Source organism: Chrysoperla carnea, chromosome 5 (genome assembly GCF_905475395.1).
Source record: "Chrysoperla carnea chromosome 5, inChrCarn1.1, whole genome shotgun sequence".
Lineage (NCBI taxonomy): Eukaryota > Metazoa > Arthropoda > Insecta > Neuroptera > Chrysopidae > Chrysoperla > Chrysoperla carnea.
The window spans coordinates 18,481,877-18,770,234 of record NC_058341.1 but is presented as its reverse complement, the minus strand read 5'-3'; the positions used below and the strand labels follow the sequence as shown (position 1 = coordinate 18,770,234).

At 28.8% G+C, this 288,358-nt stretch overlaps 16 protein-coding genes across 18 annotated transcripts; 8 read left to right on the top strand and 8 right to left on the bottom strand.

Annotated features, from left to right (window-relative positions):
* Nucleotides 1-2,413: 2,413 nt before the first annotated feature.
* LOC123300293 (glucose dehydrogenase [FAD, quinone]-like) lies at nt 2,414-4,627 on the bottom strand. Its single transcript, XM_044882845.1, has 2 exons — nt 4,530-4,627; nt 2,414-4,356 (listed from the first exon to the last, which is right to left on the bottom strand). Exon 2 carries the CDS (start codon nt 4,302-4,304, stop codon nt 2,487-2,489), a length of 1,818 nt encoding a protein of 605 aa, XP_044738780.1. The 5' UTR covers nt 4,305-4,356; nt 4,530-4,627; the 3' UTR covers nt 2,414-2,486.
* Nucleotides 4,628-32,872: 28,245 nt separating this feature from the next.
* Nucleotides 32,873-44,106, top strand: LOC123300622 (serine protease 40-like). 3 transcript variants are annotated; one of them, XM_044883218.1, is made up of 11 exons: nt 32,873-32,977; nt 33,386-33,532; nt 33,626-33,848; nt 33,930-34,135; nt 34,207-34,316; nt 34,567-34,789; nt 34,861-35,068; nt 35,625-35,827; nt 36,998-37,101; nt 37,351-37,523; nt 43,478-44,106. In XM_044883218.1, exons 1-10 carry the CDS (start codon nt 32,911-32,913, stop codon nt 37,489-37,491), a joined length of 1,632 nt encoding a protein of 543 aa, XP_044739153.1. In that variant the 5' UTR covers nt 32,873-32,910; the 3' UTR covers nt 37,492-37,523; nt 43,478-44,106. The 3 variants fall into 3 exon arrangements, with proteins under 3 accessions (XP_044739153.1, XP_044739154.1, XP_044739155.1); XM_044883219.1 differs by lacking the exons at nt 35,625-35,827; nt 36,998-37,101; nt 37,351-37,523 and adding exons at nt 41,587-41,684; nt 42,190-42,392; nt 42,963-43,066 and having other exon boundaries at nt 32,885-32,977; nt 34,861-34,970; nt 43,287-44,106; XM_044883220.1 differs by lacking the exons at nt 36,998-37,101; nt 37,351-37,523 and adding an exon at nt 42,963-43,066 and having other exon boundaries at nt 32,885-32,977; nt 43,287-44,106.
* A 29,468-nt stretch (nt 44,107-73,574) lies between these two features.
* LOC123300611 (uncharacterized PPE family protein PPE16-like) lies at nt 73,575-77,684 on the top strand. Its single transcript, XM_044883207.1, has 3 exons — nt 73,575-73,701; nt 75,202-75,522; nt 75,793-77,684. The coding sequence occupies exons 1-3, from the start codon at nt 73,575-73,577 to the stop codon at nt 77,682-77,684; spliced, it is 2,340 nt and encodes a 779-aa protein (XP_044739142.1).
* A 30,786-nt stretch (nt 77,685-108,470) lies between these two features.
* Nucleotides 108,471-110,638, bottom strand: LOC123299575 (cell division cycle-associated protein 7-like). The gene is made up of 4 exons (XM_044881816.1): nt 110,524-110,638; nt 110,172-110,459; nt 109,590-110,102; nt 108,471-109,279 (listed from the first exon to the last, which is right to left on the bottom strand). The coding sequence occupies exons 1-4, from the start codon at nt 110,587-110,589 to the stop codon at nt 108,884-108,886; spliced, it is 1,263 nt and encodes a 420-aa protein (XP_044737751.1). The 5' UTR covers nt 110,590-110,638; the 3' UTR covers nt 108,471-108,883.
* Nucleotides 110,639-116,555: 5,917 nt separating this feature from the next.
* Nucleotides 116,556-140,689, top strand: LOC123299574 (sialin). Its single transcript, XM_044881815.1, has 6 exons — nt 116,556-116,612; nt 123,139-123,186; nt 133,084-133,814; nt 134,271-134,420; nt 139,502-139,876; nt 140,050-140,689. Exons 2-6 carry the CDS (start codon nt 123,174-123,176, stop codon nt 140,248-140,250), a joined length of 1,470 nt encoding a protein of 489 aa, XP_044737750.1. The 5' UTR covers nt 116,556-116,612; nt 123,139-123,173; the 3' UTR covers nt 140,251-140,689.
* Nucleotides 140,690-143,690: 3,001 nt separating this feature from the next.
* Nucleotides 143,691-148,052, bottom strand: LOC123299567 (phosphoacetylglucosamine mutase). The gene is made up of 8 exons (XM_044881806.1): nt 147,728-148,052; nt 147,525-147,595; nt 146,533-146,662; nt 146,365-146,460; nt 145,488-145,848; nt 144,986-145,267; nt 144,242-144,592; nt 143,691-143,974 (listed from the first exon to the last, which is right to left on the bottom strand). Exons 1-8 carry the CDS (start codon nt 147,829-147,831, stop codon nt 143,714-143,716), a joined length of 1,656 nt encoding a protein of 551 aa, XP_044737741.1. The 5' UTR covers nt 147,832-148,052; the 3' UTR covers nt 143,691-143,713.
* A 1,122-nt stretch (nt 148,053-149,174) lies between these two features.
* On the bottom strand, nt 149,175-151,858 carry LOC123299568 (cyclin-dependent kinase 10). The gene is made up of 7 exons (XM_044881807.1): nt 151,736-151,858; nt 151,539-151,678; nt 151,225-151,472; nt 150,384-150,586; nt 150,067-150,294; nt 149,619-149,995; nt 149,175-149,312 (listed from the first exon to the last, which is right to left on the bottom strand). The coding sequence occupies exons 1-7, from the start codon at nt 151,755-151,757 to the stop codon at nt 149,277-149,279; spliced, it is 1,254 nt and encodes a 417-aa protein (XP_044737742.1). The 5' UTR covers nt 151,758-151,858; the 3' UTR covers nt 149,175-149,276.
* A 985-nt stretch (nt 151,859-152,843) lies between these two features.
* Nucleotides 152,844-155,513, bottom strand: LOC123300610 (zinc finger protein 845-like). Its single transcript, XM_044883206.1, has 6 exons — nt 154,709-155,513; nt 154,462-154,546; nt 153,889-153,974; nt 153,595-153,814; nt 153,411-153,527; nt 152,844-152,911 (listed from the first exon to the last, which is right to left on the bottom strand). Exons 1-6 carry the CDS (start codon nt 155,405-155,407, stop codon nt 152,844-152,846), a joined length of 1,275 nt encoding a protein of 424 aa, XP_044739141.1. The 5' UTR covers nt 155,408-155,513.
* A 2,144-nt stretch (nt 155,514-157,657) lies between these two features.
* LOC123300609 (zinc finger protein 600-like) lies at nt 157,658-160,483 on the top strand. The gene is made up of 6 exons (XM_044883205.1): nt 157,658-157,774; nt 157,925-158,546; nt 158,931-159,103; nt 159,182-159,464; nt 159,609-159,796; nt 160,472-160,483. The coding sequence occupies exons 1-6, from the start codon at nt 157,658-157,660 to the stop codon at nt 160,481-160,483; spliced, it is 1,395 nt and encodes a 464-aa protein (XP_044739140.1).
* Nucleotides 160,484-160,698: 215 nt separating this feature from the next.
* LOC123300464 (zinc finger protein 271-like) lies at nt 160,699-162,885 on the top strand. The gene has a single exon (XM_044883042.1). The coding sequence runs from the start codon at nt 160,783-160,785 to the stop codon at nt 162,835-162,837; it is 2,055 nt and encodes a 684-aa protein (XP_044738977.1). The 5' UTR covers nt 160,699-160,782; the 3' UTR covers nt 162,838-162,885.
* Nucleotides 162,886-164,432: 1,547 nt separating this feature from the next.
* LOC123299805 (serine/threonine-protein kinase RIO3) lies at nt 164,433-168,741 on the top strand. The gene is made up of 4 exons (XM_044882169.1): nt 164,433-165,134; nt 166,332-166,576; nt 166,775-167,350; nt 168,151-168,741. Exons 1-4 carry the CDS (start codon nt 164,612-164,614, stop codon nt 168,421-168,423), a joined length of 1,617 nt encoding a protein of 538 aa, XP_044738104.1. The 5' UTR covers nt 164,433-164,611; the 3' UTR covers nt 168,424-168,741.
* Nucleotides 168,742-169,924: 1,183 nt separating this feature from the next.
* LOC123300607 (zinc finger protein 501-like) lies at nt 169,925-171,464 on the top strand. Its single transcript, XM_044883204.1, has 2 exons — nt 169,925-171,222; nt 171,454-171,464. Exons 1-2 carry the CDS (start codon nt 169,980-169,982, stop codon nt 171,462-171,464), a joined length of 1,254 nt encoding a protein of 417 aa, XP_044739139.1. The 5' UTR covers nt 169,925-169,979.
* A 1,659-nt stretch (nt 171,465-173,123) lies between these two features.
* On the bottom strand, nt 173,124-174,976 carry LOC123300893 (zinc finger protein 681-like). Its single transcript, XM_044883556.1, has one exon. It carries the CDS (start codon nt 174,671-174,673, stop codon nt 173,420-173,422), a length of 1,254 nt encoding a protein of 417 aa, XP_044739491.1. The 5' UTR covers nt 174,674-174,976; the 3' UTR covers nt 173,124-173,419.
* An 8,620-nt stretch (nt 174,977-183,596) lies between these two features.
* On the bottom strand, nt 183,597-282,533 carry LOC123300890 (probable serine/threonine-protein kinase DDB_G0282963). Its single transcript, XM_044883554.1, has 8 exons — nt 282,495-282,533; nt 261,108-261,169; nt 234,892-234,944; nt 197,548-200,615; nt 196,601-196,756; nt 186,484-186,895; nt 185,449-185,821; nt 183,597-184,540 (listed from the first exon to the last, which is right to left on the bottom strand). Exons 4-8 carry the CDS (start codon nt 200,509-200,511, stop codon nt 184,120-184,122), a joined length of 4,326 nt encoding a protein of 1,441 aa, XP_044739489.1. The 5' UTR covers nt 200,512-200,615; nt 234,892-234,944; nt 261,108-261,169; nt 282,495-282,533; the 3' UTR covers nt 183,597-184,119.
* LOC123300892 (glucose dehydrogenase [FAD, quinone]-like) lies at nt 224,003-226,105 on the top strand. The gene has a single exon (XM_044883555.1). It carries the CDS (start codon nt 224,056-224,058, stop codon nt 225,886-225,888), a length of 1,833 nt encoding a protein of 610 aa, XP_044739490.1. The 5' UTR covers nt 224,003-224,055; the 3' UTR covers nt 225,889-226,105.
* A 1,403-nt stretch (nt 282,534-283,936) lies between the features above and the next one.
* On the bottom strand, nt 283,937-288,040 carry LOC123300052 (protein PTCD3 homolog, mitochondrial). Its single transcript, XM_044882521.1, has 5 exons — nt 287,883-288,040; nt 286,568-287,155; nt 286,053-286,486; nt 285,494-285,713; nt 283,937-284,686 (listed from the first exon to the last, which is right to left on the bottom strand). The coding sequence occupies exons 1-5, from the start codon at nt 287,915-287,917 to the stop codon at nt 283,972-283,974; spliced, it is 1,992 nt and encodes a 663-aa protein (XP_044738456.1). The 5' UTR covers nt 287,918-288,040; the 3' UTR covers nt 283,937-283,971.
* Between the last annotated feature and the right edge of the window lie 318 nt (nt 288,041-288,358).

Genomic DNA, 288,358 nt, shown 5'->3' with positions numbered 1-288,358 from the left:
ACTGTGACATGTTTTCTCATCACGAAAGTAAAAGTGTAAGCAAAAAAATATGAACTTCGGAAATAACGCAGGTACAGAACGAGGGTTCAAATCTCTCATAGGCGATTAAAGATGATCGAATGATTGAGTCTTGACTAATTAAGGAGCTTCTTGAAAATTTAATTACGAATAAAATGAGCCGTGTTAGATCAAAATCGGTTCATTATCAAAAAAATTAGTTAGTTGGCCCTGATTTTTACATTCATTAACTACACTATTATACAAATTAAATATAATTTACACAGCACAAATACTGAACTATAATTCCAGGAAAACTTAATTTAGATTCGAGTGCTACACATTATTAATCAACAAACTGGTATTTGATACATGAATGTATTTAGGTATGCGATATCCCGCTACTTTCAACGAGGGAAATAATTTAACCTCGGGGGTTCATTTCACTCCAATCGTCCCAATATAGTTTTTTTGACGTAGTAAGAGTGCCAAGTTTAGACTTTTGGTTGAAATTATTTGTAAATTATTTTCAACTTTGATAATGAATTTTATGATAATTTCATAAATGTAGACGAAAAATAAGAATAAAAACTTTCGATGTCTGCTTGGTTTTCGAAAATATCGAAAGTTAAATAATTAAATAAAATTTGCAATTTTCTATATTTTGAAAATTACTTTTACAGGATAGGTGTCAAACTTATAACACCTCTTTTTTGTTTTAAGGGTTAAAAACTCCGTCATCGATACAAAACCAATAGCTACATTTCCAGAAAGAAATTTTACTAATAATATAACTGTTAGTACCTAATAGAATTAACTTTCTAGAATTGTAACACGTGTATAAACTCTCTATGTGATAAATTCTATTTTCTCTGGATATAGAAAATTTAAAATCTTCACACGTTTACGAAAAGCACAATAAACTTTAATGACGTTGATGTGTGTCAATTACGGTATTCTTGTATGCGTCTTTATTTGTATGTGTGTATGTGTGTTTTTTAAAGATATATGTTTATAAAGGGGTGGGAGGGGGGGTGTATTCAATATGTACAAAGTACAACACCCTTTTTCCATTCGCCATAGAATGGTGTGTACTTCTTCTATACCTCTGTGAAAATAAACGACGTAAATGAACGATTTCTCTTGTTAAATCCGTTGATAATATGCAAGTCTGTGTACCATAGTTACACACAAGTCTGTGTACCTTTGTTACAATTTAACCCTCAACTTACAAATTTACAAAGGTATATTTTAATGTTTTACTATATAAGATATATCGTTTTATATCGTAATGCCCTTTGATTATTTAATTAAGGTAGTATGGGTGCCAAAGTAAGTTTAAACTTGTGATTGTAATTATTTGTATCATAGTTTCAGGTTTTAACTATAATTTAAATAGTTTTTTTTAATACCCACAGAACCAGTTTAGGAGAAACCTATGAAAACATATCACCCATAGATCAATGTTAATTATGCCTACCTTTAAAGTCATTTAAGTATTTAAATAATCGGACAACCTCACACAAATTTTCAGAATTTAGTCCAACATCATATAAAAAAAAATCAAGCCTTTTATCCAAAATTTCCCTGGCTCAATCATTTAAAATTAGACGATTTTTCTATATGTCTGATATATAGTGCTAGGGAAAAGTTCTTCAGTTTGCTTCCAAACGGCACACATTAATTGGGATAGGGATTTATGAAAGAAATATAGGCGAAAACCCCTAGCAAAATATTCCACTTTGTTTCATTAGATCTCTGACGTGTTTGCATTAAGGGTGTGCAAGCGCCAAGGCAATTTTGGATGAAAACTTAATTTTTTTTTATATAATATTGGACTAAGGCTCAATCAATTCTAAAACTTTTAGGGGCGGGCGGGCGGTGGGGGTAGGATTCCCTGATTATTTAAATTAATAAATGACTTCAAAAGTAGGCATATTTAACATTGGCCTTATGGGAAAGCGATAAATGGATGATATGTTTTAAATAGATTTCTCTAAAGCAAGTCGGTAAAAATTTAAAAAAAAAATCTTTTTAAATTAAAGCTAAGACCCTAATCAATTATTGAAAACAACAAAAACCCTTTGGGTCTGACTAATTAAAGATGAATAAGCACGGTTGTGGGGACACAAATTAAAAAATATATATTTATTCAACTTTGATAGCCTTGGTGCTCATACTACCTTAAGAAAGTTTAAGATTTGATCTTTATCCTGCTTAATTAGCTGTTATACTTCTCATATATGCACTATTCATAAGTACTCACTAAATTTTCCTAGAAATGTTGTTTGAAGAGTAAAGATTAAAGCATCTTCATTTTATAATACTGCATATTATAATAATTTTAAACATCCTTAAAGCATTGTATTAAATAAATCGAATATAAAATATAGTAGTATTAAAAGTGAACACTTAAAGCAGAATGAATTATTATTTTTAAAAGCCAAAAAAGTAGTTTACAAAAACACTCTAAATTAAAATACTGGCAATTATTTAGCCAAGTCCTCAATAATCAAATCGGCCGCCTTCGAACCAATCATCATACATGGTGAATTTGTGTTTCCACCAACAATTTTTGGCATTATACTACAATCCGCAACACGTAATCCTTGTATACCATGAACTTTCAATCGAGGATTTACCACACTTTCCTTTAAATCGTTTCCCATACTAGCTGTACCCACAGGATGATATAAAGTAGCAGTAAATTGTTTAATTATACAAAACCAATATTCATCTGAATCGTAAGCGAAATTTTTACATTCTTCTAAATCAAAATTAACAAATTTTGGATTATGTGGTTTCAGTACATCAGTTTGGAATAATTTTTGTAAATGTCGAATACCTCCTAGAAAGGTTTCCAAGTCTTCATGAATAGAATTTATTTTTGGTTCAATTTTTGGATGATCAAATGGATCCTTTGATCGTAATGTTAGTATCCCTTTTGATTTTGGACGTAATATAACATTGTATATCATTAAAACTGGGGCTTTTTTATTTGCCTCCATAATTTTTGCAATCACATTCGGTTTAAAATTATGCACAGTTAGAACATGTTTCAAGAAAACGTTATCATTTTTGGGGTATAATAAATAGTTGTGCGATATTTCTCCAACTTCCGAGTTTGAATCTTTTGGATTCATGTAAGTTAACAGATTTGATACTCCAATTCGAGACAAAATACCATGACCTTGAGAAAAGTATGTATACAACTGATTATCATCAACTAAATTTGTAAAATTCTCCGAACTATCCTCGAAAATTGTGGTCGCAAGCATTACATTTGAATGATCTTGTAAATTCAAACCAACTGGTAAATCTTGAATAACTTTGACTCCTAAATCGGTTAAATGTTCAGCAGGTCCAATACCAGACAACATTAATATCTGTGGTGTATTTATTGACCCAGCACTTAAAATCACTTCTTTATTTACATAAATTTCGACAAGTTTATTATTCAAAAACACTTCCACACCTTTTGTCACTTTTGTCGCTTCGTCAATTAGAACTTTAGTAACAAATCCATTTTTAATAACATGTAAATTTTCTTTCTTAGAAATGGGAACTAAGAATGCTTTGGCAGAACTTTTACGTTGACCATTTTCTACAGTACCCAAAACTCTATAAAAACCAACATATCCTCGAGATATCTTTTCTTTGTCCGTCAATACATTAAATCCCAATTCTTTGCCAGCATTTAAAAATAGATCTACTACTTCCGTTAAAACATCCTTTTCATTTCGGTCAAAATTACTCGGCTTCACAATTTCTTCCATTTGACGGTCAAAATATTTTTGAACTCCTTTCCAACTCCACCCTTCATTACCCAATGCTTCCCAATTATCGTAATCAAGTGGATTACCTTGATTATAAAGCATAGCATTCATAGCTGAACATCCACCCAAAACTCTACCTCGAGGCCATACGCATTGGCGATTATTAAAAGCTCGACAAGCATTCTCTTGGGGTTCAATGTAGTAGTAAAAATCTTGTGAGGAATTCATTCGTGAATAAAATAAAAATGGAATTTCCGAAGATAAATGTGGATTATCACCAGCATCAATTAATAAAATCTTCCAATTTGTGTGTGTTGCTAAATCAGCGGCTAAAGCTGCACCGCCTGATCCAGCTCCAACTACAATAAAATCGTATGTGCTAAGGTGATCGTTAGCATGATCTGGTGGATAATCGGGTGTAACTACATATTTTGATTGTAACAAACTATTAAATAATTGGAATAATAATAAACCACCCAAATCAGTTAATCCAGAACTACAAGAGTTTGTGCTACTTAATAAGCAATCCATTATGATGGAACCATTCACTTCATTTCAGGCTTCAATGGTTTTCAAATTTTATCTGTAAATATTAATTTCCTGTTGTAAAATTATCAATATCAATACAGTTATGGAAGAGCTTTATGTTTCCAAATTCAGCGAAATTTAAATAAAGAAGAAATTTTTTTTTGTCTCGTAAGAAAACGAAATAAATTTAAAAATTAAGAATAATTTCAAATGGAAATCTTCACTTACCTATAACTTTTATCTGGAATATTTTTACACAAAACTTTATATATTTAAACCACTCACAATTAAATAGAAATTGATTTTACTTAAAACTTAGTTTTCTTACTTCAGCAATTCAATCAAAATTAAATAAAAAAAATTAACTCATCAATCAGTGCGTCCATTATTATAAATTTTTTGTTAGGAAGAATCAATTATGTAAACAAAAGTAAAACTAATTGAAAATATTCTTCTCTGATTAATATCATTATTATTATAAATTATTATTACTATAAATATTATTTATTTTTTACGTCTATATACAAAATGAAATCCAGAATGGAATGGTTAGAATTGATTAACAAAACTTACACAAAAGATATTGAAAAATGTTATTCTTATTTTTCGTCTACATTCATGAAGTTATTACAAAATTCATCATCAAAGTTGAAACATCAAATATGTCCTGCTCGTAAATCCCTTGTATGGATTTATTTTTTTTCTTTTCTATGTCATTGATTACTTTCTATTAAAAATTTATTTTTTCATTCGTTCCAAATGAAAATTTGTTTTCATTCGTGGACGAAAGTAATAATCATAAGTGAAAATTATCACAAACTTCTGATAAGGTTTTGAAATGACGGAAATGACTGACTGAAATAATACACCTATACAAACAATCAGGTAATATTGCATATGGAGGCCTCGTGGGTCTCACATCAGATAATCAAACATTAGGGGCGTATTACCATACTTCTAATTATTCTAAAAAAATTGCAATTTATCATTCATTAAATGGATGATAGAATCGCGTGTTTACAAAAACTACATAATCGTGGAATTGTGTTATGAAAACGGAAGAATTTCTATATTATTAGTCAATCATTATATTACTTGTTTTTTCATTTCGTAAAAAGGGAAATTATTGTAAATGAGATTTTTTCTGGAAAAAATATTATTAATTTGTCTATTAATGGGGTGTACGGTGTACGGTAGTCAAACAAATAAACGTTATTATTATTATTATTATTATTATTAATGGGGTGAAGAGGTTTTCGGTTCGGAAAAATTCGGGGAAGCCATAGCTTATAAAACATTTCTGGCTTTGTCAGTAATAACATATTAAAAGTCATCAACAGTAGTCCTTCTACGTAATTTTTTAGTCCTTCTTTTTTTCAGAGAAAAAAACTAATATAACTATTCGAAATGACGGAAATTTTTCTACCAATAAAATTGATGCCCCAGAATTTGTTTCTTATTACACGAAAATAAAACCTAGCAGCACATAAGTGCAAAGAATGAAGAACGCATCACCTCAGACCCGCTTGACTAAAAAGATTAAACAAAATGAGCTAAGTTCGGTTTGAATGAAAGAAGAAATATACAGGCAGAGGCAAGAAAATAGGGCATTGTATCCTGTCATTATCACATTTTTCCTATAAAAAAATATTAGGAGTAGGGAAACAAATCAAAGCAAATCTAGGATAATTTTTTTTTCAAAAAGGTTCTCGGTAAACTTTTGTGATATCATTGCGTGTGTTTTATTTATGTAAGTAATTATGTGTATAATTTATCTTTGAGATAAAAGAATGTAATAATATTCCCATTAATTTTTCATTGTCAATATATGATTATTAATAACTATTATTTTAAATTCTAATTTATTATTATTAAAATAATTAATAATTATTTATTATTAATATTGTTATTATTATTATTATTATTATTTTGGCATACACATTTGGATTACCTGCGGTCAAAATTACAATTGCGTACAATTTACTGAAATTTGTATATGTCACCGGAATATTGAAAAACCGTTACTATATAATAAGTCAAGCGAGATTGTAGACCGATGAAAAATTAATTTAAAAAACAATATGAGCGATATGATTTGCAATCTAACGTTTTTGTTTTCGTAAAATTATAATATAAAAATGGCTTAACGATTCTCAATCGATATAGTTTATAAACAAATATGTACGCAATCGTCCAATCACTGCATAATATTATTGTAATGGGTCGCCAGCGTTTTAGTGCCTAGAGTAAAAATCGAAATGAATAGAGTGTGTACAAAATATGGCCCAAAAATTTATTTAAACACAAAAAGTATTAGCAGAGGCATTCCGGGAAAAAAAGAATCGACTGATAGTCGGTACGAAGTTCACCGGGTCAGCTAGTATTGGATATATCTGTTTTTAGATGGTGGCCCTATCAATTAAATAATAATGAGTAATTTTCAAACATAATAGCAAAATGATTTTATTATGCATGTAAAACAAACCGTTCATAGAAAAAATTGATAAAAAATTAACTTAATTAAAAATACCTATGAACACTTTTCGATAGAAAAACTAGGCGTGTTTATAAATCGATAGGCGTGTTTATAAATGATAAAATTTCATAAAAACTAAGTCTCATCGTTGATTAAACCGGATTTGTATATAATCATCGATAATTTTTTAATTTTTAATCTTTATACATAATTTGGCGACTACTGGAGGGTTAATTAGTACAAACCTTCTTTCATATACACAATTACTTTCACTTCTTAACATTTCAAGTTAATTTTAAATTCAATTTACGTAAATAGTATAAGCAATCGATATCCACTTACAAATATAATTGTTGAATTTTAATTAAATAATTTTTGTTCGATCACATAATTGAAAATATTATCAATTTAGAATAAAATTTTTCTCTTTCTAGAATGAAAAGATTTTTTCTGTCGGCGTAAAATCATAAATATTCATTGGTGAAAAAAAATTATAAAGAAAAGCGATTTTCTGGATGTAAACAATGAAAATTGGGAAAATTAACAGGATGTTCGAAAAATAAATAATTTTTTTTAGTTACCTAGCTCACGGAATTGATTTTTATCGAGGCATTGAGTTTTTTTTGGCCCGTCTCAACTAAAGATAACTTTATCGAAAAATTCTCGAGGCGAAATTTTTTCTAATTTAAATATTTTCGATCATCTGGTTCATTTAAAAAAAACTTCCCACGTTCAGAAATTCTAATTAACATAAATGAAAGTTTGTAGCGCTTAAAAATATTGATGCTACGAACAAAATTTTGGTATTGGTATTGAATTACTTGTTTTTAGCTTTTGAGTAACCGGGTTTTATTTAACTATCATCTTATTTCAGTTAATTTAAAGTAAAGTTTAAAAAAAAAAGTTTATTTAATAATTAATAATAATAATTAATTGAACAAGTTGTTATACTTACTCATAAATTAATAGAACTAAGGTAAGTTTTATTCTGTTAAATAGTTTAAAAGCGTTGTTCATAACGTGAAATGGCAGAAGTTAAGAGAAACTTTTAAGATTATATAAGGTACTAGCCGTTACCAACTCGTTTCGCTAAACGATTGAAATTTTCTTGAATCCAATTTTCTTCCAATATAAATAACAAAAAAACAAGAAGAATTCGTATTTCTTTTCTTTCAACTTTAGAGTACAACTTTGTTCCCTTAAATATGCCTCAGAAAATAATGACAAACTATCGAAAATATATATAAGTAATCTGGACCTTCTTCGAAAAGATCAACGAAACGTTGCAAATTTTGAAAATTAAACTTCCAGATTAATTTGTCCAAGTTCCCAAGAAAACTATTCATTTATTTAAATGTAATTCAATAATCACAGATTTTAAGACTTCAACATGTTTTCATCCTTTTAAGGGTGGTTTTTGAAATAACAAAGTAGTCTTGGTTCACCGCCAGCATTAAAAGTATCTCCATACCAAAATTCATCATAATGAATTCGACCGTTATTCGACCGTTTCAACCAATCGAACAGACATAAAGAATTACGTTCGCATTTATTATATTAGTAAGGATGCAGTTAATATGCAATATCATAAGAATTAATTAACGTCTTCAAGTTTTTAAAAGTTAGTTTATGTTCCAAAAGACCTACCTAGCCAGACCTCTCTGGTAAAACTATTTTTTTATTTTGGTTGATTTTTATCAAACTAAAAAACCCAAACTTGAACAACACGTAATGGATTGCACCTTTGAGAACAAAAATAAGAAAGAGGGTCAATTCAAAACGACAGAATATTGCAAAAAAAATTGTGAATTTCGAGCAACTGATAAACTTATATAAAAATTATTACTTGTGGCACTCGCTTTTCCATGGAATACATTTTAATTGATAGAATGAATGTTAAGGAAATAAGTATTTCTTCTATAAATGATTTTCTATAAATCTTTAGGCATTATTATTTCAAAAGTTATGGTACATATACAAAAAATTTAATCTTACTTTTCGTCTAATTTTTCCAAGTTCGAGTTTTCGATTATAAAGGAGAGTTTACTAAGATGAGCTCTCCTGCTAATTCTCTGTTTTTTTTTTCTTATTAGTTATAAAATTTTCAACTCAATTAAGTGTTTTTAATTAGTTTTTATATGTTTTATTCGTCTTCTTTAGGTACCGTGTGACCAGTTTTTCCTGCTCTACCTAGGTGTTCGGACTTGACAAAAGAAGATCTAGAGCTTTGAATAAACTATTCTAGATCTGAGGTCGGCATATGTGTTGCTACAAAACGAACATGATATTTCAGACCTAAGGCTTTTCAAAATCGGTATTGGTTTTCGTAATGTCGAAAGCTAAGTAATTAAACAAAATTTTCAGAATTTTATTCTTACTTTTCGTCTTATATTGTCAAGTTATAACATAATTTACCATCAAAATTGAAAAAAAAAATTAATTTGTGTCATTATCGTGCTAATACATTCTTAATTAGTCGGGCCCAATGGGTTTTTTTCAGTAATTTTATAAGGTTTTAACTTTAATTTAAAAACCTTTTAGTTTTGGAGAAATCTATGAAAACATATCATCCATCTACCGTTTTTTCTATGACCAATGCCTACTTATAAAGTCATTTATTTATTTAAAGAATCGGTCAACCCTCCTCCCCTAAATTTTCAGACTGAGTTCTGAATTCAGTCTAAATTGATAAAGTACATTTAATTAATAATCTATAACCTTTTGGGAGCACACATATGGACTTAAACATTTGTGGTTGGACTTATTTAATGAATTCTGTTCATGGTGATTGTCCTCGTAGACTTTTAGAAGTTCTAAAAGCCACATATTTGCCATATACATATTTTAATATACAATATTATTTATTAATAAATAATTTAGTTATTTAATAATATAAATTTATATTAAATAACTAAATACCAGATGAAGACCACAATGATGAGTTATTTTATTATGAAAACAATGGAAGTACTTCTAATATTTCTTCGTAATAAAATATTTAATATAAAGTTAAAACTGTAATTTTCGTAAATAGAGATTTAATCTTTTCATATTACAAATTAGAGAGTGTCTTTTTATCAACCTTTTTTCATAAAGAATTATCTCAAATAATATCCATTTTAAACCGACTTCAAACAAAAAAGGAGGAGGTTATCAATTCGATTTTTTTTTTTTTATGTGTATTACCTCAGAGCTTTTGACTGGGTGAACCAATTATGATGATTCTGTATCTATTTGAAAGCTGATGCTTCGCGTGTGGTCCAATTTCATTTTAGTCCAGTTCTGAAAACGGCATCCATGAGAAAACCATAAAAGTCTTTACTTTGCATTAAGTTTGCACGACAAAAGGACGAATAACTCAATATCACGTCAGCCGATTTCTATGATTTATTTTTTTTGGTGACAAATTAGTTAGTGTACTTCGGATTCAATAAAAATCACAAAATAAAAAAAAAACTTTTAACAAAAAGAAAACCGATTTCAAAAGAAAAACTTTTCCAAAACAAATTAATATGCACTAAAAAGTAAAAAAATAACAATAATTTTAACTACATTATATTATCGTTATTTTTTTACTTTTTAGTGCATATTTATTTGTTTTGGAAAAGTTTTTCTTTTTAAGTCGATTTTCTTTTTGTTAAAAGTTTTTTTTTATAATTATATTATTTATACACAAAATGTGAAACGTGGTGAAATAATATACGAAAATCATCAAATATTTAGAATGAAAAGGTAAAACCTGGTGAAGTATTAACATACAATAATATTCATATAATTTAAAACTAGATGACCCGATGAACTTCGTTTCACCTACAATTTATTATTCGTTGTGTGCGTAGTCATGGTAGGGACATTAAAATCGATGCCAGCGTTTCCAGTGAAAAATTTTGACGATAAAGGACGCTGTTATGACTATTTGCAATTCTTTACATGTTAATGTTATAGAAAATGTCAAATTAAAATTATTGAAAAACACTAATCATTTAAACTGAATGCATTAAAAACTGTGAAAATAAGAAATCAAATTGCACTAATATTATTTTTCAAATTATCATAATTATTTATTTAAATTTTTAAGACAATAATATTAAATTTTCAATGTAAGTCATAACTGCAATCCATACAATAATAACTGCAACGAAACTCGCGCACGGTGCAAATACCAGGTATATATGAGATATTCATAGTTTATTAAGTTTCGTCCCAAGTTTGTAACGCTTATAAATATTGATGCTATGAACAAAATTTTGGTATAGGTGTTCATAAAATCACCTAATTAGTCCATTTCCGGTTGTCTGTCTGTCGTCTGTCGTCTGTCATCACGATTACTCAAAAACGAAAAGAGGTATCAAGCTAAAATTTATATAGCGTGCTTAGGACATAAAAGTTCGTAAATGAGCAACATAGGTCAATTGGCTCTTTTGTAATCTTGAAAACCGTTAAAAACCGTTTTGTAATCTTGAAAACCGAGATAAAACAAAAGTTGAAATATAAAAAATGTTTCTTATAAAAAAATAAACAATTTTTGTATGAAAAATTTTTTTGTAAACATCATTGTTTTCCCGTGAGAGCGTAAATTATGCGCAAATTGTATAGTATTTATGACATGTATGTACTGTCTATACATGGTATTTCAACAATTAACTACATATCAAAAGTTGTTTTGCAAGAATAAGACAGAAAAAAATATTTAATTGATTATATCTTTTATGTTCATCAATCGATTTTAGATCTTGTTATCTATTCCTCCACATTTTCGAAATTTATCGAAAGATACATTGAAATCGACAACAGAACGGAGGAATATTATAATAAAAAAATCGTAGCGTAACGTAGCGTAAGCGAATTCCCTCAAAACTAAGCGTCTAGAAAAAAAATCACTAGGAGACTTTATTCCGAAAAAAATTTTTTTGAGAAAATTCTAAATTCAAATACAGACTGTGACAAATGTTGCTTAATTTCTTGCATACAAACCTTGCCCTGATAATTACAAATACATCAAGCGAAAAAAAGAAGACAAATAGGTGTAGTCGATTTGAAATGATGGGTGAACAAATATTTCTGACAATTGAATTTTATTTATAAAGAGTATATGCAAAGCCTGGTGAAATACGATAAACATCATATATTTGATATTAATAATATGATAAAATATGTAAATAATATACAGGATTGTCTAGAAGTCTGTAAACACCGCGGTTAACAAATCTTTATGTATTACTTACTTACCTTTGCTTTATTAAAATATCTTCGTCATCATCTATAAAAAGAAAAAAGAACTTTATTAAATTAATTATTTTAAATATTTTTATCATTATAGTAATTATTGAAGTGAAAACTTCTATAGAGGCGTTAAAATCTTATGGTTTCGCTAGCTACAGACATGACACCGTGACCTAGGAAACGGTCGGAAATGAGAAACTTTTTTCTATCGAATAAACCACACCTATGTAATAATAATTAAAGCTGTACAATTAACTATTAACAAAATGATTCTGATCATTGGTAATATCTCATTCATTGTTCATATATGGCTTTTGATATAAAATTTGAAAAATATGATTTTGACAAACACTTTACATTTAAGTCATACAAGTTGCCTAAGTATTAACTATAACATTGATTGTTTGATTGAGAATGTTTGAGATTGAGAATATGTTTGTTAACAAATAGAAATATTTGCGCCATAACTCATGTGTCACTAATGATATTTGACACCTAAGAAACACATTCCATGAGGTTTTCGTCAAATGCCAGCGATGTCTCTCATTTTCTATTATTAGCCGATTTTTGTTAACATCATTTACTGTACTAACAGCTGCACATCTTTGTAATAAGAGACGTCACACATATCAACACACCCTGTGTATACTCAAATATATATATACGTACAATTTCATTTAAATTAAAATTATTTTACATGAATACGATTCAATAATAAACATTGAATTAATAATTATAGCGTCATTAAATTAATTACAATTTTATATTTATATTTTATAAATTTTTATTAATTTATGTTTTATTAATGAATGTCATAACAAATTTTTATTTTTATTGGTTTACAATGTATGTAAAAAAATTATTATATTATTATAAATATTTTTGTAATTTTAATAATTAAAAACAATATATTCTTCCTTTTTGTTTTTTTAAAAGGAATTCAATAAAAACACAATCGAAAACAAACAATTGCCTAAGATATTTGTTTAAATACCCTGTATAAAAGTGTTGAATTTTTTCGTTATTCGAGAATCATTCCTAGGATAAGTTAGGTTAGTCCTGGGGTGGGATACACTCAGACTATAGGGTCTGTTGTGATACCACAAAAGGTATAAGTCGGAAAAGAGAATATTTTCAATGGATTGATACTAATTATGGACATAAAACGTATAGCTCTTAGCAATTTAAAACTCATTAGATAGACGATGTTAGGCGTCTTTCTATTAATAAGTACATATAAATAGGTATATAATTCCATATAATAATCTGTATATCATTTCAAATCATTATTAATATTGCATGAAACTATCTCTATATATTATAAATGCGAAAGTAAGCATGTTTGTTTGTTTGTTTGTTACGCTTTCACGCTAAAACTAGCGAATAGTTTTTAATGAAATTGTACACCAATATAGCTCATACTTCAGAATAACACATGAGATATAATTTATAAAAATATATTAATAAAAAATAAAAAAATTAAAAATCAATTTCATTTGACATTACCATAAATTACAGATTTCTGTAAAAATAGTCGATATAAAATATTTCACGACCATCTTTTTTGATATGCTCAATGAATAATAACGACTACTATACATTTAAAAAAACAGAAAACCATACATATATTTTAGTAAAACTATCCTTACCGTTATTTCGAATGTTATAGAAATAGGATAAGTTAAATCCAGCGAAGCGGGTGGGTATCACTCTAGTAAATAATAATATCATTCTTTAAAAATACAAGCAATATTATAATCCTGGAGCTAATAGCAAATATTAGCGAATTTTCCTCCTATAAGAACATACAGCTATATACAGTAACTCGTTTTACAAAGTTAAACAGCCAAAAAATAACTTAAACAATAATTATAGGGTTTGGGTACATCATATGTCCCTGGATTCCCAAATTTTCTTTTTTCTCAATGAACTCCAGTTTTTTTTTATAACAAATTCATATAATACATAGAAAAAGTAGATTGGGAAATAATTTTTTTTTATTTGTGTCTTTCTGGGGCCCCGGATTAACAATTTTATTTTTTAAATCCACGAGACAAAGATTGAGCTATGGCGAAAGATTACAAAGTCAAATTAATCGGAATCCAAAAATATACAAAACAAGAACTATCTCATATTTATAACACGCCATAATAGTTTAAAAGCACTCACCTTTGCCGATATTTTTTTATAAAAATAATCTATTAAAATGTACCGATGAATTATTATTTAAAATTAGAAAATCTTTTCTAGCGATTATAGCGTTAAAATCTGTAAAAGAAAATGAAGGTTTCCATTTAAGATGCTAACTTTGATGCCTGCCAGATGTAGATGTTTCATATTTTCAAAAACATGGAAAATGAGGCAACAATATAACTAAAGTGAAGGGCTCTTTTTCCAAATCTAATTATTCCGAAAAGAAAGTATAATATGTTCTCTCTCTCTTCAAAACTCGAACTATCTCTACGCTTAAAAATTATGAAAAAAATAATGTTTTTCCATTCGAATGTGAATGAAAAATAAATAAATAATCAAATGAAAAATAAATAAATAACATAGTAGAAACAATACCTAGAAGTCCCGCCCCGTGTTTAGTTTTTCAACATTTTTTGTCCATATTCAATTTTTCCAATAAATAATTTCATTTTTATACCATGTTTATATGAAATATATCATAGTATATTAAGTTTAGTCCCAAGTTTGTAACGCCTAAAAATATTGATGCTACGAACAAAATTTTGGTATAGGTGTTTATAAAATCACCTAATTACTCCATTTTCGGTTATCTGTCCGTCTGCCCGTCTGTCTGCCAACACGATTACTCGAAAATAAAATAATATCAAGCTGATATTTTCACAGCGTTCTCAGGGCGTAAAAAGTGAGGTCGAGTTCGTAAATGGGCAACATAGGTCAGTCGGGTCTTGGGAACCGATCTTGTAAACCGTTAGAGATAGAACAAAAATTTGAAATATTTTATTTTGTGTAATGTGACTCAGTCTATACATGGTATTTCAACAGTTAACTAAGTCAATTGTTTGTTTTCACTTGTTTTAACGATATTTGATCTAAATGGAGAATTTTTGAAATTTTCATGGATAATATACCATGCTATATTACGCAAAAGTATAAGAAAAACGCACGTAAAAATATTTAATAAAACAATATAAAAATATAATTATTTGTGAAACAATATGTGAAGACAATGAATGTGTGGTAATAACAGATAAGAAAATGTATAGACAGACGATGTTTAAATACAAATAAATTGATAAAAAAAAAATTCAAAATCAATAATCAATTAAATTATATCGAGAAAAGTATAAAAATGTTGATCACCTGTCGTTGAATTTGCAGTTTGAAGAGCGTAACATCCAACAATCATGCAAAAGTTTGGCAAATTCATCCTTGTAGCGATTGTTATCCTTCAGGTAAATATTTTATATATTTTTTTCTTAGTAATTTAGTCAGGTATTTAATTAGTCCGATGAGCTTCTCGGTCTAATTTATTTTAAACTTTTTCGTTTAAAATAAATAAAGAAGTTAAAGTTATTTTTGCAGTAAATATGTTTGAAAATTATTAAAAAATAAAATTTAGTGGACTGGCTCTCTTAATTTTTAAGTTAACGTGAAGGGAAGTTTATTCCAAGAGGAATTTTTCTAAAGAATGATTGTGGTTTGGGAAAGTTTCATTGATGCTCGAGTGTCGTGAAATGACTTGAACTAGATATAAAGTCTGAGTTATTAGTGAAACTTAAATTTATTGAAACTTTGGTATTGATTTTTTAGATTTAAATTGTATTTTTTTTTGTTGAAATGAATTCTAGCTTAAATAAATTCGAATAATTTTTCTTCCAGATAACAAAATGCTGCACTTCAACCGCAGCATCAACAGCTGCCGCCAAAGCAGCTAATTGGGGAACTACTGCAGCTGATGCAGCATCCAATGCAAACAATCAAGCATCGAAAGCCAACGATGCAGTAACAGCTGCATTGAATGCTGCAACCAGGGCAGGAGATGAAGCCACAATAGCTACTAACTCTGGTGATAGAGCTGTTGATCGCGCTGAAATTAAAAAGAACGCTCTCGGAATAGCTGCAAATAAAATTCGCCGTACAAAGAATAATCTTCAAGCTGCCAACGATATTTTAACAATCGCAGTAAACGCAGCCGAACGAGCGAATGATGCCAGAACTGCAGGATTAAACAAAGCCGCACGTGTTGTCGATGCTATTGCAAAGGCCTTAAACGCAGCAGCCAAGGCTAGTGATGCCGCAGCTATCAGATTAGATGAAATCACAATTGCTGACGATGATAACACCGATGGTAACAACCGTGCCGCCGAAATTGATGATGCTGATACCAACACCAAAGATGCCGTAGCAATTGCCAGTGATCGTGCAACAATTGCATTGAATGCTCAAGCTGAAGCTGCTGATTGTGTAGCTGAACGTGCTGATGCTGGTGCAATTGCTGCTGATTTAGCAGCTGAAGCCTCTGATGCTGGTACACGTCAATTAGCTGAAAATACAGCTAAAGCCCAAGGCAAACTTAAGGCTGGAAATGAATTACGTACATCTGGTCTTAGTGTACAAAAAAATAAAAAGTTTCTTCTGTAAATAAATGATTGTTGTTAAGATCTCTAGTTTGGTGTGATAGCTGCGTTTAATTACTCCTTACATTCGAATCGTTTGTAATTTTAAAGCGCATGTGTTTATTTTTGTCGATAATAAAATGTCACATTTTACCTCCATCACACAAACATTGTTTTCAATTCAACCAAATGAATTCATGAAATAAATTTATTTTGAAAGCAATCGAAGTATTATTTTTTTCCTAGTTTTTGAGGTAGTACGATCGCCAAGGCAAGTTTACGGCTTGTGGTTGAAATTATTTTTACCTTATTTTCAACTTTGATGATGAATTTTGTTGGAACTTGGAATAGACGGAAAATATGAATAAAACTTTTCGATATCTGTATTGGTTTTCGAAACATTGAAAGCTTAATAATTACTCCAGATATCGAAAAATTGTTTTCTTACTTTTGATTTAGACTTAGTCCAAATTCATATTTAAAAAAAATCAAGTGTTTTATTCAAAATTGCTCTGGCACTCGTACATCCTTAAGAAATCTCAGGATTTGATCTTTTTCCTGCTTCATTAGCTGTTATACTCATATGCACTATTCATAAGTACCCACTACATTTTCCTAGAAATGTTGTTTGAAGAGTAAAGATTAAAACTTCTTCATTTTATAATACTGCATATTATAATAATTTTAAACAACCTTAAAGCATTGTTTTAAATAAATCGAATAGAAAATATATTATTATTAAAAGTGAACACATAGAGCAGAATTAAACTTTCCAAGTCAAACATAAAAAGTTGTATTGAATTATTAATTCGATAAAATTACACAAAAAGTATATGCCATTACAATTCTCATTTCCTTCACGGCCTCTGTTATTTCACTTTAATCGAATCCATGTCTACATCTCTTCAACTATTCGATGCTTTATACGTATTACGATGCTATTTACGTATTTAATTATTTAGTAATTTTAGTAAATGCATGCTGCTTTTACTTTGCAGCCATACATATCATTAAGAACAAGAATTCCTTAGTGCATTTGAAAATTATTCAAGAAGAGATATTATAATAAAAATATGTATAATGAAAATTTATAAGAATTTAACTAGTCGGGGTAGATTTGGCTTTTCAGAATTAAAAGGAATATTTTTCAAAAAATAGACCGAATAAATTTTAATTTCTTTTTAGTTGAGTTTTTAGCTGAAAATGTTTTGGATTGTCTGTCATTGCGACCATATAAAAACTTATGAGAATGAAGTCATGCTAGAGCAAGCTTAGACGAATAAAGCCCTATACTTCTTGACTTGTTTTCAGATAGCAATTTTATTAAATTTAATATTATAAATTACATCTAATACTCTGAAATGATTTTTAGAAACCATTCAAATACCTCAATGTGTGGCTATCACAACTAGAATTTTGGTCATTTATTTTCAGACAATATCAGTCACTGGCTCAGCGCAATTATTTTGTAGTATAGACTCGTATTCGACTCACAATTTGCTCAATTTAAAACAGCCTCCCGGGTCAAATGATGGCCAACTTTGTTTTCTTTTAAACTACCTATTTTTGCCTCACTGCCTCAAAAAAGTCAACGCTTTTAAAACAAAAATAAAAATTTGTTGTACAATAAATAACTATTTTGAGAATTTGTTGGTAGAAACCTTTTAGCCTGAAAATATCCTTAAAATCAAGTGCCAGAAATTAAGGTCATGGAAAAATTCAGGCCAATTTAATAAAACCAAGTCGACTCCTACTTTTTTAATTTCCATCGAAAACAAGGAGACCCGTGTTTTATCGATACTTTGATATTAAAATTAGACAAAGGTATAGAAATTTTTTAACAAGTGTCAGTGAGGATCATTTTATATTGGAGGCTTAGTTGTAATACAGGTGTTAATTAATGTTTTTTTGTACATAATTCGAATATGCTTTTAAGGACCTTTCTAAAAGTTTGTTTTTTTGTTCGAAGCTTTACGGACCTCCAACTCGCACCCAAGGGACTTCAGCAGGATCAAATATATCGTAGCATATGGTAAAAATTCTTCGAGTATATATAATCAACATTCGACGGGTAGATATACTTTAATGATTGAAACGGAACCCTAACAAGAAGAATAATAAATCATTTGCTGTTTAATAAAACTATACAAGTTGTAAATGCATTTCCATTTCCTGTGTATTTGTAACCTTAAAAGCGTTTGCTCTCCAATGTGCAATAGTTTTTGTTTTTAAACTTGGATATAAATCCTTCCTTCATTTTCACTATAGCTTCCTTTGGCTCCTGTTTATTTCTACATCCAAACAATGTTAACTCCTGTAGTAAAAGGAATTTTATTCATTTCGTATTGCTCGATAGATTTCATACAAAAGTTATATAAATTCCACAAATTCTACTCAAAATCATCAAAATAATTTTCTACTGGATAGATTTCTCTGATTGCTTATAGTTTTCCGTTCACCACAAAACGAAATCATAGAATGTTTAAACGTTTGTAATTTGCATGAGCGTATCTAGCTTTTAGTAGTTGGAAAATCAGAAATTTCAAGCTCAAATATTTCATAAAATCCAAGTAAATTAATGGTAAATACAGAAGTAGGGAAGGAACAGCTGGCGTAATCAACCTTCCCTGGCGTGTGTGTGACTCCAACTTTTTTCACATTTAAAAATAATTTTGTCCTTGAGAGTCTTATTTTAAGAAGAAAATATCCAGTAATTGCTTGTCTTTAAACTTTTGGTTTACGAGATACTCTCTGTTGAATCTAGCCAAATTTCAATTAAAAATGCCGTCTTTCAGGCTTAACAATTCGAAAACCTTAAAATTTATCGAAATAAAGTCATAAATGGGGTTTCTGGTTTCTTGACCATTTTTATTTCTCGAGGCTTGAAAATTCTTGAATAAAACGAGTTACTTGTAGGCCGCCACTTGAATGGGAATTTTCTAATTAATTTTGGGCAATGCCATCCATATATATTTTAGAATGGGAAATGGAATTATTATTTATATAAAATTTAATTTAATAAACTTGTTATGCTTTGTGAATAATTTAAATTTTTAAAGTGTTTATTTTGTTACCCATACCGGGTGTTAGAGTTTAATGTAGCATGTGTTCTGGAATTCGATACATACTGATCAAAATGATCATACCTCTACGATAACGCTTAATTAACTCATAAGCCCATTGCATTTCAAACTTGGTCCGACTGCTCTTACAATTGGCAGTTTTCCAACGCAGTTTAGAAGCAGCTATAACAGGGCACTGGCAAGAAGACATTTTGACCGTTTAGGTCTAGCCGTCTACCATGACTGTAGCAGATACTTCCCCCCAAAAAAAAGTGACAACGATGACTTACTACCTCTGTCACTCTATAGCTCTCATTTAGTGTTATAAATCCAGAAGATCATTTTAAAAACTTTTACTTAACTTCACTTTTATGTATGTCCTGGAATTTGGAAATTCTTAATTCACCCATGGTTTTCCCACCGATTCCATCGAATTTAATTAAAAAATATTTTTTTAGCGACAAGCTTTTGTGGAACAAAAAAGTGGGAAATTATTTTGTTATCAGTAACTCATACATAACTATTTTTAAAAGCTTTAATCGCTCCGAATCGTACTGAATATTTTAAATTGAGCACGTCCAGCTTTTAAAATTATTCATGTATAAGTGACTCATACGAAAAATTATTTTCTACTTTTTAATTTAATAAAAGCTTGTTGCAAAAAAAAAAAATATGTACACCTATAATAATTTTATTTGAAAAAAGACAAATACTTATTTCGTAGGTATAAAGGATCATACTATATCAAGAAGAAAATGAAAAACATACAAATTTCAGCGATTCAAAGCAGAATATATTTATGATAACGTACTTTTGCAACATCCTGTAATTCCTGTTGGAATAGAGAGGTTTATTTAATAACGTAAATACCCAACAGTAAATACAATATTTATACCACAAAGGATAAACATAGCGGGTAGCAGCACAGTATGGCAGTGGCCATAATAGACTTGCAGTGTGTAACGAAGTCAGTATATTTTAATACACATAATACAGTAGAACCTCGATATGTGAAAAACTAAGTGAAATGTTAAATAATTTGAGTTATCGAGTTTTTTACTAAAGGAGGACACAATGACGACGAATGGACATCCTTAATTCAATAAAATTAGTATTTTAATCAAAAATCAAAGTATAGCGAAAAAACATTGTCATAGAACAAATTTCATATTTATACAAGCTAATTATTTTGTTGTCAATTTCATTGTATAAATTTAGTATTGAAAAAAACATTAGTGAAGGGATAAATAATAATTTTAGTAGGTTAGGTTAGAGTGGCTGTCCTGGGGTGGGACACACTTAGACCATAGACTCCGTTGTGATACCGTAAATGGGTTGGCCCATCCCCGGCCACTACTCCATGAATCATTTGGAGCTGTTTAAGAACAACCGGAGGGCTTTGACGTTGACTGACTTTAGGTCGGAAAGGTCGTCAAAGAGAGGCTGGCTCAAGTAAGTCCATCTCCTCAAGACAAGAGCTGGGCAATGACAGAGAAGATGAGACATTGTCTCCTTCTCGCCACCACTGTGACAGCTCCTGCAGTAGCCGTGATACACTGCCAGGGCTAAGCGTTCAGCATGCTTGCCGTCCAGCCAGTGTCCTGTGATAGCCGCAACAACATTGCGAACAGAGGCCCTTGGAAGTTATATGAGAACTTCGGAACGCCTGCGATTGTACTCAGACCATATCTATCTAAATATATTATTAAAAATATAATTTTGTGTTATCTTATGACTTCTGCTTAAAAGAAACGCCTTAGACTAGCCATGCTGAAAAACTCTGTTCCTACATGTAGGTGTTATTAATACTTTTTTGCTAAAAATATTCTATTTCCTAGAATTTGATAATTGTTTCCTATATTGAAATAATGGCATTTTTTTATAAAAATAGATTTTTCTGTAAGTACCTACTCATGCAGTAGAAATATTTTTCGCAATGTTTTCAAATCAAAGCAGAACAAATTTTTCTTTGTAGCAATTAAAAAGGTAATTATAATTACATTATACATTTTTTTTGTAGATAAACTCGTACGTGCAATAAATACGTAGAATAAAAAACTGAGTTTTGTTTGAAGTAATAAAACAGGTAATTATAATATACTAGTAGTACCCTACCACGCTTCGCTGTCGGACATTATAGTTGAATGGAAATAAATGAGGCGTATCTAGTAAGTTTTATGAAATTTGATTTGAACTTCCGATAAAAGAATTAACAACTTTTAAACGGCTGAAGTGATTTCCACGTAGCTGACAGTTTTGTATTGCCCTTTTATTCGATACCAAACTTGCGTATTCGCACCGTGCGTGAGTTTTATTGGAGGCGTTTTCATGGTAACGATACACTACTTTAATTATAGAATTGTATGGATGTATATATAATTGTATGGATTGCATTTATGACTTACATTAAAAATTAAATATTATTGTGTCACAAATTTAAATAATAATAATATTTATGATAATTTACATTTAAAAAATAATATTTGTGCAATTTGATTTCCTATTTTCACAATTTTTAATGCATTAAGTTTAATTAATTAGTGTTTTTCAATAATTTTAATTTGACATTTTCTATAACATTAACATGTAAAGAACTGCAAATTAGTCATAACAGCCTCCTTTATCGCCAAAATTTTTCACTGGAAGCGCTGGCATCGATTTTATTGTTCCTACCATGACTACGCACGCATCGAATCTATTTGAAAATATTCGAAAATTCATCCCCACAATTGCTTCGGCAATTGGCCGAAAAATGAAAAAAACTAAAACTTACGATAATGAATATGAACAATCGATATTTTCGAAAACCTTTGTAATATGTTTTAGAAAATTTCTATTTCGAATAATTTAGGTAAATATTCGTATAAGTTAAAAATATGAAAATAATAATAATAAAGGGTAACTCTCTGATTATGATTAATGATATATCAACATTTATATGACATATGACTGTTATAAATTAAATTTAACATAAACAAACTTACTAAATTTTCGGTCATATTTTATTTTTGTAACGAATGGTGATAAATAAACAAATTGGTTTGTTATTTTACATATAGAAATAAAAGTACAAGTGTTTTTATTACCACGCTTGTAAATTGTGCAATTTTTACAAAGTAGTGGTAAAAAAAGCTTCGAAATGTTGATTTTGCTAATAAAAAGCCTCCAAAAATTTATTTCGGAAAAATACACTTGGCTTTCTTGCCAAAAACTTAAATTAAATTTTAAACCTTTTTTAAACGATCAAAAACGGGGGTATTCAATTTGATGACGCAATATCGGTATCACTATACGAAATAACACAAATAATTTTGACAGATATATTCATAGACATCTGATTATAATAAATATAAATACTTATTTTCTATGTATATATTATACCCAGCTGTCTACACTGAACTAACTGATGGTCTATACCGCTATCATTTTTCTTGCATCAAAAGAAGCATAAAATTCATACGAAAATACCATTGATCGAAAATTTTCATCTTCGAAGTATTTTTTCATAAAATTTTGGGTCAAAAATCCTTAAAACTTTATACTTCTCCACCTCTCTAAAAGCTCTACAACTCTGTTACTTTAAAACCAGCTCAACCACACGGAATTCCGCAGTACGGTACCGATGGTCAAAAACAGACTAAAACTTTCTGTTCATTCAATTTTATTACAGATATGATTTACAAACTTACATAATTAACAAAATTAAACCTTTATACTATTTTTCTACCTTGTTTTTTCCTAAGCGGTACATTTTAGAGACCGTGAGTCTATTTTTCGACACTAGACAGCACCATAAGTTTATTATTTAAGATTTTCAAAGCTAGATTTCAAAAGAGGGGTTCAAAAACTATTCAGTTTACCTGTTTACATTAACTATTACATCTTCATAAATGAAAACTGCTCAATTTACTGATTCATATTCTATATTGTATATAAACGCAAGGTATATAGTACAGTAAAAGATGTTACAAAATTCGACTAATTCGACCGCTCGTATTTTGCTAAAACCTCATGGAATGCACTTAGCTGTCAAAAATCATTGTTAACGTGTGAGTTAATGAAGCAAATGTTTCTATTTGTTAATAAACAATAAATTGTTAACTTAATGGAACGATCAATTTTAAAGTTCACATAAAAAATTTAGTAACTAGGCAACTTATATGGCGTAAATGTTAAGTGTTTGCCAAATAATCGAAAACTATTATACATGTATAACGTATGTGTAATTCAAGTTGCCTACTTATTAATTTTGTAAGTCAGCTTTATCTTTAATAGTTCCATTGTATTCAAAATTTAATGTTATTAACAAATAGATTCATTTTCGACACTAAATCATGCGTTACTAATAATATTTGATACCTAAGAAACATATTCCACGAGGTTTTAGCAAAAGGCGAGCGATATCTTTCATTTTCCATTATTTGTAACATCTTTAACTGTACTAATATGCTGATTTATATTAATAATAATTTACATATTTCAGTGGAAAACATTGAGTGTATTTATATAATATGTGTGTGTGTGTGTGTGTATGTGTGTGTGGGGGGGGGGTATATAATACAGTCGATCAATCAGTTGACTATATCGAATATAATATGTAGCTCAAATATTAGTAGAATGCCAAATATGCTTGAGTTTACATTAGGTATGTGTTTCTAACTATGTCAGAAATAACTGTAGTTATGAAGGCAGTGTTGGAATTACATAAGGGGTTAAACTAGGGTCGGTAAAATTTCTAAGGGTGGCAAAATTTGAGAAAAAGTATCTTTTATTTCACAAGCCTTCATTTAATAAAGAATTCGCATACTTCCATACATATTATATATTTAGTACAGTTAAAGATTTTACCAATAAAGGAAGAACTAAAGAAACCGCTAGTATTTTGCTAAAACCTAATGGAATGTGTTTCTTAGGTGTAAAAAGCATTAGTAATGTATGAGTTAGTGGTGCAAATGGTTCTAATTGTTCATAAACAATAAATTTTTAATTCAATGGAACGGTTAATGATAAAGATGACGTACAAAATTAATAAATAGGCAACTTGAATTACGTATACGTTATACATGTATATTAGTTTTCGGTTATTTGACAATCATTTACGCCCTTACAAGTTGACATACATTGATAGTTCCATTAAATTAAAAATTTATTGTTTAATAACAAATACAAACATTTGCGCCATTATTTTATGCGTGACACCTAAGAAACACATTCCATGAGGCTTTAGAAAAATGTGAGCGGTTTCTTTCATTTTCCTTTAGTAGCCGGTTAACATCTTTTAAGTTGTACCAATTGGCGAAACATTTTTACATAGAGCGTTTGTGCTGCCGGGTTATTTGTTATTTTACATATAATCAAAATTTTTTTATATACAAAATATCCGGGATTTTCAATAAGCATCAAAGTAAATGAAAATTTAAAAAAAAAAAAAATTTCATTATTTTTTGTTTAATTTAATTTTAAATTAAATAGGAAATGCATCATAAAAACTATTCATTGAATTTTGAAATGAAAATTAAAAAAGGTATTTTATATTCCCCCAGAAATGAAAAAAAATAACACATTTTTCCTAAACTCTCTTTTAAAACATAGACAGAACACTCGATCAACTTATCTTTCCAAAAAAAGAGCTTTCTATCGATTCGTTTGTGACATTGTAGCTCCTAAACAGATGAACCGATTTTAATATTCTTTTCTTGTTACTTTACGAGTACGGAACCCTAAGCTCGTGCTTAAAACATAGCTAAAAACACTCCTGATTTGGTATCTCATTTCAAAAAAGATTATCTCAGAGTAGATTTCACAAATCTTTCAAAGCAAATTTCACAAATCCCCGTAAAGAAAAATATTTCGGATAAACCACTGTAGTTTTTAGATATTTTTTCGGAAACCTTTTATTTCAAGTTATTAGTTTTTTTTTTGTGCCCAATTTCATACCTAGGCCATCTGATATATGCCTTAGTTTCGTAGAAAAACTCAACTACACTTGCGTATGTTTAAAGCTACAAAAATTAGTATTTGTATATCTTTATGTTATTGAGCTAACGTCAAATCAACAAGTCAACAGAAATGATCAAGGAAATCAGAAGGAAACATATTATAAGGAAAGTTTTTACTTAATATAACTTTCGAAATCAATCTAGCATATTTAGAACTTTAATTACAAATTATTTCGATGTTTAATATAAATTTAATATGTATCATACAAATGAAATATTACCTTTGAATGAGATAAATATAATTTACAGAGAACTAACTAATATTAATATCACATTCTGTTTAATATATAAGTTGAATAAAAAATGGTATTAATGAATTCTCCGAAAATAATTACAAAATACATTCAACAGTAAAATTAATGTAACAAAAATATTTATTTAAATATCATTCAACATCAAATAATCGTAACTTCACGAAAACTTGTCGAAAAACTATAGCTTTATGAAAATTCTTATCATTAATTTATACTCTAGGCATAAATTTCTATTCTAAGGAGCATTTACGACAATTTAAAGTTCTCGTTTTCTCTTTTCGCTATTTCTTTAAATATAAGATCGTTTTTTATCTCGAAAAATGATCATAATAACCACTTCTAAAGAATAAAACTTTACGGTCAAGGGGTTTATTATGTGTATTTAAACTTGGTTTATATTTAAACAAAACTTTTTAGATATTTCTATTCAATTTAATTTACTGTTTTTCTATTTTATTTAATTTTCTGGTTTCTAAATAAGTTCTCTGACAACGAAAATTACTTGACATATACAGATTTATAAATTTTCGTTTTTTTTTCATCATTTTATTTTTATGTGCTTAATTCCGGGACCAAGACTCCACATTCTTGAAATCTATTTTAGCTAGGTTATTTTTTATTACAAATTTGAAAAGTATGACCCAAATTTAGTAGGATTACATACTTGGTTTATCAAAATTGGACAAAATTTGAATGTCATAGAAATAAATTAAATTTTCTGATGACTCTGATGACGTCATAAAGTTAAAAATTTCAATTTTTTTGATAACAAAGGCAAATTGGATGCGATCTTATTGGAATTTGAAACCCACTAATTTTGGGTCATTCTTTTCAGCTGTGATGTCAATTTTTGGCCAGCTAGGTTAATTTTGATCACAAGTTTGAAAAGTATGACCCAAATATAGTAGGATTACATACTTCGTTTATCATAATTGGATAAAATTTGGATGTGGTAGAGAAAAATTAAATTTTTTGGATTCTGATGACGTCATAAAGTTAAAAAAATTGATTTTTTAGATAATCCTAGCGAAATAAAAGAAAAAACCCCAGCAAAGCGGGTGTTTGCAGCTAGTTTTACAATAAAATGTATTAAATTAAATGGCCATTATGATATAACATATGATGTTTTAGAAAAATTAACTACTATTAAATGGTATAATATAATAATCAGTTTTAGTCATATTTTCCCCTACGAAAATATAGACTTACGCACTGTATCGAAGAAGAAACGGAGTGTGTTGTACATCCGTAAATGTATAAATTTTGTTTCACACTACTTTTTTGCATTCCCAGTGGAAAATGAGCTGAAATTCGGCATGTAAAGGGTTATACTATAACCCTTCGAATCTCCGAATTTATAACATCAATCTGTCAAAGTTCCTACCAGGTGTCCCACGACATACCTGGCTCTTCTGACATTTTATGGCTTTGAACCTTAATTCAGCAATCCAAAATTGAGCTTGATGTTTAAAAGCCGGTACGTTGAGTCAGTGTTCTTGTATTTATCATATATACATATATGCCTCTTGGATTAACTTTCGAACACCCCATTTCTTTTTTTGAGCTAAAAAATCATATTTTTTCGCGGTTTTAATACTTGGGACACTTCCACAAATCCTCCAAATTGAGTTATAAAAAATTGAGCTCAATATCATATTTCTCAACAGTTTTGTTTAAAGACATTTCATGTCTTTATCAATAGACAAAAATTCCCTTTCAATAAAAAGCATCTAACATTAAATAAGGGAGAAATATGACTTTAGTGATAGAGTTTTGCTGCTCATGAGTATTTTTTAATAAAATGTATGTATATCAAGACGATTACGGACATGAAATGTGCAATAAATGTTTAAACTATAAATTATGTTGGGCTATAAGTTTATCTTATGCAACAACTGAACAGTATGGTTAAACATTGTAAAGTAAAACTTATCTTTTACTGTTTTAGTATAGGGTGATTCCTAGAAAAGTGCGAAATTTGGTTTCTATTAGCGAATTGGAGAAGATTGGCCGAAAGAATTGGACACATATTTTTTTAATCTCTGAGGGAATTTTTACGAAATTCACCTCGGAATTTTTTTTAAATTGTAGCTTGATTTTTTTTATTCTCATTTTTTTTACAAAAATTGAAACTTTTGTCCAGTTTTTAACTACAAAGCCATCAAAATTTGGTTTCAAAGATTGTTATGGTTGTTAAAGCGAAATATTTGAAGCATGTGCAGAACGCATCAGAAAATCTTTCATGACACGACCAAAGATTACCACACGGTTGACGGAAGTGCTGGTGAATTAAAGGGATTACGTCGAGGTTCAAAAATTTCAAATAAATAGAAAAACTCATTTGGAGCGCACCTTAATCTTTCTTGGAGAAAAAACCAAAAATTGAACAAGACCAGTTCAAAACTAAATATTTTAGTAATATGCAAGCCCGCTTATGCAAATATTCCCGTGAATCACTCTGTAAACCATTTTGTAACTAAAATTTACGTGCATCGTAATATGTTTCGTATTTCAGTGCATGAATAAAAAAAAAAAACCATGAGATATTATCTCATTTATATTTCTTGAACATTTTATCCAATTAGAATATATTTCGTTCCATTACAAGGGATCCACAGGGTTAGAGGTATCAAGTTAATAAATATGATTTTTATTTTTGTAACAAATGTGACCATATTTGTTTTATTAAATAATAATATGGATAAATTTCGTGAATAATAAATGATTTATATTATTTTTATAAAATGATTGAAGCAATTTTTATGACACATATTTATTTTTAGTAAATTAGTATTGAATTTGTTGTTTCCAACCTTCAAATCACCTTCAAAAATAATATTGTTGTGGATATTACTCTTAAAGGCCAGACTCCATATTTTTATAATAAATCTATTAAGATATAATAGATTTAGGAAAATGAAATATACTGTGCCCAAACTCCAAATCAATTTCATTCCCTTCAAAATAACCCCCTCCCGATGCAATGCACTTATGCCAACGGATTTTCTAATCTTCGAAACACTAGTTGTAGTCACTTTCCGGGATTGCCTTAAGATCCGTCTTCGCTGCGGCTTGAATCTCCTCTATTGTATCAGAACGGTGTCCCCAGAGCGGTCTTTTGAACTTGCTGAATAGCCAAAAGTTGCACGGCACCAGATCAATTGAATACGGTGGTTGCGGAACGATATGGGTTGAGTTTTTGACGAAATTATCACGAATTATGAGTGCAGTATGGGATGATGCATTATCGTGGTGTAAAAACCATGAATTGTCTTTCCACAATTCCGGTCTTTTTAGGTGGATAACGTTACGTCAAAATATAATATAATATAATAAATTTATTCTGAAATTTTACTGCTTCATTAAAAGTAAAATAGTAAATGTCAAACAATTCATGGCCATCTTTTCCAATATACTCAATGAATTATGACTGTGTTACATTTAACAAAATTTAAAACTGTGGATATATTTTAGCTGTGTAAAACAATTCCTGCGAGTATTATGGAAGGAAGATAAGTGAGATCAAGAGAGGTGAAAGCTGGTAAGCGGTGGTTTTTACATTTAAGTCCAGCGAAACGGGCAAGTATTAAGCTAGTTTACAATAAATTCATTCATTTTAATCCAAGTTAATTGTACAAATGTCATTTAAATAAAAATTTATGAATAATAATAATATCTGTACAATAAATTCATATTTCTATTAAAAAAAAGTTTTTTCATTCATTTTTATGAATATTTATAAAATTTATTATTTTATCTCATTTTTTTTTTTTATTTTGTTGTTTATTACAAATAATGTTTTCATACAAAATTCATTAAATTATAATTTAATGTTCAAAAATTCTTAATTTACTAAGTTATGCAAATATTATGTATTTGTAATAATATTGTAAAAATAAAAAAAGCAGTAATAATAATAATTTTGCACAAAAAGTTTGGCAAACTTTTTTAATTCAATAAAGTAAATAATATGTAAAATGCTTATAATAATTCGTACTGTTTATACAGAATTGCTTTATCGCTTTATAAACAGAGATTCATTTCTAAGAAAAGTGTGAAAAATCTAAATCTGAAATCAAGAAAATTTGTTTCGGAAACGGCGAAATTTAACCTTAACGTATATTTCAAAGCCATCAATTTTAGTAAAATTATTTTTATCTCAATAATGTATGAGCGCCAGAGCAATTTTGGATTTTTTTAGTCTAAATTAGTTAAGAAAATTTTAGGAGTGGTTGCGAGGCTATTTAAATAAATAAATGACTTCGAAAGTAGGCATATTTAACATTGGTCATATGGGAAAACGGTAGATGGGTGATGTTTTCATAGATTTTTCCAAAGCTAGTCGGTGGAAATTAAAAAAAAAAACTTTTTTTAATTAAAGTTAAAACTTTAATAAATTATTGATAACAAAAAAGACCCGTTATGTCCGACTAATTAAGGATGTATGAGCACACTTGGGGCGACACAAATTGAACAAAATATATATTCCCAATTTTGGTGGTGAATTATGTAATAACTTGACGATTTTTAAAACCTTTACACTCAATGTTACTCCGGGACATGTATATAAATGCCTCGAAGGTTAAGCATTTAACCCGAGGTTTTATTAGCCGATTCTTTCAACATGTTTTACTGCATTTCTATAGTAGATATAAATTAATAACAAACATCGTTGTTTACCCATGGGTAAGCGCTAGTATGATTAGAAAAGTTAGCAAACTAGTTCTGATCCAACTGCAAGGAAGTGTGGCAAATTTATTTATTAAACTTGCCCAAGGCACGATTTATAAGTTTTGAGTAAGGCAGACATACCAATGGCATACGAAATGAATGGATATTTTTGAAATTTTTGTTAAATTTTTATTTAAAATGATATAAATTTAATTTAAATTTTGAAAATATGGCCTGTACCAAATAGGAAGTAGGAATGATTTCGTAAGTATTTATCCGATTTTTTTTTAGTACGGAACACTTAAAAATGAAAATTCTATGTAAGAAATTAAAATTAGAACACATATATAAAATGAACTACGTAAATGAAGCTAGAAACATGGCCAAGAAATACTATAATAAATCATTTTATTGTGTTAAGTTTTTTAGTAAGCGGATATACATTACTGACTATACTTCAAAGTACATTGAAAATTACTTTTAAGTTTTCAACATCTCTCTATGTAACTTAATTACATAGTAATCATAAACTTTTCGATATTGTGAATTTATTCGGTGTATATTCGACCTACTTGTTTATCCATTTATCACTATTTTGTATTGTATTGAATTTTCGTAAACAAAAAGGTATATATATAATGTTAATCTCAAATAATGTTGTACTGATGATAGAATTTCGGACAAATATTTTCAAAAAGCTATTTCCTGTCTATACTAGTAGATCTGAAGCCGAAATTGTTTATTTTTTCGATCAAGTAATTAAAAAAATAATCGGGACTCTACAAAACTTAATATTAAGTTACCGGTTATTAATTAGAAATTTCACGGATAACTATAAATTTCTAATTTTTCAGCTGAATTATTTAAAAAAAAAAAAGATCACTCGCTAAGATAATAGCGGGTGTATTTTTAAAAGCGATGTTTTTGATATCCATGACATTTGTTTTAATTGACCGAAAATTTATGACATTGATTTACGGCAAGTAGAAACCGAAGCTGGTTCATACATAGAGCAATCGGGAGGTTTAATTTTTACACACTCAAAAATATCAAACAACTTTTATTGGAAACATTTTGTCACAAAGCTAATATACACCGTAGAAATAAAAAAATCCTTGTATACTCAGAATAAAACACAATGCTTGGTAAAAAAAAATTTGCCTTTGTAAATAAAAACCATGAACTATTGTTGGAAATATTATTTTATATGTTAGATTCGGTGTAAATCGAATTAAAAAACTAGAATTGATAAATTTTTACATTCAAATTCCGCCGAAATTACAAGGTTGGCGAAATAATATTTCCAACAAAAGTTGTTGGTTTTTTTATAAAGAATAACTTTTTAATCTAAACTTTTCCACGATCTTTTACTGGTTACTAAATTAATATTATTACATTTAGTTTTAAATAATTTCATTTCTACTTATTTCTTCTAAAAATATCAATAAAATTTAATTACATATTTCAAGTTTATTTCATTATCATTATGTGCACTATTATGTATGACCCGCAGTGATCTAAAAAGATAAGAATATTTAGAAATTCTTTAAAATAAAGATCAAAAAAAAATTTTATCTTTTACTATTTTCCATTAATGTCACAGTACCTACTTGTTTTAATTACAGTAAGACTGCAAAAAATTACAATAGCCATTGTTACTGACAAATAATAGTAGAGTATTCAAAGCTCAAAAGGATTTATTTGAATAACTCTTGTAATAATTATTTATTTATTTAATATACAGACTGTTTTCGAACTAAATAGCCAAACTGAATATATGTTTATACCTTGGACCTCAAAACAAGCAACAATTTCTTATGGAAATTTTGAAATGATAAAATGCCTAATATGATCTTAAAAGGAGTTTTTCAGCTGATAATATGCAAATTTCAAGCGCACCTCAACATTGAATTTTCCTTATTTTTCACCCTCTGATTTAGATTTTGTGAATGAAAGAGAGAAGAAAAGTAAATATTTTCTTTATCATTTTCTATTATCTGAATTTACATTCGATAATTTATTTCTACATAAGAACGGATATAAAGATTTGTATTCAATATTTGCCGAAATTATTTAGTTTTCCACCAAAAAAGGATGTTTCTGATATATAGGTAATTTTACTAGTCTTCTTTTAGTCAGCGAATGTCAATGGCCAGTTGTTTTCAATTATATTTATGCAGTGTATATTTTTGGGCAATTTTACTCTATATATCACAATTTTTCTTGTTAAAATCAACAAGTAAATTAAGTAAAAACAAAATTGAGAATTTGATTAAGTTTTGTCAATAAATCAATCACAATTAATTAAACTTGAATTAAATGTGTTATTTCAAAAATGGCAACATTAAAATTTAGTTTAGTGTTACTTCAGTTAATTGTGTGTTGTTTCACGATAATATTTTGTAAGTTCATTGACGAAAATTACATATATTTATCACGCTATCGATTCTTAGGATGAAAAAACATTTTTTTATTCTCGACTCCGAGATACCATAGAAAACACTGTTATGTCGGTTTAAGAGAGTGTAAACATTATCTTAGAGCACAGAATTAAATGGAGTTCTGAGTTCTATAAAAAAAGATTATATGTTCGAAAGTTTTTTGTTTCTTTATACTACACAGAGAGATGTTTATACCCTCTACACCCACCATTACAGTACTGATATGAAAAAAATCAAATCCAAAGAAACTCCAAAACTGATCATTATTTTTGCTCAATGAGTCTTTTATTCAGGAATCTTAGAACAATTACATTTTGTTTATTGCAAATAAAAAATTTTAAATTTATATAATTTTTATAATTTTGGAAGGCAATGATTTACCAAAGACACCAACAAATGATTCTTCAGAATCTTCTGAATCTGAAGAAGATATGGAAGAAGAACGAATTTTACATGGATCTTTTGCAAGACCAAAAAGTTATCCGTACATGGTTTCGTTACAAGAAAAGATTCCAGGTAAACATATTTTGTGATTTTAAAGCCAGCTAATTTTTTTAAACTTGAATGATTATTGAAACAAGTTTTTTTTTCTATGTTGGTGTAAATAAGTTATTTTGGTGGTAAAACTTACGGCAAGATTTTGCGGGGGTGTTATTATACAACCCAGATGGATATTAACTGCTGCGCATTGTTTTGGAAATGTAGACAATCTAACAAATTTTGAAAATGATTTTCGTGTGAAAGCTGGCGTTATAGATGGATTTTCATATGGATCCACAGCCCAGACTATTCGTGTTAAAAAAATAATATTGCATCCACGATATAATTCCTTGTAAGTTTTGGGAAAATTATAATTTCTTTGATAATTAATTAATTCGTATCTTATGTAAAATTTATGTTTTTTTTTTTACAGTGGAGAATTAGAAAATGACATTGCATTGTTAATGTTAGAAAGTCCCTTAAAGTACAATAAATATGTTAAACCTATTGCATTACCGCCAAAAGATTATAAAGCTAAGGGAGATGGAACCATTCTTGGATGGGGTACAATTGATAAAGCTGAAAAAATTCAATCAAAAGTTCTACGCTACGCAACCTTACCAGTATCAAAACGAAAACGTTCGTAGTTATTATTGATTATCTACAATATTTAATTGAGATCGAATTAATCGATTGGTAATGTGTTTCAGATTGTCGTAAATATTTCGATAGTATTACCAAGAGTCAATTATGTCTTGGATATGGTACTAAAGAAAACGCCTGTGCTGGAGATTCGGGAGGACCTTTTGTTCAAACTATTGTGAGCTTTTTAAATACATTTTCTTATTTATGTTTTAAAAATAATACAGTGAAGAGCCTAGCTAGACCATTTAGAGCCTAACATTTCCTTTTCCAATCCCTCCTCGATTGGCCACCTACCTAATAAGTGGATGATAGGCCTAAGAGAAGAAAATTTTATTTTTGACAAATAACAAACATTACTTAGAAAGTTTTTTTTTAAATTATCTGAATCAGTTAGACATAATTTTTTCCATATTTTTATGTTAAAGAAAGGAAAGCCAGCAGTAGTTGGAGTAACATCTTTTGGAACAGTTGGTTGTAATGAAAATGATCCCATTGTTTACACAAATGTTGCATCATATTTGAAATTTATAAAGGATACAATCGAAGCAAATTCAGATAAAAATATTGTTAAACCATATACATTGAACGACACAAATTTGAAAACTGTTATGGAACATCCATATTTGGCAGCAATTATGGAATTGAATGGTAATTGTTTAAGCTTCTATTAATACTAATTAATTATTAAGTTTTAATAATACTTGGGTCCTTTATTTCAGCTGAAGATAATAGTTATGAGAAAATTTGTACGGGTGCGATTATAGAAAGTCAAATTGTATTAACAACTGCTGATTGTTTTGATAATCGTGAAGGAGAATTTGCCGAAAACATTCGTGTTAAAGTTGGAACTAGTGAAATTGATAATCCAAACAAAGGAGAATTGCATAAAGTAGAACATATTCGGAAATATCGTTACTATAGAATAAAGTAAATAAATATCCCTTCATACTTTTTATCTTAGTTGGCTAACACAATATCTCTTAGAAGTTCTTAGCCATCAATTAACGAGATCTTTCTTCTAAGGTCAATTCGACTCAGAAAAACATTTCAAGCAGAATTTGCTCGTACCAAACTAGGAAACGTTTTAGTCAAATTGTATTTGAATTTGTTTTTCATGGTCTGTTAAATGTCAACTCTTTTTCGTTAAGTAAGAGGCACAATTCCACTTTAAATCAGAAAGTTATTCCATAAAACACGAAAAGTTTCTGTTTTAAACTATTGTGCTGCTATTTTGCCACTGAAATATCAAAAAATAGATGACAACGTTTAATGTATTAAAAATAAATTAAAATTTCTGATTACTATATATTTAATAGATACATGTATAGATGAAAGTTGTTCTGACATAATAGTAACCAAAGAATACCTACATTTTTCTTGTATAAAAGAGAAATTATTGTTCCTTTTACCAATATTTCTATGTGCTACAAACTTGAGACGTAGTTGTAGTATAAAAATGATGACAAATTATTATTCTCTTTAGTGACAGCACTATGAAAAATAATATAGCAGTTATGCAACTAAAAACACCGTTGAAATTATCCGAGAATGTAGCTAAAGCATTTTTACCATCTACTGATTATGATCTGAAAAGTATTCAAGGAGAAATTATTGGTTGGGATATAAATAATTCAACACTATCCAATGATTTGGTTATTTCAAATGTACAAAATGGAAATGCTACAGGTAAGTTTTGTAATGAATTTTTACTTATTTGATTGCACATTTTCTCGTTACTTATTTTAAGGTCCCCTTGCAGTCACACGCACAAAATGTAAATCACTGTACTAATTAATCTGCAAATATTTCGAATAATAATAAAAAAAGTTACCTTTTTTACTGGCCAAACAAATTAAAAAATTTGGTTAGTTAAAAAAAATAGTACAAATGGCGTGGTTATTCGCAGAATTAGAGTCCTAAAAATCCTGAGCAGGATTTATGATATTGGCATTCTTCATTTTTCAAGTATTTCATATGTTTTGCTTTTTTAGAATCTAAACCAGAATGACCAAAAACCGAACATTCTAAACTTTAAGACTATTCTATACAGATTTTTGATTGGCGTGAAATCATTCTTTGAATGTAGAGAAACTTTATAATTTTATATTCATTGGTGAAAAAAATAAAATTATAAAGAAAAGCGTTTTTCCAGATAAAAATGATTAAAGTTACAATTGAATTTCAAGAAGTGTGATTGTAGGTAGTTTTTACTCTATCGATATAAAATTTGGACATGTTATAGGCAATCTTTTATTTTTCGAAAATCCGGTTAATTTTCTCCATTTTCATTGTTCACATCCAGGTACAGTGGAATAAGAAAAAATATCTGGGAATTAACAATGAAAATTGGGGGGAAATAAACCCAGGATAGGTAGAATATAATTACCTATAACTAATCAAAATTTCAAATCGATAGAGTAAAAGGTATAATCGCAGTGCTTGAAATTCAATGAATATTTAATAGGATTCTTAAAAATTTATTAATTTTCACGCCAATCAAAGAAGGATTTCACGCCAAAAAATGTGTAGGTATAGAACAGCCTTAAGCTTGTCGATACGTGCAAAATTTCCTCTGAAGGAGAACATTCTAGGAAAATTTTCTTCTGGGAAATTTTGGTAGGCTTATTAAAATATACCGTATAACCTAATCGATACGATTTACTTAACATTATATCGATCTCGCCATAATGTGATAGTATTTAAATGTTGAGTAGAGAATTCTAAGAAAAATTGTCTATGAAAACAGTAATTTAAGCCAGAACAGTAAAATTTTTCCCCAGCACTAGATTATTTCACTGGCTGAAAACACTGGCCTCATATATACGTGATATTAAAGATAATTTTATTTTTTCTAAGCATGTAAACAACTGTATCCAAATGCAACCGATTCTGAGATTTGTGTAGAACGAACAAATAATGTGTGCAACCAAGAGTTGGGTAGTCCATTAATTGTCAAAACGGTAAGTTAAAAATTTTTCTTGTAGATCCAACTCGTTTTTTTCTCGAAATATACAAATATGTTATTTAAAAATATGTTATAAAACTTGTTAAATCTTATTTCGAAGACAATATGTAAAAGCCGATTTCAAAGTGCCTAGTTGTTGAATTGTAACAAATTTTTTGATAAATTTGCTTAATTTTAAAATTGTACATTTTTGCTTTTTTTAAGAAAAATTTCGTTTTAATGATAACATTGTCTTTATTTTCAGAACAATGGAAACTATGTAGTTGGATTGAATTCAATTTTTAATAGAAATTGTGAAGATAATCAACCATTTTTAGTTGCAAATGTCTTACATTACAATAATTTTATCAATGATACAATAAGAATCTTTTTAAACTTAGATTAGACTCATCCGATTTTTTAAATTCAAAGACGGACATCAAAAATTAAAGATGTTCATATTTGAATCTAATATCTTTCATTCGAACTATTTTTTCGGAAATAAAAATAAAACAGACTGTATAAAAAATATTAATATTTAATAAAGTTTTCTATATACATTAAAATTTGTCGTTTTGATCGAATTATTCACCTTGAGTACAATCAAATTAATTTTTCCATAAAATTCATCACTTCTTTTCAGTAATTTAGAAATCAACCAAGATATTACTGAATCAGTTCATAATAATCAGATCTTAGTTACTCAAATCATAATTTTTTTGATCCATTCCTTACTATCCGTGATAGATTATTATAAACACGCCGAATAAAACAGGGCATTAAAAAATTGTAAATGTTTTAAAAAGAATAATTTATTTTTGGATATGTTTAGAAATAAGATTATGTTTATAAATTAATGTAGATTTATGTACACATATTGAATGTTTAAATTCATTGGATCAAATAGACATTGGATGATGGATCTCTGCTGCTAAGAAGTTTTTTTTCTAATTTATAATTTTTTCTTCTAAAAATATCAAAAATTTATTTATAGGTTTCAAGTTCATTTTATTATTATATATTTATATATTATGCGCACTTTTGTATGACCCTAAATGGTCTAAAAGAGATAAGAAGACTTTTAAAAAAAAATTCTGAAATTAACCAAAATATTTAACATAGATATCAACAACAAATTTTATCTTCAAAATTTTCCATCAATATCACGGTACTCCCTCTAATTAAAGTAAGAATGGATAAAAATTTTACATGAAAAACATGAAAATTCAATACCACGCCTGAAAAATTCTTATAATAAAGTAAACCAAAGTCCAGATTTTCTTGCTGCCACATGGATTTACACATTTTTCAATTTCAGATGTAAATTTTCAGTTCTCGAAAAAAGGTTCCGGCCAAGAGTTATTGGGTTTCTAATGTTTAATTTTCTTCTTCCTTTTATCAGCTACGAGCAAGAACTATGTTTACTTCAAGGCCAAAAGTTAGGACAACTATTTTTAACCATGGAACTTTTGTATCTAATACATTTTTTTGTCTGAATTGCTAAAATTTCTATCTTTTGAATTCTTACGATCTCTTCTATCATATCTCCTCTTTTATCCAACGAATTCCAATTACCAGTTGTCTTCAAATATTTCTGCAGTGCAAATTTGTAGGCAATTTTACTCTATACCCATGACTTGTACAACATAAATCATATTATTCTACTTAAAATAAACAAAATAACTAAAAAAAAATTGGGAATTAGATTAATTTTTATCAACAAATCACAGGATATTTGATAATTATTTTCATTTGTTAAATAAACTTGAATCAAATTTGTCATTTCAAAAATGGCAACATTAAAATCTAGTTTAGTGTTATTTCAGTTAATTGTGTTTTGTTTTACGATAATTTTTTGTAAGTTCTCGCACGAAAAATGAATAATATCATGATATCAATACATGAGCATTAAAATTACCTTGTACTAATGATTATCAACAAATATAAACTTACATGAGCAAATGAACAAATCGCCGATTTTCTAAAAACCAAACCCTAAAATAGAGACGGTCCATGATATATTACATAATACTTCACAGGGCATACAGTATAAATCTGGTAAATTTATGAAAATCCAATAAACACACAATTTTCCTTAAATAAAAAAATTTAAACTACTTTAAAAATTGTTTTGAACCACTAAAAATTTGACTATTCACTTGAACTTATTTATTTCGATCTCAAAAGGAGACATTCGTAAAATTTTTGCTATATAGGAAGTCATAATCCACCGTCTTTATGCCTACTATCTCATGGGTCTCGAAATAGTTTAAAGTAGCGCCCTGGCAAGTTCAGACTTTTGTCGAAAAATTATGGTGAATTTGTTAATTTGTTATTACATTGTTCGTGTATTTTGTGCATGTCTGATCATTGCGAGTAATCTACCAATTTTGTTCATTGCAAAAAAAGTTTTAAATTTATATAATTTTATTCTTTTGAAAGGTAATGATTTACCAAAAACGCCGACAAATGATTCGTCAGAATCTGATGAAAGTTCTAATGAAAATAAGGGAGGTAGATATGCAGTTTTAAATGGATATTTTGCAACACCAAAAAGTTATCCTTATATGGTTTCGTTACAAGAAATGGGTCCAGGTAAAATCACATGGAAAAATAACATAAATGATAAATTTTAATCTGATTATTTAAAATCTTCAAAGGGGTTTAAAAAGAATTTAGTGATATTTTAACTTCTTTTCGCGATAACTGCTATAGAGTTCGCTTTAATATGTTTTAATTAAATATATAATTTAAGTAATTTTAATTAAATTATGTATACATACGAGCAAATTTCATGTTTTTTTTCGAAATTTGTCTGAGATGTTGAGGATAAATAAAGTAAAATTCGATTTCGTTTAAATCGAAAATCAAATAATCAAGATATCTCAATTTGAACAAAGGTTACTTTTGGCATGCCCAATATCCGAATAAAAATAGAATCAATCAAAAATTTAAGGAAATTGTCACTAAGAGATTGTTGAGTTTCCGAAAAGGTAAACCATACTATCTATCCGTTTTTAATTGCTTTGCGATTTTAAAGCCAAATTTTTATTTGAAACATGAAAAATTATTAATACAAGTTATTTTTTTTATGTTGGTGCTAACAATTTTTTTTTCGTGCTAATATAGTTGTATCAAAATTTTGCGGAGGTGTGATTATACAACCAAAATGGATATTAACTGCATCACATTGTTTTGGGGATATTGAAGGTCCCGAAAATTTTCAAAGTGATTATCGTATTAAAGCTGGCGTTATAGAATCATCTTCAGATGGACCCACAGCCCAGTTGATTCGTATTAAAAAAATAATAAAGCATCCACGATACATGGTCTTGTATGTTTTGATATAAATAAGTTTTAGAAAAATTATTTTCTCTTTTATCCCTTGCAATTAAATAAGGCATTCTAAGGCATTTTCCGCTGGCCTTTATATCCAGGTAATTCTGGATATAAGGTTAACAGCCTGTAAGATAATATAATAAATTGATAAGAAATATATTCATCCAAATCAATTCATCCAAGAAAACACTACTTAAACAAAGGATATGTTTTATTATAGTGTGAAGGAGTGACTTAAATGCAAATTTACTACAAAAAAAAACGCTTTTAAATTTTTATTTAAATTTTTGTTTTTTTACAGAGAAAGATATGACAATGACATTGCATTATTAATGTTAGAAAGTCCCTTAAAGTACAATAAACATGTTAAACCCATTGCATTACCACCAAAAGATTATATTGCTACGGGAAGTGGTACCATTATTGGATGGGGTACAATTGACAAAGCTGAAAACATTCAATCAAAAGTTCTACGTTATGCAACCTTACCAGTATCAAAACGCAAACGTTCGTAGTTATTGGTTGATTTTCCGAATATTTAATTGAGAATGAATTAAACGATTGGTAATTTGTTTCAGATTGTCAAAAATATTACGAAATTATTGACAATAATCAATTATGTCTTGGATATAAAACTAAACAAAACGCCTGTGCTGGAGATTCTGGAGGACCTTTTGTTCAAACTATTGTAAGCTTTTTTTGCTAAAAATTATCTAAATCCTTTTGAAGTAATTATTTCATATAATTTTATGTTAAAGAATGGAAAACCAGCTGTAGTAGGAGTAACATCTTTTGGAACAGTTGGTTGTCATGAAAATGATCCTATTGTGTACACAAATGTTGCATCATATTTGAAATTCATTAAAGATACAATCGAAGCAAATTCAGATAAATATATTGTTAAACCGAAAACATTGGGCGATACAAATTTGAAAAATGTTGTGGAACATCCATATTTGGCTGCAATTATGGAATTGAATGGTAATTGTTTAAGCTTCTATTAATATTAATTATTAATTAAGTTTTAATAATACTTGGGTCCTTTATTTCAGCTGAAGATAATATTTATGAGAAAATTTGTACCGGTGTGATTATAAAAAGTCAATTTGTATTAACAACTGCTGATTGTTTTGATAATCATGAATGGGATTATGTCAAAAACATTCGAGTTAAAGTTGGAACTAGTGAAATTGATAATCCAACCAAAGGAGAATTGTTTGAAGTAGAAAATATTCGAAGACATCGTTCCTATAACATAAGGTAAATTACTTGCTTCATATTTTTCTAGTTTTGCAAAAGTATAGTTTTGTCCTATTGTATACGCTTTTGTGGGAAATCTATGCTGTTTTTAGGGGGAAAAATGTTTACTTAAGTTGTTTATTGTTTAAGGAACATTTTATTTTTCCAGAAAATTAATAATTGTTTAAAATGAATAAATCACAGGGAAAAGAACTAGAAATTTTAATTTTTATATTTGAAGTTTTCATCTATCTTAAACGATGTAAGGGATGTGTATTTTGGATCCATGACCCAATTGATGACTTGCGGCTCATTTACGAGCTCAATGTCACTTTTTACGTTGAGAAGACGCGATCAAAATTGAATCTCGAAGTTGTTTTTCGTTTTCGAGTTATCGTATACATGAAAAAATTAAATCACTATCTCTTTTGTAATTTATAATAGATTATAGCAGATATATCAAACAACGATTGTTTCTATTACCAATTGTTGCAGAAAAATGATGTCAGATTATTGTTCTCTTTAGTGACATCAATATGAAAAATAATATAGCAGTGATGCAACTAAAATCACGCCTGAAATTTTCCAAGAATGTTGGCAAAGCAAGTTTACCATCGACCGATTATGATCTGAAAAGTATACAAGGAGAAATTATTGGTTGGGATGTAAATAATTCAACACAATCCCATGAATTGGTTATTTCAAATGTACAAAATGGAAATGCTGCAAGTAAGTTTTGTAATGAATTTTTACTTATTTAGTTGATCATTTTCCTGTCACTTATGAAGAGGTCGCCTTGCCTTCACAAGCACAAAATTCAAGTCATTCGGCTAATTAATCTGCAAAAGTTTCGAATAATAAAATATGTCCGTATCGAAATGCAACTTATTATACTGGACACAATAAATCCTGCTACAAAATTTTGTGTCCGATCAAGTTCATTTTAAAAAAAAGTACAACAGGCTGCTTGGTTATTTGTAGAATTAGAGTCTTGCAAATTCTTAAGCAAGAGCTTTGACTTTTTCATATATTCTTCATTTTTTAAGTATTTCAATTTCTTGGGTTTTTAGAATCCATACCAGAATGATTAAAAACCCGATATTCAAAGTTTATGCTTAGTCGGCAAGTTTAAAATTTATAATATTTGGTTTTTGACCAAAATCATAAATCCTGCTTAGGAATTTTTTATGGAAATCTAATGCTGCAAGATTAGGACTCTAATTCTGCACAATGCTTCACTGGCTAGAAACACTTACTTCGTATATTGGAGATATTAAAAATAATTTAATTTTTTCTTAGCATGTAAACAACTATATCCAAATGCAACCGATTCTGAGATTTGTGTAAAACGTTCGAACACCGAGTGCAACCAAGAGTCTGGTAGTCCATTAATTGTCAAAGCGGTAAGTTGAGAATTTTCATTATAGGTCGTGTTCGCGTTTTACATCGAAGAAAATTCAGAAACTGATAAAAGTAGATTGTATTGATCAACTCATTGAATTTCATTTCGAAAACAATATGTAAGAGTCGACTTCAAAGATTTAGTAGCTGAATTGTAATAATTTTTTGAACTTACAAAAAAAAACAATTGAATTATAAAATTGTCTTTGTTTTGATTTTCAGAAAAATGGATTCTTTGTGGTTGGATTGAATTCAATTTTTACTAGAAACTGTGAAAATAATCAACCATTTTTAGTTGCGAATGTTTTACATTACAAAAAGTTTATTGATGATATAAAAAGTCCATTTAAGGATGACTAACTTTTCACGGAAAAAAGATCATCAAATGAATGTTTTTTGGCTCAAATAAGGACATCTTATGATTAAATTTGTCCTTATCTTTAAGATAATGTTAAAGTATTAACTTTATATTAGTGCTTTTCCAAGCAAATTTTTAGATTAGCTTTTCTTAAGCAAAACGTTTTCACATGTAAAATTTGTTCTTTAAAATTTCTATATTTTCCTACCCGCCAGTAGTTCCGAAGAAGAATATTTCCAGACAAATTTTAATTTCACCAAAATGTTTGTTTTATCGAACCCTATTAGCCTTTGGTTTATTCACTATTTATTTTGATACACCGGATATTTTTACATAGATTTTTGGTCGAAATTCATACAATTTGTATTTCAAGAAAACGTTATTGTTGATTATATTGTAGCAAATTTTCTTTTCTAAAATTTTCCTTGCTATAAAAATTTCAATTTGACTAATTAAAAGAGATGCCTGCAAAATTACAAACGATAATTAACGATATATAATTGCTGGCATTCATTTCTCAACGCATTCAAAAAATAAAGATATGTCCTTATTTGAATCGAATATCTTTCATTTGAACTATTTGATGGAAAAACTTTATTTTTCGTCGTGTTTACTTACATGCTGGATTAAAAAATAGATTGTATAGCAAATATAAATATTTAATAAAGTTTTCCTTTTATAAAATTTGATGTTTTGATCGAAATATTCACCTTTACTACAATCAAATTAATTTTTAGTTGAAATTGGTAGGGCGCTTGACATGAATCCTAGAAGTCCACGTTCGAGTCCTGGTTCGAGTTTATTTTTTTCAATTCTCTTTAATTAATGCAACATTTTAATTTCTTTTTCAGTGTTTCAGAAATCAAGTAAGTTATTACTGAATCAGTTCAGTTCGTTATTTTAAAGGTATGATAAGATTAATTTATTTTTGGATGTGTTTTAGACATATAATATTATATTTATAATAATTAATGTAGATTTATGTAAACGTATTCAATGTTTAAATTGGTTGGGTCAAGTATAGGCGTAAGCAGCACTATATGTTTACAAATATTGTTTTATTATGTATGAGCTGTGATTATTGTATTAGTTTTACGGCTAATTAACATAACTTTATTTTAAACACGTAGTTAAATATGAGAAACTCGATTATTATATCGAAATTAGAAAACTGTGGTAAACAGTGTAAATTTTATAGGTCAGCTTTTATTTTACAACATAAATGTGAATTCAAATTGTTATATGGAGCACCTCGAAGCCAACATTTGCCAAGTTAAAGCTCAAATCACTCTCAGAAACTAGCGAAAGTTCATAAAAAATTACCTCGAACGAATAAACTGCTGCAGTAAGCCCAGAGGCAGCCTTATTAGGCTGAAATTTTTTTTTTAAACGCTTTTATTAGCTTCATACATGTCTTAGTATGTTAGTATATAACGAAAACTTTGAACAAGATTTTGATCCCCTTGAAAACGTTGAATTAACTCAAAATTTGACATACTTATCAAGGACCGATGAACTATACAATAATTTAATAAGTTTATTTGATTATTCTGATCAAGATTTTCAAGAATAACGATTTCCATATTTGAAAGTATATACATTTACGTGCGCTCCCACCATATTTTTACTGAATTTTTTATAAATAAATAATAGTTTAAAAAACTAAAAAACACAAATTAAATAATAGTTTTAAAAACTAAAATAGCTGAAATAAAGAGTAGAAAATAATTTCTTTAAATTCAAAAATATTTTCATCGTAAAGAAAAGCGTGGGGTGCTTTTTAAGATATTTTATAATGACTTTTACCAATATCAGACATATAAAACATTTAGAATAATTGAAATTTAGCATCCCACGATTTTTTACGATAATGATGATTCTCTTGAATTTAAAGAAATTATTTTCTACATTTTAGTTCAGCTCAACAAAAGAGGCTTTTTAGTTTTTTTTAAAACTATTTTGTATTATAATTAAAGTTAGGAAACTCATCAATATTCCTTTTTTTTAATGATTTAATCGTAATGTCTGACTAGGTAAATTACACACTTTCGATTCTGGATTAAAGTCGTATTTTAATGGACAAAAATGTATCGAGGCTTCCCATTCACTGTTCTCATTCTTATAGCATCCAAAATATGTTCGATTATTTTTTGCTGATGCAACGTTTCCATAATCTTCACATTTTGGTTTACAATTACCAGCTTCTTCAATAAATATATAATTTGAATATTCACAACGGCGTAAGACAATTCTTGATGTTGTATCATTTCGATTTGGACAATAAGCATAAAATCTTGGATACGGTTTGAAGGCAATAATTTTATTATTCTCTAAAGAGCAAGCGTGTTGTATTTGATAGCAATGTTTAACATTGATGGAACATTGCTCTGTTTCAATATTGTATCGTGTCCCTAGTGGACATTGTACAATAAAACCAATATGGTTTATATCTGGAGAAGCTGGAGCACATTGTATATATTGTTCACAATTTATTGGATTTGGATAACGATCTTCTGTGTCACATTGTAATATTCTTCGCAAGAAGGAATCTTCTTCTTGTGTGTTTGTAACTCTTTCATAGGCAACTTTTAGTATAGAGTTGTTGGTTTCGAAATAAGTTTGAGATTTGGCTTTTGCAAACACCTTCAATTATTTTTCGACACATAAAAATAAAATTTAAATTGAAAAAAAAAATATCAAGAAGCAAAAACAGTAAAGTTTAGTATCTCGGATAAAATGTATCTTGATTTATTCTTCAGTTTTTCGAAAGCCATTATGAGGTAGCAACTAAGCCCCAGGTTATCCATTTACATATTTGTATGCAAATTATATAGAAATAATATTTAATAGTGTTTCTAATCGTAAAATAAACTGGCTTTTCGTTATATTAAGTCCTAATTTCTCTAGAAATTCAAAAAATCGAAACGAGTTTAAAAGTATTGGATGATATTTCTTCCTCAAGGAATCACTTTCTTTTGAATAATCAAAGATCGAATAAACTTACCAACAAGAATCCAATCACTTTAAAAAAATTTGAAACAAATTTTCTATTAAACATTTTCGTGATGTAGAAAATCCTCTTCTGATGTTACATAGTTCCTTAAAAGGTTACAACAAAGCTCACAACCAGAGTAAACAAATTTCTGCTATGAAAAATTTCGGAAATAAAACTATCAAATATTCAAAATCAATCGCCAAGTGTGGTTTTGGTACAATCAGGTTCTGATTCTAAACGAGCACGAACTGATGATTGCAACGTCATTAGGTTAATTTATTTGGTTGAAAATGCGTGTATTAATGGAAATTTGGGCGGTTATAAAGAATTTATCCACGCAAAATGAGTGGGTAGATCTTATTTCATGAACGTAAAGTTATTTTCATATAAGGTTCGCACTCAAACAACGCATGTTTCTTTACCTACGGAATTCTAAAATTCAATTTATTATTACATTTATTATTATCATAAAATATTTAATTAAAAGTTGGTAATAAAAATCCAATATAGGTATTTGTAGTGATTTATATCTATTATATTAGTTATTATTAATTAATAATATGTTTTTGAATTTTATAATTGGTTGAAACTAATCAGTTTATCAAAATAATACTTTTAGGCGTATGAATCATACTCTGTATATATATGAAAATATTAGAGTATATTAAGTATTGTATTAAATATGAAACGCTTAAAAGTAATGCTAGGTTAGGTTAGAGTGGCTGTCCTGGGGTGGGACACACTTAGACCATAGGGTCCTTTGTGATACCGTAAAAGAGTTGGCCCATCCCCGGCCACCACTCCATGAACCATTTGGAGCTGTTTGAGAACAGTAGGAAGGCTTTGACGTCGACTGTCTTTCGGTCGGACAAGTCGTCAAAGAGAGGCTGGCTCAAGTAAGTCCATCTCCTTATGACAAGAGCTGGGTAGTGACAGAGAAGATGAGACATTGTCTCCTCCTCATCACCACTGTGACAGCTCCTACATGCTTGCCGCGTTCAGCATGCTTGCCGCCCATCCAGTGTCTTATGATAGCCGCAACAATTTTGCGAACAGAGGCCCTTGGTAGTGATTTAAGAACTTCGGAACGCCTGCGATTATACTAAGACCATAATTATCTGTCTTGTAGTACCACAAGTACGTTTTTCCCTCCATCTAAGATTTACCTTTTTCAGGATATCCTCTTTCAGGAGCAACTTGCAGTTGGCAAATGGAACTCCCGGGTACTTTATTGATGCTTGTGTATGGCAGCATTGTGCCAAAAAGTAATGATACTACAAACAATATTCTGGTAAAGATGTTCATGAACTCATATGAACTCAGAAATATCCCACCAAAGCCATCGGATAATAAATACTAGAGCGATGTAAGGGATTAATTTACTAGGAAAATTATTTTTGGTTAAAAATTCGTTATATGGATTCCAGCCCAAACTTTATTCTATAATAAATGCGTATGTTTTTAAACTTGTTTATAAAAAAATAATGCAATCACACGGATATTCAATAGTGACTACACAGGGTATTTAAACAATTAACTCAGTCAATTATTTATTATCATATACTATTATTTATTAAATTCAATTACTGAAATAATAGAATATATATTTATATATATATATATTAAAATTATTTATTTGAAATTGATAAGTGCTGTTATATTTCATCAACTGATATCAAATGAAATTTTATTTATAATAAATAAATAATAATTAAATATATATAAACATTTGTTTCTGCATATGTTATTATAATCAATTATGTCCGGTTATTTTGCAGAAACAACCTATCACAAATTTGAAATAGAAATTTCTTCCGCAAGATTTCAGGGAAAAGTTCATATATCCATCAAATTAGAGGGGAAGCTTTTTGCCAAAAAGGGTTGTATTTTTTTGATACTGGTCTGTTGTTCCACTCCAGAATCCACATCAATGAAAATAATAGCAGTATCTTCAGGGTATAAAATAAACGAAGGATTGGACCCAGATCACTGCCCTATGGTACCTACACCAGATTAAGTAGATTACAGAGAGTTATTGAATTTTGACTACAAAGTATCTGCCTTCTAAGTACGATTTTAAAACACAGAAACAAGAGCATGGATGGATTTATACTTTACCATACTTTATTAAAGACTTCTGTACAATTTTCTTTGACATCTGACTTTAGAAAAATAAATTTTTAATCTGTATCTCGGTAATAGGTAAATTAATGTTGAACGTATGTTGGAATATGAACTCATTCTTCCGTGATAATAAGGCTCTTTTAACTCCCTTCTAAGTATTATGCTCACCATGATAGCAAGTTTTACAACTTATATTCATTCATAAACTAAAATTGTAACGTTTGGGGATTTAAAAATTAATAATATTTCAATTTACATAACTTGCAGAGTTAAAAACTCTCGTATATTATTATAAACTTTTTTAAATGAAATTTTTTCTATAATAAAAACTTATAATAAGTTTACAGTAACAGGTCTATCAAGCTAACAATGGTAAATGTACAATACAATCGACAAATTTTTTAACCCCCGACTAATTAGACGGTTGTTATATAAGCTACACGTTTCTGTGTATGTTTGAGCCTGTCTGTGGTATTGTAGCTCTTTTTGAAAGGAAATTTGAGTGAGAGTTTTCTTAGGTTCAAGTGCACGTTTCATACCCGACAACAATTAGAAAAGAGGCGATGGTCAGACATGATTTTGTGGTATCTTAGATTCTAAACGAATGAACCAATTTTTGGTTCGTTTGAAAGGTATTTTGATGGAGAGTTACAATTTTGATGTCATAGAATAGGTCCCACGAGGACGTCTACAGACAAATAGAGTCGATTTTTAATATTTTGTCTAGAGTCAGAGATGATTAGAGATATGGAAAAAAGTTATTAGAAAAAGTTGCTTGGTATATTTTTGTATACCCATCTATCGATTTTCATGACAAAATTCGCATTTTAAAGTTTTTCATTATTCTGGTCTTGACTCAAAATTTTTACAAGAATACATAACACTATTGAATTATCAATTTGTCCAGTTTTAAATTCCATAGAACACTAGTTTTATTAAACTACTAAATTAAAAAATATACTTTTATGGAATGTAAAAACTGAACAAATTGATGATTTATAAGTGTTTTGTATTCAAATATTTCAATAAACTTATAATAATCTTGAGCAAAGACCAAAATAATGAAGACGCAAGGCCAAATATAAAGAATAGGTCCATATTTGTCAACTTGTCGTAAGCTGAGTTTAAAGTTCTGATTTTGGGTTAAGTATAATTAAATTCCTATAAATAACGAAAATATGATGGTGTCTGCCACTGTACAAATTTTCTATTTGGTTAACATACCTCTGATATCTTTATTGATCTGAAGATTACAAATATATTTCTAATAAATTTTATCCTCTAAATGTAAACTGTTCTTCAAGTTACACGGATATTTTCTACATCAAAGCTTCATATTTCATATTATCGTATGTTTTTAGATCATAGAAATTGCATCCATGCATATAAAATACTACTTATATTGAGTAGGTCGTGATGAAAATTGAGTAAATGTCAGGAGTTTATATCTACATAATGTCTCCTCCATAGCTACAAGAATCACTGATTAACATGAATTATATGTCAAGCAAAACAGGTTAATTTTAAATTCTTTTTGATATCGAAATATACAGCCTTTCTCGAAAAAAAAAAATTTTCTTATGATGTAATTTTTATATATGGTGCCTCACAACTACCGTATAAAACTCTTAGAGAGGCGTTTTGGAAATATGTTCCTTATCCCAAGATATTTGTTTGCTGGTTAGAAGCTAAAACCATAAAAAAAACCAAACCAACCTCTTTTTCCGAAACTTTTTCAATCGATTTAGCTTGCCATTAATTTTGAGATAATACAAACCTATTTTCATTACTGTCAATTTGTATTTTTTGTCAAAATTGTATATTTTTTCATAGTTGTGAAAGTTATCAGAATTTAAAGATAACAGAGATAATTTAAAGTGAGTACAAGGAAATTTTTATGTTATATCGTAATAAATATCCTGATCAAATCAAATATAATGTACGCACATATTGGGTTGGCTACTAAATCAGAAGTATGTCCTTTTAAACTAATATTACTAAGTCATACAGTAAAAACTAAAAGTAGCTATAAAATTAAATTATTCCTCCTTAAACTCCTTTTGTTCAAAATTTCGTTCAACCTCTAAAACTCTGGTGTTTCTCAACAATATTATGCATGTATTATATATAAAAACCTTCTTCTTGACTCACTCAATATATTAACAAACCGCATCAATATCAGTTGAGTAGTTTCGAAGATCTAAGCATACATAGACAGCGGGAAGCGACTTTGTGTGTAGCTATTATAGTAACTGCCTGAAATAAAACTCACGCACGGAGGATTATTTTGCAAAATCCACTTAAAATGATATTTATTATAAAATCAATAAATAATTCTACATAAAACAAGTGTTTTAACCAGTATGGTCATTATCAAACAACAGAATTTTTTAAGGTAGTACTATCGGTAAAAGACTTTGTATTCAGAATTTAATGAAACTTGGCATAGTTGTTCATTATTATATCATAATCAACCAGTTAAATTTTTAGGGGCCTTCAAAGAATTGAAAATCTGAACGTCCAGTTTTGTGAAATAAAATAAAATCTGTAATTTCCCATAAGGATCAATTTTAAAATATCTTTTTTTCAGTTCTCTGAAGGCTCCTGGAAAATTTAACTGGTTGATTATGATATAATAATGGATAAGTATGTCAAGTTTCATTAAATTCTGAATGCAAAATCTATTACCGATAGTACTACCTTAAGTGAATTTTGAAAAATAATCTTTATTTTATCTAAACAACTCCTACACGTTGCTGTTCTTAGTTTCTGCAGTAATTGACGATTTTATATGTATAAGGGAAAAGTAATTATGTGCTATAATATTCCTTCGGCAAGTCTTAGTTTGTTTATTCAACACTTTATAGTAGGAAGGTATCAAGGAAATGTTGGTAAATAGAATACATTAGCATAAAGTTAGAGTTAATAGTTATACAAGTTAATGTTAAAGGCATTTATGAAATGTTAATGTTATTAGAAAATGAAAAAAGATATTAGAAAGAAAAGAAAAGGTAAAAATTTGGCTTTGTGTAGTTTATAGGATATAAACTAATTATTATTATAATAATCCTGAATTACGGCGTACCAGGAAAAATCACATCTTGAAATCAATTTTTCTGAAATAAATCAGTATACTTTAATTAAAGAAATAAAAATATCTTTTACTTTTTAGTTCAGTAAAAGCTGATACCTACCCGCTAGGCTTAAAAGTAAAGGATAGCAAAAACGATCGAGTTATAGCCTTCACGGTCCTTACTCTTACTTATCCCTCTTCCATAATACTCGAAATAGGGGTAGGAATTGTTTTTCACCGGTAAAATATATGAACACTTTTCAACTTTTTTTTTTAATGTAAAATAGTTATAAGCAAAGAGATTGGGAGATATAGAGGGAGCATTCGAAGTAATTCATGTTCCAAAATTAGGGACGAGATACAAAGAACGTTACGGTAAAGTTATCTCTGTCATACGTCTATAATCACCACCCAGTGGAACAAAGCTAGCTTTATCTTATATTCAGAGGGTGCGTCTTTCTTAAATTAACGCAACTTTTCAACACAGGAAGTATATGCATCACACCGTCTAGTATTACTATGTCTATGGTTATAAGTCATTGAGTATATCAGAAAAGATGGCCATGAATTGTATTTCGTTCACCATCTTTACAGAAATCTTTAATTTATGGTTCAAAATGTCAAATTAAATTAAATTTTTTAAACATTTTTTTTTTAAATTTCTGTATAATTTATACTTCATGTGTTAGTCTGATGTATGAGCTATATTATCACTGTAGAATTTCATTCAAATCCATTCAGTAGTTTTTGCATGAAAGCGTAACAAATAAACAAACAAACAAACACCCATACTTTCACATTAATAATATATATTGGGATTGTTTAATAAAGTAAGATTATTAAGATTATGACTTGATCATAAATTTTACTAAGAATGAAACATATAGGTATTAACTTCATTATACGCAAGGAAAATGTTTATATAAATTACACCGGATTTCTTAGAACATTCACCCACTCTCTGTAAAATACAAAATATGGCATTCAATATATGGAACATAAACTTCTACTTTTACCTGTGTAGCTAAAGCAGATTCATTCTTGTAGCTGCTAAAAGATAGCGAGGCACTTTAATCTAGAAAATTTTTCTTTATAAAATAACTAAAATAACTTTTACAGGAAACATTTGTACGAAAAAACAAAACCAAAATCGATTTTTACATTTTAGCACTATGGAGCCACGCCCCCTTCCTATTTCCCATTATCGATGACACATATCTGATTAATTTATGTTTTAATAAATATAGCTGCTATATATATATTAGACACAACTCATCAATATTTTTGTTGATTGATTGTTCTTATCATTTTTTTAGGATTCCGTCCTCAAAAATTCAATAAAAGAACCTTTATAGAATCTCTCTTGTGTCTGCTATCTGCCAGAGAAAGTTGAAATTTGGTAGAAATAGTGATTCAATTAGTGTACTTCAAATTCACTAAAAAACATAAAATACAAAAAAAAAAACTCCAAAAGAATTTCCAAAACAAATTAATATGCACTAAAAAGTAAAAAAAATACCGATAATATAATGCAGTTGAAATTATTATAATTTTGGGAGTCGATGTCAGCCAAGGAAACAACTCTGACAAACAACAGTTTGCTACATTAGCTTGGCTGACACCGACTCCAAAAATAACAATAATTTTAACTACTATTATATTATCGTTATTTTTTTACTTTTTACTGCATATTAATTTGTTTTGGAAAAGTTTTTCTTTTGAAGTCGATTTTCTTTTTGTTAAAATTTTTTTTTATTTTGTGATTTTTAGTCAATCTGAAGTACACTAACTAATTTGTCACTAAAAAAAGAATCATCAAAATCGGTTGGCGTGATATTGAGTTATTCGTCCTCTTGTCGTGCATATTTAATGCAAATTTAAGACTTTTATGGTTTTCTCATGAATGGCGTTGTCAAAACTGGACCAAAATGAAATGGGACCACACGGGAAGCACCAGCTTTCAAATAGATAAAGAATCATCAAAATCGGTTCACCCGGTCGAAAGTTCTGAGGTAACAAACATTAAAAAAATACAGTCGAATTGATAACCTCCTCGTTTTTTGTTTGTAGTCGGTTAAAAAGTTACTTTCAATCATTCGGGCTCAGTTACTAATCATGTGTGACAATAATTCAGTAATAGATGTTATATTCAGGAATTTTCCTTTAAAGGATAAAATGGATCATGTCGGATGCCCTCTCTAATCGAGTCTAACTCGCACTTAGCCGGTTCTTTTTTTTATGATTGTTTAATACGATGATTAAAAATGTTTTTAACAAATGATGCATGAAAATGATTATAAATTACAATATAATTTAATTGTAAGCAACAATCAAGCAGATATGTAGATATAGATTAAATATAGATACAGATAGTTGGAGACAGAAACATGGACTTGATATAAAATATGTACATATTGTGTTCTAATCGAACTAAATTATTGATTAACTATCATATAACATTTTATTATGGTTTAATGATACTGATGTTTAGCAAACATAAAATTATACAGAGAATTTTAAATGCAATCAATGTAAGGAAGGCTCTCAATATAATATATACGAATGCAATTAGTTTTAAACTAGTTTGTTACCATCAATTTACATACCGCCAATCAAAATTATATACAAGTGAAATTTACAAAATTTAAAAAAAAACCCGACAAATGCGATTTATTCCTTGTAAACTGATTTTTGAAAAATTAGCTATAAAACGTTCTCAATCAAGTCGGTTCGACCATTTAGGGGCTTCGATGCCACGTAGAAACACATAGACGTACTGATAAACACTTTAAACTTATAAAACTCCTTCTTAAATCAATATCAAAGTGATGGTCCAGTACATGAGATGAGATGAAAAGGATACTTAGAGAGCTATCATTTTTTGGGACAAATTTTTGGAAATATTTAAATTGAAATTGAAATATTTGAGTTGACTTTGTTCTTTTGAATTATTGTTTTGATTTACTAAATCATTTTACCATTTCACTTTTCGAAATGAATGGAGTCAGGTTTATTTGACCATTCATTTCCATAGTAATTATTTATATGTTAAAATTATATGTCATGCCTTTTCCAAACTAAATTGATTTTGAAGATCATCGCCAATTTTTTGAGTTTTTCAAATGAAACCAAAAAAATTAAAATCGGTAAAAATAGCCATGAACATTTTTCGATAGAAAAAATATGATAGAAATGTATAAAAATCAATAAAATTTCATAAAAAATATGTCTCATTTGGCTATCAAATGGGTGAAAATCTACTTTAATCCGTCTCTTAGGCCATTAAGCTCAACTTATAAATTGTTATTATAAATAGGAGATCTGAGTAAATTTTTTGTTATCACTTTAGATAAAGAATTCTCAATTCACAGTTAGAAAAGTGAAGTTGGTTTTCAAAAATCTTTACTAGTATGCAAAGAGGAAGATACCCACTAGTGCCGTCATATGAGGAAATCGCCACAGAGATTACTTATAAAAGTTTATTTTGCTAAAAGGAAATGGATAATGCAATCTTTAATTGCTTATAACTTCTTCGTTTTTAATCAATTTTAATTTCACATTCAAATTTAGTCATGCTATCAAGCCAATTTTTAAATTTTTATGGATATTATAGCCAATTCGAAATTATTGCTGGTTTGACGAGAGCGGTATGGATTCGATACTGCAAAAATACGTTTCATTTTTTTTGGAATGCCCTGTATTTAATAAAATATGTAGATGAAATGATGTATGCATTTTATTATTTTGAAATTTATAACGTGCGGTCAAGCGTATCGATAAACTTTCATGATATACACATTTATTTGATATAAATATTGTTGTCGATAAGTGCTTCGTAAGTGCATTGCTTTGACATTAAATAAATCGATATTTTATTAACGTTCTGGAAAATGATTATTATTTTCACTCTGGAAAAGCTAGATTGTATATATGTAAAAGGTTTTCTTTTTTTGTTTTGAGATATCTATACTAAAGGTTGATCCAATTTTAGTTTCTTGTGTTTGCAACTCTGTAAATTAGAATGCCGTGAATACTTTTGCTTCTTTCAAACGTCAAACAATTCCTTTACGATAAGAATTCGCATCATTGTGCAAAAGTTCCAGATGAAAATAAGCATTAGAAATAGAATACGCTATTGAATTTCTATTTTTAAGGTTTTCTTCAGAGTCACGTGTATATCAACAAATCTGCACCTTTGGAGAACCTAAAGGCTAACTATCTACCAAGTTATAGCCGAAAAATCTCAAAACTTGCGAAAAATTAACGATAATTACCTCGAAAAAATAATCTGCTACAGAAGGTCATACAAGTGGCCATTTAATTCAATTTTTCATGGAGTTTAATATTCGAATAATAAAATTTTACTAACATAATAATAAATTTTCTGTGATTTTTCTTTTTAATGAAAGTTAGAAAAGACAATTTGATATTAAACCAAGAGTATAATTTATCTTGGTTCATTCTCTAATTTCTCGACAGATGTCTACGAGATGCTAATTGTTTGAAGACAAAGTTTAGTTACTAGAAGACAAATAACGTAGAAAATGATTAACTGTATGTGCATTCGTTTTCAAACAAAATGGAAAAACTATTTCAATGTACTAAATTTTGATTTCACTGATCTTATATTTAAAAATGGGCTGATAGCTTTTTTTGGAGTGTACGTCATATTTCATCAAAAGCCACCTGTGTTAAAAATCTTAAGACACTTCGAAAACCAGTGATGTTTACGAAAAAATATACCAAACAAAAAATGTTTATTTTGTTATGAGAAACATTTTTTCACTTAAACTTTTGTTCTATGTTTAACGGTTTACAAGATGAAATTATGCGTAAAATCGTGTAACTTAAAAAATAGACAAACTTTGAAAAGCTGTACCTACGAAACAATTGGTTCTATAAAAACCAGTCTTATCTCTTAAATTGTTGAAAATTTAAACCTTCTTTAAAAATAAATACTACAATTTTTGAGGAAAAACCAATTATCCCGGTTCAAAACTGAAGTAAGCTTAAATTTTCGAGGTTTTTCGAGGTCGAAAACTTGAATTTAACCATACCTCTACATTTCAAACAACATATAAAAAAAAAAAAAAAAAAATACCTGATTTAATGCAACGTTCAATGATTAATAGGTCGTCACTAGCTCATAAAGATGCTACATTATTTCATATTGCTGGATAGATATATTTCGATTGAAGGTATTTGTCTTTGTACAAAAATAGTGTACTACATCATACAGCAGTTGTATGTACGTATGGATATGCTTAGCACACTCAAATAAGTATTAATTTTAGCATGCTTTTCAACTCGACTGTCCATTTATCACGTATTCTGTATGAAAACAGCATGATAATAAACATCTGTAATTTTGTATATAATAGACATCTCTCTTACACTACTTATACTCTAAATATAGTTGTTTCTGTTATAAAAAAAATTTAAATAACTTTGAGTGACTATATCTCAAGAATGAAGCGGTCAATAGTTTTGGTTTGTTTTTTAAACTCACATGCACAAATTTATGAATGTTCAGTTAGTTTTTTGAAAATATCTTAAATCTAGTTTTTTTTCTAGAATTAAAGACACAACAAAACGCAACCGTTCCTATGCTCTCCATGTTAATTATCCGAACTTTAATTGTATTTAACTCGAGCTAGAGACGGTCAATCGACTTCAACTTTTTTTGGTTAATGTACTATTATATTCCTAATAAGTATACACAAATTTAGAATTTTTTTTCGATATGCCCATAGCAAGACAATTTCCTTAAAGGATATAAAAATATAAGGAAAATAAGATATTTATTACAAAGATATAAAACACACTATCATAAATAACGTTCGAAGCAGTGATATTTATTGTATCATGTATGAAAGCCCTTGAAATTTTTATGAAGATTTACCAGTTTTCGATACGACATCCTCTTCAAAAAGAAAAAAAAACGATACTAGATAAACCTATCGATACGTGGATATTGTAAAGTATTATATAAATATTGATATTTTATTAATCTTTTTACATATAGGAAAAAATATTATCATATTTTATATAATAATTTCATATTTTTATAACAATGCAAAAACTTTTCGATACAAGAAAAATACTACGATTCAGATTTATTAAATACATATTTATATTTCAAGCTTAATTGATCATTAGTAGGTACTTTTTGAATAATAAATTACAGTTGAAAAAAAACTTAATAAATACGCTTGATTGCACTAAAAAGTGGATAAATATTTTAACGCGGTAATGCAAAAATTTAAAGTGTAGGATGGTTTCTATATCTATTCTTTAAAGTAGCTAATTTAAAATATATCGACCACCCCACGCTTTGAATTTTACATTACAATTAAAATTAATAACTACTTGTAGTGCATTAAAGCGTGTCTTTTTAGTTTTTTTAACCGACTTCAAACAAAAAAGGAGGAGGTTATTAATCAATTCGACTGTAATTTTTTTTTAATGTGTGTTTCCTCAAAACTTTCGACTGGGTGAACCGATTTTGATGATTCTTTAACTATCTGAAAGCTGGTGCTTCCCGTATGGTCCCATTTTGATTCAGTTCTGACAACGGTATCTATGAGAAAACCATAAAAGTCTTAAATTTGTATTAAGTATGCACGACAAGAGGACGAATAACTCAATATCACGCCAACCGATTTCGATTATTCGTTTTTTAGTGACAAATTAGTTAGTGTACTTCAGATTTACTAAAAATCACAAAAAAAAAAAAAAAAGAAAGCCGACTTCAAAAGAAAAACTTTTCCAAAACAAATTAATATGCACTAGAAAGTAAAAAAATAACGATAATATAATAGTAGTTAAAATTATCGTTATTTTTGGAGTCAGTATCAGCCAAGCTAATGTAGCAAATTGTTATGTCAGAGAACACATTCGATTCCCACCACATTCTCATAAAATATCTTCTTTAAATAATTTCCTTTATTACTTTAGTACTTTGTATTCGACATAGAAGCTACTATACAAGTAAAAAGGTAAAACCAATATAAATTCTATTTTTAGTTCTTCTCATTCAGCAGTAAGAAAAACACACTTATAAAATTAAAGCCACAGTCTTATTTTTAAAGCTATATAATTGCAATTTCATTAGCATACTTAATTTATTCAATTAAAACAGTGTTATAATGGAGTTTGTTTCAACGGTTGGTAAAGTATCATTGATACACTGTTAAAAAAATTTATCAAATGTAAGTACTATTAAACAAATCGTGAGGTGGCTCTGATACGAACTATGAGGTTCACACGAATAACTTCCCAGTATAACAAAAAGTAAAAGTAATAAAAAAGAAATAAATAATTAAAAACTCGACCAACTCGAAAGCAAATGGGATCCTATTGCCGGTATTATGCTTCGATCGAGACCTCAACGAAATCGATATAATTTTTTGTTCGCGCCATATTTATCAGGAAAAAAATTACCACGAACTTAAAAAAAAAAGTGTGTGAACTTATGTACGTACAGAAACACATACAATTCTTCTCGAAATTGGTGTTAATACTTCGTAGACTACAAGCCCCTGCTGAAATTTTTTGGGTGTTCATGTAGTAAAAGATGATCCTATATGTAAAAATAAGTTTAAGCACCACAACTTCAGCTTTGCGCGGTACAAGTGAGTACAGGTCAGAATATGAATGTCACATCAATTGATTTCTACCCCCTGCACCATTAAGCATTCGATCCGATAACTTCGGTACCGAAAGTTAAAAAAAACCTATTGTCATGGCCATGAAACGTAAAGATATGTAGAAAATTTCGATTTTCGAAAAATCGGACCCATTACAATAACAATTCCTATACTGGGAAGTTAAAAAGAATTCCTCGACACGAAATTTAGTCTGAAGTATTTGTATTTTTAACGAAACAATAAATTTTAAATCGTTTTAGTGTAATAGAAAGAAATTTTTTTTGCCAGTGTAGGAGAATGGAGAAAACCTTTTAATTTTACATTTTTTGTTTTACTTTAATTTGTCTCGTATGTATTCTGTGACGTTTGTTCTATATAATAGAATATTTTAATTGAGTGTTCATTCAATTCTAAGCATTCGCGTTGGCAGGGACGTAACGAGGTGGGTACACGCAGCGCTTGTGTAAAGTATTTAGGTGTAAAATAAAAGAGCAAGGACATGTCGTAGGCACCCGATAAGAACTTACAGCTATAATAATAATTTATGTATTTTTAATTAAAATTGCGTTAAAATTAATCGATTTATGCGTTCGAATAAATGCAATCGATTACACGACAAATACAATCGCGGTCAATGGTGCGCCTTTATTTATAAGTGCATGCTATGGATCTACTATAAACTGTCACTGTAAAAAAAACTTTTCCAAAACAAATTAATATGCACTAAACATAGAGCGTGTACGACAGTTCCAATACCTTGGAAGTATTGTTTCTGAAAACGGCGGCACTGATGAAGATGTAGAACAAAGAATCAGAAAAGCCAAGGCAGCGTTGGCGCAACTTCGACCCATCTGGAGATCACATCAACTCAGAAGACACACTAAATTGAAAATATTCGAGACTAATGTTAAAAGTGTTCTTTTGTATGGATGTCAAACCTGGAAAGTCTCGCAAAGCATCACCAGACAACTGCAAGTCTTTATCAACAGTTGTCTCAGACACATCCTCAACATTTATTGGCCCAACACGATTTCCAATGAAAACCTGCTGAACACCTGTCACCAAACTCCAGTAGCACACACCATCAAGCAATGCAAATATGGTTGGATTGGTCACACACTCAGGCGAAACAACAGCATTGCCAAAGAAGCACTTGAGTGGAACCCCCAAGGAAAAAGAAGGGTGGGCCGACCTCGTCATACCTGGCGAAGAACCCTGGAGCAAGAAATTACTGAAGAAGGCAAATACTGGGGAGAAGTCAAGTTCATGGCACAGAATCGAGTTCGTTGGCGAGCATTTGTTGAGGCCCTACGTCCCCCTCGGGATCATAGGACAAAATATATATATATATATATATATATATATATAAAGTAAACAAATAACGATAATATAATGTTGTTAAAATTATTGATATTTTTAAGTCGGTGCCAGCCAAGGAAACAACTTTGATAGAACAGTTTGCTACATTAGCTTGGCTGACATCGACTCCAAAAATAGCAATAATTTTCACTACATTATATATTATTATAATTTTTTTACTTTTTAGTGCATATTAATGTGTTTTGGAAAAGTATTTCTTTTGAAGTCGGTTTTCTTTTTGTTAAAATTTTTTTTGTATGTACCAATCTTAAACGTCTTGTATATAGAATGTAATATGAGAGTCCGCTTTATAAATTATATTCTCCTATTTTTTTTCTTTTTTTTCGGTATTAAAAAGTTAACTTAAATGTTATCGAATTAGGCACTTATATTTTTTATCCTTTTGAAAAAAATGTAGTATAATGTACTAGATCCATAAAGGGCCACTTAACTATAAAACGACATATCTGTAAATTAATTTTTTTTGAAAAAAAAAAAGTCATGAGTTCCTACAATAATTACTTATTTACTGGTAATAAACATTTTATAAAATTTTTATATTTTCTTAAGTGGTTCTAGAACTGAAAAAAAAAACTAAATTTGAAAACGGGTGATGTGAATTATATAAAGATAAAAAACTATTAAAATAGCATTTAATTGCGTTCTTTTTATATTAATATTTATATTTTTATGAATAATTTAATCATTGATATTGTGAGTCGAAATTATGTCAAAATTATTTTTCTATAAGATATCATATTCATTCAAAACAAAATATAAAGAGAAAGACACAGAAATTAAAAAACGAGTTGGTTTTATGATCGGCCGATTGGATTTCTGACGTTATTTCCCGAACTATTTGCTCAATCCAAATTTGATAAAACTTCATCTATATGGATAATCACGATTATTTAACGATAGGGTTATTAGTTTTCGAAAAAAAATCGATATCTCGGTATCTTTTCAGAGATTATTTCGAAAAATATTTGTCCAATCGCTATATTAACCCGATTTTTGAATTTTTTGGGTCAAAATTACCTTATATACTGAGTTTTATCGAAATTGGAGACAATAATTTTTTGTCGATTTTTTTGCAATTTTCTTAAGGGGTACCCCTTGGAAAAAATCGAAAAAATCGCAAAAAAGTTTTTGCTTCCAAATATCGTAAAACTCCATTTATTAGGTAAATTTAACCCAAAAAATTCAAAAATCACGATTATTTTACGATTGGGTGATTAGTTTTCGAAAAAATCAATATCTTGGTTTCATTTCTGACGTTATTTCGAAAAATATTTGTCCAATCGCTATATGAACCCGATTTTTGAATTTTTTGGGTCAAAATTACCTTATATACTGAGTTTTATCGAAATTGGAGACAATAATTTTTTGTCGATTTTTTGAAATTTTCTTAAGGGGTACCCCTTAGAAAAAATCGAAAAAATCGCGAAAAAGTTTTTGCTTCCAAATATCGTAAAACTCCATTTATTAGGTAAATTTGACCCAAAAAATTCAAATATCACGATTATTTTACGATAGGGTTATTAGTTTTCGAAAAAATCGATATCTTGCTTTCATTTCTGACGTTATTACGAAAAATATTTGTCCAATCGCTATATGAACCCGATTTTTGAATTTTTTGGGTCAAAATTACCTTATATACTGAGTTTTAGCGAAATTGGATACACGAAATTTTTTTCGATTTTTGCACTTTTCTTATAAGGGGTACCCCTTAGATAAAATCGAAAAAATCGCGAAAGTGAAAGTTGGGATGGGTAGGTGTAAAATTTACACGAAATATGAAATTAATTAGTCATTGAATAATTATTTTTTTGAAATACAGGCTATGATAAAATCCAGGCCATCATTGGTTCCACTACCCTTTCATATATAAGCAAATACAAAAACTTTTAGGCTAGCTAAATGCAAAACATTATAATTCTCCTGTTTAAATTATTTTGAAGCGCATTCAAAAAGTAATCATTTTTATAGCTGAAGGCAAAAACAAAATCAATGTAATTTCCAACATACTTCGATATATATGTTGGAAATGTTTTTTGTACGAATCATTACAGCTCCGAGCTAGATTACATTAATAACAAACTAAAATGTGTTCTAATTTTGATTCGTTCCGATAACAAAACCAGCCCCTAGCTTGAAAAATACGAGGCAATATCATTGACAATACTTTTAGAATCCCTCCACAATCATTTCTAACCTAATATTAGACCACGATTCCATGCTGAAATTTTTCGGGTGAAATGACCACCTGGGAAACATAAGATAATAAGTTTAAGTACCATAACGTCAGTTTTGCACGATACAAATATGTACAGGTGAGAACATGAATGCCACACTCCCTAGTGTATCAACCCTGCACCAGCAAATATGAACGGCGGTGCTAGATACTACCTCTGCATAAGTATACGAAGCGGATTACATAAATGCCGTACATAAATAAATCCGATAACTTCAGTACCGGAAATTGAAAAACCACTTCGTAAAAAACGTAAACAGTACTAACGTAAAAAAAGACGGAATTGGCTGCGTCCCAGGCCAGATATCTAAAGGACACTTCCTTACCCTTCTGTGTAAGTTTTTTTCGTTTTTTTTCTATTTGTCTTAATGAAAATTACTTTGAACAAAATTTCAATAAATAAGCTGTTTATGAGCATTCTTTGAGGAGTCATATTTTAACACTTACATGCTTGACCTAAAATTGAACAAAGAAAAAGTATTAAGCTAGAATTTTGTTGCATGCTGTCTGTAATTGCAGATTTCTATACAGTGCTTACACATAATAAACTAAACTAAATACATATTTCGTTAACAATTATTGCTATTTGTGGCTTTGGGGCTCATTAATCGTCTCTAAACAAACAGAGCGCATTTATTTATAAAATTTAATTGCATGCATAACAATGAGTATAAAATAATTTTCAATTGTAAAAGGTTTTCCATTCAGAGGGTCAGAAATAGCTTTAAACAAATTCTAATCGAGAGAGCATTTCATTTTTTACGACGATTTACGGAAGGTATATGACAGTTTATGGAATATACCATTACAGCACTGAACATCAGAAGCGTAGCTATACGCCTAAGGAGATCCCATATTAAGTTTTAACAGTTTAACAGTTTTTTTCAAAATTTGTAATGCATTAAGTTTAATTAATTAGTGTTTTTCAATAATTTTAATTTGACAATTTCTATAACATTAACATGTAAAGAATTGCAAATTAGTCATAACAGCCTCCTTTATCGCCAAAATTTTTCACTGGAAGCGCTAGCATCGATTTTATTGTCCCTACCATGACTGCGCACACAACGAATACCACCCATGGCTTTTTCAATATTAGCTCATAGTCGACCATTCATCGTTTGACTTTTTTATTCGAAAAATAATCAGCCAAACATTCAATTTCATATTTTAAAAATGTGATTTAAATTGAAAAGAAGTTTTTATTTTTCATAAAAACTTTATTGAAAATTTTAGTGGAAAAATAATTATTATTTTCAAATCAAACAACAAAATTGACCAAGCATAAGCAAATATTTCCATACAACAAAATTCAAGTGAAATGAAAACTTTGATTTCATTCAATTCACTCAACAAATATTATATATTTTATAAGAATACATTATATATACAAACATTATGTAGTAAGAAAAGCGAGCTAAGAAAATATAATAATAACAATTATAATAATTTATATTTACTTAAATTTATGGTAAATAGTGAAATATAATAGAAAAATGCACTGTAGCAATTCCGTTTCAAAGAGAATTGAAAAAAATACACTTGTTTAGAACTCGAATAGCCAAATTGGTAGATTGGTAAATCCGGGTTCGAATCCTGGTTCGAGTGTATTTTTTTTCAATTCTTTTTAATTAAGATTAGACAATATATTTGTCAATATTTATAGTTTACGCTGTATGTATCATAGTAAAAACATCAATTATAATCGAGAGACCATGATGTAAATAAATATCGTATACATGATTAAAAAAGTAAACAAAAAGTAATGACAATACCGATTTGAATAACTCGTATTTTTTTTTACTGAAGACAGAATGTACTTTGATAATAACTGTATGAAAGTATTTGGTTCTTGAGGACTTGTTACTTAAAAAAAAACGCCAGACTGTAAAAAACATAAAACAAGTGAAGTTTACAAATTTTAAAAAATAACCCGACAAATACGATTTATTCCTTGTAAACCGATTTTTGGAAACTTAGCTATAAAATGTTCTCAATCAAGTCGGTTCGACCGTTTAGGGACTATGATGCCTCTGAGAAAAACACAGACGAACAGATAAACACTTTAAACTTATAACACTTTTTCTGAAATCAATATCAAAGTGATGTTCAAGGACATCAGATGAGATGAAAAGGATACTTAGAGAGCTATCTTTTTTTTTGGGACAAATTTTTGGAAATATTTTAATTGAAATTGAAATATTTGAGTTGAGTTTGTTCTTTTGAATTATTGTTTTGAATTACCTAATTATTTTACCATTTTACTTTTCGAAATGATTTGAGTCAGGTTTATTTGATCATTAATTTCCATAGTAATTATTTATATGTTAAAATATTATATGTCATGCCTTTTCCAAACTGAATCGATTTTGAAAATCATCGCCAATTTTTTAGTTTTTTTGGGTACGGAAACTTAATCTCGCACTTGAAACATAGCTAAGAATACTCTCCGTTAAATTACCTTTCAAATGAAACCAAAAAAATCAGTTCATATGTATAGGCGCTACGATGCCACAGACAGACACACACACATAGCGGTCAAACTTATAACACTCCTTTTTTTAGTGAACTTTTATAAAATATCCTAATTTTTTTGTAGAAAGTATAGATAAATGTATATATATTTCGGAAGCTCAATGACTTACAATTGTTTAAGTTCGCGGAGTAAATTGTTTTTCCACAAGAACTTGAAAATTTGTGACTGTTAGACAATTTTGAAACACATTTTCAGGATGTACTCACCAAAATCTACAAAGTATGTCAGCTCGCTTAGAAAGTGCTATCATTTTTTTTCTTTTTTGTAGCACATTGTATAATTATAAAGTTTTTGTAACCAAAGATCTACTTGACCCTTTAACGAATCAGAGTACACCTGCGTTATTGTCAGACAATTTTATAAACAGTTCAAACAATACATTCCACCATGTTTTATTAAAACTGATATGTAATAGGAAATTCTAGGGATTTCGCTTTGTTATAGCTAGACTCAAAGTAAAGTATAACATACTATAATAAAGTTAGATAGTTTGTAAGGAATTTCCAATTAAATTATTTCCCGCTAGAGGCACGTAAGGTTTTCCACTGATTGTGTCAGAATTTTGATAGTATCCGAGGTTTTCCACTTGATACTGTAATTCATGACCATCTTTTCTGAAATACTCAATGAATTGTGATTTTTTTACACTTAAAAAAATTGAAAACTGTGCGTAAATTTTATCTGTATAAAACAATCCCTTCGAGTGTTATAGAAGGGGATAAATGAGATCAAGAGAGTTGAAGGTTATAAAGCGGTGTCGTTTACTTTTAAGCCCAGTGAATCGGGCGAGTATCGAGCTAGTTAATTTATAAAGAACAATTTATATAAATTAATTATGGTGAATTTTTTCTTTTTATTTATTTCGATATAAATTTCTAAAGTAATTAAATTAAAATGAACAATAAAATACAAAATGTTATAAAATAAAATTATTTTTTATGACATCTTTTATAAGTTTCGTTTGTTTTAAAATAAAATGGTTGAACTGCAACAAGTACTGTGTCTGTATATCTATCTAACCACAGTAATGTACTCAATACATGCAACATTATTAATCCACAACGCTTGATATTATAAGATATATTTACAGGTGCGAGCAACGAATAATCTTTAAAAGACATTTAGAAAATCTTTTATTTAAATAAATGTGAATACTAATTTAATTATATAAAGTTAAGAATAATTTATTGTACAAAGAGTACCTACTAAAATTGCGCTCAACGCTCAAATTGTATATTTGTGTTACTGAAGTATAACAATTCTGTATAAGAACTGTGTATATTATTCTTTTACGGGAAGATTATGGTAAATTTAATCATCCTAGTAGAGGTACGATAAGGCGCATGTATCATCGTGGTGTTATTGGATGTCTTTTTGTGGGAATTTCTTAAAGTGTGGGGGGAATGGTCTGAACATCGAGTTTTTTATTTTTTATTTTTCTGATACTGCAACCTATAAAAAATATTCTCGGAAAATTTGAAGTCGTTAGAAGTTTATATGTCTTTCTTTCTCTATTTTATTAATTTATTAAACTTTTTTTTAATGTCTCTCAGTCAAAACTTTCATGCTTCGGACTGATTTCGCCTACACTTTTTTTACATACAAAAAACTATAGTTTTTGAACGGAGGATTTTTTTTTCAATTACAAACAATTTTCTAAATTACAAAAAGAACAAAATCATTTGGCAAAAATCAAAGTTTAAAAGAGATTTTAAATGAATTTTTTCTTATTTCTTTTGTTCCAATTCAGGATAAACCTGTGTGCTAAAGAAATCTTTTGTTTGAAATAAAAAATATACTCTGTTAAAAAAAATAATAAAAAAAAACACAAAAATATTATTTTTTCGGTGTCTCAGATCATTGCCCCCTCCCCATCTGATCGACACATTTTTATCAACAAACTTGTAACGTCGTAAGTTGAAATAGTCAAATGTCGTAGAAAACTAACGAATAAACTGTTGCAGAAGGCGCAAAGGCGGATATTTGACCGATATCTTTTTTTCCTATTAAATATAACTTATCTTAAGTTTTGCTTTTCTTTAATCAAAGTTGAAGAATTCAATTTGAATAACTCTTAACAACTATAATAGATGGATTTTTCAGATGAAATGAACCAACAGGAATCATATTGAAAGCACCAAGGCTTCAGTTTTAAACGTTACAAGTGAGTACACTTTCATTACAAGTGAGTTACTTTCCTTTCAAACTCATATATTGTTGAGGAAGACGTAATCAAATCTTTATTATCTATATATTATAAATGCGAAAGTAAGCATGCTTGTTTGTTTGTTACGCTTTCACGCTAAAACTAGCGAATGGTTTTTAATAAAACTGTAGAGCAATATAGCTCATACTTCAGAATAACACATGAGATATAATTTATAAAGATATATTAACAAAAAATTTAAAAAAAATTTAAAAATTAATTTAATTTGATATTACCATAAATTACAGATTTCTGTAAAAATAGTCAATATAAAATATTTCACGGGCATCTTTTCTGATATACTCAATGAATAATTACGACTATTATACATTTTAAAAAAAATAGAAAACCATACATATATTTTACCTGTGTAAAACAATCCTTACCATTATTTCGAGTGTTTTAGAAAGAGGATAAGCGAGAGCAATCTTTATCAATCTTTACTTTTAAACCCAGCGAAGCGGGTGGGTATCACTCTAGTACATATTATGTATCTATCTACTATTACCTATACCATACACTTTAATTAGATTTAGAATGTAATTGAATATATAAGTAAGATATTATCTAATTGTAATTACTTGAGTAGGTACTTACATTATATATAAGTAATGGATCGGGATCCATTACATTGTATTTAGAATCAAATGTATTTTAGATGATAATATAATTGATTTCAGTATTAATGGCTATACTTAAATCAAAATAAGCATAACACTCAAACAATCAGTCATAAATACATATAGAAAAAATAAATAATAAAAAAAATCAAAAAAAAAATAATACGATTGCTGTTAAATCAAATTTAAAAAGAAAGAAACAAGTCTAGTAGTTTACATAGCGAATTTAACAGTCGAAGTTCATTATTAAGGAAATTTGGGACGGTCTAGATTTTAATAGGCCTCAAACTGTTAAAGATGTTATGTAAACTACCAAACTTGTTTCTCTACTCTAAACTGAACCGATTTTAAGGATCATCGCCTATTTTTTAGTTATTTCAGGTACGGAAGCCTTAACAGCTAAGAACACACCCCATTAAATTATCTTTCAAACGAAACAAAAACAATCCAAATCGGTTCAACTATGTAGGTGCTACGATGCCACAGACAGACACACATAGCGATCAAACTCATAACGTCCCTTTTTTTTGTTCGAGGGCTGAAAATAGAATTACTTGTTAATTAACAAAAAAATTCAGTTACTTTTTTTGTCATTAAAATTATACAAAAATACCATTGTTTTTAATTTTGGTTTATTTATTAACAACGAAGGATAATCACTGTAATTCCCAATAGTTTTTGTACTAATAATGATACAAAATTTAACAAAAAACTAATGAAATCATACAATTGACTGAGTTAATTGTTAAAATACCCTGTATGGAAAGTGTTGAATATGAGTTCTTGGATTATTTTTTATAAATTAGAAAATTTTAAAAATTTGCAAAAATATTTCCTAAAATTTTTTTACGTTTTTCGAGAATGTTTCTTAAGATCACTAGTTGAGGTCTGCTAATTATCAACTCCCTACCTTTTATAGCTTTAGACACCAATGTAAAGTGATTTTTATAAAAAAATGTTTCAAATAAAAGTTGCTAATTGTTTTATAAAGGTCGTTATATTTAGGTAAACTTTTGTTTTATCTAAAACGGTATATACAAGACCCCATTGACCGATGATGTTCATTTATGAGCTCTAACTCACTTTTTACGTCTTAAGCACGCTATAAAAATTTCAGCTTGATATCAGTTTTTGTTTTTGAGTTATCGTGTTCACGGACAGACGGAACAGGAAATGAAACCTATTAGATAATTTTATGAACACTTATACAAAAAATTTTTTTTTTTGTATCATCAATATTTCTATGCGTTACAAATTTGGGACTAAAATTAGTATACCTTGGTACATTTTTCATATATACAGAGAATAATAAACAAATATAGGTCATATTTTTTAATATATCTAAAAAATATGACAGTTTAATTACAAAAATAACACGTTTGAACAATTGTAAAAACCATATAAATCTTTTTTTTTTGTGGACATATGAATAACAATATGAATGCTGCATATATAAGGTAAATAAGGTAAAAATAGGCCCCCATAGGGTAGTAAGGCCCACAGGGTAAGAAGGATCACATTTAAAATTTGTTGGTAAAGCAATGTCATCAGAATTCATTCTTTATGCACACTTGCGCTTAGTCGATATAAACGCTACGGTATAGGCCTAGTCTTGGGCAAAGACTGACAAATCCAGAATTTGATTTTATAGAGTTTGCATTTTTCTTAAATATGTTTCAAAGCTGTAGATCTTGACATAAAATGTTGTAGATGTTGAAAAATATATCGAAAAATTTTATTCTTATTTTTCGTCTACTTTTAGAAGTTATTACAGAATTCATCATCAAAGTTGAAAATAAGGTAGAAATAATTTCAACCCTAAATCTAAAATCTGCCTTGGAGCTCGTACTACTTAAAAATGTTTTAAAAAAATTAAAAGTTTAATCCAAAAGTTATTAAACGAAGCGAAATATTGAACTCAAAAGTTCTTAAAACATTGTTGATAACCCACTCCTAAAACCGCTTAATTTCACCCCACCCTTGCAGTTTAATTGAACAATACTAGGTTCAAAACAAATCGGCGTGAACTGGTTTTTGTTTAAATTAAAAATTAATTCCAAAACTTTTATCTCGTGTGATAATAATTGCAAAAACTTTTGATTCTTTAGTAGATAAATATATAAAATTTCAAACTTATGCTATTAGTTTAATTCAAAAATTGCATTCCTAAACTGGTAATAGGCACTGTAAAATTGTACAAATTATATTTCCAATATTGTAGCCAAATAAAAAAGATTTCAAACTCACCCTAAAAGAACACACAAAACTTATTTTAAATCACATTTCGAAAACAAAAATTTGGAAACACTCAGTAAAAATAGTTTTTTTTAATTTTATTTGAAAAAATTTTTAACTTAATTCCGTACTTTTTTATTTAATTAAAAAAAAAAAAAACGCTACAAACAGGAATATATCATTTAAACAAGATAACGTGTTTGATTATATATAAACAAAACGTAATTTTCTCTCATAAACAAATGCTTGTGGTGTTTCGCGTACAACGTATCTGTTGAACGATAATATACGAATGCGATGGTCTAAAATATCACCACGTCAAGAGTTTCATAATATGTGCGGTAGCTTATGTCGTTGAATCATTTTCTTCTCTAAACATTTCGAATAAAATAAGCTGTTGCGATGAGCATGCGTAATTTTCGATAAAAGTTTTTGTATCAGGATACTGTACAACCGAACGAGGATCAAGCATACATGAAGGTTCGTTCAATCATAAAAAATATAGTAATTATGTTCCTTATCACACGTTATCGTTTTAATTTGTTTACTGGTTGGGAGGTAAAACAAAAATAAAAGTGAAACAAAAAAAAACGACATCAAAAACCGACATCGAGGTTACCTAGGAAAAGAAAAAGGAAACTTTTTCAATCGATTCAACTTGCCGCGAATTTTGAGAAAATGTAAAAATATTTTTATTAATGTCAATTTGTATTTTTTTGTCAAAATTGTATGTTTTATCTTTTAAAAAGTTGAGTTGTGAAAGTAATCAGAAGTTAAAGATAACAGAGATAATTTAAAGCAAGTACAATGGGATTTTTATGTTATGTCATAATACATATCCTGATCAAATCAAATGTGATGTACTCACATATTGGGTTGACTACTAAATCAGAAGTATGTCTTTTTTAACAGGCTTATTTTTCGCTAAATATTGATATTTCAATTGCAACGCAACACAAATCGTCAGTAGCTAAATTTATTCTTTCATTAAATTTCTGTAAAAACTGGATATCAGCAGAAATATAATGAATCTTTTGTGTTACATACGATGAAATTTATTGAACAAACTTTTTTGGCCGTGGAGCCATTTCATATAAAGGATATTCATTAGTTAAAAGCATGACAAATATTTTCCAATAAAGAAAATTATTACACTCGATTTACTAAAATTAATTAAAACTTATTTAAAACTATACAATGCAAATAAATTTTCAGAATTTTCTGCTTTGATTACAGATTTTGATTAGAAAGTCCGAGAAATTAACTTTGGATATTAAACTAAACTTGGTTTACAAGACTAATCTGCTTTGTTTTGGTTGTAATAATTTATATGTCTTCTAAAACTCATGTTTAATGAAATAACACCCTTTTTCTAGAACTAGAAAGTCTAGAATGGTTATTTGTAGCCACGTATACATCCATTTCCTGTATTATAGCAAACTTATGTTTAAAATGTAGAGGTAAGATTCAACGGTTTTGGATTTAATTATGAGTACACGTCGTATTAAAAATTTTGCCAGGCATGTCTCTAGAACTTTATTTAGTATGTTAAGTTTTGTTAATACTGTTAATTCCAAAGTGGATCTCTTTTCACAGCTAAGTACTCCCTTCAAAAAACTCCAATTGCAAATTTGCAATATTTTTGGATACAAGTCTTTTTTCCCAAGAATTGGTTTTTCTAATGTTATTAAATAATTTTTCGTCAAAAGCTGTCTAACTTCAAAAAAGGAGTTAGTAGGCTCCTCTTTTATCCAGGTTTACTGTTACACTCAAAATATATAAACCAGTTACAATAAATATGAAATAAATGAAATAAATGGAATTTTTGTGATCGTTATAACGGGTGTTACAAAAGTAACGGAGGGGATGTAGAACAACAGCTAAAAAAATCGGTTTAGAGAGCATATTAGTATGGCCTAGAAATGCTTAGACCTTAGAATTAATTGTCAAATTGTCTAATGGTAAAACTATAAAAACCGTGAACAAATGGTATCAAAACGAAGGATGCCATTTGAAAAAGAGTAGTTGCCATCCCCAAAAGGCACATCCTAGCAATAGAAATTTTTGGTCTTATCGAACGCAAAGTATATTTAATGTGCAATATCTTGGAAACTGCTCAATTAAGGCAATAATTCGCCTGACAACAAAAGATTAAGTATACCAAATTTCAAGTCAATCTGTATTTGTAATAATGTTTTTGCTACCCCTCCCAAAAATGGTAGGGATAACTTGACCATCTGACACCAAAGATTTTCGGAAAATTAATTGATCCCCCTAAAGCTCAATGAAAAACACCATTTGCTTTATTTGAAACTTTCTTTACATATATCTTGTAATATTATTTATATTAATGCATATGTTTTGTTAATACTAAATATAGAATTTAATCCGCTTTACCATAATTCTTTACGATCATGTTGATATAAAAATACAGCACGTGCAGATTGAGACCTGAGTAGGCACCGAATTAACATTGGAATATTTTTTATACCTTGTATAAATGTAATATATATCAAGGTATACTAAGTTTAGTTCCAAGTTTGTAAAGCCAAAAAATTTGAAGCTACGAAAAAAATTTTGGTATAAGTGTTGATAAAATCACCTAATTTGTCCGTCTGTCCATCTGTCTGTGGACACGATATCAAGCTGAAATTTTTATAGCGTGCTCAGGACGTAAAATGAGCAGGTTAGGTCAATTGGGTCTTAGATTCGTACGGCCCATCTTGTTAACCGTTAGAAAACCGTAATTAAACAACTTTTGTTTGAAACATTTTTTCGTAAACTACACTGTTCGCCCGTGAGGACGCAAATTAGGACAAAATTTTGGTGTCATTTTTCTCTAAAACTACAAATGATGGACAGTTCCATCATATCAGTCCCTGTATGTATAATTATACCAAATTTTATATTTATGTCTTTTCCTTGACTTATAGTGATTTCACTATAAAAAATCACTTGTGTTTCACGATTTTCAAATAATTTTATGAGTATGACATGAAATTAACTGATAAAATTCAAATCGTTTAAATATTAAAAGTACCTACTTAAGTTATTACTTCTTAAAATTTTTTAATTTAAAGTTTTATAAATTTAGCTTCATTATGAAAGTGTTTGTGATTTGCTGTTTAGTATCCCGTATTGTATCATTTTGTAATCCTGCTTTTGTTGGAGAAGAGGCAATTGAAACTGAACATGGATGTTACGATTATGACTATGGATTTTTACCAGGTAATATTGATTGTCTGTTTAAGAAACTTATAAAGTATTTTATAAATAATTCTCAGTCCAATGTAATTCTGTTAGCAGAGCTTAGTTTCGATCTAACGATCTCTGGGTTATATCCCCAGCACGCTCCCACTGCGTCACTGTGCTTTGTGTAATAATATCGTAATAACATGAAATTTTGTTGTAGTTGCAGTAGTATTTACAGCACCCAATCACCGATGGCAATAGGGCTTTTCATTTTAAAATCACGATTCACTTTTGTTTCGTACTAAATGATTTATAACCAATGTGATAAAATGAATAACAAATATCTTCTATCTTAGTCCTACTTATTGCTGTCAGTACGAAAAAATACCCTGCACTTGCGCTTATAACATGATGAAAAGTCCTATGGTGCCTGTTTACGCAACCTATTATTTACTGTTGATCTTATGACTTCTTAAAAGCCTGCATATAGAATTGAATCAATCATAGCGCTGTTTTTTTTTATAAAATTGGCAATAAATGACAAGTATTATTTAAAATATAATTATTCTTTAATTGTTTCCATGTAATTGGAATAGTATTTTTCGAATAAAAATTATTGAATAATAACCATTAATTAAACTTCTTGTTATTAGAAATTGAGAAAATAAGAGTAATTGAATAAAAAATATTTCTTAAATGTAAATTAAGTAATAACTTATTATACCTATCAACAAAACTTAAGAATTTTTACTATTAAAGAACATATGTGGAAATCAATATGCATTTTTTATGATACAGAATACATTTAAAAATACATTATATCAAAAACTGAAATTATACTGATTTTAAATATTATATTTTTAAATTCATAGAATTCATAGTTATGAGACACGTAGAATCTATGAAGCATTATTCTGTATACGAAATTGCATTAAGAAGCGTCGTAGAACCTATTTAAAGAAGCTGTTCTTCCACCAAGTACCCAGAACGTGAAAATAATTTTCCGCAATTACCTTTTGATATACAACAAGCAACTTTAGTCCTATTTATGTTACTTTATAGATTCTACGAATCAATATTAGTTATCTACATACAAAACAAGTTTGAATTCTTTGAACATCAATAAAGAACATTAAAAATCAATGTATTTTCAATGTTAACTATTATGTATTCGTTGTCATAGAAAGCAAACATCGATTTTTTATCGGTATTTTTTTAGTTAAAAAGACACTAAATTAATCACTAATATAAAAACCGTTTAAAACTTCACATAAATATCAATTTAAATGTTCCGCATATGTATTTTATTTCGTTAACTACGGTATACACCAATAGATGTCAGGAAGAGTCATATTTTTCAGTGTATGTTTCAGTTTTTCATGAAAAGGCGGATAAAATGACGTTTTTTAAAAATGAAACCTAGCTAAATCGACTTTTTTACTAAACTTCCGTATTACTTATTATTTCTTTTTATGTTTAAAAATGATAATAAAATATAAATTAATTAGTTACATTTCTGTTATTCTCGTTTTACAGGTACTGCCCCGTTGCAAGAACAACAACCAATAACAACTGTAATAACACCTACTCAACCTAGTACAGGTATTACAGGACAAAATTGTGCAAGCAGTGATGATGGAAGTGAAGGCTTCAGTCTTATTGATTTACCAATAGTTCTTGGCTTAAATTTTCTTAGTAATGGTAATGCAAAGGGTGTAACAAGCTCTGGAAGAAACGGTCATGGAACTGGTAGAAAAGCTCTTTTAAGCTTACCTTTAGATTTAGGAATAAACCTATTAAGTAATGGTGATGCAAACGCTGTTAATGATAAAACAACAGAATGTACTTCGTCTGCAGGTATAGTAAAATTTCTATAGGTTAAAACTGGTTAAAAATGTATTACAGCTAGAAATTTTATGGGTTTGTGTAATCCAGTTTCCATCGTAATTTTCATCTGGAATGAAACGTCGGAGTTAATGAGGAAAGTTAAGAATTCGTTTGGGCTGAATTTTAAATTGTGGGATCTGAATAAAACCATAAAATTGCATGCAGTAGAATATTTTTTGTCGATTTAAGTAAAAAATTTATACAGGCATGGTTTTAATAATAAATGAACATTTGTTGCAGGTACAACTTATTTTGACAATGGGAGCGATGGAAACGGTGGTTTCAGTCTTATCAATGCACCAATTGCATTGCCATTGAATATACTTAGCAACGGAAATACAACAGCAGTAGCTGCGACAAGTGAGAATAAAGGAAAGGGTAGTATCGATCTAATTAATTTACCCATCGCACAGGCATTGAATGTCTTAGGTAGTGGGAATACAACTGCCACATCTACGACTGGTAAAAATACAGGAACTGGTAGTAACAACCTCATCAATGCTCCATTAGGAAGGGCCACAAATATAGCTAGTAAAGGAGACACTACCGGCATAGCTTCATCGGGTGGAAATAAAGGAAATGGCAGTAACAATCTATTGAATATCCCTCAAGGAATTGGCAATAATATACTTTCTAACGCAAATACAACTGGAATATCATCGTCTGGTAAAAATGAAGGAAATGGTAGTAACAACCTTATTAATAATCCAATAGGAGTTGGAAATAGTATTATTGGTGCTGGAACAACAACTGGAATAGCTTCGACTGGCGGAAATAAAGGAGACGGTAGCAACAACCTCATAAACAGACCAAGAGGAGTGTCTAGAAATACACTGAGTATCGGAAATAAACTTGGAATAGCTACGTCTGGTAGAAATGAAGGAAAGAGCAGTAACAATATTATTAATAATCCAAACGGAGTTGGCAATAGTGTCCTTAGTACTGGGAATACAACTGGAATATCATCGTCTGGTAAAAATGAAGGAAATGGTAGTAACAACCTTATTAATAATCCAATAGGAGTTGGAAATAGTATTATTGGTGCCGGAACAACAACTGGAATAGCTTCGACTGGTGGAAATAAAGGAGACGGTAGCAACAACCTCATAAACAGACCAAGAGGAGTAGCTAGAAATACACTGAGTATCGGAAATCAACTTGGAATAGCTTCGTCTGGTAGAAATGAAGGAAAGGGCAGTAACAATATTATTAATAATCCAAACGGAGTTGGCAATAGTGTCCTTAGTACTGGGAATACAACTGGAATATCATCGTCTGGTAAAAATGAAGGAAATGGTAGTAACAACCTTATTAATAATCCAATAGGAGTTGGAAATAGTATTATTGGTGCCGGAACAACAACTGGAATAGCTTCGACTGGTGGAAATAAAGGAGACGGTAGCAACAACCTCATAAACAGACCAAGAGGAGTAGCTAGAAATACACTGAGTATCGGAAATCAACTTGGAATAGCTTCGTCTGGTAGAAATGAAGGAAAGGGCAGTAACAATATTATTAATAATCCAAACGGAGTTGGCAATAGTGTCCTAAGTACTGGGAATACAACTGGAATATCATCGTCTGGTAAAAATGAAGGAAATGGTAGTAACAACCTTATTAATAATCCAATAGGAGTTGGAAATAGTATTATTGGTGCCGGAACAACAACTGGAATAGCTTCGACTGGCGGAAATAAAGGAGACGGTAGCAACAACCTCATAAACAGACCAAGAGGAGTGGCTAGAAATACACTGAGTATCGGAAATAAACTTGGAATAGCTACGTCTGGTAGAAATGAAGGAAAGGGCAGTAACAATATTATTAATAATCCAAACGGAGTTGGCAATAGTGTCCTTAGTACTGGGAATACAACTGGAATTGCTTCATCTGGTAAAAATAAGGGATGTGGTAGTAACAATCTTGTTACTGGGCCCCGAGGAATTGCTAGAAATACACAAAGTACCGCAAATACATTTGCAGAAGCTTCATCTGGAGGAAATATTGGAAGTGGAAATAACAACTTAATAAATAGGCCAAGAGCAATCGCTCAAAGTCGTCATAATAGCACGGATATAACTAAAAGAGTCTGCTCTGGTGGAAATCAAGGCAGTGATAATAACCACACCATTTAACATGCCATCATGAAATCATAGTAATGAAATTCTTGTTTGTGAAATTGGAATAGCGTCGTCAGCTTGAAATGTGGGAAGTAGTGGTAATCAGTTTTGAAAACATAAATGAAAATATCGGAAATTCTTGCACTCGCCACCGAAAACAACTTGCATAGATTGTTTTTGAATACTTACCGCTTTTCGAAAAGCAAGATTAATTTTGCACAAAATGAATTAATTTACAATTGACAGCATAAAAGTATTTTTTCATTAAAAATTTTATAAAACGTTAGAAGACACAAAACACTAGAAATTTTTCTTTCAATATAAATTAAACAATAATTTATCCCCTTACCATTTTTCCTTTAAAAGTAATATTTACAAATATTTATCAATTTGAATAAAAAAAGAAATATTTTTGCAAGTGGCAATATTGACCATTCTGGAGCTATTGTTTACGCCAGCTTGCACGACAGCTCGTACAATGTCAACCCTGCATTAATTAGTAAATTAACTACCTCTAAATTTTGCACCTAAAAATGTTTCGACATATTCTATGCCCACTAAACTGTGTCTACTAGTATTATGATACTCAACAAATTGGTTAATCATTTCACAATTTTTTTCGATATCGATCTTCAAAAAAAAATAAAAGTTATTTTCTCATACTATTAACACCTATTGTTCTTTTTTATAAAAAAACAAGTGAAGGCAAGCAATTAACTGAGTTAGTTGTTGAAATATCATGTATAGACAGTGTTGAATACACTGTCACATACAGTGTACACACATACATACATACATGTCACGCCTACATAACTGATATTCCCATATAATATATACTGTATACAAATGTTTGGAACAAAAGTTGTATATTTTTTATCAGGAATATTTTTTACATTTGAACTTTTGTTCTATCTCTAACGGTTTACAAGATGGGTCCTACGGACTCAAGACCCAATTCACATATGTTACTCATATAGGAACTCGACCTCACTTTTATGTCCTGAAGACGCTACAGACGTACAGACAGACAACCGGAAATGGACTAATGATGATTAATGATGAACTAGTGTGATTTTATGAGCATCTATACCAAAATTTTGTTCGTAGCATCAATATTTTTAAGCGTGGGACTAAACTTAGTATACCTTGATATATATATTACATATATAAATGGTATAAAAATGTATTTTTGTATCGAATTTGGCCAATTATTTTCCTTTCACTATCTTTATCGTACATTTATTTAACTATATTCAAATAACGAATGCTTTCAAATGATTGATGTTTTTGATAAAATTGCGAAAAGACTTTTTTTTTATTTATGAAATAAAATATAACTAACATATTATTAAAATTTTATACCAGGTGACCGATAATGATCGCGTTTGAACGAAAATACAATACGGTAGTTGTCTGATGTTGAATTTACCAAATTACGCATAAAAATGTAAAACTAGACTTGATACTATAACAAAATTTGAAAGTGAAATTAAAATTGATTAAAAAACGAAGAAGTTATAAGCATTCAAAGATTGTTGCCCATCTCTTTTTAGCAAAACAACGTTTTATATGTATTTCTATGATAATATCGGACAATGACGTCACTAACCTATATTTTCTAAAGGTTTTCAAAAACCAACATCAGTTTTCTACCCGTGCAGTGAAAATTCTTCATTTGAAGTGAAAAAAAAATTTTGCCAACATGCCAATTATTTGTTAAAAAAGTTAATGGTTTTTTAGAGTTACGTCTTCCGTCATCAAAGATTGAAAAAAGGACTCAGAATAGAATTACTCTTACGTTTAGTCTGTCTGTTTGTCTGTCTGAATGGCATACTCCATTTTCTCCAAATCTACTTTGACAAAAAACTTTGATATTTGATACTTATAAAGTTTGAAAACCCAATCACGCCTGTATAGTATAAAAAATAGAGTTCTGATTTCGAGGACTAGATTTCTGGGATACGTTAGAAAGTTTAGCTTAGCCTTAGCCATATCTAATAAACCAAGCTTTGATTTGTTATTTTTTTGTCCAAACCTATTGTTAAGGGTAATAAATTCAATCTTGGTTTTTCAGTCCTTGCCCAAGTTTCATCCAAAATATAGTAAATATGGAGAAAAATGGAGAAAAATGGTAATAACACAGATGACTGACCATAAAACATCAATGCTCTACCATGCAACAACAGCTGTCTCATTTTTTTTTCTATATATAAACATTCACTTTAGTTCGTCATCCGATTATATGAACCTTCTAAGAATTCTTGTAAAAAAAAGGTATCAATCGGAAAATGAGGTTTAAATCGGAATTCGTAGAAATCGAATGAATGTTACAAATGAAATTAATAAAAATATTTTCTCACAGATTATAAATATTATTTGTTATTGGTTTTTACGTCATCACAGAAAATACTCTGTCATTTCTCTTTTTTCTTTTTTTTTTTCTATTTTGTTAGAAAATAAGGGATACAAAAATATATATACAAATACGTCTATTATTATTGTTATGATTATTATACAAAAATAAAAATGTTGTTTTTTGGACGTGCATTGTAACAAGGGATGTTAATACTACAGGGTCATTCAATCATCAGAGGCGAAAATATAAATTTTATTCGATATAGAATTCTACTATGTTTAAAAAAGGTACCTACTTCAAAATGTTGATTTTCCTAATAAAATACCCCACAAAAAATATTTAAGGCAAAATAAACACGATCTTTCTTTCTATATAATTAAATTAAATTTTAAACCTTTTTTTATTCCCGCAAAAACACTGTCAGCCATTTTTGGTGACGTAATATTGGTAAAAACAACAGTTATGTATATACCTACATTATTAATGCACATTATTTTTGCCTATATGATGTCACATCATGGCTAAAAATCACATCATGGCATGGATTAAAAACTACGTCATTTAATTTTAATATAATAAAACAATAATGTGCTTTTATGGCTCAAAATCATATATTTAAGTATATTTATACATAAATTTTTGTTTTTATCAATTTTTACTAACGAAAGTACCCTATTGTCAGTATATGAGTATTAGTACTAATAGCAGCGGGATGGAAAGCTGAGCCCCAAAAAATACGCTTTTCTACGTCTTTTTGCCGTCCCCTAATTAACTCTTTCTATCAATTTACCTATTATTTACCTTTGCCTTTGATCAATATGCAATTTACCCATCTTATTTACAAATTCAAACTAAATTGAAATGACCTACTTTATTTGTTTCACCTCTAGTTACTATCCAATTGTGTCAAGTCGAAGACTTATTATCGAGGGCAATTTCATCCATTTCGTCATAATTCCTGACGCTATCGCATTATTCTTCACCTCCAAGATAATGTCCGGCTTTTGTGTTTGCTATTTCAAATAGTCAAGGTGAATTTGCCTTTGAAGAGGAAATACTAAACAAAGGAGCAAAGCGTTTTTTAGCCAATAAAAGAAGCTTATTAAGTTTAATGCAGATAATCTGCCATATTGTAATCGGAATATTGCACACGGTAATCGGAAAAAATATACTGAAAATTTTATTGTTATTACGAGTTAGTTGGGTTGAGTTTTGTCGACTATAGTCGACTACAAATATGGTTCACTATTACAGAAATTTTTTTTCGGTACACATATCTAGAATATTCTGGGTATAAAAGATTTGTTTTTAAGAAGATCAATTTCGGGACACCCTTCCCCAGGTCAATACACCTTGCCCTACACTTTAAGTGTTTTAAAATCAGAGTTTGGCTAAGAAAAATGTTTTTACGATTATAATACCTACGTTATTTTTTCTTTACGAAGTTTATCTAACATTGCTCGTAAATTTTTTTATTCCAAAATTTATTACAATTGTTCAAATCATGTAAGTAGAGTAATATATTATCAACATTGAAACATCGAATCAATTGAATTACGATATCCATAAAACAAAGAATGTAATAAAAGTTGAAATGTTTGCATTGCCAGATTTATACTTTTTCTGAGAGTAACTTAAAAATGTATAGTGCCGTCTCCCGACTATAATACTGAATCATTCTGTACATGTGAGGTTTTGTGTTACCAACTGAAATAACAAAATGACCTTTTCGAAATGTGGAAATATATTTTATTTATGAATACTTATCAAACACAGAAAATAACAAACCGCGAAGGATATGGCTTTTAGGGGCCAGGTAAACAATTTTCTGACTCTAATTGGTTAATTATTATATAAGTAAAAAGTAGTTTAATCAGTCGTTTATTTTCACTCATTATATTTTGTGGGCCATGTTTGATTGCATGAAGGGAAAACAAATACAATATTACCCAATAACCAATATTAACCTTAAATACAAGTTAAATACAATGTTAGCCTTAGAAAGGCCCGGGTTCTGGCCTTCTTAGGAAACTACGCATTGAAGTGTCACCCGAAACCGTACTCAGCTGTAATAATTTCCCGGTAAAAAATTAATTATAAAATAAAAACAGAAACTTACCTTTCAATCAATATCCCAACGTTTTAGTACGAAAATGTACTGCTTATAATAAAATAATTTTAACTATTTTATCTTTTTTTTTAAATTATTTCACATTTACAAGTTATAAAACATCCACTTACTTAGTCAACGATCCACTTTGTCTAAAACTATAACTCATTTGTGTATGGTTGGGATTGCCTTTTTGCCTATGTCCACGAAATATGAAATTTTTTTTAAATGTGAAAGATCTTAAGAGCCGGAGCTCATTGGTTCCACTACCTCACAAGTTTATTTCGTTTTTCTAGGGAATGGAACAACTTCCTATCAAAAAGCGAATATATTAAAGTATATATATATTATTTGATTTGTTTATGCGTTGATAAAATATACATGGTTAAAAATATCAATCTCTTCTGTCGATTGGGTTTCTGAAGTTCTTTAGTCTTCACTTACACTTATCTATTACATATCTGTACGTGTAGGAAAATCTTAGAAAATTATCATCAAACATTCTGCCATTTTACCTTGGTTATTAAAATAAATGACGTCAATTTTTTTTTAAAATATAATAAAAAAACAAATGAAAATAATCAATTGACTGAATTAATTGTTGAAATACTTATTCTGTTTAGACAGTGTTAAATATCAGTGCTTGCACTATTTTTAATAAATTAGAAAAATTTTAAAACCAACACATTTATGACGGCGTTTTGACTGCTTTTTGTTTTATTTCGAAATATTTTCTATATAATTTTTTTTTGAGTGCTTGGAAACTTTTCCCAGGGTTCACTAGTAAAAGCTACCGGTAAAATTTCAACTCTCTATCCTTTATAGTTATCTATCCTATAGAAAATACGGACTCTAAAGTTTTGTCCTAATTTGTGCCCTCACAGGAAAACAATGCAACTAACGCAAAAAGTTGCTTATAAGGAAGATTTTGTACATTAAACTTTTGTTTTATCTCTATCGGCTTACAATATAGGTCATACGGACCCAAGATCCAAGATTACCATATATTACTCACCTACGAACTCACGAATAATTATGAATGTTATCAAGTGGTCATAGTGTCCGACAAATTAATTCGTTTTTTCAGACCGATAGCTTAAATATGACATTCCCATGAGCATGACATTGTCATGCTCACTTGAAAACGCAGCGCTTTTGAAAAGAGTCGTAGAAATTATAGACTCGTCAAAAAGAAGCTACTAAAGTTTCAAGTATGTATTGAACATTTAACAAAAAAGGTGCTGTCCCGCGGACTGTACCGAATGTTATCCCTATATATATATTATAAATGTATATGGATGTATATGGAATATGGAATGTGAAAGTATGGATGTTTGTTTGTTTGTTTGTCTGTTACGCTTTCACGGAAAACCTAATGAATGGATTTGAATGAAACTTAACAATAATATAGTTCATACATCAGAGTTAACACATGGACTATAATTTATAAAGATATATTTTTTTTAAATATATATAAATTTAATCTGACATTTTACTGCTTCATCTAAGATCATCAATTTAAACCATAAATTAAAGATTTCTGTAAAATTTTAAAATAGTAAATGTAAAACAATTCATGGCAATCTTTTCTGATATACTCAATGAATGATGACTATTTTCCACTTTAAAAATTGAAAACTGTGCATATCTTTTAAATGTGTATAACAATCCCTTCGAGTGTTATGGAAGGGGGATAAGTGATATGAATAGAGGTGGAGGTTATAAAGGGGTAGTTTTTACTTTTAAACCCAATGAAGCAAGCGGGTATCAAGCTAGTTAAATATATAGTATATTAGCCTTTATATTAATTATATTTATGTGAATCAATCATCTTATGTAGATACCTAATAATTTGTGAAATGTATAAGAATGTAATATAATTGAAAAGTTCGAAAGAACATATCAAATAAATAATTTCATACGATAAAAAAGAGTTTGATAACATTAAAAAGAAAAATTATTATTTTAGATTTTTTTTGTGTGTTGTTTACTTTTAATCATATGTATACGATATTTATTTACATCAAAGTCTCTCGAACATAATTGATGATATTTAATATGATGCATACATCGTAAACTAAATATTGACAAATGCCTTGTCTAGTCATCTTAATTAAAGAGAATTTATTTATTTATTTATTTAAAAGGAATTTAAAAAAATTCACTCAAAACAGGACCTCTTGGATTCATCCCCAAGAGCCCTACCAATTTGACCATTCGAGCTCTAGACAGAGTGCCCTAGCGCTCTATCGAGACTCTTTATTTACTGTAGTAAAAAGTTACAAACAATTCGTTGATGAATTTTATCGTCGTTATTTTTATAGTTATTCGAAAAATAATTTTTCTCTACTATTTGTTTTACATAAATAGGCTTTTAATAAAGCAAAAAAAAAAAACCATGCACATTCTCTATTACGGGTCGATGAAACAATACATGTATAATGTATATAAATAAAAAATAAAAATCTATTTTCATTTTAAAATTCCGTACATCACAATTCGTAAACAATATTATTAAATTCTAGGAAATAAAATGTTGTTTGAAAAGAAAATGATTAATCCAGTTGTTTATTAATAGGGTAAGATGTTGTACCTTAAATCAAATGAACTCTGAACAGATATCTTGTATGCTTTTCAAAGTTTCAATCACACAATTCTATACTCCCTCCGAGTGAATTGTAACGATTAGGGGAGGAGTCCTATAATAATCGCTCTTAGAATAAATGTATTTTATAGCCAAAATATTCGAGATTTGTATAACGTCAAAATATTTTTGGTTTATTTATTCCAGTGTTGCATTATTGACATGCCAATTTCTTTTGATTTGTTCAAATTTTTAGAACTATTCAAAATTTCTCAGAAAAGATCAATTTACTGATCTTGTAAGAATAGGTGGGTAAAATAATCACATTGCATTTTTTGCCAAACAGTTCGCATTAAATAATAATTGGTATTTTACATTGCATCAACGATTAGTATGAAAACAAAAATCACTGTTAAAATCATCTATATCAACACATTCAATATCCGTCACAAGATGGGGGATCATTTTACGTATTATGATTTTACACAAAAAATAGAGATCATTTAACGCATATAAAGGGGATCATTTTACCCGTAACGATGTATATTTGAATATCGTCATAAAAAATGACCTTAAAATTTATTATACGCCTATCAAAAATTGTTATAATATTATTTAAAGCCAATAGAAGTTAAGAGTAAAACAACCAGCCGGCGAAAAACTAACACAAAAAAAGAAATTTTACGTTGAACCATTTGTTTTACCATAGGTTTTAAGCAGTAAAGTTAATATTTTTACTACGAAACACAAAATAGTTCACACATCGGCATAAGTCTTAGTAGAACGATTAATTTGACCACGTAGAAAATCACGAGAAAAAAGGAGGGTTCATTTTACCCTGAGAAGTAGTTATAGTGTTGAGGAATAACGGTGCAATAAAAGGAAACAATTTCTATTTTGATATTTACATGCCCTTAAAAAATACATAAATGTAAATTTTGATTCTAGGTAACTACAATTTTCCCTGTATGTGTTGATTACCTACGCTTAGTAGTAATGCGAGGAATGGTAATTTGTATGAAGGTAGGTAGATATAAAAAATAACACCGTGCTATAAAACACTCCATTAGAAATTGATTAAAATACTAGCCATCTTCTAAATTCTTGCAGAGAAATTTTATTAACTCTGTATATTTCCCCAGGCCATGTTTCGCTGGCAGATTCAAAAATGTATAGGTTTTTTTGGATAATATTCAGACTGATTTTAACCCTGTAAGGTTAATAAAAAAAAAAGTTTTCGTATACATTCGACAAATCTAATAGTAAACATTTAAACTTATATGTGTTTTCTTATATTGTGACCTCGAAACATAATGGCGCATAAAACGTAGAAAACCCTTAAATAAAACCCTTCAATAAAAAATTATTGTTACGAACGAAAAAATATTATGTACAATATTTACGAAAGATAAAATTTTCTACGAACAAATTAAGTGATCCATATAGAAAAAGAAAGAATAATTTGATGGTTTAGGATTTAACCGTAAATGCTTAAATAACTTTTTCTATATGATATATGTAGTTTCTAGTAGAAACACACTTGATATAGTGCAGAACACTTGACTAAACTACTAAACCAATTGTTTATTGACAAATCTGTTATTGACAATCAAATTCACTTTTTTGTTTAGGTACCTTTTTTACGTTAATTGATTTCCAGTTAAAAAGAAATAAAACAATATAATAACAAAAACAAGTGAAACAATTGACTGAGTTGATTGTTTAAATACCATATGTATAGACAGTGTTGATTACTCTATCACATTCCCATATTTATACATACTATACATACTCGTAAGTAAACAGCGATGTTTACAAAAAAATATTTCAAACAAAAGTTGTTTATTTTTTTATAAGGAATTTTTTCGCATTTAAAATTTTGTTCTATCTCTAACGGTTTACAAGATGTGAGTTGACCTATGTTACTCATTTACGAATTCGACCTCACTTTTTACGTCCTGAGTACGCTGTAAAAATTTCAATATCTTTTTTCGTTTTTGAGTTATCGTGTTCACAGACGGACGGACGGACAACCGAAAATGGACTAATTAGATGATTCTATGAGCATCTATACCAAAATTTTTTCTTAGCATCAATATTTTTAAGCGTTACAAACTTGGGACTAAACTTAATATACTATGTATATTTCATATATACATGGTATAAAAATATAGTTGGATAAATCAATCGGATTTTACTAATACATTCGGTAAATTTTGGGAAAAGGCTAACTTTTTTTAAATAGATTTCTTTCGTTGTAAAAAATACAGAAAATGCATTTCCCGGGTCCGAAACAATCCACACGACCTTCTACACGCGGTTTTTATTTCTACATTGTTTTCTTTGGTGACGCTATCTTGAATATCTCTGCTTCTATTGATCAGATTGAGACGAATAAAAAAAGAATTTAAGAATTTTTGCATCTAAATTGCTTGCTATCGAAACCTGAACATAGCAAAATAAACTTAAAATCTTAAGAAAACCGCAATAACCTCATATTTTCAACTTTCTGTGATAATTTTTCGAAAAATGAATGAATTGAGTTGCAATTCTGGAAAAAGATGTAACTTATGATCATAAAAAAGAGTGGTGAGTTTTAGCCCAATACAGAATCTCAATTTTGAGAGAATTTTTCTGAAAAACATTACAAGCTCGCCCAAATACCCGGCAAGTCATCGAACTATGACTTTTTTTTTTAAATTGCATCTTTTTTATGCACTTTCGGATAGTGCCAACGGTTTCTTTTTAAAACTAATGATCATGAGCCCTTTTTTATGAGCAACTCAAAAAATGCAAAACAATAAAAAAACAAAAATGCGAAAAAATCAATTTTAATTTGTAACATTACAAGGTACACCAATTGGAAATTTTCAATTTACTTACACGGCTGTGCTTTCTTTTTAATCCTTACAATCTTTTTTTTCTTCTTTTTTTTATTCTGTGATTTATATTTATTTTTGTAAAAATTTTATTTGCGAATTTAAAAATACAATAATATAATAAATACCATTGTTTTTGTTATAATACGCTTTAATCGCGTTATATTTATTAATATGCATTACATTATATCCGTAAAGCACGGAAACGAAACACTAAAAACAGTCAAAGTTTGAAAAATTTGAACTGTATAAGACGGAATTGAGTGCGGTTTTCCGAATTCGATTCGTTATAAAGCGCCAGGAAATTTTATGACCGAAATTGATTTACAAGAAATTAAAAAGATGCAATTTGCATAAATTATATGCATTTTATAATTGCATTTTAAATTAACCGTAAATATACTTAATTCACAATTCGGTTAATAGTGATGAAAATGATTCGAAACTTGTTACTAGGATATTTTTGGGGTCATTGAACACGAATATTGCGTCAGAATTAGTCTACGGGATATATGATGTCCAGAGTAAACGGTATCCCCGACGTCTCGTGGAATTTTCGGGAAATTCCTTATATAATCGGTAAGAACACGTCACTGGAGACATTTTCGGGTTACTGAACCCGAATATGGTAACAGAATCCGTCTCCGAGACACCTGGTGCCCATAGTGAATGGTATTTGATGTTCACCCAATTAATATATTTTTAATTACTTGAAATTAATTAATAAAAGTACAAATTCAGTCAGGGCATTTAAAAATTTCTAAGGCGGAAATTCAAATTTTTACACGGACGTGACATCATAGTACGTACTTGACAAATTTGTTGACATACTGTATGATATTAATTACTTACATTTTATATGGTATTTCATTAAATTATACTATTCTACGGCTTTTTATTTATAGAAAACTTAATAATAATGAGTGTAAATTCTGTGTTGAAAATTCATTTTTTTAAAGTGTAAATTATACCTACATTGAACTGTCACCAATTGACAGATCACGTACTTATACGTCATCAACAGAGAGCGTCAAAAAACTGCGTTTAAATATCTCAAAATTATAATGTATTTTAAATATTTGTTTACACTTAAATACAGCATTTTTAAACAGTATTTACATTTTTTACTTTGTTATAACGGTGTAAACAATGAATTAAAAAAATTTTTTAAAAAATACATGAATATTCCCTATTGTGGTTGAAGAGAATGTAAGAATATTTAAAATATATTACAAAATTGGTGGAAGCTTCTATCCCTAATCATCTTCAAGAGAGAAATTCATACTTGAGTGTGACATGAAAATTTATTTTTAATGAAGTTATGAATTAAAAATATAAAAAAAATTCATGAATATTCCCTATTATAAAATATTATTTATGCAAATTGCAAATATATTTTTAATTTCTTAGGTCACAAAATTCAAATTCGTCTTACTATTCAAATTTTCGAACTTCAGTGCTTCGTTTCAGCAACTAGTATATAGGTAAAAATAAATATATAAATGATGTATGAACTATAAATAAATATTAATTATTAATTCAGAAATGAATGCAATAAAGCTAATTATATAACCACAAATTAAAACCATAAATCCTATAAATAAATCATCAATACGAAACTTATGTTTATGATGTGATTTTATACGGATACCACGTTTATGTAACATTGTAAAATCAATTAATGTTGCATTATGTTTCATTTCATTATACCATAATTTAAAAAAACCGCCTTGTAGCAAACCTTAAACAAATAAATAGATAATAATAAGGTTTTACAATCGAGTTTTTATTACAATCAACAGAGACCTCTTACGTTATTGTTTTAAAACTATCTATTTTGTTTCTATGGGATTTAAAATATTTTGATTTGATAAAAATGATGTATTGATTAAACTTAAGGATTTTAGTTACCATTATGGAGTAAAATCCTACTTTAAAGTCCAATAAAGCTCATAAAATTATCATGTCATTTAATTTATCATAGAAATTTACCATTCTCGTGCACTAGGGAGATAATAAAGTATGTCTCGCACGAGAAACAGTGCAGAAAGGGAGTATATATCTCTACTCTGTTAGTATCTATCCTACAAGAAAATAGAAGTAGAAGTCCGACGGTAGGTAGCTTTGTATACCTATTGTAAGCTGTAATTCGTGACAAAATGACCACAGCCCAAGGGTAAAAGGGCCCCAACAAACAGAGGATATAAGATAGACAGCAGGGGGTATAAGGAAAATGTTTTTTGCCTTATACTACTTTTGAACCAGAATTCCCGTTCGATGCAGCTGGTATCAGTCAGTAAATCGTTACTTATATTATAAATGCAAAAGTAACTCTGTCTATCTGTATGTATATGTATGTTACGCAATCACGCCTGAACAACTGAACCGATTTAAATGAAATTTGGTACAGAGATAGTCTAGACTCTAGAGCTTGAGAAAGGACAGAGGCTACTTTTGTATGCGAAAAAGGGCTGTACGGGGTTGACAAAGATGTGCTTCAAAAACTTAAAAAGTTCTGCATCGACTAAGCTCAAATTTGAACATATTCAACCAGCTTCAAGGATTGTTTTTATCAATTTTTAACCTTCGGGAAGGAAAGGTGGGTCGTAAAAGTGGGGATGAACAATCGAATATTTTCAAATATACCCAAGTGAGGTATCAAATAAAAGGCATGATTTATACATTAAAAGCTGTTGCATGAAAGTCAGTTCAGCCGTTTAAAATTTACTAAATTCTTCTCATCTATTTCTATGCAACCATTATGTCACACGGCGAAACGTGGCAGGGTATAGCTAAAACTTTTGCCCTAAAATTAGGACAAACAATAAAATCGATGAAATTGCGAACAAAAGGAGGATAAGTGACGCCATATGAATTGAAGGTTATAACACAATAATCATTGTATTTAAAATTGAAAATGTCCAGCGAAGCGGGTAGTTCACAGCTAGTTAGTAAAAAAATGTAAGAAAAAATAATTAAGTGCCTTTGTTTCAAACGAAGTAATCCGAAAACTGAAAATAAAATACTTTACCTAAAATGATATGATTAATTCGCCCATTTAACGCTCCACCAGATGGTAGAACATATGCTAAATAAAAAGTTTGAGGACATTGTGGTATTAAATGCAAATGATCATCGCCATATTTATCCATAATTTCCCATACGGATGCCGTTTGTATTAATGATCGGCGTTCTACCACAGCTGTAGTTGCATTCGGATTTAAATTACCATATTTTGAATAAGATTCGATTACCACATGTTTACTTAACTCTTGTATGATAGGATCAATTGTTGTATTCGAGAATGTCATACGTTTTAACGAGATATCACCAACGGTTATAGTCATATTACGTTCTAAAACTTCTCTAAGTGTATTAATATTCGGATATCGTAATAATTCCGTGAACGCTGTCGTTAATGATCCTTCGATAATACCATGATGTATAATCACCAATACGAATAACACATGCGATAAATAAATACGTTCATAGAAGAAAGTCGAAACATTCGATATTTGAATTGTTATAAATAATTTATATGTTTCGAATAATATTTGAAATAAACTTTTTTCGGTATAATATTGTTGTAAACTATACCAAAAGATGAATATTAATAAGAAAAATAATGGAAAACTTATCCACATTAATTTTGGAAGTGCTCTAGCTAATATTTTCCAATTTGGTACGATATCACCACTACGCACAACTAAGCATAGATCATCGTTTTTTGGTGTTGTTGTAAATTCGACATTATCGTAATCATTTGTTACGAAATACATAACATTTATCATACGAACAGCACCGCTTGTGATGAATCGAATTCCATTCACGTATCGTCCTTCACTTGACAAGTATGCATTAAATTTTCCTAGAATGAAAATAAAACAACTGAAATCAAACAATTGACTGAGATAATTGTTTAAATATCCTGTACAGAAAGTATTATGTCAGTGCTTAACGAATTCCCTTTACATTTGTCCCGCTAATGTATTCTATTTCTTTAACTACTATATACACCAATAGATGGCAGTAAGAGTCATATTTTGCAGTGTATATTTCAGTTTTTCATGAAAAGGCGGATAAAACAACGTTTTTAAAAAAAGAAACCTGGCTAGATCGACTTTTCGCCCCAACATACTCATTTACATGAAAATCGTATATATATATATAAGAATTGCTCGTTTAAACATTGAATTTTGGGACAAGTCCCTAAACTGGAAAATTAATAAAACACCTTAGAACGTTTAAAAAGGCTACAAGATTTTAATTACGCTCATTAAACGTGTAATAATAAAACATTGGCGTTTTTAGTGTACTTATTTAAGGATGCAAGAGCGCCAGGACAATTTTGGATAAAGGACTTGATTTTTTTTTTACATATTGACTTCAAAAGTGGACATATTTAACATTGGTCTTATGGGAAAACGGTAGATTGATGATATATTTTCATAGATTTCTCCAAAACTAATCGGTGGTTTAAAAAACCTAGTTAAATTAAACTTAAAACCTTAATAAATTATTTAAAACAAGAAAAAAACCCTTGTGTCCGACTAATTAAGGATGTATGAGCACGGTAGTGGGGACACAAATTAAAAAATATATACTTTCAATTTTGATAGTGAATTATGGTAAAACTTGACAAAATAAGACGAAAAGTAAGAGCAAACTTTTCGAAATATCGAAAATTTAGTTTAATTATTTAGCTTTCGATATTTCGAAAACCAAGTCAGATATCGAAAAATTTTATTCTTTTCGTCTACATTCATGAAGTTATAACAAAATTTATCATCAAAGTTGAAAATAAGGTACAAATAATTTCAACCCTTAGTCTAAAATTGCCTTGGCGGTCGTACTACCTATATTTTTTACTACAGTTGACCCGCAGTAGTCCGGCCCCTGTCTAATCCGGGACCCCTTGTAATCCGACATAACTACAACGATAATTACAATGCAGATTTATTATAAATACATGAATTCTCCGTGGCTGAAATTAGAAAATGATTGAAATCTTACCCTTTTGTCGGATTACAAAGTATTCTTTTTCAAAAACTTCCGGACTACAGGGGGTTTGTGGCAATACTCTATAGTTCGACAAATTCGATAATTCGACAACATCTTTCAAAACGTTTGTCGGATTACCGTGGGTCTACTGTATTTTGTGAAGTTAATGTACCTGAATTAAAGTCGACCAAAATTGATGTCACATTCATAGATTTTTGAATCGTATCGAATACTTTACGATCAATACCCACATAATGATTCTTCTTCGAATTTTGTAAACTAAAAGGTGCTTTAAACATTAACGATTTAAATTGAAAACCATATAAATCATTTAACGATACTGTTAATCGATTAATATTCGATAATATTTCAGTATAATTATTTTTAAATATTTTTATCGATTTTGTAAATGGATTATTTTGTATAACATAATGTTGTTTAACATTTAATATAACAATATTAATAACATCTAATTTTTCCCACATAAATGTTAAAAAACGCTGATATTTTACTTTTGTATATGTTTTCTCTAAAATTATTACAAATCGTGCACGTGTATTCCAAAATGGTGTAATGCGTGTATTTTGTTTGACATATTTTAAAATTGTGTATAAATTTCTTGCAACAATTATATAACCTTCATGCCAATTGTTACAATAAGTTTTTAAATTTGATTTCATATAAAATTCTTTGGTCGGTTCGAAATATTGTAAAGTACCTATAGGTGAATGATAATTCAATATTTAGTCGGAATAATTCGTATCAGATTAGCAGATGGAAATAGTGCATTTTAATACCAAAACATGAAAAGCGATCAAGTTATCAAAAATCGAATTTTTGAACTTCATGAACATCCAAATTTTATCCAATTTTGATAAACCAAGTATGTAATCCTACTAAATTTGGGTCATACTTTTTAAATTTGTGATCAAAATTAACCTAGCTCTAATAGGTTTCAAAAATGTGAAGCCCTTGTTCCGGAATTAAGCACATAAGTAATAGCTAGCGAAAAATTGACATCACAGCTGAAAAGAATAACCCAAATTTAGTGGGTTTCAAAAAAAATTCCAATAAGATCGGATCAAATTTGCCTGTGTTATCAGAAAATCAAATTTTTGAACTTTATGACGTCATCAGAATCCAAAAATTTTAATTTTGCTCTATCACATCTAAATATTAGCCAATTTTGATAAATCAAGTATGTAATCCTACTAAATTTGAGTCATACTTTTCAAATTTGTGATCAAAATTAACCTAGCTCAAATAGGTTTCAAGAATGTGCAGCCCTGGTTCCGGAATTAAGCACATTAGTAATAGCTAGCGAAAAATTGACATCACAGCTGAAATGAATGGCCCAAATTTAGTGGGTTTCAAAAAAAATTCCAATAAGATCGGATCAAATTTGCCTGTGTTATCAGAAAATCAAATTTTTGAACTTTATGACGTCATCAGAATCCAAAAATTTTAATTTTGCTCTATCACATCTAAATTTTATCCGATTTTGATAAACCAAGTATGTAATTCTACTAAATTTGGGTCATACTTTTCAAATTTTTGATCAAAATTAACCTAGCTCTAATAGGTTTCAAAAATATGGGGACCTGGTCCCGGAATTAACCACATAGATAATAGCTACCGAAAAATTGACATCACAGCTGAAAAGAATTGCCCAAATTTAGTGGGTTTCAAAAAAAATTCCAATAAGATCGGATCAAATTTGCCTGTGTTATCAGAAAATCAAATTTTTGAACTTTATGACGTCATCAGAATCCAAAAATTTTAATTTTGCTCTATCACATCTAAATTTTAGCCAATTTTGATAAACCAAGTATGTAATCCTACTAAATTTGAGCCATACTTTTCAAATTTGTGATCAAAATTAACCTAGCTCTAATAGGTTTCAAAAATGTGCAGCCCTGGTTCCGGAATTAAGTACATAAGTAATAGCTAGCGAAAAATTGACATCACAGCTGAAAAGAATGACCCAAATTTAGTGGGTTTCAAAAAAAATTCCAATAAGATCGGATCAAATTTGCCTGAGTTATCAGAAAATCAAATTTTTGAACTTTATGACGTCATCAGAATCCAAAAATTTTAATTTTGCTCTATCACATCTAAATTTTATCCAATTTTGATAAATCACGTATGTAATTCTACTAAATTTGGGCCATACTTTTCAAATTTGTGATCAAAATTAACCTAGCTCTAATAGGTTTCAAGAATGTGCAGTCCTCGTCCCGGAATTAAGCACATAATATTAGCTGGAAAAAAATTGTCTCTTTTGCGGCTGCCTCCTTTGCCACGCTCTAGTTACGGATCTCTTTTTAATTGATTTTGACAACTGATTTTCATTTTTCGGTATCACAATGCACTATTTTTACCGCACTATTTCTATATCTACCACACTAACCATTTTCCTGAATAGATTCAATATTTTTAATATAATTTAAATATGAATAATTGACCATATATTTTTTTATAATTTCATTATAAATTTCTGTTTGATTATATAATAATGAATTTAAATTTAATATAGAAATACAATGTAATGAATGATAATATTTTTGTAAAAATTTTATATCATATTCATTTAAAAATTCATTTTTATTTAAAATTGCAGAGGATTCAATATTTTTATAAAATTTAATAGTATTGACTGTAATTATTTTATTTAATATGATTAATATTATAAATATAATATTTAATAAAATTTTCATTTTTATAAAATAGCATGAATAAAGTGAACTGATTTATTTAATAATAATAATAATAATATTTTTAGTGGATTATTATTTAAAAAAATCTTTTTCATAAATAATTTGTTTATTTAATGTTGTATAAAAGTTGTTAAGCCAGAAGAAAAACGATGTACTAGTAAATAAAATTATAAAAGGTTAGTAAGCTTTTTAAATTTCTATAAATGATACCAAACTTAACCCGTTGGAAGGCATCGGCAATAGTCAAAGACACTTCCATAAAACTCAATTCTTAGATAAATTTTCAACCCACTTAGTTAATTTGCGAGAGCTTTGAAGGTGCGCAAAACCGTAAAAACTGCAAAATTTTGTGAATTTTCAACTTAAAAATGAGAAGAGGAAGACTGATAAATAGGCACCCCTTGACACTAACATCTGGCTCAACCCTCTGACTCAATGGGGAGGGACTATAGACATAAGGAAAGCATTAAAATCGTCGAGAAAAGCGACCTTATCACTTTTTTTTCTAGAAATCCTCTCCAAATTGCTTAAATTACCCGAAACTATTATCATCGATCTGTCTAGTAAATTGCCCTTCATATCGAATTTCAAGTTATTTGAACAAAAGGGGCCCGCTAAAGGTTCCCAAAAGTAGCAGGAAACAAATAGTTATATACACTCATTAAAAATATTAAAGGAAACCTTTTAACACGAAATTTTACCAAAATTTCAAACAGCTGCCTGTATCTCTGCGAAAAATCATCGAATTTGGAACAGCTTATTTGAGCTTTTTAGGCTGGGTTTATATTTCTCTAAAATTTTACCGCTTTGTACAGGGAAAGGGTTTCCCTAAATTTTATATAAAGTTTAGAAAAGTACCAAAATTAATAATTTTACTATAAATTTGTTAAGACCACTCGAACATTTTTTATCTACGATCGACTGAACCATGAAGGTTATAGTAGAACGACTGAACATTTTTCGACTGAACGGATTTTAAAATCACATATATAATAATAATTTTTTCCCAATATTATAATTAAAAACAAAATTGTATTTCTATAATTATCTACGTTTATCATAATTGAAACTAAATTTTATACGGAATCCTAAATTTTATTCTATTTAAATTGATAATTACCATAAAATTGTTTGTTTTGACATGTCACCATGTGTCAACATATTTTTTTTCCTGTAAAAAAAAGTATTTTCTAATTAATTGTTAATATATTACAGATAAAAAATAAATATACTTTTATCATTAAATATGACAAATTTGTAAAACGTTTTCCAAGTATTTAAAAAAGTTTTTTACTCTAAAAACTAAAAAGATCTAAATAAAAGCTCATAAAAAGTCAAGATGGAATTGAAAGTAGACGATTAGAATAAAGTAACTTTTAGCCAACTTTTATGAAGTAAAGTTCGATTTTCAGCTGGCAAAACCACTATGTTTGTAATCGATAAATTAAAAAACTACTAGATCGATTTTAGAAATACTTTCATTCATTGAAAGCTATATTATCAGCAAAAAACATGGACTGTTTTTTATTTTCAAAAAAAAAAAGGGTTCCAACGAAATTTTGACTTTTCCTGGTTCAATCTAAAGTTTAAATTTCCCAGCGAAGCGGATGGTTGTCTGTTAGTACAGGATATAAAATACCACACGAGAATGTAAAAGTAAAATAGTAAAACTAACTTAAATTTTATTTCAAATATGTAAAAAATTCCAAGAATATATATTTCTCACGTTTTTTCCTTGATATTTCAAATTCTTTTCGTAGGTATTTAAGAAAAAAGGGAGCAAATGTGCAGTATATAAGATTGTTTGGTCATATTAAAATTCCATATAAAAGCTCTATAAATGATTCTACAAGAGCTTTTATTCTCAATTTGTACGACTTTTCATTCAGAGTAGCAGAAAGATTTTCATATCTTATAGTAAAAATATTACACATAGCTAAAGCCGTTCTCAAAAGATCACGTTTTCTCAGGTAATTTTGACCCAAAAATTTCGAAAATCATGTTCACTTAGACGTCCGACTTTTTCAAGACATCAGTGGTTCGAATTTTATGAATTTTATGGTTTCAGCAATATGGAGCAGATACCTTGAAAACTTTATATCGAGGAATATTTTGTCTAGGGGCATCGTTTTCGCCGTATCAAAATTAGTCAAAAACGATATTTTTGTTCAAATTGGCGTAAAAATAATTTTATCGAATTTTTCGTTTCGAATTTTTTAAGAGCCTACCCCTTTGGAAAATTCCAAAAAAATCCAAAAATTTTTGTTCGTTTCCGATTACATTGAAAATCATTTTTCAAGATAACTTTGAAAAATTGGAAACAAAAAAAACAGTAGTTGCAATATTTCTCTTACTATAAAATCGAAATTTATTCAAAGTGGTTTCATGTACTTACCTACGATGTAAATGAAATTGGAAATGCAAATTTCATCATTGCAATATCTGAATCGAAGCCAAATTTTGTTATTCTATTATTCAATCTTGTTCACACCGGTTGATCAAATCATATTTACCAAGAAAATTTCAATACAATAGTTAATAATTCATGTGATTGGATTGGGATATCTTTTGTCTGTTTTCTTCGATGCAGTGATTTGCTTCGAATACTTGAGTGACATCATACTATAGCATACTGCGTTGGAAAACGCATACATACATAAAACCTTAAAAATAAAACTCATTATCATTGTACCTGCACATATTTAAAGCTTAATTAATTATTTTAAGTAAAATGTATGGATAAATTATGCCGAATGTCGAAATGGAATATATATTGTCATCTGAAGCTATACAAATTGTACTAATTCCATCAAAGAAATTGGACAAAAAACTTTAATAATGTAAACACACCCTTTACGATGTTACTACCTATTTGCAAAGTTTTATATTTGTATATCACCTATAACACAAATGTATTTACATTTTTATTGACGTACAACCCTTGGGAATAACATTTTCCAATGTTATACCTCTTTCAATCTTTAGGGATACAGTTAAACTTGAATACGTGGTAGTTTAAGAAACAGAGAATTTTCTCTTGATAATAGAGGACTTTGTAAAGTTTCACTCATAGGATCAAAAACATTTTTTTCTCATGTTTAGTCTGACCCTAAGGATTAAAATAAAATTAATTACTTAATTTCAGTATAAATGTACAAATCCTTAAAAGAAAAAAGTTTAAGTTAGAGCTTTAAGTGTTTCTTAAAGCTCTTAGCTTTAAGAAACACTTAAAGCTCTTTGCTAAACTATCCAGACATATTTTACAGTAAAAATAAGTCTGGATGCTCATGTACTAAGCAGAAGTGTACGGTAAGTGCTCATACAATTTATATGAGATACGAGTAAAACCACCCAAAAGTATGGGTTACTTAGATTGTTTTGTGCGCCGCATGATTACTGAGATCGTCCGCGGTTTAACGAAATTTATCGACTGGCAGTGTCTAATTTAACTTCTAAACAATTGTGAATCGGTAAAAATACATGACGTTATCACATTGGAATATTACGAAACTTGAAGCTCTACCTCTTTTTTCTTCTTCTTCGCACTGTCTATATTAACAATAATATCACTTCCCATTCATAGGTTTCATTTTTGCTCTGGTAGTTGCAGAAACAAAGCACTGAAGTTCGAAAATTTGAACAGTAAGACGGATTTGAATACGGCTTTCTGCATTCGATTCGTTAGAGCGTCAGGAAATTTTGTGATCTAAATTGATTTATAAAAAATTAAATAGGTACTTCGGAAACCAATTCTGTCGTCTATGTGGTACATCGATTCATGCTTTATTTTTAAGTTTTGTGCATTTAGCCAGCACAGGTTCAACTGTATCACATTACAAATACAAAATACAGACCATCCAATGCTGTCTGTCACAGTGTATGTTTTAAAATTGATTTGAATACTTTTGTATGTGTATCTACATTTCACATTTGTATGGAGATCAAGCATATCACACTATAATATAGAGGAGTTTGTTCTTGATTATTGTAGGTAAAGTACACAGATAAACAAATAGGAAAGTTTTCATATTATTTACATTTTAGTACAGTTAAAGATGTTTCAAATAAAAGAAAATGGAAAAAAAACGCTTGCATTTTCCTAAAACCTCATGGAATGTGTTTCTTAGGTGTCAAATATTATTAGAAACGATTTAGTGGTTCAAATTAAACAATAAATTGTGAATTCAATGGAATGATTAATGGTAAACTTGACTTACAAAATTAATAAATAGGCAACTTGAATTACACATACGTTATACATGGTATAATAGTTTTCGATTATTTGACAAGTACGTCATACAAGTTGCCTAATTACTAATTTTTTAACTGAACATTGATCGTTTTATTGTATTAAAAATTTATTGTTTATTAACAAATAGAAACATTTGCGCCATTAACACATGCATTAATAATAATATTTGATAACTAAGAAATACATTCCATAAGGTTTTAGCAAAATGCAAGTGGTTTCTTTCATTTGCCTTTATTAGTCAATTTTTGTAATATCTTTTACTGTACTATTACTTCGATAGTTCGGTACAGATCTATTCGATCTACTTACTAGGTCAAAGTGAACAAATAATAACTGTTATAAGAGATTTATGACTCTATCTAGAAAGTAGGTGTATAGTACATCAAGTGTTATTTATATTAGGCATGTGAAATTCGAAATTCGATCGAATAATTGATTATTTTCTTGTCTGTCCAAATCGATGTAATTAAACGAATTTTCTAATAAGAGATTAAATATTTTTCTAATAAAGTTAACGTTTTTAGGGATTCGTCATCAAATAAAAAAAAAAAACTCCCATAAATGACAATTCTGTCTATCTGTCTATAATAATCAATTTTCTCCGAAATTACTTGACGAAGAAAGTTTATATTTGGTATGGAGTATGTCCCAAAAGTACTTAGTAACCCTTAAAAGAGATATTACTTTTACCGTAAGTCAGATGCAGACTTATTTTCGTTACTAGTTATACCGTTTTGATATACCGTTTCATAAACGGTAGAAAAAGTCACCGGTTATTTATGCAAAAATTTCATATTAATATATTTTCAAATACTTTTTGTTTTCTAGATTTTAATAGATTACATTAGATTAATTGCCTGATTTAGCCCTGTTTTGTAAAGGCCTATCCCAGAACATTCCAAACTTCTCTCTAACTACCCTTTCTAGTTATATAGTGTGATTTCTTTATAATAAGGAGGCTTTTGGAGGTTTTTAGTGTCCAAATCTATCATTCACTTCTTTTTTACTATTTTTGTTTGAAAATAAGTGACCGCACAGGCTTATATGAACTTTTCATCTTATTTTTGTAAAAGGACTTTAAATCATTTTGCAAAGTATATATCGATTTTCTAGAATCGATTATTTTTTCACATCTCTATCATTTATTTGTATTTATATTTATTATAAAACTATTTTTGACATTTCAATTATTTTTGATCAATATTTATATCAGTTGACAACCCTATCATAAATATCGAAGCACCTCGAAATTACGATTTATATAACTTTAGTAATTTGCCATATTCTAGCTTTGCATTTCTGGAGTAATTAATGAATTGTTGAAGCAGTTTGAAATAAAAGTAATAAAATAACAAAATGACTATTATTGTTATAAATGCCTGGTACAGGTCAGGACAACAACATCCTCAAAATTATCCCTATCCCAGTATATTATAAACGTGAAAGTAAGGATGTTTGTTTGTTTGTTTGATTGTCTGTTTGTTACGCTTTCACGCAAAACTAATAAATGGATTTGAATGAAACTAAACAATAGTGTAGCTCATGCATCAGAATAACACATGAGCTATAATCATATATAATTTAATCTGACATTTTACTGCTCTATGGTCATCGTTTTGAACCATAAACTAAAGATTTCTGTAAAAATTTTAATAGTAAATGTCAAACAATCCATAGCCATCTTTTCTAATATACTCAATGAATTATGATTATTTTACACTTTACGAAAAAGAAATTGTGCATATATTTTAGCTGTGTAAAACAATCCCTTCGTGTGTTATGGAAGGGGGATAAGTGAGATCAAGAGAGGTGGAGGCTATAAAACGGTGGTTTTTACTTTTAAGCCCAGTGAAGCAGGCGAGTATCAAGCTAGTCTTGAATAATATCATTATTAATTTATATTTAATATTCAATCGTAATATTATATGTATTACTTAATATCAAAATTTTATAATAATCATAAACATAAACATTGCCAAGGTTTTAACTATGCCAAAAACATATTTCTTATAATAATCTTACTGGTCAGCAAAATTAGTATTCCAACAAAATATAATTCTAACCCAAATAGTTTGTTATATTTGTATATGTTCACAATTTCTTTGGTTTTAATATGTTGTCCCTTATTATATCCCGGAATAATGTTCCATGAGTCACATCTATACCTAATTTCAAGTGAATCCATAGTGTAGTTTTTTTGAAAACCCCAAAGGAACCTAACATTTTCCCGGGTTAAATAGTATGTATTATTAATGCAGGTAAAACAAATCCGTTCAGCTGTTTTTTGCGTTGTTCATTAACAAACATCCAAATATATAAACTTGCACATAATGGTAAGATTTCGTGGAATTTTATAAACAAAAAAAAACCAAAAATAGATAAACATGTAAATACATTGTCCAGATAATATAATAATGGATAATGGATAAAAAATGCGAGTTTTATAAAATTTTTATTCTAAAAAAACTATTTTTAAAATAATATTTATGCTTGTTTTTTTTTATATTTATTTTATAAAATAGAGTATTATACCGGGTATTTCAGCATAGCACGTCCATGGGGAATTTTTAAAAAGAGTAGACACATTTACCCATACAATGTTAATATAGATGAAATAATATTCTTATTGGATCCATTTAAATATTGTTTCAGATACTTAAACTTTGTTTAGGTAAAAATGTCTTCCTTTTAAAAACGCCCCATTGATCGGGCTTCGCTGAAAAACCCTGTATATTTACTGAACAGTGTACTTACTGGACGTAGTAGATTTATACACATTACAGGGTGGCCATTTTAATATATTATAGCTCCTAACTGGTTTTGTAGTTAACCGATCAAACAAAAGCTCAAATAAAAGTTGCAGAATTTGTTGGGGGACATCATGTTCCTTAGTTGGAAGATTGATCCTTAGAGAAAGTTGATCCTTACCTATAAGTTGATGCCATTTTTTTTGAAAATCGCCAGCTTTCGGAGGAAATATGACTTAAAAATATCTCATTATTGTATTTAATTGAAAAAAAAACACACTAACTACGGAAAAAAGCTTTATCCAAAAGTTGACAAAGGCAACAGAGGACATTCGCCTGTATTCATGACTTTAACCTACAATTATCGATAAACTTTAAGCGTATTTTCTGTCGATTAAATGCATGTGACATATTATTAAGTCACACTTCCGAAAGCTAACGTTTTTTCAAAAAAAATGATAAAGAAAAGCTTTTAGTTTTTATTATGAGGATCAACTTTCTAATTCAAAGTGTTATTCTATCTCTTACTGTTTAGAATATAAATTGGCTATTAAAGCAACCCGAAGAACTAGGTACAAACTGATGACAGAACATGATGTCCCCCATCAAACTCTACGAGTTATTATTTGATTGGTTAACTACAAAACGAGTTGTTAGCCATTACAGATTCAAATGGTCCACCCTGTATGTAAAAACCATAAATAATATTATTTTTTTCCCAAACAAAGTATCAATAAAACGCCTATATTTTTTTTTATTTAAATATTCTAATATAAATATATTTTTTTCTTTATATATTGAAATCTATAACGCAATAGATATATGCAATGCGTTATTTTTATTTATAGTACCTTTTAGTCGAATAGAGTGTGATAATAGCTACAGTAAAATGTTCCCACAGATCACATTATATTTTCTAACATATTTTTCCATGAAAACAATAGCAATGAATGAAAATTTTAGTATAATACAATATAATCTACAATTCGATAACAATTTAAAAACATATGCAACTGACAATGCATTAATAAAATTTTGTCAAAATATTCGTACATTCGGTATAATCGATTTAACAATTGATCGTGATATAGCTGTCGAAATAAAAATTTCAACAATTATGCAAACAATACAAGCAGGAATTATAAAAGTCGAATTTCATACACTTCCCGCAAAATATAAAACAGCAATTGAAGATTTTCGTGATTGGATCAATGGCTATATAATAATCTTACCAAATATTGAATTTTTACAAACAAATTTAAAATCATTTACACAATTATCATTTTTTAAAATTAATTCAAATCGTAAATTTATATTTTTTATTGTATCGTGTGATAAACAAAACGATGCAAAGTTTATGAAATATGTTGGACATAAATTTTGGAATAAATTACGTATATTAAATAAAATATTTATTTTATTAAATTGTCAATATCATAATGATATTATTTATAAATATGATCCAATTTTTTATAATCATATTGAAAGAAATTATGGTAAATTAGAGATTTATAATGAACATAATCTTTCTGTTGTTAATACATTGGAAAATAATATTGAAAATTTTTATGGATATCCATTAAAATGTATCTTATTTCCATCGGTGACATCTATTGTTTATGTTAAGAAAATAAATAACTGTTCATCAACAAAGACAATAACGTCTTGTAATGAAATTGAATACTATTTGGATGGTGTCGATATAAAAATGTTGTTTACATTAGAAAAATACTTAAATTTTTCTATTGTAAAGTATATACAAAATGAAGAAAATTTTGGTTCTTATACGGGAAATGGTATATATAATGGTAAAGTATTAGATATTTTATTTGTTTGGATGTCATTTTAAAAAAACACAAAACATTATTTATGTCCTTCTTTACTATAGAAAAAAGTATATAGGGTGTTCTTTAATTGATCCTGGAAAACTATACTACGAGATTAAGCTCATCAAGACGAACGAAAAAGGTTTTTATCAAGTTTCGATCTGATGTGTACTTTCCGAGATATTCCAGGATATCTTTCAACCAATCACCATAATAGTTAGAAGGTGGATAATCAAATGTTATTTTATATTAAGTTGCAGAATAATATTTTAGAAAGATTGAACACTTTAGATCATATTTACATCATTTTAAATCTTTAATAATTGTCAAATCATAATGGAGGAAAATACAGGTGTTTGAAAATTTAGTTAAAATTTTCCTCCAGTGCATTTGATGAGTGTATAACATGTAAAACTTTATATAGATAGGAATACATGACTGCGTATCTCGTGCTATTATTAGATTATATATCCTATAAACAAATTCACACAGAAAATAAAACTGTTTCTTTGAAATCTACAACGAATATCAAATAAATAGGAAAAAGGGTATACAATAAGATAATTCCAGCGTAAAATTTTGGGTGAATAATCATCCCTCAGGGTGTACATCCTCACAGGGGTGAGCATCTTCCCTCCTCTGGACCGGAGCTAAACATATTTTTAGCTAGTTAAGTATGTATTTATGCCAAATTATACTGGACTCTCGGTAATCCGGCGCTCCCTGTAATCCGACTATTGTTTTTGTATAGAAGTATGAGTGCACTTCAGAGTATAACACAGAGAATTTTATCATTGGATTTGTGATTTGTCGGATTGCAAGATACGGTACTCATAATCCGAGAAATTCGATAGTCCGACACTGCCTTGCAAAATGTTTGCCGGATTAACGGAGAACCACCGTGTTGTTGTATTTTAAACCGGAAATCCCTGATTTTCCGCACTCTAGGACAGAAACCATTCCTCATATTTTGGAAGTAAAACACTTTAGTTTCCGAATTTATGTCAGTCAATGTTTAGTCATTCATAAACCACGCTGAAGCTACCTTAACTTTTTTTTTGAAGAAATTTAATACAAATTTATCCTTTGACAGATTGAAATATCATAAAAGAAGCAAAAATGAATAGAAAAAAAATTCGATAGCGCAGGATTTGCGTCAACTAAGCGAATTCCTTTTTAGAAAATTGAATACCATTATTACGACAGCCCTTTATTTAACAAAATTTACTTACAAATTATACACTAACACGTATAAGGGAATAATGCAATTTGGATGATAGTGAGTTTGAGTTCGTAAATGAGTAACATAAATCAATTGAACCTTGGGTCTGTAGAACCCATCTTGTAAACCGTTAAAGATAGAACAAAAGTCATCGTCAGTACAAAAGAAATAGCTTCATTTTCTTAGAAAGGAATTTGTTAAAAAGGATGGTAATAAAAGATTCAAAGTGTACTAATTTCAAGTAAACCGTAAACAAGAAAATTAGGTTACATGCGTATTTATTATAAAAGCTTCCTTCGTTTGATATCTACTTTGACAACGTTTGATATTCAGTTACACTTTGATATGATACGTCCATCCTCTAATGTCCATACTTTATGACCACATTCTATGACCTCAGTTATAGTAGAGGGTGACTCAAAATGGTCTATAGTTTGGATGCTAAATGGTCCTTAAGTTGAAATTTTGAAATCGTTTTTAGTAACTTTGCGCGGTACATGATATATGCTCGGTATGTTTTACTATTTCATCATAAATAAACCAGAATAACGCTTCCAAAATGTAAAAATTTGCGCTATTTGAGTGATCGCATTCTGTAGATTATTTTCTTTGGGATAATATGTGAAATTGTGGAATATGTGAAGTTGTGGACTATGGATTCCAATATTTTCCGTGGCATTGTCGATATACTCCCCTAATAGCTCGATAAAATGATTGTTAAACAATAAAATGTATCAAAGTTTTCAAAAACACCCGTTATGTGTGTTCATGCACCTCCTGTGTTTTTTTGTTTCATAAAGTGTTTCAAGAGAAATAGTAAATGCACAAGACACCAGAAAAATCGTCCCAACTAAGAAATCGATCTCATCTTTGAGAAAAATAGTCTGATAGAGATAACAACTCATTCGAAACCTTGTACTTTCTGGAATTTGAATCAAAAGATGAACAATTTTTATCACACTAGGTATGCCCCGAATTAACCCTAATTAGCCACCACCTGTGACGCTAAAGAGAGACGAAGGATATTCTAGTTTTTAGAGGAATTTTTATTTCAAAATTTCTTTTTCTGTTTTTATTTAACTTCAGTCGCTATCTAGCAACGAATCTATCACACTATCGTATGAACAATTTGAGTACATATTTGCACAAATATAAATACATTTGTTATGAAATAAAGTTACAGATGTCGACACTAGTCTTACATTACACCTAGCTGTAATAAATTTGAACCGGTACGGTGAATAATTATTTTTTCTTGAATCAAAAAGAATCTATAATCTAACATTGCAACAACCATAAAAAGGGAATCATCCAAAGAGCGAATATTCTTGATCTATAGCAAAGAGCATAAGATAGATGAGAAGTCTTCCGTGGTTGGCTCCAGTTGTAAACGCTGTTCACTAAAGACCTCTGGGTTATGAGTTTATGACACCAAGACGCTTTCGCCGCCAACTGGCGATAATAATTCGTACTAATTAAAACAAGAAGTGGACCAGTTTTCAATAGTTCTAATTTAGACTACCAGATTACTTACCAATTACCAATACAAAACTTCATAATTTTTTCGAATACTTGACCAATGGTTATGTTTATTTTTCAGGTGGCCTTGGTCTTCTACAAACAGTTCAAGCTGACATGATCTTTGCTCTATATTTCTTAAAATCTTACGGTAACAACGGTTACGATGGCTCAATTGAACCTTTTGAGCATACTTTCCCAGTAATACAAGATAAATTATGTATACTCGTTAAAAAAGCTGAAATAATACCAGCATGGACAGATATAATATACGCATTCGATCCAAGCGTATGGTTATCGATCTTATTCTTAATTATTTTCTTCGCACTGGTTTGGGTAATATTTAAGAAAAAACAACAAACTGATAAAACAGAGAGACAAAATATATTTATTTTTACAAGTATTGCTATGTTACAAATTTTAATTGATGCGCCTTTAACAAAAATAAGGTTTAAATATTTATCAGAACGATTTCTTGTTGCAACATTTTTAACATGGGGTTTAATATTATCGGGTGTGTATCGTTCAACCCTGTCTACATTCCAAACACAACCTTATTCGTTCCACGATTTAAATACCTTAGAAGATGTTGCGAAAAGTAAATATTTAATTTTTACAAATTCATGGTCGGTAGCCAATGAAACATTTCCATCCGATTCGAATGATCCTACACTAAAAAAATTATTTTTTAAAACTCAATTGTACAGCAAGTATGCAAATTACACGGAAGTTGCACAAGGCTTTTATGCTGTCTTAGGTCGTTATGGATTGGGAGATGTTGCATTGTATCAAAAACAATATTTATCAACGAAAGGTGATTTAATGTTGCATTTTGTGAAACAGTGTCCACGTAAATATCATTTAACGTATATTTTACCAAAAAATTCAATATTTCGTAATCAAATTAATCGTTTTATATCACGAATGGTTCAAAGTGGATTACCACAAAAATGGTTACAAGATATGAAATTTAATGAAACTCATTCGCATAGACATTATTTAATTCAGAAAACAATTAATGAAACGGAATATTACGAGTATTCGTTAACGTTAGAAGATTTACAAGTACCATTTTTTATTTTGATTATCGGATATACAATTAGTATTGGGATACTCATTATTGAAGTGCTTAAAAAGGATTTTATTATTAAAATCTTATGTGAACGAAAACATCGAGTTCCCTAATAAAAAGTTAGGTTTTTGAAGAAAAACATTTTTTGATCATTTTTGAATTTTTTCCTTAGAGGGTAAGTCAAATCTTAGATGCCCTGGAGGGAAAAATATTTTCAGAAATAACAATTCTTAATTGGACTGTCTAACTCAGGCTTAATAAGCCTAGATACTCTGAATTAGACAGTCCAAAAACGTTAAAAAATCAAAGTTATTCAGAGTTCCTAAGACTATTTCAGAGTTTCTAAGACTTATTCTTTCTTCAAATATTATTTTCCACCAGGGTGCAACGCAAAAGGAACTGGCTATTTATTAACAATGTGCACTAATTTTTTTATAAAAGCTTAAAATGCTATCACGTTTGGAATTAAATTTTTATCGCCACTAAAAACAATGTTGAAAAGAAACAAAGTCTGAAAAATGTTGATGAATTGCAAATGTTAACTTTGTAAATCAAATTTTACCAAAATTTAGCCGTTTTCAAGATATTGTTGCATCCTAAAGTTTTAGAAAACGATTCTTGGTTTGATAATTCTAAGCATTACATTATAAGCTTTAGAATGGAATAAATAAAACTTGACACCTCTGTTGACATATACAAAATTTTGCTTGACTATTTTACTGAAATGTGTCCGAATTTCATTGATGCAGTTCTCAATTTTCTCTCTCTAAAGGCAAGTGGTCGCCGATTAATTGACATAAGTCTCAGATTCGAAGTAAAAAAAACCGAATGTGTTAAATTCTGAAATTAAATGACTATTTCGATGGCAGTGCACGAATAATGCAAAAAAAAAGTCGTGATGCTTGCGTTATTTTTAATTTTAGCTTGTAGTTATGATGTTTTCCGTTGTTTGTAAAATGCAGTGGTAATTTTTGATTGTTTTAGTCGAGCTTTTTCAGTTAATCGTTTCTTATTATACCCTAATAAATTCTCTTCATCTAAAATTTCTTCATAACTATTCTTCTTTCGTAAATTTGTGTAAGTTTTCAAATTATTTTGATATTCCGTAAAAATATCTGAATCATTTGAATTATTATCAATTTCCCGTTTTCCATTCATCGGTTTTTTAGACGCATTTCTAGGTGATTTACGCCTTTCAGTTGGTAAATCAGTTTTTAGTGTGTTTCTTTTAACTTTTGGGGGTGTTTTCTTTTTAACATCATCTTTCATCTTTTTAGCCTGCTCTTCATTTACTTCTTCTGTATCTTGTTTAACCAAAGGTTCAATCTAGAAAAAATAATATAAGCTTTTAACTCTTATTTTTACAAGAAATCATGTGGGTTTTTGGGTTTTATTAAGAGTGGTTTTCGAAATATTACTTGGGTCAAATGCGTCGTAATTTTATGACAAACCCGTTCCGATGACTGCTGTAGTAAAAGGTAAATTCTTTTAAGCCATCGCTTCGATACGGAACACACTTGTGGACATTTGTGGCAAGTCCAAAGTAGGAAATAAAAGAACGGGGCACGTATACCGGACGAATAATTTACAAATTTCCTCAAAATAATATTTGAAAGCTCTCTAAAATTATACTTACCAAAACTTTTAGTTCCTTTAAATTATTTCCGGGTGAAAGTTGATGTTGTTCCTTACAAATATTTCCTTCAAGTAAATCCGAATCATTTGCGTCATTCTCAATTGAATCATTATTCTGATCAATTTCATGTTCATTCGTATCAGTTTGACCATTGCGACAAGATGAACAGACACAGATTTGTCGACAAGGTGGACATTTCCAATTAGGATCTTTAAGTGCAGCGGCAACAGATTCATTGTAACGTTTTTGTAAGCATGGTCCACAAAATTGACCTCGTACACTCACACAAAATCCACTTCGGCAAATTGTTTTCGTATCCATTGATTTCAATTTACATTGATGGCAGAATGTACCGTCTTTGGAGCAAATTTTATTTGTAACTTTATCAAGTATTTGGGTAATTTCTTCATCAGTGATTTCATCGGGCTGGCGTATTAATGGTGGGGTTTCATCAATGTCATATTTTACATGCGTTGTTTGATATTTATACGAAGGAACTTTTAATGATTTTTTCTGAAAGCAGAAAAACAAATTGTATCAATAATGTAATGATTTTTCTGGCAGTCGTATGAGGAAACCTACCTGGAAACTGAATTCTGAATATAAATCAGTTACTTTATTAAGTTTTCTAACAGTTTTAGTTGTCTCGTGAATCTCTTCTATATCATTAAAACTATACTTTGGTTTTTTACCCTGAATTCTAGTCGATTTACGTTTTCCTGTTGGTATCTCAACTTTGAATCGCATAGATCTATCACATTTTGGTGTTTTTCTTTTAACTTTTGGAGGCGTTTTCTTTTTTTTAGTCTCTTCGAATTCTTTAAAAAATTCTTTATTGAATTCCTCAACTTCGTTAAACATCGATTGAAACTAAACAAAAAATATTTTTGACATGTAATTTGTAAATATATCAATATCGAAAATAAATAATTACCAAAGCTTCTTGTTCTTTTAAATTTTTTTCTCGTAAAAGTTCATATTCACTCTTTTCATTATCCATTTTCAAATGTTTATTTTATAAAATAATTATATAAAAAGTTTAAAAATTTACAATTTGCATAAAATTCAACAAGTTGTTTAACACTAAACGCATTGCTCTTTAATTTACCGCCAAAATAATTTATTTTAATTAATGGGTTGTGTTCTGGACAGACAGGACAAAAAAAAAGACCTTGGAATTTTTTTAATAATATTTATTGGTTTGTTTTGATAAAATATTACTTCTATAAACTTTTTTCTTAGTATTTGGTGAATCTTTAAAGACCCTTCAAAATTGTTTGTGAACTAGGAGAGGATATAATGGCGTATGACCTTTAAAATTCTATAAACAGTTTCAATTTCAAATAATAGGGAATATTCATGAAATTTAAATTTGGTTCAAATATTTTATTCCTTAACTTTTATGCCTGGACATTTCAACTAAACCATTATTTTAGTAGTTAATATCTTTTTAATTACTTAAAATTAATTAATAAAAGTACAAATTCAGTGAGGGCATTAAAAAATTTCTAAAACGGAAATTCAATTTTTTATACGGACGTGACATCATAGTACGGGCTTGTCAAGTTTGTTGACATACCATATGATATTAATTACGTACATTTTATATGGTATTTCATTAAATTCTACAACTTTTTATTAGAAAACTTAATGAGTGTAAATTCTGTGTTGTAAATTAATTTTTTTAAAGTGTAAATTATACATTGAACTGTCACCAATTGACAGATCGCGTACTTATACGTCATCAACAGAGAGCGCCAAAAAACTGCCTTTAAATATCTCAAAACTATAATGTATTTTAAATATTTTTTCACAATTAATTAACGCATTTGTAAGCAGTATTTATATTTTTTACTTTATTATAACGGTGTAAATAATTAATTAAAAATATAAAAAAAATACATGAATATTCTCTATTTCTAAGATAGATCAGTGGATACGAACACGAATCATCAGATTGATGTATTTTAAACTAGGTCAGGCAGAATTAAAGTAAAAATTACGATATTTTTTTCTATAATCATTGGAATCCTACATAAGTAAAATTCAGTTGGAAAATTTTCTGTAAGTTTTTGGGGTAATAATTTTCAGAAGTCATAAACAGTTACATTCTAGTCTATTAAGTGAATGCGCCATCCATTTAAATTTGTAAACAAATCTGAAGATAGTTCTAAATTTCGTCAACAGATGTAGATACTTGAATGCATAATTTATAAAAAGATTAAAATATTGTTATTTAATATTTATTAATGATTTCGATTAAAAAAACCAGTGACAAATTAAATTACATCTTCTGCTAATGATTTTCAAAAAACCAATATAATTATTTTCTCATTGATTAAAAATTTACTTAAGCGTAACTAATTAGGTGCTGGAAGATAATTAGGGTAATTTTTTTCTTTTTAGGATTTTCCAAGAGACTTTAAAAAAAAAACAGAACATTTATTTTCCCATAGAATCAGAATGTACAATTTCCTTTAATCTCATTAAATATTAATTAAGTAAATTCCTTTGTCCCTTTATTAAACTATAACGTAGCACATGCAGTAATATGGGAATTTTATGTCATACTTTTATTTTTTGTTATTTACGATTAATAACTGACCAACAAAAATAAATTAAAATGTTTTATCTTTACACCAAAGTTAAGCTAGCTAATGAAAAGCTTATTTGGGTATTTTGCTTTAGACGAGAGTCATGTTTGCGTTAAATATGACAATTTGCCGATGGCTAATTCTAATTCAAACAATTTTTGGTTCAAGGTAACTACGTCCACGGGCTTACGTTTGATTATTTCAACAATTCAACATTTAGTAGTTTGAAGATCTGAAGAACGACAAACTCTGTCCGTGATGTTGTACAATTATTATGGATTGTAGAAGAGCTATTACCATTATAAAAATCTTTTAACCTCAAGTTTTAACTAATTTAAAAATGCAGTTCGAAATGCATACTAAATTTTTCTTCAGGCAATTTTTATATCTATATTTATTTATTTTTTAAATAACTATATACATCAAAATAATTAATAATTACATTGCTCAGATAAATTCATTCAAAATAGAAAACTTTCCATTTAAATGGTCCCGTAGGCAAAGAATATATGATCGAAGATGCCTCTACCTTAATAATTTAATAATTACATTTCCGGAGATTTGTGATATTTATAAATAAAAATCTGATTACGTATAATTTACTAAGAGTAATGAAAAAATTTTGATAACGAAATATTCTCGGGTCAAGATCAAAACTTGAAATTTCATAACAGTAATTTAATGACGTTCGAACGACATAGACAATAGATAGATAACAAGTTCTAAATTTTAAATACTCAGAAGTTTCAAAATTGATACCGAATGCTGTTTTCGAAAAAATGTTTCGAACAAAAGTTGTTAGTATATTTTTATTAGAAATAATTTTGTAATTTTGATCTCTAATTTATTATTAATGTCCAAAGTCGATATCTCGAGATATACCTACTAAAAGTAATTCCCTAAGAAATACATAGATATGCAACGGACTGGGGAATGCAAAAATCGATATTTCCCTTGAATACTTGGTACAAAGAAATAACAAAAATGTGAATTACTATAAATTATTAATCAGATGAAATAACTTTTATCTCATTTAATTTTCCCCAAGAATGTGAAATTCTGTATATGACGTAAAAAATTTTTTGACTCTTTCAACTAATTAACACCATCTACGTAAAAACCAATTTTAAAGTTTTTATTTCTACGTGATTGATTGTTGAATAAATTATTGTGCAAAAAGTATTAATTACAGCGTCCGGTTTTTTTATTTATTTTATTATTATTATTTTTAAATTTTATTTACAAAAAAATGCCTTTCGGCTACATCAGCTAAAAGCTTGTTGTAAGGTAATTGTTAATTTTTTGATCAGAAATTTCAATGTGCCCAAAGCTTTGTATTAAATAGTTTTTGAGACATTTCGAGAGAAAGGTCCCCATCATCTTAGTATGACTACCATTGACAGTACAATGCACTTTTAACTCCAAAATTATCCACTGGGAGCGTCGTTTTGATTGTCCCTACCATGACTACTATTGACAGTACAATGACTACACAGTACGCACCCAACGAATTCGACTATGTTCATACTTAATGGAATTTTTAATAAATCGAAGTAAATATTGATGAATATTATTTATAAAAGAAGGAGTTTACGCCATCCACTTGTCAAATTAAATCATGTTGCCGAGTTAATTATCAAATTTTATTTTGATACGTTTGTATCAATATCTCAGTCATTGTCGTGCCTTTTTAATAGCTATCACGTATTTAAAGAAATCTAATAAAAAACACAGCAGTCAATCAGTATAACTTAAAACAAGTACAATGTTCAATTAAATAAAGATTTTACAAAAATAATGAAGATTATTAATTATTATGAATTAAAATAAATCGGTGAGTGTGAGTGTAGTAATACAAACATAAAAAGTATGGTTCGGTAGCACTCTGTTTGACAAACCGTTACGGTATATGAGGGGGTATTTTCCAATGTTTTTAATTATTTAAAAATTTGTAATTAATAGTATTAACCCAGATTATATTTTTTTCTAAATCAAGTTCCTAATAAGCTTAAAATAGCTTAGCAACATATTTGTAACTTTTAAAGTAAGTATGAAAAACGATTTCGTCCATTTTTCTAATAGATTCAGTCTTATCACGATTTGAGCATAGTAGTTTATGAGAAAAACGATATTTTAGGTCGATTTTTGAAGTTATTTCGAAAACTACTCATCCAAATGTTAAATCAACCCGTTTTTGGATTTTTTGGGTCAAAATTACCTTATATAATGAGTTTTATCCAAATCGGAAACGATAAATTTTTCTCGATTTTTTGTAATTTTTTTAAGGGGTACCCCTTTGAAAAAATCGAAAAATTCACAAAAATTTTTTTTATTTCGGAATTTGATAAAAGTCAGTTTATATGATAATTTTGACCCAAAAAATTCAAAAATCGTGTTAATTTGGCGGTAGAGCTAGTAGTTTCGGAGAAAAACGATATCTTGGATCCATTTTTGAAGTTATTTCGAAAACTATTCGCCCAAATGTTAAATCAACCCGATTTTTGGATTTTTTGGGTCAAAATTACCTTATATGATGAGTTTTGTCCAAATCGGAAACGATAAATTTTTCTCGATTTTTTGTAATTTTTTTAAGGGGTACCCCTTTGAAAAAATCGAAAAATTCACAAAAAATTTTTTGTTCCGGAATTTGATAAAAGTCAGTTTATATGGTAATTTTGACCCAAAAAATTCAAAAATCGTGTTTATTTTGCAACTGAACAAGTAATTTCGGTAAACAAGGAACAAGTAAAAACGATATCTCGATTATGTACAACACGTTCATGTTCCTGGCAAGGAACTTCTGGTATAAAAATTGCCATTTTACTATAACTCCATCTGTTTAATTATTAATTTCTGTTTAATTCTGTATATGTACGTTCGAAATTCAAGTTATTACGCCTCAAAATTGGTTTTGGACATTTTCCTTACTCTTATAAAACTTACAACTTATATAACTTTCAAATTATTATAAAAATAAATAAAATAATTTTGTCATAAACTCACGTATGATCCTTCCATTTTCGACAAAAATAAATTTTCAACTGATCTATTAGCTACAGAATCCTAATGACCATAATTATAATGAAAAAAAAATCAAAAAATAAAAACAAAAATTTTATACTTATCACATCCAATTATAATACATAAAATTACATATAACTATGGGGATAAATAATAAAAACATTGTTTTATTTTCATAATATGCCTTTAATAATATTATTAAATTTACAAAATTTATTAGAGTGGGGAAATTCTTGATAGATTTTAATGTATAAATGTATAATCTCATTTCTATCACATAAAAAAAACATTAATTAATCATGTAGACAATACTATGCAGTAAATGGTTCTGAAAGACTTTATCCACTCAGTAAACAACATGTCATCTTTATAATCTCACAAAAGTCATCATTTAATAAGATTTGAATGTCTTAATTTCTTAATTTTATCCAAAATTAAATCTGGACTGGATTGCATTTATGACTTACATTGAAAATTTAATATTATTGTCTCACAAATTTAAATAAATAATTATGATAATTTACATTTGAAAAATAATATTTGTGCAATTTGATTTCTTATTTTCACAATTTTTAATGCATTAAGTTTAATTAATTAGTGTTTTTCAATAATTTTAATTTGACATTTCCTATAACATTAACATGTAAAGAATTACAAATTAGTCATAACAGCCTCCTTTAGCGCCAAAATTTTTCACTGAAGCGCTGGCATTGATTTTTTTGACACAATGAATAGGGATTTTTTTCTTATAAAAATGGCAAAAATGCGGAAATTGTTCTTCAAGAACCGGAAACTACGGTTCAAAACCGGAGTGTTGGCAGACCTATGTCCATTTTATTGTTTTTATTTACTAAAAATTGTGTAAATCTTGTATTCGATTATACATATCATTTTATAGATGATTCGTCAAAGTTGATCATTCAAAGCTCTAACAAGTCCAGGATTTTCAGTACTTTTTAAGAATGATAGATGATACATGTGTTTATAATTTTGCTACAGAGCCCTAACCTCACATATACAATACTTATTAATTGTGAATACATATACTACATATATTATTATTAAATGCAACAGTTTTTTTTCAACATGTTGTTCGTCTACAATACATAATATATGATACAAAATATATATAATATAATAAAAAAAATATTATACATATACACATATATAAGTTCATATACCTCGTGTTTTAAAAACAGTTTTACCGCGTGGAGCATCTGATTCAGTTGTAGTACTTGTGCCTTCAATTTAATATTATAGTTGATTTTATTTTAAATGTGTGTTCGTTAGTTTTTAATATTTCAAAAAAAATTATAATCCCGCGTCGTAAATATTTACTTTATTTTTTTGTGTTTTAATTCGAGTGGTGTAATTATTATTTAAATCAAGTATTTTGAATAAATTAACTGTAAGTAATAATATTTGTTTATTTACTTTAATAAGAATAAAACCGGTACCGGGTTATTATAGCCATAGTTCCGAAAAGTGAACGGTTGTATGGTTACAACGGTTAGAAACATGCACTTCTGAGGTTATAAAAATGCAAGTTTAAGTAACAAGAAATGAAAGTTTTAACGAAATGTTGCGATATTTAATGATTTTATGAATATCGATAAGAGTTTTCTATCTCTGAATTTAAATACTTTTTGAATTGAGTCAATTTTTTAACTATTATCAAACTTGAGATGACTGTTCTGGATTCAATTCACGTCAATTGTTGTGATTTTGTCTGAACAACATTTCTAGGCTTTTCGATGATTACTTTTACAGTTTATATCATATATAGAAAATTCAAAAGTGAAAATAAATTGAGACACATATATGTGCAAGGGGGAAACAGTTTAATGTAGATAATATTTCCGATTCTTTTTTAAAATTTGTTCAAATTCAATGGAAATTGATTAGATCATACAGCCGCCCTTTATTATGCACTTTTAGAGTTTTGTATTCAAATAAGTGTTAAATTTTACAGAAATTAAAAAAAAATCTTTGAATCATTAATCTCGGAAAATAAATGTGAATAGAAGTAACGGGAATTGGATGATCGAAAATTATTTCTCATAATCAAGGGAATTGTAGAGTACGCCGAAAAAGCTGTTTGACACAACGAACATGTATCCGGAAACAGCTCCAACAAATTTGTACAATCCCTTTAATATGTATGGGTTAAAAAATCAAAAAAAAAAAATTCGAATATAAGTGGTTGAAATTTTTATGAGAAAACTTCTTCTAAATGACAGTTTTGCTCTAATTTTTTCTTAGGGACTTACATTGAAAATTTAATATTATTGTCTCACAAATTTAAATAAATAATTATAATAATTTACGTTTGAAAAATAATATTTGTGCAATTTGATTTCTTATTTTCATAATTTTTAATGCATTAAGTTTAATTAATTCGTGTTTTTCAATAATTTTAATTTAACATTTACTATATCATTAACATGTAAAGAATTGCAAATTAATCATAACAGCCTCCTTTATCGCCAAAATTTTTCACTGGAAGCGCTAGCATCAATTTTATTGTCCCTACCATGACTACGCACACAACGAATAAGGGGAACAACGTTATTTATGTGCTTAGATTTAGATACATATTTGACATATATCAATTGAAGTTAAGTCAAACGCTAGGGGCGCTAAATTTAAATTTAATCTACAATATCGATAGCAAATATTTTTGTGCGCCAAAATAACAAAATTTTTAAAAATTATTTTGTAATGTAGTTTCGACCATGGACATAAAACAAGTTTCTCTCTGAATAATGCAAATTCATAAGAAAAATTTTACAAGAACTTCTTATCATGAAGAAATTACACGTTTCATCTCGCTTAAAAATAATTTATTGTCAAAGCTTGCTTATCAACAACACAGATAATTAAAATTTGTTTTTAAAATTATCTATTTGAACACGTGTAGCATGCCATAATATACATTTTCCTGACCTTGAAATTATCCATAAATAGCTAATGAAAACCAGATTTATATAAAGTTGTCTTTTTTATTTTTTTTAAATACAAAATAGAATTAATTGTACTTTTAAAGTATTAAATAATGTTTTTTTATTTAAACATAAATTTGCATAAATGATTGACTTTTGTTTGACAAAGGTCAAGTTTAACTAAATATTCTTGAATTTTATTCTACATATAGAAAAAAAATCAAATTTTTTTTTATTTCAATAAAATATTGACATTATTGAAATCGTGTGAATTATATTATTGCAAAAATTTTAGCATTAAATGTGTTGTAATTCAATAATCAATATTATCGTAAAATTCATGATTGAAACATACCAAGGTATACTAAGTTAAGTCCCAAGTTTGTAACGCTTAAAAATATTGATGCTATGAACAAAATTTTGGTATAGGTGTTCATAAAATCACCTAATTAGTCCGTTTCGGGTTGTGTGTCTGTCTGTCCGTCTGTCATCACGATAACTCAAAAACGAAAAGGGATATCAAGCTGAAATTTTTATAGCGTGCTGAGGACGTAAAAAGTGAGGTCGGGTTCGTAAATGAGCAACATAGGTCCGTAAGACCCATCTTGTAAACCGTTAGAGATAGAACAAAAGTTTAAATGTGAGAAATGTTCCTTATAAAAAAATAAACAACTTTTGTTTGAAACATTTTTTCGTTAACATCACTGTTTACCCGTGAGAGCACAAATTGTAGTATTATATGGGTATAGCAGTTATATGTGTGTGACATGTATGTATGTTTAATGTGATAAAGTAATCAACACTGTCTTTACATCGTATTTTAACAATTAACTCAGTCGATTGTTTATTTTCACTTGTTTTGTTGAACTTATAGAAATTAACGTATGAACAAATAAAACCAATTTTTCTTTGCTAACTCCACTAAATTTATTGATAATGGAATTTCACAAATTAACGCTCGACAAAAATTAATAAATTATTTTATGCTTTTTATTTCAGCTAGTTACAAACGGCAAATTTTTGATTAATTCCAAACCTTTTTCAAACCATGCGGTAAAAGAACGTATTTTTCTATTAAACTCAATTATTTACTGTCATATATTTACTAAATCGATAATAAATTTGCTAAATTTCGTTTTATAAAAGACACACCTTTTATTCAATATACAGTGTGTCCAATTAAATCGGCACCATAGAGAAAACTTTTTTATCATTAAGGCTGTTCTATACACATTTTTCATTGGCGTGAAACTTTATAATTTTATTTAAAAATACTCTTAAGTATTCATTGGGTAAAAAAAAAATTTATTAAGAAAAGCGGTTTTCCAGATAAGAATGCTTAAATGGTTTATACTCTTTACTCAATTACAATCAACTTTTCTCAATAAATATTGTCAATATTGTACAAAATAAAGGTACTGTACTCTTGGGCAAAACTTTTCGACAAACCTCGTATACGTTGCGAAAAAACTGATATCTGATTATTTAATTTTCTTCAACTTTTTTTGCATAAAACCAACAGTTTTCCATATTATATTGCAGACTTAATTTGACACACTGTATCAAATGAATAGTGTATGAATTCAATAAACGTTTTTATTTTTTTGCTAGAATACAGGCAGTTTGGATTCCATATTTAGCACTTAGATTAATGTCTAGACGTTAATTCAAGTAGTGATTCAATTAATAAGATAAGATATACTAATTATAGTTTATAGCACACTGTTTGATTGATTATGCACAAAATATTGCTAAATAAATTCTTAAAAGTTCTTTAAATAATTTTATAATTAAATTACTATAAGAAGGTGTTAAAATATATTAAAGTTTATAAAACTTAAGAAACATTCTTTATTGCACAAAGCATGCTGTGTTGCAAATTTGTGGTCAAATAGGTTTCAAGATTGAGGGGTCCTGGTACCGGTTTTTAGCTCATACATGAATGGTAGCGAAAAAATAACTTCACAGATGAAAAGTATGGCCCAAAATTAGTGGGTTTCAAAAAAAATCCCATTAAGATTGGTTAAAATTTGACTGTGTTATAAAAAAAAATGATTTTTTTTAACTTAATGACGTCATCAAAATCCAAAATTTTTAATTTTTCTCTATCATATCCAAATTTTATCCAATTTTGATAAACTTAGTATGTAATTCTACTAAATTTTGGCCATACTTTTCAAATTTGTGGTCAAATTTAACCTAGCCTTTATCGATTTCAAGATTGTGGGATCCTTGTACCGGTTTTTAGCTCATACATGAATGATAGCGAAAAACTAACTTCACAGATGAAAAGTACGGCCCAAAATTAGTGGGTTTCAAAAAAAAACCCATTAAGATTGGTTCAAATCTGACTGTGTTATCAAAAAAATTGATTTTTTTAACTTTATGACGTCATCAAAATCCAAAATTTTTAATTTTTCTCTATCACATCCAAATTTTATCCAATTTTGATAAACTTAGTATGTAATTCTACTAAATTTTGGCCATACTTTTCAAATTTGTGGTCAAATTTAACCTAGCCTTTATTGATTTCAAGATTGTGGGATCCTTGTACCGGTTTTTAGCTCATACATGAATGATAGCGAAAAACTAAGTTCACAGATGAAAAGTACGGCCCAAAATTAGTGGGTTTCAAAAAAAATCCCATTAAAATTGGTTTAAATTTGGCTGTGTTATCAAAAAAATTGATTTTGTTAACTTAATGACGCCATTAAAATCCAAAAATTTTAATTTTGCTCTATCGCCTCCAAATTTTATCCAATTTTGATAAACTTAGTACGTAATTCTGCTAAATTTGGGTCATACTTTTCAAATTTGTGGTCAAATTTAACCTAGTTTTTATAGGTTTCAAGATTGGGGGGTCATGGTACCGGTTTTTAGCTCATACATGAATGGTAGCGAAAAACTAACTTCACAGATGAAAAATATGACCCAAAATTAGTGGGTTTCAAAAAAAAAATTCCCATTAAGATTGGTTTAAATTTGCTTGTGTTATTGATAAGTATCGCGTCAATAGATTTTGTCCGAAAACTTGAGAAGTATCATCTAATAATACTATGTTTTCCTCATTATGCACTGAATTCATTATACACACGAGCATATTTCATTATGACATCGGTTTTTTTTTTTTACAAATATTTTATTTTCCATAATATGTTAAAACAAGTTTCAATTACAATTATATCAATAAATTTAATCCAGTTTAATTGATTGAAAAAAATAAATATCAATTACAAATTTACAAACATAAAAATATAAACAAATAGACGTACTTTGTTTACTTAGAAAAATTAAAAGTTTACATAATTACTTAATCATAATTGAATTAATCAATATACAGAGAATTTATATTGAATTCCATTAGAATGTTTAATCGGATATTATCAGAATATCGGTGATCTATTACTTATTCAAATGAGACGGCTGAAATGTATTTAAGTAGAACAGTTTGTCTAACGATCCTTGATAACCTGGAAATGTCCTTGATTTTTAATTTTTAACCTCCGAGACCGAACTAAAAAAAGTTTGACCGTTACGTGTGTGTGTGTGTGTGTCTGTCTGTGACATCGCGGTGCCTAAACGGACGAACCGATTTTGATTATTTTTTTGAAAGGTAATTTAATTGAGAGTTTTCTTAGCTATGTTTCAAGTGCGAGTTTAGGGATCCGTACAAGAAAAATTGGTCGATGGTTTTTAAATTTTGTAAATTTCATTTGTGTCCTGTAAAACTTGAAAATGTCCTTGATTTTTTTTCGCATTCTTGCAAATGTGTATTTTTGTACTTAAAAAAGAGTTTATTCAGAATTTAATCATCGAAAATTTACAAAATATCTGTACTTATTTTACATAGAATCAACATATTGTCTCTCTTCTATATACGTATGTGTACTTCTATAGAAATTGTTTATTTGTAAACACATTTCGATTCTATAAGCAATTACAATGATTATTGAAAAATGGGTGTAATAAAGGTGTGTCACCTAAACTACACCATAAATTTCAAGGTTATGTCATTTAGTGCCTTTTTGAATGATTTTAAAGACACATTTAAAACCATAAAGTATTTTATTCTAAACGTTTTAGATGAATTCAAAAAAGTTTGTATTTTAACACACAAAAATTAAATTTGTACAGCAGTCAAGTAAATTTTTTCAGCATTCCCAAATAATTTACTTATTCTGAGTAGGGCGTGTTAACGCCAGAATTACGAACGCCAATTCTCCGAAATTCCACCAGAATCTTCGATTTTGGAAACATGATCTCCGGTTTTATATCGCAGATCATCCGGGAATCTTCGGACCCCGGGGAATCTACCCTCGTGTTTCCGCCGGTGATTGATATTATTATGCCCATAACTCAAAAACATTTGCATTTGGAACGTCGTACCCATTGAGACTTTTCACCAGAAAACACAATTCCTATATGATTTATACTTTTAAGGTGATTGTAAACCCACAGTATTGTAAAAAAAATTTGGTTTATTGCACGGTACATACATATAAACCAAATGCTTTGCAGTCAAGTTATCAGGTTTTTTTGGCTTTACAATATCACACAACTACAAAAATATATAATATATTGTGTGCAAATGATGCTTATGAATTTGATAATATAGATATCGCTCTTCAATCATCAATACTCACACTATAGTCGCCTCTATTCATCAAACGATGGATCTTCGATGAACTCATAATTAAATTAAAATTTTGTTTTGATATCATCGACAACCTTATATTTATATGGTATTATTATAAACTACAAGATTGTCTAAATATTTTAGATAGTTTTTTATCACACTCTCTAGATTTTTTGATGTAGAAATATCCATTTGAAAAGGAATAACCTATATGATTCATCATTTTTTCAACCAACTTTGAACGATAAAATAATAATATAAAGTTTTTTTTGAAATCCCTAGTATTATTCAATTATATGACCTATATGACAATGATATTAAGAATCCATTAAATAAAATTTAATTTTTTTTTTCAGATAATTTCCAGAATAATAAAGTCAACTAATAAATTATGGGTTTTACAGGTAAATATAATTCAGAGTAATAAATTCTAAATAAAAAATGTATTTAATTCAAATAGGAAATTTCCTATATATGTGTTTGTTAAAAAGAATTTTCCCGCTTAGTTAAAAAGAAAATCAAAAATTTATTGTTAATAAACAGATATTTTACAACATTAATAAATAAATGTTTTCAAGGTAATTTTGTGAAAAATTTACATACATTCCATAAATTTTTTTAAAAAAAGACTTGGCAAACAATCTTGTATGATCAGTCATATTATTATTATAAGTAAATTCAATGTTGATCAAGTGTTTACATTCTGTTTTATTGGCATTTATTTCATGGATGCTGTTTAAAACAGATGATGATAAAAATAGACATGGATTTTAGAAATTGTACATAATTCATGAGTGGGAATCAAATTTTTTAAGGATGTATGAGTACCAAGGCAATTTTAAATAAAAAGGCTGATTTATTATACCATGTATATATGTAATATTTATCAAAGTATACTAAGTTTAGTCCCAAGTTTAAAACGCTTAAAAATATTGACGCTACGAAAAAAAGTGTTTATAAAATCACCTAATTAGTCCATTTCTGGTTGTCTGTCTGTCTGTCGTCTGTCTGTCCGTCTGTCATCACGATTACTCAAAAACAAAAAGAGATATCAAGCTGAAATTTTTATAGCGTGCATGTATAAGCAACATGGGTGAATTGGATCTTGGGTCCCTAAGACCCATCTTGTAAACCGTTAGAGATAGAACAAAAGTTTAAATGTAAAAAATGTTCCTTATCAAAAATTAAACAACTTTTGTTTGAAACATTTTTTCGTAAACATCACTGTTTATCCGTGAGAGCGCCAATTAGGCGGACATTTTATAATATGTACTATATACTTGATTATCAGTTATGTATGTGTCACATGTTTGTATGTGTAATGTGATAAAGAAATCAACACTGACTATACATGGTATTTCAACAATTAACTCAGTCAGTTGTTTGTTTTCACTTGTCTATTAATTTAAAATTAACATTCTTTTTCCATGTGAACGCACATAGCGAAGCAGGTTGGTGATAGACGTCCTTACATTAAATAATTTCTTCGCCTTTTTGATAAGTGTTACATCAACATTATATATGCACTACCATATCTGGATAATAGAGTAACTTCTAGACATGAGTTTTGATCAAAAATAGCCATCTTCCGTTCGTATTCCTTTTGTGGTCATTAGCTTCCGTGCTTTGAATTATAATAAAAAAATACCGGGTGCTTATTTTAAACAAGCCACCTGAAAATTTGTGTTAAGTGTTTGATTTAAGGAAGGATTTTTGGAAAAAATAATCCAAGTAAAATTTGACCTTGAATTTCAGAATCTTTGAAAATATTCGTAAGAGATAGAACAAGTGCTTAAAGTTTAACTCCACGACAAATTTTTAGGGTACGGAATCCTAAACTCGCACTTGAAACAAATCTTAGAACATTAAATTAATATTTTTCCTTAGAGCCTTCTGCAAACTGAATCGATTTTGAGTATCATCGTCTATTTTAGTTGTTTCGGGTACTTAAGCCTAAATTCGTACTTGAAACATAGCTAAGAACACTCTCAACTAAATTACCTTTCAAACGAAACAAAAAAAATCAAAATTGGTTCACCCGTTTAAGTGCTACGATGCCATAGACAGACAGACACACACAGATAGCTTTTTTGGTTCGGGGGTTAAAAATTTTTGGTACCAATTTAGAGAACTTTCGAAAATTCACTTCAGCACATAAAAGTGATAAGAAAAAGTTTGTCGCCATTATGGACATCCATCGGTTACGAAAGTAAATAATAAAAATTATTATAAATATCGAATAATTGTTCTTGCTTCCTGGTGAATTGGTAATCGAATCATGTGGCTTTTAAAATAAGACAAGGTTCGAGTACGATATGTGATAAGGTGAACAGCTTTTCATTCACAATTTTGTTCTAAGTTTATCATGGTCTCACATTAGGATCCTGCTGTTTTATTCTAAAATAAATTAAAATTATTCAAAAAAAAAAAACTATGTTTTATCAATTAATATTTATTGTATTAAATTAATCAACTGCGTAGACATTTTAATAAAAATTGCACATTTAATTAATTTTTAAATATAGATCAAGGATTTTTTGTTAATGATCATCTGTTTTTTTTTTTGTAAGTCACCAAGTTGTACTAGATATGCATTTTTATAATCAAAGAAATTACTGTTTTTGTAATCAGTTTATGTGTGGGGGGGGGGGGAGGCACATATTATTTATAGGGACGTGTATCAAGTTCGTCTAAATTAATTTTGTTAAATTTTCGATTTAATTTTCAAGTTTTGGATCCATCTAAATTTTGTATGTGCAATCATGGTGACCATATTACTGGAAATGTCAGTGATTACAAATTATACCAGAATTTTGTGTTATTTTCGTGTCAAAGTTCTAAAAGAATTTTAATAATTTTTTTTTATGTGATCGTAATTAAGATAATAGTACGGGCATCAAAGCAATTTTAGATTTAGGGTTGAAATTATTTGTACCTTATTTTTAACTTTGATGATGATTTTGTTATAACTTCATGAATGTAGACAAAAAACAAGAATAAACTTTTTCGATATCTGCCTTCGTTTTCGAAATTTCGAGAGCTTAATAATTTTTAAAAAATTTCAATTTTCGATATTTTGAAAATTACTCCAGATATCGAAAAATTTTATTATTACTTTTCGTCTTATATTCTCAATTTATAACATAATTCACCATTTTTTTTAAATTTGTGTCCCCACTACCGTGCTCATACACCCTTAATTAGTCGGGCACAACGGTTTTTTTTCCTCTATTGCCCTTGGCTTTTGGCTAAATCATTTTTCTGTAGCTAGCGTGTTTTCTTTCAATTTTCGATGCTAGTTTTAAAAAAAAATGTTTTTCTAAAAAAATGGTATTTTCTTACTAGGACCAACTTTCTATTTTAAAGTGTTGTTCTATCTCTTACCGTTTAGGATCTACATTGACTATTAAAGCAACCCGAAGAACTAGGTCCAATCTGATATCAGAACATGATGTCCCCCATAAAACTCTACAACTTTTATTTAAGTTATTTCTTGGTAATAGATTAAAATGTATACCAACAACTTTATGTTTAGAAACTGCTCGTTTTAGAATTTAACAAACCAACTTACTAATTTGCCTGGACTATATAAAAGAGATGCTTCTTTAAATAGTGTGTAATACGAATATATGTATATGCAATGTGAGTTATTATTACACAAGTATAAGATAATCTTTACAACATGGCTTTTTAATGTAATAAGCAAGGTCAGTTTATTCACGTGACGCGCCTCCAATTACGTTATAAATGTTTACTTTTTCATTCAAGTATTTGTTTTTTTCAATTTCTAAAGGCTAATTTAAACTAACAACAATCAATCACATCAACAATTAATTCTAAGCAACTTATTCTAATAGTTTTTTTTTTTTTTTTTTTTTTTTCGATATCAAATAACCATCTCTGACTGACAAGATATTAAGAGTCAGCCGTATTTGTCAATTTGTAGTAGGCTGGGTTTAAAGTTTTGATTTCGGTTTAGTATCTTAAAAAATGTGACCAATCACCCTGCATGACTGTGCAAAATTTCATGTCGATATACCTTTAAATAACGATAATATGAAGGTGTCTTCATTTTAAATGCGACACACTATATATTGTATATCTAGCGTGTTTTTAGCCACAGGTACCACGGACCGAGCTAATTATATCTTTATTAGTGTTTTTCTCAAAATACAAATTACGAGCTTGTTTAACACCACAGCTAAATCAGGTCGAGAGATTTATTAGCAGTAGTAGACTCTTAGATCATCTATTACTAGATGAACCCAACGTGTACCAAGTATGTATATTTTTTCTTCATAGAGAAGATTAACAAAGACAACAATACAATATCCAAACAGCTGACAGAGAAACACAATAAAAGAGCACGGTATTCAATGCGCATGATCACATTGACGGAAGTCAGCTGCTTCAATAATTACTGTTTATTTAATTAATTCTGTATAAAAATTCTACAAAAATGTTTAGATATTGTTTTATTTGCAAGAAATATTTTAAAGTAGACATGTATCACAAGTTTAGTTAAGCTTAATTGATAAATAATATTTATTAAATGGCAATTATTAAGTTGTAAATACGCGCCAGGATATTTTATTGTATATTAAGACATGCGCATTAATAATTATGCTTCGTCATTTATTATCCTTCTTAATCATTTTGTAGAGGTGGTTCTCACTCTGTTGCCAACATCCAGCTTGTATATTTTCAAAGAGTCGACTATATATTGTATACAAACCTTTAAAAAATAATAATTATATGCATATAAACTTGGCACTAGTATTCGGGAAATGAAATTTATGTTGTCAAGTTCAATGCAAAAGTATAATTTTTGTGCCAAAAAAACTTTTTTATATAAATCGTTCATGTTCATAGAAACAACACTATTAATTTTTTTAAAACAATAGTTGCTATTTTTAATCAATTCAAACGAACGAAGTAAACAATTATATTAACACAGAATTGGAAAAATTTTTTTATATTTTGTGATCACGACCTTTGCTTGTTATATTTTGTATAGTTAACCTTATTAACCTTTTTTAATCATGTACGTTATTTTAATAATATTGTTTATAATTTTTTTAACGTGTTATTCATACCATTCTACCTACGCCCATAATTGGTTCAATTATGATAATTAACTCTTCTAAATTTTTGACATTTTTTAATAAATTATAAACATTATTTAATGGTACGAGAGCTGAGAACGTTTTGGGGAGTTTATTTTAAGGTAATACGTGGACGAAGGTAATTTAAAATTTAGGGTTAAAATTATTTTTACCTTATTTTCAACTTTGATGATAAATTTTGTTATAACTTCATGAATGCAGACGAAAATCGAAAGCTAAATAATTAAACAAAATTTTCAATTTTTGATATTTTGACAATTGTACTTTCCTTTAGTCTAAGAGCCCATGACAGCCAGACCTTCCTATTGTCCGTAAATATGAAAGTTTTTAACTTCTTATATTGTAAAGATTTAACATATTCGCAGTCATGGTAGGGACAATAAAATCGATGCTAGCGCTTCCAGTGAAAAATTTTGGCGATAAAGGAGGCTGTTATGACTAATTTGCAATTTTTTACATGTTAATGATATAGAAAATGTCAAATTAAAATTATTGAAAAACACTAATTAATTAAACTTAATGCATTAAAAATTGTGAAAATAAGAAATCAAATTGCACAAATATTATTTTTTAAATGTAAATTATCATAATTATTTATTTAAATTTGTGAGAAAATAACATTAAATTTTCAATGTAAGTCATAAATGCAATCCATACACAATATATGCATCCATACAATTCTATAATTAAAGTAGTGTATCGTTATTATGGAAACGCTTCCAATAAAACTCACGCACGGTGCGAATATAATATATCGAGCATTTAAGTGATTCAATTTTGGATGAGAATAAACTAATTATATCCAAATGATTGATTGTTTTTGCCAGATAAGATAAATTTGCGATTCAAGAAAAAGTGTTTAAATTAAATTTTCTACTAGTTGGAATACAAATTATCTTGACTGACATAAATAAATCATCCAGAAATGAATCACTTTAAAAAAATGACGAAGCGTTTAATGCTTTTTTTGTTACGTATAACATATTTATATAATGCATAATGTGGCTTATTTATACAAAAAATTGTATGGAAATTTATTTTAATAATAATAATAATGAGAGCATTTACGTCATTTACAAAATAACAAACATATTTGTTTTAACAAAAATACTATTCCTTAAGGATGTACGAGCGCCAAGGCAATTTTAGATAGAACGCTTGATTTTTTTAAATATGAAAATCAATTCTGAGTTCTCTCAGGTCTCTGAAGGCCCCTAAAAATTTAACTGGTTAATTATGAGATGGATCCCTGGACACTCTAGTTGGAACGGTAATGAGAGACCAGACAAGCTGGCCAAACTGGGAACCACCATGGCTCCCACTCAAGAAAAGCTTGCGAGGATGCCATACCAAGAAGGTCTTGACAGATTAGGAGATAATCTGAAAAACCAACAATTAAAGGCATTGACCAGCTAGGAGGGAGGGCGAATCGCCAAAAGCCTGTTGGGTGAAGGAAACTCGCTCGGTAACAGAGCCGAGGAGATCTTGAAACTAAACAGAGCTGATATTAGAGTCATCGTAGAGTTACTCACAGGGTATGATAACCTGAACAAGTTCCAACATCAGATTGGAAAAAGACAATCTCTCGCGAGTGACAGATGCGGAGAAAATTCAGAAAAAACATCGATCCACTTTCTTTGTTCCTGCCCGGTGCTCATACAGCAGCGAAGGAAATGGTTTGGTCCGACCATAGTCGAACCAGAAGAAATTAGGAAACTCAGCGCTAGGCAAATCCTGGATTTCAGTATATCAGTTGGTTATAATAGCCACTAAAAAGCGTAGCGGGGATAGAGTACAAACGTCTATTTGGCTAGGTGCTCTAAACCATTGCTTCGAGGCCCGATAATCGAGCATGTCCCGCTAACCTCCATACCATACCATACCATGCCAAGTTTCATTAAATTCTGAATGCAAAGTCTATTACCAATAGCACTATACCTTAAATTAAAGTTAAGATCTTAATAAATTATTGAAACCAAAAAAAAAAAACCGTTGTGTTCGATTGATTAAGGATGTATGAGCACAGTAGTGGGGACACCAATTTAATAAAATATATATTTTCAATTTTGATGGTGAATTATGTTATAACTTGACAATGTCAGACGCAAATTGCGAATAAAAATTTTCGATATAACAAGTTATAACAAAATTCATCATCAAAGTTGAAAGTAAGGTACAAATAACTCCAACCACAGGTCTAAACTTGCCTTAGCGCTTATACTACCTTAATACAATTTCATCAAATTCTATACTTTTTATATTTTTTCTCAAAAATGATAAAATATTTCTTATTTATGATAAACAATTATTTTATGTTTTGACATTATACAGTAGAATCTCGATAAGTTAAAGTCCAAGGGAAACAAAAAATATTTTAAGTTATAGAGGTTTTTAGTTATCAAGGGTCTATGTTATTGAATGCATCAGAAGGATGGGTTCAATAAAATACTGAAAATTAAATACATATGTAATCATATTTATTCACATTCATTATTTAGTTTTATCACACAGTAAGTAAAGCGATATGTTTCCAGAACAACAATCAAAAAACTTATGATGCAAGTAAGTCGTTGTCACAAAGCTAACCACCGCAAAGCTTTGAAGAATTTAGATAAAGCAAACAATAGGTAATGTTATTGTTTACGTTAACAAGTAAAAACGTGCAAGCAATAAATATCGAAACCATTTGTTTTGACACTCTTTCAAAATGACTCATTCACACAATTTTATGTTATAGAGGTTGTGGAAACATTTCTTTTAGTTACTGAGGGCCTAACAGAAATTATTTATTTAAGTTATAGAGGTTGCGTATTTTAAGCTATAGAGGTTTTGGGCTCTGATGGGAAGGGAACATAGTATTTTTTGAAGTAACTAAGGTTTTTATGTTGCCGAGGTTTAACTTATCGAGATTCTACTGTATTGACATTTATTTACGATACGGAAAATTTCCTAATACAGTAGAATCTCGATAAGTTAAAGTCCAAGGGAAACACAAAATATTTTAAGTTATAGAGGTTTTAAGTTATCAAGTGTCTATGTTAGGTAAAGGTTAATATAGAGGTATGTACATGTTTCTATGTACCCTAGTTAATATAGAGGTATGTACATGTTTCTATGTAGTTACTGAGGGCCTATACAGAGATTATTTATTTAAATTATAGAGGTTGCGTATTTTAAGTTATAGAGGTTTTGGGCTCTGATGGGAAGGGAACATAGTATTTTTTGAAGTAACAGAGGTTTTTATGTTACCGAGGTTTAAGTTATCGAGATTCTACTGTATATATTAAATGTTACCTCTATTAATTATTATTTTAGCAAGTTTTTGCTTATTTTATGTCAACGACGTCTATTTAACTTTCGCTACTCTTTTTTCATCTAAAAGTTGAGCCAAAATTTTTTAACTTTTAACAATTTATTAATTAATAAAATTGCACCTTAATCTACAACACAAAAACGGGTCAAATGTGACAGAAAGGATGGTAAATATCGGTATTTTTTAAGAAATATCTTTTTTGAGTAATGTTAATAACGACAAATAGGCAGAGTTCCAAGTTTCCAATATTTTGCCAAAGTTTAATTTAAAAACTTTTCGATAAACCTTTTACTACACTCTTCTTTTACGTCATGTAAGAAAGATAGTCACTCTTCCACACAAAGTAATAAGATTATCTTACCTAACTTGTGCTCTCACGTTAAACAGTGATGTTTACGAAAAGATGTTTCAAACAAAAGTTGTTTATTTTTTATAAGAAACATTTTTTACATTTAAACTTTTATTCTATCGCTAACAGTTTACAAGCTGGGTCTTACGGACAAGGACCCAATTGACGTGTACATCTTATGATCAAATTCAAATTATTTGAAATAAATTTATTAAAATTGTATAGATAATTTTTAAGTCATTCAGAAAAAAAAATAATTTTTATGTCCTTCGAAAATGCTTATTACATAAATTATTTTTGTTTTAAATTATATTCAGTTGCATGAAACAACGCATTTGGCATCATAATTAGAATTATTTTTAATGAAAATAATTACTAAGTACAAAATAATTAGGCAAGGACGTATCAAAATGCGGGAGGGGGAAGCAGGATAGTGCACAGATAAAATTTATAGTTTTATAAAAAAAAAACATATTATATAAACATGTTATATAAAAAAACTAAATTCGAATTATAAATCGGACTATATATGTCTGGCATTTGATTAAATTTGACAAGTCTTTAGAAGAAGGATGCTACGCTTTGTCCCCTTGGCGACGCCTCTGTAATGTGATGTTCAAAATTGTTTATTTGTAAAATAATATGTTTTTCAGGAAAAACGTCTAAAACTTTGAGCTTTATATTGAAAAAGAACATTTTCACGTTTTTTTTTGCAAATTAATCGAAAACTATGCATTTTAGAGAAAAAGTAAGCTAGGCCAAAGTTATTAGGTGTAAAATTTTCGAATAGAAGGCGAAAAACTAACATAAGTATACAAAGTGCGAAACTCCACCCTAAAAATCACGGTAAAAATCACGGATTTGATAAATTTAAATTGTTAATTTAAGGTGATTGTAAACCTACAGTATTGTAAAAAAGTTTTGGTTTATTACACGGTACATACATATAAATCAAATGCTTTGCAGTCAAGTTATGAGTTATTTTTGGCTTTACAATATCACACAACTACAAAAATATATAATATATTTTGTGCAAGTGAGGCTTATAAATTTGATAATATAGATATCGCTATTCAATCATCAATACTCAAACTATAGTCGTCTCTGTTCATTAAACGATGGATCTTCGATGAACTCATAACTAAATTAAAATTTTGTTTTTATATCATCAACAATCTTATATTTTTATGGTATTATTAGAAACTACAAGATTGTCTAAATATTTTAGATAGTTTTTTATCACACTCTCTAGATTTTTTGATGTAGAAATATCCAATTGAAAAGGAATAACCTATATGATTCATCATTTTTTCAACCAACTTTGAACGATAAAATAATAATAAAAAGTCCGGTGATCTAGGAATTTTTTTTGTGATTTTAGGAAACTTTGTTAATCAAAAAATATATTTATAAGGTTTTATTGAAATCCCTATTATTATTCAATCCTTGCATATCTTCTTAAATTGTCTTTGTTAATTTTAAATTAATTAATTATTTTCTTTCTAATTTTCAGAGAAAATAACATGCCTGCAAGTACTCAACGGTATGGTGATCGTTGGCTTCATGTTCAATTACATGCTACGTGTCAACTTAACAATTGCCATTGTTGCAATGGTCCGCCATGATACAGCAATATCGAACGCAACAGAACTTAACTCAACAACAGCACCATTAATACCAAATGACGAGTTAGAATTATCCGAACGTAGATACGACTGGGATGAACGTCAACAAAACTTAATATTAGGATCATTCTATTGGGGTTACATTCTAACAGAACTACCGGGTGGACGTTTAGCTGAAATAATTGGGGCACGTCGTGTATTTGGCTATTCTATGTTAATATCATCAGCTTTAACATTAATCACACCATTTTTAACGTCCGTACATTATATTGCAATTGTTATATTACGGGCAGTTATTGGATTTATGTTGGGTGCAACATGGCCAGCAATCCCACCTATGGCGGCAGCATGGATACCACCATTAGAACGTAGTAAATTTATTGCAAATATGATGGCATCTTCGTTGGGTGCAGCTATTACGTTACCTATATGTGGGGTGTTGATAGCTTCGTTTGGTTGGCCAAGTGTATTTTATGCAACGGGTGTGGTTGGTATTGTATGGTCGATTTTATGGTTTGTTTTGATATTTGATTCACCGGAACAACATCCTCGTATATCGGCGGAAGAGAAACAATATATAACGAATGCTATATCTGTGCATGGTGGACAAAATAATAAGGTAAGATTCTAACTAAAGACCTTTTTTCTATTACTAAACAAATTCGATAATTCAAGTGAAATTTTCAAAATATCTATATGACTATTTTTCAATTGTTTACATGTAATTGGTATAGTAAATGTCAAATAACATAAATCCAAATCAAACCAAAAAAGAGGTGTTATAAATTGGACCACATTGTGCGTCTGTCTGTCTGTGTGATTTTGATTTTTTTGTTCTTTTTGAAAGGTAATTTAATGAAGAGTGTTCTTCGCTATCGCTACAAAAAACAGATATGGAATTATGTGACACTACCACAAACTTACAGAGTAAAAAAAAACAAAAATTCTTGAAACCCTTTCCTATAAGCCATGCAAATACGTTTTGTCGTGAATATACCCATATTTAGGCAAAAATAATTTTAATAAATACTTATTAAATGTTTTAATTCTTTACTCTTATGTTTTTTACTTTCAGCCAGATCATGTACCCTGGGGAAAAATTTTCACATCAACACCGGTATGGGCAATTATAATCACACATGGTTGTTCTGTATTTGGATACTTTTCAATAACAAATCAATTGCCAACCTATATGAAATATATATTAAATTACAATATTAAAGCGGTAAGTTCATTAATTATTAACTGTAAATATACAAATTATATGCGTGAGTATTGTACCTTGGAGTATAGACTTTTGTCTTAAATCTCTAACGGTTTACAAGATGGGTTCTACGGACCCAGGACCCAATCGACCTATATTGCTCATTTAACGAACTCGACCACACTTTTTACGTCCTAAGTACGCTATAAAAATTTCATTTTGATATCTCTTTTCGTTTTTGAGTTGTCGTGTTGACAGACAGACGGACAGATAACCGGAAATGAACTAATTAGGCGATTCTTTAGACACATATATCAAAATTTCTTTCGTAGTATCAATTTTTTTAAGCGTGCATGAAGGAGGTGCACTCAGCCTCTGAAAATAATTGAGGAGCTGATAAATGAAATTACCAGCGGAAAAGGTGTTAAAAACTTGTGGTATCACAATGGGCTGTATAGCCTAAGTGTGTCCTTCGTGGACAGCCAATATAATTACCTAACCTAACCTAACCATCACTTGGGTTACAATTAAATCTAGATACGTATTCCAAGGTACAACACTTAGCCTACATGTGATTAAATTTTATTTTTTAATTTGCCTAAATAACTTAAGGCTATTTTATCATCCGCAATTCCATTGAAACGATTTTACATATACTTATACATATAATTTTAATAAAGACATCTTTAATTGAAGATTTCCTGTAAACAGTTGATCTTCTATTCAGAACAGATTAACATTTTGTATGTGACAAACATGATTGATTAATTTGAACTATTGTAATATGATTAAGAATAGATTAGCATTCTGATTACGTAGATGGGGGCCTGTCCCTGAGAAAGTGTTAATTCATTTTGATTTGCTTAGAATATTTAATTTAAAAAAACAGACCTGAACCTGGCCGTGCTGAGGGAAGAGCAGGTCATAGTGCTATAGGTCGGCAGTTTCCCCTTAATTTACGCCTTTACGGGAAAACTATGAATTATTTTTCCATAATTCTTTTTAAGGTTTAAAATATGGATCCTACTGACCCTTCATCCAATTGACCTTCTCAATCATTTCTCTTACGTCCTGAATACGCTACAAAAACTTCATCTTTTCGTTTTTGAGTTATCGTTCTGACATCGTTACTATTACTATTCGCACGAACATACTACCTTAAGTTGTTTAAATAATATAACAATTTCCTGTGTAGTATAAAACATCTACAAAATGTTTTAATTTTTAATTAACGATAAATGGAATATTTTTTTTATGTCAGATTAAATATCAGAAGGAAATTTATTCTTAATAATAATTAATAAAATAATTCCTTTAAATGTAGGTATTAGAGGGCAAAGTTGGTATATTTTATTTTATAATCCAAATATTATTGAATCTATAACCGTGTAGTGAGTGGTATTCAAAAATTATCGTTATTTACTTTTTAGGTATTATTATTCAATGATAATACATTAATTTTAAATAAATAAATTCTAAATTTACTCAATGAGTATACCTACCATATTATAATACTTCAAGTAACTTCCATAATTATATAAAAACTACAATTAATAGTTCTTTGGAAGTGTCTACAAAATGAATTTGCAATTTTCTACTCAAACTTAGTAGTTCAGCCCACTATTTGGGACAAAAACTTTTTCCAGGTACACACTTCGTGACAAAAATTCTAAAAATTTGCCCCGGGACTATCTTTTTTGGCGGGTTTTTTTAAAACTGCCTGTAACTTTAAAATTATCATGAAAAAATAAAAACAGTTTTGTTGTAAAACTTATTATGATCTTTCCATTTTGTCAAAATCACAGTTATAAAGAGAACCCCCACTTAACTTCCGTTCGATTACCCAATTAGTAATATTGTTAAAGTTACCAATTAATTTTTAATCTCTTATAAATTTGGATGATAATATTAACCAATCTTCCTTTCGCATGGAAGTAAAAAAGTAGTGTATTTATTAAAATTTGTTTACAAAAGATAAAATTTAATATGTATCAGATAATGTAAACACTTGTTCAAATTGTTTTTACATGAATTTTATTGAAAAGAAACTTTAACTAATTTTTATATACTAAAAATAAATAAAAAGTATTATTTATGTACACTCACTGTCAGAAAAAGTGCCACAGTTAAAACATTCTAAGCGTACGCATCATATGTTATGTTATAATAGCAACACTTAGAATGTTTTAAAACGAGCATTTTTTGTGACATTGAGATACCTTTGAATACACTTCAATAACAAAATTTTGCAATTATATTCATCACGTTAAAATTTCAAAAGTAAATTTTATTTGCGAATATATTATGAATAAATTGTTTATTGAATTAGAGCCACACAAAATAAAAATTTCTATTACTTTATTTTTATTAGCATTAGAACTTGCATCTAAATGTGATTATATTCCAAGTTAAATAAATTTATGTGATTTTAACGCTAAGTTAAAAGTCAGTTGGTTAAGGCGTAACCAATTCCGTCCGCGGTATGCTTAAAATCATTCAATAAATTTAACAAAAATTTATTGTTAATAAAAAGTGTATCGATAAAAGAAGAGTTGTAATTTGATCAATTTACAAAATAGCAATTAAATACAATTTTTATGGTCTTATCCTGACGTTATTATTATAAATGTAATGCCAAAAGATTCCCTTGTACTCTTTTTTATTTTTATTAAATTGCATATACCTGTTATTAATTTAAACTACGCGTTTAAAATTTAATTTCGTAATTTATACACGGGAAACCCCATATCGTTTTTTAATTTATTTATTATCAATTTCCTTTTAACTGTGTTACATGTGAAAGGTTAATAATTTTTGTTGAAATATTATCCCAAATTTTAGGGTACCGTTTCATTAAAAATAAAACATACAAAAATACATGCAGTACGATAAAATGATATTTTTGAATTTAAAGAAATTATTTTCTACTTTTTAGTTCAGCTAGTTACAAAAGCGTGTTTTTTAGTTTTTTAAACTATTATTTATTTTATTTTTTTACTTTTTTGACATTATTTTTGTTAGTTAATCCCATAATCGAATAAAAATTCAAAAAAAAAATTAGCGAATTTATTCGTTGATATAATTACAGAACCCTACCCTAATCGTATCCAGACACACACTTAACAGATTTTTAACCAGTAATAATGAATGGTAAAACCAAAAATAAAAATTTATTTATTTCCTTGGATAAAAATCTTTTAAAATCTTATTACAAAAATACCGGTTTCACATTAATCAAACTGAAAATATCTGATGCAATATTGATTTTTGATTTCAATAGATTTTTTGATCATAAAAATTTAATTGACGTTGTTAGTTTTTTTTAAACTAATTCGATAATTACTAAAAATTAGGTTATTTTGATAATCAGAGTAAAAATTATTTTAATTTTTTATAATTGCCTGAAATATTTTTTAAATTATGTTACATATTTATTTTTGAGGTTATTGATACGAATGTCTCTGATAACGACCTATTAATTATTTTTAATAAGGTTTTAACAGGTCTGTTAAAAAATTCCATGCTTGATACTAATATTGTAATTGTAAATAAATAAATATAAAAAAAATAGGAAAGTTTTTAAAAAATTTAATAAAATCTCAGTTTCAAGAAATTCAAGTCTTTTTTATTTAGAATTATAGAAATTTTTGGAAAATTTCAAAAGGTGGAGATTATAACTTGATTTAAACAATGAATGTCAAGGTTTTCTTGTAATTTTTTTTGCAACTTAGTTAACAATTATTTTTTTAAGTAAACAATTATTTAATTTCCGCTAGTTAAAAATAAAACATTGCTTATCCAACAATTTTCTTGCTGAGTTATTCAATATCGCATTATTTCATTTGCGGGTATCCCGATTAATAATAAAAAGAGAATAATAAAACGTTTTAGAAAGCTTTTCTTCTCAAATGAACATAGTAACAGCTATAAAGCTCCAATTATTCAAAAATTTTACCCCACCCCTCTCTTTTAAGCCATGCCTCAAATACTTTCCCAAAATGGTTTAAGAACCAACAGTTCTCTTACTAAAACTAACCGTAGCATAAAATAATGATTACCATTACTACCAGGGCCAGATCAAACCAACTTACTCTGTGGCGCCCTTCGCTTTCCTCCTAATTTTTTTGGTCTTCCCAAATCAACTTGGCGTCCTTCCCACAAAAATTGGTCTTTTTCTCTTTTGACATTTCCTCGGAGCCCCATTTACTACACAGCCACTAATTTTTGAAAAATATTTTATTAATTATTTAGCACGAATTATTTCTTCATATCTAAGTCTTTGTTATTATTTCTTATCATAGATTTTTGTTTAAAATTTTCAAGGATTAAGATTTTAGAGTAAAAAAATCCAAAACCAATTTTTTTACTGCTGCGTATTTAAAGAAATAATTTAAAATATTCATTTTAAAATCCATAAAGTGATATCTTTCAATTTGAATAAAAATTCCGTTTTAGATAAGAAAAATATTAGATAATATGAATGAATAAGAACGGAATTACTCAAGATTACTCATTTTTACACTGAGCAATTATTTTTAAAAGACGCAACAAAACTATATTAAATCAATCTGGTAACTCTAGAATTCCTTCAAACATGAACGTCAACCTAGGTTAGGCTAGGCTGCAGCGCACTTAGGTAGTTAGACCACAAAGTTCATTGTGATACTCGAAGAAGGGATCACCGAAGAATGCTTGTTCTGAATGTACCAATATTATCGTGGTGGGAGCTGTGTCATCGTTTCCCCCACCCTCTATACTGTGACATTTCCTGTCGTAGCCGTAGTTCACTGTTAAGCCCAAGCGTTAAGCATGCTTGTCCCCGAGCTTGTATCCTGTAAAAGCTGCTAGATGACTGATTTCGAATTTGTCACATTCCGCCACGAAAATGTAAATCTGGACTTGATACCATAACGAAATTTGAAAGTTAAATTAAAATTTATTCAAAAACAAGTTATAAGCATTCAAAGATTATTGCCTGTCTCTTTCTTGTAAAACAGAGAAATTTAATAAACTCGATTATCCTCCCAAACGTTTAGAATTTAAGGACTAGAATTGTTTTTGTTTTTTAATAAATTAATTTAATGATTTTTCAATTGTTTCAGAATGGTTTATTGACAAGTTTACCATATTTGGGTAAATACTTTTTCGCAGTTTTAACTAGCTACATAGCCGATTATTTAAGACGAAGTGGTCGTTTAACTACGACACAAACACGAAAATCATTCACAACGTTTGCAGTGATGACACCAGGATTTTTGATGATTTTACAAGTTTTCTTTGGATATGATCGAGTATGGTCTATAATTATATTTACAGTTGCTTTAACATGTAATGGTGCCGTTACTGCTGGATACTTAAGTAATGGATTAGATATTGCACCAAATTTCTCGGGTACAATCTTTGGATTAGCGAATACTTTGTCTTCTGGCGGTGGATTTTTATCTGCCCTTATTGTTGGAACATTAACTTATCATAATGTAAGTAAAAAAAATTAATCAAGCATTTTGAAATATTTCGCCTTTCTGTTACGTGACCATTTTAGTGATTAACAAATCCTTTACGTGTTAGTTTAATTCTCTACACGCACTTGACCCATATTTTACTTTGGAAATTGAATAAAATATGTATTAATTTCAATATTTTATTTTAGCAAACTTATGGACAATGGCAGTATGTATTTGCTATATTAGCTGTAACATACATTTTTGGTGCACTTGTATATTTGATATTTGGTAGTGGTGAACTTCAACCATGGAACAGTGGACCAGTAAAAGCACAGCCGACACAAAATGGAGTTGACGCTGAAGTAGTTCCATTAAAAGAAACACCACCACCATCAGAAAAAGCATAAAAAGCTTTATCACAATTAGTTTAATTACTGTATGGCCTTGCAAAAAAAAAAAAATCAAACAAATTATATACAAAATGAAATTGAACAAAACATACGCTGGTTGTATGGAAGCTAAGAGATTTATCACAAAAATTTTTAAAGAATGTGATATTTTCGATACGCACATGCTCTTTAGGGAATCCTAATGTTTGTTCAATGTTCCTGTTTTTTTAAAAGAAAATTTGACTGACGATGATACGTTAGAAGAATGAATGGTATAAGTTAACCCTCTCGAAAATATGTATGTACGGGGGTAAAACTTATCTCAGGAAAACTATTTTCATTCCAAGAATCCAGAGGTTAGTTTTTAGGACTATTTATATTTTAGTATTTATTTATTTTTTAATCAGTGAAACCTGGCACTTATGGGGGAAATGGTTTACCGACAAATTTCTATGGAGTTTTTGATGTGTAGATCAAAAGTCTCCACAGAGGGATCAAAGATCAAACATAAGCAATTCCATCGAGAGCTTATATCTGATGTAATTATTCGCTTCTATTTTTGAAGATCTATCCAACGAGATCCCACATCTTTCAATTTTATGAATCGAATTATCTTCTTGTGAATAATACTGAGGAGTGGAATTTTTGAGATATAGGTCTTCGAAAAATAGAATAAAATTATTCCAGTGACTTTTCTCCTTAAGCGAATATTACGCCAAGTATACGTTTCCAAAAGTGTGTATTTTTGTCTATGTTTGATATTGAGTCCCTATATCTAAAAATCTCCAATTTTTATTGGGTTGTTTCTGTGTAGACTTTTGATCCACTCATCAAAAACTAGTTTCAGAAAGTTTGACCGAAAGCCATTCAATAATCCCTATATATTTTAGGCTTGGGGATTTATTGGGCAATGTGGATTTTTATTAATACGCAAATACGTTTAGACGCGAATTTTTCCTAATTTAGTGCTTTTTCTTGTTGATCTTCGTGGATTTAAGTTTCTTGGAACATTTTATTTACTGGACATGATCCCAGGTAGAAAAAGTATTTCAGGGGCTAAGCAGAAGTACGAAATCCAAGTTGTTTAACAAGAATTGTAATAAATTAGTGTTCTTAACGTGTATCTTTAGTTTAATAAAATACCAAATTGCCTAATCAAAGCCCATTTAGCCATAAAATGTGTAAAGATTTAACACTTGTAAAAAATTTTTAAATGTGTCTAAATCGGAATGAGTAGAAAATTTTATTTTGCTTTTCGATTTAGTCACATTTAAAATTTTGACTAGGTTTGAATCGAAAGCTAAATTTCCGATTGATTATCGGATTCATTTGAATAGAAAATTAATTGAACTTCTCAATTTAAAAACAAAACAAATTGGTGTTCATATTTTAAAATAAAGACATAAAATTAGGAAAGCCGTATGATTTTAAAATTATTTAATGTTCAGTATGTTCTAGTCTAAGAATAATGTAATTTTCTTTAATGATAATTAGCTTTTAATGAATGTATGTAAAAAAAAATTATTTTTTTATAATGTTAATAATAATTTTAAGTTTTTAACTTTTTTTTTCTTTGCTTAACCAAATTTATTCTTAGGTTAGATTACGGTGGCTGTCCTAGGATGGGACACACTTAATCCAAAGGATCCGTTGTGATACGGAAAAAGAGTGGATCCATCCTTGGTCTCTACTCGATGAACCATTTAGAACTGTTTAAGAATAGCAAGAGTGTTTTAACGTCAACCATTTTAAAGTCAAAGAAAGGCTTTGTTAAAGTTCGTGATTTTTATCGCATTTTTCTCAAGCAGGCTTGATTAATTTACACAGTAACGATAAAAACTCTCAAAATCTCTTTTAATCGCGGGTAACACAGTGGGGCGCAGCTAAAAATAAATAAAATCACAAACCTGTTGATAAATTTTAAAATATTTGGATTTAATTAAAATATTTTGAAATAAATAATAAATATAACAGCTGTATTACAGAGCCAATTAAAAAGAATTGGCTATCGCTTATATTTAATTGATATTTCAACAACAGGAAAATAAACAAACAAAATAACTTTAATTGTAATAATTATTATATTTTAAAAGCAAAGTTTTTACAAAAAAAGATAAAAAAAATTAATACATTTTATTATAAATTGATTACGTAACAATTAGTTAAAATTTAATACGATTATTTTATAAACATAGATGATATTCGACTGGCAGTGATTTGTAATTCGATTTAATTGCGGGGTACAAAATTAGCAGATATAACGCGAAATCAATAACGATTAACGATAAAAGAAGTATTATAAGATGAGTCAATGGAGCCTAAATCACCTCTTCAGATGCTTAGCATACAAAAAGTTGATAATTTATGGTTCATAAGAAGGAAACAAGTAGATTATCGATATACGGTGTTCTAAACGCTTAAAGAGGGCCATTTAGACGGTGTGCGCTTTTTATCTGCTAAATAAGCTCAAACAAATAACGCTGATATAAAATTAGCTATACGAAATATCGTAAATAATTTAGTTTCCATTGCTTGACCTTTCCGTCTTAAAAAAATAAACATCGATTCATATTCTAAACAGGAGTGTAAGTTTTATAGGAAAATAACGTCGCCAACTACTGAAGAATTTTTTACCCTGGAGGCGAAATTACTGATTAAATTTTTATAAATAACGTGTCGTTAAATTCGTCTTATTCTTAAAAGTGATAACAACTATCTCATAATTCTAAAAGTTTAAAATAAATTTTTGAAGTTGGCTATCATTATGACTACCGCCATTACATTATCAAGAGATATTAAACCACTTTTAGCACACAAGACTTGTTCTGCTTGCTTTGGCTCGCTTTTTGGACTAACAGATTTGTGATTTGTTTTAAAAACAACATAATTTTAATACTTCATAGTGAACTATGTGATCGGTAGCGTGCCCAAAGTCTTGTGTCGCATGACATTGCGGTTCGCCGTCCATGCCATATGTTTCGACACTTTACAAATATAGCCATTTATTGGCTTATATTTTCGTCGTTGATAGTGTGATTTAGTGTGCTTAAATCACACTATCAACGACGACATTTACATGTAGAAGGCTTACGTTAGGGTATAGTTAGACATTTGCTTAAAATTAAGCCAATTTTTATCAACATTCAATAAAACCATTTAACATTTTACAAATATAGCCATTTATTGGCATACCAACACTCAAGTAAAATAACTGCCAGTTTTATCTTACACTTAACTTAAGACATTAAAAAGTGACTGTGATGTAAACAAATTTTTATCAGTCTCCATTTTAAACGTTACATAATCATTGAACTTGAAGAAACAACGTAAATTGAAGCGGTTTCACAGCCAAGGGGTAGATAAATGATTTGTAATAATCGAATTTTTTTTGTGGAACAAACAATTAACCCTATTAAACTCTGTAGTTAAAATTTTAATTTGATGCGTGTTTTTTTGTGTGTAAGAAATTTGTATTATTTAACTAAGCCGATGGAATTTTTGGTTCATCTCCTACACCACCAGCTAATTGATAAACTTTAAGTGCTACTTTTGCAGCAAGAATATCACAATCTTTTTGAGTATCAGCTTCAGCATATACACGTACAACATTTTCTGTACCCGATGGTCGTACAAACGCTCTGCCATTTGGATATTCACTAACTAATTTATTTATTTCACCTTGAAGACTTTCTGGTGTTACGCATATTCTTTCTGCATCGGTTGTGGTTATAACAGTACGATCCTGAAAATTTTATTGAAAATAATAAATATCAACAGTATTTAATAGTTAATATGCAAGGTGTCCCCAAGCTAGAGAACCTCCAATAAAGTTAACTTATTGTTAAAGCTAGAGAACCTCCAAAAGTTTTAAAGTTTCCGATTCGAAAAATAGTAGTTTTCGAGAAAAAATACACGCTGGTAAAAATCGGAATGTAGGAAGTTGAAATGAAAACATTGAAACTCTCAACTTTTGCTCAATTAAAATCAAGTAACTATTTGAAAAGCTCACCTTCACAACGACTTTCAATTGTCGATTTGGTAAATCCCTGTACGTTGATTCCCAAGTTTTTAAATCCCAACCTTTCGCATGTAATATGGTTTCAACCAGAAGCATATCCGAAATAGCATCACCAACAGTTTCATTAATTACATCCATTAAATTTTTTAATGTAGTTGCAGCATTATGTTCTTGTTCATTAAGACTATCATCTTTAGCAGTTGAATTAATCGAACAATTTGCTCGATCACTAAATATTACAGTACCATGTCCATTTGCTTCAAAATATACGCCAATATCAAATTCTTGAGCCTTGTGGTGTAAATGTTTTACACCTGTGGGTACGCAATGTACTGGAACATTCTGAAATCGAATAAAAACTTTTATTTTTAATTGTATTCAATTGAAGCTTTCTGATTGTTTAAGGATGGATAATAATTTTTGATAAAAGGCTTGATTTTTTTTAAATGAACGACTTCAAAAATAGGCATATTAAGAAAAAAAGAAAAACAGTTTGAAGCTCCCCGTGGATGATAAGACTACTAAACTATGCAAAGCTTATGACTAATAATTAAACAAAGACTAAGCTTAAATATGGTGGTTAAATAAATTTTTAAGCATTAAAACGAAATTAAATCACATATTTTCAAAAACAAAATTAACAATTACATTTAAAACGGAAAAACTTAAACCAGAATCCTCATATTTCAGATACTCTATTTTCTGTTCAAATAATTATGATTTTTCATTTCATACCAAAGTCTTAGAAATATAATTCGTTGATCCACCATTTGCGTATGCAGTTTGTACAATTCCTAAATCCAAATTTAATTTGCTGAGTGTAAGTAATTCTTTGAAGTATGCGGCAATTAATGTTGCCATACGATCACCATCTAACAAATGGAATTTTTGATTTTCATCTGTGTAAAAATATATAATGCGATCAGCATCACCATCTACAGACACGCATCGAGCATTTAATTCAACGGGTACGCCTTCTGGATGTTGTTGTGATACTTTCACAAAATCTGCACCACACTGAAAATTAAAGAAAAATGATAAATGGTAAGAAATCTGGTATATAATAAGCAAGAGCCACATATTCGTCGAATGCTTAGTCAGATATAAACTAAGCGTGATAATTACGTGCTAATTAGGTGCTTGCAAGAAAATAAGATGAAAACGATCATAAATAAGCGGAAAACAAAATGTCCTTAAGGTATTCAAGATTGTTGAAAACTGAATTCAGGAAACTTACCATATGATTTAATTTTCCGCTGCCAATAATTGCATCATTATAAGCATCAATTTTTAAAGCATCACCTAGACGTTCTTGAAACTGTTTAATTTTTCTAGCACCAACACCATTTGCACCATCAAACATCAGTCTAGCCACATATTTATCATTATCATATTGAGTTCCACGTAATTTTTTAAAAGCATTCACTAATTTATTGTAATATCCTTCTTCGGTAGGTTCACCGTATGCACCATTGCTATTTCTGCATGCTACAAAATAATGTAACATTGGTGTCGTCACAATTCCAAAATCTAATGGTTTTCCTTTTAATGCGATTATTCCATCGATGGCTGCCTTTGATAAACTAACACTACTTGGCCTAAAAAATTATTGTTTCTTAAAATTTTGAATAATTTTTCTGAATTTTCTAAGCCGTTTCCGATATTTTCAAGCCTCCTCAAATTTATTAAAAATCGGAATCGTAATGGATTTGGATAAAATAATTTTAAGTTCTTATTCATTAGTAGACATTCCGTAACATTTGGGTCGAGAAAGTTAAATTTTGGCGAAAACGTACCACCGGATTGGACGTCAAAAAATCACTCGAAGTACTTGATATATGCAATGAAAATGCTTTTCCAAATGGCTTAGATCGACAATATCTGTAAATCGGCTAAGCGGTTTAGCCTCGTTCAATAACCCCCCCCCCCCCTTGAATGATTCCTGTGCACTGGCCTGGTGAAAATGGTCAATTATGGCGTACCTTATTTTGTGTTTGGCTAACATTGGCGAAGATAGGAAGAGGGAGTGCAGGGACAAAAATATTGATTTGATAAACTACATATAAATTTGAAATCTGGATCCACCACTGTTGAAGAACTGTTAAAATTATTACCTTGTGTCTTTTCCAATATATACACTAGCATGTAAATTCATGTCAATATCGTAAGTTTCCACAATTTTCTCAATAACTGTTTCTAATGCATCGTCTCTGTGAGAAAAAAAAGTGTATTTTAATATTAAAATAAGCTTTTGAGATTTTAATATTAACAATTTTGCTTACGAAACATTTGCCAATTCAGTGGCTAACACTTCCCAACTTTGTTCCAACATTTCACCCTCTGGATCAACTAGCTTCACCCCATTATCGTGTTCAGGATTATGCGATGCGGTTATCATTAATCCAATTGTTGCTATAAAATATGTTAATGCATTAAATAAAAAATTTTGAACTAATCAAATATAATATTTTTAGATAGTTTTTGGGATAATTAAGATTGATATTAGTCATAACTTTGATAAAGATTTTTTTCTGATAGTGAAAGTATCGGCATTCAAAATTGTAGGGACTTTGAAATCGTATGGCCTCCCAAATGGAGCAACTTTAAAATAAACTTAAGATTAACTAAATCGATTTATTTTGAACTGTGCTACAGGTAGTAAAACGTTGTAAAGAAAATACCTTTGAAAGACAGTCCAAAAAACTTTACTCTTACCATTTGTCAAAACCCGATTGAGTTCTACAAGAATTTATCATTGGAATATGTCTCTCAGGAAACAGTTATCGTCTTTGTCATGGGATCTGCGATCGTAAAAATTAGCTCTGTTTTGTAGATAATAAAACTATCAGAGAAGATATTACGGAATACAGTTTACGACTCCAACCACACAAGGGAATGTGGGATGGTGAAAACTATATTCAACCCGTGGTAATATATGCTCGACTTTATAGAATGAATTGCTCTTTTTTAGACCCGTGGCTTCAATTACTCGTCTAGGAAAATCTGTGAAAACCTAAAACCTGATCTGCATGCAAATCATATTCAGTAATTGGAAAGTGGTGCTATCAACGCTATAGGGACAAATTTTTGTTTGTAAGTACTAAAAACTACTTTAAATACTATATTTTTGAAATTTTCATCCTCTACCCAGCATTTTTACGGTTAGACTACAAGTTTTAAGAGGAGCATAGAAATTTATTAGTATCTAGATATGCATTTCTGTCATTTGTTATTTTGTTTGCAGATATCTCGAAAATTTATTAGTATTAATTACCTTGTTTAACTCGAGCTCGTAAAGCAGCAAGCAATCCCATTCGAAATAACACATAATTCAAATTTAGCGCTCTAAAACAATTCAAATTTAAAAATTAGGTCTTATAATAATCCGTGAAACAAAATTTTTCCGAAACATTATGAAAATTTTAATTTAATAATATTGAAAATAAATAATTGTGAGTTATATTTTTTTAAATATACCTTGTACGAAATCCAGCAGTTCCATACTGGATATCAGTTTTAACAGTTTTCGGATGCATTTCTCTGGCAAAAGCGTAAACAGTTTGAAATTTCCTTGTTGTCATTGTTAAATTTTCCACGTAGCCTAATTTAAATAAAACTAAATATTCACTAAAAATTTATTTAAAAATCTGGTAAAAATTATCTAAAACATCAGTTGTTGGCCTTCAAATGCTTTCATTTATTAAAAAAAAAAATAATTTGTAAAGAGAAAGTAAAAATTAATGAGTAATCATAGAAAATCAGCATAGACCAAACACCTCTACATTCCACAGACCACACCACATACAAATTTCTTTATCAGGAGATAAGAATAAAATCATATTGCTCTATAAGGTTATGTTATATTCTTTTTTATTTACTTTTATAAAAAAATGACTAAAAAAGGCAATTGTGAAAGTAAATGTTTCTTTTTTGGCCCGTTTTTAAATTTTAACTTTAATAAAAATGTTTAAATAAATTATTTCCTGTCAATTTAATTAATAATAATTAAGCATTCAAAATGAAACAAGGAAATTGGCAACATTGTAATATAAATATTGAGCTACACATATGGAAAATACTAAGTTTAACCTTGATGTTTTATTTAAAAAATCATTATATCGAAAAATTAATATTTCCTAACAAAATTTTCTTTTGTCAACTCCTCTTAAGAATATAATAGAAATTGCATTTTCTAATTACATTTTAATGATATACAAAAAATTTAATTTTCTTTAGAATATAGGCAATGATCATTACATAAATGTTAAGAAAGTTGAATATAAAACTTTGTTTCTATTCTGTATAAAAAAATTTTGGGGTTCAAATACAGTTTGTCTTTTTTTTAAATTGCACTTTCGACTGGTATAACCAATCCGTAAATAATTGTAAAATCTACTTCGAGGTGGAGTGCCACTTTTAAAAAAACTTTTATATATTAAAATATATACGCTCAACGAATATCGTAATCTCCCCCCAGTGATACCACAAATTTTTTATACTTACAATAAAAACCTCGTATATCAAATAAATTCACAATTTTCGAGTAGCTTTTTCGGATATAAATACGAGGTTTTCTAAGCAATAATACAATGATGTTTGTTAGATGCAGAGTTTCTTATTCTACGCTTACATAAAGGTTTTAAAAAAATTATTAGATAATAATAGGAAATTTTTATCAAAATTAGGCATGTGTCGGCCGCTCAGCTAACCAGATCACCGTCGTGCTCATTTGAGAACGCAGCGCTTTCGAAAAAAGTCGTAGAGAAGTTTGGTAGACACGAAAAAAGGAAGTCACCCATGAAGTTTCAAGTATGTATTAATCATTTTACAAAGTACTCTTTCTGTCCCACGGTCTATATATTCAAATGTATCAAATAAAATTTTTTGTTTGGTTCAGGTACATATTTTAAAGAATATATTTGTGTACGACAAATCACTTTTATTCGAATGTAATATATACAAGTCATTAGATCATATATTAAAACTAAATCTTACAATAAAAAAAAAAAAAAAGAAAATTATAAATCTAATCCACTCGACGCTTCTTCACCAAAGATCCCAACTATAAAAAAAAAAATAAAATAAAAATAACTTGATTAATATTTTGAAAGGTAATTTGTTGAAATATGCTTCAAAAGTCAGGTTTTTCGTGGACGATGGAGGCCCAAGGCTGCACTAAAGTTTGTCTTACAAATTTCTATGTTCAGCAGTCAAATTTCAAATGAATTTGTCACCATTCTCAGATACAAAACGTACTTCATCCTTTGCTAAGTTCAATAAGGAATGAAATATCAGTTTCCAACTTATAAAAAACCATTGGCCTCCATACGCTACGAAAAAATGGTCTAACATTTAGAGTAATACATACCAAATCAGAAATAGCTGGTAAATTATTAGTTTGATCATTTGCGCCAGTATTTGTTGCCGGCTCTGAGCTAATATTACCCGGTGCACCTTTATTACCAGGTGCAGCATTCTTTAAATTACGATGTTGTGGAAATGATGGCATTAATTTAGGATCACAAGGTAATGGTGCTTCTTTAAAGTAACTACTTTGTAAACATTCTTCAGCGGTAGCACGTTTTTTAGGATCGTACATGAATAGGAAATTTAATAAACGTAAACCAGCTGCTGATAACCATGGAAAACGTTGTTTTAAATTATTATAAGGCTGTTGTTTTAATGTGAAATTTTGTAGAGCAGGTAATGTTGTAAATTCTGGCCAAATAGCGTCTGATGGAGTACCTTGTGAAACAAAACAATTAGCGTGAGAGACAGTTATTTATTATGCGAATAGGAATTGTATTAAATATTACCTAAAAGATCAACGATTAGTTCTAATTGTTGAATTTCAGAACGTCCGGGTAACAATGGTTTGTGACCTAATAGCTCTCCAAGAATACAACCAGCAGCCCACATATCAACACTTGTTGTTTGTGTGGGTGCCTGTAATAAAAGCTCTGGTGCTCTATACCAAAGTGTTACAACTCTGGGTGTCATTGATTTTAATGGGATGCCAAACCATCGAGCTAAACCAAAATCAGCTAAAACAATACAAATGAAATAAATAATAATTCAAAGTAACGACGTTAAAATTGCGGAATACTAAATTAAGAAAAATAATCGTATATACCAATTTTTACACAGCCTTTATCAGTCATTAATAGATTCGATACTTTTAAATCTCTGTGAACGATGAAATTGTGATGAAGATATCGAAGACCACGTAATACTTGTAACATAATACACTTGACTTGTGATTCTGAAAATGGTGCTTGCATATTATCCAAAAGTGATGCTAAATCTTGTTCACAATATTCCATAGCCAAAAATATACTAAAAATTCCAAATATTAGCATGTAAGAAATTTTCCAATAGGGAATATTCATGAAATTTAAATTTGGTTCAAATACTTTTCTTCAGTAACTTTAATGACTGGACATTTCAACTAAACCATTATTTTAGTAATTAATATCTTTTTAATTACTTAAAATTAATTAATAAAAGTACAAATTCAGTGAAGGCATTTAAAAATTTCTAAAACGAAAATTCAAATTTTTATACGGACGTGACATCATAGTACGGGCTTGTCAAATTTGTTGACATACTGTATGATATTAATTACTTACATTTTATATGGTATTTCATTAAATTATACTATTCTACGGCTTTTTATTAGAAAACTTAATAATAACGAGTGTAAATTCATTTTTTTAAAGTGTAAATTATACATTGGACTGTTACCAATTGACAGATCACGTACTTATACGTCATGAACAGAGAGCGCCAAAAAACTGCGTTTAAATATCTCAAAATTATAATGTATTTTAAATAGTTTTTTACTATTTATTACACTTAAATACAGCATTTTTAAGCAGTATTTATATTCTTTGTTATAACGGTGTAAGCAATGAATTAAAAATATAAAAAAAATTCATGAATATTCCCTATTATTTTATGTAATTAATATTCACCTTTCTAAACTTCGTCCAACAACAACTTCTTTTAATTGAACAATATTTTCATGGCGACAATTCAATAAAACTTGAATCTCTCGTAAACTACTTACAGGAATACCATCTTTTTCATGTTCCATACGCACTTTTTTTAAGGCAACAATTTTATCATTCGTTGTATCTTTAGCACGATAAACAATTCCATATGTACCTTCACCAATTCGATTTAATTTTTCAAATTCGGATACAAATCGACATCGTCCAAGCTACAAAATACAAACGTTTATTTATTATCGACTATGAAACATTTGTTCAATATGTTCGAAACATACTACATCACTGTCAGGAATGTTCATAGTTTTTCCTGTCTTGAAGGAAGTAAGAAATCCTCGTCTGGTTATGGGGGCTGACGGTTCTTGTCCCAAATCACCTTGTAGAGATTCATCATTTTTCTCCTCGTGAACACTGGAACCTAAGAATATAACCTGTTATTTTCATTTTATACAGTTTATTTTTTATATTAAGTTACTTTTTCGTAATGTTTCTATCATTTTTCAAAATTTGTATCACTGTTCGTGATGAAAATTAATAATTTTTTATATTTTGTAAAATTATTTACACCGGTTAGATTTATTAGTTTACAAACGATGGTATTAAAATATTGTTAAATGAATTATCAATAAACAAATTTAGGAATAGTCTCGATTTTGATTTTAAGCGAAAAATATTCATAGATATACATGTAGATAGATCGTGAATACCACGGATCTAGTAATTATAGTAGGGATGTAGTACAAAGTTCTACTTTAGACGAGGGGGGAGTATCATCACTCAGGGGGGAAGCAATGTGCCTACTTTTGATTGGCTGTGGCTCTCATTTGCGGGAAATTCAAAGAGAACGATAATATTTTGTGTGTTTACAGATTTTAATATTTCTATATCCATGGTTTTAGATTACCTCAAGCAATATGCCTGCTTTTGATTGGCTGCGGCTGTTCGCACTTTCAATTGCGGGAAAATTTAAAAGGGTAGCGAATTGTGTGTGTGTGTAGATTGGTCCGAGCAAAACATATTTCTATTTAAGCGTATACATTTAAATTTTAATATTGTCGTATCCTAGGAGATGTTCCAGGAAACGGTTGGTCCTTTTCTATTAATTTTACTTGTTATTGCCAAGGGCAGGGCTTGCTACCACCAAGTCGATCCTTATACGTGGATCCCAAAACGAACGGTTATATCCAATCACAAGTAAATAGTTATAAGCAAGCAGAATTCAGTTCATTAACTTAAATCAACTTTATATTGATTTTAACCTTATATGGAACTTCCTTCCTTTTTGCAATTAGACACTTAATTGTAATTAAAATAATATTTAATTAATTATTTATTTATTGGATAATATATATCACAATTCGAATAAAAATACTAATCTGATTGTAATTTGGTTTTGATTGACAATTTATATAATTATTATTGCTTATTCAGCATTATGACCCTTTGATCGACTGATCATGCTCTCTGTAAGAAATAATTTGGATAATATAGGATATTTCAGGATACTACAATATAAACAATTTATAAAAATATAAAATTATATATTTAAATATAAATATTTAAACAATAATAAACATATAAGTTTATAACTTTTCGTCATAATTCTCGATTGCCTCCAACTTTGCAATTTTTTGTCGATTTTTTGGTTGATCTGCGGAAAACAAAAATTGACATTTTATTTTTTATTAAATAACATATCAGATCATATTATTCTGGCACAGGTTGAAAAGAATACCGCACCCCTACTGTTCCAAGTTTTATCGTAAATTGTTTACCAAATTTCTTGATATATCCCCGCTTAAAAGGCGTCTTTTTTTGGAATTTTTTAGAACATTAAATTTTTAACAACTCGAAGATGGTGAATTTCACGAAAAAAATTCACAAGAGAAGGTCTAAATTAAAATGGTCCAAAACATCTAGATATACGTTTCTGGTTTAAAAATTGAAATTTGAAACCTACCAAAAGGAAAAATTGATTATTTTTTAAGTTGGGTCAGATTTGTGCCTGACAAATACAGGTACAAATACTTATTAATTGAATCAAAAATTTTGCCTCGATGGATGTGCCCTTATTTACTAATCCACTTTTAGATTTTACCGCAACACTCTTCATAAATACACTGATAAAATGTTGTATAAGCAATACGTACTTGGCTTTTTTAAATCCGCAATCAACATTCTAATATATCTGGGAATTTGCGCCAATTCTTTGGTAATTTCATAATCAGTTTTATTAAATCTCTTTTTTAAATAATATTCGTAGACATCTTTAAAAAAAAAAATTAACAACTATAAACTAAAAAATTCATAATTACTAAAAATTATGAAAAATACCTCTGACAACCGCGATCTTTATCGGATCTAATTGCATCGGCCGTTCGTCGTTGTTTTTTATCGATCTATTACTTATTTTCCCTGTTATGGTGCTGCGTCTAAGCACTTCTTTGCCGAATAAATATTTGGCTACTTTTTTAACGAAAATAGTTGGCTTTACCACATTTAACCAAGAGACAAACACCCCTTTTTCAATCAATATATTTTCGGCCAAATAAATCTGCAAGAAGAAAAGTATTGTCATTTCATTTCTTCTGTTAAAATTTCCCTATATATAATATTAAATAACTTCACCTTTCCTGTCGCGGCGTCTACAAAACCAACTTTGTTTTGGCCCACATAAACTTTATTTGTTGATTCACTATTTTTCAATACAAAATCTGAAAACACATAAATATAAATTATTATAAACAAATTTGAATATAAATAAAAAACAAGAAATGCAAACAATTCACTAGAGTTAATTGTTTAAGTACCATGTGTAGAATGTGTTGAATATCAGTGCTTCTATTATTTTTTTTTATAAATTAGAAGAGTTTAAATTTATCAGCTTGATATCTCTTTTCGTTTTTGAGTTATCGTGTTAATAGACGGGCAGACAGGCAATGGGAAATGGGCTAATTAGGTGATTTTATGGACACCTATACCAAAATTTTGTTCGTAGCATCAATATTTTTAAGCGTTACAAACTTGGGACTAAACTTAGTATACCTTGATATATAATACAGGGTTTTAAATTTTTTACTCTAAGAAAGGGCGACCAATTAATATAACTAGATGGCACTACTTGCTTATTACCCCTTACTTTCATAACGCAAACTTGGAACGTGTTCTTTTTGCAAGATGCACATAAAATGTACGAATTACCTGCTATTATTTTATTTTTGTTTTGCAGCTCTTCTTCCAATTCAGCAATTCTTTTTCTTAAAAGTTCGCAATTATCGCATTCGTTCTAGGAAAAAAAAAATCAATAATTGAACCTACTCAATAAAATGAACAAATGGGGGGGGGGGTAGGCAAACCATACCCACCATTAATTAACAGGAACTTAAAATTTTTGTCACAAATTATGTTGAATTAAAAACTGTTTCATAATAAATGATTTATTACAAACCTCACATGAAAAATGTTTTTCTCCGGAATGAATTCGTTTATGTGAAATTAAACTACTATTTTCAGTAAATGTTTTATTACAAATTTCACATGAAAAACGTTTTTCTTCCTCATGAGTTCTTTTATGTTTCGTTAAACTGGTCTCTTGAGTAAAAGCTCTGCTACAAATTTCACAAGAAAAAGGTTTTTCTTCACTATGCGTTCGATTATGTCTATTTAAATCACTTTGCTGGGTAAATGTTTTATCACATTCCTCACATGAATACGGTTTTTTTCCGGTATGAGTTCGTCTATGTCGTCTTAACTGATTTTTCGTAGTAAATGCTTTGTCACATTTGCCACATAGAAAACGTTTGTTTTTATTTGGAGTTGCTTGTTGATTTAATACATTTTCTTCGAATATTTCATCTTTAATAATAAATTCAGTATTTAATTGCCTCTCAAGTGTTTCTTCTTTAAGTCGTTCATGTACCGTTGTAACATCTTGTTCTTTAAGATAAATTTGTTCAAATTCCTTTGTATCATTTTCATTAAATATTTCATTTTTAATAGAATTTTCTGTATTTAATTCTTTTTCGGTTTGCTTTTCATTGGTCAAATCTGTATTTATATTATTTTCATATGAATTGTTAATAGCCAATTTCGTTTGGATTTTCTTTCGGATTCCATTAATCGTTAGTCGACTATTCCACTGATCCATTGATAAATATATTAGGATGAATTAAATAATTGCAACTCCAAGAAGCTACCGGGAAACTACTTTAGTGACAGTTTGAAGAGGGCAAAAAATAAACTTAAACTTGAATTTAAAATTAACATATGGACTAAGAGCCAGCGCCTGCCAGACACACATTAAAGTATAAAAGCTGAATTTTTTTTTGCGTATTCTCACTGGTGTAGGGACCAATCTTTGGGGGCTACAAACCTTGACTAACGGTTCCTTCGGTAGGTAGCAGGTAATCAGGGGCGCAGTACCCGAGCTCTCTCACGTTAAAGTATAAAAGCTGAAATTCACACAGAGTGTTCAAATGACCATTTTAAGTCAATATTGAAAAAGACAGATCAATCCGAAGGTGCTAACACTCCCCCAGACGTAGTAGAAGGTCAAATGCAAAAATACATTTTCTTCCATGATTATGAACTTATTTCACTGCAAGAGTTATTTTATTATTTAAATATGTTCAGTATCACGTACTGAATGTAAAAGCACAAATTCCTTACAAAAATAAGCGGGGGAAGTGCCTCCATTTTAAGGAAAACCGTTTTAGGCTATATCTCCATAACCGTGCGCTTTAGACCAAAAATGGTAATAACTTTTATTGTAGATAATTAAATTACCTACTTTTTTGTAAACTAATTTTTTTTGTATCACTAACCGTTTATGGCTTATACAACTATGACGATTTACTTATTGAATATTTGACCGATATGTTTTCTAATGTTAGTTGGATGGATTGATATGTCTTTTTCAATATTGACTTAAAATGGTCATTTGAACACTCTGTGTGAATTTCAGCTTTTATACTTTAACGTGAGCGAGCTCGTGTACTGCGCCCCTGATTACCTGCTACCTACCGAAGTAACCGTTAGTCAAGGTTTGTAGCCCCCAAAGATTGGTCCCTACACCAGTGAGAATACGCAAAAAAAATTTCAGCTTTTATACTTTAATGTGTGTCTGGTAGGCGCTGGCTCTTACTCTATACATCTAACAATCTATCTGCATGGTATAAACCTTAGATCATCTATTGGGATCTGACAAAAGGAAGCATGACACCTGGTTGTCAAAGTAGAAACTAATTTCAAGTTACAGCTTTTAGTGTTGAGCATTGAAAAGTTTGGAGTTGATTACTTTTTGCAAGTTATGTTTACAACAATAATAAATAATTGATAGTAAAAATTAAATTGTGGAGTCTGGAAAGTATTTACCTCAATTTAAAAGCACGAGAAAAGTAAAGTGCTGTGTGAAAAATTGCCAAATCGTTCCAATACGAATACAGATCTGAGTTTTCATAATTTGCCTCAAGCAGGCAAATATTACATGAAAGTTAAAAATTATTTTGGTAATTTTGAGAAAATTGATGTCTTAAAATTATGACAGAAAACACTGCAATTAAAAAATATCTTACCAAGTCAAAAAGTGTGCTCACTTCATTAAAAAAAAAATATGTCTTATCAAGTACAATGTTTATAATGTATTATTGAACTAATATGTTTAAATCTAAAAAGATTACTGTGTTTTGACATCAAGAATACTTGAAGAGATATTTATTTATCTATATCGATTTGATGAAGCTTTTCTCTTAAATTAGTTGTTTATAAACAGTATGAAGTTAAACTGAGCACATCCGCTTCACTTTCGACTTGATTTTTTCCACATTTAATCACACGACCTGCTTTCAATAGTATTTCACCTTCAGTAAAATTACGATTACTCGGCTTTGTTTGACCCCAGCAACCAATTTCATTAATATTAATCATTCTTTTCTTGAAAAATTGCACAAAGAGTATGTATTGCTATGTTACTTTTAAAATTTGTCACTTTATTTCAGCCATGTTTTTTTAGCCCCGCTCATATGTCAGATCCCAATTGAATTTTTGTCTTTGTTAATCTTCTCTGTGAAGCAAAAATCTACATACTTGGTAGATGTTGGGCCTATCTAGTAAAATATATGATCTAAGATTAAACATATGATAATGACAATTCCTCACTTGAATAGTTTTGTTGATCTATTATCCGGAAAAATTTATCCTAGGACTCTATTTTTATTTTACAAATTACAGCCTAATGTGCCCTTTATTTACAAAAGAAAAAAAGTTAAGTTAATATAAAATTATCAAAATGGCAAAAAATTCATTTAAAGATGAAAATGAAATTGATCCTTTATTTATTAATGAAAATAATCAACTTGAAAATGATTTAAAAAAACAAATATTGAACGTAAATGTTAAAATGGAAGAAAATCATTCAATGCCACTTGTTTTAATTAAAGAAGAAATCGACCTGGAAGATGTTATAATTAAAGAAGAAAATGTTGTCATGGAACACATTAATGAAAATGAACAGTTGGTAACCGATAAATTGGAAGAATTTAACATAGAAAATGAAAAACTTAGTGATAAAAAATTTCCTTTCAAAAGTAATTTAAATAAACATAAAAGACTTCACCTAGGAGAAAAAAGATTTTCATGTGATGTTTGTGATAAAAAATTTATTCAGCAATCAAGTTTGAATTTACATATCAAAGCAATTCATTTTGACGAAAAGCCATTTTCTTGTGAAATATGTGATAAACGATTTATAACACGTCAAAATTTAATAACACATCAACGAACTCATACTAGAGAAAAACCATTTTCATGTGAAATTTGTGGTAATAAGTTTTCTCATCAGAGTAGTTTAGTGAGACATAAAAGAATTCACATTCGAGAGAATCTTGCCCATGAAGTATTTGAAGAAAAAATCGATTTGATTAAAGAAGAAATAATTGACGTTGATGAATCATCTGTACTTGACTTCGATCATGAAAAACTTGAAGAAAATTTGATGAAAAATGAAGTTATTGCAGTCGAGAATGAACAAATTAATGAAGAAATAAATTTGGATCAAATATTGATTAAGGAGGAAATATTAGCCGAAAATAATATAGTGCAACATGAATTAATTTCAGATCAAGATGAAACCGATAAATTGGACCATAAATTAAAATTGGAAACTGAAAATGCTTTAAAATCTCAACAAAACAAACCGTATTCATGTGATTTTTGTGATAAGAGATTTAAACATCGAGTAAATTTATCAATTCATAAACGATTACATTCAGGAAAACGACCTTTTTCACGTAATTTATGCAATAAAGTTAATAAACGTCTTCATACTGGAGAAAAACCATTTTCTTGCGAGGTTTGTGATAAAAAATTTACTCAGCAATCAAATTTGAATGTACATATCAAAGCAATTCATTTTGGCGAAAAGCCATTATCTTGTGAAATATGTGATAAGCGATTTATGAAGCGTCAAAATTTAATAACACACCAACGAACTCATACCGGAGAAAAACCATATTCATGTGAAATTTGTGGTAATAAGTTTTCTCAGCTAGGTACTTTAAGTAGGCACAAACGTCTTCATACTTTTAAAAGTAATTTAAATCAATTTAAAGGATTTCACCTAGGAGAAAAACCTTTTTCTTGTGAAATTTGTAAAAATAAATTTACTCGGAAAGTAACTTTAGATGCACATAAAGCAATTCACAGGGGAGAAAGAAATTATTCATGTGATATGTGTGGTAAACGATATTTTCATTATGATAGTTTAACTGTTCATAAACGGATTCACGGGGTGGAAAGATCATATCCTTGTGAAATTTGTGATAAGAGATTTATTAGACGTCAAGATGTAATAACACATCAACGAACTCATACGGGAGAAAAACCATTTTCATGTGAAATTTGCCACAAAAAATTTACTCAACAGAGTAGTTTAGTGAGACATAAAAAAATTCACATCCAAGATAATTTAGCGCAACATAAACTCATTTCATATCAAGATGAAATCGATAAATTGCAACATAAAAGCTGTAAATTTGAAGAAAACTTGACGGAAAACGAAATTAATGCAGTAGAAAATGTACAAATTAAAGAAGAAATCAATTTGGATCAAATATTGATTAAGGAGGAAATATTAGAAGGAAATAATATAGTGCAACATGAACTCATTTCAGATCAAGATGAAATCGATAAATTGGAACATAAAAGTAGTAAATTTGAAGAAAACTTGACGGAAAATGAAATTAATGCAGTAGAAAATGTACAAATTAAAGAAGAAATCAATTTGGATCAAATATTGATTGAGGAGGTAATATTAGAAGAAAATAATATAGTGCAACATGAATTAATTTCAGATCAAAATGAAACCGTTAAATTGGACCATAAATTAAAATTAGAAGCTAAAAATGCTTTAAAATCTCAACAAAACAAACCATATTCATGTGAGTTTTGTGATAAGAGATTTAAACGTCGAGTAAATTTATCAATTCATAAACGATTACATTCTGGAAAACGACCTTTTTCTCGTAATTTATGCAATAAAGTAAATAAACGTCTTCATACTGGAGAAAAACCATTTTCTTGCGAGGTTTGTGATAAAAAATTTACTCAGCAATCAAATTTGAATGTACATATTAAAGCAATTCATTTTGGTGAAAAGCCATTATCTTGTGAAATATGTGATAAGCGATTTATGAAACGTCAAAATTTAATAACACATCAACGAATTCATACGGGAGAAAAACCATTTACATGTGATATTTGTGGTAAAAAATTTACTCAACAGAGTAGTTTAGTGAGACATAAAAGAATTCATACTGGAGAAAACCATTTTCTTGTAAGTGAAATCAGTTAGTTGCTCCCAATTTTAAAAGATGGCAGCAAGAGTCATATTTTTCAGTTTTTCCTGAAAACACGGATAAAACGACGTTTTTGAGCTGTTGAACCATTTTTGGGCTGTCTAATTTAGACTGAATAACTGTGTATTACAGGATAGTCCAAAAACGTTTAGAAATACAGAGTTATTCAGAGTTCTTAAGACTTTTTAAAAGTTTTTAAGACTTATTCTTTCTTCAAATATTATTTCCTTCGGGGAAGCTATTTAAATTTTCTTTTTTTTTAAATGAATTTAAATTTTGTAAATAAAATAAATATTTATCCATTAAAATAATTGGTATAAAATTATTATCCCATAATATTTTGTTAAATCTGTTTACAGTTGTTATTGTAGCTCAGAGGTTGGATGAACTGATATATTTTCGAAACGTATAAGATTTAAAGTTAACTCACTATTATTTAAGTATCGAAGAATTTGTGTTTCGAGTGATTCGATACTTTTCAATGCTGTAACTTGAAATTAGTTTCTACTTTGACAACCAGGTGTCATGCCTCCTTTTGTCAGATCCCAATAAGATTTTTCGTGTCGTGCATCATTGACATTATAGTACCATATTAGTGGTCTAAATGTGTAGCAGAAGAAAAGTAAAACCATATTTTTTTAAATATATAACAAGTTACTAGTATTAAAAAATGGCAAATAATTCATTTGAAGAAGTCGAAATTAAAAATGAAATATTCGAAGATGATACAATGCAAGATGGGCGAATCAAAAATGAAATTCAAGAACACAGCAAAAGTGTAAAATTGGAAGAAATGCTAGAAAACAGTAGTGATTTTAAACATGAAAATGATACAATTAACAACGAAAATGAAGGAATACAACCTGAAAGTCAATTGAATACAGATTGCATTATTAAAAATGAATTACCAAGTGTTGACACTGAAGATCAACGGCCATTTTTGTGTAATATTTGTAACAAAACATTTAGTAATAAAAGTAATTTAGTTGAACATAAATGTACTCATACCGAAGAAAATGTATTTCCATGTGATAAGTGTAATAAAATATTTCATAGACATAAAAGTTTAGTTCAACATAAAATGATACATTCAGACGATAAACCATTTTCATGTGACATTTGTAATAAATCATTTCACAGAAATTGGATTTTAGTTAAACATAAAAAATCACACACGGGTGAAAAACCATTTTTATGTGATATGTGTGATAAAAAATTTGTGAATAGAACTCATTTAATCGAACATAAACGAACTCATACGGGTGAGAAACCACTTTTATGTAGTATGTGTAATGCAACATTTAATCGAAAAAGTAGTTTAATTCAACATAAAATGTCACACACTGGTGAAAAACCATTTTCATGTGATGTATGTGAAAAAGCATTTAAACGGCATTACAGTTTACTTGAACATAAACGAATACATTCGGGGAAAAAACCATATTTATGTGATATTTGTAGTAAAGCTTTTACGAGTCGAAGTAATTTAATCCAACATAAACGTCTTCATAGTGGTGAAAAATCATATTTATGTGATATTTGTAGCAAACCATTTCACGATCGGAGTAGTTTAGTTAAACATAAACGATTTCACACGGGAGAAAAACCATTTTTATGTGATATATGTAATAAAACATTTTCGTGTCAAAGTAATTTATATAAACATAAATTGCATCACACGGGAGGGAAAACATTATCACGTAATAAATCTGGTGAACACAAAGGAAGAGGGGAACCTTCATTGCCAGTTATTAAACAATTAAATACAGAAGAAGTCACTATTAAAAATGAAGATAAAGTTACTATACAAGATGCACAGATTAAAAATGGAATATTGGAAGAAAGAAACAGTGATAGCATGGAAGAGATGCCAGATAATAAAAGTGATATTAGTTGGGAACCTGAAGAAAATGAAAAAAAATTAAATATAGAAATGTTATCCATTAAAGATGAAATATTAGAACCGAATGTTCAAATACAAATTGAAGAACAACCACTTTTACCTCCAAAATTTACTAAAAAAGGTTCAATTAAACAAAAACGTATTTGTACGGGAGAAAAATTATTTATATGTGATATTTGTAATAAAGTTTTAACGAGTCGAAATCATTTAAAAGAACATAAACGTCTTCATACTGGTGAAAAACCATATTTATGTGATATTTGTAGCAAATCATTTACGCATGGGACTACTTTAGTTAAACATAAACGATCACATACGGGAGAAAGACCATTTTTATGTGATATCTGTAATAAAACATTTACGTGTGATAGTCATTTAAAAGAACATAAACGGACTCATACTGGTGAGAAACCATTTTTATGCGATATTTGTAGCAAGTCATTTACACATGGGAGTAGTTTATTTAAACATAAACTGACTCATAGCGGAGAAAAACCATTTGTATGTGATGTTTGTAATAAAAAATTTAGTAGGCAACATGATTTAGTTCAACATAAACGGACTCATAGTGGAGAAAAACCATTACTTGAAAAGAAATTTTCATGTGATATTTGTAACAGGGCATTTAATAAGAAAAGTAATTTAAGTAAACACAAGTTGATTCACAGTGGTGAAAAGCCTTTTTCATGTGACATTTGTAGTAAATCATTTTCAGATAAAAGTAATTTAAGTAAACATAAACGGGGTCATATTAAGACTGAGGTAACACGAGCTCAATCGATTTTAACACACGTTTTTTCAACTGTACGTTTATTAGAATGACAGAGTGTTAAATAAAGCTCTAATAAGATGCCTTGGAATCAAGCAATGCCAAAAAAAAGAGTGCGGTCGTGGGACCTCCGTTAGGAACGAAATTCTTTACGAAACCTGTACAAAAACAAATGTAAACGTTAAATAAATACTTATATATAATTTTATTAACTTACTTTTCTAAATCCTGTATTATACATATAAAGATATAAACTAATTAGTTATAATAATTTATTAAATAATTAATGTTTATAAATTGTTGTTCGTTTAACAACTAACAGAATAGTAATGAATTTGGTAGTATCAAGTAGGTGAACAAAAATTGATTTCCATGGTATGGCACACACACAGCATATTTCACATACTTACGTGACGATTTCTACCAGTTTGTTCAACATGGTAAGATATGTTAAGGAACTTCGTTCCAAAAGTGTACCATTCTTTAATTACTAGACATTAATACAGTATTTTATAAATAATCGTGAAAGTTTGTGAGGATGTATGGTTGGATGGATGAATATTTGTTAAACTTTCAGGCAAAATCTACTGGACGAATTTTGATGAAACTTCACGGTATTATAGCTTATGCAATATATACATCATAATAGGACTAAACTAACCTATCATTTATCGTACTACAATAACGGTGCGTCCGGAGATATAACGATAAAATCAAATTTTCTTACAATTCGCAGACATAAAAACTGCTGATATCCCTTCTCTACAATAAATTAATTATCTAATCATATTGTTGTAATAGACAGTATAAGAAATATGTACATTGAAGAAAAAAAATGGATTGTCTAGTTAAATCACGGGCTAATATTATTAAATAATATTAATTTTTTTTTATCAACTTCTATGATTGGTTATCGATGAAAATCGAACATTATGTAATCTCATGATGACGCTTGACGCTGGCCTTGATCAAATTAGGGTTCCATCTAGCTGAAAGTAATTCATAAAATAAATCTTTGGAGAGTCCCATTATGTTTTTAATTAACATTGTATACAATAGTCAGAAAATGAATATGTAAATTTTTAGTGTTTCATTGATGCCAATCGTTTGTGAAGGTCTGTGAAACGTATGTAATCGTTTGTGAGTTTGTGACTAATTAGTAATTAATGATTTATAAGCTTTAAAAGCGAACGTTATTTAAAATTGACCGGGAAATAGGTTTCCGTGTACTCAATCAATCGGAAATCGATTGTGAAAGTGTTTGAGACTACGTAGTTTTTGAAAAAAACAAGAAAATTTTTTCAAATATTTTAATTATTTTGGCTACTACATGTAATTATTGCTGATGGTCGCACTGAAAAATAGACCTTTTCATCGATTTGTTTCGGACAATTGTCAAAAAACTATTCAACCTAAGAAAGTTAAATATATTTTATCTTTTTCGAGCAGCGCTTTTTGACAAGGATAGAAGATATAAGATATGCCTTTACTTGATTGAAAACAGCCCGAAACAAAAAAAGAATCATTTTGTAAATTAAAAGCCCTATAGGAGCAGGATACAGACTTGCATTATAAAATAGACCGCTAATATTATGAGAGAAACTATAATCTGTGAACGCACCCTAATTGCTTTGTTATTGCTGGTTATTGCACAACATTACCTACGTTGTCAAATGTTGTGCAAATATTATTAACTTCAAATTCAACTAAATTCCCTTGTGAAACAATTAGTAATAATTATTTACTTATCTAATAACTTTGTTGTGTAGTTTTAGTGTTATCAATTTTTGTATACTTTCTTTTTTATAAATCGACACAATCACAAAAATGTCAAAACCTTCATCACCTTGGAACAAAATACAACCAATTGCAGATGTAGCAAGTATAGAAGAAATTATGTCCGAAGAAATAGCTAGAGATTTACAAAGTAAAGAAGAACAAAAATTAGCAAAATTTTTAGCTGAACAACAAATTATGTCGAATTCAGATCAAATCAGTGACGATACAATGAAGACAATAGATGAAAATTACTGTGATTCTGATGCAGTTATCGCAAAAATGTTACAATATCAATATGATCGTGAATATGACAATATATTAAAAAAAACTGAAGATAAATTTAATGGTACATCGAAAGTATCAATATCGTTTTCGAATTATCGTCGTACACCGAATTCCGATTACTTTGATGATGATAGTGATGAAGATGATGCCCCAGAAAATCCAGAGGAGAAAAAGGATTGGGATCGTTTTGAAACGGTTGAGAAAGAGTTTAATGCAATTCCACGTTGTGGTTATAAAATTCAGCCAGAAGGAAATATGATTACAAAACATGATACTTTAATGTCAGGTAAGCAATTTACATTTTTTGTTCTGATAGTATTCAGTTAGTCAGTACATTTTTATATGTGGCATGGATAATAAAATTCTAAAAAGAAAGTTCTTTAATAACTGTCACTGGTATTTTCGGGAATTTCTTGATTAATAAATTAGTAAATTATCTTTAAATCGTGTTCTAATAAATCGTTGTATAACACAGATTATAATTTATTACATAAATAGATAGGCAACTCTACTGTACATGAAATGTTGTCCAAAAAGCCCCTCGGAGAAAGGCACTTACAGTGAACTATTTTTTTTTTAAATGGCGGGAATTTGTCTTCTAATTAAATTGAATAAATTGAAGTTTTTTAAATAAAATAACACATATTAATAAAATAATAATTTATTGCAATATTTGGAATAAAATAGCATTTATTTTAATATCAACATTATTAATAACAATTAATTATTAGTTGATGTAAGTTAAATGCAATGTTAAACCATTTTATTTCGTTAATAGTCAATTATAATCACAATTAAACACTACCTAAATGTAATCAACATGATTAACAAGACCTAAGCACTAAAATAAACTCAGTACATACCATAAAAAAATCGGAAAATAATATAAACACATCTAAAACGGCTAAATTACACTAATTAGTTAATGAACAGGGGCACAATGAAAACGGCCAAAATATTTAAATAATGCCACTATTCAAATAATCCACAAAACATTAATAAAGACAATCAATTGAGAATACACACAAAGAAATTTAACGAATTTTAATGACATGCAAACGAATTTTGAAAGACGTATTGTTTATTTATTTAAAAATATATAAAATATTGTTTCCCCAACAACCATTGAAATGGATAAATTATTATCAAAACTAATAGATGGCCCTACACGAATATAACGTGTAGAGCCACCTGGAGAAAGGCACCTTCAGAGAACGAAAATAGTAAAAAGGTTTCAGGGAGTTGCAGATCTGTTTTAAATTAAAAACTATAATCTGTAAAAACGGAAAAATTCAAAGAGTTTTGCAATTTGGGGCGGAATCATTGATGTATCGACATAATATCTCGAATTCCAGTCGGCTAACTTTCTTTTTATTGCACAATTTGTTGAAGAATGAAAAATCAATTATCTGATACTAATGAGTAATTATTAATATTCAATATCCCGAAAACTAATCGAAAAATTATTTTTATCTTCCGTTAGGTAGACGTAATGCTGGTAGGGTAATGGCATTTCCACCAGAATTTCAAACTGGCGATGGTGCTGGATTCGATATGAGGTTAACAAATAAAGTATTTAACAGTTTAAAAGCATATTCACGTAAAGAACAAGCACGTAGACATCGTGTTAATGATAAAAAAGAGGATCAAGCTACCGCTGAAATGGGTGTTGATGAAAAAACTCGGTTGATTCTCTACAAATTAATTAATAAACAACTATTACAACAAGTATGTATTTTAAACTTTTACAAGGTGATTCGTCATCGTTTAACCAGAGTTTATCCGCTCGTACAACCAGAGTTGATGTACATGTTCAATCCCGATTTAGATCCTCTCTTGAAACTGTATTTTTTGGCCATCCTTTTCCCAGAGGACGATCGTCTCATAGTTTAAATTTTAGGGCACTAATTTAACTTTGTTTTATAGGTAAATGGTGTTATAAGTACAGGAAAAGAAGCTGTTGTCTTACACGGTGATTGTGATCCGGAATATCCTGACGGTGAACTCCCTAAAGAGTGTGCTATAAAAATATTTAAAACAACACTAAATGAATTCAAAACACGTGATAAATACATAAAAGATGATTTCCGTTTTAAAGATCGTTTCTCTAAACAGAATCCACGTAAAACAATACATTTATGGGCGGAAAAAGAGATGCATAATCTGATACGTATCAAACGAATTGGTTTACCATGTCCGGATGTATTAAATTTAAAGAAACATATACTCGTTATGTCATTTATTGGTGAAGAAAATCGTTCAGCACCAAAATTAAAAGATGCCATACTTAAATTTGAACAATTGTGTGATGCGTATGAACAGTGTATTGATGCAATCACACGAATGTATCGTGATGCTCAATTAATTCATGCGGATTTTTCAGAATATAATATTTTATGGTATGATAATAAATGTTGGTATATTGATGTGAGTCAGGCTGTGGAACAATCACATCCAAGTGCTTATGAATTTTTATTGAGGGATTGTGGAAACATTAGTACGGTAAGTGTATCTTATTTTCTTCGTAGGTTTAGGGGAGTTAACAAATCCACTCTTTTGCAAAAAGCTTCCCGTCAAATGTTAAAATTTAGGTAAAAACAAATTATCAGCTCTCCGACAGACAATGGAAGAAAAGCATGACTAATATACAGGGTGGACCATTTTAATCTATAATGGCTAATAGCTTGTTTTGTAGTTAACCAAACAAAAAATTGCAGAGTTTAGTGGGCGGACATCATGTTGTGACATCAGATTGAACTTAGTTCTTCGGGTTTCTTTAATAGACAATTTAGATCGTAAACTGTAAGAGGTAGAATAACTCGTTAAATTAGAAAGTTGATTCTCATTAAAAAAAACTAACATTTTTCGTAGTAAATAGTCAGTTTGGCCTTGCGTGAAATTAGTTTGTTCTTCAGGAGCATTAGATTTGCAAAGTATTCCCTGTTTCCACTCAGCAACTTTTCTCTATGGCAGCACTCATTCTCCCTTCGTTGTTCATATGTTCTCTAAAATATTTGAATTGCGCTACCGCCTTGTAAAGTGCATCATCTACGACCTATGACTATATTTTCCATTGTCTCCAGTCTTGTGAGGCTGAGATCTTCATGAATACAGTCTTGTCTTCATTTAAAACCTGTCCCAAGTCTGCAACGTTTTCTCTTATCCGTCTAAAGACTTTACCTAACTTGTTTTCGGTGCGAGCGAAGATATCATCGTCATCAGCGTATGCGCATAATTGTGATGACTTATAGAATATTGTTCCTCTCTGATCAGTGTTATATGATTGATATTTTTTTTTTTAGTTTTTCACCCGTAAAGGCGTACCAAACGTAAAAAGTGCAGAAGAATTATTTATGGATGTGACAGGTACTGATTCAGCAACAGCAATTGAATCACAACGTAAAGTAAAGAAAGGCAAACCACATTTAGTAAATCAATTAAATAACGATCAACATGTATATAATTTTGATTATGCATGGGATGAATCAACAAAAATCACTGCCAATGATATTTCAACTGCCACTATTCAACATGACTTACAGGTGTGTCATTTAGTTGAACCACCACAAGCGTAAACAACAAAATTATAATAATTAATTTGATATTATTAATTGATATTTTAAAATAGTATAGCATTGGTGAGGTTCATAACACTGTCAAGTCAAATCGGTAAACATTTTTGAGTTGTTAACTAATGATACAAGAAATAATAAATTAATATTACGCTATAAAACAATAAAAACTGAGTTGACTAAAATTTATGTGTCAAATTCAATGAAATATATATATTATTTTGATTATTTTAATCAAATTGGGGCGCACGACGTATCTTAATGTTTCCGATTAGATACAGAAACTAAATTATAATAAAAATTAATTAAATCAAAACTAGTAAATCGTAGAATTTTTGTTTCAGTTTACATTTGAGATATCGTTTTATCTATTTAAAAGTATTTTTTTTTTGTGATTAAGTAACTTTGTCAATTTTTGAGTGCCAGAGATACTCATAAGAGCTCATGGAATTTAGTATAATTTTTAATTGATTGTATCTCTTAAACGAAATGGTAGAAATAACTTTTTTTTTTCTTTTAACTGATGAAACTATGATCTTTTAAATAATGTTTTTTTTTTTTTTTTTTTTTTTAAATAGTAGTTAACTATGAACCTTGTCAATGCTACTACCTTAAGCTGTTGTTAAAATAAAAACAAACTTATACAAAAAAAATTAAAAAATCGAAAAATTGTCTCAATTTAAAATAAAGAAAAAAAAAAGAAGATTATATCTATATTGACATAAATAAATTACTGTAATATATTTAATTATGGATTTAAAATTTTTGTATGTGTGCGTTTTTATATCTCTCATAATTAAAGCGTAGATCGATCCTTCAGTGGCAGATTTAAGCGATTGGAAAAGAAGCAATAATCACTTGCTCTAATTTGAAACATTTATAACAAAATAATTAATACAGAACATTTATTTTTCATAATTATGTTACAATTATTATTATTGACGTAAGTAAAAACAGTTATCTAAATGGTGCTTTAAATTTCTGGACTTAACCCAGAAACTATAAATTCCTTGCGAAATTCTAAGAAGAAAAGTCTTAGGGCGTTTTTTAATCTGATGTTAATTTCTTCATACATTTTTATAAACTGTGTGAGATTAAATGACATATTTCAGGGGCGGTTTAAATTAGATTTTAAAACGATTTTTACACGGATTTTACTCTCGAGATATTGTACAAAATTATATCGTAAAGCTCATGACTATACACTTAGTTTGAGATTGAGTATCCTTGACGCAAAAATTATCCTGATTCATATACAATGTGTGCAAGAAAGAGGGTGTTATAGGTGTAATATGTTTTTAACAAATAGGTAATAAGTGACCGCAGAAATAAATTTATTACTTAACTCTAAATCAATTCAATAATTTTTTTAATTCGAGAATTTATGACAATATTTAATAATAATTTCACGATAGAATAAAATTTGAATTTTTTTTTTTTCAATTTTACGGTTCTTAATAATTCCGCTCTCCAAAGTTGGTAACACTGCCTGTTTGACGTTTATAGAGTTTTTTTGTACATTCGTGTTATTAATTAAATTTTATAATAAAATTAAGAAAATGGAAAATTTATTATTCCATGATATACACGAAACACCACATACAGAATTCATAACTGTTAAAAATGAAATATTAGAAGACTTTGAAAGAAGCAGTGCTTTTACAGTTGAAGAAACACAAAATAGCAGGAATGATATTAGCATGGAAGGTGAACCAATTCTTAAAACCGAGAAACATTTATCTTTGATCAACCACGAAAATATTAAAACTGAAAAACAATTAAAAACAGAATTTATAATAATTAAAGAAGAAAGATTGGAAGACTTTGAAAGCAATAGTGATTTTACACTGGAAGAAACACAAAACAACAGCAGTGACATTAACATAGGATGTGATCAAATTTATAAAGCTGAGCAAGATTTATCTACAATCAACTACGCAAATATTAAACTTGAAAAACAATTAAATACAGAATTAGTTATCAAAGATGAAAGTGTTTTAGAACCAGAACGGGAACATACCATGGATAAACCATTTGCATGTAATCTTTGTAATCAAACATTTAATCAACTTAGTGCTTTAAGTAAACATCTGCGGACTCATAAAGGTGACAAATCATTATCCTGTGATACGAGAAGATTAGAAGAAAAACCATTTTCATGCGATATTTGTAATAAAAAATTTGCCCAACTAGGTAATTTAGTTAATCATAAAAGGATTCATTGTGAAGAGAAACCATTTTCATGTAAAATTTGTAATAAAACATTTACTCAACGGAGTAGTTTATCTCGCCATAAACGAATTCATTCAGAAGAAAAACCACATGTCTGTGATATTTGTAATAAAAAATTTAATCTAATCGGTAATCTAAATCAACATAAACGGATTCATACACACGAAAGACCATTTTCTTGTGATATTTGTGATAGAACATTTTATCAACAGTGTGATTTAGTTAAACATCAACGAATTCATAGCGAAGACAAACCATTTTCATGTGATACCTGTAAGAAAACATTTAATCAACAAAGTAATTTATCTCGACATAAACGTATTCACAGCGAAGAAAAACCATATGAATGTGATATTTGTAATAAAGCATTTAATCAACTTGGTAATTTAAATCACCATAAACTGATGCATACACGAGAAAAGCCATATTCTTGTGATATTTGCACAAGAACATTTTATCAAGAATGTGATTTAGTTAAACATCAACGAGTTCATGATGAAGAAAAATCATATTCTTGTGATATGTGTAATAAATCGTTTAATTCATCAAGTTATTTAATTAGACATAAACGTATTCATACTGGAGAAAAACTATTTTCATGTGATATTTGTAATAAATCATTTACTGATGGAAGTTATTTAAGTAGACATAAACGTTTTCACACCGGAGATAAACCATTCTCATGTGAGATTTGTAATAAAAAATTTTCTGATGGCAGTAATTTAGTTCGGCATAAACGTATACATACTGGAAAATAAAATAAATAATTAAAAAAATCTTGAGTATAATTTATTATTTTAGTGATTACTTAGTTCGAATCCAGCATCAGTCACACACTTTTAAAATTTATTATCATATGTTATTTTGAATTGAATTTGATTTTTTTTTTATCTCTTTCAGTTTTGTTATCTTGAACGTTTCTTATTATATTTGTTGATAAATTAAATAAATTTGTCATGTCAATTATTGAGATAAATAGAAAATTGAAAAATTTATTCATTACCGCCCTTGTACGGGAATGAATTCATTATTACACAAGGGGGGTACTTTTTTCTCACGATCGTAGATAAAATTATTTATTTCTTCTATATTTTTTCGTGAAATAACGTCCCAAAAAGCAGCATATCAACAAATACTATTTTTGCTTATTTCCCATTGAAAAAACCTAAGTTTGAAACTAAGAAAACTTTATTTCTTGACGAAATATTGTAGAAATAATATATAATTTAGTGCACGACTATGACTTGTTAATTGAATCATAACTAGGTGTCTGACTTGCCACAGTATTATTGGCGCCGTTTAGTTTTTAAATCATTTTCTCGTAAGAAAGCTTGGGGTACTAAACTTCAATTATTGTAAATATTTTATAGACAGATATTGGTAAAAGTAAAGTCGTTAGAAAATATCTTAAAAAGCATCCTACATTTTTTTACGGTAAAATGATTTTTTTGAATTTAAAGTTATTATTTTCTACCTTTTAGTCCAGCTAGTTACAAAAGCGTGTTTTTTAGTTTTTTTAAACTGTTTTTTATTTTTAGACCATTATTTATTTATCAAAATTTCAGTATAAATATGGTTGGAGCGCAAATAAATGTATATATTTTCAGATATGGAAATCATTAATCCTAAACATCCTGATCAGGGTATTCAAAAAAATTGTCATCGGTCCTTGATAAGTATGACAAATTTTGTGTTAATCTGACGTTTTAAAGGGGGTCAAAATCATGCTCAAAGATTCCGTTGCATACTTACATACGTATGAAACTAATAAGAGCGTGTTAATGATACAAAATTTCGGCTAGGTTAAAATAACAAACGACCATAAAAAATTTTATTTAAAAAAAGGTTTATTTCAATAGAATTTATATAAAGGCACATATTATAAAATCAAACTTATCTTTAATAAAAAATATAGTATACAGTATGAACATATCTTTAGGTACGATTTAGATATTATGGTCAAGAATGAATCACCTTATACCATAATTCGATATCGATAACGCACCTATACAAATAAATCACTCTAATTTAAATATACAAAATATTTTCTTTATAAAAAATTAAAATAAATAATCGTGAAATAAAAAAATAAACAAAATTATATCAAAAATAATAATAAAATACATAATCAGGGGTATAGATAATATAGTTTTTAAGGAGTTTAAGAGTCGATCCAAATGGAAACTAATATTTATAAACTTCCAAAGTAAACGAACAGGTCCAATTATCAGGTGAAATCGACAGAAGAGGACATTGCCCAGCTCTTGCCCAGCATTCTCTGTCATTGCCCAGCTCTTGCCATGAGGAGATGAACTTACTTGAGCCAGCCTCTCTTTGACGACCTCTTCGTCCTAAAGTCAGTCGACGTCAAAGCCCTCTTGCTGTTCTTAAACAGCTCCAAATGGTTCATGGAGTAGTGGCCGGGGATGGGCCAACCCATTTACGGTATCACAACGGATCCTATGGTCTAAGTGTGTCCCACCCCAGGACAGCCACTCTAACCTAACATAACCTAGACCTCGGAATTGTTTTTACAATAGCAATAGTATATATCAAGGGTAGGCGTTTTCTTTCATTATCCAGTCAATAAAAATGGCTGGACAACGTTTGACAAACACACTATCACGTCATTAATTAATATTTTCACAAGTCATTCAAGTCAAATTAGACCTATTTTCTCGTTAATTTACTTGAAATGTGACTTGATCAATGAAGATGAAAGAAAATAAATTATCAATTGAGTAGACTGAAAGATTTTTGGATATCTCTAGAGGGGGGCAGTATGCATACGTTTATGTCTAGCTAAATTACTACCATCAGCAAATTTTTTATTACAAATCTCACATGAGAATGGTTTATCTCCAGTGTGAAAACGTTTATGTCTACTTAAATAACTACCATTAGTAAATGATTTATTACAAATGTCACATGAAAATGGTTTTTCTCCGGTGTGAACACGTTTATGCACACCTAAATAACTTGATGAAGTAAACGATTTATTACACATATCACAAGAAAATGATTTTTCATCATCATGAACTCGTTGATGTTTAACTAAATCACATTCTTGATAGAATGTTCTAGTACAAATATCACAAGAAAATCGCCTTTCTCGCGTATGAATCAGTTTATGTTGATTTAAATTACCAACTTGATTAAATGCTTTATCACAAATATCACATGAAAATGGTTTTTCTCCATTATGAATTCGTTTATGTCGAGATAAATTACTTTGCTGATTAAATGATTTATTACAAATGTCACATAAATATGGTTTTTCTTCACTGTGAATCTTTTGGTGATTAAGCAAATTACCTAGTTGAGTAAAAGTCTTATTACAAATATCACATGAAAATGATTTTTCTTCTTCATGAATCCGTTTGTGATTAAGTAAATTACGTAGTTGAGTAAACATTTTATTACAAATAACGCATGAAAATGACTTTTCTCCTGTATCACGTGAGAATGATTTGTCACTTTTATGAGTCCGCAGATGTTTACTTAAAGCACTTAATTGATTAAATGTTTGATTACAAAGATTACATGCAAATGGTTTTTCCGTGGTGTGGTCCCGTTCTGGTTCTAAAACACTTTCATCTTTGATAACTAATTCTGTATTTAATTGTTTTTCAAGTTTAATATTTTCGTAGTTGATTGTAGATAAATCTTGCTCAGCTTTATAAATTTGATCATATCCCGTGCTAATATCACTGCTGTTGTTTTGTGTTTCTTCCAGTGTAAAATCACTGTTGCTTTCAAAGTCTTCCAATCTTTCTTCTTTAATTATTATAAATTCTGTTTTTAATTGTTTTTCAGTTTTAATATATTCGTGGTTGATCAAAGATAAATGTTTCTCGGTTTTAAGAATTGGTTCACCTTCCATGCTAATATCATTCCTGCTATTTTGTGTTTCTTCAACTGTAAAAGCACTGTTTCTTTCGAAGTCTTCTAATATTTCATTTTTTACAGTTATAAATTCTGTATGTGGTGTTTCGTGAATATCATGGAATGAATTTGCCATTTTTCTTAATTTTATTAGTCTCTGATTTTATTATAAAATTTAAATAATAACACGAATTTACAAAAAAAACTCTACAAACGTCATACGTCGAATAGCCAGTGTTGCTAACTTCGGAGAGTGAAACTATTGAAAACGGGTGAATAATTTTGATCCCCTGAATTTTTGTTTTAATTTTTAAATTTTAATTATCTTATATCGCTAGTTACAAAAATTTTCGGGGGTCAAATTTATAAAATTTGGGTAAAATAAGAAGCTTATATTATAACCAAATAATCTGATAGCTAGCATGATAGCTAACGTAATTTGGCCCCCACAAAATTTTGTTTTTGGGTTAATTAATTATAAATCTTTTTTAATCCATTGTTCGTTGTTTGTTTTTCATTATTTGACCTTAAAATTATTAGTTCGATCGTTTTTTATTTATTATTTTATTAAACAATTATTTTTTATTACGTTAGACTCCCATAATATTGGTTTCTACTTATAAACCATTTCTATTTATAATCCAACAATTTCTAATAATAAGCGAACAATCAATGACTCCTTAAAATACATTGAATAAAGAGGAAATGATAGAAACCAATATTATGGGGGTCTAACTTAAAAACAAATGATTTTTTAATAAATAATAAATAAACGATCGGACAAATAATTTTAATGGTCAAACAATGAAGAGCAAACGACGAACAATAGACTAAAAGATTATTATTAATTCATTCGACAAGGAATTTTTGTTGGTGGCCAAATTACGTTAGCTTTATATCATCCATGAACTTTGAAAAAATAAATAACTGATTAAAAAAATTTAATTGTAAGTTTTTGAAAGTTTAGAAAAAATGAAAACGTTATTCCTAAAAATGATTTTATACTATATAACCATTATTCATTCAAATTTATTTTAGGTGAAATATGTACGAATATATATAATAAAATATCGTTTTTATCAATTTTTCTGGTTTAATTATTATTATTCATTATTATACCTACCTTCATCTTTTTTATCCTTTACATACATTTCAGGAATTACAAACAGAACAGAATTTATATAGGTAAGTTTACTAAGTTTAAGAAAACAAGTTAATTTAAAAAAAGGTGAGTAAAAGGTATGTATATTACATTAATGATATGTTTAATAAGTCCAAAATGGAGTAGTGGTTAGACCACTAGCCTCCGGTGAATATTGATTGAAAGTCGAAAATATTAATATAATTATTTATTAATATGAATAACAGAGCCCATATGGTATAGTGGTTAGCGTATCTGACTACGAATAGATAGTCCCCTGGGTTCGAAACTAGGGTAGGACTATATAAAAAAAATTCTTCTTCTTTCTTTTAAGCAAATTCTGATTTTTATTTTCATTTTTTTTTTAAATTTCCACCACAACATGTTTGCCTAGTACAAATGATGAAAAATTTTAGTTTTTTTTCGTTCAAAAACTTCAATTTTTTTCACATTTCTACTAGGAGAACATCATGGACGGACGGAATTAGTAGTACCTGATAGCAAGGTAATTGTTGTCACCTCGTAAGTCAGAAAGTTAGTGGTCTGCACACCCGTGTTTGGTGAGTATGACTTCTGGGCAGACCAATAACTTTCTGCCAAAATAAAATTTTAGACTTTCGGGGTGAAAACACTTACTTGCTTTTTCTCCCTATCAGGAACTACTAATTCGTACTTATGTTCTCCTAGTACAAATGTTGAAAAAATTGAAGATTTTTTCGTACTTTTTTGATGAAAAAGTTTCAATTTGATTGAATGGAGGAAAAAATGATTGATTTTTGTCACATTTTTACTAGGAGAACATAATGAACAGGAAGGAATATCCTGATAGGTAAGTAATTGTTTTAACTTTGAAAATCAGAAAGTTATTTATTGGTCTGTAAACTTTTGTGGTGAGTGGAAATTAAAAAAAAAAAAAAAACAATTAAGTTAAAACCTTATTAAATTTAAAAAAACTCATCAACTTTTGTATTAAATAAACTATTAACTCCGTTTGGATGCGAACTAGGGTACTTTGTATCCGTATTCAGATGCGCAACCTACTGAGCTATTTGATACTTGTTTTATCTATTAAAAATTTAATACTTAAATAATTTTTAAAAACCTACCTGTCCTAAACTCATTCTTTTAAATCTTATACACTTCATTCCTTATCTGCTAATTTAAATTTTCTTCAATAATTTTCAATCTGTAAATAAAAAGGGAAAGCGGAGTGGAGGATGCAAATATGTCTAAGTCATCGTATAAGTCTCAGTCATACAGTTAAAGAAAAGGAAAATAAAATTAATGGAAATAAAAAAAAAACAATTGAAAGTTAAAACCTTATTAAATTATTGAAAACAAAAAAAACTCATGAACTTTTTTAAAAATATCGTAGAGCTTCCGCTTGGATTCGAATCAGAGTACTTTGTATCCGTAGGCAGAACCGCAACCCAATAAGCTATTTGGTAGATATGAAATATATTAAAAATTTAATACTTAAATAATTTTGAATCAACCTGTCCTAAACTCATTCTTTTAAATCTTATACACTTCATTCCTTACCTGTTAATTCAAATTTATAAACTTTCAATCTGTAAATAAAAAGGGGAGTGGAGGATGTATAAGTCCCAGTCATACAATTAAAGAAAAAAAAAAATTAAATTAAACACAAAATCCACACAGCTACCTGGCTTGTATATAAACGATATATTTAACTTATTACTTATCTTTAAGAGAATGTGTATGATTTTAAAGAGTGACACATTTATGATTATTTAAATTCCCACCTCCTGACAGAATTGTGATTTATGACATATGCATAAATGACGTTATTTATGACAAGAGGGCGGGTTATATTTAAAATTTAAACTATTAAAAAAGTGGACAATTTTTAACATCAGGAAAAATTCATTTAATCTAATAGTAAAAATGTTAGCACTACCAAGATACGAACCAACGTATCTTGGTTTCATAACCAAGTACTATATCCACTCAGCTACTCGCCATATGTATAACAACATATAATTAAGTTAATAGTTACTCTTACTAAATTATTAATTACTTAATAATTTTGTTCTGAAAGTAAAAATGGGATAGAAAATAATAAAACAAAATTTAAAATATATATAACGATTTTTATTTAATTAAATCAAAAAACACAATTCTTTGCATATTTATTCCACTGATTTATTAAAATATATATTTTTAACAATTTAAAAATGTAATTATTTTGTGAAATATGTTTCGTACCAAATTGGTCATTTTCAAACACTGATTGAAGATATGTAAATGACCAATTTGATACGAAACATAAGTCACAAAAAAATTATAGGTTCTGTTTACCACAATATAGTTAGCGTGGAATATTAATAAAATTTATTAAATCATATATCAAAAAATTGCTCTCTAAATGCTCCATCAGATTCCAAAATTGCTCCAATTATTAAATTATCAATTAATTAAATATTTGCAATTAAAAATACAAAATTTTATTTTCCAATATCTCAGTAAATTGATAGTTTTTCCTAACGTTTTTGCTATCAATAAATTGCTCCCGTTTATTTCTTTCGGGATATAACAATAACGATTTATAAATATCTATTATTTTTGCATAATTAATTAAAATTAATAATTGCAATTCAAACAGGTATGTGATGACGTCATTCACAAGGGGAATGTCATAAACTAAGGGGAGCGGGAAGAGAAAGAAAAACAAAAAAGAAATAATAATAGAAAGTAAATAATTTGATGTATCAGTGAAAAATATCAAAAAATTGCTCCGTAAATACTCTTTCAGATTCCAAAGTTGCTCCAGTCATATAATTAATATGTAATTAAATATTTTCAATTAAAAATACAAAATTTTACATACACAAAGGGGATGGGGGGAAGCATGAAAATATATAACAATAGATTGTAGTTATTATCTATGGTAATGGTATTTGTTTTATTTAATTAAATATTAAAAGAAAATAAACAATCATATGTATCAGCGGAAAGTATCAAAAAATTGCTCCGTAAATACTCTTTCAGATTCCAAAGTTGCTCCAGTCATATAATTAATATGTAATTAAATATTTTTAATTAAAAATACAATATTTTACATACACAAGGGGAATGGGGGGAAACATGAACATATATTACGATAGATTGTAGTTATTATCTATGGTTATGATATTTGTTTTATTTAATTAAATATTAAAAGAAAATAAACAATCATATGTATCAGCGGAAAGTATCAAAAAATTGCTCCGTAAATACTCTTTCAGATTCCAAAGTTGCTCCAGTTATATAATTAATATGTAATTAAATATTTTCAATTAAAAATACAAAATTTTACATACACAAGGGGAATGGGGGGAAACATGAAAATATATAACGATGGATTGTAGTTATTATCTATGGCTGTGATATTTGTTTATTTAATTTTTTTTTGAGGTTAATTGTATCATTTTTATTCGCCGTTGTATTTTCATTAAAACATTTTTAATTTAAATAATGTTTCAATAAGTTACTTGAAGAATAATTATTTATTGTAAAGATGGTTGTAAAAGGTGAGTCGACAAACCTTTATTTGTTTACATAAATTATCGACGTCTTAGGTTATTTGTTTATAAACTTTTATTTTATTTATATATAATAATATTGTTGAATTTTCAGTTTTCAGATACAAATATTGGCAAGCAGTTGGACTAAAATTATATTTCTAAAAAGAGATCAATCATCGAGATGATATTGAATCCGGACAATTTCTATTCGTTGTGTGCGTAGTCATGGTAGGGATAATAAAATCGATGCCAGCGCTTTTAGTGAAAAATTTTTGAGATAAAGGGGGCTGTTATGACTAATTTGCAATTCTTTACATGTTAATGATATAGAAACTGTCAAATTAAAATGATTGAAAAACACTAATTAATTAAACTTAATGCATTAAAAATTGTGAAAATAAGAAATCAAATTGTACAAATATTATTTTTCAAATGTAAATTATCATAATTATTTATTTAAATTTGTGAAACAAGAATATTAAATTTTAAATGTAAGTTTTCAATGCAATCCACACAATTATATATGCATCCATACAATTCTATAATTAAAGTAGTGTATCGTTGTCATGGAAACGAAACTCACACACGAAGCGAATTACTCGCCGATGTACCTATTAACCCGAATGTTGAATGGAAACCTATGGAAATATCTGACCAAGGCATTGTAATTACTAATTTCTCATGTTTTCTATCATTAGTATGTTTTATTGCGTAGAATTAGTTTTAATTTTTATTATTATTACTTTTTTCAGTTATGAAAATACTGATTCGTCAAAACACTTACGGAATAGCAGACCGAGCACTTTTTATGGATTTTCAATGTTTTATCAAATAAATTAAAGGTGGAAATAATATTATATAAATCTATTGAAAATAAATTATTTTTATTTTAGAAGTAAATTATTTATGTACATATTAAGTGAAAACAAATAAACATATTATTAATAAACAAACATATTGCACATATTAATTACATTTTGGTCCGCTCAAAATAATAATAATGCTTTTGCGAGAACTTATTCAAAGTCTCGGAAGTGCCAAAGTTGAAATAATTAACGCTATATATACATAAAAAACGATTTTTGGCCAATATTTCAACAACCAACTGGATGAAAAAAAGGTTCAAACAAAAATTGTCGAAAATTTTTTTTCCTAAGAAAAATTTAGAATAAAAAATTGTGATATCTCAAGTCATTTTAATATTTAATTAAATAAAACAAATACCATAACCATAGATCATAACTACAATCTATTGTTATATATTTTCATGTTTCCCCCCATTCCCCTTGTGTATGTAAAATTTTGTATTTTTAATTAAAAATATTTAATTACATATTAATTATATAACTGGAGCAACTTTGGAATCTGAAAGAGTATTTACGGAGCAATTTTTTGATACTTTCCGCTGATACATATGATTGTTTATTTTCTTTTAATATTTAATTAAATAAAACAAATACCATAACCATAGATAATAACTACAATCTATCGTAATATATGTTCATGTATCCCCCCATTCCCCTTGTGTATGTAAAATTTTGTATTTTTAATTGAAAATATTTAATTACATATTAATTATATGACTGGAGCAACTTTGGAATCTGAAAGAGTATTTACGGAGCAATTTTTTGATATTTTTCACTGATACATCAAATTATTTACTTTCTATTATTATTTCTTTTTTGTTTTTCTTTCCCTTCCCGCTCCCCCCAGTTTATGACATTCCCCTTGTGAATGACGTCATCACATACCTGTTTGAATTGCAATTATTAATTTTAATTAATTATGCAAAAATAATAGATATTTATAAATCGTTATTGTTATATCCCGAAAGAAATAAACGGGAGCAATTTATTGATAGCAAAAACGTTAGGAAAAACTATCAATTTACTGAGATATTGGAAAATAAAATTTTGTATTTTTAATTGCAAATATTTAATTAATTGATAATTTAATAATTGGAGCAATTTTAGAATCTGATGGAGCATTTAGAGAGCAATTTTTTGATATATGATTTAATAAATTTTATTAATATTCCACGCTAACTATATTGTGGTGTTCTGTTTGATATTCCTTTGGGCGGTGGTGCCACCTATGAAAAACCTGTTGAACTAACATTAATTTCGATGGTCGTGCCAAAAATTATTCGCATTAATAATGTTAGTTCAACAGGTTTTTCATAGGTGGCACCACCACCCGAATAAATGATAGTTCAACAGGATTTTCATAGGTGGCACCACCGTCGAAATTAATAGTTAGTTAAACAAGTTTATAATAGAACCGCCGCCAAAATAAATGTTAGTTCAATAGGTTTACCATAGATGGCACCGGCACCATCGTCGAAATTAATTGTGTACACTTAGATTTTCAGGAAAAATTCATTTAATTTTAAAGTTAAAATTTTTAACCCCGCCAGGATACGAACCAGCATACTCCTGTTTTCAAGTCAAGTGCTGTAACCACACAGCTACGTGGTCTTATTACTTGGCACTACTAAATAATTAATTAATTTATAATTTTGTTCTGAAGAAAAAATAGGATAGAAAGAACTCCGATAATTGAGTTGGCTGTGACATCCATGATTTTTTTTTAGTTTGAGTGAAAAATAACAAGTGAAAACAATTGACAATTGAGTTAATTGTTGAAATACCATGCATAGACAGTGTTGATGACTCTATCCAATTACACATACGTCGAGGTTAAAAAAAAAACACTTATGAAAACTTTATTTAAAAAAAAAGGTTTATTTCGATAGAATTTATATAAAGGCACATATTATAATATCAAACTTATTTTTAACAAAAAAATATAGTATACAGTATGAACAACATATCTTTAGGTACGATCTGGATATTATGGTCAAGAATCACCTTACCATAATTTGATATCGATAACGCACCTATACAAATAAATCACTCTAATTTAAATATACATAATATTTTCTTTTTAACAAAATGCTCATCAATTTTGGTGGCATATTTATTAATTTTTATCATAAATGAGAAATGTTGCGTGAAATTTGGCACAAATAATTCTCACTTTTTTTAATTGCTATATTTGTAAAATTTCAAAACACAAAAGCAAACTTTCAACTAAAAGTCGAATTTAAATAGCACCGTTTGATAGCTCTCTTTATGATTGACTTGAGAAGTTGGACTTTTGTGCTTTGGAAGAGAGCGAAAATACAAAAACAATTACAAAATATTTACAATTCGAGATATCAAAAAAGTTAAATCTATGTTAATATAGGTGATTATTGTTGACTTTGATGTTTTTCTTTCTAACTTTGCTATTGATAAATTTTTTCTGAAAATATTCAGGCGCACAAATAATTTAACTCCACTCTACAGATAAATTTGGCCGTGTAGCTTCCATCTTGTCTATTTCTTTTTTTTTATAAATTCAATTTGACATTTTTCTTCAAATAAACAGATTGACAGATGATCTTCTTAATGCATTCCTTCAAGAGATTATCATTTGTTTAAAAAAAATTATGTTCTAGTATAACATTAATTATTTTTCTTAGTTTTAATATGAATTAATAGCCAGGGAAAAGACGGGAAAAACAAATGCGAGATTGCTACGTTGAGAAAGCTACGTCAAAGATATCGACCCGATCTCCAAAAAAGGGGAGATATAAACCCGTAAAATTTAAACCCCGAAGAGGCTTTTCCATCATAGCCATATCGAAACATGAACAGATAGGTATTTCGTCGACCTATTTTCATGAAATTCATGATTTTTGTTACAGGCGTATATCTTCCCTTTCATTGAAGATAGTTTTACGAAATTTTGTGCTAGTGGCAGATAGGTCCATCGCTATCTATCTGTTCATGCCCGAGGCTCGCTTGGTACAAAATGGTAGATAGGATGATATCTTTTATTGGTATTAAAATCGTGACGCATTCATCTCGCACGAACTTTTCCCTTATATTTCCCGAACATAGTTTTATTTTTTACCTTTCTTTTTATTGCATCAAAAACATTAATTTTTAAAATGGTTAATTTCTTTGTAAATATCTGCGCCTCAATTGTCTCCTATTTTAATGATTTTTTTAAAAATTGTGATAGTAATTGTGCGTGGATTGATATTTGAGTAATTCGTTTCGTAACGGTTAAATATATGAATTTTCTAAGATGAACTACACACAAATTTTTTATAATTTTATAGAGATCGATTAAAAAAGAGACCTTTAAATTTATTTTTAATATTTTTCACGCTCTATTTTTTTTTTATAATACAATTCTTTTTAAGTCTTATGAATGTAAAAAATTAATTTTCGAGTATTTAGTACAATTCTTAAAAACAAAAATACACCAAAAAATAAAAATAAATAATCGTCAAATAAAAAAATAACAAAATTTTGTCAAAAATAATAATGTAATATATAATCAGGGGTATAATATAGTTTTTAAGGAGTTTAGGAGTCGATCCAAATGGAAACTAATATTTATAAACTAATAAAAGTACGCAGCAAGATAACAGTTGGATGTTACATTAAAATCTCCACGTACGGTTCCAAAGCAAACGAACAGATACAATTATCAGGTGAAATTGGTAGAAGAGTATTTTTGGAAATCAATTTACATACTTCTATTAGATTCCGTTATTAATGATTTGGAGCAGAGATTGTCTCCGGAGGTACTCAACCTATTTTTCTACCTAAATCAAATGTCAAATCTATTAGGTTAGATCGTTTTCTACTCTTGGTAGATTAAAATCAATTGGTTGCGTGTGTTAATAAGCAGATAATTGACCTACATTGAAAGTTTGTATTATGAGATATTACAGACTGGGTTATACCATATATATTTTTGGCACAGATTAAGATACTGGATTATTCTATATCTTGGTTGAAGAAGTTTCCACCTTTTGGATTATCTCCTATAAGTCTTTAAGGATTGATTGAACGTCTATGAAGTTTTAACAATTGTATCTAATAACAAAGATGCTTCACACATCATTTTTGCGGTACTTCGTACTAAAAATAGTAGATGACATTCTTCAAAAACAGTTAATTGTACTCGGGTACGTACTAAACCATGTAAAACAGTTGCACGTTCTAAATCTAACCAACGTTGTAATGCTAATTCACGATCTTTAATTGGTGTTGTGAGTGTAACATCAGATGGTCCCCATAATGTGAACTCTAATACTGATTTCACTTGTGTCAATGAAATAGCACGTTCACGACGTAATAAATCTTCTAGTAATGATGTTAATGCTGATTTTGGTAATAATTCATTTAATGCTCGTAAAGCACATTCACATAATGAGCCTAGACGATCGCCACCATTTTCACCAATATCTACACGTGATATTTCTTCGGATAAGCTAAAACAAAAGAAATTTTGTTTATTACAAAGTCTATATGAATAATCTAGATCGTCGTACAGAAAGGGTGGTTTGTAAAATGATTAATACATACTTGAAATTTCGTGAGTGGCTTCCTTTTGGCAAGTCTATCAAACTTCTCTCTACGTATTCATCATTTTAGAAAGCAGCCTTTCTGTCCCACTGTCTAATCATAGATGTGCAGGAATCATTCAAGGGTTTTTTTTTAGGTAAGCCTATATCATATTTTTGAAATTAAATTATCTTTCTTCTGCTACCAATTTCGATTGGTTAACAGATCGGTGTAGGTCTTTTCATATGGTATGAGCAGACCTACACCGGTCTGTTAACCAATCGAAATTGGTATCAAAAGAAAGATAATTTAGTACGAAAATAAAGATTTAGGCTTGCTTGATAAAAACCATTCATGGAAAAAATTAATTAAAAATATCCATGAACACTTTTCGATGGAAAAACTATGATAGGAGTATTTAAAAATGAATAAAATTTTATTAAAAATATGTTTTATTTGTTTACCAGATGGGTGAAGATCGACCTTTTATTTTCTCTTAGACTATTTGAAAATTTTCTTGAACTTTTTTCCAGCGTTTTCTCATCTTTTAAACAAAATCTCATCTACTTCTAATCAAAGAATGTACCAAGTTCATGGTACTATATTTTTAGTTCAAATTTTTATGAAGAGATTCTCAATGGAAAGAGGGGTTGATCTCCAAGCCCCCGTGAGCACGGGCCTCCTAAACAAGGTAAGACAATGGGCCACAAACCTCCAAGGAAGTGTCGGTACTGCCGAATGAGCCTTTCTACCTATCTATCTACCACAGTTGAATATTTCAAGTTTGGTTAATTTGTTGTTAAAGATTTAAGAAATTTTTCATTTTTGTACTTACCCTTGTAAAACACATAATCGTGGATGTGTATCCCGTTCCAATTCTCTACATAGAGCAAAACTTGATAATGATAATGGTAATTCTTCGATGCCTTGTGCTTGCAAACATTTCAAACCATTAATTAATTGTAACATTACAAAACATGCTTCACGACAATGTAATTCTTCAGCTGCATTATTATTCATTGTTATACTATTCATGATGGATGAAGTACGTGACGCTGATTGTTCAATATTATTATTATTTTCGTTGTTGGTGGACGTGTTCGATGCTCCTGTCGTTGATGTCATAGATAATGATAATTTTGAACGTAATAGTGCACCCATTGATTGTATGGTATCAACTTGCATCCACGGTAATACTGCAATTGTGGCTGTAAAATAAATAATATGTTATTATTTTCTTGCTATGAAAACCATTACCATGAAAATATGGAAATATTGAGAAGTTGTATGAGAGTTAGAGACAAATTTTATTTAAAAACTAATAAAAGAGACAAGGTTAGGTTAGTTTAGCTTAGAATGGCTGTCTTGAGGTGGGATCCACTTAGTTTAAAGAGTCTGTTGTGATACCGAAAAGGTTTGGCTCATCTCCAGCCACTACTCCATGAACCATTTGGAGTTTAAGAACAGAAGGAGTGCTTAGACGTCAACGGACTTAAAGTTGGATAGCTCGACAAAGAAAGGCTGGCTTAAGTGTGTTCATTTTTTCATGGCAAGATCCAGACAGTGGCAGAGAAGAAGAGTGTCTCCAACTTAGATCTGGGGTATAGCGAAAAGGATAAATAATGAGTTAAATCTCCGAAGCAATCAAATTCCGTCTTTTTTCAAGGCTAAATCACACCACTTGTGGGTTTAATAAGGGAATTAGTAAGTCTACTTATTCATTTCGTTAAAAAAGTTTAAATATCTATAGTTTTCGCAAACCAAATAAAGTAAATAGATAGATATTACCTTGTATATCCCTTATGAAGATTTATGAGGTTTCTAAAAGTGCAAAAGGCACTTATTTAAATATATTTAAATTTGAACTTACCCTGCACAATTTTGGTATCTTCATCGTTATTATTATTATTAATAGATGTATTATTATTATTATTTGGTAAATAATGGTATGGGACTAGATCACTAAATTCAGTTATAGGCACAAGTGTGAATGGTGCTAGTGATAAAATCGTATTTGTTTGAAGCATTGAGCCTTGTTCTAATGTCAAAGCCAATGTAACATGATGTGCACCCCATAATGCTGTATGAAAACAACGACGACCAATATGACGTGTTGCTGCTGATGTTATACAACCATTTAAACCACCACTTCCACCATTATTACCACCACCATTTAATTGATTGCTGTTTGTTGTATCAACAATTGAAAAATCAGTCCATCGTAAATTTGGTGCGGTCTTCAGTCCACGTAATGCTGGTTGAATTATTGTGGTTTGATGCATCTGTAAAATAAAATAATCAATAATTAATATTTTAGAATACTCAATTCTAGCAAAGTTTGTATCTAAATTGTGAATATCTCGAAAACGATGAACTTTACGAAACAATCACACAAGGGGTCTTGTTTACGTGAGCCCAAAAAAACTAGGATAGCTTTACTTGGTTCAATTGGTTCAAAAAATTGACATTTGACTGTTTCTGTGGTGGTTGGGCATGTATACAAAAATTGGAACAATAGGGTTTCTGGAAACACTCGGAATATTAATCTATAGACTTTTCTGAACAAGAATCAATTGACAAAATGCGGCCCTCACATTTTGCAAATTCAAATACTTCCACCTACTGCTCTTTTAAGGTATTTCCAGCATGAATGCACTTTCGACAAATTTGGCCTATTTTTTCACAGAGATAATGAGCTGAAAAGTTACCATACTGGAAATACCTTAAAGGCGGGAGAAAGGTATTATAATTTTATAATTAAATGCGACGATAAAGACAGCAAAGTGTTTATGTTTTAGTTTTGGATTTCTTATAAACTGTCAAATTAAATTATTTTACAATTTGAACTAACAAGTTGCTTGTTTTTTGAGCACAGGCCTGGTAGAAAATAAGAGCTTTATATAATTTAAGAAGAAGTAAATACAGTGATGTTTTTGATATTACATCGATTTTAGATGAATGTTTATTTAAGTTACTGAAAGATGAAAGAATACAAAATCTATAAATAACTTTTCTTTAAGTTAGAAGTATCGTAAGTTATTTTAAGTAAGAAATAAAGATTATAGTATTTATAGTTAGTACCTTAATAAAGTTCAGAGAACCACGTCGACCTGTCGCGGTTGTTTCGTTTAAAATATCTATTTTGTTTTTTTTCAAATGTAAAGCTTCCGGCAAATTTTTTTCACACTTGATTTAATTAATTTATTTTCACTTATTTTTAGGTCAATCATAGTATTGAGAAAAATACAAAATTTTTAAAAATATTTTATATTTGTAATTGTAACAACCTCGCCCAATTATATCCTAAAGAACTCTTTACATTTCTTATTGGTATTTAATTGGAATTTAGGGATTCTGGTAGTCCTTAGTGAGCAAATTAAAAGGCTTCATAGCTCAATATCTTACAAGTTTGAGTTTTAATGAAAGCTTATATCTGGCATAACATTAGCTTGGAGAGAAAGACCACTACTCATCGAAAGCCTTTTATTCTATTTATCTATTTAATAATCGATTCAACAAATCCGATTTGATACAAAAATTTCTGAAAAACAGGGGCTCTAGAAAAAGATACGTGAAAAATTTTCTTCCCTGTATGTTTGAAAGGTAATGTTGCTTGATATTTTTGGGTTTCACATTAATTAATTTCAATACTTTCCGGGGTAGAAAATGAAATAGATTTTGCTTAAGCAAGAAGACCAACTTGTTGAAAAAGTTCTGGGGTTCAGAAACCTAGGGACTAGAATAAAGGGGATATCCGAACCTTATGTTTTATATTAATCAGTTTTATAGAGCAAGAGCTCGCTGCAAAAAACCTGGCCTATCGAGTTACCGGATGAAGTATTTCTTAAATGATACTACTCACTGTAACTATTAAAAAAATCATTTAGTGCCAGGGCAAATATGGTGCATAACCTTGCTATATTTTTTCTAAGGTACATTTTTTGGACATAAACTGTACCAATCGAGTAACCGCTTGAAACTGATTTTAAAATGTAGTTTCGAGTGAGTAGAAAATAATTATGAACAACTGCCTCGGTCAATCTGGTGCTAACCCCATGGCACGACACATTTTTTAATTTTTTTCCGGTTGTGTTACCGTACCTATCGAGTAACCGCTTCAAACTGTAATTAAATTGAAGTTTAAACATTTCTTATTAAGAAAATATATTAGTGCCACTTCTATTTTGGTGACAAATGCCCGGCACGATACTTTATATTCCTTCAAGTCCCATACTATTGCTCATATAATCTATAACAGATACATTGGGGAATAAATGAATAAACATCTGATGGATAACAATTACAGTAATTTTTAAGTGATTTTTTACAATGAAAGTTCTTTCATATATTATACCATGCATATATGAAATATACATAGTATATTAAGTTTCGTCCCAAGTTTGTAACGCTTAAAAATATTGATGCTACGAAAAAAATTTTGGTATAGGTGTTCATAGAATCACCGTCCGTCTGTGGACACGATAACTCAAAAACGAAAAAAGATATCGAGCTGAAATTTTTACAGCGTACTCAGGACGTAAAAAGTGAGGTCAAGTTCGTAAATGAGCATCATAGGTCAATTGGGTCTTGGGTCCGTAGGACTCATCTTGTAAACCGTTAGAGATACAACAAAAGTTTAAATGTAAAAAACTTGGTGATCTTGTGTGTCGTTCTTTGCCCGGTTTCCATGCATACACTGGATGCGATTATACAGCTAGCTTTTTCAGAAAAGGTAAAGTTAAGCCTTTTAAAGAATTATTAAAAAATCCACAAGTTCAACAAGTATTCGCTAGTTTAAATAATATAGACGAAATTGATAATTTAAGAAGTATGGAAATATTGCAAGAATATACTTGTAAAATTTATGGAATAAGTTGTAACAATGTAAATGATGCGAGATTATTAATGTTTCAAAATCGATTTACGTCAACGTCTGTAGCAGAATATTTTATGAAAAATGTAAAAAGATTTGATTCAACTCAACTTCCACCATGTTGGAAGTCACTGAAACAAAAAATTTTACGAACTACCTATGTATCTTCAATGTGGCAGAATGCTACTGAAGCTAACTGCATCAATTTCTCACCAGAACAATGCGGATGGACAGTAAAAGACAATAAAATTGAACCGCTTTGGTTCGAAGGTGATCCAACACCTCTCTTAGTTGAAGACATTGTTATGGTAGAATTTGATGAAGTAGAGCTTGATGAAATTGATAATTGTGACGATGATTATTATGATAATGATGATTACAACAACAAAAATGACAGTGACCATGACGATAATAACGATGATAATCATGAAAATAAAGGTGACCATGATGATAATTATGATAAAAGTAACGATGATCATGGCAGTAGTGACAATGATCATGACGATAGTGATGATGATGATCATGATGACATTTAATAATAATTCTATATATATAGTTCAATGTATATTTTTAGATATTTAAGTTTTTTAATTAATTTTGTAGTAAAATATATGAGAGAACTTTCATTGTATTTTATGTTGATACTTTATAAAATACTCGTATAAATAAAAAAAATCACTTAAAAATTACTGTAATTGTTATCCATCAGATGTTTATTCATTTATTCCCCAATGTATCTGTTATAGATTATATGAGCAATAGTATGGGACTTGAAGGAATATAAAGTATCGTGCCGGGCATTTGTCACCAAAATAGAAGTGGCACTAATATATTTTCTTAATAAGAAATGTTTAAACTTCAATTTAATTACAGTTTGAAGCGGTTACTCGATAGGTACGGTAACACAACCGGAAAAAAATTAAAAAATGTGTCGTGCCATGGGGTTAGCACCAGATTGACCGAGGCAGTTGTTCATAATTATTTTCTACTCACTCGAAACTACATTTTAAAATCAGTTTCAAGCGGTTACTCGATTGGTACAGTTTATGTCCAAAAAATGTACCTTAGAAAAAATATAGCAAGGTTATGCACCATATTTGCCCTGGCACTAAATGATTTTTTTAATAGTTACAGTGAGTAGTATCATTTAAGAAATACTTCATCCGGTAACTCGATAGGCCAGGTTTTTTGCAGCGAGCTCTTGGACCATTATAAAAAATTAAACAAAGGAAAAGTTATCAGAGTAACAGTAGAAGACTATAATCTCGCGTTTCGATAATACAATCAAATAGTTATAAAATAAACATAACCTGATTTTATTTTTATTTTAAATTATCTTTAAATCTTATTTAATTTAAAAATTATTTAAACAATATCAAATAAAATAAATAAAGAAATAAAAATCAATACATATTATAAAATCAATCGTGCATTAATTTTAAGATCGTGATTTATTGATATTCTAAAATGATACAGATACATAAAATAACGGAGAAAACCGTTGAAAAATTAAAGGTTCCTTTCTTGGAATACGGAAGTAGAGAGAGGAAATATATATTTTACTATTTGAATTGGCACATTATACTGAAACTTAAATTAGGATGTCTAAAATTACAAAAATATACTTCGAATTAGATACAGAGAGGCTAGGATTCCAATTACGGCTATCCTGCAGGAAATATATAGTTTCCACCTCTCCATATTTGACCAGGGCTACAGAAATCATGTAGTTTCTCCCAACTTCTGCTATCAATATAAATCCTCTAGAGTTTAGTAAATCAAAATATATTTTGACTATTTGTTTCATTTGCAGGTATTAGGTATTAATTTCTATATCTCGACTTCCCTGAAGTTTGAGGTAGCAGCCCTAATGAAGCGTATAAAGGACAAAAATCATTTTAGACTTTAAGGTAAATGAAAGAACATCACACTTTGGATATACAAGTAAATTACTTAAGGGTTTTTATATAACTTTTGAACTAAAAAAAATATAGACCATAAAACCAAATGTATATTAAATTTATTTATTATAAAACAATTTATTTATCATGGTCTTTTAGAGTAAATATCTTTTGATAAATCATTGCTTGTTTTATCTTTTTTTTTCTACAACAAAGTGTGTGTTTATTTAATCTTAGCTTTGAATTTTATTTAATACAATATCAATTCAAAAATCATTTAAATCGCGATTTCAATGGTCGATTTCATCAAAATTAAATAGGCAATATGCTAGTATAATCATTTTGAGGTTTCACATATCAAAAAATACAAACAGGATAATCGTATACATGATTATACTCATCTTTTGTTCCAAGGGGGTACGCAAAACAAGAATTTTTAACCTTAAAGAGGGCTAATTAGAAATTTTTGTTCTAAAAGTTTCAAACATTTTACAGTATTTTGGTATGAACCATACACTAAGCCAATAAAATAACAAAATCGGTGAGGTTTTACAGGAATAGAGTGGAAATATGCATGTGTTTACTGTTTTCGTAAATTATAAACTCTCAGAGTTTAAAAAAAAGTGTACGTTAAGGTAGTACTATCGGTAATAGACTTTGCATTCAGAATTTAATGAAATTTGGCATAGTTGTCCATTATTATATCATAATTAACCAGTTAAATTTTTAGGGGCCTTCAGAGAACTGAAAAAAAGATATTTTAACATTGATCCTTATGGGACATCACAGATTTTATTTTATTTCACAAAACTGGACGTTCAAATTTTCAGTTCTCTGATTTAACTGGTTAATTATGATATAATAATGGACAACTATGCCAAGTTTCATTAAATTCTGAATGCAAAGTCTATTGACGATAGTATTACCTTAAAATAAAGAAAATTGAAAAAAATACACTCGCCAGTACTCGAATCCGGATATCTTCATGCCAAGCGCCTTAGCCAGTTCGACCATATGAGCTCTATACACAAAGTGTTATTTTTCCAACACGTTGAATTTTTAATTTTTTAAATGTCAAAACCTTTTTTTTTGGTTAGGTATAATTGATGTTTACTTATGATACAATGGCGTAAACTATAAAGGTTTACTTTCAAAATCTATTTTTTTGAGAATATGCTTACAGAAATTACTCACAAAATATCAACAATTTTGAAATTTCATTTCTTGAAAAAAGTTTTCTCCAAATCCACCTGTAGCCATTATTAAAGTAATAAAATTCACATTAAATTGTGGTCAAGTCTCTTGTGAATAATTACCAATAATTTAAGGTCATTAACAATAAAAAATTTATTGATATTTTATGATTTATCAATAAAATTTATTGATCTTTGCTTGAAGAAATATTAGCTTAATAAGAGTTTAAAACTTTCTTTAAATAAAAAATTGTCACTCTGTAATTGCATTTTTTTTTATTTAAATATTCTTTCACTAATTTACACAATTTATTTATTATTATTTCTAATAAATGTATAAATTAATTTTAATTAGTTAATTTTTTTTTTAGAAATGTAAACAATGAACCATAAATTAATAATGGTTGTTATAATATGTTTACAGCTGAAATTAAATCGCTAATTGTTTTTGTACTCTAAAATTAGTTGGGCATAAAATTTGGCTTATAGAATAGAATTAGTGGCGGTTTTAGGTGCGGCAAACCTCAGGGCCTCACGTTAAGAAAGGTCTATTCACACACAAGAAGTGAGTAATTATATATACGGTTTACAAGACTTAATTGACCTATGTTCCTCGTTTACGAACTCAACCCAACTTTTAACGTCCTAAACACACTATAAAAATTTCAGCTTGATATCTCTTAGTTTTTGGGTTATCATGTTTATGGACGGACAGGCGGACAGCCAACCAGAAATGGACTAATTAGGTTATTTTATGAACATCAAAATTTTGTTCGTGACATGAATATTTGTAAGCGTTAGAAACTTGGGACTAAACTTAAAAATTAGATGTAAAATAAGAGTAAAATTTTTAATAGACAAAAATAGAACAATGGATACACTGGTTAATCAATAATATTCATCCATTAAACTGGGCCAATTCATTTCAGTATTGTTCTTTAAAAAAATTCACCGCTTAAAGTATTTAAGTTATTTCAAGAAATATAAAAAAATATTTTAAAAGATCAATAAATAAAAAAAAGTAGTTTTTTTGTTTATGGTGATTTCCTATCGGATATCAAAAATCGATAAACATTCCAATAAATGTAATTAAGAAAAGATTCCAAGGATTTATCAACTAAGCAAAGTTACATTAAACTTTTATACGAAAAAAAACTTGTCATTTATCTTTTCTAATACATCGTTCAACCTCCGTAACTTGAGTAAACAATTTTAAAACGATGGATAATTAGTAAAGAAATCTGACGAAAATAATGCCGAATTTTAAATTTAACTAGTACACAGAGTGCCAAAAATAATAATCAGCCAAAAAGTGGCGAGTAGGGCTATTCTAAAACGAAAATTGGTGTATTTTTATCATTAGATAGCACAATACTTTAGTATAATATCGGGGCATGATGCACCCCCTTGCCCATTCCTCGCTACGCCACTGATTTTTATCTTAACGAGGAAGCCTGTCATCAAAAAAGTTTTTGATTTTAAGAATTTCTCATAAAATAAGACACAATACTACCAAAGTTTGTTTTTTGGAAACGGTTCCTCACAAAATGCGAAGTTAGGTTAGGTTACGTTATATTGACTATCAATGAAGGACACACTTAGTTTATAGAGCCCATTGTGATACCATACATGTGTTTCACTACCTTTCCCGCTGATAATTTCATTATGGAGCACTTCAATTATTTGGAGAGGCTAAGTACATCTTTGGATTCTTAAACTTGCTAGCTATACCTTCAAAAGCCTATACCTTCATTAAAAAATATTTTGCAAAAATTTGTATACTGATACATTTCAAGTCTCGTTAATTTGCGAGTTACAGCCTATTCTACTTATCAATATGGGAGTGAATAAAAGTGATCTCATTTTTCTACCCATAAAAGGAAATTAAAAATAAAAGATTATAAACAAGCAACACACAAAGATATATTAAAATATTCACACAAATTCAAAAATAAAAAAATATTAACTAGAAATACAACAATTTTTAATAAAAGCAACATTCAACCAAGACTAACAGAGAGTTTTAAGTTTAATTGTCGTTTTTGTTATTGTTTGGCTTTGGTAACGAAAGAACAAGTCATTTATGATTATAAATTCATCATCAGTATCATCAACATACAACATAACACAAGTCATCGCTTCGTATCGAACGCTATCTAGTTCTAGTACCGGACGTAGTATTTGTTAGTCATTTTTAAAAGGTCGAAAACTTTGAGAGGCTTTTCAAGGTTTTGGCTAACAACTTTTAGAACTATGTTTCTTATCGCAAGATATTTGTTTGCTGATTGGGAGTTAAAAAATTGCAACGGACACCAAAAACCGACATCTATATTACTTAAGAAACTTTCTTATTTTTTTTGCCGGGTGTAAAAGGGAAGTTTCGGTTATGACAATTTTAGTAAAGAAAAAATTCGTTCTGAAATGAGTGTCAAATACTACGCCTATGGTTCTAGGCCTATAAAATACGATGCGATGCGGTATTTAATAAAATCAAGCAAAGAAGAAAGCCATCATCTTCTGTTATAAAGTGTTCTTTTCATGTATCAATCATTAATGGTAGTCAGTCCATCGTAGGTATTATAATGGTTCTCATGACCCTGATTATTTAAACATCTTTTTATGTGTAAACAGTAAACAAGTTAACGATTGATTTGCTCAAAGTACTGAAGTCAAGTTGAAAAAAAGAAGCCTTATTCATTGAAGGTAAACGTGATAAAAGTTGGATACAATGGATTGTAACAATGTTTGAAAAAACGTAGGAAACAAATGTTTGTTACACATACTTGACAAGATTACTAACAACCCCCTCCCCCACGCCCCACATCAAAGAAAAAGGTAGAGGCTTAAGGTATCAAGAAAACTAATTTATCTTGAAGCCTAGTTAGTACTCATCTAACGTTTTCTCTAGACCTGGGTATATTGGCCCTGGGTAAAATATTCTATCGTTCATCTTCACTTTCACCCCCTCGCCCCATATCCCCTTGCGTCGGTTTTACAGTTTTGTAATTTATACGTCATGCTTTGTTATTTGATACCCCACTTGAGTATATTTGAAAATATTAAATCATTCATCCCCACTTTTGACCCCTTCTCAAAAATTCTCTTACGTCGGGGTTACAGTTTTGTAATGTACACTTCATGCTTTTTTATTTAATACCCCACTTTAGTTTATTTGAAAATATTCGATTGTTCATCCCCACTTTCTCGCTTCACCTTTCCACCGCTCAAATAGATAAACACAATCCTTGAAGCCGATTGTATATCGTGTCAAAATTTGAACCTAATCGATGCACAAATTTTAAGATTTTGTTACACACCCCTTTCAACTCCTATTTCAACCCCTTACAGTTTTTTTTTTCGAATTAAAAAGCCGATGTTCTTCATCAGGGTCTAGGCTATCTCTGTATCAAATTTTATTTAAATCGGTTCAGTAGATTAGGCATTATTGCGTAAATCGGGTCTCAAATCATATTAATTTTTTTTCATATTTATGTTAGTTAGGTTAGGTTATATTGACTGTTCACGTGGAACACACTTAAGCCATAAGACCCATTGTGATCCCATCTTTCCGCTGATGATCCGCGGATTACTTGCTTCATGAATTATTCCTTCAAGTGAATAGGAATTACCATTTTGAATATGATAGGAAATTGCAAGTTACAGAGTGTATTGTTTCAAATTTAAGAGATTCAAAATTAAAAGTTTATTTTAAAATTAATCAAGAATAAAGATGATCTTTAAAACAGATTGTATTAAAATATTTATGACCTGACAGTGAATTATCAATTTGATGATAAATTTAAGACGACAACGTTAAGGTCAAGTTTATATGTGGACCCGTAGAGAGAAAGTCATCATCAGGAAATAAAATCAACAGACACCATCTCTTACTTTGTGTAAAAATGTATCGTCAAGTTTATGTATTAAAAAAAAATAATACAAACCGGTCTCACAAATTATGTTAATATGATTTTGTTGATCTAAATTATTTTTTAACATACTAAAAAAAATTTTACTTACATGCTCCAAAACTTGTGCAAGTGCTTCATGATTTGCAACAACAACTGCTCCATAATTATCTTCAAGATTTTTATGAACAATGCTTCTGCCTTTTCGTGATCGTAATCGACATGTTCTTGTGCCTGTGTTCGTCCATTCGGATTCATCATCGCCAACCTATAATAAATTAATTAATTAAATTAATAAAATCTAAAGAATCATAAAAATTTTAAAATAGTCGAAAGCTCGTATTTTGGACAAAATATTTATTCAAATAAAATACTTTTTTTTACGAAATGAAGCGTAAAAAACGATCCAAAAGTCAGCAGGAACATTGGTCAATACTCTTAGTTTGACTGTTTGATCATTAATTCGTTTGCAATATAATATAGGTCAAAAACTCCAAATTCGATCCATTATCGCAAAAAATATAAATTTTTGCATACATTGTCTGCAAAATCGCAATGTAGCATAAAATACGAGTCAAAAGTTAAGGTAAACATTGCCAATGTTCTTTAAAGAACAAAACTAATTAGTTTGATCGTTTGAGTATTAATTCTGAAAAAAATTTTCCTTCGTAGCATTTCTTGAAATCGGAAAGCTATATTCTTCAAATTTATTTTCTTTGTCTAATCGTAAAGTATGGTGAAATTAATTATTACTTCAGTATCGCAGGGAAACTACCCTTCATTCTAAATTGCAGTATTTCTAACCCAGAAAATAAGACAATAAAACAACCGATCTGCTTCGAAAAATCGAAGTGAAGTTTTTCACCTCTTTTCACGACATTTAACCCTGAATAATTTTTTTTGCCAACATGATTTTGTAATGGACTTTTCTTCGATCATTTCTTGCATCCGAATAAAGATAATTGGTGAAAAAACTTTACTTGGATTTTTTAATCAATAAAACCTTTATTTCCCGGGCTGTTCTAAAAAGCTCAAATAAATGTAAAGTATTATACTTACATCAGCTTCACTTCCATAAAAACTATATGGTGAATATATTTCAGATTCCGTTTCGCTACCACAATACGGTAACGATGTTGTTCGAACATATCCATTTGTCAAATGATTGTATTTTCCATTCAAATATTCCGAAGAATTATCTAAGAAACCATTAGTACTACCATCTGCAGATCGTCTAGGTGTATTATTATTAAGACCATTACGTCCATTACACAAGTTTTTATTATTCGTTGGAGGACTACTTTTACCCAAACTCGAATCACATTCTGGACTACTTGAACGCTGTCCATTAATTAAATCATACACATTTTCCGTAGGAGATGACGATGGTGATATATCTTTACGTAATTCAACCTGGTGATGTTGCAAATGTTCAAGTCCATTGTACGTATTCTCTTTGTTACGTCGATTTTGTGTGGCTTCTAAGTGTGCAGCTTCACGTTCGCGCATACTAGCAGTACGCACTGGTTTTGATGGTGTTAAAACAGCACGCACTTCGCCAACATTCGCATAAATATTTTCTTTCGGACATGGTTTCTTAATGTAATTGTTATTCCAGATTTTTTGCTGACGTAATAATTCGTCATTCTTCGGTGGTAAGGGTTGTAATTTATTCATCATTTTCCATTCTGGAGTATTATTTCTAGGGGGAGGTGGAGGTTTACATGGTCTTGGTGGGGAAGGTGTATCACGTTCACTACTACTACTAACATTCGACGTCGATTCATTCGAAGTACTTAAAGTGTCATCAGATTTTAATACTTCGGTGCCATTTATTAAATCAGTCGGATGAACAATTACTAATCGTGGTCTAGGCTGTGGCATGGAAATAGTTGACGTTAAATGGGTAGTATAAGTTTTTTCTACTTCTTTACTGCTATTGTTGCTACCCATTCGTAAAAATTTCTTTAACGAAAATCGTCCACGATGTTTCTTTTTCTCATCGGGGCGTTCAACAATGTTATTTGCTGGTGATGTTATTGCTAAACTGTCTTGCGACAATGATAACGACCGTCGTGGAGCTGGTTCTGGAATTAATGATAAGTTTGGCGTGGATTCACCACCAGCGGGATTTGTATTAACACCATTGCGAAATTTGGGACTACAGGAGGAGGCACGTTCTCGTTTCTCTTTTTCTCGGACCACCGGCGAATCATGATTTAAATTATTTATACTATTCCGTTGATACATAGTTGTTCCTCCAGGAGATCCTTCTTCTGGTGATGATGTCGGTGGTGGTTTTGGAGCACGCCGTTTTCGATTTAAATCTGAACCACCGGAATCTTGTTTAGTTAACGGTGATTTTAAACTTTCATAAGTGTTTTCGCCGCTTAACGAATCCTCCGTGGAAATATTATCACAACTGTTGTTATCGATGTTATCAGATGAAGCCGACAAAGAGTTTATCAACGTTGGAGTCACTGGTGAAGTTGTCGTGGGTTGGTTTAATATTTTTTGTAAAATTTTATTAGGTTTAACTGGTACTTTCGGTTTATCTTGAGTTTGATTTCGTTTTGTTGGACTATGTAAAAATGAAGGACGTGAATCAATACTTCCTACAATTGTTGGTGGAGGTGTTAATGGGAGCGCTGGTGGCTCATTCACAATATCCGGTGAATCATCAGCCCGTCCATCTGGTTCGCCAGCTAATTCACGACTGTTTGCTTCCACATCGAATACATCTGATGAAGAAAATTTCGTTGGTGATATTGGCGGTAATCCTAAAATTTTTTCAGCAGTTTCTTCGAAACGAATTTTAGTTTCTGATTCTTCCTCTTTCTCTTTTAAATTTAATACTTCAGTTGGTATAAAACGGATTTCAGTTTTAACAAGAAGAGGGCTTGTAGCTTCAATTACTTCATCTTTGCTACCTGGCGTGCTTTTATTTAGCTCAATCTGCTGTTGGTTCGTTGTATTTTTTAAATCTTTTGTAATTTTATTATTAGTTTGATAAATACTTGGTTTTTCTTGTTTTAGCAAAACCGTGTGACGTGTTAAACCATTCTTTTGACGTGTTGGTTCTGAGTTATTTGTGCCGTTAATAAATACGCATTCAGCTTTTGTTTTAATATACTCCGCGGGTAAAACATTTTCCTTATTTTTATCCGATTCCGTTTTTAATTTAGTTTCATTATTTTTCTTGTTCTTTTCTAACGTTTCATTTATTTCCTCCAACAATGATTTTTCATCTTTATTATTCTTGTTATTCGATAATAATTTCGGTGAATCAACTTCACTTTTCGAATACGATGTTAAAATTACTGGTGTTTTATTTTCTGTTAATGATTCTTTGTTTTTCGCAATTGGTGTATGTGTTAACTTTTTTTGGGGTTGAGGACGTGGTGAAGAATCTTGACCAAAGGGTGTTACTGAGACAAGTAATGTTTGTTTTTTACCATCAGAATCAGTTTGTGTTTTGCCTAACATTAAATTAGCAAAGACTCGGCGTGTTTCAGTTACCGAATGTTGTGATTCGCCTAATAAATTTGCATTGCACATATTAAAATCTGTGTTGGATTTTGTTAAACGGATTAATTCACGTTCTGTATCATCTTCGGGTGCTAAATATACATCATCTTCAGGAGATTCTTCACTTAATTCGAAATCTTCTGTATCCGAAGACCATTCTTCACCTCCGTAACCAATTACCTCACTTTCATCTTTAGGAAAGTTTACACGGGGGTTATTTGTGCTATTATTATTATTGCTATTATTACGTTTAACTGGCGAAGATGTCGTTTTCGCGTGAATTTTTTTCGAATGCATATCAACTGTTTTCATTATACTACGAGGTTGATAATTTGTGTCATGGCCATTTGGAGGTAAGGATTGATTTTGATATCGACTTTTGATACCGTTTATTGCTAATATATCATGTTCTTCGCGTGCTTTAAAACAATTTGAACATAAATCTTTTTTCCACGCATTTTGTACGAAATTTTTACACATTATTGTGGACGACATGGCGGTAGGAAATTTTGTTTGGGTTTTTGGCAATGTTCGTTGAATATTGTTATATCAGCGTTTTCATTTAAATGCTATGACGTTGGAGCGATTTTGATGACATTCTGTAACAAAAGAAGATTTTCTATTAGTTTTCATATTTTTTTGACAGAATAATAAATATATGCATGGAAAAAGCTTTTCACAATTAGAAATTAATTGCGGCTAGGAATTAAAGTTGAAATCAGGGTTGTTTTCACACAATCAATCCGGTATTTTTGAATATAAAAATGTCACAATATAGAAATGAAAAAGTTTGCGATCACTATTTAAAGTTTAAAAGGTCTATTATTTGTTTCTAGCTTTATAAATTTATTCTCAAATTTCTTAGTTTTTGCGTAAAAGTGAAACAAACACACAAACAAACAAACAAACATCCTTACTTTTACATTTATAATATATAGGGATATGGATATCAATAAACTGGATTTTATTTTATAATGTTTTTAAAATCGTAGATTTCTTTGCATCACTATGTGTATTTATTTTTTGAGATACCTTACATGAACTTTTTCCCTTCTTTTGTATGCTTTTGATGCAAGAATCACTCTATGCCTGAAGTTTGTCAGTGTTTTATTGAATTACCCTGTATATTGATATGAAAATTTGTTTGTACAGAGAAAATTACAAATAACCAGTCATTTTACAACATATAATTTACAAATCAGATATAAATTAGATGAACTTTCATCATTCGAAGAACGCTGGCTTACCATGATGTTAAAACTAAAACATACCTCCAACTAATACTGAATGAAAGCGGTTTGTTTTTTCAGTTTTATAGTAGAAAGTGTATGTATGATCATAGATTTTTTTTTAATATATGGATTTTCAACTTAATTATATTAATTATATATATAATATACCGGAAGGTGTTGTACCTTGGCAATAATGTACACTCTGTGTCACAAAAAATGCACGGATTACATATAGTACTATATGTAATCCGTGCATTTTTTGTGATGGTTCATCAACTTTTTTACGTGCCATATCCTAGAGTATAAGCAGTAAAAGATTAATTTTTACAACTTGCTGTAGAAAATTTTATTTCTATTTTACTTGGAAACAAAATAGTTGGTATGTTCAATTACCAAAAATCTTTTGTTTTCAAGTAAAATGGAAATATAATTTTCTACAGTTTCTACAGCAAGTTGTAAATATTAATCTTTTACTGCTTATATTCTAGGATATGACAAGTAAAAACTAACTACTGGCATAAAATAGGCTCACGATCTAAAAATGTACCGGTTAGGCAAAAACTGCTGTTTTTTAAAGATTTAAACATGCTTGTGACTGCCACATTAACTGCTTGACGTCATTGTTGATTTTTTCAATAAAAAGGGCTATTTTCAATGTTTTAAAATAAAAATAAAAGTGGAAATTTGATCCAAGGTACGACTATTTACCATTATGAATATTTTTTTTATAATGCTTTAATGAAGACAAGATGAATCAACTTGATAGTTAACCATATTTAAATAAAGTACATATTATATTTTTATTATGAAAACAGGAAATTGTCATATTTGAAAAAATTCTATTTGTTTTTAATTCAACAAGAAAATTAAGATTTCAAAACTGGATTTGAGATTTGTCTATATTACAGGATGTCATTTTATTAAGGTTAAAAAATATGATGGCGAATTTTGGATCATCATTACTTATCTAATTCGATAGGTGTTAAGAACTTCTTTAAAACAGCAGTACTACCTTAAAAAACGAAAAATACGACCTTGATTTTCGAATTCAGTAGAAAAAAATACGTCGAGAACCATTGATCATTTTCGTGGACCTCAATCGGCCACGCTCAGCGGCCCCATTAAATTCCCTGAATATATTTTCAATTGATTTTTACTTTCAACTAATTTTTTTACTCTTAATTAATTATATGATTATTAACTATTAATTAATTAACTATATAAAACCTATTTTTATTAAAATTTATAATACGTTTTTAAAATCTTTTACGCAAAAATATAATTGCATTGGTAGGCAATTTATAAATAAAAAAAATTGCTACCTAAGATTGTTGTAATAATATAGCAAGCACATATTAATTAATTAATTTTTTATTTTTATACCTTATGAATGAATGGCTTATATTTATTTATGATTGTTGCAAAATTAGTACAAGGTTAAAGGAAATAATATAAATGACAAAGTACGACAAATGTATGCTACATTATAATTAATACATCCTTCTTTTTCTCATGTATTTTTATTTTATTATTATCAGTTGTATGCATCGACAAAATTTTTTGTTTTTATTGAAAATATGTTTAGGCTTAAAATTTAGAAAGCTACTTTTTAATGTAATTATCCGGCTAATAAAAACTTCAAGCAGGACCGTAACGAAGGTACATGGCGCCGGTGGTAAGTAGTTATGTTGTTCCTTTTATAAATCGGGATCGGCTCTAACGATTTTGATGAAAATTCGTATACTGAGAGTATTTAACATAAGAGTAAAGGTAAAATGGGGGAGAGTCACCATAATCGTGTCATTTTACCCTAAAGAGTCTGTACATTTAATTGATAAACTTTTTAAATTTATTCAAATGATAGAGTGTCAAATTAAAGTATTGATTTCTCTCTACGTTTCCGAGCAAAACAAGAAACTCATTACTCTCCTAAATGATACTGAGGTATTTTACATAAGGAACTGATTAACCTCCAAAATCGATAATTTTGTTGATAATAAATAAAGTAAATAATACAAACAAAATTGGATTAAAATTGTAATTAATATTAATATATTCGCTGTTCATTAAAAGGTATCAAAAAGTACCATATTTGCAATTTTGATAAACCAAGTATGTAATCCTACTAAATTTGGGTCATACTTTTCAAATTTGTGATCAAAATTAATCTAGCTCTAATAGGTTTCAGATTGTGGAGTCCTGGTCCCGGAATTAAGCATATAAGTAATAACTAGCGAAAAACTGGCATCGCAGCTGAAATGAATGACCCAAAATTAGTGGGTTTCAAAAAAATTCCAATAAGATCGGATCAACAATGCCTGTATTATCAAAAAAATCGAATTTATTAACTTCATGACGTCATCAGAATCCAAAAAATTTAATTTTACTTTATCACATCCAAATTTTATCCAATTTTGATAAACCAAGTATGTAATCCTACTAAATTTGGGTCATACTTTTCAAATTTGTGATTAAAATTAACCTAGCTCTAATAGGTTTCCATAATGTGGAATGCTGGTCCCGGAATTAAGCACATAAGTGATAGCTAGCGAAAAACAGACATCGCAGAAAAATAAAATGACCCAAAAACAGTGGTTTTCAAAAAAAAATTTCAATAAATTTGTGGACAAAATTTTACATTTTTTTTTGCTTAGGTTTTTGTAGCTCGGGGTGTTAATATCGTTAATAACACCTGCTATGGCAAGTTTTACTCAACTCAAAATGGAAAGTTTTCCGGATCTATATAATAAATAACAATTTTAATATTACAGCTGTTACTTATGGATTTCAAGGCTGTACTCTAAAAACTTTCTGACAGTTATAAATACTACCATAATTTACTATATTTGTTTTTTTTGAATTTTTTTATAAATTGTTATAGAGGGTGTGGTTACTTTTAAAAAAAACAACTTGCGGTTAAGGTAGTACTATCGGTAATAGACTTTGCATTCAGAATTTAATGTAACTTGGCATAGTTGTTCATTATTATATCATAATTAACCAGTTAAATTTTTAGGGGCCTTCAGAGAACTGAAAAAAAGATATTTTAAAGATATTTTAACATTGATCCTTATGGGAAATCACAGATTTTACTTTATTTCACGAAACTGGACGTTCAGATTTTCAGTTCTCTGAAGGCCCCTAAAAATTTAACTGGTTAATTATGATATAATAATGGACAACTATGCCAAGTTTCATTAATTTCTGAATGCAAAGTCCGTTACCGATAGTACTACCTTAAGAATGTCTTTTATCCACTTTATAAATGAACGTTTACAGATTTATTTGCCTAAAAGGTATTTGTTAATATGCTTATTATTTTTTTTTGTATCGATGTATTGTAATTGGGTAATCAACCAATTCCTATATAATAAACGATTATTATCTATTGATTATTACGACATTTCGTTATAATTTTATTTTTAAATTATCGATTAAGTAACAAATAGCAAGTGTATTTTTATAACCTGTATATTTGAAATTTATATCAAAGTATACTAAATTTAGTTCCAAGTTTGTAACGCTTAAAAATATTGATGCTACGAACAAAATTTTGATATAGCTGTTCATAAAATCACCTAATTAGGCCATTTTCGGTTGTCTGTCCATCCATCTGTCCGTCTGTGGACACGATACTTGAAAAACGAAAAGAGATATCAAGCTGAAATGTGAATTTAAATTCGTAAATGAGCAACATAGGTCTACGCCTTGGATCCGTAGGACCAATCTTGTGAATCGTTACAGATAGAACAAACTTTAATCCATTTTGAAAATTTAAACTAAAATATCAATTGATTTGTAAAATATCCTTTAGCTAAGTCTCTGTATCAATTCAAGATCAAAAGTGTTATTTGAACTCGAAATCAATAAAAAAAATTAATTTTAATAATCATTAACACCACATGAAATTTCATATATTAATGGCCAAATAAAAATATTGGTCATTGACTTATCAATTTTAAATATTTCCAATACGAATGAAAAATTAATTACTAATTTATTTTTATTGTTTATACGTTAATTAAGAACAATAACAAAAAAAAATTCATTAAATCTTGTCATGTAAAAAAAAAAATAATTAAAAATATACCGTGAAATAATTATTAAATAATTAACTTTCAATACTACAATTATTTATTCAATTTATCTATTATCGGTTTCACTGATTGATTAATTTCATTTAATGATGCTTTGTATAAAAAAAAAAAAAAAAAAAAAATTGAAGAAAAAAATGTATTTAAACATTGTCATGAAAATTTATTTTAAAATGTCTCGTGATTAATAAACACAATCGTTATTACTATAATTAATGTATATGTATAATTATTATTATAATAATATTAAAAAAAATTAAATAAATATTTATTTAAGGTAGTTCCTCCGCGACCGTCCAGTCAAAAAGTTTTGGACTAATACTATCATTCAGTGCATTAACTGTACTATGACTATTATACATATACAATATATTATTTTCAAAAGACTGTAGTTACTCACTATTATAAATTCTATATGTATACACACACATACTTTGACATATACCTTTACCATTAGTTTTTATATGCTTTCCACAAAAATTATCGCTAAAACGAGTTATTTATTTAAGTTTTTTATCGAAACTATATGGTAAATAATTTTTATTTTTATTTATATATTTTCTAAATATAGTATTCTACATTATATTAGTTTTTCATAGAGATGGTGGACGTCATTTATTGGTAAATAAATATAATATTTGTAAATTTGTGTATTTTTATACACTTCTCCCATGTACACGTACAAATTGCGTCACTTTTAATTGCTAATATCTCATGTATGGCATGGTAAATCATCTTCTAATTTTAACAGCAAGTGTATTATGAATTAAATATTTTATATTCTGAGTTTTGAGAAATTCTTGGAATATCACTTTCGTGTAGGTACTACCTTAATATAATAATTATTCACGATTTTATAATTAATAAATATTGTAATAAATAATTAGTGTAGTATTTCTCATATAATTTATATTTTTTTTAGCATTCAGTATTTATAATCAATCGAAAAAACTTTTAAAATCTAATTATGAATAATAAATTTTTTGGTTCCAGATCAATTTTTGATTTATCTTTTTGGCCTTGATTGGACCCATAAAATATAGACGATTTTGTCGGCATAGCCATATGTATCATGCATATTTGGCAATCGAAAATTTAGCAGATATTGTGACGTAAGAATTGGTAGGATACATGATGAAGTCACACGGTTGTACAATCTACTTTGAAGTAATTTAGGCTAATATTTGGAAAAAGTTTTGTCCAAATATTAGAAATTTGACCGCTAGCCATTTCATCTACTCGAAAGAGGGCCACGTGATAAATTATAGTAAACTTGCTTATTATAAAAATTTAAGTTTATTAGTCGATATATTCTTAAAATTAAAAACTATAATTAACACATCTTTATTCGATAATGGGGCGCCCGGTCGATAAATGGAAATACATATCATCAATTAAACTTCTCAAAAAAATGGTGTATGAAAATATTTGAGACTTACGTTTCAAGTTTTGAGGGTAGAATAAAATTTTTTCGATATGTACCATAATTTTTGAAATATTGATGCCTAAAGATTTAGAGAAAATCACTTATAAAAGAAATAATACACAAATGCCATTCTTTCCATCACTTTAAAGGTATTTTATGGAAAAACGAGTACCGCTTGTTGTAATTTTCTTTATAGGAAAATATTTGTCATGTTTTTAACTGACTAATATTAGTTTTCCAAATTAATCTTAAGAAAATTAGCCTTGTTACATAATAAAGCAGGGTTCGAAAATATCCGATATTTATTATAAATATCAAAATATCGGATATTTTTGATATCTACCGATATATATCAAAATTTTGATATTTAAAAAAAAAACTAAAATGTTTTAAAGGTTTTATTTACTTAGGCACTTCAAATCAGACAAATGAAACCAACGATTTTTTACAATTTTTTTAAGGAATACCCCTTTGAAAAAATCGAAAAAATCGAGAAAAAAATTTTTTCCCTATTTCGATAAAACTCGGTATATAAGGTAATTTTGACCCAAAAAGTTCAAAAATCGGGTTTATTTAACTTTTGGAAGCATAATTTCTGAGATATCCTCCAAAATCGTCCATGAAGAGCAATTTTCTCCGAAAATATGCATCCAACCGTCATATAAACCCGATTTTTGAATTTTTTGGGTCAAAATTACCTTATGAACTGATTTTTATCAAAATCGGTGACAACAAAATTTTTTCGATTTTTTACAATTTTTTTAAGGGGTACCCCTTTGAAAAAAATCGAAAAAATCGAGAAAAAAAGTTTTTCCCCTATTTCGATAAAACTCAGTATATAAGGTAATTTTGACCCAAAAAGTTCAAAAATCGGGTTTATTTAACTGTTGGAAGCATAATTTCTGAGATATCCTCCAAAATCGTCCATGAAGAGCAATTTTCTCCGAAAATATGCATTCAACCGTCATATAAACCCGATTTTTGAATTTTTTGGGTCAAAATTACCTTATGAACTGATTTTTATCAAAATCGGTGACAACAAAATTTTTTCGATTTTTTACAATTTTTTTAAAGGGTACCCCTTTAAAAAAAATCGAGAAAAAAATTTTTTTCCCTATTTCGATAAAACTCAGTATATAAGGTAATTTTGACCCAAAAAGTTCAAAAATCGGGTTTCTTTAACTTTTGGAAGCATAATTTCTGAGATATCCTCCAAAATCGTCCATGAAGAGCAATTTTCTCCGAAAATACGAATTCTATCGTCATATAAAGTTAAAGCATTTAAAAAGACTTCAATATGTATTTTACAAGTTAAAAAAGCAAACTTTATAAGCTCAAGTAAAAATTTAACACCGTATGGGCTAATAAAAATAAGAATAATAAGAATAACATATATACACGATTTAAGATCTTAATAAAACGTGATTGGGAACGTCCTTAAACGCAAGATTCATTAAAATATTACAGATATTTATAGAAGTTTACGAAGGACAATGACACAAGAAAGTTTGTGGATCTGTTGTTTTTTAAGTTTTAACCTCTACTAAAACACAAATTTAAAAAAATAATTTCAAATATTAAAATAAAACATTGTTGTATTCCGTCTTGTATTATTTTTTTAAGTAGTAGTTTTTTTTATTTTAATCAAATAAAAAAGAAGTCACGAATGGCCCCAAACATAAATTTTTGTTGTTAATAATAATATTAATAGTTTTTTTTTTATATCATATTTTTACTATACACTAGTTTTAAAAAATAAACTAGTTTTGGTCTACTTTTACCCAAATAATTTATAATAAAATTTAGTCCAAATGTAGTATTAAATCAAAATACTACATATTTTTAAGTATGGTCAATATTCTCATTCACTAAAAAATTTAACCACATACTTAATTAATTTGTTAAAAATTACTTAATAATTTTTATATAAAAATGATTATTTTAAATTTAAAATCCTTTGTGGCTAAACTTTTATATGTCTCAAGCCGTTAAGATTGTTGAGGTGCTACAGGAAGAAGTAAAACTTACAAAATTTAAAAAATCCCCGGAAAATTTACCGGTACAGACACCACTAAATTACCATTTTCCTTAGAGCCTTTTCCAAACCGAAGCGATTTTGAAGATCATCGCCTATTTTTTATTTGTGCCGGGTTCGGAACTATAATATTCTAAACTAGCACTTGAAACATAGCTAAGAACACTCTCCATTAAATTACCTTTCAAAGGAAACAAAAAAAAATCAAAATCGGTTCATTCGTTTAAGTAGTACGATAATCTATCGCATTTTCGGAAAAACATATCTTATTCTGTAACATACGAATATTTTCAAATATTTAAAAGTTATCGTACCATTTTAAAGGCATTGCAATTTTATCAGCTTAGAAAAAACAATAAAATTCTAAATAACTACAACACTAATTAATTATTTTAATTTGTTGATTAATTAGTCATAATAATACGATAAAGATGAACGCGTATTATAATAAATATTCAATTACACAAAAACGTACAATAATAATTATAAATGAATCAGGAACTAATCAATTTAGTGAATTTTTTATTTATTTTTGTTTTGTTTTAATTTCCCACTTTCTAAACAATAAAAATACATCATTAAATAATAGGTATAAAAATTTTAAATATATGCTTATGGATTTTGATTATGAAATAAATCTATTATTTTTAAATACATTTATTTACTGTCTCGAGTATGTAGAGGGAGTATATCTACATTCTAGCTACGGAATCGTGATCAGTTACCCCAAAAGCCCTCGAGTATATTTTTTTGGTTCATTTTGTTGAATATTTACAGATTATTGCTATTTTGGACCAGCGGGGCGAATTTACCCCTGGAGGAGAGGAGTGTATCGAAATTCTGACTTTGGAATAGTGATCAGCGACTCCGAAAACTCCTGAGATTACATTTCTGGTCCATTTTGTTGAATATTTTCAAAAATCACCTCAGAAATGAATTCCAGCGGCACCAAGTAAGATGTAGATTTTGACATATAGACCTTCCTGAACATTTTTTTTTTTAAATTGGCCCGAAAGGTAGAGTATTTTGATTTTCATACAATAGTATGTTGAGAAAATGTGTTTAAAAAATAGTAGTAATTTATTTAGTAAAATTTTATATACATTTTCGCCTCAATTTTTGTGACACGAATTTGACTATTATTTCCTGGTTAACTGGTATACCTGGTTTTTACAGTAAATTTTTCTTTGTATTTATTATAATCACCCTCAGTCATGTAGTTTTGGAGATCTAAAATTGAAAATTATTAGTTTCTTTTCATTTGATTGTCGTGGACTCTGAGCCTGGGCCTGGGCCAAAGCATTAATCCAGCCCCCTGCATACAACATAAAAATTAAATTTTTTGTTGATCAATGATAATACACTTTCATCGACATAATAAAATAATAAAAACTATGTCTATTTTCTACTTTTAATTCATAAATATTTCTATGTCACTTTTATTTATTAGAAATTATTACATAGATTAAGCTATCTTATTTCTCTTTACTTAAGTTAAATAGAGTTAATGTATGTACGTATAAGTTTACTTTGTTTACTTTTTATGGTAAGTTTAAACAATTTCTGTATAAAATTTCTTTTTATTAATAGAAATGTTCACTAAAGATTTTCTCACATGATTTTATTTGAATTATTATATTGTTTATTTTATTTTTTATAATGGGACTTGTTGCGTTCCTTGGTTTTAGGTGTATTGCTTGGGTAATATTTTTTTATTATCAAGGCTATTAACAGTTAAGGTCGATTTTGTTTACAGTATGGACAAAATGATAATAATTATAGTAGTAATCCATGGGATGATCTTTGCCCTCCTTTAAAACAATCTGTAATCAGAAAGTGAAATGTCTCCGAAGAAGATGTCTTATTTTAAGCTTATGTAGATACAGATATTCTGTCCCGGTCAAACGCTGCGCAGAAAGCTCTCAGCTTCTCCGTCTCAATTGCTCCCAGGATTGATGGGTCTAAGGTATTGATTCTCAATCACTGTGTCGCCAAATTTTAGAAATGTATATATCCAGTAAAAATTATAAAATCGATAAAAACAACAAGGTTGCACGACAGAACAAGATTGAGAATCATTGCTCTAAGATTTCGTACATTCTACAGTGTGTCGCATTTAAGATGAAGACATCCTCATATTTTCGTTATTTATAGGAATATCGATTTGAAATTTTACAATATTATGAACCGGCCCTATTTGTCAATTTGTAATAAACTGAGTTTAAAGTACAGATTTCGCTTACGTATCTTAACAAATGTGATTCATCACTCTGTATGACTATGCAAAATTTCAAATCGACGAAAATGTGAGGGTGTCTTCATCTTAAATGCGACATACTGTATATTTGACGAAATACAGGTTTCTGCAGGTTGCAGTAACATGCATGGAGGTTTTATCGTCCTGATAACCATACAAATGAAGTCATCAGAGATCCCCCGGTTATGAAGGCGGTAGCTCAATCGACAGTGTCCTGTCACGAGTCCCACCACCCTTCTCAACTAGCTATGGTTCTCCAAGTCCCAGTAATCAGGGTTGTCGTAGCCACTCCTTGATTTGGAAAATTTCGGAGCATTTTGTTATGAGAATGGCAGGCTCAGATGAAAGTGGCATTAGAGACGACCCCTCTCGTACTAATGAGCCAGGTGCATCGTTCTCTTTAACGCCAGTGTGGCCCGGTACCCATATCAATCTAACTGTGCTATTCAGTTCCAAGCGGTTTAGTTCCTCGAAGTATTCATAGACTATCCGCGATTGGCAAATGGAAATAACATATTCGATTTTCGGCTATTTTCAGGGTTGTAATATGTATACTTTCGACCAGGATGACAATATTGTCCTGTATCTAGTTTCAACTAATTTTAACTAAAAGTCAAATTTCAATGATTATGTGCAGGGCCCTTTACATTATATTAAAAAACTAATTTTGTATTTTTTAAGTTTAAATAAAAATCTTTCTCAATTTTCTATTATTTAAACCAAAAAAATTTATATTACTATACAATTTTAATACAGTAATTACATTGTTTTGCTAAAAAAGTCATTATTTCTATTATGCGGGTACTTAAAATTTTATTATTTATAAACATTAAACAATCATTTTGTACTCTTTTTTTTTTTTAAATAAATGAACATTTAAACATTAATTCATTCATTAATTGATTTTATACGTTGGAATTTAATCGGATAAATCAAGTATTCATCAAGAAAACCTTATCATAAAAGATTCGAAAGTAAAATTTTAAAAAATTTTTAATTCGTGTGCATATTATTTTAATGTATATCACGATAATACGTGTTGCAATCGAAAAAGTGAAAATTAAGAATTTATTTTTACACTTTGTTTTAAAAGATGCATTAAAGAATTTTTATTTTTAATACACGAAATAGCGTTTTATTCTGATTGCAAAAAGTAAATTATTTTTACCTTGCTTGTCTTGAAGTTTTACAAGTCGGTCAATAACTTTTAGTAGAATAATATGTTTAGGTGAAGTCCCTCAGACTTATCTTGTATAGTTATTATGATTAAAATCGAAAGCATGATGCTAGCTTTAAAAGAAAAGTCTGAGAGACTTACACTAACCATATTCCTCTACTAAAACTTATTGGCCGACTTGTAAAATTCAAAGATAAGCAAGATAAAAATAATTTACTTTTTGCAGAATAAAATGCTATTTCGTTTTTTTTAAATGATCAAATTATATTTAACTTACGCTTCTAAGTACACTCAAACCACATTGGCGAAGTTAACGTAGGAAGAACATGAAGATAAAGTAGGTACTCACCTGAAAAGAAAAAAAGAAAAATTAAATTGATATTTTTAAAATTTTCACAAAAATTTATTTAATCAGACGGAATGATTTAAAGTTGAAGTAAAAATGCAATTATGTATAAACTAAATAAAGAGTTCCAATTTTTAAATGTTTTTAAAGATCAAATTTTGACGGTGGAGGTGCATTTTAAATTGATTTTACAACTCCCAAGGGTTTTGAAGATTTCGGTAATATTTGATACGTTTTCCGTTACATTTGGATGCTAGGATTAGGTTATATCATCGACAACCTTATATTTTTATGGTATTATTATAAACTACAAGATTGTCGAAATTTTTTAGATAGTTTTTTTTATCACACTCTCTAGATTTTTTGATATAGAAATATCCAATTCATTATTTTTTCAGCCAACTTTGAACGTTAAAATAATAATAAAAAGCCCAATGACCTAGGATTTTTTTGTGATTTTTGGAAACTTTGTTAATCAAAAAATGTATTTAAAAAGTTTTATTGAAATCCCTATTATTATTCAATCCTTGCATATCTCCTTAAGAGGTTGATTACTTTTTTTAAACAATTCGTACCAAAGTAGAAATAATCTATAGAGTAAGTAGGTTTAATTGTTCATGGTTTTTTGTCTACGGGTTCATTAATTAATCAGTATGATTGGCTGATTAAATACAAATGAAATTGTCATTTTTATTCACTTTAAAAATATGTTGTATATAGATATTTTTACAAGTTACAAGCGTATATAACAATACATATGTATCATAATACACAGCAGACAGGACAGGACAGAACAGACAACAGAACGGCATTTATATGTAATCTTTGATATGCATCGTTGATTAATCCCGTTATTATCGTTGGATTGGAATTATTAGCATATTATCATTATGATGATATTTTTATGTTGATTGATATTGATATTGCAATACTTTGTTCACTGTTCACTGTTAAACATGTTAAATGCCTTTCTACTTTTTGTTACAATATCAACGAACAAAAGCAAATTTAGCAACAAAAAATCGTCGTCTCTTTGTCTGCTGCTTGTCAGTGGTTTTATTTTTGCATGTAGATTAAAAGTAAAATGGTCAAGTGTGATTTGTATAGAAATGTTAAAGGTTGAGTTTCGTCTATATACTGATTTTTAACCCCCGAACTCAAAAAGGGGGTGTTATAAGTTTGACCGCTATGTGTGTGTGTCTGTGTGGCATCGTCTAATCCGATGAACCGATTTTAATTTTTTTGGTTTCATTTGAAAGGTAATTTAACGGAGGATGTTCTTAGCTATGTTCTATCCAAGAGCGAGCTTAGGAAAAACTAAAAAAATTGCGATGATCCTCAAAATCGATTCAGTTTGGAAAAGGCATGACATATAATTTTAACATATAAATAATTACTATGCAAATGAATGGTCAAATAAACCTGGTTCAATTCATTTCGAAAAGTCAAATGGTCAAATAATTAGGTAATGGTCAAATAGTTTGATTTCTTAAACTTTTTTAATTTATTAAAAATTATGAAAGCATTGACATTCAACACATTCTATACAAGATATTTCAACAAATTCAAATTAACTCAGTCAATTGTTTGTTTTCACTTGTTTTATCTTAAAATGATTGATCATAAGAAAACTTATCAGATCGTAAGATTATAATTATGTAAAAATATTTAATCATTACAGTTTGTAATCAACATTGCATTTTAAGAGTGCATTACGTATTAGTTACAATTTCATGAATTATCACGTCCAGTGCAATGATTACTTAAACACCTGCAACAAACATAATATTCATATGAGTAGTGTATTACGTATAGAGAGTGAATTTATAAACTTTCCGGCTTATTTGTCAAAAACAGATTGGATTGTAAAACGGTAGAATCCGAGTTCTTATTTTCAGAAGGAATTAAAAAAATGTGTCATCAATCAAATGTGTCTAGTTTTATGCTCCGAGTAGGTCTTCCGGCTTAAGCGTTGCTCAATTTTATTTTTTTTTAATGGAACTACCTATTTTTTGAAGCAGATTCTGATTCTTTGCCGCGAAAAAGCAACTTTTGTTACGGTTTTACGATTTTTTTAAGAAAAAAAAAATTGCAGGAGTAGTAGTTCATTTTTCGATAAAATAATAAGAATCTGTACAGATATTTATTATCTAGTAAATTTCTAGGTTACAAATTTTCTAAGTGGAAAATCTTTATCCTAAAATCAGGAGTCAAAAATTGAGGTGTTGCTACAAGAGTATATTTAAAAATAAACATTTTATTATTTTCCCCTGAAAATAAAAAGACCCCGGGGTTTAACCTTTTTGATATTCTAAACTTTTTTTATAACATGTAATATGAAATATATTAAGGTATACTAAGTTTAGTTCCAAGTTTGTACCGCTTAAAAATATTGATGCTACGAACAAAATTTTGGTATAGGTGTTCATTAAGTCTATTTCCGGTTGCCTTTTCGTCTGTACGTCCGTTTGTCTGTCTGCCAAAAAAAAAAAAAAAAATTGAGGCTAAGTTCGTAAATATGCAGCATAGGTCAATTGGGTCTTGGGTCCGTAGGAAGTGATAGAACAAAAGTTTAAATGGGAATATGAGTTATGTGTGTATGTGACATGTATGTATGTGTGCCTATCTTTTTTTACTTACATGACGTAAAAAAACAAACAATTGCGTAATCAACACTGTCTATACATGGTATTTCAACAATTAACTTAGTCAATTGCTTTTTTGCACTTGTTTTTTTTATAATTAGCTGAAATCTGTTTAAAAAATCACCTGTATAAAAATTATGTACTCATATATATGTTATGCAGCCATTAATTATTTATTACATATGCATTACTATATGCTTTGGGTGGTGGACTGTGGACTATGATGGTGTATCTATCATATCAATGTACTGTATCCATTTAAAACCTGTTTTTGGAGATTTGTTTTGTGTATTCAGATCAACAACATTGACTTTAAAACAAAAAAAAACCGGTCCCTTTTTTTGTGTATGGTTAATTTTTGAAACGTATACTATTATTGATGGGAATTATGTTTTTTCATAAGATAATTTAGACTAGAGACGGGGTAAGAATTTATGAATCAAGAATTGATTCATTTAATAATTGAGCCATTCTTTTAAATGTTCTGATTTTTGTATTTAATATATAAAAATACGAACGAAAAGTTATTTCATGGCAAATTCCCAACAGATAGTGAAATAACCTCTTCAATACTTCTATAATTCATAAAATTCATATTTATGAAAAAACTGAAACAGCTGTAACTAGTTTAGAAACAGATGTTACTGCAATCGGATCAAGGGAAAAAATTTAACGACACAACCATTCCCCTGTATTCCGCTTCAAAATTTAAGATGTTGCATTTAAAAATACGTAGAGTTTGAAAATTTCCCTTGAAAAAATTTCAAAAAATCGAAAATTTTTTTATGGCTTCGATTTCGATAAAACTCATTATATAAGATAATTTTGACCCAAAAAGTCCAAATATCGAGTTTTTTTAATGTTTGGATCCATAGCTCTTAAGATATAATCCAAAATTGGACCCAAATAGCGATTTTCTCAGAAACTATGCATCTAATCGATCCATAAACCCGATTTTTGTATTTTTTGGGTCAAAATTACCTTATCTAAAGAGTTTTATCGAAATTAAAAACAAAAACTTTTTACCGATTTTTTCGATTTTTTTCTAAGGGGTACCCCTTGAAAAAATTTCAAAAAAATCGAAAATTTTTTATGGCTTCGATATCGATACAACTCATTATATAAGATAATTTTGACCCAAAAAATCCAAAAATCGGGTTTGTTTAATGGTTGGATCCATGGCTTTTGAGATATAATCCAAAATTGGACTCAAATAGCGATTTTCTCAGAAACTATGCATCCAATCGATCCATAAACCCTATTTTTGTACTTTTTGGGTCCAAATTACCTTATATACCGAATTTTATCGAAATTGGAAACAAAAACTTTTTCCCGATTTTTTCTAAGGGGTACTTCGTTAGAAAATTGCTAAAAATCGAGACCCAGTTCACTTACCTTACGCAACTTGACCTCACTTGTACGTATTAACGACGTTATGAAAATTGCCGCTCGATATCTTTTTTCGTTTCTAAGACAGACAAAATTTTTTTGGTAGCATTATTATTTTTAAGCGTTTCAAACTTGGAACTAAACTTAGTATACCTTGATATATTTCATATATACATGGTATAAAAATTGAAAAAATACCAATTTTTTCTCTATGTGCAGAATCGCAGAAAGGCGAATATTAAAGCAGTCTTAAATATAAAACATTTAAAACCATCAGAAATGATTCATATCACTATATTTTCATTCGAAATCACAAAACGTGTTCAAAATTGTGTAAAAACTGTTGAATAATAAGTATAAGTAATTATTATTTACTACCGATACTGATCACAAATAAAGTCACTTTCATCACAAATAAAGTCAAGCCACCCGACACATAACACTCTTCAAGACAAAATTAACTAACCAAACATACAATTCAATTGCTTTATGAAATACTTAAATGCAGTTTATTTTAAATTCCATATGTAGTATATCATAGTCCAAGTAATATATTATATTTGATCACGGAAATTCGGTTTCTTAGTTAAAATGAGCTTTTAAATGTGGGAACACTATTTAAAATACTTTTTTTGTTAATCAAACTAAATTCCTTAGGCTAGATTAAGCTAAAAAGTTCGATCGGAAGTGCCAACTCTTATTCGGAAGCCTGAACCTCATTATGTTTATCTGTATTAAAGAATCCATTAATCTGTCTTAAACTGTAGAGTACAAGCGTTTCTGACTTTCTTTACTTTCATGTCTATAAGATTGCTTGAAGCGTACGTACAAGGAATACTTTACTTATAAAGCGATTTAGTTATCTGTCATACATGTAGTTTGTATTACATCAAAGAAGCAATATTGATATTGTGTGTTATATGTAGAAGGTATATTTGCCATATAGAGTTCTATCAAAACTAAGTGGCACTGAACAAGAGAGAGTATAGATACGAGTGCACATACATATACATCATACACTCTCTCTTGCTCGGTGCCACTTTGGTTTGATTGAACTCTACCTATACGTATTTGGCTAGTTAATGCTTTCTCGGCAAGAAAAAAGCCTGCTTTTTCAATATTTTAAAATTATATTTGTTAGAATTGGGTAATAAATACCCACCCACGCAATGCAAAATTCAAGATGATTTCTATTGAAAACATAGCCCTTTCATAAAAAAATCTTTGACTCATGGACTATGAGGTCTGTATATATTTTTAAATCAGTATTAAAACATTAAAATAACTATTTTATTTATATGACATAAATTATACAATTTACTACGTGACTTAATATAAGCTACAATAGTTTATTAATTGAAAATTATTGTAGATAAAATAACAATACAATGGGGGAAGGTGTAGTACCTGGGAACAAGATTTACATTTATGTGCTTTTTAGAGCAATGCATTCCTCTACACAAAGGTATTTTTTTTGTTGAGGTTTTCGATAAATATTAAACAATTATCGATAAAAACGTATGAGCTAGGCACAACATTATAGTGTACCATGGATCACGCCCTAATGTACTTAGAATCACTACATCAACTCTACCTGGATGTGTGTTCTTCAACATGTAATCGTTATTACAGTTCCCTCTACGGAATAGCATCATATAATGTATAAGATCAAAACATTGAAAACCCTACATGTTTCTAGTACCGGGATCCACTTCTCTGAGTGTCCAGCAACACTTTCATTATCGCACTTTAACTGCACTTATTTATACTCGGATACCCATAAAACACAAGAATAAAATTTTAAAACTTATACAACCATGTATAAGTTGTTAGATCACTTTGCGAATTTGAAACTTTACCTTCTCAAAATTCCATGCCAGTTAGGTACTGAGCTTTGACTTTTTTACTTTTTACGCAATAATATTTTATTCGGAAAGAAAACCACAAATCAGTCTTAAGACTATCTGAATTCTGATCTGCTGAGAAATTACGAATGATTCAAGGTATATTAGACTCTAGGTACTACATTTTACCCTAAAATACAATACAATACAATCAAGAGTACTTTATAAACGAATCCGTTCCAGTTCTAGATTTTATTTAGAAATACGTTAGAAGTGGTCATTATTAACTAACGTCAAACTCGACTCAGATGTTATTTTAAATTATCTGAATACAAAATTATGTTTAAATTGTAAACATTGTATTTAAAATACGCTTTCTTATATAAATTGCACATATTCCGAAACAGAAAGTGCATAAAGAAAATAAATTTCGAATAAATTGGCAGTACATAGTCGGTATGGTACTGAAGTCGTGTGAGTGCGACACCTGTAGTCCACACGACTAACTTCCCAGAGGGGGAAAAACAATAAAAAAAAGGTCTTGTTAACCTTCATAGATTATTCCTCGAACATGTACTGCAGCTTATGCTGGAACGATCATTATCTCCATAGATAAATGATGTGTTTTATCCACTTTTAAGATTCTGTTTATTCAGTTTTTTTATTACCATTAAAAAACGGCTCAACTAATTCTGCTGAAAATTCTTTCAGTACTTAAATACGCGGTGAATAAGTCCAGTCAGGTGTTAATGTCATAATCGAGCAATATAGGTCGATTGAGTCTTGGGTCCGTAGGGCCCATCTTGTAAACCGTTAGAGATAGAACAAAAGTTTATGTATAAAAAATGTTCCTTATAAAAAAATAAACAACTTTTGTTGAAAAATTTTTTTTTGTAAACATCACTGTTTACCCACGAGGGCGCTAATTTTATAGTACGCATTAAAAGTGGATATCTTTTTTCATTCACGTGACGTCAAAAAACAAACGATTGCGTCCACAACAGTGTCTATTCATGGTATTTCAACAATTAACTCAATCGTTTGTTTTCACTTGTTAAAATTAGAAAAAGAAATATAATAGAGTTTTCACTCTTAGCAAATCAAAGAAAAAAAACAATTTATCTTTCTTTGTGTATGAGTATTATACGATGGATGTTTTAATATCATTCAAATCAATTGAATTGAATTGTATTCAATTTAAAATATAATATGCAATTTAATTTGCATAAAACAAAATCAAATAAAAAAAAATACTAACCAATTCCTTTCATTATTATTAATATTATTATTAGTTTTACGTTATGAAAAACCGTTGATTAGTCAACGGTACCTTTTTTAACCCGCTGTTAGTGAGCTTTCGTTATAAAATGAAAAGTCAATTTTGTCTACAGGGTACCCAGAAGTAAGAGTACGCCCTTGTTATATTAAGTAGAAAATAAAACGAAAAACCTTCTTCAAATTTTATCTATTTTCAGGAAAATTTGGTGTGACAGTTCTTATCGTGACAAAAGGTTTGTCACACCGATTGTATAAAGCCAATAAAATTTTACCCTTTGCGCGAAATTACTTTCTTTTTTTTTAAAATTGGTTCGTTTTGAGTTCTTCTTTCGAAATATCTCGGTGTGGCAGCACATAACTTGACCAAAATATCTGTCACAACAGTAAAAAATAAAAAAATGGCAAAAAATATTTCTGTCGGGATAAACCGTAGCACACCTAGGCCATATTGTACCTATCCGTTAAATAGTATTGATTCATATACGAAATTTCGAAATCCTCGTAAGCGCAGTTTTACTCTCACGGGCTCCAAGGCTACTAGCAAACATTAAAGAAAAATCAAGTATAGAAAATGTATTTATTACTAGCCTGATACCCGCCCGTTTCACTGGACTTAAAAGTAAAAATCACCGCTTTGTAGTATCCACCTCTCTTGATGTGCACAGTTTTCAATTTTGTCAAATGTATAGTCATAATTCATTGAGTATATCAGAAAAGTTGGCCATGAATGGTTTGACTGTTTGAATGGTAAATGAGATTAAATTTTATTTTTTTATTTTTTTAAAAATATATCTTTATAAATTATAGCTCATGTGTTATTCTGAAGTATGAGCTATATTGATGTACAGTTTCATTAAAAACCATTCGCTAGTTTTGGCGTGAAAGCGTAACAAACAAACAAACATCCTTACTTTCATATTTATAATATATAAAGATGGAGATAAGACTCTCTATTTTCTTCAATATTTATTTTCTAATTTTCTTCTATATAGGATGTATTAAAGATATGAAATGATATCGCACATCGGATAAACAACAAAATTTTATATTTGTTGATTATTATTATTATAAAATAAACATGTTTCAAATTATTATTATTATTGTTACAGAGTAAAATTAATTTATTTTATTGTTTAGAATCTGTTTTGTTATTAAAAACAACTTTCTAACAAACACCATATTATAGATTTCCTAAAACCTCCTTTTTTATTGGAAAATTAATAAAAATAATAATTATTATTATTGTTGATGATATCAATTGATTAATTAGATTTGCTGCAACGAATAATAAATGATTTTTTATTCGATTTTAAATTAAAAAACATTTTTTAACCGACTTCAAACAAAAAAGGAGGAGGTTATCAATTCGACTGTACTTCTTTTTCTTTTTTTTTATGTTTGTTACCTCAAAACTTTCGACTGGGTGAAGCGATGCTTTATTTATTTGAAAGCTGGTGCTTCCCGTGTGGTCCCATGTCCTTTTGGTCTAGTTCTGACAACGGCATCCATGAGAAAACCATAGAAGTCTCAAATTTGCATGACAATAGGACGAATAACTCAATATCACGCCAACTGATTTCGATGATTCTTTTTTTAGTGACAAATTAGTTAGTGTAATTCAGATTCACTAAAAATCACAAAATAAAAAAAAACTTTTAATAAAAAGAAAACCGAATTCAAAAGAAAAACTTTTTCAAAACAAATTAATATGCAGTAAAAAGTAAAAAAATAACAATAATATAATGTAGTTAAATAGTTAAAATTATTGTTATTTTTGGAGTCGGTGTCAGCCAAGCTAATGTAGCAGTTCTGTCAGAGTTGTTTCCTTGGCTGACACCGACTCCAAAAATTACAATAATTTTAACTACATTATATTATTGTTATTTTTTTACTTTTTAGTGCATATTAATTTGTTTTGGAAAAGTTTTTCTTTTGAAGTCGGTTTTCTTCTTGTGAAAAGTTTTTTTGTTTCCCTCGTTTTACGAATCGGAAGGAATCAAGAAGTTCCGTAATGCTTTTAATATTATAAAAACACCTACTTATATGAAGATTTATCTTTGTTTACAGAAATAAAAATATTTACTAAAAAAACTTTCAATTAAAACCAAACAGAATAAATTTTACTTTCTATAAAAATAATAAAATAAAATATATACGCTTAAATTAATATGATTAAATTTTTATATTTATATCTGATTTATATTTTAATAATAATAATAAAACCACCTACAAACCTTAATTAATTAATTAGGTGTGAATATGTATAATAAAAAAAAATGATAACGGTATTTAAAATTTAAATTTTATATTATTTTATATTTAATAATTCATATATTTATAATTAGCTTAGTAGGTTGAAATTATACTTATTATTATTCAGTTATTTGAACCATGCGTAATATTCTAACTTCGAAAAGATTTCGAGAAAGTAAAGCGTTTTTATAAAGCTTCCTTTTGGAGTTTTTATGAAACTCACTCAAAATTTTTCATTAGGTTAGTACAGTTTTATCACCGATAAGGGCTGTTTAAATTGTAACGATGTTACAAAAAGCTTTGTCATTCTCAACTAGAGTGATACCCACCCGCTTCGATGGGTTTAAAAATAAAGATTGCTTTCGCTTATCCCCTTTCTATAACACTCGAAATAATGGTAAGGATTGTTTTACACAGGTAAAATATATGCATGGTTTTCTATTTTTTTTTAAATGTATAATAGTAGTAATTGAAGAGCTTAGTGGATGAACATGTTAAGTGACATTTTTATGAAAATCGAGATTTTCATGTAGATGAACATGTTATGCTCTCCTTTAAACATAGCATGTTTCCCCTTTTCGCTAACCTTTCAAATAAAGCTATTTTCAGTGGATGAAGTTGTTATGCATGCATAACTTGTTATGCAAGTTAAAAACTTTACAGCTGATTATCTCGATTCCACTTAATTGTCTCATAACATCTTCATCCACTAAGCTCTTCAATTATTCATTGAGTATATCAGAAAGATGGCTGTGGAATATTTTATATTGACTATTTTTACAGAAATCTGTAATTTATGATAATATCAAATGTCAAATTAAATTAATTTTTAATTTTTTTTTTCATATTTTTTTATTAATATATCTTTATAAATTATTAATATAGCTCATGTGTTATTCTGATATATCATCTATATTGCTGTACAGTTTCATTAAAAACCATTCGCTAATTTTAGTGTGAAAGCGTAACAAACAAACAAATATGCTTCCTTTCACATTTATTTGTTTAAATAGATAAAATTTAAAAAAAAAACACTTCAATTTTGTATTTTTTATTATCTTATTTGTACAAATAATGCAAGTAATGATATTCAACATTGTGCATATAGGGTATTTAAAAAATAAACTCAGTCAATTGCTAATTTTCACTTGTTGGAAATTAAAATTAAGGTAGCAATAGAACTTATTTCAGAAGCTTGATATTTACAACTTTGGAGATAAGTCTATAATAAAATTTCTTGATTAAAAGAAATGTTGATAAACAATAGTAAAATTTTCTATAGGTATTTTGCTTCCGATAAAATTACCTTATAAACTAAGTTTTATCAAATTTGTTGTGAATTTCTTGAATAAATCTTAATTTTGAATAAAATTTATCTTCTAAGGCGTTTTTGACACAAAAAGTTTGAGAATCGGAATCATTTAACATTTGCAGTTGAATTTTTTTCGAGATAACGTCAAAAATTTGCACGATATTTCAATTTTCTCCAAAAATGCTAGTTTAATATCGTCAAATGAACTCAATTTTCGAATTTTTGGGGTCAAAATAACCCTTGAAAAACTTAATTTTATCAAATTTCGAAACAAAAACTTTTTGGTGATTTTTTCAAAGGGAAGAAAATTGGAAAAAAATGTTGTTTTCAAGCATCTTATCGCAAAATTATCTTCAAGCTGAGTTTTATCAAATTTCGTAACAAACAAATTTGTATGAATTTTTCGATTTTTTCAAAGATCATCCCTGAAAAATTCCCTAAAAAATTGCAAAAAATCGAACAAAAATTTCCGTTTCCAATTTGGATAAAAATCCAAATATAAGATAATTTTAATCTCAAATGATTCGAGATATTTTGGCAAATATTCGTAGTAGTGTGCGAAATTATTTATGGCCGCAGTTTTTTTGAATGGATACACCCTTTATAACTATTTTATCAAGTTGAATGAAAGGTTATTTAAACATGTTATCACACAAAGAACTGATAAATTGTCATTTTAAGTATTGATGTTTAGAAATTGTAGCGAATTAAATCTGTTAAGTGCAGTGCAGTAGTGATTGGTGTTTCTGCAATGGATTGTTTATTAAATACCACAAATATCTGTGGCTCGACATTAACAGATGTTGGCGGTTTATTATTATTACAATTATTTCATAATTTGTTACAATCGAAGTATGCAACGACTCCCGATTACCCACGGGATCATGCCAATGATTATCTAAACACATACGATTTTATTGTGGTAGGATCGGGATCTGCAGGTGCTGCAGTAGCAGGTGATTTGGCGGCACAAAAAAATTGGAAAATTTTATTAATTGAAGCTGGTGATAATCCAGATTTATCTTCGGAAATACCACATTTATTTTTTTCACGAGTGAATTCCACACAGGACTTTTGTTATCGTGTTGAACCTCAAAAGAATTCTTGTCGAGCTTTTAATAATCATCAATGTGCATGGCCTCGGGGAAAAGTTTTGGGTGGTTGTTCAGCCATGAATGCTATGGTTTATAATCAAGGTAATCCACAAGATTACGATTATTGGGAAGAATTGGGAAATGACGGATGGTCTTGGAAAGGAGTTGAAAAATATTTTGATCGTCAAATGAATGAAGTTATTAAACCAATTGATTATGACAGGGATGAAAAAGATATTTTAACGGAAACTGCAGAAATATTTATAAAAGCTGGAAAAGAAGTGGGATTAAATTATTTAACGGAAAAAGAAAAAGTTTCGCGTGGTTATGTTGGGATATATAAAGTTTTGGGTACTGTAGAAGATGGACAACGCAAAAGCTCTGCTAAAGCATTTTTGGTTCCTATTGCTAAGCAAGAAAATTTACATGTTATTAAAAATGGATTTGTTACAAAAGTATTAATAGACGAAGCCACAAAAGTGACAAAAGGTGTAGAAGTGTTTTTGAATAATAAACTAATTCAAATTAATGTTGACAAAGAGGTGATTTTAAGTGCTGGGTCTATAAATACACCACAGATTTTAATTTTATCTGGTATTGGACCTGAAGAACATTTAACCAATTTAGGAATTAAAGTTATCCAAGATTTACCAGTGGGTCAACATTTACAAGATCATCCCAATGTAATGCTTCCCGTCGCTATTTTTGATAGTACTTCGGATAATTATACAAATTTAATTGACGCTAATCAAATTTTTAAATATTTCACTCATGGGAATGGACTTTTATCTCGAATCGGTTTAACAAATCTTTTAACTTATGTGAATCCAAAAGATCCCAATTCCGATATTGGTGAAATTTCACATAATTACATATTTTACCCAAAAAAAGATGAAGTGTTATTGGAGAAATTTTTGGCTCGATCAAACTTTAAAGCAAATGTAATTACAAAAATTATGGAGCAAAATAAAAAAACACCAATTATTCTTGTATTCCATACTTTATTACGCCCTAAATCTAGAGGTGTAATTACATTACGATCCAAAAATCCATTTGATCATCCAATAATTGATCCAAACACACATTCCGTCCACGAAGATCTTGAAACGTTACTTGGATCTATTCGACACTTACAAAAAGTTTTTCAAACTAGTGTGCTTAAACCTCATACGCCAAAAATTTTGGACTTCGATTTCGATGAATGTAAAAATTTTGCAAAAGATTCAAATGAATATTGGATTTGTATAATTAAACAATTTTCCGCAACTTTATATCATCCTGCGGGTACAGCTCGTATGGGAATCGATTCAAAGGCAAGTGTAGTTAGTCCTCGATTAAAAGTGCATGGTGTAAAAGGGTTACGTGTGGCGGATTGCAGTATTATGCCAAAAATTGTTGGTGGAAATACACATGCGCCATGTATGATGATTGGCTCGAAGGCGGCTGATATGATTATACAAGATTGGTCACAAGGTCATTATGAACTATAAGATATATTTGATAATGCACTTTCTTTTGTTTTAAAATAGATCAAATATCGGATGATAACATGTTTTTCACAACATGTTTCATGTTTTTATAAATGGCCTAAGTGTCATATTAAGTTGATTTAGTTATCATATTCATATCCAGTTATCAGTTATTCATATTTTGGCTTTGAAATTTTGAATTTTATCAAAATAAAAAAAGGTTTTGGTATTTTTTGATCAATTTTAAGCAATAAAGTACTTTGACGAGTTTTTCTACAAGACGCTTATAGTTTTCGAAAAAAAAAATTTTGAAATATTAAAAATGCAATATTCAATTTTAAGAAAAATGTATTTTTTTTTTTCAATACCTGAGGAAATTCGTTTAGCTAACGCAGCTCCTGCGCAACGAATTTTTTTCTAATTGTTGTGTACAATTTAACAATGGTTTGTTTTTATTAATTCGTGTGTATAGTTAAAAAAAATTTAAGAACATCAATTAAAATAATATTTAATTATTCATTTGTATAAATTAATTTCATAATTTCCTCATATTCTTCAATTATAAAATTACTAGAATGATACCCACCCGCTTCGCTCGGTTTACAAGTAAAGATTAATAAAGATTGCTCTCGCTTATCCCCTTTCTATAACACTCTAAATAATGGTAAGGATTGTTTTACACAGGTAAAATATATGTATGGTTTTCTATTTTTTAAAATGAATAGTCGTAATTATTCATTGAGTATATCAGAAAAGATGGCCGTGAAATATTTTGTATTGACTATTTTTACAGAAATCTGTAATTTATGGTAATGTCAAATTAAATTAATTTTTAAATTTTTTATTGTTTTTTATTTAATATCTTTATAAATTATATCTCATGTGTTATTCTGATATTTCAGCTATATTGCTGTACTATTTCATTAAAAACCATTCGCTAGTTTAAGCGTGAAAGTAACAAACAAACAAACATGCTTACTTTCGCATTTATAATATATAGAGATAGAGATATACAATATTTTTTTTTTTAAATCTATGAAATCAATAGTAATAAATAGTAGAATACATTATTTCCGGTATGTATCCGGGATATATTAAGTATTTTCCTACATTCAATTGTAATATTTTCTTAATGTATAGTAATTAAGATTTAGTTGATTGAGTAAATTAATATAATAATAACAACGAAAAAAAAATTAGAAATTAATAAATAAGATTATAGATATTAGATTGATATTTACTGAAGATTATACATGGAAAATCTTTCCGGATATTATTTCCAGGTTGAAAGTTAAATTTGGAAATTAAATAATGGAGTGTGGTAGATCATTAAAAAAAAGTTACAACTACTTATAAACGGGTATCACGAAACGACCATGACGGCTAAATAACTTTCTAGAAAAGAATTCCTTTTATAGAAAAAATTTATTGAATGTTTTTGTTCGAAATATTATTTTTATTGACATTATTTTTGCTACAAAAAGATTAACTTGATGCTAACACAAGAAACATCAACTTTAGTGCCCTTATTATACCCTGTATATATATGTAATACATATCAAGGTATACTAAGTTTAGTTCCAAGTTTGTACCGCTTAAAAATATTGATGATACGAACAAAATTGTGGTATAGGTGTTCATAAAATCACCTAAGTAGTGCGTTTCCGGATGTCCGTCCGTCCGTCTGTGAACACGATAACTCAAAAACGAAGAGATATCAAGCTGAAATTTTTTTAGCGTGCGTATATCAGGAAGTTAAAAGTGAGGTTGAGTTCGTAAATGAGCAAAATAGGTTAAGGTCTTGTAAACCGTCAGAGATAGAACAAAAGTTCAACAGTTTCTATACAGGATTTTTCAACAATTTAATCAGCCAATTGTTTGTTTTCACTTTTTTTTTTCAGTTGGCTCATAGAATTTTTTTTTTTGGTTGATTTTAAGCACTACAGACTGGACTAAATAATTTACCGCTAAAAATTAAAATAATCTTTCCTGTGTACCAATACAATGCTTCGCTATATAAACATGTTTTGAACAATACTTGACCATCAATAATGAATTCTATTTACGATAATCAAACGTTAATCGAAACCTAAACAAAACCAAAATATAATTAAAACTATTATAGGGGGAGATATTCCAAGCACATCTTCATTATAGGTATTCCGGTTGGTTAGTCGACCGCGTCACCACATAAAAAAAAATTCAGTCGAATTACTACTACAGTCCTTCTCCTTTTTTGAAGTCGTTTAAAAAAAGAATATTTATCAATTTTAATCTTGCCCATGCAATCAAAAAATCCTCCGGGTACCATGAAAAAGTATGCTAGCGAGAACTATTGGTACAAAAGTTGCCTTTTATATACGGATTCATAGCAAAATGCTCGAATTCTATTGTTAAAATATTTATTAATAATTTTTGTATGCGTGAAAAATGAAATGAATAACCGAACGTTGCACTGGAAATACGTAGGTGTATTATTTGAATATGTAATAAATGTATTAGAACGTCATTTAGTACGTGATAGAATCATTCAGCGTAACGCCGGTTTTTACAACGCCGCTAAAAATTTATATACTATTACTTCATATCAAATAAAATTTTACAATTTAAATGAAAAAATAATAATAAATTGAATATTGGGTGTTTCAAAACTATCGCGTTTAAGTCATATGTGAGAATTATTTCCTAAGAAGAATATTGGAGTGTTTGGATCCGATTGATCATTACCTACCGAGGTAGAGTTTCGTTGAGTATCATTTTATAATTTTAAGAATTTCTCTTAGTCTGCAGATTGAAACTTAATTACATAAATAAATACATTTTCAAATCATTAATTAAAAAATCTTACGTTTACTTATTCGCACCGTGCGTGAGTTTTATTGGAGACATTTCCATGGTAACCACACACTACTTTAGTTAGAGAATTGTATGGATGCATATATAATTTTATGGATTGCATTTATGACTTGAAAATTTAATATTATTGTCTCACAAATTTAAACAAATAATTATGATAATTTACTGAAAAATATTATTTGTACAATTAGATTTCTTATTTTCACAATTTTAAAAGCATTAAGTTTAATTAATTAGTGTTTTTAATCATTTTAATTTGACATTTTCTATAACATTAACATGTAAAGAATTTCAAATTAGTCATAACAGCCTCTTTTATCGCCAAAATTTTTTGACTGGAAGCGCTGGCATCGATTTTATTGTCCCTACCATGACTGCGCACACAACGAATATAGTAACATTTTGTCTATTTGTCATTATTTTAAAAATGGCGGACAATCTTACCCACATATATCATAGACTGCTCTTATGCGATGGTTTTGAAATACCCAGTATATTTTCATTAAAAGCAAGTAATTTTGATTCAAAATGTATACAATCTCTACTAAAGCTGGTATATGAAATTACCGGATCAAATTCAGAAATACTATAATTAAGCGTTAAAATGAACACATTTCAAGTAGAGCAACAAGAAGAAAGTTGTTTAAGTTTTTACTCTTATTTGTCATGTAACGATTATCGAGTGTTCTATTTAGTCTAATTTCTATGACTGCATGTTACTTCCATTTGAGGATTTACTAAATTTTTTAAAGAAAAATATTGATTCGATATTAACTCCATACTTCATTCGCCTAGCGCTTGTTATTTGCCCTATCAGGTCTTATTTCTATGATTGTATATTCGTTGTGTACGTAGATATGGTAGGGACAATAAAATCGATGCCAGCGCTTCCAGTGAAGAATTTTGGCGATAAAGGAGGTCGTTATGACTAATTTGCAATTCTTTACATGTAAATGTTATATAAAATGTCAAATTAAAATTATTGAAAAACATTATTTATTTAAATTTGTGAGACAATAATATTAAATTTTCAATGTAAGTCATAAATACAATCCATACAATTATAAATGCATCCATACAATTCTATAATTAAAGTAGTGTATCGATACCATGGAAACGCCTCCAATAAAACTCACACACGGTGCGAACACCCATATTTGATCCAATATGTGCCTAATTGTTCTAATATAAAAACGCATATCACTGAACTCACCCAAAATTCTAAGACAAGAAGAATTACAATTTCTAACTTTAATTTGTACACTAAACACTATAATTTTAAAATATTCAGTTCACGAATTTTTAAAAAGTGGCAACACTATTTGAACACCAGAAGCGTTATCGCTTATCTGATTTCACGTTTATAAATTAATAAATCTGAACTACTAGTCAACTACAAACTGAACGAGATTTTAAATTTGAAATTATCGATAAACTCATGATTAAAAATATTACAAAATTTATAATTTTACATCAAATTATTATGCAAACGTCATATTTATTATTAAATCGATTTTTTTTTAAATAAAAAGTTATTTTTAATTACTTTTTGTGTGAGAAATGCAGAAGTGAGTTTTTTTCTGGCGTGGATCGAAAATCAATTTCAATTATTATTCATAAATCCAGCGGATTTCGAATTGAAGCTCTGTAGAACTGATATCTCGAGAACCATAAGTCTTATCGATTTTTGGTTGGTCGCATCGTTTTATTTGGACCAAAATTACTCTAAAATGAAGTTTTGATCAAAATAGAATAAAATTAATTTTTCTCGATTTTTTGTGATTTTTTAAGGGGTACCCCTTCGAAAAATTACGAAAAAATCAAAAAAATTTGTTTGTTCCCAATTTTAATAAAAATCATTTTCTAAGCTAATTTTGACCCAAAAATAACGAAAATCGTGTTCATTTGGACGTACGATAAGCGTAATTCAAGATATGCACCATCAATGCAGTGCCTGCTGAAAAACTAGGAATTAATTTAGAACATAATTTTTGAATTTTCCGAAAAGAAAGTTGAGAAACGATTTCAAAAAGCCATGACCTATACAAACCACAAAAGTATTAACCATTTAAAAAAAAAAAACAATTGAAAATTTTTTAAACACATAACCTATAATTTTATTTAAATCAAATATAACCTCAACGTTTAAAATACATTAATTTATCATAATATTATCATTACAAAAACTATGAATTCCAGTGAAAGCAAATAAAGAATTCTTTTTTTATTAAGAATTATCAACTATTATAGGTAAGCCGAGTGCAACTATTACATTATTATTATTATCTCTATATGTTATAAATGCGAAAGTAAGCATGTTTGTTTGTTTGTATGTTACGCTTTTACGCTAAAACTAGCGAATGGTTTTTAATGAAACAGTACAGCAATATAGCTGATATATCAGAATAACACATGAGATATAATTTATAAAGAGATATTAATAAAAAATTTAAAAATTAATTTAATTTGACATTACCATAAATTACAGATTTCTGTAAAAATAGTCAATATAAAATATTTCACGGCCATCCTCTCTGATATGATGAATAATTACGACTATTATACATTTAAAAAAATAGAAAACCATACATATATTTTACCTATGTAAAACAATCCTTACCATTATTTCGAGTGTTATAGAAAGGGAATAAGCGAGAACAATATTTATCAATCTTTACTTTTAAACCCAGCGAAGCGGGTGGGTATCACTCTAGTTTTAAAATAAAATAAAACTAAAACCTAGTAAATTGTTATCTTTTGAATTTATGTTTTAAAAACAATAGAACAATTGAAATCCTATTTATATTTATACAAAATAGAGAAAAAAATATTGTTTTTTGTGTAATATCTAGGTTAGATTTTGTTTTAAATATATGCCTATTTGTCATATTAATCGTTTTATTTATAAGTAAAAAAATATCTATTTTTGTATTGAAAAAGGATATTTATCTCTATTTATGAAATTTTCTATCATTTTGTCATCAGGATGAAAACAGTTAAAAAGTAGGTTCTTCTCTATCAACAATTTTCCTCGCATAAAACTCTTAAGGATGTACGAGCGACAGGTTAATTTTGGATAAAGAGGCTTGATATTTTTTTTAATATGAAGTTGGACTAAGTATAAATCAAATCTAAAAACTTTAAAGGGAGTTGCCAGATTATTTAAATAAATAAATGACATAAAAAGTAAAGAATATTAACATTGGTCTTATGGGAAAATGGTAGATGGATGGATATGTTTTCATAGATTTCTCTAAAACTAGTCGGTGGAAATAAAAAAGAATTAAATTAAATTTAAAAACTTAATAAATTATTGAAAAAAAAAAAAAAAAAACCGTTGTGCCCGACTCATTAAGAATGTATAAGCACGGTTGTGGGGACACAAATATAAAAAAAAAATATAAATTTTCAATTTTGATGGTGAATTATGTTATAACTTGGCAATATAAGACGAAAAGTAAGAATACAATTTTTCGATATCTGAAGTAATTTTCAAAATATCGAAAATTGAAAAATTTGTTTAATGATTTAGCTTTCGATATTTCGAAAACCAAGGAAGATATCGAAAATCTTTTATTCTTATTTTTCGTCTACATTAATGAAGTTATAACAAAATTCATCATCAAAATTGAAAAAAAGGTAAAGATAATTTCAATTACAAGTCAAAACTTGCCTTGGCGCCCGTACTACCTATATCCTCATATGGGTAACAACTTACTTATGTGCTTAGATTTAGATACATATTTGACGTATATCAACTGAAGTGAAGTTTGAAGTAATGACTATATCAAACGCTAGGGGCTCTAAATTTATATTTAACCTACAGTATCTACAGTGTATTTTGAAAAACAATTCATAATCGAATGGCCGGAGCTCCTGGTTGCCCTATAATAATTTCGGAGCTGTCAGCCCTTCTGACAAAACAAAGATGTTCATGCAATCGATCCAAATTTTAAATACTTGGTTATTCCAGAATATTCTCAAACTCTATAATACATATTTTAGTGACTGGATTACCATGAAACCGTTTAAAAAAAATAAATTTCGATCATTTAAAATAAAAATAATAAAATTTAACTGTGTTTAAGAACAATTTAGGTTATGTTTCAATTTTGACAGATGAATAAAAGTTATTTCGCTATATTCTCACACATCTGTTATAAAATAAATGGTTGGTTAACTTATTAACTGACGGTTAATATAACAAAACAAAATAAGTTACTAAAAATTTCACATAGATATTTAAATAAATGATTGATTATAATTATTTAAAAATAATTTGCAATGATATTATTACAACATTTTCATATTTTTATACCATGTATATAAATGTAATATATATCAAGGTATACTAAATTTAGTCCCAAGTTTGTAACGCTTAAAAATATTGATGCAATGAACAAAATTTTGGTATAGGTGTTCATAAAATCATCTAATTAGCCCTTTTTCGGTTGTCCGTCCGTCTGTCTGTTCGCCTGTGAACACGATTACTCAAAAAAGAAAAAAGATATCAACCTGAAATTTTTACAGCATACTCAGGACGTAAAAAGTGGGATCGAGTTCGTAAATGAGCATCATTGGTCAATTGGGGCAATCTTGTACACCGTTAGAGATAGAACAAAAGTATAAATGTAAAAATGTTCCTTATCAAAAAATAAACAACTTTTGTTTGAAATATTTTTTCGTAAACATCACTGTTTACCCGTGAGGGCGCAAATTAGGCGTAAATTGTATAGTATGTATTATTTGGGAATATCAGTTATGTATGTGTGACATGCATGTATATGTAATGTGATAGAATAATCACTCTCTGTAAATGGTATTTCAACAATTAACTCAGTCAACTGTTTGTTTTCACTTGTTCATGATATTTTTAACTAAGACGATTCCGAAAATTCCTGAGTATGTAGAACTATCCACATTATAAAAAAATTTTCAATGATTTGCAACAATTTTAATAAAAAAAATTTAATTTCAATATAATCTTAATTTCAAAATAATCACCCTACAGCCACACAAATACAGGAAATATATACAATAAGTGTTTACATATTTAAAGAGAGATCCGGCCAATTATTTTCTAATAAATCATTCTTATTTATTTTATTTTTATAAGAAATTTTTTTAAATTAAATTTACACAACAGACACAAATCAAAAATGCATTCGGGTCGTGTTTTTTTTTAAACAATAAAAGCGTTGTTTTGTTTGTTACAATTGATTGTTGTGAAAGTGAAGAATTATTATTTTTCACTTATAACTGAATCATCTTTTAAACAAAAAAAAAATATTAAAAAATAATTTTTGTTGCACAATTTTTATGTCTGGTTAATGTTTAATTGAAACTTTCTCTATAATGGAATTCATATAATTTGTATGTGCCATTTAAAATGCATTTTTCTCGGTAAAAAGTCAAATTTAAAAGAAGTGCGAGTGGGTAATTTTGGATAAAATCCTTAATTTTTTTTATATGACTAAGTCTAAATCAATTCTGAAAGTTTTAAGAGGAAGTTGCCATATTATTTAAATAAATAAATTACTTCAAAAGTAGGCATATTTAACATTTATCATTCATATTACACACACATACATATATAACTGATTTTCCCATATAATACAAACTATACAATTTGCGCCCTCACGGGTAAACAGTGATGTTTATGAAAAAATGTTCCAAACAAAATTGTTTATTTTTTTATAAGGAACAATTTTTATATTTAAACTTTTGTTCTATCTCTAACACTTTACAAGATGGGTCCTACGGACCCAAGACCCAATTGACCTATGTTGCTCATTTACGAACTTGAACTCAATTTTACGTCTTAAGAACGCTATAAAAATTTCAACTTGATATGTCTTTTCTTTTTTGAGTAATCGTGATGACAGACGGACAGACGACAGACAGACAACCGGAAATGGACCAATTAAGTGATTTTATGACCACTTATACCAAAATTTTGTTCGTAGCATCAATATTTTTAAGCGTTACAAACTTGGAACTAAACTATGTATATTTCATATAGACATGGTATAAAAATGTGTACTCAGAAGACGCAGAAGAAGCATTACTTTCTCTTTGGTAGTGCCCTTGGGGATGATTTAGTAATACCTTTCGAAATATGTCGTTAAAAAGTAGTAAAATTATTTTAGAGATTCAATTAGCTCTTACCTTGAATGTTATGATTTGAATGATGTGCAGAAAAGTTTCGTCAAACCAAAATTCTAGAACAAAGACATAACAATTAAAGTAAATTTTTATAGTTTTTTTGTGAATAATAATACAATTTTTAATCAAAGTATGATGTCATACAAATGAATCGTCAAAAAATAATTTGTCGAAATACAAATAATTGATAAAAGAAAAATAACTAAAATTTCAAACGAGTTTAAAATACCTATGCAAAATCACAGAAAACAAGTTGGAAGAGTCCAGAAATGCATCCATGTCAGACAAGACAAGTGGATAGCTATAAAAGAAATCCAGCGTGTTGAGAGACTAATATTCAGCGCATGAAATAATCTTCCAGAATGCTTCGAAGAGAAGTTGACATTTGGTGTGCCAACGATCTTCGGGTAGTGTAAACATATTCGTGCTAACAAGTGTTCTCTGGCATGAATATAAAATACAAAGTAAATTACGAAGCCAACTAACAAATAAAAATCTATTTAATGGATTTTAATAAAACTTTACGTTTACAATAATGTAGCTCATACATCAGAATAAAACAAAGACTATAATAATTTATAAAGAGCAGTTGCACGCTCGGTTCGCTGAACAATTTCCATTTTAAAACTAAACAATTTGGCTTCATAATAAATAAGTAATAACATATATTTCGAGTATTATGTATTAGGAGAGAAGTGAGAAATATTAAGCACTAGATTAATACCCATCCACTTCGCTGGGTTAAAACTAAAAATTGATAAAGATTGCTCTCGCTTATCCCCTTTCTATAACACTCGAAATAATGCTAAGAATTGTTTTACACAGGTAAAATATATGTATGGTTTTCTATTTTTTTTAAATGTATAATAGTCGTAATTATTCATTAAGTATATCAGAAAAGATGGCCGTGAAATATTTTATATTGACTATTTTTACAGAAATCTGTAATTTATGGTAATATCAAATTTAATTAATTTTTAATTTTTTTTTAAAATTAATATAAATTTATAAATTATATCTCATGTGTTATTCTGAAGTATGAGCTATATTGTTGTACAGTTTCATTAAAAACCATTCGCTAGTTTTAGCGTGAAAGCGTAACAAACAAACAAACATGTTTACTTTCGCATTTATAATACAGTAGAATCTCGATAAGTTAAACCTCGGTAACATAAAAACCTTAGTTACTTCAAAAAATACTATGTTCCCTTCCCATCAGAGCCCAAAACCTCTATAGCTTAAAATACGCAACCTCTATAACTTAAATAAATAATTTCTGTTAGGCCCTCAGTAACTAAAAGAAATGTTTCCACAAACCTCTATAACATAAAATTGTGTGAATGAGTCATTTTGAAAGAGTGTCAAAACAACTGTACGATCATTTATAGAGCAGTGTAGCAACATAGAAGATAATGTATTCTCCTCTCTATTTGTCATTGAAAATCAAATCGATTTAGAAACAGTGAATTTTTTAAAACAAAAGAAAATCACAGATTTTTATAAGTAGACTAAACCTTTAGTTGTTGTTTTATTTTTATGTAATGTAAGTAATGTGAATAAATATGATTACATATGTATTTTATTTTCAGTATTTTATTGAACCCATCCTTCTGATGCATTCAATAACATAGACCCTTGATAACTAAAAACCTCTATAACTTAAAATATTTTTTGTTTCCCTTGGACTTTAACTTATCGAGATTCTACTGTATATAGAGTATAGAGAATATATAAGCGCAAATACTATAATATTGAAACAAAATTTTTAAGTGGGTTTTTAAAAATTGTGAAATTTTGGCTTTTTTGTCTCAAAAGGTTACCGACCCCTGTTCTAGAGAGATTTGCGACTTGTACCAAGCAAATACAAATCAAATCAGATGCAGTATTTAAAATAGGTACACACTTATTATTGGTAGTTAGTAATAATAATTGGTAACATCACTAGTAGGTAAAAGGTAAGTATAAAAAGTATAGTTATATTAAAAATAATAAACAGTTATTTTAGATAGTGGGTTTATATGTATGTAGTATTAATAAACTATAAGTATATAAAAACAATACAAGGTCAGTAGTAATATAGCATACCTATATTTAAGACAGGGTAACGTATTGTACCTTAGAAAACAATCTAAATCTACATTTATAAAAGAGATCCAATTTCAGTTTCCTATATACACTTTCGTTTGTTTCAAATTTTGAAATATTCCATTTATATTATGAATCGTATAACAACGCACAGTGGAGTAAAGTTCAAAGATTATTTAGATGCAAAAGCATACACGCCTTCATCATATTCGTCTTCAAACCAAATTAATTCATTTTCTTCTTCAATTTTTTTAATTTCTTCTGCTAGTGAGCCACTTTTTATCTTATCTATACTTTATTTCCACGTAACGTGATTCTGGAATAATTATAAGTTGTAAAGTTCCACTGACAAACTGCTTGCTCCTTTTCTGGACTCTTCCCTTAAGCTACCCTAATCTATCCTTATTATTTAGCTACCCTAGTCTTTAAAGAAAGTTCACGCAAGATTTTTTTCATAAACATACTATAGAAAACTTAAACTTTGCCTAGTTACAAACAATTTTCCCGAAAAAGCCTGACATATTAACAAAAAAAATTGTGTATGAAAAATTTAATGAAAAAAATTACCTTTTTTAACAGCAAATATGAATCAATATCCAATATAAATCTTTAGTCAATTACACTAATTAACACAGTAAACATAAATTGAACGACACGGTAAATCGAAAGCAGCAACAATAATAATATGCATCCGGAAGAGCATGCAGATTGCGGCTTGCAAAACAGGTGGGGGTTGAAGTTGAGGTAACTCAAGTGGCTTTTTTGTGATGGAATGGCTATCTAACTATACGAAAAAACAATTTTCAATGCAAAACAGAGAAGTTGAGTTTTCTGACTTTTGACCAGAAAGAAATTTGATATAAATACTCCACTGTGCAATGCTCAATGCTTAAATTGTTGACTGTGTTTTATAACAATTCTGTAAGAACTGTCTATGCTTTGACGGGAAGATGGCCAATTTAATCGTCTTAGTCAGCAAAGCATTCGCATCATTGTACAAAAATAGGAAAAACTGTAAGCACTGGAGATAGGATAAATAATGTATATCATCGTAGCCAAGAATACACCATTGATTTTCTTTTTGTGACGGGTTTCTCTTAAGAGTCACGTCTGTATCGACAAACCTGCAACGTTAGAGCACCTAACAACACTTTTTTTTAGTTCTCTCAAATTTCTGGAACCTCAAACGGGTACCTTTTGTCCCGATGGAGGTCTCTAGATTGTTTAAATGGTAAATGCAACACTGTCACCAACATTGCCTCCAAGGTACAATAATTGTAATTTCCCCTACCTACTACAAGAAACAATATTATATTATTGTGTAAATTGTGTTACATTACAAATTACATACTTGATTATGATTATTTGTTACATACACTTTAATAAATAACAAAACAATTTAACACTACATCTACATATTCTATGTACAAACAGGTAGAGATTGTTACGAACTAAGAGAGACTGTTGACTCTGTTCATATGCGCTGCACTCAGAACGCACAGCAATCAAGTCAAGAATTAAAAACTGTTATTTTCTATATTGGAATTTTTTTGTGTTTTGTGTTTACATAATTTTTTAATGAATAAATTAAATTTTTAGTGTAGAAATTTAAATATAACTGTAAGAGTTTTTAGGGTGAGTAGAAGACATTTGGAGAAATGCACTACAATGCAAGCATTATTCCTAATATTCTAGGATATGATAAGTAAAAAAATCCATGAACCTTAACTTTCTGCGGCGTGGTAAATAAGCACCTGAGTCGATGTGAAGCATTTTCACAAACGATTTCTTTAGAAAAACAAACCACTTTGATTGGAAAATTTTTTAAAGATTGCCTAGATTCCACAGAAAAAACAATTTTGGGTAAAACTTTTCAGTTCGATTTTGCCCAAACGGTACGGTTTGCGGAAAAATATTTCGAACTAAAAATATTACTGTTTTAATCAATAACAACTTTCTAATTTAAAGTATTACCAGTTATGGAGTATATGTATTACCAGTTAAGGAGTAGAGAAAGCTTTTAATGCCAGCGTGAGATTTGCGCTTAATACACCCAATACACCCAATTATTAAACTTCTTCACCGTAAATTGGTGAACTGGCTTGTATGAACATCGTATTTTTATACCATGCATATATGTAATATGCAAGGTATACTAAGTTTAGTCCCAAGTTTGTAACGCTTAAAAATATTGATGCTACCAACAAAATTTTGGTATAGGTGTTCATAAAATCACCTAATTAGTCCATTTTCAGATGTCCGTCTGTTGACACGATAAATCAAAAACGAAAAATGATGATCAAGCTGAAATTTTTACAGCGTGCTCAGGACGTAAAAAGTGAGGTCGAGTTCGTAAATGAGCAACATAGGTTAATTAGGTCTTGGGTCCGTAGTACCCATCTTGTAAACCGTTAGCGATAGAACAAAAGTGTTAAAAATGTTCCTTATGAAAAAATAAACAACTTTTGTTTGAAACAGTTTTTTGTAAACATTTACTCACGAGGGCGCACATTAGATGCAAATTTTTACAGTATGTATTAATATTGGATTATCAGTTATATATGTGTGACATGTATGTATGTGTAATGTGATAGAGTAATTAACACTGTCTATGCATGGTATTTCAACAATTAACTCAGTGAATTGTTTGTTTTCACTTCACTTTAGGAATGTTTTTAATTCTTCGTCAAAACTATGTTTTATGAATAAGTTTGTAGATATTATTTTAAAAATTTGCCACGGATTTAACGGAGAATTTATTCCATTATACAACTTGCTGCAGTTATACAATCCTAAGTGGAAACATTCGGAGTACCTTCGTGAGAAAAGTACCTCGTGTATTATGAATAAATATTATCGAGATAATTGTTTAAATAGACAGTCTTTTATTGTGTTGTCTTAAAAGAAATAGGATATAAGTAGTTTTCTTTATAGTAAATAATTACTTTGGACATATTTCAGATAAAAAAACATTCAAGTGTTTTTTAAACATGAAGGTCATCCAACAAATATTATGTTTCTTGTACTTACTTCGTTTATCTAAAAGTTTAATCAATTGGTAACCTTTAATGGTTTACTAAAACTAACATAAAACATTTCAAAGATTTGATTTAATTTAAATATATCCTCAAGTGTCATACATGACGCTTGATTAAGAATATTCGAACGAATGTGTAAATGAAATGAATTTAGATTAGGTTAGGTTAGAGTGGCTGACTTAGTGAGGGACACACTTAGACCATAGGCTCCGCTATAATATCGAAAAGGGCGTGATATCGACCCATCTCAGTCAGTACTCCATGTACGATTTGGAGCTGTTAAAGAATACCAGGAGTGATTGGACGACAAGTGGGTGAGGTCGTACAAGGAAAGGCTGGCTTAAGTGAGTCCATTTCCTCATGGTAAGAGCTGAACAGTGGCAGAGAAAATGAGACATCGTTTCTCTCCCCCTCCCCACTGTGAAAGCTCCTGGAAAAGTCTTAATACACTGCCAGGGCCAGAAGTTCAGCGTATCTGCTCTGCCCAGCTAGTGTCCTGTAATAGTCGCAACAATTTTGGTAATATAAATTCTTGGAAGCAATATAAGATCTTCGAAATGTCAACGATTATACTCAGATCATAATTGTCTTGTAGTATCGTAAATACGTTCTTGTCTCCGTCTAAGATGGGCCTGGATACCTATATTGATACTTGTATCCGACAACATTGTGTCATTTTTAACAAGCTCACCGGTTTCACAATTTCCTGGACTGTGTCCCAGTTCTTATACCAAATTTACATTCATTTGTTTCGCCAGCTCTTTTTTTTAAGGACGTTAGACAGCTCTGGGATAGAAAGAATTTGTATTTTACGTAAATATATATACGAATCACCTCTCAATTATTCTTTCAGCTTCTAAAATTAGTATCCAGTATTCAAAAAATTTATAGGCTAACTAATTCCCAGCTATGAATAAATCGCCCAATTTTTAATCTATTCAAGATTTATTAGATGATATGAAAATAATAAATAATATTTTTTATTAAATTTAATTACAGAGTACTAAAATATGTAATTATTTCAGTTAATTTATTAAATGAATTCAGTTAAAAATAAATAAATTTTTAATAGGTTAATAAGACAACAGCATACAAAAAGAAACATACTTAGAAACCCAGTGAAATTATACCAAATGATAAACAAGCAACCAACATGTGAATGAATTTTAATATTTTTTAAACTATTCATTTGATTAATTTTGACGTTGTAGACGAGAGGAGAAAGAAGGGGTATACACTTACCAGCTAAATTAACTGTTCACCTGTTAATTTTACTTAACTGTAAGCGTCCATGCTAAAAGAAAATGGGACTTTATAGTAATAGTCGTATTTTTTCGAAACTCTTGCTCAAAAACTAATTATCCAAATTTAATGAAATTTGGCATGCACATTTTTTACAAAGCCCAAGTTTACAATTTCTGCAATTTCAATCATCTGCTGTTTCAATTTTAATGGTGAGTCATGTTGTTATAACTTGACAATATAAGACGAAAAGTAAGAGTAAAAATTTTCGATATTTGGAGTAATTTTCAAAATATTGAAAATTGCAAAATTTTGTTTAATTATTTAGCTTTCGATATATTTGGAAAACCAAGGTAGATATCGAACAATTTTATTCTTATTTTTCGTCTACAATCATGAAGTTATAACAAAATTCATCATCAAAATTGAAAATAAGATACAAATAATTTCAAACAAAAGTCTAAACTTGCCTTGGCGCTCGTAATTTCTTAATAAAAGAATACATTCACAAAAACAACACGGCATATTTATTCAATCTCAAACGATATTGGGTGAACGGTAAACTTTGCCAGTGAGTGTAGCATAATTATTTAAAAAAATTCACATCCATTATAAAGGTGTATAGAGTTTTTGATGAATTTGTATATAATAATAAAATTATTATTTATATACAAATCTGTGTCAAGATTAATCTGCTGTGTAATATTCCACTTCCTTTAATTCTGTGTATTCTTCATCTATCTTACGTTTGGCTAATGATTTGCTTATAGTGATAGTTATTGGGATGGTCTTTGTTATGTGAATATCATAGACAAGTGATTATTATTTGCATATTTGCATATTTAAACCTTCTGTTATACACATTACTACTATTTCGATAAACCACATAAAGATAAATTGGCTATTTTTGTTGGCTTAGGGTAGTACGAGCGTAAAATCAAGCCCTTTATCCAAAATTTCCCTGACGCTCGTACATCCTTAAATTGAGACATAGTTATTGAAATAAATATCACGATACTCAGTTCTTAGAAATTTGAAAGGTTTTAACCAAAGTCGTGCCTATAACAACTTGTTTCCCATACAAAAATATATAACGGACTATTTTTCTTCCCGGCCAAACAGTCAACAAGGAATATTATTTGAACGTTATGCATCATTTGCGTAACGCTATCCGCCTAAAAAGGCCGGAATTGTGGAATATGAACAGACAATTCATGGTTTTTACACCATGATAATGCATCATCCTATACTGCACTCAATTCGTGATCATTTCGTCAAAAACTCAACCCACATCGTTCCGTAACCACCGTATTCACCTGATCTAGCGCCTTCTGGCTGTTCAGCAAGTTCAAAAGACCGCTCCGGGGACACCGTTTTGATACGATAGAGGAGATTGAAGGCGCAGCGAACTGAAGGCAATCCCGGAAATTGACAACAAGTGTTTCAAAGATTGAAAAATCTGTTGGCATAAGTGCATTGCATCGGGAGGGTTTTACTTTGAGTTGGATGAAATTGATTTGGAAGAATAAATTAAGAATTTTCACAATAAATAAAATGTCACCTTATTTTTTGGGCACAGTAGTATAACGTAAGATATGTAGACTCGAATTTCAATTTATGTTATGTTTAAATCGCAAATCATGAGAGGTATCGATGATCCATAAGCCCATAATAAAACTGCAGCAGGTGTAGAAAAATGTGATAACTTCCGCATACCTTATATACATTAAAATCATATTAATATCTCAACAATTCTAAATTAATAATAAACATTAAATATATTATGTATGTTATTATTTAAATATAATAACAAAAGAATAATGAACTTCTTATTTTGCTGATGGGTCAAATCATATACATAGTTGATCGTGTGATGAGAGCCCCAGGTCCCACACAACAATACTATTCAAATTTCTTTTGTTAGATAGTCAAAATTAAAATGGAATGTAGGTTTAGCGAAAAATTTAACTAGCTTTATATCTTCGATATAAATAATCGGATCGTGATCAACTAACTATAACTATTAATTCAAAAACTGATACTTTTACAGTTTTAAATCAAAACCTGAAAAATTTTATCATTAATTGAAAAATGAAAAGAGAAATATATAATAAATTTGAAAGCATACAAGAAATAGATTAGGTTTTACGCAAAAAAACTATTAAATGAAATCGAAAGCTTGTTCATTACCCTTTTTACCCGACTGTCAAGAAGTGGTCATGTTTTTCGCGCGTATCTTGTATGTGAATTTCTATATTACTTCATATCTTCCAAACGGCTCAATCGATTTCAACATTTAAGGTATCATTATATTTGTCTCAAAAATCCAAGAGTTATTAGATAGGTGTTTGAAAAAATTTTTGGCGTAAAACAGTACGTAAGTAAAAAAAATTTAACCAAACCTATCGAGTAAGGTATCAAACTAAAGAAAATTAAAAGGACCTTAGAAAAATACATATAAGTTATATGTTTAAATTGAATTAGGAATAAAAAATTGGTTTAAAAGTTTTAATATAGTATACTATAAACAAATGTTAAGTCTACTTCGGTTTTAATAGACTATACTATGGACTGAAAGCCTAAGTAAAATACCCGCATTAAGTTTAATAGCAGGTGGGACCCAATTTCAATTTATAAACCGAAAGTAAATTAAATTAAAACCCGAAAGTGGGTACTTAACTTAGGCTTTCAACTCATAATATAGTCAGTTAAATCGAATTTTAGGTTATAAATCATTCAGATTTTATCTACATAATTAGATTACAATCAAATCAATCGCACATTTTACTTCCGGTTTATTACACGAAATTGAATAATAAAAGAATTTAACGCAATAAATACTTATTTAAATACAAAGATTAAATTAAAGATTAAAAAAATAGTATTCATCTAAAAAAAAATTAATTATTTGTCAAATAATATTTTTAATTAAAAAAAACATTTAGATTTAAAAAACAAACAAACAAAACCTTGATTTTAATTTCAAATAACAAACAAAATGTAATTCATAATATATGTGACATTGAGTTGAAAAAATTGCATTCGTGTCTAGAACTCGAATAGCCTAATTGGTAGGGCGCTTGACATGAATCCAAGAAGTCCGGGTTCGAGTCCTGGTTCGAGTGTATTTTTTTCAATTCTCTTTAATTAAGATTGCTAGACAAGACATTTGTCAATTTAGTTTACGATTGAATGTAACATATTATATATCAAAACTAGTCGAAAGACCATGATGTAAATATTGTGTGCATAATTAAATGTGAACAACAATAATAAGTAATAATAATAAATAAGGTGGATAAACAAAGTAAAAAAATTCATTGAGTTGAAAAAATTGCATTCGTGTCTAGAACTCGAATAGCCTAATTGGTAGGGCGCTTGACATGAATCCAAGAAGTCCGGGTTCGAGTCCTGGTTCGAGTGTATTTTTTTCAATTCTCTTTAATTAAGATTGCTAGACAAGACATTTGTCAATTTAGTTTACGATTGAATGTAACATATTATATATCAAAACTAGTCGAAAGACCATGATGTAAATATTGTGTGCATAATTAAATGTGAACAACAATAATAAGTAATAATAATAAATAAGGTGGATAAACAAAGTAAAAAAATTCATTGAGTTGAAAAAATTGCATTCGTGTCTAGAACTCGAATAGCCTAATTGGTAGGGCGCTTGACATGAATCCAAGAAGTCCGGGTTCGAGTCCTGGTTCGAGTGTATTTTTTTCAATTCTCTTTAATTAAGATTGCTAGACAAGACATTTGTCAATTTAGTTTACGATTGAATGTAACATATTATATATCAAAACTAGTCGAAAGACCATGATGTAAATATTGTGTGCATAATTAAATGTGAACAACAATAATAAGTAATAATAATAAATAAGGTGGATAAACAAAGTAAAAAAATTCATTGAGTTGAAAAAATTGCATTCGTGTCTAGAACTCGAATAGCCTAATTGGTAGGGCGCTTGACATGAATCCAAGAAGTCCGGGTTCGAGTCCTGGTTCGAGTGTATTTTTTTCAATTCTCTTTAATTAAGATTGCTAGACAAGACATTTGTCAATTTAGTTTACGATTGAATGTAACATATTATATATCAAAACTAGTCGAAAGACCATGATGTAAATATTGTGTGCATAATTAAATGTGAACAACAATAATAAGTAATATGTGACCACATTTTTCGATTTGATGATTTAATTAAATTTTCTTCTTTTTAAAGCACATAAACACACAAAAAACTTTCTCGTTTTGTTTGTTTTTTTGTTTTTATTTAATTAGCATGGACTTATTTTACCTATTCATTTAAACCTATGATTTAGATTTTTTGGTCAAATTTGACCAACCAATTGACAAAGATTCTGTAGCAATTTTTATATGATTTTTGCGATTTCACCTACATTTCATACACATTCTATTAAAACGTAAGACGAATGTTTCAATTACTTAGTGGGCATTAAAGTGGTTGTCTTTGTACAATATTGTTAAAATAGTGTACTACATCATACAGCAGTGGTATGTACGTATAGATATGCTTAGCACACTCAAATAAGTATTAATTTTAACATGCTTTTAACTACTGTGCATTTATCAGGTATTCTGTATGATAATATCATAATAATAAACGTCTGTAATTCTGTATATAATAGACATCTCTCTTACACTACTTATACTCTAAATATAATTGTTTCTGTTATACAAAAAATTTAAATAACTTTGAGTGACTATATCTCAAGAATGAAGGACGATAGGATTCGTATTTTCGGAGAAAATTGCTCTTCATGGACGATTTTGGAGGATATCTCAGAAATTATGCTTCCAACAATTAAATAAACCCGATTTTTGAACTTTTTGGGTCAAAATTACCTTATATACTGAGTTTTATCGAAATAGGGAAAAAAAATTTGTTATCGATTTTTTCGATTTTTTTCAAAGGGGTACCCCTTAAAAAAATTGTAAAAAATCGAAAAAATTTTGTTGTCACCGATTTTGATAAAACTCAGTTTTATAAGGTAATTTTGACCCAACAAATTCAAAAATCGGGTTTATATGACGGTTGGATTCATATTTTCGGAGAAAATTGTTCTTAATGGACGATTTTGGAAGATATCTCAGAAATTATGCTTCCAACAGTTAAATAAACCCGATTTTTGAACTTTTTGGGTCAAAATTACCATATATACTGAGTTTTATCGAAATAGGGAAAAAAAAATTTTTCTCGATTTTTTCGATTTTTTTCAAAGGGGTACCCCTTAAAAAAATTGTAAAAAATCGAAAAAATTTTGTTGTCACCGATTTTGATAAAACTCAGTACATAAGGCAATTTTGACCCAACAAATTCAAAAATTGGGTTTATATGACGATAGGATTCGTATTTTCGGAGAAAATTGCTCTTAATGGACGATTTTGGAAGATATCTCAAAAATTATGCTTCCAACAATTAAATAAAAACGATTTTTGAACTTTTTGGGTCAAAATTACCTTATATACTGAGTTTTATCGAAATAGGGAATAAAAATTTTTTCTCGATTTTTTCGATTTTTTCGATTTTTTTCAAAGGGGTACCCCTTAAAAAAATTGTAAAAAAACGTTGGTTTCATTTGTCTGATTTGAAGTGTCTAAGTAAATAAAACCTTTAAAACATTTTAGTTTTTTTTTAGATATCAAAATTTTGATGAATAAATATCGGATATTTTCGAACCCTGTTCCTGATATAATATGAAATATTTTTAGAAGTTTTGTCAATGCGAAAAGAAGTATTATAGACTACAAGCCCATGTTGCAATTCGCGGAAAACTAACACCATGGTGCTTAAACTTACTTTTACATATGGGAGCATCTTTTCCAACATGATTCCTGGTGGGTCATTACACCCGAAAAATTATAGTATGGGCTTGTCGACTATTACTATTAAAAAGTAAAAGACAAAAAGTTTTTAGTAATAAATAAGACCAAAAAACAACCATGATCTTGAATTTGCGCATCACAATTTAACTAAATTAAAATTCGATTTCTAATCAAAAGCTAATTACACATCTTACATCTAATGTCAATGAAATAAATAGTAATTAATTTCAAAATTTCTGCAGGGTATTTGTAAGAAAAAACCTTCACTCTAATTTTTTTTTTCATTATCAGACTCTAACAAACAACTAATTTTTTTCCATTATATCGATTGATATCACTTTACTGTATAAATTGATAATAATCGAATCAAATTCACATAAGTTGCTTTTACCATAATAACAATTAATAGAAACACATTAAAATTAATTGTAAGTAACGTGTGATTTAAATGGTTGACTGATAACTATAAAACATTTTATATGACGGATGCAGTTTACTTTGGATCTAAATTAAAAAGAAATAGATATTCAGAGGACAGAAATTTATTTTTGAGTAAATAATGCAATAAAATTGATTTTCTTAATAGAGAGGAAGATATTTGGTACTCGACGTGATTTTGGCATCAAAATGGTGATAAGTTTACGAGTTCTTCGACTTTCAACTTATCTTACTTCTTTTTTTTTAAATTATCACGTGATACTGGTTTCATTTTTTTTTTAAATGTTATATAGTGTTGATTTATTAAGTGTACCAGAACAGGTGGCCATGAATTACATTGCGTTCACCATTTTTACAGAAATATTTAATTTATGGTTCAAAATGATGCTCATAGACGGCGTAGTTAAATGTAATAAACTAAATTTATTTATTTTTTTTTAAATATATCTATCTTTATAATTTATAGCTCATGTGTTAATCTCATGTATGATCTACATGTACAGTTTCATTCAAATCCATGACGCATAATAAAAAATCAAGGCTATGATTACGTCCCCGAAAAATAACCCAACCGCCGTAAAAATGCTACAAATTCTAGAGTTTTTGTGTACCAAATTGTTTGAAGATCGTCATAAAACAATAACAAAAATTACAGGTGTTCGAAAATTTTTATTATCACCGATACAGTTTATTGATTAGCTCCAGCGAATCGCAACTACAACTCGTTTTAACATCTGTTATATTAAATACAAACGACATCAAAATCTTAATGTACTACGTCACCATCAACCTTTAATAATCTCTCAGTATAATAAAGAAATTAGAGAAATCTTACACGAGTGATATTTATTAAATACAGAGATGGCTTTACATTATCTAATATAGTTTTTTAAATGAAAAAAAAAAATCAACATTTAAAAAAAGTGAAATGGAACGTGTTAATTAGAAACTTTTATTTTGGACATCAGAACCAAGCGCTCTACTATGCGAAGAAAGTTTTTGTATGTGATCATTTGGAACTAAATAGTTTTTTAAAATATTTTAATTGTGTTTTCAAAGTTGTAAATTATCATAAATTTTATTATCGATGACTTGAAAAGAGAATTATTATTGATCGGTCTTTTTTATTCTTTTTTATTCTTTTGTATACTTTTTTTTGAAATATGATAATTTGTTTCCATAAATTGTATTATAAATGATCACGTACAGTTACATGACTTTGAAATTACGTGTCTTTGAAAAGAATACTTCTTTAAATGCACTCACGATTTGGTTATGCTCTTTTGTAATTTTCAATTACATGTGTTTTATTGTTAAATTTGTAAATTCTTATTTTAAAGATGGATTGCGTAGTATTTTATTTCGTCATGCGATAACTGATAGCGTAGGAATAGAACTGCCTTAATCAGTCTGCATATTTCGTGTGCGTAGTCATGATAGGGACAATAAAAACGATGTCAGCGCTTCCAGTGAAAAATTTTGGCGATATAGTAGGCTTTTATAACTAATTCATGCAATTGAATTGCAACATTAACATGCAATTCTTTACATGTTAATGTTATAGAAAATGTCAAATTAAAATTATTGAAAAACACTAATTAATTATAAACTTAATGCATTAAAAATTGTGAAAATAAGAAATCAAATTGCACAAATATTATTTTTCAAATGTAAATTATCATAATTATTTAGTTAAATTTGTGAGACAATAATATTAAATATTCAATGTAAGTTATAAATGCAATCCATACAATTATATATGCATCCATACAATTCTATAATTAAAGTAGTGTATCGTTACCATGGAAACGCTTGCAATAAAACTCACACACGGTGCGAATTAAACGATGATTATTTGATTAAAATTTAAAAGTAACTTTTTTCCATGTCTCTAATAAATGAATTTAAAAAAAATAATCCAATCCTGTAATTAAATTGTAGATGATTTTGTTAAAATTATTTACGATATAAATATTTTCTTAAAATGGTAAAATTTTAAGATTAGTAGGTTTTCAAACCAGATTAAATCTATAACAAGAAAACAAGATATATACAAACTAAGCAATGGATGAAGAAAAAAAAATGAAACCGTAAATTAAAAAATTGATTCATCATCTCACTTGTTGCGTTATGAGTAAGTAATATTATTATAAACAGAGAAATAATATGAAAACCTGTTAAAAAAAATGTAGTCTACTTTTGGTTGTGAACATTTAATCATACTTTTGTGATTAACAGCAGGGTATTAATTAATAAATATTTTTGTATCACATTCATAAATTAATAACATAATTTTTTGATTTATTAAATAAAATATTAATTTGGTAAATATTGTATAATGAAAAGTGTTCAGATATTAACACAGTAAAGAGTACAGAACAAATATATGTAAACCTGGTACGGGTACCGGGACACAGGGCCATTCCAGGAAATTGCGAAGCCAGAAATGGCACAATGCTGCCGGACACGAGCATCAATAAATACCCGGGAGTTCCATTTGTGAACTGCAAGTTACTCCTGAAAGAGGATATCCGGACAATCTTAGATGGAGGGAAGAACGTACTTGTGGTGCTACAAGACAGATATGGTCTGAGTACAATTGCAGGCGTTTCGAAGTTCTCATATCACTTCCAAGGGCCTCTGTTCGCAAAGTTGTTGCGGCTATCACAGGACACTGGCTGGGCGGCAAGCATGCTGAACGCTTAGGACCCGGCAGTGTATCACCGCTACTGCAGGGGCTGTCATAGTGGTGACGAGGAGGAGACAATGTCTCATCTTCTCTGTCACTGCCCAGCTCCTGTCATGAGGAGATGGACTTACTTGAGCCAGCCTCTCTTTGACGACCTCTCCGGCCTAAAGTCAGTCGACGTCAAAGCCCTCCTGCTGTTCTTAAACAGCTCCAAATGATTCATGGAATAGTCACCGGGGATTGGTCAACCTTTTTTTGGTATCACAACGGACCCTATGGTCTAAGTGTGTCCCACCCCAGGACAGCCACTCTAACCTAACCTAACCTAACCTTGCACTACAGTAATTTTAATTATTTTCTACAACAGTACGTAATGATCATCTACCCCTACAATTATTCAAAAAAGTATAACTTATAATTTTATGTGGACTTTTAAACTATTTTAAAAATAATCATCATAAATATAATATACAAAATAATAAAAATATTAAAATTTGATTAAATCATATTTTTGCAATTACTCAATAACAGTTATTTAATAAAAATATTTTTTATTTTTTATTAGATACAAAAAAAATATTGATAAAGTATGGTATGTGAATATCATTATGAGTGATTATAATTATGAATTAAAAATATTTTGAATGTTAAATATTATTTTTTGATAATAAGAAACAGTTATTTATAATAAATTATTAAATAATAAAATATATGTTAATTATTATTTAAAATTTTTATATAAAAAATGTATTATTCTAAGTGTACTCATCGATATACTCAGGGTAAGATGTAGTACCTAGAATCATATGTACCATGAATCTTATGTAGTTGATCGTAAGTAATTGACATTTTCTGAACAGTATTTGAAAGAAATGAGGGTATTTTAAGAAAGTTATAGGGTTATTTTGACCCAAATATTACATAAATCGTGTCCATTTGCAAGTTGAATAATAAATTCAAAACAATAGACAGCAAATTTTTGTTTTTCAATTGATTTTCACGGATATGGAGCTAATATCTTGAAAACCATTAATCAGATCGCATTTTAAATCACAGCATCTTTTTCGCTAGGTGAAAATTAGCTTAAGTCCATGTTTTTATCAAAATAGGAAAGAAAATATATTTTCCGAATTTTAAGGGGTGCGTACCCTTTGAAAAAAAAAAAAAATTGGAATTTTTTTCTATGTATTCGATCTTCATGAAAATCGATTTTTAGGATTATTTTGGCCCAAATATTACAGAAATCGTGTTCATTTGCGTACCCAAACTATGAATTACAAAATATTAGATACCCAATTTTTTTGGATTTAAATTTCATGAATATGGGGCAAATATCGCAGCATTGGTTTGGCTGGATGAAAATAAATCCATGTTTTTATCAAAAAAGGACAGAAAATATATTGATCCAATTGGAAAAAAAAAGTAGGGGAGTTGAAAGGAATGTTTTAGAACAGGAAAAAATAGCATCACGTCGTATTGTTTTCGAGATATTAATTTTGGCGTAAATTGGTTAAAATTGAGAACTTAGGCATAAATTATCTGGTGTTTTAAACGGTCAAAATTTCTGAAACTTTAGAATTTAAAAGTAAGCTCTATTTTAAGTTTCAAAATTCATTAAATTCTGTTCAAAAGTGGAGTTGACTTTAGTTTGAACATAGGAATTGCAAATACCATGTCTAAGACAATATTATTGTTATTCTAATTGGTTTTATAAAAATGAATAGACAACTTTTATATGATGAATATTCTAATTAAAATCTAGGTTAGAAATCGATAATTAAAATTAATAATAAAAATGCCATCTAAATTCTAAATAGTATAATATGATATTAATTTATAATTAAAAAATCAGAACAAATGAATAAAAAGGCATAAATACCAATTGAAAAAATATGGGCAGGTAATAGGTATATGATATAGCTTGTGGTACACATACTTGTGTAAGTAGCAACAATGTTAAAGAAAAAAACTTGATTGACATAATATTATCTACATCTTTTTTATTATTTCATAAATTAAGCCACATATTTTTTTCTTTCAAAGTTACAACTATCTATTACGGGCTCTGTAGCTAAAAACAACCTTTCAGGATACAATGATTTTTCTTGGTTTTTATGAAAATTGCTGAAACTATAAATTTTGATTGTTACCAATGAGTATTATAGCTGCACGGGCCCAGAGCTCAAGAAACGCCGAAAGAAACGTATATGATATAACTGGCATAATATTTAATGGATCTTGTGAAAAAAACTGAATGATAAAACTCTTTTTCATTTATTTTATTATATATAAGGTATTTTTAGTTTTTAGGACTTTAGCCCTACTTGAAAAATCAACAATGAATTTCTTTATCTTCGTAGTTTTTGATCAAGCCGTTTGGAAGAAACGAAGTAATAAAGAAATTTACGAACAAGAAAATTAACATAACATAACCACCCCTTTTCAATCGGGTAAAAAGAAAATAAAAAATTTCACAGCAGCTGGGAATCGAGTTTGTGCTCCTCTCAAGATAGCCAGTATAAGACGTTACTTCTCCGTCATTAGTGTCATGTCATCTATGTATACAATAGTGACGGATAGGCAACGTCTTTTAGACTGGCTATCTAGATGGCACAGGTTCCATTTGTTTAAATAACATATTTTATCTAGCACGTAGTATTGATACAGACTTAACAGAACATTAGTCTTAATAAAGAAATGAATAAAATAAATATAAAAAGTATTTATTATTTTTTTTAAATAGAATTCAATAGAAAAAAAAATTATATATCAAATCAAGTACAATAAACATAACAAATGCATTAAAAACTAGATTTTTATAAGGTCTAGTGCAAAATATGTATTACTTACTACATTACACTTTACTTATTTATCCATTATTAAAACTATTTAGTTTAGATAATGATTTTAATCAATAAATAATTATTTAATGACTCAAATAAGTATTGCACTTTTTGTATTTATTACTGTTTGAGTTTGTCCCTATATATTATACATGTGAAAGTAAGGATGTTTGTTTGTGTGTTTGTTTATTACGCTTTCACGCAAAAAATGATGAATGGATTTGAATGAAACTGAACAGTAATGTAGCTCATACATCAGAATAACACATAAGCTATAATTTATAAAGATATATTTTTTTTTTTAAATTTAAAAAAATTTAATCTGACATTTTACTGCTCCATCTATGGTCATCATTTTAAACCATAAATTAAAGATTTCTGTAAAAATTTAAAATAGTAAATGTCAAAAAATTCATGGCCATCTTTTCTAATATACTTAATGAATTACGACTATTTTACACTTTAAAAAATTGAAAACTGCATATATTTTAGCTGTGTAAAACAATCCCTTCGAGTATTATGGTAGGGGGATAAGTAAGATCAAGAGAGGTGAAGGCTATAAAGTGGTGGTTTTTACTTTTAAGCCCAGTAAAGCGGGCGAGTATGAAGCTAGTATTTCTATAAATCTAAACAAGGTAATTGTTATGGTAACTAAAGTGACAAAAGTAGTTGTTCATTTCTCTATTAATTAATCGATATGTTTGTTAAAATATCAAATTCTGTAAATATTAGTTTTATAAAAAAAATGATCAGACAATCAAATTATTGTTTAATTGATTTTCTACAACTTAACTAATTATCAATATTTCCAATTTCTAAAAAATAAAAGAAAAATTTCAAGTTTTAATTTTTCCTCTCCCCAACGTCCAAATTTCGTCCATATGGGAAGTTAAATAAATGAAAGTTTTTAAAAATAATAATTTCAATTTTAAATTTAACTCAATGATGTGATTCAAGAATTATTAATTAATAAAAAGACTTTTAAGTAGGTAGATTAATAATTATTAGTAATAATAATAATTATAATAAAAACTGTCATTAAACAAAGACAGAAAACATTAAACATAATGATGACTACAGCGTCTGACCACAAATTTGATAAATCATCTTTAATTAAACATGTCCATAAATGTAATCGAAGATGTTAAATCTGACCATTTATGTAAATTGTAAAAAATTTAAATAAAAATACAATTTTATGACAAGAAAAAGTTTTGTTCATCCAAATATGTAAATAATTTTGTCCAATCATTTACGAATATTTATTCAGCAAATGTGCAGGAAATTAAATTTTCCATTGGCAGTTAACGCCTTCGCGATTAACAAAATATTGATTTTACGTTTTAATCAGAATATGATTATCTTCAACTCTATTCATCGAGTTTTCTGAAACATTTTTAAAAATTTTTGTATAATTTCGAGTTTTGTTTATTATAAAAATTTTAGTTTTCATGAAATTAATAGAGAAATTACTAAGACGATTTTTTTTGGCCATAATTTTAGCAAGGAATTAAAAGCTTCTGATTGGCCCGGTGATTTAAGGAGACACCTGTATAGTCGAACGGAAAATCATCCAATATTTGAATAGAAAATCATGTAAAGGATTTTAGAAGGGCAACGAATTTATGGAAAAGAAAGACGAATTCTGATTTCAAATTTCAAAAGCTATATACCCAGCTAGAATGGAGGGTAGAAGCTAGAATTTTACAACGCTAATACGATAGTATTTGTATTTACATTAATTTCAATATAATAATTGTTATATACGCAGCACTAATGTTACACAATACGTCAGGTGTATAGCTACAGATATACTGCTATAAGAAATATGCGCACAGCATGTCGGTAACGTGAACCCATAACATTCATTTCATTAAAAATTAGTTGGAAACTTTTTAACCAATCATTCTGTATAATCTCACCGTGTATGTTGAGGTAGTAAGTAAATATCTACCGTGTATGCAAAAATTCAGGTCAAAAGGTGAAATCATAATAATGTTTTAAAAAAAAAATGTGCAACAAACAACACACAAAATGTATATTTGAAAACGAGTTTTAAAATCTGTTTTTCTATTAAATAAACATTAAATACGAGTACATTACCCGTACAAACAGAACTGTATGTTTATTTTAATATTCGCATATGATATGACTATTGTATTTAAATTTTGTTCAGAAAAATAATATTTTATATATATATATATAGAAATTTTTTTTTCTATTCTATCTTCAGTTGTAACATAATAACTGTTAATCTTATTCGGAGAATAAGAATTCGTTGAATTCTATGAAATTGTATAATACTTTGATATTCAATTCAATAAAATATTGTTATTAAAGTCATTAAAGGTCAGTTATTAATGTTTTCCTGTTCCAAGTCATTTTTGCTATGCATCCTATATAGGATCTGCTTATGCTGTCGTTGGAATCGAAGTAGGGCCAGCATTGGTTTCCCAAGTCTTGATAAGCCAGTTTTTGGCTAAGTCTTGGTCAAGTCTACTGAATCTTGCTATTCATTTATATTAATGTTTTTGCAGTTGAACTTCTATAAACATTAGTCGTGTTAGTAAAGGCACTTGAGTTAGTGAAAAGGCGTACACTGGATTGAAATAATAACTTTCTACCAAAAAGTTAAAAATTTGCAACAACATCCATATAAAGTGATCTAAAGAATTTAAACATCTATAAATAATTATTCGCATTCAAAATTTGTGGGTAGTTTTTATTTAATCACCTACACAGGTTTTTTGTTACAATAATTGAGAACAAAATACTTAAATAACGTTGAACTTCGATTACAATATTATGTAACAAAATTTATTCATATTTGTAAATGGGAGTGTGCTGTAGGTTTTCATTCACTTTCAATTTTTTGTATTACAGTGTAAAATCGATCGTTTTGACTTTTGAGAAAGTATATCATCTATTCTTTAAAACAAATCTAGTTGTAAAGCCTAATTTTTTTCCCAACATCATAGTCACCCAACAAAATGCATTATACTTATAACTTAAGTATGTACGAGCGCCGGAACAATTTTGCATAAAAGGCTTGTTTTTTTTATATGAATTTGGACTAAATCAAAACACTTTAAGGGCGGGGGGGGGGGGGTCGATTTTTTTAACTTGACAATATAAGACGAAAAGTAAGAATAAATATTTTCGATATTTGGACTAATTTTCAAAATATCCAAAATTGGAAATATTGTTTAATTATTTAGCTTTTGATATTTCGAAAACCAAGGCAGATATCGAACAATTTTATTCTTATAATTAAGTACAAATAATTTCAACCACAAGTCTAAACTAGCCTTGGCGCTCGTACTACCTTAATAAAACTTGCAAACAACGAACAGGTGAAACTAAACAAAAATTGAAGTATTTCTTACCCCAGAGTTCAAGGAACTGTCATATCAAATTACATCAAAATAGATTCACTATTTCGTGCAAAACTAGTTTCAATTGACCTTCGCTTTCACCGGATTTAATCACGAATCAACGATTTTCACTTTACAATAATTTGAATAAATTATTACCATCTTCAAAATCAGATTTCATAATGAACAAGTGTCCAAAAATAATATAAACAAATAAAAGAACGGAAGACAGGTCATTTATAAAGTTCAAATATTTTGTGTATATTTATGATAAAATTTTAATCAATATTAAAAAAAAAAACTTTTAACAAAAAGAAAACCTACTTCAAAAGAAAAACTTTTCCAAAATAAATTAATATGCACTAAAAAGTAAAAAAATAACGATAATATAATGTAGTTAAAATTATTGTTATTTTTGGAGTCGGTGTCAGCCAAGGAAACAACTCTGACAGAACAGTTTGCTACATTAGCTTGGCTGACACCGACTCCAAAAATAACAATAATTTTAACTACATTATATTATCGTTATTTTTTTTTACTTTTTGGTGCAAATTAATTTGTTTTGGGAAAGAAAGAATCATCGAAATCGGTTGGCGTGAGTAGTTATTCGTCCTCTTGTCGTGGTTTTGTCATGGATGCCGTTGTCAGAACTGGACCAAAATGAAATGGGATCACACGAGAAGCACCAGCTTTCAAATAGATAAAGAATCATAAAAATCGGTTCACCCAGTCGAAAGTTCTAAGGTAACAACACACATAAAAAAAAAATTAAGTCGAATTGATAACCTCCTCCTTTTTTGTTCGAAGTCGGTTAAAAATAAACAGTTACCAATAATAATACAAACGCAATTATAACTTTTTATCATAAACAATAACAAAACAATATAAATCGTTGTTTAAATTCTAATCACTTCAAGTTCCGTACTACATTTTAAAAAAAATTAATATTTCTTTAATCTTTAATAATAATAATAATTAAAATTAATGCTTATAGAACATGTAAATTAATAATTATAAAAACAATATATTTTTTTTTGTATTTATTTATAAATTTTATATTGTGTAAAGTTTAAATAATAATAATGTCTAATAATTTATTCTTTCACATATGTTTAACAAATATTATATGTGTATATTTACAAAATGAAATTCTGAATTTTTTTTTATTATTTATTTTATTATAAAAATATGTGATATACATCGTGTTTAGTGTAAATTCAACACTAGAATAGGATATTATCGTTAGTCAAAAATAAATCATAAAATTTGAAAAAAGTTAAAATTTATGTAAAAATATACTTAAATATTCTGATTTCGAGTCATAAAAGCACATTTTTCTTTTAAAATATTTAAATTTAAAATCGTAATTTTTAAACTGTATATCACGTAACCTAAAACGCGGGTAAGCCCTGCTGTGATGTCATAGCGGTATGAGTCATAGACCATCAGTTCAGTGTATACAGCTGGGTATAATATGTACATAGATAATAAGTATTTATATTTATTATAATCAGATGTCTATGAATATATCTGTCAAACTTAGTTGTGTTATTTCGTATAGTGATACCCATATTACGTCAACAAATTGGATGCCCGTGTTTTTGACAGTTTAAAAAAGGTTTAAAATTTAATTTAAGTTTTTGGCAAGAAAGTTTGTGTATTTTCCAATTCAGAGAGAGAAATCTAAGGCAGAAAATGAGAATGTCAAGCTAAAAATGTATTTTCTAATTTAATTACTACAATGTGGTCAATAAACTGTATACACAGTAAACATGCTGTACAAACACAACTACATCTAAATAACGGTGTTAGTTAACATAACAACTAACTGCTATTGCAGTTTTTTTAGCTGAGACAAGAAGAAGAAGAAGCTGGGCAGACAGACTTACGGACTGAGTGGTGACTGTTAGTGAAGAACAAGACATTTAAAAAGACTTTGTACATCTCTAAACAACTCTAAACTATCTGTATAATAAATATTCATTTACAATTCCGGATACATTTTGTTAATTTTATAGTTAAATATTTAATTTTTTTTTTTTGAAAGTAGTAAAAATAAATATTGATACTGGGGTCATTAAATGGCTTTGAATATAAAGGCCATAATCTAACCAATCGAATTTTTTTTTCATGTAGGTGTATGAGCATAAATACATGGGATGCTTTGAAAACTGTTGGCAATGATCTATATAGGTGACTTCAAGGGGTTTGTCATATTTTAAAATTTTCTAATTATTCTCAGTTTTCCAATATCATCCAATACTTATTGGCTTTTGCCTAATTGGCGTAAAATTTGTAATCTTTGTGGAGTCTTCTTATTACTTAACAAGATCACGTCAAAACAGTTTTAAAAAGTTTAATATTTTGTTTATAATACTTTTTTTAAAGGTAACCAAAAATGAATAATTTTTCGTTATCGAAGGACGCTGATAGGTGATTTTTGAGACAACATTTGTACTATCAAACTAAAGGTTTGTACAAATATTCAGCTTATTCCGTTAGATTCATAGGTTGATTCCTTTTTTGAACCAACCAGGGCGATTGAGAAGAAAAATTTTTGTATATATCATTATTTGCCAAGCTTCCACCTAAGCAATTTCAACTTATATAGCATTGAATATAGGTAAGAATCCCACATTTATTAAGTGATTTACACTTTCAAGTACAAAATAACATTATTTTGATGTAATGATAATAAAAAAAAATTTTTTTTGTTTTCACCATTATTAAAAAACTTTAAAAAGATAATTTATTATACAGTCAATCTGTCTGTTTATTATCGTATATATAGGGGAAAGTTGTTTAGGTAGACCTTCTTTCTACGTAGACTGAGCGCCTAACACAATTTCTTATAGTTTTTAAATTACCTATTGTTAAATTTGCTTGTTTAGGTATTATTTTTCTGAAACGCTTTGAACTGTTTTCCAACCATTGATCCTTAATTAAAAAAGTGTTATGTACTGAGTTTTATCAAAATCGGTGACAACAAAATTTTTTCGATTTTTTACAATTTTTTTAAGGGGTACCCCTTTGAAAAAAATCGAAAAAATCGAGAAAAAAATTTTTTTCCCTATTTCGATAAAACTCAGTATATAAGGTAATTTTGACCCAAAAAGTTCAAAAATCGGGTTTATTTAACTGTTGGAAGCATAATTTCTGAGATATCTTCCAAAATCGTCCATTAAGAGCAATTTTCTCCGAAAATATGAATCCAACCGTCATATAAACCCGATTTTTGATTTTTTTGGGTCAAAATTACCTTATGTACTGAGTTTTATCAAAATCGGTGACAACAAAATTTTTTCGATTTTTTACAATTTTTTTAAGGGGTACCCCTTTGAAAAAAATCGAAAAAATCGAGAAAAAAATTTTTTTCCCTATTTTGATAAAACTCAGTATAAAAGGTAATTTTGACCCAAAAAGTTCAAAAATCGGGTTTATTTAATTGTTGGAAGCATAATTTCTGAGATATCTTCCAAAATCGTCCTTTAAGAGCAATTTTCTCCGAAAATACGAATCCTATCGTCATATAAATAAAATTTATGTTTGAAAACAAAAAATATACTTTTTTTGATCACCAGTTAAGGTAAGAGTAGTACCTTAACCTAAAATTATAGACTTAAGTCAAAATTATGGATGACCTTGACAACCTTCCCATATCTCCTAAGAACATCACTTAAAAAATTGATGTATGTATTATATAAATGATTAACTCTTAATTATACAACGTTTTAATTTTATCATTAAAATTGCATTAGTGCTTTAATTGACTTATAAGTATAAACAAAAAAAATAAATATGAAATTACCTTAAGCGAAATACTAATTTTGGGTTAAATATTTTAGTATTTTTTTGTTGACCCTCATAACTTGTGAATACATTATTTTATTTAGGTTTACACTTAATTTCTATAAGGTGAATAAATTTTGAAAATCACTGAAAATATATGGATTGTCTGATTTATCAAACTGTTTGGGGAAGATTTGATTCATACATTTATTCATTGGTTAAGGTAGTACGAGCGCCAAGACAAATTTAGACTTGTGGTTAAAATTATTTGTACTTTATTTTCAACTTTGATGATGAATTTTGTTAAAACTTCATCAATGTAGACGAAAAATAAGAATACAATTTTTCGATATCTGCCTTTTCGAAATATCGAAATGTAATAATTAAAAAAGTTTCCAATTTTCGACATTTTGAAAATTACTCCAGATATCGAAAAATTGTATTCTTACTTTTCGTCCTATATTATCAAGTTATAACATAAATTCACCATCAAAATTGAAAATATATATTTTTTAAATTTGTGTCCCCACTACCGTGTGCATACATCCTTAATTACACAGGCACAATGGGTTTTTTTGATTTTCAATAATTTAATAAGGCTTTTACTTTAATTAAAATAGTTTTTTTTTTAGACTGGTTTTGGAGAAATCTATGGAAACATATCACCCCATCTATCGTTTTACAATGTTAAATATGCCTACTTTTGAAGTAATTTATTTAAATAATCGGACAACTCCCCCAAAAGTTTTTAGAACTGATTTAGACTTAGTCAAACTTCATATAAAAAAAATGAAGCCTTTTATCCAAAATTGCCCTGGCACTCGTAAATTCTTAAATTATAGTAAAAAATTTTTACTAAATGCTTACCTTTGAATTGGTACATCGAATATCATTTCTAGAATAAAACACTGCACAACAGATGCACGCACCTAAAACAAAAAATTGTCAATTAATTTCGAATATAAAAGTCAATATTTAAAAACAAGCAATTCCTATGATGAAAAATATTTCAATTTCCAGATAGTTTCATTATAAATTCTCCCTTCAACTCTCATTTTAAATATATTTACGGAATCGAAAAAAAAAAAAAAAAAAGTTCAAAAAATAACTTTCAACAATATATTCATATACAAAAATAAATAAACACCCTTTTTCAAAAAAAAACTAATTCCTGGTTTAAAAATAATCCAACATTCAAAAAAAAAAATTGTCATTTGTGTGTGAGAATATTACGCACTACGCAAGATTCAGTTACTTAAGGCAGTACTATCGGTAATAGACTTTCCATTTAGAATTTAATGAAACTTGGCATAGTTGTCCATTATTATATCATAATTAACCAGTTAAATTTTTAGGGGCCTTCAGAGAACTGAAAATCTAAACGTCCAGTTTTGTGAAATAAAATAAAATCTGTGATTTCCCATAAGGATCAATTTTAAAATATCTTTTTTTCAGTTCTTTGAAGGCCCCTAAAAATTTAAAGGGTTAATTATGGTATAATAATGGACAATCATGCCAAGTTTCATTAAATTCTGAATGCAAAATCTATTATCGATAGTACTACCTTAATCTAAGACCATTCAACAAAATAAAATAAGCAATTTCTTGAAATAATAAAGAAAATTTGTTTTTTTCACATTAATGTTCATTAAAAATATTTACATTGTAAAATTTCTGTTATGTAATCTAAACGTTTTAGTTCACTTAAACCTTAGTGGAAATTTTTTTTTAAAGACGTCAAATTTATTTGTGACTATTTATGATAGTACTGAAGGTAAGTTCGTGGTATCAGCGCTGAAAGTCAAGCAACAAAGACAATAAACTACCTATCTCTTCTGTTAGGATTTAGCCATAATTGTCTTGAAATTTAATTCACGGAACACTTTTGGTAGAAAATTAAATTTTCTTCGAAACTTAAGTGACTTACGTGAATATTATGAAAAAAAAAAGTTCAAAAAGAATTTTCTATTATCTACTATATTGTCTTTATCAAACCCATTTCCATGATCAAAACCTAAGCTCTATTTATGCTTTAACAATAGATCTATTTCCCATTCTAAAATAGAAATTTGTTACCATTCTACATAATCAATAGGAGATAAACCTGATTTCGAATTGGCCATCTTACCCATAAAAATGAAAAATTAACTTGATACCATGACAAAATTTGAAATTGAAATTAAAATTGATTAAAAAACGAAGAAGCTATAAGCAATCAAAGATTGCATTCATAGGCTTCCCATCTCCTTTTAGCAAAACAAAGTTTTATATGTAATTTCTATGGCGATACCCACATATAACGTCACTAGTGGGTATCTTCCTCTTTGTTTAATTAGGAATTTTAAACGTTCATATCTTGCATACTAGAGAATTTTTCACCTGAAGTGATTTAAAAAAATTAAAAGCGAATGCGGTTTCACTTCTGTCGTATGTCCCCCGATCCATACTCTTTTCTTTTTTTTGATTCCTGGTTCAAGTTACTGAACAATTAAATATAAACTGAGTTCATACGGAATCCTCAAAAAAACTAATTATATTTATTTTTAAACGATGTAATTTAAAACTTTTGTTAAAGTCAACTAACTTGTCGACAATGACTGACTGACTGAGTGAGTCTATAATGGGATTCCATTACACATTACGAAATGAATAACTTTATTAAGTGCATAGTATAGTAATATTCCTTTCGTGACTTTTGACATATTTGTTAACCCCTTTTTGTTAAGAAAGAATTCAAAAGAATGTGATATATAATGATCGTTTGTTATGCTTTTTAATAATATATCTACACATGGATGAACGAACGAACAGTTCTTGGGTTTGTTTTCTTTAAAGCGGCGTCCTGTAACATCGTCAAGTATATATATAATGTTGGGGGTAATATTACAATATGATTATGAAATTATATATAAGAAATATGATCTTGGATTTACATTATAATATGACCTAGTGATCCATATTAATGATCGAAATCGGTATATCATTACATACTACAGACCGACCACTGAGGAGTTATTGTGTAAGAGATAATCGTTTTCCTTTTAAAAAACAACCATTATTTTAATCAATCCTTCGAGACCATGGCTCCAAAAGCTTTTTCTGACGCGTTTCTGGAAATATCTCAAAAAACACTCATCTAATAGTCAAATAAACAACGAAATGCGATTCGAAATATCAATCCTCATATTCGATTTTGGTCGATATTTCAAAATCAATTCATCCAATCATCAAAGGGGTTCAATTTTTGTGTTGTTTGGGTCGAAATTACTCTAAAAATAATTTTCAGCTAGACACAAAAAATTTAAAATACACAGCCCCTTTAAAAAATCGAGGAAATCGGGTAATTTTGACCTAAATAACACAAAAATCAGATTCATTTAACGTTTGTATGAGTAGCTTTTAAAAAAAGTTCCCAATATCTCGTATAAGAAGCTTTAGTTTTGGAGCCATTTTAAAAACAGTCCCGAAAAATAGCGTTATAATCGTTAGATGAGAGAAATTTTCATGTTGTTTAGATTCTAACTATTTTAAATAATTTATGGACATGAAAATCTGGTAGAATTTTTGAAGTATAGTCTGCTTATAAATTTCTACTGAAATCGATCAGTTTTAAAATTTTCTAAAACGTATATTTAATTTCCTGATTAAAAATGAAAAAAACGTTCAAAGTCGGTTATAACGGCATCAAAAACACCAACAATCATGATCGTTATAATCGATAATCGTTATAAGACATGTAAATTTTCGGATTTATGAAAAAATAGACCGAAAAAATTTCTGTAATAGTGTTCCACTATTGGACGCAAGGGCTAAAAAACTTTAGATCTCAACCAACTCTTCTATAGTCGACAAACTCGACCCAACCAACTCGTAATTACAACAATTACACCGGGCCTATACAATTTTCGTAAAATGCAAATTTAGAGCAAGTTTTAAATAACTTGCTATTTCACGTGGATCTCCTTAAATAGGTAACATTTTAATTTAATTCTTATTTTTGTAGTCTTTGCAATCAACGTCCGTCCATACCTCCTCAGAAAAACAATAAAAACCGTATCTTTATGATCCCGTTGATAATAAAAGGGAGCATATATTTATTTTAAAAAAATAAATGATATATACATTCTTGATGACATAAAGGTCATATAGTTAAAGGTCACCATCATAATATATTAAAATATTTATTACACTAAAAAAGTCAAATGAATTGTAAGTGAATAAAAATGAATAAATAGATCTCTGTTTTGTAAGTATGTGAATTATATATTAAATAAAAAAAATACTTAATTTATTTTAATAACTTCATTCATAAAAAGAATTTTGCTATGATTTTTTATATCATTATCAAGTTTTTATTTACAGCTACATAGATAATATGAATTTTTTTTAACCCATAAAGTGTTCCCGTATAAATAAGAAAGCAGTAACATTTATTTCAACCGCGGTGTAATACAACAGAAGTGACCATCGAAATCAAATTGATCCACAAAGTTTCCAATAAAGACAAAGAAGGCACAAAAACAACAAATTTTAAAAAATCGATATATCCTTTTCTATATCATCTCAATATCATACTTCAATCAATAGCAATTAAATAGTCAAAACGATTTTCGATAAGAGTATTTTATTATTACTTATATATTTACGGTGTCTTCATTATTGTTAGAAACTGTTTTTACCGTACTTAAAACAATTTAAAAAACAAAACCTGATCAACCATTTAAAATTTTAAACAACGAAACCATTAAAAGAATAAATCTTTTATAATATTTTCCAACTAAATAAACATCTCATTAAATTATAAAAATAGTGTTTTTTTAGTTTATTATATAACGTCATTAGAATCCAAAAAATTTAATTTTGCTCTATCACACCCAAATTTTATCCAATTTTGATAAACCAAGTATGGAATCCTACTAAATTTGGGCCATACTTTTCAAATTTATTATCAAAATTAACCTAGCTCTATTAGGTTTCAAGAATGTGGAGGCCTGGTCCCGAAATTAAGCACATATGTAATAGCTAGCCAAAAACTGACATCACAAATGAAAAGAATGGTCCAAAATTAGTGGGTTTCAAAAAAAATTCCAGAAAGATCGGATCAAATCTGCCTGTGTTATCAAAAAATCGAATTTTTGAACTTTATGACGTCATCAGAATCCAAAAAATTTAATTTTGCTCTATCACACCCAAATTTTATCCAATTTTGATAAACCAAGTATGGAATCTTACTAAATTTGGGCCATACTTTTCAAATTTATGATCAAAATTAACCTAGCTCTATTAGGTTTCAAGAATGTGGAGGCCTGGTCCCGAAATTAAGCACATATGTAATAGCTAGCCAAAAACTGACATCACAGCTGAAAAGAATGGCCCAAAATTAGTGGGTTTCAAAAAAAATTCCAAAAAGATCGGATCAAATTTGCCTGTGTTATCAAAAAATCGAATTTTTGAACTTTATGACGTCATCAGAATCCAAAAAATTTAATTTTGCTCTATCACACCCAAATTTTATCCAATTTTGATAAACCAAGTATGGAATCCTACTAAATTTGGGCCATACTTTTCAAATTTATTATCAAAATTAACCTAGCTCTATTAGGTTTCAAGAATGTGGAGGCCTGGTCCCGAAATTAAGCACATATGTAATAGCTAGCCAAAAACTGACATCACAAATGAAAAGAATGGTCCAAAATTAGTGGGTTTCAAAAAAAATTCCAGAAAGATCGGATCAAATCTGCCTGTGTTATCAAAAAATCGAATTTTTGAACTTTATGACGTCATCAGAATCCAAAAAATTTAATTTTGCTCTATCACACCCAAATTTTATCCAATTTTGATAAACCAAGTATGGAATCCTACTAAATTTGGGCCATACTTTTCAAATTTATTATCAAAATTAACCTAGCTCTATTAGGTTTCAAGAATGTGGAGGCCTGGTCCCGAAATTAAGCACATATGTAATAGCTAGCCAAAAACTGACATCACAAATGAAAAGAATGGTCCAAAATTAGTGGGTTTCAAAAAAAATTCCAGAAAGATCGGATCAAATCTGCCTGTGTTATCAAAAAAATCGAATTTTTGAACTTTATGACGTCATCAGAATCCAAAAAATTTAATTTTACTCTATCACATCCAAATTTTATCCAATTTTGATAAACCAAGTATGGAATCCTACTAAATTTGGGCCATACTTTTCAAATTTATGATCAAAATTAACCTAGAACTATTAGATTTCAAGAATGTGGAGGCCTGGTCCCGAAATTAAGCACATATGTAATAGCTAGCGAAAAACTGACATCACAGCTGAAAAGAATGGCCCAAAATTAGTGGATTTCAAAAAAAATTCCAATAAGATCGGATCAAATTTGCCAGTGTTATCAAAAAAAAAGTAAAAATCCGTAAAAAGTTCGAATCTTTAAATAAAAAAAAATGTTAATTCTACATTCCTAATAAACTTTCGTGGAATTATTATTTTTTTTTATTATTCATTCCAAAAAATTCTTCTTCAAGTATAGAAAAAAAAACATTTACTGCTTTTTTATAGAAATCAAACAAAAGTAAATAAAAATTGGAACAACAACAAAAAAAGATAATAAATTCCGTTATTCTATTAACCACTAATTACATTTTTATGAACTGAAATTTTATATTTATATTTTTTTTGTTAGGGTATTATTAAAAATATTTTTCTTTATTATTAAAGATGAACGAACAACAAACAATAGATTATTATTATTATTACTTAATACTCCAAACTTAACAAAAAATTATAAAAAAACTGTCAATAAAGTTGAATTCTTCTTCATAAAGCAATACAATATATATATAGTTTTTTTTTTTTAAATAAAATAAAGAAGTGGAAGCAAACAATTAACTAGTTAATTGTTGAAATACCATGCATAGACAGTGTTGAATCTATCACATTATACATAAATACATGTTACACACATATAACTGATTTTCCATATAATACATACTTTACAATTTACGCCTAATTTGCGCCCTCACGGGTAAACAGTGATGTTTACGAAAAAATGTTTCAAACAAAAGTTGGTTATTTTTTTATAAGGAATATTTTTTATATTTAAACTTTTGTTCTATCTCTAACGGTTTACAAGACCCAATTGAACAATGTTGCTCATTTACGAACTCGACCTCACTTTTTCTGTCTTGAGTACGCTATAACAATTTCTGCTTGATATCTTTTTTCGGTTTTGAGCTATCGTGTTGACAGACAGACAACCGAAAATGGATTAATTAGGTGATTTTTTGAATACCTATACCAAAATTTTGTTCGTTGCATTAATTTTTTAAGCGTTACAAACTTGGGACTAAACTTAGTATACCTTGATATATTTCATATACATGGTATTATAAGAATATAATTTTTCCATATAATTTTCTCTTAGTTTGCAAAAAACGACAAATCTACAAAAAATTGAAGGCCTTGCAGACTTCAAAAATTTTAGTTTTTTACATATACATCAGATTTTATGGTTTTGGCTAACAAATAGGGTATTCTACTATTTTTGAAAAAGTACTTCAAAATGTTGATTTTGCTAATAAAAAGCCATCAAAAATTTATTTCTTAAATTAAATTTTAAACCTTTTTTAAACTGTCAAAAACGTGGGTATCCAATTTGATGACGTAATATCGGTATCATTATACGAAATAACACAAATAAATTTGACAGATATATTCATAGACATCTGATTATAATAAATATAAATACTTGTTATCTATGGATATATTATACTCAGCTGTCTACACTGAACTAATTGATGGTCTATGGCTCATACCGATATAACATGTGTTTTAGATCACGTGATATACAGTTTAAAAATTACGATTTTTAATTTTAATATTTTAAAGGAAAAATGTGCTTTTATGACTCAAAATCAGAATATTTAAGTATATTTTTACATAAATTTTAACTTTTTTCAAATTTCATAATTTATTTTTGACTAACGATAATACCCTATTCTGATCGAAATCATCTAATTATTATCGAATTACAATTCATCCACAAAGAAAGAATTTATGAATATTTCATTTCACTTAAATTAAATAAAATCATCGGAATGGACGACTGATGATGTTACAAAACTACATGGAACTAATTCAATAACTCATTGTTTTGACAACACCATTTGTGTTAAATAAATCACTTTGTTGTAGTATATGATAGTGTTGTTATTGTTAGATCAAAAAAACAGGTCAATTGTAACGAACAAGAATAATAAAATAAAATAAAAAAAGTTATTGATCATCATCATCGCATTCTATAATGAAAGTATTTTTTGAAAAGAATTTTTTAGTTTGTAGAGTAATATAATTTCAATCAAAAGAAGAATAATGATGATTCTATTTTTTAAATTAATTATTACATTCTTAGAATTATATTATTGTTATTTTATTTACAAGTGTATTGATGATTTATTAAGTACTAGCTGTTTCCGAGGCTTCGCTGCCGTGTTTAGGCAATATAACCGTGTATGAGCACCAAGGCAATCTCTATATATTATAAATGCGAAAGTAAGCATGTTTGTTTGTTTGTTTGTTACGCTTTCACGCTAAAACTAGCGAAAGGTTTTTAATGAAACTGTACAGCAATATAGCTGATATATCAGAATAACACATGAGATATAATTTATAAAGATATATTAATAAAAAATTTTAAAAAATTCAAAAATTAATTTAATTTGACATTACCATAAATTACATATTTCTGCAAAAATAGTCATTATAAAATATTTCACGGCCATCTTCTCTGATATACTCAATGATTAATTACTATTATACATTTAGAAAAATAGAAAACCATACATATATTTTACCTGTGTAAAACAATCCTTACCATTATTTCGAGTGTTATAGAATGGGGATAAGCGAGACCAATCTTTATCAATCTTTACTTTTAAATCCAGCGAAGTATCACTCTAGTTTTAAATAAAAAGCCTGATTTTTTTTTTATATGAAGTATAAAATATCTATCTTCTTGGAACAAAGTCGTGCGTATTAGCTAATAATAGCATAATCTCTGCACACTTAAAGCCTCGAGGCACAGTCTGTGTTCTATTACACAGTTTAAAATTATTAAGAAAATTGTTATTTCCTTTTGGATATTAAATTCACGCAAATATAGATATATTTTAATTATAATTATTATTGCAAATTCCACACGATAATCAATAAGAAGTCTTAAAATTAGAGATAACTCACTAAATAATTTTTTTCTAAAAAAAAAAACAGTATATGACAAATTCAAGAATTTTCCCATTCAAAGATTATGACAAATCCTTACATAATTTATGAATCATAAATATACATGCATAAAAAATATATTAGAAAAAAATTATTTTTATTAAATGAAAAATATTGTTATTAATTTTCATGATAATATAAATTAATTACCATTATATTTAAACATTTTAATTAATTTCTTTAAATAATATTTCAGCATAATAATATATTTCATAGATATATTGCAATAATATACTTATTTTATTGAATGATGGGTAAACTCGTTGAATAGTTTACTCTTAAGGTATGTTTAGTTTGGTTTAAGGTTTTTTAACAAGAGACTAAAAATTATTGATTGTAGAAACCAAAAATTTTGCTAGAAATGTTCATAAAAACATCTAATTAAAATATTTCCATTAATTCAAAGATTTATTGCGCAGCTCAAAAATAAAAACAAGTGGAAGGCTGCCTTTTGAACCGTGAGATATGGAAAAAGACCAAAAATTAAAAACATTGCAAATTCTGTAGAAAATTAAAAAAACACACAAACTAATACCCCCGGCCCCGGCCACGTTTGGCATCTTCTTATGTCATTTTTTTGGGTTTTGGCATCAAATGACCTTTGATCACAGTACTTAGGACGTAAAAAAGTGAGATCAAGTTCGTAATGTGTAATGTGATTGTTTGTCTCAGGTAATTGTTTGTTTTCACTTGTTTAAAGTATATTTTATTAAAAAATAATGCAAGCATCGACATTTCGACATTCAACACTTTCATACAGGGTATTTCAACGATTAACTTTTTAACGTTTCAGTGTCTTGATATTTTTTGAACATCGGACACTCAAGATTGTTATATACATTTGAATTCAAGTTAAAAATAAGCAATATGTAGGTACTTTCATATTTTATTTAATGTTGAGTAATGAAAATTTTTTTACAGTAGTTAATAATTTACAATAATAACAGTTCGAATAATATAAAAATTTTTTAATGATTTTTGATTATTTTTCAAAATGAAATCAAAGGTTAAAGTATAAACCACCAATGATTAATCAAATACAATTGGGAAATTAAATTATTCAGCAAAAATTTATATTTCTTTGCTAAATTCGTATTGCATTAAAGTACGTGTTTTTCCAATATTTAGGTCAATTAGACATTGTTAAGTTCACTTCTGAAAGTTTTGTGTTGTTTCTTTGAATTAGGTAATATCATTTTTTATAAAAAATAAACATTTCAAAACTCTCAATTTTCAATTAGAAAAATTTTTAATAATTTTTTTTTATCCATCCAAAATCTACTCAAAATCACAGACGTTTATATAACAGTTTTCGAGATAGAAGGTCTTTAAGTGTGAGAGCAACATGATATATCCCGGGGTTTTACTCCATGAGTTGTTACTGATTTTGATATAGTCAATTACTATTAAAATATATTTGTAAACCTAATAGATCATCTTTTACACTTGCAAAACAAATTATTTGCTCTAAAAATAATTTTAAATATTATAATAATTATGTTAAATATTTATGTAATTCTCATATATGAAAAAAAATGACATAATCCTAATAAAACAGTTATTTAATTTTAAAAATATGGAATTACCAAACCGGAATTCCGTTTTAATCTTAATATATGTTTATGTTAATAATCATAATATTTCTCAATTACAACGTTTATAAGGCCAATCTTGTTTTGTTTGCAATTATAACGAAATAGTCAAAGATTTTGGGAGATTGTTCCCAAACACAGGACAAAAACAAGTGAAAACAAACAATTGACTGAGTTAATTGTTGAATTACCATGTATAGATAGTGTTGATTACTCGATCACATCACACATATACCGATACATGTCACACATACATAATTGATAATCCCACATTAATACATACTATAAAATTTGCATCTAATGCGTGAGTAAACAGTGATGTTTACAAAAAAATGTTTCAAACAAAAGTTGTTTATTTTTTTATAAGAAATATTTTTTACATTTAAACTTTTGTTCTATCTCTAACGGTTTATAAGATGGATCCTACGGACCCAAAACCCAATTGATCAGCTTGATATCTTTTTTCGTTTTTGAGTTATCGCTCACAGACGGACGGGCGGACGGACGGACAACCCAAAATGGATTTGATGATTCTATCACCTATACCAAAATTTTTTTCGTAGCATCAATATTTTTAAGCGTTATAAACTTGGAACTAAACTTAATATACTATGTATATTTCATATATGTATACATGGTATAATGAGAGTATATTACGAGAAAATTTCAGGTAAACTGACGATTAAATACAGATAGTCTAGAGATTGATTGTACTTTCGAATAAAAAATAAATTTTGATTGTCTAATTATAAATTATGCGCAGCGAAAAACCTATATACGGTGTGTCGCATTTAACACCTACTTTTTCTCTGGTCCTTCACATTCAAGTAGGTAAATTAGTTTTAGTTACAACAACTGTTTCAAGGAAAATTATCGATTTTTTTTTTTAGCAAAAAAATCAACAAAATTGATTAACTCATTAAATATTTTTTATTTAATTTTAACATAAAAAAAATATTTAATTAACCTAGTTAATTTAATTACCGGTTTAACTAAATAAGATTTAATTACTTAACACAAAGTTGTAAATACACTTGTGTAATTAAACGCTATAGTAGTTTATTTCAAGTATGTACGAGGTAGCACAAATATACAATTAGGCTTTAAAATTACATATTCATCTCTTTTTAAGTTTCACTTTTGAAAATCGTACACTTTTAAAAGACAAAATTGATTTCAGAACTTACAAATACGTATGAGAAACTTCGGTACATCATTCGATTTCAATCAACTAAGAAAAGTATCTTGGTATCTAGAATACATGGTAGGGCAGCGAAGTGTGCTGTTTTGTAAAAGCCGGAAAATAAACATGAAGATCGGACGTATAAATACATCCGCGTTTTGTTATTTTTAATTCAAAATTACCTTAGAATATAATTTTCAAATAATTGGAAAGAAAAAAATTTTTGATTTTTTTCGAATTTAATGAATCTGAACGCCCAGTTTTGTGAAATAAAATAAAATCTGTGATTTCCCATAAGGATCAATGTTAAAATATCTTTTTTTCAGTTCTCTGAAGGATCTAAAAATTTAACTGGTTAATTATGATATAATAATGGACAACTATGGCAAGTTTCATTAAATTATGAATGCAAAGTCTATTACCGATAGTACTACCTTAATATTACTAAAATCCAATTAAAATTCATCAGAAATTTTTAATGAAAAAAGGTCTAATTATTTGAATCATCTTTAATAATAATTGTAAGTAATTATGATCACAAAGTAATATTTACTTTTTTTTTAAACAATGGATCATTGTTTATGTGCGATCTACACTGAAGACAGGGCAAACGGAAATTATTAACATAAATGAAGTTGGATCATATTTAAACGATTTATTAAGTAATTATAATTATTATGTCTGTTTTTGATTTAAATGAATTTATTTTACAATAACTTTGATTAATAAGTTTTTTTTTTTATGACTGGTGACCCTGAACTAAAAATTTACAACATAGTTAAAATCATCTTTTTATATACCATGTATATGAAATATATCAAGGTATACTAAATTTAGTCCCAACTATGTAACGCTTAAAAATACTGATGCTATGAACAAAATTTGGTATAGGTGTTTATAAAATCACCTAATTAGTGCATTTCGGGTTGTCTGTCTGTCTGTCTGTCATAACGATAACTCAAAAACGAAAAGAGATATCAAGCTGAAATTTTTACAGCGCGTTCAAGTCATAAAAAGAAAGGTCTAGTTCTTAAATGAGCGACATAGGTCAATTGGGTCTTGTTTCCCTAGGAACCATCTTGTAAACCGTTAGAGATAGAACAAAAGTTTAAATGTAATTATCCTTATATAAAAATAAACAACTTTTGTTTGAAATATTTTTTGTGAGCATCACTGTTTACCCGTAAGGGCACAAGTAGGAACCTAATTCTTTCGTAAACATTACTTATCGTGAGGGCGTCTAGAAATACCTTTCGAAAATTTTAAAATGTATTGAAAATGCTATCGTTTATAGTTTTGGAGAAAATGAACAAAACAAAGTTTCGCCCTAATTTGCGAATAAACATGGGATGTTTACGAAACGAAATGTTCAAACAATAGTTGGTTATTTTGTTCTATCTCTAACGATTTACAAGATGGGTCCCAAGACCCAATTGACTTTTTACGTCTTGAGTACGCCGTAAAAATTTCAGCTTGATATCTTTTTTCGTTTTTGAGTTAACGAGTTGACAGACGGACGGACAGACGGACAACCGAAAATCGACTAATTAGATGATTTTATGAACACCTATACCAAAAAATTTTGCTCGTAGCATCAATATTTTTAAGCGTTACAAACTTGAGACTAAACTTAATATACTTTGGTATATTTCATATACATGGTATAAAAATAGTTAACGTAAAAGTCAAATAAATTGACGTACTAATAAAATGATATCAACAATTTAATAAATTTCTAAAAATTATTATCATAATTCTTGTTATTAAATATGATATAAGTTTCACTGTAAAATAAAAACAATTACAATAAGTTATTATTATAAAATGTGTGTTTGTTTCTTAGAAAAATCTACATATTATATTAAATGTAATACCATAATAATATTTTAAGACGGCAACGAGCAACGACAACGGCGTGGCGTGGCGCGGCATGCATTACACCGCGACCAGAACCAGACACATTTCACATTTGATTTGAAATTTATGAATCATCCATTATTACTCTTAACATTAGCAAAGAAACAAGTTAAAAGAAGGGTGTGTTACTAAAATAAAGACTGTATTATTGTTTTGTGTCACGGTGCTATAATAAAATGATTTTTTTAATTATTTCCTGTAAAAAATGAAACCCTCAAAGGTTTGTCTAGAATAGCTTGAAAATTTTTATTTTTAACCCCCGACTAGCAAAGAAGATTATTAAAATTTTAACGTGTTTTGTGTCTGTGTGTCTGTCTGTGGCCTCGTATCTCCTAAACGAATGAACTGAATTTGTTTTTTTGAGATTATGATTGTCAAACAGCTGAGCAGAATGTTTTGAAACATGGCTAAGAATGAATTAAAATACAATTCCTGTTATTCGATCATAATGTATCTTTCTATAGATGAAAGAATTTTTAAATTAGGTTAAGATTCTAGGTAGTATAAAACAAATTATTTAACTTCCTTTTTATAATAAGCTAATCTATTGGAAAAAGCTCTTTCTTTTTTTCTAAATGAACAAAGCAAAACAGTTTTGACTGCCAAAATTATTCCATAAGGCTAAGTAAGAGTAACAAGGACAAAACTATAATATCCATATTCATTTGGATTGATTTTTTTTCACAAATCATTTCAAATACAAACAAATATAAATTGATGAGTCTAAAAAAGAGTAGTTTAAAAATAACCCAAAATGAGTCATTTATTTATAGCCAAAAAAAATATCAAATGTTGTATAACTTTTTTTTTATTACAGATTAGTTGTAATTCAATTAGCTAGCAAAACAAAATAAATTTTTAATTTATAATAGATACAGAATGCGCCAAAAAAATTTTGTTTTTTATGCTTTGGTAATTTACTAGCTTATTTCAAGTTTTCGGGCTTAAATGTAGTCTCCGATCTGAAGTTTGGCTTGCAGCATCTGGCGCACACGAAACCTCACTAGCATACCGGAAAGTAGGTTTTAAGATAGGTTTTATATTATTAATCCAGTGCAATTATGTAAATCAAAAAGGGATGGCCGAAAAATTTTTGTATACTAGATTTTTTATTTATTCGTTCAATAGGGGTTTGTTTAGCGACCTTAAATCAATGCGTAGCTCCACTGGATTATTAAATAAGAATCAATTTAAAGATAAATACAAATTTTTAGCCTTCTACGTTAAACAAAACCTCCGAAAACTAAACTTGTGAAAATTTTACTTTCTTATTTTGTGAAATTGGATTGGTGAGAAATAAGGCATTATTGAATCTGTGCGTAGTCATTTTGGCAATAAAGGAGGCTGTTATGACTAATTTTCATGTAAATGATATAGTAAATGTCAAATTAAAATTATTGAAAAGTAACAATTAATTAAACTTGTTACATTAAAAATTGTGAAAATAAGAGAATATAATTAATATTTTTTAAATATAAATTAACATAATTCCTTATTTAAATTTGTTAGAAAATAGTATTAAATTTTCAATAAAAACCATACATACAATCCATAGACTTCGTTACAAATACTTACTTTGTACACCCTGTAAAATATTGAAGAATAAAAAACTCACTTATATTAATGACGTTTTTAAAATTTATGAACAGTAATTAAAAAGGCAGAAATTAATAAAAACAAAAAAACAGCATCATTTATACAGACGTTATTACGTTGTGATGTCATTCGCTTTTAAAGCATATAAAAATATTTATTGTATATGTATGGTGAATGCACTGACGCCAAATGTATTATATATTTTTTAAAAAACGCCTCTCTTTTATATAATTTTTTAGAAACATTCTTCATTCATATAATAAACCCATAATACATTCATCAATCTTATGTAAACATTTATATAAAATCAAATAATGTTTCACAATTTATTCATACAGTTTTTATACCATGTATATAAGATATATCAAGGTATACTAAGTTTAGTCATAAATTTGTAACGCTTAAAAATATTTTGATGCTATGAACAAAATTTTGGTTAAGATATTCACCTAATTAGTCCATTTCCGGTTGTCTGTCTGTCTGTCTGTCTGTCTGTCTGTCTGTCTGTTTGCTTGTCGCCTGTCATCACGATAACTCAAAAACGAAAAAAGATATTGAAATTTTTACAGCGTGCTCAGGACGTAAAAAGTGAGGAGTTTGTAAATGAGCAACATAGGTCAATTGGGTCTTGGATCCGTAGGACTCATATTGTAATCCGTTAGAGATAGAACAAAGGTTTAAATGTAAAAAAATTTCCTTATAAAAAAAATAAACAACTTTTGTTTAAAACATTTTTTTGTTAACATCACTGTTTATCCACGAGGGCGCAAATTAGATGCAAATTTTATAGCATGTATTATATGGGAATATCAGTTATGAATGTGTGGCTATCTAAAAGCTTATATCTTTCTTTACTTACATGTTGTCAAAAAACAAACGATTGCGTCATCAACACTGTCTATACATGGTATTTCAATAATGAACTCAGTCAATAGTTTGTTTTCACTTGTTGTTTTTTTTTTTTTCAAGCTGAAAGAACATACTGTGTTTGTCCGCGATGGACTTCGAATCTTCTTAAACGATGTTAATGAAATTTTGCACACGGTGAGTAATTTGGTTCAACTAGGTCGATAGGGTTGGTTTATATCTCAATTAATAAAGATGTACTAGCGCCATGATAATTTTGGATAAAAGACTTGACTTTTTTTGTATGAAGTTGGACTAAGTATAAATGAACTCTGAAAATTTTAGGAGAGGTTACCCGCCTATTAAAATAAATAAATAAATGACTTCAAAAGTATGTATATTTAACATTGGTCTTATGGGAAAACGGTCGATAGATGATAGGTTTTCATAGATTTCTCCAAAACTAGTCGGTGGAAATAAAAAAAGAAAACTATTTAAATTAAAGTTAAAATCTTAAGAAATTACAGAAAAAAAAACTCATGTATGAGCACGCTTCACGGTAGTGGGGACACAAATTTTCAAAGAAATATATTTTTTCAATTTCGATGGTGAATTATGTTATAACTTGACAGTATAAAACGAAAAGTAAGAATAAAATTTTTCGATATCTGGAGTAATTTTCAAAATATCGAAAATTGAAAATATTGTTCAATTATTTAGCTTTCGATATTTCAAAAACCAAGGCAGACATTCATGAAGTTATTGAAGTTATAACAAAATTCATCACCAAAGTTGAAAATAAAGTACAAATAATTTCAACCACAAGCCTAAACTTGCCTAGGCACTCATACTACATTAATAGACAATGATTATGTAGTTCAAGCATTGACGCCGCGGATAGGACTGATAACTACTAAAACAAAAATAGTCTACAAAAAACCAAAATCATCAGAAACAAAGGCAATATAATTTCTCTAGCATGTTTATTTTAAAAAAACGCAAAAACAAACAATTTAAATACTGGTATTTAAGGTACTTAACAAAGTATTGAAAAACGTTTGAGTTGAAAAAGATGTTTTGCGTGTGATGAGTCAGACAGTTTGTTAGTTCGCATTATAGTCTAGGAGCTAAGTGTCTGCCGTTTTGATAAATGAGTAAGTGTAGCTATGAGATATTTAATTCCTCAACGTCAGACTAATAACCTAGCCATTTTCAAAATATTGGGATTCCAAAAAGTGATAAAATGGAAATTTTGTTCTACCAGCATTACTGGGTATTGTTGAATACCCAAAGAACCAGGCTAATTTCCATTTTGATCCTTTACAACAGCTCCTTTTTTATGAAATTACAAAACACGTTTCAAATTATTTGTAGAGAGAATGAAAATATAGTATTCAGCTTTTTTATATAAGGACCATGTCTTCATGTTTTGTTCTTTTTAGCATAACTGTTTTTTGAAAAGTTTTTCCTACACCTCAATTTTTGGTAGCAAATTTTAGGTTTGTAGATATTTAATAACACAACAAACATGGCAGAACTGATTAGCAAATGACGCTCAGCTGCTAGACTACATCCCATTTTAAGACAATCTTAATTTAATAAATAACCCGCATATTTTACATAAAAGAAACAGCATCTCATGATTATATTGTTGTTAGGTATCAAAATTTAAACAGATCAGTCTCAAACGGAGGTCAACACTTCCTTTCTATTTTAAATTCTTAATTAATTCAGTTAAAACGCTTTTATTTAATACTTTTACTCACAATTTACTTTTAATTAATTGATATAGAAACGAGAAATTTAATTAATTAATTAATTAATTAGTAATTTATAGATTAGTTGTGATCCGCCATCAGCGTCGCTACGTAGGGGTACGTGGACACACGTTCTTCCCTCTCAAACTCCTCGATTTTTTTAGCCGATTATTTAAACTTCCAAGTTTGCGTAAAATCGAGGATAAGTCCAGGGAAATTTTTCAATTTTGGAGGCAAAGTTCCAATTCTCAAAATTAAACCATTAACAAGTAAAACAAACAATTAACTGAGTTAATTGTTGAAATACCATGTATAGACAGTGTTGATTAACATATAACTGATATAACCATATAATACATACTATACAATTTGCGCTCTCACGGGTAAACAGTGATGTTTACGAAAAAATATTTCAAACAAAAGTTGTTTATTTTTTGATAAGGAACATTTTTTACATTTAAACTTTTGTTCTATCTCTAACGGTTTACAAGTTGGGTTCTACGGACCCAAACCCAATTGACCTATGTTGCTGATTTATAAACTCGACGTCACTTTTTACGTCCTCAGCACGCTATAAAAATTTTAGCTTGATATCTCTTTTCGTTTTTGAGTAATCGTGATGACAGATGGACAGACGAGAGATATTTTTAAGCGTTACAAACTTGGGACTAAACTTAGTATACCTTGGTATATTTCATATACACAATGGTATAAAAATTCTCTGGACTTCGATTTAACGCAAACCTCTCAATGTATAATTTTCATCTTGATTAGTCATTACGGTCTTGTACTTTTCAAATTTTCCTCCCTGCATGCGTCAAACTCAAACATTTAACTAATTTTCGTAATAATTAAATATAAAATAAAAATATATTTTTCTTATTTCATATTTTTTAATAATCAATTATAAAGTAATAAATCAATATTGATTTTTGATAATAAATGTTTATAATATAAATATTCTTTAAATAATTTTTTAATAATATATTTTTTTTTTTAAATAACATATTATTTCATAATAAATAATAGTTTTGCAATAATATAAAACAAATAGTAAGTAATACAAAAATATTTCAAATGATTCATAAAATCAACAATATTTTAAGATAAAAAACCATAAAACACTTTAGAAGACCGACAATGTGTCGTCTTTTTAAAATATTTCTTGAATATGTCTGCACTTATTCTACAAGTTTGTTCTATTTTACTATCTGCAAGTAAAACAAAAGTAAACAAACAATTAACTGAGTTAATTTTTGAAATATCTTGTATTCGCACCGTGCGCGAATTTTATTGGAGGCGTTTCCATGGTAACGATACACTACTTTAATTATAGAATTGTATGGATGCATATATAATTGTAATGGATTGCATTTATGACTTACATTGAAAATTTAATTATTGTCTCACAAATTTAAATAAATAATTATGATAATTTACATTTGAAAATTTGTGAAATTTGATTTATTATTTTCACAAATTTTAATGCATTAAGTTTAATTACTTAGTGTTTTTCAATAATTTTAATTTGACATTTTCTATAACATTAACATGTAAAGAATTGCAAATTAGTCATAACAGCCTCCTTTATCGCCAAAATTTTTCACTGGAAGCGCTAGCATCGATTTTATTGTCCCTACCATGACTACGCACACAACGAATAGAAAATGTTGAATGTCAGTGCTTGCATTATTTTTAATAAATTAGAAAAGTTTAAAATACCAACACAATTATACATGTTTTGATTTTCGAAGATTTCAAAAATTTTCAAAAATATTTTCTAGAAATTTTTTTCGTTTATTGTCAATTTTCCACAAGACCACTAGTTGAAGCTATCTGCTTCTCAACACCTTATCTTTTATAGTTTTGGAGAAAATGGATTCCAAAGTTTTGTCTTAATTTGCGCCCTCAGGGGTAAACAAAGATATAAACGAAAAAATGTTTCAAGCAAAAGTTGTTTACTTTTTCTGTAAGCAACATTTTTTATATTTAAACATTTGTTCTGTCTCTAACGGTTTACAAAGACGAGTCCTGCGGACCCAAGACCCAATTGACCTATGTTGCTCAATTACTAACCCAAACTCACTTTTCACGTCCTCGAATATATATCTAATTGTCGAATCTCAAATATTTCTAATTGAGATTATTCGAATATTAACCGGAACAAAAACAAAAAAATAATAACAATTAAATGTTTATAAACAAAGCGTTTAATCTTATCTAGACAAAAATAAATTTTTTACGGCCTCCTATTATTAGGTATACTTGAATTATTTTGGATCAATTTTTATTGCATCAATTTAATTCATTATGAGATGAGATAAGAGACAATGTTTGATAATTAGTTTTATTTAGTTACTAATGGTTTTTATTCAGTAAAAAAATGGAAATCCCGTTAAAATATAAACGGGGCTTTTGATCGAAACTTCCATCAGTTATTGATAAATGGTAAGTATTCTGGTAGTCCAAATTGACCCAAATTTTTTTTATAACTAAACTTCAATAGCACTATTTATCATTTTTTACAAAAAAGGTAAAAAGCTAAAATAAGAAAATGATCCTTAAGATCTTTGAGATATCGGACGTCGCACATTGGACATTCATGATATAACTATGATTACAAATAAAATAATAACCATTTATAATTAACTGAAGAAAATAAAAATATAATTTTCTAAATATGGCTTTTAATATTTTTACAATGCGATTTATTTGATTCAATTTTCGAAACCGGTTAATTCATATCAACATTTGTGAAAGTTAAATAGAAAATTTCAGGGACATGATCACTTTTTCCTAATCCTAAAATATTTACTGTTCTTCCTGGAACATACTGTAGGTTGTCCCTAAATCTTTAACCAAACCGATACAGTGAACAAAAGCTAGCAGACAAAAATTTATTCGCCTTTCATGTAAAATACGAAACTCCCTATACATTATTATCGATTTGAAAAAACTGAAATCTTTTAACGTATACTCCAAAAATTTTCTTTGGTATATAATTTATCAAATAAAATCAAAATCGTTAGGGAAGAAAATTATTAAATTGATTTTTCCATCCTCATCCCCGTGGATTCCAGTATTCCATGCTTCGAGTTCCTAAAATAGGGGTTTGCACCACTTTATAAGCTTGATCCTTTCTTAAAACTTATTATTATCTAAGTATAAACTCATAAAAAATTATTTTCAATAATATTTTGGTTTTTTCAAATTGATAATAATGTACAGAGAGTTTCGTATATACATGATGGGAGAATAAATTCGTGTGCTAGCTTCCGTTCACTAACAGATACTATGAATTCCTTACGAAATTCTAGAAAAGTCCTTTGGCGTTTTTCGATCTGATCACCGTTAACGATTAATGCTTCATTATCATTAATATTTAAAAAAATTTATCCACTAATATTTGAAAAACTAAAATTTCTATGATAGAACCGAGCCTCGGATAATGTTAGATATAAAGAATTGGAAGTGGCAAAAGAGTTAAAATAAGAAGGACATGATTTTCTAAAGACAAATCTTAATTTTCGGCGTTTTAGAAATGTTCTGCTAATCGAAAGTATGAGAGTAGAAGATACCCCGAGGCTCAGGAAAATATTGGCATAAAGTTTATAAATAGGTAAGTAAGATTAAGAATTGGAAAAATGCAAAACGATTTTTTTGATGTTTTCCATGTAATTTTTTCCAGTTCACTCACTTTTTTTTTTACTTTACAGCCCTATCCGAGCCAGAAGGCAAGAAAATGATCCATCCAAATTCGTCAATATTTTAATAGTCAATTAGCAGAGTTAGTTATATTATTTGTTCAAAAATGTACATATTCATGAACTCGATACAAATTAAATGTGTAATACTTTTATGAATAAAAAAAAATTACAAAAATGCAAAAATAAATAAATTCTCCACACATAAGGAGTAAACATGCCCTACTTTCAATACAATTCGAAGATGTTTGTATAGGTAGAATATAAAAATACTCAACACTTCTTGTTTAAAAAGAAGTTAAACTACTTTTCATGGATTTAATCGATTATAAAAATTACTGTTTCTTTAAATTTAACATTACACAGAAATTATTTAATGTATTGTACTTACACAAAAATTGTCCAAAGATGTTGAAGATGATGGTAAATCCCAAAAAAAAAATAAACTGTCACTAAATTGTTTAAAACAAAAACTGATCACTGAAAATTTTATGATGTTTATCGAAAATAAACAAAAAAACAAAACTTTGGTTAAGAAATCAATTTTATAATTCAAAGAAATTATTTAGAAAGTTTAAGATGAATGTTAAAGAACTTTTTTTTTATTTTAAAATAAACAGTAATAACAAAATAATAAACAATATTCCACATAAACACGGAACAATGAACTAAACATTGGATGGTGATTGCAAGAACGCTGTTGCTTGCTTATGCTTGTTGATGCTACAACAGTGAACAGACCATTGAAATGTGTTTTAAATGTGGAGGTGGAACTTGTCGCGACACGATGCAATGTTTATTTGTTATGTATTTAACTTTCTTGCTGAACTCAAATGGAAAAAGTCAAACTGTGTTTTATACTTTTTAAGATAGGCCACTTATATTACAGTTTAGTAATATTTTTATCAATAAAGACAATTATAAGAATTTATTATATTACTAGCTTGATATCTGCCCGCTTCACTGGGCTTAAAAGTAAAAACCACCGCTTTATAGCGTCCACCTCTCTAGATCTCACTTATCCCCCTTTCATAACACTTGAAGGGGTTGTTTTACGCAGCTAAAAGATGTACATAGTTTTCAATTTTTTAAATTGTAAAACAGTCATAATTTAATAAGTATATCAGAAAACGTGGCGATGAATGTGACATTTAGTATTTTTAATTTTTACAGAAATCTTTAATTTATGGTTCAAAATGATTATCATTCTGCTCCATCTGTGACCATCATTTTGAACCATAAATTAAAAATTTCTGTAAAAATTTAAAATAGTAAATGTCAGATTAAAATTAATTTTTTTTAAACTATATCTCTATAATTTATAGCTCATGCGTTATTCTGATGTATGAGCTATATTGCTGTACACTTTCATTAAAAACCATTCACTAGTTTTTACGTGAAAGCGTAACAAACAACCATCCTTACTTTCACATTTATAATATATAGGGATATCGATAAGGATTTATTATTATTTATTGTTAAAAGTATTGACAAATTTTGCTTTTAGAGTGTCCTAGAGAGAAGCACCCTTTCTGTTTACACGGTCTATTATAAATGTTCTTAAAGGTTTAAGGAACACTGTTCCATCACTTTCGGTATTTTATAAATGATGAAAATCAACAATTAAGTAATTTGAGCTGCAAAAAAAAAATCCTGAGGGTATATTTGAAAATAACATGCCATAAGCAAACAGCAACCAACATAAAATTCGTGGCAACAGACACAAATTAAAATTTTGTAAAACATCGCAAGTTGTTTAACAATTATTTTGTTTAAAAATATTGTATGTTATGGGTTCTATTAAACATTTTAACGCAGAAAATAAACTATAAATAAAAAATCTCTAATAATTTATTCTTTAAAAAATGTTACACAGTTTCCGATTTTTTAGCGCCTTCTACTCCAGATTGACTAATTTGTAAAACATCTTTACCAACAATGTTAATTAATCGATTAACATAACTTTCATCTAACGTCATAGATTGAACAATATGTCGTGCTAAAAGTCCAGCTTCAGTAAAACCAGCATCCACACAATATTGTACCACTGAAATAGCTTTTGTTGGTTGTTTTTCATCAATGCATAACTGTACAAATGATTCCAATGCAGTAAAATTCGGTTGTCCAATAATATTCGTGTCATTCTCAATTTTATTAATAACTTCAGAAGCTTTTTCAAAATCTTTTTCACGTACACACATTGTTAAAATATTACTAAGAATTTCTCCAGTGAAATTAATACGATTATTTTTCGTTTCAGATTGTTCATTAATGCGCGTATAAATATCCCAAGTGATATTTAATAATTGTACACGTTTTTCTAAATCTTCGACGATACCCTCAAATTGTACAATTATACTTAAAACTAGAACTAATAAATTTTCACGATCGGTATGATCAAACATAATCATATCGGACCATATACGTGGTAATATCTCGATGGCACCGTTTAGTTCAATTGCACGTAAAACTTCAATCATAACGCCAGGTTCAGGAGTGTAAATATTTGGTACTAAACGATCATAAAACTCCATAAATACTTCTAATGGTTCCGTTTTACACATTAAAGCAAAATAGTGACGGCTGAAATTATAAAAAAAATTAAATATTCATTTTGCAATAATTTTCAGAACATATTAATCTGGCATATATTCAGTACCATCTGGCATTGAATAACACAGTCAGACTGATCTGGGGACCGTGACACTTTTTCGTTTAAGAAAAAGAAACAGCGGATTCGTTGGCATGAATCCATTGGCATGTCTCAAACGTCCCTTTCACCTGAGCTTGTCATTCCTATAGCCAGATGCTCCGTAATTTACCGAATCAATGAATGGCTACGATAAGCTCATCTTGATTACTGGAACTTATAATAGGGCATGCGGCAGCTTAAACCAGGCTAAATTGTGTAAAACCCCAGCTAGGCCATTCAACAAAAGGGTAGTAGGACTCGTTAACAAGACACTGTCTATTGAACTACCAATAACATGGAGATCTTTGATGATCCCACTTGTATGGCTTGAATGGAGGATGACGAAACTTCCATATATGTTATTTGAACCTGCAGAAACCTACAGGGCGTCAATTTAGAATGTTTACGTCCGAAACCTTCAATCCATCAACCTTGCGTGGTGTTTAGTCTCGGCAGAATACTATAGCTTTATCTGCTTCTCTTACTTTGAGACGTCTTGCCTTCTTGTGATAGGTTGTTCTCAAGGAGTACACAGAGAACCCCGTGGCCTAATTGACAGGGCCCCATTTCCGGTACCCCAATTATGTATTATTATTATTAAGCGCTGCTGTGTTAAATTGCAGCCTTGTAACAACTTTTTTTTTTTAATGGTAATTATGTCTTAGCTTCATAGATTTAAATAGTAAAATTTTACTCACTAATAAACGGATTCTTTATATGAATCTCCGATTAAATCGTAATTATTGCCAGTATGAAGTAATTGATCTACCCGTCTTGCTAAATCAATATCTTGTAAATGATTACGACAAACTTCCATTGCAGTCACAAAGAATGATGTATCTTTAATATCACGAATTTGGAACTCTTTATTTTCAATATTATTCATTATATCATATAAAACACCACTTTTAGCCCCACCTAAAAATTATTTCAAATTGTATCCAATGTTTTAAGGACCTAAAATGGTTACTCGAGAGTACAAAGTGCGCCATATTTTATATCGGTTTATAAACAATGAAAATAACTTTGGCATTTGCAACCGATTGAGTTGATTAGACATGCTTTTGAAACGTTAATTCAGTACAATTTTAACCATTAAACCGTTCCAATGAACTGGTAAAAGCAATGTAATATGGTAATATGCAAGTGATTCTTTTAGGATTGTGACTCTACATTGATTTAACATGGAATGTCTCTATAACGTTAACTCATGTTCAGAAGACCTATGATATAATATTATAAAAATTTGGAACTTACGATCACGACATAGCGTGCTAAGAATGTAATACCATGAAGCTAACGATGGCTCTACACCTAAATTTTTAAATTCTGCTAATGTACTCAATATGTAATTTTTTGCTTGTTTTGCTCCTGCAAAACTACTAATCGTATCCAAAACAGCATTTAATGTATCCAAATTTGGTTGGATTTCCTGTTGTTTCATATTTGTTAATAACTCTTGTACAAGTTTCCAACGTAAATCGTAACCTTCACGCATAAAATTTGCAACGCGTATTAAATTATTATACGCTTCACAAGTGATAGGAATATTTTTTGCTTGTGATTCTTCAAAATATTTCCATGCCTTTTCAACTTGACAATATTTTGCCATTCCTTGAATTATTGCTGAATATGAAGCGGAATCTGGTGGATCCAGTGATATAAATAATTGTTCCGCCAACGAATTATCCCTGTAAAGATAAGAGTTTTTATAAAGCCACTGGAATAATTTAGTTAAATCCTTTTATAGTATCAAATACTAGCTTACTAACTTCCAAGTTTTCCGTTGACGTTCTTTTCCTCGATTTTCCTGTGAAAACCATCGTTCTTCAATGAATTCTTCACCCAAAGGATCCTCACAATTATAAAAACACAACAATTCAAGTAACGATTGTTTCGTTTCACGACTAATTTCTACATTTTGACTAGTTAATAAATTATAAACCGTACATGCATCGGATACTTGAACATTTTCGATGACTTCCTTTAAAATATCCTCGTTTACAGTACTCTGTTCATTAAACACTTGTTGAGGTAAAAACGCTTTTATTGGTGGATCGGATAAAGTCTGTTGAAACAAATCTGGATGTTGTTGTCGTATCCATATGGCTGCTTTGCGTCCAGCTTCTTGTGCCATAGCAAATGTTCGTTTGCCCATGTTTGATTTTGGTATGAGATATGGATCGTCATGGTATTTAAAGTGTGCTGCTGTTGGATCTGTTTTAATTGTAGATGCTAATGCTCGTAAGATATCTGTTGAGTTACGTTCGATTCGCGGTGGAATTATAATTTTTTCTGCTGTACTTGTTGAATAGTTTTGACAAGATTGTATTCGAAGAGAGTAATGAAATTTGTGGATTCTAAAAAAGACAATCGAATCAGTTATAAATAAAAATATTTCGATAACGCAGGAGCTGTATCAACTCTCGAATTTCAATGCGCTTTATTTTGTGAATTATAGAACACCGGCTGTCTCAAAAGTTATGGAAATCAGAAAGAAAATGGATAGGGAATAAAATTTTAAGACGAAGAGCTGGCGTACTTAAATATTTATTAAGAAAAGTAGCCAATCAGGGATGCGGTTGAATTAGCAGAGGTAGTTTTTAGTCGCCCCCGTTATGTAACACGGGGGTAATACCGAAGAAATTACATAACGGAGCATTAGGAGCTATCAATATTTTGAGTTTTGAGTATATCATATTCTTTGGTTTAAGATATCTTAAAATAGTTCGCAAGTTGTTGTAGAAATATTAATTGAAGTCTTAAAATTTTAACTATCTCAAAATTTTAGTCAATATTCTAAAATATTTCGAAACTGTTTTATGTAAAACAATAATATTATTTATTATGACACAAATTGACTTCTAAATAAAAGATCAATTTAGGATATTATCTAAAAAATATGATGAAATAAATTGGCTAAATTATCCAATATTTCAATTTCGTATTCATAGAAATTTGCATAAACCTTATTTTGTTTTTTTCGGAATAATATAACCTATAAATCAGATCAAAGTAAAATTTCATGTAACTTCAAAGAAAATATTGGAAAATTTAGGTAAATAAATATTTTATATTAAAACTTACTGATATCGTAAAAATGCTGTGGCTTTACAACTCATATTTTAATATAATTATTAATAAATTATTAATTGAAATATTATCTTTTTTTTTAAGGTTATCAAAGAAAATTTCCCTGGTATCGACTATCGAGTCAAATCTAGAGGGGACCATGTGTCAATATTTAAAAAAGTAATATCTGCGTTTTTGTTTTGGATCACAATAAAAATGTACAAAATAGCTCAAAATTTTCCGATCATAGTTAAACAACCATTATTATTGATATCAACAAATTTATTAAAAATTACACAAGGTTCACTGTATTTTTGTACGAAAGTGAAATTACACGAAAATGCACATGAATTTGAGACAAAACAATCAACTGAGTCTGAGTCGAGAGTCCCAAATAAAAAAGAATCAGGTAAGAATATTGAAGAAAATACACCACCTGTAATATATTTATCCGAGACTCCAACATCCAGTTATCCAATAGATGATTTCCA

Bases quoted from the DNA above. Each gene is read 5' to 3' on its own strand.
- LOC123300609 (XM_044883205.1), top strand. From the start codon at position 157,658: ATGGAAGAAAATCATTCAATGCCACTTGTTTTAATTAAAGAAGAAATC. The intron at 158,547-158,930 runs GTAATTTATGCA...TTACTCGGAAAG, and splicing joins AGGAAAACGACCTTTTTCAC to TAACTTTAGATGCACATAAA. The intron at 159,104-159,181 runs GTAATAACACAT...TTTACTCAACAG, and splicing joins GATTTATTAGACGTCAAGAT to AGTAGTTTAGTGAGACATAA.
- LOC123300892 (XM_044883555.1), top strand. From the start codon at position 224,056: ATGGATTGTTTATTAAATACCACAAATATCTGTGGCTCGACATTAACA.
- LOC123300890 (XM_044883554.1), bottom strand. From the start codon at position 200,511: ATGTCGTCCACAATAATGTGTAAAAATTTCGTACAAAATGCGTGGAAA. The intron at 186,896-196,600 runs GTAAGTAAAATT...TTTATTTTACAG, and splicing joins TTGCACAAGTTTTGGAGCAT to ATGCATCAAACCACAATAAT. The intron at 185,822-186,483 runs GTAAGTTCAAAT...TTTATTTTACAG, and splicing joins AGATACCAAAATTGTGCAGG to CCACAATTGCAGTATTACCG.
- LOC123299567 (XM_044881806.1), bottom strand. From the start codon at position 147,831: ATGACAACAAGGAAATTTCAAACTGTTTACGCTTTTGCCAGAGAAATG. The intron at 146,461-146,532 runs GTAAGCAAAATT...TTTTTCTCACAG, and splicing joins ACTGAATTGGCAAATGTTTC to AGACGATGCATTAGAAACAG. The intron at 144,593-144,985 runs GTATGAAATGAA...ATTCGATTTCAG, and splicing joins ATTATATTTCTAAGACTTTG to AATGTTCCAGTACATTGCGT.
- LOC123299568 (XM_044881807.1), bottom strand. From the start codon at position 151,757: ATGATAGAAACATTACGAAAAA. The intron at 150,295-150,383 runs GTATATACGATT...GTATTGTTTTAG, and splicing joins TAAAGGCTGTGTAAAAATTG to CTGATTTTGGTTTAGCTCGA. The intron at 149,313-149,618 runs GTATGTATTACT...TTTTTTTTATAG, and splicing joins TACCAGCTATTTCTGATTTG to TTGGGATCTTTGGTGAAGAA.
- LOC123300893 (XM_044883556.1), bottom strand. From the start codon at position 174,673: ATGGCAAATTCATTCCATGATATTCACGAAACACCACATACAGAATTT.
- LOC123300611 (XM_044883207.1), top strand. From the start codon at position 73,575: ATGAAAGTGTTTGTGATTTGCTGTTTAGTATCCCGTATTGTATCATTT. The intron at 73,702-75,201 runs GTAATATTGATT...CTCGTTTTACAG, and splicing joins TGACTATGGATTTTTACCAG to GTACTGCCCCGTTGCAAGAA. The intron at 75,523-75,792 runs GTATAGTAAAAT...CATTTGTTGCAG, and splicing joins AGAATGTACTTCGTCTGCAG to GTACAACTTATTTTGACAAT.
- LOC123300607 (XM_044883204.1), top strand. From the start codon at position 169,980: ATGGAAAATTTATTATTCCATGATATACACGAAACACCACATACAGAA.
- LOC123300610 (XM_044883206.1), bottom strand. From the start codon at position 155,407: ATGGATCAGTGGAATAGTCGACTAACGATTAATGGAATCCGAAAGAAA. The intron at 153,975-154,461 runs GTAATTCGTACA...ATGTGTTTTCAG, and splicing joins CAAAAATAAAATAATAGCAG to ATTTTGTATTGAAAAATAGT. The intron at 153,528-153,594 runs GTATTTTTCATA...TTTTTTTTAAAG, and splicing joins AAAGATCGCGGTTGTCAGAG to ATGTCTACGAATATTATTTA.
- LOC123299575 (XM_044881816.1), bottom strand. From the start codon at position 110,589: ATGGATAATGAAAAGAGTGAATATGAACTTTTACGAGAAAAAAATTTA. The intron at 110,460-110,523 runs GTAATTATTTAT...TTTTTTGTTTAG, and splicing joins TAAAAGAACAAGAAGCTTTG to TTTCAATCGATGTTTAACGA. The intron at 109,280-109,589 runs GTAAGTATAATT...TATTTTTTCTAG, and splicing joins TAAAGGAACTAAAAGTTTTG to ATTGAACCTTTGGTTAAACA.
- LOC123299805 (XM_044882169.1), top strand. From the start codon at position 164,612: ATGTCAAAACCTTCATCACCTTGGAACAAAATACAACCAATTGCAGAT. The intron at 166,577-166,774 runs GTATGTATTTTA...TTTGTTTTATAG, and splicing joins ATAAACAACTATTACAACAA to GTAAATGGTGTTATAAGTAC. The intron at 167,351-168,150 runs GTAAGTGTATCT...TTTTTTTTTTAG, and splicing joins ATTGTGGAAACATTAGTACG to TTTTTCACCCGTAAAGGCGT.
- LOC123300622 (XM_044883218.1), top strand. From the start codon at position 32,911: ATGGCAACATTAAAATTTAGTTTAGTGTTACTTCAGTTAATTGTGTGT. The intron at 33,533-33,625 runs GTAAACATATTT...GGTGTAAATAAG, and splicing joins GTTACAAGAAAAGATTCCAG to TTATTTTGGTGGTAAAACTT. The intron at 34,790-34,860 runs GTAATTGTTTAA...CCTTTATTTCAG, and splicing joins AGCAATTATGGAATTGAATG to CTGAAGATAATAGTTATGAG.
- LOC123300464 (XM_044883042.1), top strand. From the start codon at position 160,783: ATGGCAAATAATTCATTTGAAGAAGTCGAAATTAAAAATGAAATATTC.
- LOC123299574 (XM_044881815.1), top strand. The intron at 134,421-139,501 runs GTAAGTTCATTA...CAATTGTTTCAG, and splicing joins TAAATTACAATATTAAAGCG to AATGGTTTATTGACAAGTTT. The intron at 139,877-140,049 runs GTAAGTAAAAAA...ATTTTATTTTAG, and splicing joins GAACATTAACTTATCATAAT to CAAACTTATGGACAATGGCA.
- LOC123300293 (XM_044882845.1), bottom strand. From the start codon at position 4,304: ATGGATTGCTTATTAAGTAGCACAAACTCTTGTAGTTCTGGATTAACT.
- LOC123300052 (XM_044882521.1), bottom strand. From the start codon at position 287,917: ATGAGTTGTAAAGCCACAGCATTTTTACGATATCA. The intron at 287,156-287,882 runs GTAAGTTTTAAT...TGTCTTTTTTAG, and splicing joins ACAGCATTTTTACGATATCA to AATCCACAAATTTCATTACT. The intron at 285,714-286,052 runs GTAAGTTCCAAA...AATAATTTTTAG, and splicing joins TAGCACGCTATGTCGTGATC to GTGGGGCTAAAAGTGGTGTT.